The 236,895-nt window shown below is 44.7% G+C and overlaps 5 protein-coding genes, 3 long non-coding RNA genes, 3 other non-coding genes and 4 pseudogenes across 46 annotated transcripts, besides 41 other annotated features; 8 read left to right on the forward strand and 7 right to left on the reverse strand.

Moving 5' to 3' along the window:
- AHCYP8 (adenosylhomocysteinase pseudogene 8) lies at window positions 12,282-12,674 on the reverse strand (annotated as a pseudogene).
- LYPD8 (LY6/PLAUR domain containing 8) lies at window positions 29,888-46,232 on the reverse strand. Of its 2 annotated transcripts, NM_001085474.2 has the most exons (7): window positions 46,178-46,232; window positions 45,712-45,859; window positions 41,503-41,603; window positions 40,997-41,116; window positions 38,762-38,926; window positions 35,615-35,752; window positions 29,888-30,322 (listed from the first exon to the last, which is right to left on the reverse strand). In NM_001085474.2, exons 3-7 carry the CDS (start codon window positions 41,552-41,554, stop codon window positions 30,084-30,086), a joined length of 714 nt encoding a protein of 237 aa, NP_001078943.2. In that variant the 5' UTR covers window positions 41,555-41,603; window positions 45,712-45,859; window positions 46,178-46,232; the 3' UTR covers window positions 29,888-30,083. The 2 variants fall into 2 exon arrangements, with proteins under 2 accessions (NP_001078943.2, NP_001278212.2); NM_001291283.2 differs by lacking the exon at window positions 45,712-45,859.
- Window positions 30,312-34,422, forward strand: LOC107985747 (uncharacterized). The gene is made up of 2 exons (XR_001738577.2): window positions 30,312-30,577; window positions 34,288-34,422. It is a non-coding gene; the product is annotated as an uncharacterized LOC107985747 (long non-coding RNA).
- Window positions 61,822-64,358, reverse strand: DPY19L4P1 (DPY19L4 pseudogene 1; annotated as a pseudogene).
- Window positions 84,048-84,137: a silencer, noted in NCBI's record as "silent region_2048". NCBI's record gives its function as "represses an Ori minimal core promoter by ATAC-STARR-seq in GM12878 lymphoblastoid cells {active_cell/tissue: GM12878}" and the evidence as "EXISTENCE:reporter gene assay evidence [ECO:0000049][PMID:35858748]".
- Window positions 89,261-97,991, reverse strand: LOC124904577 (uncharacterized). Its single transcript, XR_007067008.1, has 2 exons — window positions 97,522-97,991; window positions 89,261-90,227 (listed from the first exon to the last, which is right to left on the reverse strand). It is a non-coding gene; the product is annotated as an uncharacterized LOC124904577 (long non-coding RNA).
- Window positions 93,118-94,317: an enhancer, noted in NCBI's record as "CDK7 strongly-dependent group 2 enhancer chr1:249096844-249098043 (GRCh37/hg19 assembly coordinates)". NCBI's record gives its function as "activates an origin of replication core promoter dependent on BRD2, BRD4, P300/CBP, MED14 and CDK7 cofactors, with strong dependence on CDK7, by STARR-seq in HCT116 cells {active_cell/tissue: HCT116}" and the evidence as "EXISTENCE:reporter gene assay evidence [ECO:0000049][PMID:35650434]".
- Window positions 95,726-95,935: an enhancer, noted in NCBI's record as "active region_2874". NCBI's record gives its function as "activates an Ori minimal core promoter by ATAC-STARR-seq in GM12878 lymphoblastoid cells {active_cell/tissue: GM12878}" and the evidence as "EXISTENCE:reporter gene assay evidence [ECO:0000049][PMID:35858748]".
- A 2,927-nt stretch (window positions 97,992-100,918) lies between the features above and the next one.
- SH3BP5L (SH3 binding domain protein 5 like) lies at window positions 100,919-116,388 on the reverse strand. Of its 7 annotated transcripts, NM_001322462.1 has the most exons (9): window positions 115,226-115,839; window positions 111,620-111,734; window positions 110,876-111,385; window positions 107,295-107,357; window positions 107,007-107,135; window positions 105,184-105,350; window positions 104,922-105,083; window positions 103,462-103,635; window positions 100,919-102,843 (listed from the first exon to the last, which is right to left on the reverse strand). In NM_001322462.1, exons 6-9 carry the CDS (start codon window positions 105,199-105,201, stop codon window positions 102,373-102,375), a joined length of 825 nt encoding a protein of 274 aa, NP_001309391.1. In that variant the 5' UTR covers window positions 105,202-105,350; window positions 107,007-107,135; window positions 107,295-107,357; window positions 110,876-111,385; window positions 111,620-111,734; window positions 115,226-115,839; the 3' UTR covers window positions 100,919-102,372. The 7 variants fall into 7 exon arrangements, with proteins under 7 accessions (NP_001309391.1, NP_085148.1, NP_001309393.1 ...); NM_030645.3 differs by lacking the exons at window positions 105,184-105,350; window positions 110,876-111,385; window positions 111,620-111,734 and adding an exon at window positions 116,308-116,388; NM_001322464.2 differs by lacking the exons at window positions 105,184-105,350; window positions 110,876-111,385; window positions 111,620-111,734 and adding an exon at window positions 116,308-116,388 and having other exon boundaries at window positions 103,462-103,718.
- Window positions 102,833-102,882: a silencer, noted in NCBI's record as "silent region_2049". NCBI's record gives its function as "represses an Ori minimal core promoter by ATAC-STARR-seq in GM12878 lymphoblastoid cells {active_cell/tissue: GM12878}" and the evidence as "EXISTENCE:reporter gene assay evidence [ECO:0000049][PMID:35858748]".
- Window positions 109,363-109,657: a silencer, noted in NCBI's record as "tiled region #9626; HepG2 Repressive non-DNase unmatched - State 15:Elon". NCBI's record gives its function as "represses a minimal TATA promoter and a strong SV40 promoter by Sharpr-MPRA in HepG2 cells {active_cell/tissue: HepG2}" and the evidence as "EXISTENCE:reporter gene assay evidence [ECO:0000049][PMID:27701403]".
- Window positions 111,183-112,382: an enhancer, noted in NCBI's record as "P300/CBP strongly-dependent group 1 enhancer chr1:249114909-249116108 (GRCh37/hg19 assembly coordinates)". NCBI's record gives its function as "activates an origin of replication core promoter dependent on BRD2, BRD4, P300/CBP, MED14 and CDK7 cofactors, with strong dependence on P300/CBP, by STARR-seq in HCT116 cells {active_cell/tissue: HCT116}" and the evidence as "EXISTENCE:reporter gene assay evidence [ECO:0000049][PMID:35650434]".
- Window positions 116,060-116,119: an enhancer, noted in NCBI's record as "active region_2875". NCBI's record gives its function as "activates an Ori minimal core promoter by ATAC-STARR-seq in GM12878 lymphoblastoid cells {active_cell/tissue: GM12878}" and the evidence as "EXISTENCE:reporter gene assay evidence [ECO:0000049][PMID:35858748]".
- Window positions 116,182-116,733: an enhancer, noted in NCBI's record as "H3K27ac-H3K4me1 hESC enhancer chr1:249119908-249120459 (GRCh37/hg19 assembly coordinates)". NCBI's record gives its function as "activates a minimal SCP1, AML or CMV promoter by ChIP-STARR-seq in naive H9 embryonic stem cells {active_cell/tissue: H9 hESC(naive)}" and the evidence as "EXISTENCE:reporter gene assay evidence [ECO:0000049][PMID:30033119]".
- Window positions 116,182-116,749: a biological region, named in NCBI's record as "H3K27ac-H3K4me1 hESC enhancer GRCh37_chr1:249119908-249120459".
- Window positions 116,490-116,749: an enhancer, noted in NCBI's record as "active region_2876". NCBI's record gives its function as "activates an Ori minimal core promoter by ATAC-STARR-seq in GM12878 lymphoblastoid cells {active_cell/tissue: GM12878}" and the evidence as "EXISTENCE:reporter gene assay evidence [ECO:0000049][PMID:35858748]".
- Window positions 116,734-117,284: an enhancer, noted in NCBI's record as "H3K27ac hESC enhancer chr1:249120460-249121010 (GRCh37/hg19 assembly coordinates)". NCBI's record gives its function as "activates a minimal SCP1, AML or CMV promoter by ChIP-STARR-seq in naive H9 embryonic stem cells {active_cell/tissue: H9 hESC(naive)}" and the evidence as "EXISTENCE:reporter gene assay evidence [ECO:0000049][PMID:30033119]".
- Window positions 116,850-116,916, forward strand: MIR3124 (microRNA 3124). Its single transcript, NR_036070.1, has one exon. It is a non-coding gene; the product is annotated as a microRNA 3124 (primary transcript).
- Window positions 116,860-116,909: an enhancer, noted in NCBI's record as "active region_2877". NCBI's record gives its function as "activates an Ori minimal core promoter by ATAC-STARR-seq in GM12878 lymphoblastoid cells {active_cell/tissue: GM12878}" and the evidence as "EXISTENCE:reporter gene assay evidence [ECO:0000049][PMID:35858748]".
- Window positions 116,980-117,079: an enhancer, noted in NCBI's record as "active region_2878". NCBI's record gives its function as "activates an Ori minimal core promoter by ATAC-STARR-seq in GM12878 lymphoblastoid cells {active_cell/tissue: GM12878}" and the evidence as "EXISTENCE:reporter gene assay evidence [ECO:0000049][PMID:35858748]".
- Window positions 128,631-129,132: an enhancer, noted in NCBI's record as "H3K27ac hESC enhancer chr1:249132357-249132858 (GRCh37/hg19 assembly coordinates)". NCBI's record gives its function as "activates a minimal SCP1, AML or CMV promoter by ChIP-STARR-seq in naive and primed H9 embryonic stem cells {active_cell/tissue: H9 hESC(naive and primed)}" and the evidence as "EXISTENCE:reporter gene assay evidence [ECO:0000049][PMID:30033119]".
- Window positions 128,640-129,039: a silencer, noted in NCBI's record as "silent region_2050". NCBI's record gives its function as "represses an Ori minimal core promoter by ATAC-STARR-seq in GM12878 lymphoblastoid cells {active_cell/tissue: GM12878}" and the evidence as "EXISTENCE:reporter gene assay evidence [ECO:0000049][PMID:35858748]".
- On the forward strand, window positions 128,697-139,990 carry ZNF672 (zinc finger protein 672). Of its 3 annotated transcripts, none has more exons than XM_047430823.1 (4): window positions 128,697-129,024; window positions 134,956-135,109; window positions 136,039-136,135; window positions 136,664-139,990. In XM_047430823.1, the coding sequence occupies exon 4, from the start codon at window positions 137,748-137,750 to the stop codon at window positions 139,104-139,106; it is 1,359 nt and encodes a 452-aa protein (XP_047286779.1). In that variant the 5' UTR covers window positions 128,697-129,024; window positions 134,956-135,109; window positions 136,039-136,135; window positions 136,664-137,747; the 3' UTR covers window positions 139,107-139,990. The 3 variants fall into 3 exon arrangements, with proteins under 3 accessions (XP_047286779.1, NP_079112.1, XP_005270393.1); NM_024836.3 differs by having other exon boundaries at window positions 137,525-139,990; XM_005270336.3 differs by having other exon boundaries at window positions 137,648-139,990.
- Window positions 129,133-129,632: an enhancer, noted in NCBI's record as "H3K27ac hESC enhancer chr1:249132859-249133358 (GRCh37/hg19 assembly coordinates)". NCBI's record gives its function as "activates a minimal SCP1, AML or CMV promoter by ChIP-STARR-seq in naive and primed H9 embryonic stem cells {active_cell/tissue: H9 hESC(naive and primed)}" and the evidence as "EXISTENCE:reporter gene assay evidence [ECO:0000049][PMID:30033119]".
- Window positions 129,330-129,599: an enhancer, noted in NCBI's record as "active region_2879". NCBI's record gives its function as "activates an Ori minimal core promoter by ATAC-STARR-seq in GM12878 lymphoblastoid cells {active_cell/tissue: GM12878}" and the evidence as "EXISTENCE:reporter gene assay evidence [ECO:0000049][PMID:35858748]".
- Window positions 129,940-130,019: an enhancer, noted in NCBI's record as "active region_2880". NCBI's record gives its function as "activates an Ori minimal core promoter by ATAC-STARR-seq in GM12878 lymphoblastoid cells {active_cell/tissue: GM12878}" and the evidence as "EXISTENCE:reporter gene assay evidence [ECO:0000049][PMID:35858748]".
- Window positions 133,241-133,290: an enhancer, noted in NCBI's record as "active region_2881". NCBI's record gives its function as "activates an Ori minimal core promoter by ATAC-STARR-seq in GM12878 lymphoblastoid cells {active_cell/tissue: GM12878}" and the evidence as "EXISTENCE:reporter gene assay evidence [ECO:0000049][PMID:35858748]".
- A 490-nt stretch (window positions 139,991-140,480) lies between the features above and the next one.
- ZNF692 (zinc finger protein 692) lies at window positions 140,481-149,558 on the reverse strand. 20 transcript variants are annotated; one of them, XM_017001698.2, is made up of 12 exons: window positions 149,488-149,558; window positions 148,604-148,794; window positions 148,301-148,332; window positions 147,707-147,970; window positions 146,987-147,035; window positions 146,761-146,895; window positions 146,198-146,416; window positions 146,031-146,108; window positions 145,853-145,931; window positions 144,410-144,524; window positions 141,155-141,254; window positions 140,481-140,989 (listed from the first exon to the last, which is right to left on the reverse strand). In XM_017001698.2, the coding sequence occupies exons 2-12, from the start codon at window positions 148,780-148,782 to the stop codon at window positions 140,683-140,685; spliced, it is 1,557 nt and encodes a 518-aa protein (XP_016857187.1). In that variant the 5' UTR covers window positions 148,783-148,794; window positions 149,488-149,558; the 3' UTR covers window positions 140,481-140,682. The 20 variants fall into 20 exon arrangements, with proteins under 20 accessions (XP_016857187.1, XP_011542524.1, XP_011542523.2 ...); XM_011544222.2 differs by having other exon boundaries at window positions 146,198-146,419; XM_011544221.3 differs by having other exon boundaries at window positions 147,707-147,909; window positions 149,391-149,558.
- Window positions 143,043-143,142: an enhancer, noted in NCBI's record as "active region_2882". NCBI's record gives its function as "activates an Ori minimal core promoter by ATAC-STARR-seq in GM12878 lymphoblastoid cells {active_cell/tissue: GM12878}" and the evidence as "EXISTENCE:reporter gene assay evidence [ECO:0000049][PMID:35858748]".
- Window positions 148,363-148,442: an enhancer, noted in NCBI's record as "active region_2883". NCBI's record gives its function as "activates an Ori minimal core promoter by ATAC-STARR-seq in GM12878 lymphoblastoid cells {active_cell/tissue: GM12878}" and the evidence as "EXISTENCE:reporter gene assay evidence [ECO:0000049][PMID:35858748]".
- Window positions 149,043-149,092: an enhancer, noted in NCBI's record as "active region_2884". NCBI's record gives its function as "activates an Ori minimal core promoter by ATAC-STARR-seq in GM12878 lymphoblastoid cells {active_cell/tissue: GM12878}" and the evidence as "EXISTENCE:reporter gene assay evidence [ECO:0000049][PMID:35858748]".
- Window positions 149,253-149,752: a silencer, noted in NCBI's record as "silent region_2051". NCBI's record gives its function as "represses an Ori minimal core promoter by ATAC-STARR-seq in GM12878 lymphoblastoid cells {active_cell/tissue: GM12878}" and the evidence as "EXISTENCE:reporter gene assay evidence [ECO:0000049][PMID:35858748]".
- Window positions 149,637-155,269, forward strand: ZNF692-DT (ZNF692 divergent transcript). The gene is made up of 3 exons (NR_186117.1): window positions 149,637-149,719; window positions 153,102-153,260; window positions 155,050-155,269. It is a non-coding gene; the product is annotated as a ZNF692 divergent transcript (long non-coding RNA).
- Window positions 149,893-150,042: an enhancer, noted in NCBI's record as "active region_2885". NCBI's record gives its function as "activates an Ori minimal core promoter by ATAC-STARR-seq in GM12878 lymphoblastoid cells {active_cell/tissue: GM12878}" and the evidence as "EXISTENCE:reporter gene assay evidence [ECO:0000049][PMID:35858748]".
- Window positions 153,374-153,633: an enhancer, noted in NCBI's record as "active region_2886". NCBI's record gives its function as "activates an Ori minimal core promoter by ATAC-STARR-seq in GM12878 lymphoblastoid cells {active_cell/tissue: GM12878}" and the evidence as "EXISTENCE:reporter gene assay evidence [ECO:0000049][PMID:35858748]".
- Window positions 154,104-154,243: an enhancer, noted in NCBI's record as "active region_2887". NCBI's record gives its function as "activates an Ori minimal core promoter by ATAC-STARR-seq in GM12878 lymphoblastoid cells {active_cell/tissue: GM12878}" and the evidence as "EXISTENCE:reporter gene assay evidence [ECO:0000049][PMID:35858748]".
- Window positions 162,711-163,552: an enhancer, noted in NCBI's record as "H3K27ac-H3K4me1 hESC enhancer chr1:249166437-249167278 (GRCh37/hg19 assembly coordinates)". NCBI's record gives its function as "activates a minimal SCP1, AML or CMV promoter by ChIP-STARR-seq in primed H9 embryonic stem cells {active_cell/tissue: H9 hESC(primed)}" and the evidence as "EXISTENCE:reporter gene assay evidence [ECO:0000049][PMID:30033119]".
- PGBD2 (piggyBac transposable element derived 2) lies at window positions 163,324-220,664 on the forward strand. 8 transcript variants are annotated; one of them, XM_047417845.1, is made up of 4 exons: window positions 196,708-196,815; window positions 204,289-204,352; window positions 207,075-207,874; window positions 220,586-220,664. In XM_047417845.1, exons 2-4 carry the CDS (start codon window positions 204,336-204,338, stop codon window positions 220,597-220,599), a joined length of 831 nt encoding a protein of 276 aa, XP_047273801.1. In that variant the 5' UTR covers window positions 196,708-196,815; window positions 204,289-204,335; the 3' UTR covers window positions 220,600-220,664. The 8 variants fall into 8 exon arrangements, with proteins under 8 accessions (XP_011542463.1, XP_047273801.1, XP_047273805.1 ...); XM_047417849.1 differs by lacking the exon at window positions 220,586-220,664 and adding an exon at window positions 219,112-219,545; XM_011544161.4 differs by lacking the exons at window positions 196,708-196,815; window positions 220,586-220,664 and adding an exon at window positions 163,324-164,365 and having other exon boundaries at window positions 207,075-209,619.
- Window positions 163,553-164,394: an enhancer, noted in NCBI's record as "H3K27ac-H3K4me1 hESC enhancer chr1:249167279-249168120 (GRCh37/hg19 assembly coordinates)". NCBI's record gives its function as "activates a minimal SCP1, AML or CMV promoter by ChIP-STARR-seq in primed H9 embryonic stem cells {active_cell/tissue: H9 hESC(primed)}" and the evidence as "EXISTENCE:reporter gene assay evidence [ECO:0000049][PMID:30033119]".
- Window positions 163,553-164,398: a biological region, named in NCBI's record as "H3K27ac-H3K4me1 hESC enhancer GRCh37_chr1:249167279-249168120".
- Window positions 163,989-164,098: an enhancer, noted in NCBI's record as "active region_2888". NCBI's record gives its function as "activates an Ori minimal core promoter by ATAC-STARR-seq in GM12878 lymphoblastoid cells {active_cell/tissue: GM12878}" and the evidence as "EXISTENCE:reporter gene assay evidence [ECO:0000049][PMID:35858748]".
- TRL-CAA4-1 (tRNA-Leu (anticodon CAA) 4-1) lies at window positions 164,328-164,433 on the forward strand. The gene is made up of 2 exons: window positions 164,328-164,365; window positions 164,388-164,433. It is a non-coding gene; the product is annotated as a tRNA-Leu (tRNA).
- Window positions 164,349-164,398: a silencer, noted in NCBI's record as "silent region_2052". NCBI's record gives its function as "represses an Ori minimal core promoter by ATAC-STARR-seq in GM12878 lymphoblastoid cells {active_cell/tissue: GM12878}" and the evidence as "EXISTENCE:reporter gene assay evidence [ECO:0000049][PMID:35858748]".
- Window positions 164,669-164,818: a silencer, noted in NCBI's record as "silent region_2053". NCBI's record gives its function as "represses an Ori minimal core promoter by ATAC-STARR-seq in GM12878 lymphoblastoid cells {active_cell/tissue: GM12878}" and the evidence as "EXISTENCE:reporter gene assay evidence [ECO:0000049][PMID:35858748]".
- On the forward strand, window positions 164,721-164,792 carry TRE-CTC2-1 (tRNA-Glu (anticodon CTC) 2-1). Its single transcript has one exon. It is a non-coding gene; the product is annotated as a tRNA-Glu (tRNA).
- Window positions 175,457-175,669: a transcriptional cis regulatory region, noted in NCBI's record as "candidate enhancer chr1.12988 targeted for multiplex CRISPR interference". NCBI's record gives its function as "positively regulates ZNF672 gene expression with high confidence in K562 cells {active_cell/tissue: K562}" and the evidence as "EXISTENCE:mutant phenotype evidence [ECO:0000015][PMID:30612741]".
- Window positions 179,892-180,348: a transcriptional cis regulatory region, noted in NCBI's record as "candidate enhancer chr1.12989 targeted for multiplex CRISPR interference". NCBI's record gives its function as "positively regulates ZNF672 gene expression with high confidence in K562 cells {active_cell/tissue: K562}" and the evidence as "EXISTENCE:mutant phenotype evidence [ECO:0000015][PMID:30612741]".
- Window positions 180,543-180,837: a silencer, noted in NCBI's record as "tiled region #4184; K562 Repressive DNase matched - State 5:Enh". NCBI's record gives its function as "represses a minimal TATA promoter and a strong SV40 promoter by Sharpr-MPRA in K562 cells {active_cell/tissue: K562}" and the evidence as "EXISTENCE:reporter gene assay evidence [ECO:0000049][PMID:27701403]".
- Window positions 186,345-186,527: a silencer, noted in NCBI's record as "fragment chr1:249190071-249190253 (GRCh37/hg19 assembly coordinates)". NCBI's record gives its function as "represses an EF-1alpha promoter that drives an FKBP-Casp9 reporter gene in an ReSE screen in HepG2 liver carcinoma cells {active_cell/tissue: HepG2}" and the evidence as "EXISTENCE:reporter gene assay evidence [ECO:0000049][PMID:32094911]".
- Window positions 196,338-197,259: an enhancer, noted in NCBI's record as "H3K27ac hESC enhancer chr1:249200064-249200985 (GRCh37/hg19 assembly coordinates)". NCBI's record gives its function as "activates a minimal SCP1, AML or CMV promoter by ChIP-STARR-seq in naive H9 embryonic stem cells {active_cell/tissue: H9 hESC(naive)}" and the evidence as "EXISTENCE:reporter gene assay evidence [ECO:0000049][PMID:30033119]".
- Window positions 196,594-196,653: a silencer, noted in NCBI's record as "silent region_2054". NCBI's record gives its function as "represses an Ori minimal core promoter by ATAC-STARR-seq in GM12878 lymphoblastoid cells {active_cell/tissue: GM12878}" and the evidence as "EXISTENCE:reporter gene assay evidence [ECO:0000049][PMID:35858748]".
- Window positions 196,784-196,973: an enhancer, noted in NCBI's record as "active region_2889". NCBI's record gives its function as "activates an Ori minimal core promoter by ATAC-STARR-seq in GM12878 lymphoblastoid cells {active_cell/tissue: GM12878}" and the evidence as "EXISTENCE:reporter gene assay evidence [ECO:0000049][PMID:35858748]".
- Window positions 197,064-197,153: a silencer, noted in NCBI's record as "silent region_2055". NCBI's record gives its function as "represses an Ori minimal core promoter by ATAC-STARR-seq in GM12878 lymphoblastoid cells {active_cell/tissue: GM12878}" and the evidence as "EXISTENCE:reporter gene assay evidence [ECO:0000049][PMID:35858748]".
- On the reverse strand, window positions 203,165-203,266 carry RNU6-1205P (RNA, U6 small nuclear 1205, pseudogene; annotated as a pseudogene).
- Window positions 215,816-215,985: a silencer, noted in NCBI's record as "silent region_2056". NCBI's record gives its function as "represses an Ori minimal core promoter by ATAC-STARR-seq in GM12878 lymphoblastoid cells {active_cell/tissue: GM12878}" and the evidence as "EXISTENCE:reporter gene assay evidence [ECO:0000049][PMID:35858748]".
- RPL23AP25 (ribosomal protein L23a pseudogene 25) lies at window positions 227,044-227,572 on the forward strand (annotated as a pseudogene).

Here is a 236,895-nt window from a genome sequence, read left to right on the forward strand (position 1 = left end):
ACAAAAAAATTATGAATGTTGTTATGTTGTTTTCATAAACGTTTGTGTACAAGTTTTTGCGTTTACATGTTTTCAGATATCTGGGGTATATACCTAGAAGTGGAACTTCTGAATAAGATGGTAGCTCTGTTTAACTTTTTGTAAAATTGCCAGTGTTTTACAAAGTAGCTGCACTATTTTATATTTCCATTAGTGTGCAGGGGGTTTTGCATTTCTCCACACCCTCACCAGCATTTGTTATTGTCTTTTTCCTTGTAGCCATCCCAGTATTGGGCCCCAGGACAAGATGTGCTCTGGTGGTGGCTCCAGTCCCATTCCTGAACGTGCCATGCTGCAGCAACCTGGGTCCTGGGCCACTGGGGGAACCCAGCATAAATTCTTTCTCTGGAATAATAAAGTCATATGGACTCTAGGCAGCACCCTCTACTGCACTTAGGGACTGTGAGCAACCTTGGGCTGTGAGGTATGAAGTATCATCTCGTTGTGGGTTTTTTTTTTTTTTTAAGACAGGGTCTCACTCTGTCACCCAAGCTGGAGTGCAGTGGTGCAATCAGCTCACTGTAACCTCAATCTCTTGGGTTCAAGCGGTCCTCCTGCCTCAGCCTCCCAAATAGCTGGGCCTACAGGCACACGCCACCATTCCTGGCTAATCTCATTGTGGTTTTGATTTGCATTTCCGTGGTGGCTAATGATGTTGAGCATATTTTCATGGGATTTCTGGCCATTTGTATATTTTCTTTGGAAACGTTAACAGTCTTTTGTTACCTTTCCTTTTTACTTTTAATGGCTAAACACAATCTTTTCCCTTTTTAAGCTATTTAAGAAAAGCAACACCTTAAAATAATACAACAACAATTAGATGAAACTGAGGTCCAGATAACTCTCCTTTGCTGATTCTATTCTTTGTACTCAGAAGTGCCAGTGTTCATGAAGACCTGTAGTCCCCACATGATGAGAGGCAAAAACATGAGAATTATTAGTTTAGGTCACATTGTACACTGAGTTTTGTGGTGGGTGGTTTTTATCTTATTTAGGGAAGTTTAAAACAATCTTATTTAGGGAAGTTTTCTCTTATTTAGGGAAGTTTATTTTATTTAGGAATGTTTAAAAAAGTTTAAAACAATTAGGGAAGTTTAAAACTACATATTTCATCCTACTGACAGAGTTAAGCTTGCTTCATCTGCCTAGTGTCCTGAAGAAATTTCACAAGAGGTTACGAGAAAATGTAGTTTCAAAACCAGCAACGGCAGCAATATCCACAGCCGGTTATGGAGATTTTAAGCTTTTGTTTGAAAACCAGTTTCTAAAAATGAATCCAGTTGCAATAGCGTATGTATTTTAAAGAGAATGATAATTATATAGGGCAGTAGAAGAAAAGCTGGAAAAAGAACACAACAAACTTGAATGTTGATGCAATTTCATGCTGCTCTTCATTTATATCTTTGTATCTTATAAAGATAAAATAGGGAGATATAAATAGGGAATCAAAAATGTACATAGTTGAGTGAAAATTAAGCATAAGCACAATTATTTAATGTGTAGAGTTTGTGTTTGAGATTGTGAAAATGTTTCAGAGATGAATAGTAGAGGTGGTTACACAACGTGGTGAATGTACTTAATGACACTAAGTTATACACTTGAAAATGGTTTCAATGGCAAATTTTATGCTATGTATATTTTGCCACAATAAAAAGGTTTTTTAAGAGTCAGTAGCTCAAAAGAAGACAGAGAGATCAAATGGCTAGAGATGCCTAGCACTCACCTTCTCCACAAAGAAGGACCAAAGTAACAAATTGATAAACACACATTGACTAGAATGTCTAAGGAAGAACACTGGAATTCAGCAGATAGTGTTCAAATTCAAAGAAAAGAAACTTTGAGGCACAAAAACTCAGGATGACAGCATAGAGAGGTAAGCAATGCAGCCTACCGAGATGTGCTTGGAGCCAGGAGGGACTCCCTCCCCATTGCGGAGAAAAGGTTAGCAGGAGGTCCCCAGAAGTCTATATTTCCACCAGACACCTGCAGTCATAGCTACAGGAGAGCCCTCAGCCCTCACAGTCCCTTAGTCTAGTATAGGGTACTGCCTAGAGTCCACATGACTTTACTACTCCAGAGAGAGAATTTATGCTGGATTCCCCCAATGTCCCAGGACCCAGGGCTGCAGCATGGCACCATTTTGGGAGTGGAGCCATCACCAGAGTACATACTGTCCAGGGGCCCAATTGCTCCTTCATCTCCACATCCATCCCTGGGGTCTCATCCACATCCCACCACAGGTACCCAGAGTGTTGCTGCATAAAGACACAACTGAGATCTGTTATAGCTGTGCAGCTGTGACCCTGGCACCTGAGCCCATGCAGCCCCTTATACCCTGTGGAGCCAGAAGACTGGTGTGTGTGCTCCCCAGACCCTGAAAGCCACCTGCCTGGGCTTTTGCTGCTTCTGCTGCAGGACACATCCACTCTAGTGGTAGTGTCATCTCACACCTGCACATACTGCCCAAGGGCTAAAGGAATGGCCTGCCCAGAGCCTGCTACCACCAACACCAGCACCCATGAATGCCACCAATGGGATGAAGACTGACAGTAAAGGGATGGAAAATAATATTCCATGCAAATGGAAATCAAAAGCATCCAAGAATAGCTCTATTTATGTCAGACAAAATAGACTTTAAGTCAAAAAACATAAAAATAGACAAAGAAAATCATTAAATAATGATGAAGAAATAAATTTAGCAAGAAGGTATAACAATTATAAATATATATGCACCCAACACTGGAGCACCAATGTAAAGCAAATACAATTAGATCTAAAGGGAGAGATAGACCCCTAATGTAATAATAGTTGGAGACTTTGTGAAAGGAAAATAAATCTTGGGGCCCCAAAATCACTAAGCTAAAGGGAAAAGTCAAGCTGGGAACTGCTTAGGGCAAACCTGCCTCCTATTCTATTCAGTCACCCCTCTGCTCACTGAGATAAATGCATATCTGATTGCATTTGGTCTTTGGAGGGGCTAGTCAGAAACTCAAAAGAATGTAACCATTTGTCTCTTATCTACCTATGACCTGGGAGTTCCCTCCCTGCTTCGAGTTGTCCTGCCTTTGCTTCGAGTTGTCCTGTCTTTCCAGACTGAACCAATGTTCATCTTACATATGTTGATTGATGTCTCATGTCTCCCTAAAATGTATAAAACCAAACTGCGCTCTGAGCGCCTTGGGCACATGTCCTCAGGACAACCTGAGGCTATGTCCTTTGTGTGCATCCTCAACCTTGGCAAAATGAACTTTTTAAATTAACTGAGACCTATCTCAGATATACAGGATTCACATTTTGTTAACTGTGGAGGGATTCTGAATGGAGATGCCCCTTGACCTTTGAAAAATCTCCTATTGGTGCTTGGTACCCGCATGAGCTAACTTTATGGCTCAAACCAATAGGACAATTTGCTGAGGTCTGGGAGCACCCCCTCCAGATGATACAGGAGCTAGAAAGAAATTATTTAGGCAGTTAATGAGGGTAAGAGAGTCCTTAGCAAGGTTTTGCTTTTAATAAAAAGCAGACCCCAAATCATTTCTTTTCTAACAAAGAGCAGCCTGAAAAATCAAGCTGCAGACATGGAAAAGCAAGCTAGAAGCTTGCATGGGTGAGTGCTGGCAGTTGTGCCAATAGGAAAAGGCTACCTGGGGGCCAGGCATGTTCAACATGGAGGCTCCATCTTCCCTTTTCTCTTTCAATCACATGTACAGTAAAGGAACAGACAACATGGTGCCAGCCAGGTAGGGGACCCATCTGCATAATAAAAGATTAGGATGGGGCTGCCAGCTTCTTTGTGTGCTATGTAAATGGCACACCTGCTCCTCCCAATCTCTCGTCTCCTGTGTAAATCACACTATGCCTCCTCAAGCTAATCCATAAAACCACATGCATTTCATCACGAAACCAGAAGACCCACTTGGAACCCCTTCTCTCTCTGGAGAGAGAGTTTTTTTTCTTTCTCTAGCCTATTAAACTTCCACACTTAACTTCACTCTGGTGTGTTTGTGTCCTTGATTTCCTTGGTGTCAGGCAACAAACCTCAGGTATTACCCCAGACAAACAATACTGCTTCACAGAGAATACCTGATCTCCCAAAATTTGGTTAAGATCTGAAGTTTATTTTGCCGTACAACTCCATTTTTTGAAGTTTTACTTGCTTCCAACAAGGAAGGCAAGATTTCTTGCTTCCATGATGATGGAAGGCAGGTAATTCCTCTATGGAGTTGGAGCTCGCTCCCAACAGGGAAGATGAGTTTGAGTTTTATTCCTGACTCTAGGATGGTAGAGGCTGTCTTCAGCCTGAGACCCATCCCTAAGTAAGTTAACAACCAGCTGTTCCTAATTTCTCTTTACCATTAGAGTGCCCAGTAATCATATTGTTGGGTTTTTTTATTGTTTTTTCCAGACTTTCTTCCATCAGATTTGGTCAAATCTGAGTGAGAATTTCAAATTTTGGGTAACAAAGCCTCTCTAATTTGGCTAAAATTCCTCTCCACTGCACAGGAAGGGAAAAAAACAAACACGTGCTTGGTTTCTGAGCTTGCTTCCTGTCTTAGAAAACAAATATTTTTTCATTCACTTTTCTTTCACACTATACCTCCTTCCCCCTTTGCCATATGCAGTACTACAAAATCTAGAGAAGACTTCTAGTGACTTGAACCCCTTTAAAGAATTCAGAACAAAGGCACCATTCACCCCTTTGGGCGTATTTTTTGGTAAGAAGCTTAAAGAGAAATAATTTTATATGAGAAAGAATCTTGTATGGTATATTTAGTCCTAGAATAAAATGACTGGTTGTTTAAGGAAGAGGGATATTCAGGAGAAAAAAAAAAAAAAAAAAAAAAAGAATTTGAACGTTCAAGCATGTCGTGAATGGTCTGCATAAGTGACAGTAAGAGGATTTACTTAAAAAAAACTGTTATATGATCAAGTTGTCTATTAATTAAAATAAAATTATGATAGTCTATCTAGAGATTGGGCTTGAAGTAAAAAAAGGAAACACACACTAATTAGTTAGAATGATAAAATTTTCTTAGGGGATTGATTTACTCTCAATTATGAAAGAATTTAATTTTTTTAACCAAAAGTTCAAATTTTATTGCATCTTGCCATTTTGGTTTTCTCTGCAGTTTTAAAGGGTGAGAAATAGTAATGCTCTCCAGCTCATTTTTCAGCTTATATAAATTCTTTTCCTCAAGTTCTGTTTGTTGAGGCCTGATGCTAACAATGTTTTCTTAAAGGTCTAAAGGAAATGTTTTCTTCCAACAGAATACTGTATGCAGTACAGCAGGTCTTTTCTTTTGCCTTTTGGTAATTGTCATAACAGATTTTAGGGTTTGTGAAAGCAATTTCTATGCTATTATTATTATTATTAAGTTTTTGTTTGCTTAGGGGAAAAACCAAAATTAAAAGAATTTTTTTATTTAAGGTTATTACATTTGTGTATCTTTCCGTATGGGCTTTTAGAGTCATTGTGACATTGAGTTACAGAGCTTTGACTCCTGGGTCTAAAAAGGACACCAAGTTCTGCTAAATCTTAAACACTGACAGGAATTAAAGCCTCATCTTCAGGCCTGGTAAAAGAAGCCAATCAAAATAAACTGCAATCCAGAGACATAGGGCCAGAAATTAAAGCTATTCAGCTCCTTAAGGCCCAGGGGCTATCATGGAAGAGACAGGCATGTGAGATTGTAAGGGGTGATTTGAAAGATAAAACAAGTTTAGTTTTTCTATAAATTAATCCTTAATGTCAAAGTCACACTGATGCAAGACCGACATATGGGCCCCTGTGTCAGATAACAAAGGTTTTCTTGAAGCATTAACTGACTCTTTAATAAAGGTTATAAATGTTATAAAAGACTTATGGAAGTTATATCTTATGATCAAGACTAAAATTTTATAGATTGTTTATAAAATTTTGAGAAACAAATTTAATTGGCTTAATGTTGTTTTTATTAGGGCTTACTGTTTGGGAAATTGAGTCTCCTCTCTCAAAGAATGAAGATTTTCACCTTTTTTTGAAATCCTTGAGTTATCACTTTGGTCAAATGAATGACTTATTTTACAATGACCTGTAATGTCAAATGTTTTAAATCTTTGATATTTGACAAACTTTCCAAAATAAAGATATAAATTATGTCTTTTTCTGACTTAATCCTTTAAGATATTAGGTTCCTTAAAGTTCAAAAATGACATAATTTGCTTATTTGGAATAAACGTTTTGTATATATATATATTATATATATATTATATAAGCATTATATATATAAATAAAATATATGAAACATTGTCAAATATAAAATGGTGTTTAAATTTCTTTGGCCTATGTTTGTAGAAATATGTTATTGGTATGTATTCCAAAATTATGGGAAACTCCTGTAATTCTCATATGAATTAGTGTACATTATTAGTAATAATTATAATTATGTTAAATTATCATGTGCCACAAAGGTAACAACTTTCCCTGTCTATTGACTATGACTATGACTATAGTCTTTGACTATGGTTGCCCTAAAACATTTTGTCATCCATGGACAATTGTCTTGTTTTGGTCCTCTTTAAAAGGTAGTTTTCTAATCAGCTATAAAATTCTAACAGGTACTCTTGAATACAAGTTTCTGATAACTTTGGATATTGTGACATTGGAATAGAAGAAAAACTTTTAGGACTTATGGAGAACTGAAATGTTCATGACTATCAAGCAGAACAGGAATTAACTACATGGGGTGAACTAATAGAAGACTAAAGTAATCTTTTTCACTTATGCTTAAAATGTTTCTGATTCTTTGTTTTGTTTTTTCGGTGGCAAATAAACTTTTCTTTTGAGCTACTGACAGCTTTTAACAATTTAATATACTCCTATGAACAAAATTTAGAATATATTTGTTTCTCTCTACCTGATTTATCCAGAATTTGAAAACTATTTGTGAGTATCTTTAACTCATGTCAATACAGTTATTTGCATAAGTTCAATAAGAATCTGTTTTTATTTATAACAGGGCACAATAAGGGAAACTGGTTATTTTATGAAGGCTTTGGCTGGAATGGTGTGCTTTCCTTTAAGGAATCAAACTTGACTTATGGAGCCAATAAAAGCTACTTGGGAAAACTGGCCTCATACCTTGTCTACACAGTCCCTGTACAGGATTCCTGATGTGTGGTAAGTAAAGCATGTCACTTTCTGACAGGCCCAGGAGCCCCAAGTTTATCTTGGAATCTCAAGAGTAAAAGAATTCACCCAACTCATAGGTACTTGATGCTACAAACCCATGGCTGGGCTTGGCTTTAAAAAAGTCTTATTTGAGACTCCTTCTATAGAACAAAGTTCCATCAAAGCCAATTTAAAAGCCTGTGTAAAAAAATTATTCTTTCTGCACTTTATACACATAATTAGGCCAAGTATAATAAAGCAAATTAATCCTACCATGATTTGTCTTTAGTAAAAGTGGGAAACTGGAGAGAGAAAAATTCTATTTCAAAAACTATAGTACAACTGTTGTTAGAGTCTAGTCTTGCCTAATGTTTTTCCATTTTTATTATTTTCTACAATTAGGACTGAATTCTAATGTTTCTGGGCTATAAGTCTTCAAAATGTTTTCAGTTTTTTTTCTTCTTTTTCCCCCATTTTTCCTAATTTGGAGTCATTGAAAACTAAGCTGTACTTTCATAAAGCCCTGTGAACTGAAGCTAGACAACTTAAACTTTAGAAGAAAATAACAGCAACCTATTTACATACATAACCCACTTTCATACCTGCCTACTAACATATAGACTTCAGAGTAATGTGGTCTATATCAATTCTCCAGGATTGTTCTTTTGTTATTGTTGCTTTTCTCCCTTTCTCTCCCTATTTTCCCTTCATAGAACATGAGACTTCACAATCTGCCAAAAATGAATTTTCCTAATAACTCAGGACCTACCCATCTAGGAATAAACCATCCTAGCCATGAGAGATCAGATAAAACCTGAGGACAAAGACTAATTTTCTTCTAATATGCTTTCTCCAAAAGATTTTGAGAAATAAAAAGGAGAAAATGTGAAAGGAAAATAAATCTTGAGGCTGCAAAATCACTAAGCTAAAGAGAAAAGTAAAGCTGAGAACTGCTTAGGGCAAACCTGCCTTCCATTCAATTCAAAGTCACCCTCTGCTCACTGAGATAAATGCATATCAGATTGCCTCCTTTTAAGAGGCTAATCAGAAACTCAAAAGAATGCAACCATTTGTCTCTTATCTGCCTATGACCTGGAGGGTCCCTCCCTGATTTGAGATGTCCCGCCTTTTCAGACCAAACCAATGTTTCATCTTACATATGCTGAATGATGTCTCATGTCTCCCTAAAATGTATAAAACCAAACTGTGCCACCTTGGGCACATGTTGTCAGGACCTCCTGAGGCTGTGTCATGGGTATGCATCCTCAACTGTGGCAAAATAAACTTCACTTTCATCACTGTAAAGATTAAGCAGAAAGTCAACAAAAAAAAATCAGATCTAAACTACACCATAGACCAAATGCACCTAACAGACATTAACAGAACTTTTTATCCAACATCTGCAAAATACACATTCTTCTCAGCACATAGAACATTCTCCAGGATAGACCACAGGTTAGGCCACAAAAAAAAAAAACTCAATACTTTTTAAAAATCAAAACCATATCAAGTATCTTCTCAGATCACAAAGGAATAAAACTAGAAATCAACATAAAAAAAATTTTTGGAATCTGTAAAAACACATCAAAAAAGTAAAAAGATTTCAATTAAACAATCTAACAATTCACCGCAAGGAACTAGAAAAGGAAGAACCAACCAATCCAAATATGAGTAGTAGGAAATAAATAATAAGGATCAGAGTAGAACTAAACAAAATAGAGACAAAAACAAACAATACAACAAAATAAAACATTTATTTTTTTGAAATAACAAAATCAACAAGCCATTTTCTAGAGTAACTAAGAAAGAAAAGAGACTGGGCATATTGACTCATGCCTGTAATCCCAGCATTTTGGGAGGCCAAAGTGAAAGGATTGCTTGAAGCCAGGATTTCAAGACCAGCTTAGGCAGTAAAGTGAGACATCCAACTTTGCAAAAACAATTTTTAATCAGCAAGACATAGTGGCTCATGCCTCTAGTCCCAGCTATTCAGGAGGCTGAGGTGGGAGGATCCTTTGAGCCTAGGGGTTCAAGGCTGCAGTGAGAGATGATTGAACCACTACACTCCAGAACGACAGTGAGACCCCATCTCTAAAAAAAAAAGAAAAGAAATAGAAGAACCAAGTAAATAAAAACAGAAACAAAAAAGAGACATTACAACTGATACCATAGAACTACAAATGATCATTGGAGACTATTATGAACAACTACATGCCAACAAATTGAAAGGCCTAGAAGAAATGGATAGATTTTTGGACACATGTAAGCTTCCAAAATTTAACCATGATGAAACAGGAAGCTAGAACAGACTGACAATAAGTAATGAGATCAAAGCAGTAATTAAAAGTTTTCCATCAAGGCTGAAGTGGGAGGATCGCTTGAGCCCAGAAGTTCAAGGCTGCCAGGAGCTACAATCATGCCACTGCATTCCAGCCTGGATGACAGAGCAAGATCCTGTCTCTATTTTCTAAAAAAGAAATCCCATCAAAGAACTCAGGACTGAATGGCTTCACTGTTCAATTCTACCAAATTTTAAGGAAAAACTGATGCAATTCTTCTCCAACTATTTCAAAAAACTGATGAGAAAAAAATCTTTACTAACTCATTCTACGAAGTCAGCATTACACTGATACCAAAACCAGAAAAGGACACACACATACACACACACACACACACCAAAGAAAACTACAGGCTGATATCCATCATACAGGAATGGATCAACATATGCAAATCAATAAATGTGATATATCACATCAACAGAATGAAAAACAACCCATATGATCATCTCAATAAACACAGAAAAAACATCTGATAAAATTCAACATTTCTTCATGATAAAAACTCTAAACAAATATGATACAGAAGGAACACACCCCAATACAATGTCTATATATGACAAATCAACAACTAACATGATATTGAACAGGAAAAAGCTTTTTCTCTAAGAACTGGAACAAGACAAGAATACCCACTTTCACCATTCTTATTCAACATACTACTGAAAGTTCTAGCTAATCAGGCAAGAGAAGGCCGGGCGCGGTGGCTCACGCCTGTAATCCCAGCACTTTGGGAGGCAGAGGTGGGTGGATCACGAGGTCAGGAGTTCAAGACCAGCCTGACCAACATGGTGAAACCCCGTCTCTACTAAAAATACAAAAATTAGCTGGGCATGGTGGTACACACCTGTAATCCCAGCTACTCGGGAGGCTGAGGCAGGAGAATCACTTGAACCCAGGAGGCAGAGGTTGTGGTGAGCTGAGATCACACCACTGCATTCCAGCCTAGGCAACAAAGTGAGACTCTGTCTCAAAAAAACCAAAAGAAATAAAGGGCACACAAACTGGAAAAGAAGAAATCAAATTGTCCCTCTTTGCAGATAATGTGATCTTGTATATAAAAAGAAAAAAACTAAGAACTCTGCAAAAAAAAACGCTTAGAACTGATAAATTCAGTAAAGTTGCTGGATACAAAATCAACATACAAAAATCAGTAGCATTTTTATACAGCCAATAACTAACTAGATGAAAAAATCAAGAAAGCACTCTCATTTACAATAACTACAAAAGAAATAAAATACCTAGGAACAAATTTAACCTAGGAGGTGGAAGAGCTCCACAATGAAAACTACAAAGCAATGAAAGAAATTGAAAAGGACATACACACACAAAATGAAAAGGGATTCTACACTCCTAAATTGGAAGAATTGATATTGTTAAAATGTCTACGCTACCCAAAACAACCTACAGATTGAAAAATACAAATGGCATTCCACACAGAAATAGAAAACACAATCTTAAAATTTGTATGAAACCACAAAAGATCTTGAATAGCCAAAGCAATACTGAGTAAAAAGAACAAAGTTGTAGCATCACACCACCTGACTTGGAAATATACTATAAAGCTGTAGTAACCAAAACAACATGGTACTTGTATAAAAATGGATACATAAAGGTCAATGAAACAGAATGGAAAATCCAGAAATAAATCTATGCATTTATAGCCAACTTATTTTTAAGAAAGGTGCCAAGAATATACATTGGGGAACGGACAGCCTCTTCAATAAGCAGTGCTGGGAAAACTGAATATCTCTATAAAGAAGAATGAAATGAGACCCCTACTTCTTACCATATACAAAAATTAACTCAAAATGGACTAAAGACTTAAAAGCAAGACCCAAAACTACTAGAAAAAAAATAATAGGGGAAATAGATGACAACATTGGCCTAGGCAATGATTTTATCAGTAAGACTTCAAAAGCACAAGCAACAAAAGCAAAAATAGACAAATAGCCTGTATCAAACTAAAAACTTTCTGCACAGCAAAGAACATAATCAATAGAGTGAAGAGACAATCTGTAGAATGGAAGAAAATATTTGCAAACCACTCATTCTACAGGGGACTAATATTCAGAATATAAAAGGAATTCAAATAACAACAACAATAATAATAATAATCTGATTTAAAAGTGGTCAAAGGATCTGAATAAACATTTCTCAGAAGGAGAAATATCATTTCTTTTTTTCTTTTAGGGAGTAATATTTTTACTTACCCACCTTTCTGCTTTCTTTCAACATTATAAACCAAATTACTATCTTTTTGACCCAGAGTTATGATAGGAACCATCTTGCTACAAAGTGGTAGCAGATATATGTCTGATTGTATGTTTTTATGGCCCCTCTCAACCTCTGGCTGTCACTTCTCTGTCCTTTCTCAGTTGTCCCTTAATAGTCTATTCTAACCCCTGTAAAATAGGGACAAATCTCATTGTTCTGATGTTTAAGGGAAGGCCCAGCAGTAAGTCACGTGCTCAGGAAAATTCAAAGAGTTCCTCATTGTTCTTCAGTATAGCTCCTTCCATTTGTCATGGTCTGAGGAACTACTGAACCAGTAAACCAAGCACACGGGTGTAAGTCCACAGACCAGGTGAAGGCCTAGATGGTAAAGTACATGGGCTTTGTGACTCCATGACCAACTTCCAGGCTAAGGAAGGACTGACTTAGTGAGCAATTCCAAGACCACTGAGCTCATGGTTCCCTGTGGATGTCTCCCTTGTACCTTCATCATGACCAGAGCTTGAGGGGGGGGGGGCTTTTCAATTCCCCCTGCCACACTTGCAACAGTATGAGGGATGCAGTAGAGGCCAAAACCTAAGTGACCAGCCCCAGGGAGTCAATGGGGGACACTGAAAACAATCACAAAGTTGGTGTCATTTGCTCTTAGGGGAGGCAGGGCCAGGGCAAGGACAGCAGCTGGTAGGTGAAGGGCAGGCCTGGTTCTCAGTAGTGGTAGTCATCCAGTTTGAAGGGGCCATCACAGGACATGCCCAGGTACTGGGCCTGCTTCTCAGTCAGCTTGGTCAACTTCACATTTAGCCTGTGCAGGTGGACTTCAGCCACTGCCTCATCCAGCTTCTTGGGTAGGAAGTGAACCCCAAGGGGGTATTTGTCTAGGTGAGTCTACAGCTCAATCTGCACCATCACCTGGTGTTCCTGAGGAAGAAGAGAAATATAAAAGTATGGAAAACATATTATGGAAATAATTGAAGAAAACTTCCCTGGCCTTGCTAAAGACCTAGACATCCAAATACAAGAAGCCCAAAGAACACCTGGGAAATTCATCACAAAAAGATCATCACCCGGGCACATTGTCATCAGGTTATCTAAAGTCGAGATGAAGGAAAAAATCTTAAGAGCTTTGAGGCAAAAGCACCAGATAACCTATAAGGGAAAAACCTATCATATTAACAGTAGATTTCTCAGTAGAAACTCTACAAGCTAGAAGGGATTGGGGCTTTATCTTGAGCCACCTTGAACAAGCAATTATCAGCCAAGAATTTCATAACCAGCAAAACAAATAAACAAAGGAAAGATACAGTCTTTTTCAGACAAACAAATGTTGAGAGAATTCACCACTACAAAGCCAGCACTACAAGAAATGCTAAAAGAAGCTCAAATTCTTGAAACAAGTCCTGGAAACACATCAAAACAGAACCTCTTTAAAGCAAACATCCCACAGGACCTATAAAACAAAAATACAACAACAATAACAAAAACCACAAGCTATACAGGCAACAAATAGCGCAATGAATAGAATAGTACCTCACATCTCAAAATTAACATTGAATGTAAATGGCCTAAATGTTCCACTTGAAAGATACAGAATTTCAGGATGGATAAGAATTGACCAACCAACTCTCTGATATCTTCAAGAGACTCACCTAACACATAAGGACTCACATAAACTTAAGGTAAAGCGGTGGAAAAAGACATTCCATGCAAATGGACACCAAAAGTGAGCAGGAGTCACTGTTCCTAAGTTAGACAAAACAAACCTTAAAGCAACAGTGGTTAAAAAAGAACAAGAGGGACTTTATGGAATGTTAAAAGGCTTTGTCCAATGGGAAATATCACTATCCTAAATACATATGCACCTAAAACTGGAACTCCCAAGTTTATAAAACAATTACTACTAGACATAAGAAATGAGATAGAAAGCAACACAATAATAGTGGGGGACTTTAGTACTCCACTGACAGTACTACACGGTCATCAAGACAGAAATTTAACAAAGAAACAATGAATTTAAACTATACCCTGGAACAAATGGACTTAACAAATATTTACAGAACATTCTACCCAACAACTGCAGAAAATATGTACTCTTCATAAGTGCATGGAACTTTCTCCAAAATAGACCATATGATAGGCCACAAAACAAGTCTCAATAAATTTAAGAAAATTGAAATTATATCAAGTACCCTTTCAAAACACAGTGGAATAAAACTGAAAATCAACCCCAAAAGGAACTTTCAAAACCACACAAATACATGAAAATTAAATAACCTGCTCCTGAATGATCACTGGGTCAACAATGAAATCAAGAGACAAATTTAAAAATTCTTTGAATGGAATGATAATAGTGACACCATTTATCAAAACTTCTGGGATACAGCTAAGGCACTCCTAAGAGGAAACATAGTCTTAAATACCTACATCAAAAAGCCTGAAAGAGCATAAATAGACCATCTAAAGTTACACCTCAGAGAACTAGAGAAACAAGAACAAACCAAATCCAAACCCAGCAGAGGAAAGGAAATAACAATGATCAGGGCAGAGCTAAATGAAATTGAAACAAACAAAAAGAAATACAAGAGATAAATAACACAAAAAACTGGTTCTTTGAAAAGATGAATAAAATTGATAGACCTTTAGCAAGATTAACCAAGAAAAGAAGAAAGAAGATTCAAATAAGCTCAATTAGAAATGAAATGGGAGATATGACAACCAACACCACAGAAATACAAAAGATCATTCAAGGCTACTGTGAACACCTTTACATGCATAAACTGGAAAACCTAGAGGAGATGGATGAATTCCTGGAAAGATACAACCCTCCTAGCTTAAATCAGGAAGAATTAAAAACCCTGAACAGACCAATAACAAAAAGTGAGATTAAAATGGTAATAAAAAAATTACCAACCAAAAAACTCCAGGACCAAATGGATTCACAGCTGAATTCTACCAGACATTCAAAGAAGAAATGATACCAATCTTATTGACATGATTCCACAAAATCGAAAAATGGGAAATCCTCCCTAAATCATTCTAGGAAGCCAGTGTTACCCTAATACCAAACCAGGAAAGGACATAGCAAAAAAAGAAAACTACAGACCAATACCCCTAATGAACATAGATGCAAAAATCTTTAATAAAATACTAGCTAATCAAACCCAACAACATATCAAAAAGATAATCCACCATGATCAAGTGGGTTTCAAATGCAGGGATGGCTTAATATATGCAAGCCAATAAATGTGATACACCACATAAACAGAATTTTTTTTTTATGTTTAACTTTTTTTTTAATTATTATTATACTTTAAGTTTTAGGGTACATGTGCACAATGTGCAGGTTAGTTACATATGTATACATGTGCCATGCTGGTGTGCTGCACCCATTAACTCGTCATTTAGCATTAGGTATATCTCCTAAGGCTATCCCTCCCCCCTCCCCCCACCCCACAACAGTTCCCAGAGTGTGATGTTCCCCTTCCTGTGTCCATGTGTTCTCATTGTTCAATTCCCATCTATGAGTGAGAACATGCAGTGTTTGGTTTTTTGTCCTTGCGATAGTTTACTGAGAATGATGATTTCCAATTTCATCCATGTCCCTACAAAGGACATGAACTCATCATTTTTTATGGCTGGATAGTATTCCATGGTGTATATGTGCCACATTTTCTTAATCCAGTCTATCATTGTTGGACATTTGGGTTGGTTCCAAGTCTTTGCTATTGTGAATAGTGACACAGTAAACATACGTGTGCATGTGTCTTTATAGAAGCAGGATTTATAGTCCTTTGGGTATACAGCCAGTAATGGGATGGCTGGGTCAAATGGTATTTCTAGTTCTAGATCCCTGAGGAATCGCCACACTGACTTCCACAATGGTTGAACTAGTTTACAGTCCCACCAACAGTGTAAAAGTGTTCCTATTTCTCCACATCCTCTCCAGCACCTGTTGTTTCCTGATTTTTTAATGATTGCCATTCTAACTGGTGTGAGATGGTATCTCATTGTGGTTTTGATTTGCATTTCTCTGATGGCCAGTGATGATGAGCATTTTTTCATGTGTCTTTTGGCTGCATAAATGTCTTCTTTTGAGAAGTGTCTGTTCATATCCTTTGCCCACTTTTTGATGGGGTTGTTTGTTTTTTTCTTGTAAATTTGTTGGAGTTCATTGTAGATTCTGGATATTAGCCTTTTGTCAGATGAGTAGGTTGCGAAAATTTTCTCCCATTTTGTAGGTTGCCTGTTCACTCTGATGGTAGTTTCTTTTGCTGTGCAGAAGCTCTTTAGTTTGATTAGATCACATTTGTCAATTTTGGCTTTTGTTGCCATTGCTTTTGGTGTTTTAGACATGAAATCCTTGCCCATGCCTATGTCCTGAATGGTAATGCCTAGGTTTTCTTCTAGGGTTTTTATGGTTTTAGGTCTAACGTTTAAGTCTTTAATCCATCTTGAATTAATTTTTGTATAAGGTGTAAGGAAGGGATCCAGTTTCAGCTTTCTACATATGGCTAGCCAGTTTTCCCAGCACCATTTATTAAATAGGGAATCCTTTCCCCATTGCTTGTTTTTCTCAGGTTTGTCAAAGATCAGATAGTTGTAGATATGCGGCGTTATTTCTGAGGGCTCTGTTCTGTTCCATTGATCTATCTCTCTGTTTTGGTACCAGTACCATGCTGTTTTGGTTACTGTAGCCTTGTAGTATAGTTTGAAGTCAGGTAGCGTGATGCCTCCAGCTTTGTTCTTTTGGCTTAGGATTGACTTGGCGATGCGGGCTCTTTTTTGGTTCCATATGAACTTTAAAGTAGTTTTTTCCAGTTCTGTGAAGAAAGTCATGGGTAGCTTGATGGGGATGGCATTGAATCTATAAATTACCTTGGGCAGTATGGCCATTTTCACGATATTGATTCTTCCTACCCATGAGCATGGAATGTTCTTCCATTTCTTTGTATCCTCTTTTATTTCATCGAGCAGTGGTTTGTAGTTCTCCTTGAAGAGGTCCTTCACGTCCCTTGTAAGTTGGATTCCTAAGTATTTTATTCTCTTTGAAGCAATTGTGAATGGGAGTTCACTCATGATTTGGCTCTCTGTTTGTCTGTTATTGGTGTATAAGAATGCTTGTGATTTTTGTACATTGATTTTGTATCCTGAGACTTTGCTGAAGTTGCTTATGAGCTTAAGGAGATTTTGGGCTGAGACAATGGGGTTTTCTAGATACACAATCATGTCGTCTGCAAACAGGGACAATTTGACTTCCTCTTTTCCTAACTGAATACCCTTTATTTGCTTCTCTTGCCTAATTGCCCTGGCCAGAACTTCCAACACTATGTTGGATAGGAGTGGTGAGAGAGGGCATCCCTGTCTTGTGCCAGTTTTCAAAGGGAATGCTTCCAGTTTTTGCCCATTCAGTATGATATTGGCTGTGGGTTTGTCATAGATAGCTCTTATTATTTCATAAACAGAATTAAAAACAAAAATTACAAGATTATCTCAATAGATGCAGAAAAAGCATTTGACAAAAGCCAGCATCCTTGATGATTAAAACCGTCAGAAAAATCAGCATCAAAGAAACATACCTCAATGTAATAAAAACCATCTATGACAAGACCACAGCAAACATAATACTGAAAGGGGATGAGTTGAAGGAATTCCCTCTGAGAACTAGAACAAGACAAGGATGCCCACTCTTACCACTTCTATTCAACATAGTACTGAAAGTCCTAGCCAGAGTAATCAGACAAGAGAAAGAAATAAAGGGCATCCAAATCAGTAAAAGTCAAACTGTCACTGTTTGCTGATGATATAATTGCATACCTAAAAAATCCCTAAAGACTCCTCCAAGAAAGCTCAAAACTGATAAATGCACTCAATAAAGTTTCAGGATACAAAATTAATGTACACAAATCAGTAGCTGTGCTATACACCAACAGCAACAAAGCTGAGAATCAAATAAAAAACTCAACCCCTTTCATAATAGCTGCAAAAAGTCAAATAAAATATTTAGGAATACACCTAACCAAAGATGTGAAAGACCTCTACAAGGAAAACTACAAAACATTGCTGAAAGAAATCATAGATGACACAAATGAAAACACATCCCATGCTCATGGATGGGTAGAACCAATATTGTAAAAATGACCGTACTGTCAAAAGCAATCTACAAATTCAGTGCAATTCCCATCCAAATACCACCATCATTCTTCACAGAACTAGAAAAAATAATCCTAAAATTTTATATGAAACCAAAAAAGAGCCTGCATAGCCAAAGCAAGATTATGCAAAAAAAAAAAATCTGGAGGCATCATATTACGTAATTTCAAAATATAAGATGACGGTGACCAAAACAGCATGGTACTAGTATAAAAATAGGAACATAGACCAATGGAACAGAATAGAGAGTCCAGAAATAAACCCAAATATTTTCAGCCAACTGATCTATGACAAAGCAAACAAAAACATAAAGTGAGGAAAGGACACCCTATTCAACAAATGGTGCTGGAATAATTGACAACCCACATATAGAAGTACGAAACTGGAGCCTCATCTCTCAATTTATGCAAAAATCAACTCTAGGTGAATCAAGGATTTAAATCTAAGACATGAAACTATAAAAGTTCTAGAAAATAACATCAGAAAAATTCTTGTAGACATTGGCTTAAGCAAAGATTTCATGACAAAGAACCAAAAAGCAAATGCAATAAATACAAAGATAAATAGGAGGGACTTGGTGGGGTGCAGTGGCTCACACCTGTAATCCCAGCACTTTGGGAGGCCAAGGCGGGCGGATCACGAGGTCGGTAGTTCAAGACCAGCCTGACCTACATGGTGAAACCCCATCTCCACTAAAAATACAAAAATTAGCCGGACGTGGTGGTGCATGCCTGTAATCCCAGCTACTCAAGAGGCTGGGGCAGGAGAATTGCTTGAACCCAGGAGGCAGAGGTTGCAATGAGCCGAGATAGTGCCATTGCACTCCAGCCTGGGTGACAGAGCTATACTCTGTCTCAAAAAAACAAAAAAACAAAACAAAACAAAAACTCTTAAAAGAAAAGATGCGGTTACATTTTTATGACCTTAGATTTCATATATTCTTAAATATGACACCAAAAGCACAAGGAACAACAAAAATTTTCTTAAAGAATTGGACTTCATCAAAATTTAAAACTTCGTGCGTCAAAGAATACTACTGACAGTAAAAAGAACCCACTGAATGAGAGAAAATATTTGCAAATCACATATTACAAGGGTCTAATATCTATAATACATAAATAATTTTTACAAGCCAATAACAAAAAGACAAATAAATCAATTTTAAAATGAGCAAAGGATTTGAATAGACATTCCTCCAAAGAATATATACAAACGGCTAACAAGCACATGACAGAGTTTTCAACATTATTAATTGATAAATGCAAATCAACACAATTGTCACAGGCAGAGGGTGTTCAGGTTCTTGGTGTCCTGAATGAAGAATTGGAAAAAATGCATAAACAAAGCAAGGAAGGAATGAAGGAATATACTGAAAATGAAAGTACACTCCACAGTGTGGGAGCGGCCCGAGCATAGGGGCTCAAGGGCCCCTTTACAGAATTTTGGGGAGTTTAAATAACCTCTAGAGGATTGCATTGGTTACTTCGGGTGCACTCTATGTAAATGGAGAGACTAAGTTACAAAGTTAGTTACTTGGCCTACACTCTATGGAGAGGATATTTCCTGTCATAGCTGAAGTGTGAATTGGCCTTATGTTCTCTGTCCCCATACTCTATTTTCCTGCCTCATCTCCCCCTGAGAAATGTGATCCCCATAAATCTTTATAGGAAGTAGAGGGAACAATGGTATTTTTTCTGTAACTGCCTCATGCTGGCTTGGGGCATAGTCTCTACCTATTGGGGATCATGGAACTCTCACCCTGCTCTGTCTAGTGGAGGCAGGGTAGCTCTTTCATGGCCAGCAGTGGTGTCTTCACCTAGAACTGGCTGGAACCTTTGTTGCACGATCATCTGAAGCTTGATGGTCTCTAGGCAAGAAGAAATGAATTTGATTAAAAGATTTAATGGGAACTTTAGGGGTTGGATACCCATGCTGTCAGGAATGTTTGTTATAGAGATTTAAAGGAGAAAAACAAAACCTGGTCTCTTCTAGAATCTATGCATTTCCTTAAAATCTTAGCATAAATGACCCCAGTTTGGTTCGGTTTGGTTTAGTCTGTTGGGGCTTAGTAAATGAGCTTAGTCCAAAACAATGGCCTCCCAGAATTTTGTTTAAAAAATTCCCCCATTGTGATCACACTCTCATAGCACCACTCTCAGTTACCACCATTTTGGGTTTCCAGTCTCAGCACATTATTTATAGGTTATGGTGCCCTCATGGCTGCACATTTCTTTCAGCTCCTGTCATTCCAATTGAAGAGAGCTCATATGACATTCTAGAGATGGCTGCATGCAAGCATTTAAAACCTTTGAGAGAATACAGCGCACCAGGGAGACTATTATTATGACTATTGGGAGGATAATACCAAGAGTTTGGAGTATGCTCTTTACCCAAGGTCCCCATAAACCAAACCTCCTACAATCAAATAAACCAAAGAGTGGGCTAAAGAGTTTACTCACTTGACTAAGCATTTTTTTTGTTCCCAACACAAAGAAATGAGAATATTCAAGCTGATGAATGTCCTAAATATCCTGACTTTCTCATTACATATTGTATGCATGTATCAAAATATCACATGCACTCCATAAACATGTAAAATACCAGCAAAAATAAAAATAAAAAACAAGTGACAGCCAGGCGCGGTGGCTCACGCCTGTAATCCCAGCACTTTAGGAGGCCGAGGCAGGCAGATCACCTGAGGTCCGGAGTTCGAGACCAGCCTGACCAACATGAAGAAACCGCGTCTCTACTAAAAATACAAAATTAGCCAAGTGTGGTGGTGCATGCCTGTAATCCCAGCTACTCGGGAGGCTGAGGCAGGAGAATGGCTTGAACCTAGGAGGCTGAGGTTGCTGTGAGCCGAGATCGTGCCATTGCACTCCAGCCTGGGCAATAAGAGCGAAACTCTCTCTCAAAAAAAAAAAAAAAAAAACAAGTGAGAGAACTTTCTGGTCATATTATCAGTATAATGTTGTTTCTATGCCTATTAAATTAAAATTTTTTTTTAAATGAGGGACAAAAAAACTGAAGTCCAATAGAAAAATAAATAAAATAAATCCAACAGAAAAGTAGGTAAAAGACATACACAGATAAATTATATATAAAATCTTAATGGACTTCAAATACATGAAAAATGTTCAAACTCCATAATTAAAGAAATGCAAATTAAAACAACCTTGAAATCTTATTTCCCAGCTGTCTGACTGGCAAACATTAAAATGGAAAATGGAACATTCTTTGGCATAACTGCTGTTAGGAATGCACAGGTCAGCACAATCTTTCCGTAGGGGAATTTGGCAAACCTAACAAAACTACCTGTGCATTAATGACCCAGCAATCCAACTTCTAGGAATCTGCTCTGAAGACATACCTTCAGTGTTAGTGGCAGCAGAGATCTGAGATACCCTGAGTTTTCCGCGGCATCCACAGGAGCCCACAGGAACTTCAGCTCTTGCTTCCTCAGGAGAAAGAATTCGACTGAGGTGCATAAAGCAGGAAAAGAGACCGAGGCAAGTTTCAGAGCAGGAGTGGAAGTTTATTTTAAAAGGCTTTGGAAAAGGAAAGAAACGAAAATTTGCTTGGAAGAGACCCAAGGGGGCGCCTGAAGGTCCAAGAGAGAAAAAAGGAGGCCTTTAACCTTAATCCTAGAACTCTATAGACTCGCCTCTTTCCCATGATTCTTCCCTTAGGGCGGGCTTTCCGCATGCCCAGTGGTCTCCTTGCCCTTTGAAACTGAGCATGCGCAGTGTGTTTAGGGAGTAATACGCATGCCCATCTCAGGCTTGCTTTCTTTTTCCAGTGGCGTGTACCAGTAATGTCATGCTTGACATTTTTGTCTTCTTAATGTGCATGTCCAGGAAGTTTCTCTTCCCTGGGGTCTTCATTCAATGAACACTTCAATGTTTAACAGCTGTGGATCATGAGGAGATCTTCCTCTCCATGGCTCCGGAATTATCATTTTTAGACAGGCAGTTTGATAATTGTTGAACCAGCACCTGACGTTTCTAGTGGGTGAGGGAGAACGCTCTCCTGCCCCACTCATGGCTATCTACCTATAAAATTCAGCAATAGAAAAATACAAATGCTCAAGGGTATTCATTGAAACATTGTGATTGCAAAATATTGGAGCAAACTGAAAGCCCATACAGCACAGAGCAGTTGAAAAGCCACACTGTGGACTCCGGTGACGCACTGCGGAAGAATGGCAGACCCCATGAACAGAAGCAACAGATTTCCAGAATATACTATGAAGTGAGAAAAAGCGAAATTGCATAAGGGTATCTACAGTAGACTACTACTCAGGTGGGCCGCTCTTAATTGGTTGCTGTTTATAAAGCTGAGATGACCAGCTGGAGTGATCTGGACAACAGACAGGCCCAGGAGAGGCCCAAGTACCCCAGGGCTCTTCCAGTGGTGGGAGTGTGCCCCCACCAAAGTGTCGATGAGCAACCCCTGGAAGGACACACCAGAAGGTGAGCCCTAAGGCAAAGCGCACACACCATCTGCAACTCAGCCTGGGCCGTTCCCAAGCTCTCTGGAGTGCTCAGGCCCCAAAAGGGGCGGAAATGGAGCGTGGAAAATTCTTTTGGCCAAGAACGTCTCTGACCTTCAGGAGGAAAATGAATGAATAAGCAAGCAAACAAATAAAAGCTAGAACCATCCAGGTAAAAAGTGACTACTTTAGCTTATACAGAAAAATATATAAACTATTCAATGTAAGAAATAAAAAAGATAAACTTTAGTGCTATATTATGGTCACAGGGGAAGAAAAAGTGAAAGCAGGTGAGATGGGGTTGGAGAACACAAATGAGGCACTGAATTCCAAAAGAAAAAAGACAAATAGTGAGACGAAGACTTGGAGGCAGGAAGAAAGACAGCTGGGAGTCCACTCTTAGCCAACACAAGATTGAATATACTGGGGTGCACAAGTACCTTGTAAACCAAAAATAAAATTCTAAGGCCTCCCAACCATCTGAATGGACTTCTCGTCAGCCAGGGCTCTTTTAAAATTTAACCTAAGAGACTGTTTTAGGCTATGACTGTTTTAGGGGGTTGGACATGTCTCATTATACCTCTCCAGCATTAACATGGACACAGACTTTAAGTCTGATAGGAAACAGTTTACAACCTATCCTCTCCGAAGCCTACCACCTGAAGGTTTCCTCTGCAAATAGGAACTTGGGTCTCCACAATCCTTTATCTTAACCCAGACATTCCTTTCTATTGATCCCACGTCTCTAGACAAACTCAACAAATTGTCAACCAGAAAATGTTTAAATTTACCTGTAGCCTGGAAGCCCCCATTTTAAGTTGTCCTGCCTTTCTGAACCAAACCAAGGTACCTCTTAAATGTATTTGATTGATGTCTCATGTCTCCCGTAAATATGTAAAATCATGCTGTGCCCTAACCACCTTGGGCACATTTTCTCAGGACCTCCTGAGGGCTGTGTCATGGGCCATGGTCATTCATATTTGGCTCAGAATAAATCTCTCCAAACCCCAACTCTGTTCCTCCATTGAGGAAGAAGTATGGCTGTCTCTAGGCCCCTAGGCCACTGTGTTCACTTGAAGACGAGTTCTCAAATTTTGTATTGTCCCTTCCTGCCCACCTTGAAGCCCATAGGGGATGATATCCAAGCCCAAGTCCCCACTGTGGCTAAAAGGTTCTAAAGGAACAGAAGCTGAGAGGAACCTGAGGGATCCCGAAATCACCATTTCACAGATTCTATAAGGAACTAGAGACAGAAGGAAGCAGACTCACCCAGGGCACTCAGCTGCCAGCACAGAGCTGCAACCACTCACTCAGGTCTTTCCCTGGGGTTCTGTGATCAGGGAGAATTGCATGAAATCTCAGGACCTACCTCCTCGGCTGTGTGACCTTGGGCTAGGCACTGGGTCAGGGAGAAATGTATGAAATCCCAGGACCTACCTCACTAGCTGTGTGACCTTGGACAAGGCACTGGCCTCTGCCAGGCTTAGTTTGCTCATCTGAACAACAGGGACATGTAATACCTACCTCTATGGGTTGTCATGGGAATAAAATATGGCCAAAGCCCGTTACTCAAAGGGAGTATTGACTTCTACTACCATCACAGCTGGTACCATCATTGTAGGTAATAATACTGGGTTGACTCCAAATCACACATAGTTGGGTGGGGCCTGTGCTCATGTCTGGGGGAGTTTGTCACTGTATCTTAGGGACTCTAAATCCCCTGATTCATGCTCCCTAACCTTCACCTTTATGGACTCTTCCTGGTTTTCCCTCCTACCTTCTGGTCTCGCTTCCTTAAGAGCCCTCCCTCTCAGCAGGAACGATCCCCGTAAGATGTCAGCTGACAGTGATTAGAGTGTGACTCCCACTGAGAACTAGTTAATGGGAAATAGATGGCTCTTCAAGGGCCAAGAGAATGGCTGGAATTTGAGACTCTCTGACAGTCCCTGCAGAAAGTGTGGGTGGCAGCGGGTCCCAATTTATTTGTGCTGGCCAAAGCTCACCAGCACTATTATTCTGCGCTTGTAAATTCTGCTGCTGGGGCTGGCAGTAGGAGACCTCCCTCCTGCTTCTGGGTTAATGTGCAAGAGTCTGAAAAAGTCCCAACTCATCCTCATTCAAAACTGGCTCTGGTAATCATCCACTATGATTTGCTGGCACTGTATTTCTTGAAGCCTTACTTTTCTCTGTAACTTGGCTGGTTGGAGCACTTTTGGGGAAACCAGAAGCCCCAGAATCACTTGACACAAGTAGCTGCTTTCTCAAGCTTAAGAGCAACCCTGCCCAAAGTCCACTGCCCATTCTGCCTGGAACCTCCCGTCTCTGAACCCTCCTCACTCTTGTTCTCAGATCTAAAGCCAGATTTGGGTGCTTAAGGACTCGGCAAAACATTTCTAGGTTCACTCGTTGAGTTAAATATGTACATTGAAGATTTATTTCTGCATTCTCTATTCTATTCCATTGGTCTATTTGTCTGTTTTTATGCCAGAACTATGCTGTTTGGGTTACTACAGCTTTATAGTATCTTTTGAAGTAAGGTGGTGTGATGACTCTGGCTTTGTTCTTTTTTCTCAGGATTGCTTTGGCTATATAGGGTCTTTTGTGGTTTCATATGAATTTAATTGCTTTTTCTATATCTGTGAAGAATGTCATTGGTATTTTGATAAGGATTGCATTGAATCTGTAGATTGCTTTGAGTAGTACAGACACTTTAACAATATTAATTCTTCCAGTCTATGAACACGGGATATCTTTTCATTTTTTTTTTCTGTGCCCTCTTTAAGTTCTTTCATTAGTGTTTTATAGTTTTCATTGTAGAGCTCTTTCAACTCTGGTTAAATTCATTTCTAGGTTTTTTTTTTTGTAGTCATTATGAATTAAACTGCTTTCTTGATTTTTTCAGATTGTTCACTATTAGCAAATAGAAATGCTACTGATTTTTGCGTGTTGAATTTGTAGCCTCCAACTTTACTGAGTTCATTTAGCAATTCTAACAGTTTTTGGCGTATTCTTAAGGTTTTTCTAAATATAAGATCATGTCATCTGCAAACAAGGACAATTTGACTTATTTTTTTTTCTTCTTTTTATTTGAGATGGAGTCTCGATCTGTCACCCAGGCTGGAGTGCAGTGGCGCCATCTTGGCTCACTGCAAGCTCCACCTCCTGGGTTTATGCCATTCTCCTGCCTCAGCCTCCCGAGTAGCTGGGACTACAGGCGCCCACCACCATGCCTGGCTAATTTCTTTGTATTTTTTAGTAGAGACGGGGTTTCACCATGTTAGCCAGGATGGTCCCGATCTCCTGACCTCGTGATCTGCCTGCCTCAGCCTCCTAAAGTGCTGGGATTACAGGCATGAGCCACTGCATCCGCCTGACTTATTTTTTTTCTATTTTGAATGTCCTTTATTTCTTTCTCTTGTCTAATTGCTTGGGCTAGAACTTTCAGTACTGCATTGAATAAAAGTGGTGACAGTGAACATCCTTGTCTTGTACCAGATCTTAGAGGAAAAGCTGGATGTTAGTTGGATGTTAACTGTGGATTTGTCATGTATTACCTTGATTGTTTTGAGGTGTGTTCCTTCTATACCCCATTTGTCAAGGGTTTATCATGAAAAGATGATGAATGTATGTTAAGTGAAATAAGCCAGGCATGAAAAGACAAATATTCCATGTTTTCACTCATGTGGGAGCTAACAAAGTTTATCTCATGGATATAAAGAGTAGAATGGAGATTAACGGAGATTAGTTAAGGTGGGGGGAGGTAGGAATAAAGAGAGGTTGGTTAATGGGTAACAAAAATACATTTCAATAGAAGGACTAAGTCCTTGTGTTCAACAGCACAGTGGGCTATAATTTTTGTATTTCAAAATAGCTAAAGAGGAAGATTTGTGATGTTCCCAATACAAAAAAATTGATAAAAGTCTGAGGTGACGAATATCCCAATTACCTGGATTTGATCATTATATATTATATGCATGTATCAAAATATCACATGTACCCCATAAATATTATATGCACAATTATTATATATATATTGAAAATGTACATTGAAGACACATAGTGATAAGTGGTTTTTACTTTGGTTCAATTTATATTTCAGATTAAAGGTTATTTGGAGATTTAGTTCAAGAAACTTTTAGCTCAGACGTGCTAAACCCAGTCTTGAGCACAAAGAAAGGAACCCTACACCCTCCTTTTGTCTTCCTGGCTGAGGCAGTGAGAAGGGGTCAAAAGGGCTTGGGGGTCTGATGGAAACAGTACCTTATCCTAACCCCTTCCATGAGGCAGAATTGTTGCTGGGAAAATCTGACCCCTGGGGACTATTCTGCCTGTTGTCTTGAGCCTGGGTGTTGCTGAGTGAATGCTGAACTCAATGGGTTGTGAGCAGGGTGTTGCCTGTCATTTCAGGAGGGGAGAGTGGAGATGCCTGGGGCTAGCGTGGAGTGAGCTGCGTAGCAGCCCAGGGGAACTACTGGAGAGGCTTTCATGTCTTCACTGGGGTGGAGGGTAGTTACAAGGGCAAGTTTGGTGATACCCATCAGACTGCACACATACATTTTATTGTATGTAAATCCTGCCTAAAATGTGATTGTGTATACAATTTCATTCTAAATAAAATAAACCAACATGGGCAAAAGAACTTTACAAATTTTAAAGTACTGTGGAAAGACAAGGCCACTGTCATTAGTCCAGCCACACAGTGTGAGTGTAGAATTCTGTGGAGTTTCTCAGATATGGGGGCTTATCCTAGACCCCAGGCTGGGTCTAATGAAGAATTGCCAGTAAGGGGCTTTAGCTTAGGTGCAAAGTATGAGACCCGGCTCAGGGGCCAGAGGACAGGAGTCTAGAGTTAAGCATGAAGAGCCAGGAGGAAAAAAAGGTAGACACACGGGCAGGAGTGGCACTCTGCTCAATTCCCTGCTCTGGGTAAGGAGGTGGGAGCCAGTAATGCAAATGGAAGTACATTAGGGTACTAGTTTATACTCCATTAATGGGATGAAAAGCATCTACCCCTGGGCAGTACCCACTACTTCTGTTTAACTTTCTTGCTGCCCTGTCTTTCTACCTTCATCCTGCAGTCTAGGCAATCTTCCCAGAATGGAAACCCAATCCACTCTTACTATCTCACTTAACTATACATTGACTCCCCATGGCCTTCAATCTAAAGCCAGAGTCATCTACAATGCTGTGGAGGCCTCCTGGGCTCTGGTCCTACTTGTCCTTCAGGCAGGCTCCCATGTGACCCTTTGCAGTTCCCCAAACATGTCGCTGCTTCCTCACATCAACGTGGAGCACTGGGGCTTCCAGAAGATTTTAAGAACCAGTTAGCTGGTAGTTCAGACAATGCAGATGAGAGGCAGAGAAGCCCCCACTGCGTTCTGTGAGGCCATGGTGTCAGCAGCCACAGAGGGTCTAGGAAGGGTGAGTGAAGTGGATACGAGATTCTGAGACTGAAACAGAAGCAGCTGTAACCTTAGTGAAGTTGGCATCGTCAGAGGGAGCTGAGCAGGGACAGTTCCTTCTACATCAGCATTTCTTGTGGCCTCTCCTCCTCCTACTGTCCTTAGGGAGCACCCTCCAGACTGTAATCTTCTGCTGTTAACATTTACTCCTTGCCAAGCTCTTCGCTAAGCTTCACAGGGAGAACTATGTTGACAGACCTCACAACCCCAGGTAGCAGACCTTATCACTATCCCCATTATACAGGTGGAGAAACTAAGGCCCAGAGAGGAAAAGTCTCTTGCTCAAGGTCCCACAACCGGATTTATGAGCATAAGTGATGGATGTCACTGCCAGCCCTGGCCCCTGGGCCGTTCTGCACAGCCCTCCAGGCGCTCTCTCTTTTTACTTATCAGCCGGCTACAGACAGAGCACTTAACCGAGAGTCCAGTGGGTCATGGGGGATGGTGGAACTGTGGGGTTAAAGAAGCATGACGCCTTCCTTACTCTTGGAGAAGAGCAGCCCTGGACAGATGTCCAACCAGGAGCATCTATATGGAGTTTAAGTTGCTGAGAAATAAACTCCCATTGTGTGATTTTTTTTTTTACTAAGGTATATTTGTTATAGCAGTACAACCTAGCCTATTATATTAAGAAGTAATAGCAACTTTACAATGGAGAAACCTGAAAGCTACTAACCTTAACCAAGGTTAACATCACCAGTAATATGACACATCGACATCAAGTATCTCCTGATAAAATGCACCGAGACGGGCATATCATTGCCGTGGTTTTCTTGCCAAAAATGCATAACCTCAATCTGATCACAAGAAAACTTCAGACAAGCTCAGATTGGGAAACATTCTACAAAATGGCCAATAATCTTCTTAATTATCAAGGTCTTGGTAGATTCCAGAACTGCCGCTGTTTGAAGGAGACTGAGGGGACATGACAATTAAATGCAAAGAATTGGATCCTGGATCAGGAAAAAAAAGACATTCATAGAAACTGGTGAGATGCAAATGAGGTCTGTTCGTAAACAATATTGTTTCAGTGAACATTTCCTGCTTTCAGTAACTGTATCGTGATTATCTAAAATGTGAACGTGAGGAGAAGCTGCATGAAGGAGACAGTGGAACTCTGTGTACTCATTTTTGCAACTTTTCAGTAAGTCTAAAATTCCATTTCAAAATACCAAGCTGAAATAGGTAAGAGCACATGTGGTGATGAGTTGCCATCAGAGGACCTTTATGGTGGCTTTGTCCATGGTGCATTGCCAGCAATCCTGGCTAATGTTGACCCACATCAGTTTACAAAAAAGTATTTATTACAGCAAACCCCATTTTTCCAAGTTCAGCTCAAGGCCCTCCTTATTTACTAGACCTGGGCCTCTGGGCATATTCTATTGAATGGTTTTCTTCCTCCCTTGGCATTTGATATAGAGTTATTTACTCTGTGTTTGATTATAAGCTCTCTGAGGGGCTGGACTGGTGCTCTGTAGCCACATTCCATTCTGCACAAGGCTGCAGAAAACCTCCTCAGCCGGGAATGGAGCCTGGCATTGCAGGTTGCTCAGTGACTTACTCATGTCCCTGCCTGGGAAGGCTAGACAGTAGGAGCATGCTGGTCTTCAGCAGCCCCTCCAACCCTCTTTGGGCCCCCATCGTGATAGGACCCTGAGATGATGCTGTTTTCTTCACTCGCTGTGGACTTCTGACCACAATCAGGACAACTGTTGAAGAGCCATATATTGGCCAATACTGAAGGAGCTTATGTGTTGGTACTGGGGTCAACACAGGCCTTATAAAGTAGGCGGGGGAGCTCCTTGTGTGTGACAGTGTGGATGGTGGCATGTCCGTCCCCAGAGGTGCAGGGCTGCAAGGTCAAGGGGTCGGCTTCCTAGAAGCAAGATGAGCAGGGATGTCCTCAGATCCCAGAAACAAACGTGCACAGGTTTCAAAGGCAAGGACCCCACCTGCAGCCCAGAAGTGGGAGGCGATGCTGGATAGCAGCTCAAATGAAGCCCAGCCCAGAATGCATCAGGACAGATTTGGGCAGTGAATGAACCAGTGCTTTAATAATGAAGAACAAGGCAGCTGTCGGCATTGCCTGGAGACCTGTGACTCCCACTTACTGGGCAGTTAAACGGGGCAGAGCAGGGAAAGAGGGTGTCAGCACCGCAGGGGGTGCTCTGGACCTCAGAGAAGCAGAAATGGGGTGCTGGGCAAAGTGCAGCCCCAGGACCTCAGGGCAGCAGTCCCCGAAGAAGGAGGCTGGCAAGGGCCAAGAGGTAGAGGGAAGCTTTGGAGCCCACGTTGTGGGAAGTGGTTGGTGCAGACGTGGGGGTTAAGCTGTTTACATTTGCACACTCAAACTTTCGAAAGATGACTCCTCCAAGAGTCTTGTTTTCACCAGACAGGAACTGACAGGTGGCGTTACTGACGTTGGAACAGCCTTTCAGCACGAGACTCTTAGACTCAATGTCTGTGAATGCAAAGGAGACAGGAGGGACGCCACTCAGTCCTTTGTCCTTCCACCCACGCCTGCTCTTAGTTCTTCACCTGCAGCACGGTGGCCCGGTGACCAGCAAGAGCTGGTGTGCTCCTGAAGCCCAGGCAGGAAGAAGGAGCCTGCGTGTTCAGAGTCAAGAACACCACGCGGTAATGGTAGAGAGACCCTGGAGGTCAGAGGCCTAGACTCCCACCGCCACCTGACCCTGGAGGAAGCAGACTCCTGGAGGTGAGTGGCAAGCCCAGGCTAAACAGTGAAGGTCAGAGCTGGACCTGGGACTCACATCTCCCGTGTTCCTGTGTAGCTGGAAGGTGAGGAAACCAGGAACAGATTCAAAAGGCAGTTCTCTGTTCTCAGTTCAGGAAGGGGCCAGCACCTTGGACTTCCCTGTCCCCTTCCAGGCTTTGCTTTCCGTCCTCACTCCTCTCTGGACCTGAGTCCTCCCTGCCTGAGTTTTCCCTGAGAAGAAGGAAGGGCCACCAGGAGGCATATAAGAGACCACGGCATGTCTCTGCCGTAAATTGGGGTTCTGCTATGTTTAATCGTGTTTTGAGATTCATGTACTAGAAAAAGGCCTGGGGCATTTGGACAAAAGACATAGTTACGATAGCAGCTACCTGTTATTGAGCACTTACTGTGAGCCCCAATTGCTCTGTCAGCTGCAATTCAAACAGCCCTGGAGACAGGCACCTCACAGAGGCCAAGGGACTCACGGAGGTGAAGTGACTCCACTCACCACTTGTCAGAGGCAGGGCCGCAATTTGAGTTCAAGGCCGGCTCTAGGACCAGGCATGAAGCAGGGCCGCAATTTGAGTTCAAGGCTGGCTCTAGGACCAGGCATGAAGCAGGGCCACAATTTGAGTTCAAGGCTGGCTCTAGGACCAGGCATGAAGCAGGGCTGCAATTTGAGTTCAAGGCTGGCTCTAGGACCAGGCATGAAGCAGGGCTGCAATTTGAGTTCAAGGCTGGCTCTAGGACCAGGTGTCTCACGCCTGTAATCATGGTACTTTGGGAGGCTGAGGTGAGAGGATTGCTTGAGGCCAGGAGTTTGAGACCAGACTGGGAAACATTGTCTCTACAAAAAATTAAGTTATCCAGGGGTGGTGGCACATGCCTGTAGTCCCACTACTTGGAGGCTGAGATGGGAGATTGGCTTGAGCCAGGAGTTCGAGGCAGCAGTGAGTCAGTGATCGCACCCCTGCATTCCGGCCCGGGCGACAGAGCGAGACCCTGTCTTGAACAGCAACAACAACAAAGGCTGATTCTAAACTTGTTTGGAAAAGGAGTTAGAAACCTCCAAATGCTGTTTTATAGCAAGCATCAGTGCTGAAGTTTTTTGTTTTGTTTTGAGATGGAGTCTCGCTCTGTCATCCAGGCTGGAGTGCAGTGGTGCAATCTTGGCTCATTGAAGCCTCTGTCCCCCAGGTTCAAGTGATTCTCCTGCCTCAGCCCCCTGAGTAGTACGGACTACAGGCGCGTGCCACCACATCTGGCTAATTTTTGTATTTCTAGTAGAGACAGGGTTTCACCATGTTGGCCAGGCTGATCTTGAACTCCTGACCTCAAGTCATCAGCCTGTCTTGGCCTCTCAAAGAGCTGGGATTACAGGCGTGAGCCACCGCACCTGGCCAGTGCTGAAGACTCAGAGTGAGTTAAGGAGGTGTGTTTCATGGAACATTTCTACTGTATTAAAAAAAGTGATCTTGAACAAAAAGAAACAAAAATACCCCTACATTTATGATAGCTTTGATCTGTCTGGCTTTCAGCTTAAGTCAAGTCCTATGAGAAAGAGGAAAATCGATCCCTTTTATCAGAGCTGGGGACAAGATAAGCAGAGAGAGAAAAATCTTTCTGATGTCATGTTGCCCTAGGACACAGTTTTAGAATTAAAAATCATAGCAGCTTAGACATCCCAGAAATTTTAAAAGTGAAAGGAGCTTTAAATGGATATTACTAAGGAAAGAAGCCGTTTTGAAAAGGCTACATACTGTATGAGTTCAACTATAGGATAGTGTGGAAAAGGCAAAACTCTGGAGGCAATAACAAAGATCAGTGGTTGTCAGAGCTTAGAGGGGAGGGAGGGATGCGTAGGTAGAGCATAGAGGAATTTTAAGGCAGTGGAAATACTCTATATGGTACTACTACAATGGTGGATGTATATCATTCTACATTTGTCCAAACTCATGGAATATACAACACCAAGGGGGAACCTTAATGTAAGCTATCAACTTTGGGTGAGGCTGTATCAATGTAGCCTCACTGCTTAGAAAAAATGTACCTCTCTGGTGGGGATGTTGGCAGCGGGGAGATTATGCTCTGGTGGGGATGTTGGCAGCGGGGGAGATTACGCTCTGGTGGGGATGTTGGCAGCCGGGGGAGGTTACGCTCTGGTGGGGATGTTGGCAGCGGGGGAGATTATGCTCTGGTGGGGATGTTGGCAGTCGGGGGAGATTATGCTCTGGTGGGGATGTTGGCAGCCGGGGAGGTTATGCTCTGGTGGGGATGTTGGCAGCGGGGGAGATTATGCTCTGGTGGGGATGTTGGCAGTCGGGGGAGATTATGCTCTGGTGGGGATGTTGGCAGCCGGGGAGGTTATGCTCTGGTGGGGATGTTGGCAGCCGGGGAGATTATGCTCTGGTGGGGATGTTGGCAGCGGGGAGATTATGCTCTGGTGGGGATGTTGGCAGCCGGGGAGATTATGCTCTGGTGGGGATGTTGGCAGTCGGGGGAGATTATGCTCTGGTGGGGATGTTGGCAGCGGGGGAGATTATGCTCTGGTGGGGATGTTGGCAGCCGGGGAGATTACGCTCTGGTGGGGATGTTGGCAGCGGGGGAGATTATGCTCTGGTGGGGATGTTGGCAGCCGGGGAGATTATGCTCTGGTGGGGATGTTGGCAGCGGGGGAGGTTATGCTCTGGTGGGGATGTTGGCAGCCAGGGAGATTATGCTCTGGTGGGGATGTTGGCAGCGGGGGAGGTTACGCTCTGGTGGGGATGTTGGCAGCCGGGTAGATTACGCTCTGGTGGGGATGTTGGCAGCGGGGGAGATTATGCTCTGGTGGGGATGTTGGCAGCCGGGGGAGATTATGCTCTGGTGGGGATGTTGGCAGCCGGGGGAGGTTACGCTCTGGTGGGGATGTTGGCAGCCGGGGGAGGTTATGCTCTGGTGGGGATGTTGGCAGCGGGGGAGGTTATGCGTGTCAGGTAGATGAGAAATTTCTATCACTTCTGCCCAATTTTGCTGTGAATCTAAAACTACTCTGAAAAAAAATGTGTATTTAAAAAAAAACAGTATAAAGAGGTTCGGGGCTGGGTGCTGTGGCTCACACCTGTAATCCCAGCACCTTCGGAGACCGAGGCGGGCGGATCACTTGAGTTCAGGTGTTTGAGACCAGCCTGGCCAACATGGCGAAACCCCATCTGTACTACAAATACAAAAAGTAGCCAGGTGTGGTGGCACATGTGTATAATCCCAGCTACCCAGGAAGCTGAGGCAGGAGAATCACTTGAACCCAGGAGACGGAGGTTGCAGTGAGCTGAGATCGCACCACTGCACTCCAGCCTGGGCGACAGAGCAAGACTCCATCTCAAAAAACCAAAAAGACAACAACCGAAATAAGAGGTTCAGGATAAGCATGGTGCTTGACGCCGCTGAAAAATCCATGATTACAGTTAAACACTGATTCATGATGCTATAATTGACACTTAACAAATATTAAAATCAAACTGTACCTGGATACTAGTGCTCTTAAACTCTTACGCTTTTGAGCCACATTTTGGCAGAGCCTGACTATCTCAGCCTCCCTTACAGCCAAGATGACTGTCTTACCGGGTCCTAGCCAGTGGAATGTGGGAGGAAGTGATGCATTCACATCCAGGCCCAACCCATAGAAACTCACCTGCCTTCCTCCACTACCTCTCTTTCCTACTGCTGGCAAGATGCAAAGGATACAGCACAGAGCTGCCAAGACCCGGTGAGTGGGGGCCAGAGCTACAAGACAGAAGGAGCGCATGGCCTGGACTCTGCAATGAACTGCTCCAGCAAGGAATAAACATCTATTGTATTGAGCCATAGGCTTTGGAGGTTGTTCTTTAACTTTTTAACTAGTTAAGGTTTCTAAATTTTCTTAGCTTTAATTTCTAAGACAGTGTATACTGATAGATGGAGTCCACATAAACAAAAGTTCTTTGGGGTCCTCAATAATTTTTAAGACATAGAGTCTTAACAGAGGGCCTGAGATCACAAGGTTTGAGAACTACTGATGGCCACTAATGTCCCTCTCACACAACCTGAATCACTAAGAAAGAGGGGAGGCATAGTGAAGTGCTGGTTTTCCCCATTTGTTTCCTGTGTAATTGCTGTAAGTCACATGTTAATGCCATCCAGATACTCACTGAAGTGCCTGGGCTTGAGATGTCCACCCAAGGGAAAGGAGAACAGGTGAAAAAGGAAGAGCCAGGGCTGGGAGGACACAAGAAGCCCGCCTGCATGGCCAGCACCCACCCAGGGCATCACTGGTATTGTTAACAGCAATTAACTTACCTTAACTAATAAATGTATTAACCTTTAACTGTTTGGGCAAATGTTAGAAATGTGTATTTTACAATGGTTAGTATCAAATGTGGATCTCACAATGGGTAGCGTCAAATGTGGATCTCACAATGGGTAGCGTCAAATGTGGATCTCACAATGGGTAGCGTCAAATGTGGATCTCACAATGGGTAGCGTCAAATGTGGATCTCACAATGGGTAGTGTCAAATGTGTATTTTACGATAGTTAGTATCAAACTGCTTTTGTAGAAAAGCACAATTGGTTGGATTTAAGGCCCAATTTGACTCTTTCTGCCAGGTGATCCAAGCTACCAAAAGCCAACACCTCTTAGTGACAACTAGAGAATAAAAGTGTAGATATAAAAGGAAATAAAAGTTGCACCACCCTCACCTATAGAATGATGCGACCTGGTAAAGAAGTGAATGTCAGGAGGGGTGTGATGCGCTTAGACAAATGTGACTGGATTACAAGCCACAGGAGAATAGAGTTCAAGGGAAGGGTAGCCCAGGAGAAACAGCTCTGCTCTAAGAAGGCAGCAATAGCAGCGAGCTCAAGGCTACATGAGCAGCCACTGTATTTAAAGACATTATGGCCCTTATCCCCCTTGTCCCACGACTCCCCTGGTCCTTCTGTGTTAACCCAGAATTTATGAACCAAGACTTGACATGTTTCCAGCCCAAGTCCCATAGAGGAATTAGAACTCCAAGACTTACCATTCTTAAGTTCTGCAACTAGAAAGACACACTGTTCTTCTTCATAGCATTTCCAGGGCTTCCCATGACAGGAAGTTCCATTAGATTCATAACAAGCAGGGCACTCTGCGTTGCTGGACACGTTCTTCAGGGGAGGGTCTGGAAGAGTCAGAGTCATTACTCAGGACAGTGTTATCATACAGAACATGGGAGGAAGGGGATAGGCAAGCAAAGAAAGCACCAAAGAGATCGGAGAACGGAGCAATGACATCCTTGGGAATCTCAGATCTAGCCTTGAAAACACCATGTCTCCTCAAAATATTTACTACACACAGCTCCACAGATCTGCTCTAACAGACTATCTAGCCTTTAAGAACTGTGGCCCATCAGTGTGTTTGGGTATAGACTGAGAAAGGTAAGATTTTGAGCTAAAACCAAACTATAGTCAACATGAACATTAGCTAGCCATCCTGAACATTTGCCAATAAGTGGGTGAGTGTTACTAAATCCTGCTCTGAACAAATGAACACAGGCCACTATTTAACATTATGACTAGAAGAAAAAAATTTACAATGAGACCAGCTCTGCTCTTAATTAACTGTGCTTTATGACCATGGCCAATAAACTTTGCCTTTTCAGCCACATTTTCTGTTTTTCAAAAAGAGAGCTTTGGTCTAGATCAGCAGGTCTCAAATTGTGGTGCAGGAAGCCTTGAGTCCCTGAGACCCTTACAGGGAGTACTACAAGGTTCAAACCATACTCATGATAATACTAAAATATTATTTACTTATTTCACTCTCTTTCTCTTGTGAATGTAAAGTGGAGTTTCCCAGAGGCTCCATGATGTGTGAGACTGTAACAGACTAAATGCACAAGTAAATATGAGAATCCAGCTGTCTTTTATTAAGTCAGAAACTAAAGAATTTCCAAAAGGTATAATAACAATGCCACCCTTCCCGTTGTATATGTTTCTTTTGGAGAATATAGTTATATTACTGTTGATGTGTAATGTGTTTTGGTTATTTTGGCAAACTAGTTACAATTTGTAAATATTATTAGCTTTAATTTCTAAGACAGTACATATTGATAGATGGAGTCCACATAAACGAAAGTTCTTTGGGGTCCTCAATAATTTTTAAGACATAGAGTCTTAACAGAGGGCCTGAGATCACAAAATTTGAGAACTACTGACCGGAACTAAAGTCCCTCTCGCACAACTTGCAATGTCTGTCTTCACTAAGAAAGAGGGGAGGCATGGCGGAAGTGCTGGTTTGCCCCATTTGTTTCCTGTGTAATTGCTGTAAGTCCGATGTTAATGCCATCCGGATATACACTGAAGTGTCTGGACTTGAGATGTCCACCCAAGGGAAAGGAGAATGGTTGAAAAAGGAAGAACCAGGGCTGAGAGGACACAGGAAGGCAGGAAGGCTGTCCACATGGCCAGCAGCACCCACCCAGGGCATCGCCCGCACGGCCAGCACCCACCCAGGGCATCCCCCGCACGGCCAGCACCCACCCAGGGCATCGCCCGCACGGCCAGCACCCACCCAGGGCATCGCCCGCACGGCCAGCACCCACCCAGGGCATCGCCCGCACGGCCAGCACCCACCCAGGGCATCGCCCGCACGGCCAGCAGCACCCACCCAGGGCATCGCCCGCACGGCCAGCACCCACCCAGGGCATCGCCCGCACGGCCAGCACCCACCCAGGGCATCCCCCGCACGGCCAGCACCCACCCAGGGCATCACCCGCACGGCCAGCACCCACCCAGGGCATCGCCCGCACGGCCAGCACCCACCCAGGGCATCGCCCGCACGGCCAGCAGCACCCACCCAGGGCATCGCCCGCACGGCCAGCAGCACCCACCCAGGGCATCGCCCGCACGGCCAGCACCCACCCAGGGCATCCCCCGCACGGCCAGCACCCACCCAGGGCATCCCCCGCACGGCCAGCACCCACCCAGGGCATCGCCCGCACGGCCAGCACCCACCCAGGGCATCGCCCGCACGGCCAGCACCCACCCAGGGCATCGCCTGCACGGCCAGCACCCACCCAGGGCATCCCCCGCACGGCCAGCACCCACCCAGGGCATCCCCCGCACGGCCAGCACCCACCCAGGGCATCGCCCGCACGGCCAGCACCCACCCAGGGCATCCCCCGCACGGCCAGCACCCACCCAGGGCATCCCCCGCACGGCCAGCACCCACCCAGGGCATCGCCCGCACGGCCAGCACCCACCCAGGGCATCCCCCGCACGGCCAGCACCCACCCAGGGCATCGCCCGCACGGCCAGCACCCACCCAGGGCATCGCCCGCACGGCCAGCACCCACCCAGGGCATCGCCCGCACGGCCAGCACCCACCCAGGGCATCCCCCGCACGGCCAGCACCCACCCAGGGCATCGCCCGCACGGCCAGCACCCACCCAGGGCATCCCCCGCACGGCCAGCACCCACCCAGGGCATCGCCCGCACGGCCAGCACCCACCCAGGGCATCCCCCGCACGGCCAGCACCCACCCAGGGCATCGCCCGCACGGCCAGCACCCACCCAGGGCATCCCCCGCACGGCCAGCACCCACCCAGGGCATCCCCCGCACGGCCAGCACCCACCCAGGGCATCGCCCGCACGGCCAGCACCCACCCAGGGCATCGCCCGCACGGCCAGCACCCACCCAGGGCATCGCCCGCACGGCCAGCACCCACCCAGGGCATCCCCCGCACGGCCAGCACCCACCCAGGGCATCCCCCGCACGGCCAGCACCCACCCAGGGCATCCCCCGCACGGCCAGCACCCACCCAGGGCATCCCCCGCACGGCCAGCACCCACCCAGGGCATCCCCCGCACGGCCAGCACCCACCCAGGGCATCCCCCGCACGGCCAGCACCCACCCAGGGCATCCCCCGCACGGCCAGCACCCACCCAGGGCATCGCCCGCACGGCCAGCACCCACCCAGGGCATCCCCCGCACGGCCAGCACCCACCCAGGGCATCCCCCGCACGGCCAGCACCCACCCAGGGCATCGCCCGCACGGCCAGCACCCACCCAGGGCATCGCCCGCACGGCCAGCACCCACCCAGGGCATCCCCCGCACGGCCAGCACCCACCCAGGGCATCCCCCGCACGGCCAGCACCCACCCAGGGCATCGCCCGCACGGCCAGCACCCACCCAGGGCATCGCTGGTGTTGCTGCATTCCTTTCCTTGGCAGCACTGGCTTACAAAATGAAAGTGTTCTTCAGCAGACACGTGGACAGTGAAGGCTGTAATGTGTGTCTCCTCACTGCAGTTCTCCGCTGAGCAGAACATATTCTGGTATAATCTGACTGGTGTCTCTACACAAAGACAAACACAGACTGTCAGCCCCTGGTAAGGAGGAGGTGTGGGGAGGGTGGAGACCCAGAATAGCAACTGTTTCAGGCAAAGGCAGAAAATGCAACCTCAGTATCATGCAGTTTTGAAGACACTGGAGAGGGTTTTCCGGAAAAAATAATAATAATTCTTCCCATCGGGTAACCCCTCCTTTGAGCAGGAGGCTATCAGAGGTGCAGGTTAAACTCCAGGCAAAAGTCTGATTGGGAGCCTGAAAATGGTTGGTCCAAGTGGACAGTCCCTGAAGCCTTCAATAAGTCTTAAGAGCTGTAAAAATGATCAAACAGACATGACGAGCCTTATGTGCAATATGACATCCACAGTTCCTGCCTAAAAATTGAACCTGAATCCAGTCAAGCTTCTAGCCAGAGCTATCTAATATGGTAGCCACTAGCTATTTGTGCCTATTTAAATTTAAATTTTATTAATTAAAATAAAATCAAATTTAAAATTAAGCTCCTCAGCCATAGTAGCCATATATCAAGTGCTCAGTAGCCATATGTGACTACAGTATGGCACAGTGTTAATACAGATACTTTCATCATTGAAGAAGGCACTGCTAGTCAGCCCTGATTACCTATACAAGAAACACTGAGAACAGGAGAGCAAGTTATATGAAACCAGCAGGAAGCAATCAACCACAGCTAGAATATGGGACAGCTACAGGACAAATGACCCATTTCTCTAACAAACCAATAGGATTGAACAAAAAATGATGGAAGCTGTTATAAAACAAGTTAGGCTTAACAGACCTAACAGCAAAATGGGGGATTTGGCTGGGATCCTAATTTCGCACATAGACCACATCATGACATCTTTGAAACAATTAAGAAATGTTTAAGATGGCCTGGATATTAGAAGAAATTAAAGAATTACAGTTAATTTTCTCAGGTATGATAACAGTATGTGTCTTAGTTCATTTTGTGTTGCTATACCAGAATACCATGGATTGGATAACCTATAAAGAGAATAAATTTATTATTTACAGTACTAGAGTCTGCAAAGTACAACATCAAAGTGCCAGCCTCTGGTGAAGACTTTCTTCTGCATCATCCCACGGCAGAAGGGCAAGAGAGGGTGAGAGCAAGTGAGGGAAAGAGGGGCCCAGACTCCTTTTTATCAGGAACCCACCTCCACATTCATGACATCAATGCATTCACAAGGGCGGAGTCCTCACAGCCTAATCACTTCTGAATGGTCCCACCTCTTAATACCATCACGGTGGCAATTAAGTTTCAACATTAGTTTTGGAGGGAATATTCAAACCATAGCAATATGATAGTTATGTAAAAAACAATTATGATCAGAGATAAATAGTGAAGTATTTATGGAGAAAATGACCGATGACATGTACACACATACACATATATGTGTGTACATGTATATTTATATAATGTTTAATTTAAAATACCATAGCCAAAAATACTGTAGTAAAAAAAAAAACTATAGCAAAAAAATAGCAAAATGTTAATAACTGCTGACACAGGGTAGTGGTTACATGGCAGTTCATTATACTCTTTTTCCTACTTTAAACATACATGAAGTATGTTTGAACGTGTCTATTACAAAAAAGTGAAGAAGAAATCTAAGTGCTCTGAGAAAGAGGTTACAATAGTAGTTACTCAAAACGCCCTGTGGGGAGGTCTTGAATGAAGGAAAGTGTGTTTGATCCAGAAGAGGAGGAACCATGAGAGAGAGAAATGAAAGCATCCAGAGCAAATCCTCCTGGTAATTTAACTAAGAGCTGTCCTTGCTTCTCACATCCACTGACATGCGTCTCGAATGAAGCTTTGAGGTCACGGGCATCAGTCCCAAACACCACGAGGGGCTCCTGTGGCTTTGACCCTGTGATCTTGTCTGGCTCCTGCTTGCCTCAGCCAAGCGTTGTTTCTCCTGGGAGTCACCTTTGTGGCTTCCTCTCTCCTTGGACAGCACGACCCCTTCTCTGCCTTTCTTTCCTGCCTGGATGTCCTCTCCAGCTCCCTCCCGGTGCAAGCCCCAGAGGCAGGAAGGACACACACACCCAGGCTCACCTAGAGAGGAGCTGGCTGAGGAGCTGATACAGCTGGTGTTGGCATGTGAGGGACATTCAGAGGCAATGCTGTTGACACAGGATTTTTCCCATGAATTACACTGCACGCAGCTCAGAGATTCTGAGGAGACAAGACATCCAACACCAGTCAACATTCAGTAGACATTTATAGAGCATACTCTACTCTAGGAAAAGCACTGCTCCCACCTTGCAGTAAAAGACAGACGGGATGGCATCCCTGCCCTCTGGGGATACCTGAAATTGATGCTGTAAGATGAGCCACCCTAATTAGTTTCTCCCACTGCTCACTATTCCCCAGTAGAAAGATCCAACCTTCAACAACAATACAGAGTGGCCCCTTCAAAGCAGGCTGCACGGACAGGTCTCATGGTCATCCCTGACCATAATTTGACATGTGAGGCCCTCGGGGATTTGAGAGCAAGAAGACACTGGTGAGGTGGAAAAGGGGGTCTCCATTCTAAAAAGGGGCCACGTGAGTTCTCTTACCTACAGCTGCAACAAGCACTGCAGTGATACCAGCAACGAGGATGCCCTTCATGGTGCTGGAGCTGACTTCTCCCAAGGATGGGGACCACAGGGCCTCAAGCCTGAAAAGACACAAAGAAGGCAGCCCCGGGGCCTTGGAGGGCTGCCTCTCATCCCCTGGGGCTTTTAATCGCACTGTAAGAAGCCCAGTACTCAGTCCATCCTTGTGACAGAAAGAATCAAAATCCTGAGCTGGGAGCACAAAGCTGATTCCACCCTGCTGCAAACGGAGGGCCAAGTTTTCTTAATCTCAGCCTGCAGGAGCATCTACACGCAGATATGAAACACAGCCAGGGGCCATTTCCCGTGGAGCCAATTCAGTTGCAAAATGTGCAGGCAGATTAATTTTTAGTTTCACTTTTGGGATGGGGTCCAAGAAGAAAGAGCTGGGCTGGGGTCTGTGCCCCTCCCCTCCCCCAGAGCACAATGTCCCTCCTTCAGCCAGTCTCTCACTGCATCCATATTTTACACTTAAGGGTTCTGTTGCTGCCACCACCACCGCAATAGGCAGACAGCTATTGAGCACTTACTCCATTCCAAACACTTTACAGGTATTAATTTATGTAATTCATCTACTGTAGCAGGCAGGTATTATTATTAGCATCCTAAGAAAAATCAAGCCTTAGCAGGATTGGGTAATGCACTCAAAGTCAAGGTCTTACTTCTGGGAGGTATCAGAACTGGAGTTTCGTCTGTGTCCCCAACCGCCAGCCCACACTCCCTTCCACTATTCCCACAGTCCTCAGCCTGGACACACTCAACCTGCAGCACTAAATCAGAGTCCCCCATGCACTTCCAAATAGCGTGTCACCAATGTCTCTGCACCTTGCATTCCCTGCCTGCAGATTCTCTGAGTTAGGCCTTTGAGGATTGCTAAGGTTTGGTTATATTCATTAGAATTCGAAATTAGAACTTCCAGAATTCCAACTTGCTTGTGTATCAAAGCAGGAGAGAGCAGGTGTGTGGCTCTGGCCTGAGCCCTTCTTAATCATTATCTCATTTACCCTATACACGGTCGCTGTGAGGCACACATAGTTATTTATGATTCTTCGAGGGTAGATAAAATGAAACATTCTGTTTCTCAGTAGCACTGGCTACATTCCCAATGCTCAGGAGCCACATGTGGCTGTTGGCTGCTGTATTGGCCAACGCAGGCACAGAACACTTCCATCATTGCGGAGAGTCCCAGTGGACAGTACTGTACGGCAGAGGCTATTAGCCCCACTCTACAGGTGAGAAACCTGCAGCACAGAGGGACGACGAAGTAACCCAAGCTCGCTCGGCTCCTAAGGCCAAAGCCAGTGCTCTATTCCAGGTCCTTCCAGCTCCAAAGCCTAGTTGCACCACAATAGCTGCTACTTACTGAAACACAATCGCCTTCATCTGGAAGCCCCTACTCCCACCTCACCACACACATGCACATCACCCCCCACACACACCAAACAMCCCACACAACACACACACACCACACCACACAAACACAAACACACCACATCATGAACACACACATCACACACACACCACACACCCCACACACCCCACACACATCACACACACACACCACACACCCCACACAACACACAACACACACCACACACACCACACCACACACACACCACACCCCACAACACACACACACCACACTCCCCACTGAACACACACACATCACACACACCACACACCCCACACACACCACACACCCCACACAACACACACCACACACACACCACACCCCACAACACACACACATCACATCACACACACCACACCCCACACACACACACCACACCACACACACACCACACACCCCACACAACACATACACACATCACACACACCCCACACACCAACACACCACATCACACACACACCACATCACACACACACCAAACACCCCACACAACACACACACAACACAACACACACACAAACACACCACATCATACACACACCACACACCCCACACACCACACACACATCACACACACACCCCACACACCCCACACACCCCACACCACACTACACACACACCACACACCACACACAACACACACAACACAACACACACACCCCACACACAAACACCCCACACACCACACACACCACATCACACACACACACCACATCACACCCCACACAACACACACACCACACCACACACACACACCACACACCCCACACAACACACACCGCATCACACACACACCACACAACACACACACACCACACACACCACACACCCCACACAACACACAACACATCACACACACCACACACACCACACAACACACACATCACATACACACCACACACCACACACAACACATACACATCACACACACACCACACACCACACACAACACACACAACACAACACACACAACACACACCCCACACAACACACCACATCACACACACATCACACAACACACAACACAACACACACATCACACACCCCACACAACACACCACATCACACAAAACACATCACACACACAACACACACCCCACACAACACACACAACACAACACACACACCACACACCCCACACAACACACACAACACACCACACATATACATCACACACCACACACCCCACGCAACACACACACCACATCACACACACACCACACACCCCACACACACACGCATCACACCACACACACCACAGCCCCCACACAACACATACACACCACATCACACACACACCACACATCACATGTCATACACAGCACATACACCACACACACCACATAACATCACATGTCACACACACATCACATGACACATACACCACACACCCCATGCATCACACACACACCACACATCACATGTCATACATACTACATACACACAACACACACAACACATAACATCACATGTCACACACATCACATGACACACACCACACACTCCACACATCACATACACACTGCACATACACTACATCACACACCACACACCACACATCACATGTCACAAACACCACACAGCACACCCCACACCACACACATACACCACATACACAAATACCACACCACACACCACACATACACCACACCACACACACTTCACACACACCACACATCACATGTCACACACATTAGGTACACACCGAACACACACAACACACATTAAATGCCACATACAACACACCACACACATTAAACACACACCCCACACATAAGTCACACACATCACACACACAACACACCATGCGCTAAATACATCACACATACTACACACATGCAAATCACATCACAGACACCACATACGCACCACACCACATACCACACACACGACACATCACATGCCACACATCACCTGTCACACACATCAAACACACACACAATACACCACACACCTCACACACGTCAAACAAACCCCACACACACCATATCACACACACATCACACACACCACACATGCACCATATGCCTCCACACACAGAGACACATACACATCACACACCCTCACACACACACACCCCACATGCCATTTATACCACATGCCACAAACATTACATGCACACAAACCATATACACAATACACAAACCACACACAAACACCACACACCCTACCCTGATACCCTGGTTGACTTATTAGAGATTGGTAAAAAGGAAGGGAAACCAGTCGGTCTGGGAGAAGAGGCCCATACATGATGCCAATGACCCCACCATTTAGAGATCCAAGGAGGAAAATAAAGCACATCTGGTCTGGAGCTTGTAGCAGACGTGCGCCAGCCCCTCACCCCTCCAGGCCCGGTGCACCCCTACATGCCCGGGTGCACCCCTCCAGGCCTGGAACCCCAGCTGCTTGCTTTTCTCCTCAGTGGGAAAAGAGTTTCAGGGCCATGGCCTTCTGGGAAAGGGCCTCTCAGGTCTTACAGTGTGATGGAGGAGGGGAAAGGAGAGGATGAGATGAGATGAGAAGGAGACCCCAGCAGCCCATCAAGTGCACAGATCACCTCAGCCTATGGTGAAGACCTGAAACTAGCCTCATTTTCAGGGAGAATTGATGGAGGCCCAGAGAGGTCAGGACTTGACCCAGGGRCACCTAGCAGAGAAACAGAGCCTGGGAGTGACCCCATAGCAGGACCCAGGGCCGTGCTCAACACCTCTGTGGGTAAGAGGGACCAGTGAAGCTGGGGCTCAAGGCAGGGCCCCCACCTGGGACATGAGAAGAAGTGGCATCTTAGGCCGTTTCACTAGGTACTTCCCACTGGCAAAGTTTTATTGCGGAATCTTTTCGACAGCCTGGCAGGGTCCTGCTATAATTGCTGTCATCTTCCACAGAGAAAGCTGGAGCCTAGAGAGGCTGTGAGGACACAAAACCACACAGAATGAAGAATGTCACACACAGAATGATGCACAGAACACGCACACACTACACACAAACCACACACACAGTAGCAGATGGCAAAACAACAAGAAAACTACATCCCCAGCCCACATCCTCCCTGAACTCCAGACTTCCCTCTCCTGAGCATACGACTGCCTAGGGCAATGCCAAAGGAGCAAGAGCCGCAAGAATGTCCTGGACTTGGCCGGGGAAGGACCTGAGCTGGTCCTGAATGCCCTTCCTGCGGTTTCAGCTTCTCCCAGGGCTCAGGCCCCGGCCTCGCAGTCCTCTCACCTTCTGGATCTGGCCTGGTGACTGTCCTACAGAAGGTGGTTCCCAGTAGAGGCTTAGGGCTGGTATGGGAGAGGCCTTATATAGCAGGTGGCTGTAAAATCAAAAAGCACAGCTGTCTTCTGGGGTGGGACCTCTGGGTCAGACAGGCTAAGGCTTCTGGCTCTCAGACTGTGCCCTGCCCAATAGAGCTACAGGCTGCCCAACCCTTTGGCATCTGTGCAGCTCGTGCCCTCTCTGAGACCTCTAGGAATTGGGAACAACTTTGGTCAAGGCCTGCCTTTGGCAAAATGTAAACAGGAGTAAGGTATCTTCCAGCATTGTCTGTGGCCTTCTAAGTCAATTCCATGACCTGCTAATGACAAGCACCTAACAACCTGCTAACAGTCACCATGATTAGCCCATTTATAGATGAGAAAACCAAAGCACAGAAAGAGAGCCATAAGAGATATGCTCATGGGCACACAGCCGGGGCACAGTCAGAACTCAGAGCTCCGAATCAGACTATGTGGGGTCTGTGCAACTCAGGAAAGGGCCTCAGTTTCCCACAGGCAAGTGTCTTAACCTTGTTAGATTTGAGGGTCCTCCAACCAAGATGAGTGTAAACTCACTGTGCAGCCTCATAGTGTGGTAGAGGGACCATGACGTGAAGCCCCTGCCTGCAGTGTGCTCTGCACACTGGGTGAGAGCCCACAGCAGCCATCGAGAGAGTCTTTCTGGCCAAGTGATCTGAGCAGCTACTGGTAACAGCCCAGGTCAGGTCAACTGAGGCCTCTCTGTATTAGTCAGGTTCTCTGTCCTCTAGAGAAGGTGAGTTTATATATGTATGAAGGGGAGTTCATTAAGGAGTATTGACTCACATGATCACAGGGTGAAGTCCCACAATAGGCTGTCTGTGACCTGAAGACCAAGGAAGCCAGTCTGAGTCCCAAAACCTCAAAAGTGCAGCCTTCAGTCTGTGGCTGATGGCCTGAGAGCCCCTGGCAAACCACTGGTGTAGGCCCAAGAGTCCCAAAGCCGAAGAACTTGGAGTCCGATGTTTGAGGGAAGGAAGCATCCAGCATGGGAGAAAGATGGAGACTGGGAGACTCAGCCAGTCTGGTCCTTCCTCGTTCTGCTGCCTGCTTTTATCCTAGCTGTGTTGGCAGTTGATTAGATGATGTCCACCCAGATGTAGGCTGGGAGGCTAGGCCAGTCTAGCCTTTTGACATTTTTCTGCCTGCTTTATATTCTAGCAGAGCTGGCAGCTGATCAGATGGTGCCCACCCAGACTGAGGGTGGCTCTGCCTCTGCCAGTCCACGGACTCGAGTGTTAATCTCCTTTGGCAACACCCTCACAGACACATCCAGGAACAATACTTTGCAATACTTTTCAATCCAATCATGTTGACACTCAATATTAACCCTCACACTCTCCCAGTCTCCTCACACTGTGCCATGGGTGCTCCTGGTTTTGAGTGTGGACTTGAGTTATCTTCCCTCCTCATCTTTCCACTGTGCTGACACTTTATACACACACGGTGGGGAGTGGGAGGAGCCCACTCAGCCGAGGATGCAGAGGTTGAGGGGCACACATCATACCAGTATCCCCCAGCCTGCATTTAAACCTTGCAGTTCCCTGCTCTTGAAAATACCCCTTGGGGATGGCTACGCTACCTGTGTCTCAGCTCTCTCTTCCTTCCCCAAACTCATGCATTCATTCAACAAACATTTTTTGAGCACCCTCCCTGTCTTAGGCCTACTGTAGGAAACCGGGAGGTATTTGTGAGCAAAAAGACAAAGACCTTTGCCCTCCTGGAGTGTAGTCTAGAGAGGACTACAGACAACATAAATTAAAGTGGTAAATAAGCAAATCACAGGGAAAGTCAGAATGTGGTGACTGCTCTGGCAAAAAGACAAAGAGTAGGATAAGTCATCAACCATGCTAGGGGGTGAGCAGGTGCAGGCTTCCACTTTCAATGAGGAGGTTGTAGTAGGTCTCATGGAGAAGACAAAATCTGAGTTATTTTTATAAGCAGAGACTCTGGCCATCTCTTATTCTCTCCTCTCCTCACCATCTGCCTTCAGGCTGCTTATCACAGCATTTTCCTAAAAAAAAAAAAAAGCAGCTTCCTCCCTAACAGAACCATATTGTTTCCCAGCACACATTAGTCAGTCACCTGGCAGGGCACAACAAGAGAAGTGGCACAGTAATATCCAATGGGGTGTGTGTGGGCTTGCGGGTTTCAGGAATGTGGCCTCCCTGAGCCACCGATGGAGGATCCAAAGAGCTCATGAACACTGCCTCTGAGATAACAGCTCTGGTGTCAGGCTGAGTACTGGCATGAGAAAATCGGGCTGATCAATGTTAATTCCTCTCAGAAGGCACCAGATACTCAGGCAAATGGACCCAAAGCGACCACAAAGATCTGAGTCTGAATCCAGACTTTGTCCCTCACATCACATAAGTTACTTATTAACCGCACTTGTTGGGCCAGAGCTCTTTGTCTTTAAAATGGAATCATCAGGCCCTGAAGAAATGCCTCCTGATGATTTATTTACTCCTGGAATCATCACCCCATTCCTCTGTGTTTTTCCAAGGCCATCTATCTATCAATAATGTCCTGAGGACGTCTAACCATGTGGGAATTATTATTAATAGCACGTATGATTTTAACTGAGCCATTTATCAGTAAGGACACTGAAGACAATGGAAGCCCCCTGAACTAGGCTGCGCAGTCTATACGGCTGCTCACAGCAGTCCTGGGTTCATCCTTTTGAAGCCCCGGCAGTGCGCCAAGGGTACCCCCAGCTGCCTTGACAGATAAGGAAACAGGCCCAGGGAGGCCTTCCCTATAGGCCTTCAGACGCCTGGGCCAGCAATCTTTCCATTTCAACATGGCTCAGGTGGGACGCAGCCTCCACCCGCAGGATTGGAGACATCGACTTGACTCCACTCCTCCCTCTCCCAGAGGTTCACCTCTCTGTCATTAATGTGGGGTCCAAGGACCTGAATCAGTCACAGGGAATTATGAAAAAGCACCTCTCTAAAGCCGACTCCTCCTGACTAGCAAAGAAGTCCAGAGACCCAGGAGAAGCTAAGTCGCAACAAGCAGCCCAACTTTTAAACTAAGAAGCCCTGGGCACACCGTAGGCACCCTAGTTCCATCATCTTCTTAGAAGGGGACAAGGTTGGCTGTCCCTACAGCCTGCTGAGCTGAGGCAAACCTGGAGCTCAGCTGAGTCCCAGTGAGTCATCCGGTGGTAAATCTGGAACCACTTTAGGAAACGGCCTTTTCCCAAAGCTTCCCTTGATGACCAGCAAAGCTTGGAGGTGAGTTTCCAGGGGAGCCTACCCCATTTTGGAATAAGCATGTGGAGGTGTGTAGGGTCAGGTCAGGGAAGCTGGGGCAGGAATTATATCCAACAGGAGTCTAAGCCAAAGACTCAGCAAAAGGATCAAGAGCATCCACCCCTGACCCGCCTTCTCTCTGTGTTTGCTTCTGGGAGCCTTTCATTGACTAGCTCATTCCTCCCGCTTGGAGATGTGAGAATAGGCTAAAAATAATGAATTATTGCCCCCAACATTCCTGCCCCCCAGTCACCTTGCAGAGGAAATGAGCATATCCTGGAAGATAAACTTCCCCAATAGTCCATGGCCTTATGTAAGATGATGATCCCCCCGAGTCTTGGGTTTCCCATCTTTCAAGTGGCAAAAACAGCACTACGGCCTGAGTAGCTATTCTGAGGGTCAAAGGAGGTCGCACAAGCCGACAATGATGATGAAACTATCACTTCATAAAGGGCTCTAAAAACAATGGCTACTACTGCTATCATTGTTCTCTGAGCTCATATCGGCAACTGCACAGCCCAGAGGGACATTCGCATCTGCACAGGGCAATGGTCTGAGGTGAGGTCCAGCCTCAGAACACACTTCTACCACAATTAGATACTACTTCATGCCCACTAACACAAATAAAATCAAAAAGAAAGAAAGAAAAAGAGACAGAGAAAGAAAGAAAGAAAGAAAGAGAAGGAAGCAAGGAAAATTGCGAGCATTAGGAAGGATATGGAGAAATTGGAACCTTCATACACTACTGGTAGGAATGTAAAATGGTGCAGCCACTGTGGAAAGAGTTTGGCAGTTCCTCTAAGAGAGTTACCCATGACACAGCAATTCCACACCTAGGTATATACCCAATATAATTGAATGAAAACAACTGTTTATACAAAAACTTGTACATGAATAATCATAGCAGTATTATTAGACTTAATTTACGAGTATATATATATATATATGTGAAAGTTACGGGTGCAACTTTATACCATAACTTTCTTCACATCTCTCTTCCCCACTTCTGGTTTCTTTTTGCCTTTTCAAGTAAATGATTTTAAAATGGCTTCCAAATTACACAAAATTATTTTTTATAAAATGCAATTTACAGAATTATATATTAATTAGAATTTTTATTTCTAGTAATCTTAAATTTTAGTGAAAATGGGAAGCAAGAAATCTGAACTGTATGTCAGATGTTAGCATTTTATAGATAAAATTATTTCACTATTTCAGAACCATGTTTTCTCATATAATAATTATTTACATTGGAAATGACCCAGACATTCAATAAGCATTTGTTATTTAATTTAAAATAATGTTAAGATTTTACATTACACAAAAAGTCCACTTATAGGTATTTATCTCATGTATATGTATTTAATTAATTTATTTTTTAACAATTTAGATTACTCTTGAAAACCAAGGTATTATATAAAGTTAGTCATTATTTAAAGTTATTTCCCTAATAACCACAGAGGTCAATATAAAATTTATTTAGACAGAAATGTATGCTGATGACTCTAAAGACATTTTTATTATTTTACTAATAATTTTTGAAGCCAGTTTTATTTGTCAAAGATTCACATGAACTTGAAAACCATTTAGACTTAATTTGTGAGTACTTGTTTACTTATATGCCAATTTGGTAGCAAGATAGGTGAAACGAAAAGCTGGTTCTTTGAAAAGATAAATGAAATTGATAGACCACCAGTGAGACTAACCAAAAAAAGAAAAGAGGGGATCTAAATCAGCTCAATTAGAACAAAACAGGAGATATCACAACCGACACCACAGAAATACAAAAGACCATTCAAGGCTACTATGAACATCTTTACATGCATAAACTAGAAAACCTAGAGGAGATAAATAAATTCCTGGAAATATACAACCCTCCTAGATTAAACCAGAAAGAAAGAAAATATTTGAACAGACCAATAACAAGCAGAGAGATTGAAATGGTAAATTTTTTAAAAAGTTGCCAATAAAAAGAAGTCCAGGACCAGACAAACTCACAGCTAAATGCTATCAGACATTAAAAGAAGAGGTAGGCACAGTGGCTCATGCCTGTAATCCCAGCACTTTGGGAGGCCGAGGTGGGCGGATCACTTGAGGCCAGGAGTTCAAGACCAGCCTGGCCAACATGGTGAAACCCCATCTCTACTAAAAGTACAAAAATTAGCCAGGCATGATAGCGCACACCTGTAATTCCAGCTACTAGGGAGGCTGAGGCAAGAGAATTGCTTGAACCCAGGGGGTGGAGGTTGCAGTGAGCCAAGATCACGCCACTGCACTCCAGCCTGGGTGACAGAGCAAGACGCCCTCTCAAATAAATAAATAAATAATTGGTACCAATCTTATTGACACTATTACAAAAAGTAGAGAAAGACGGAATCCTCCCTAAATCATTCTATGAATCCAGTATCACCCTAATACCAAAACCAGTAAAGGATGTAACCGAAAAAGAAAACTACAGACCAATATCCCTGATGAATATAAATGCAAAAATCCTCAACAAAATACTAGCTAAGCAAATCCAACAGCAAATCAAAAAGATAATCCATCATGATCAAGTGGGTTCCATACCATGGATGCAGGGATGGTTTAACATATGTAAGTCGACTACCGAGCCAAGATGGCCGAATAGGAACAGCTCCGGTCTACAGCTCCCAGCGTGAGCGACACAGAAGACGGGTGATTTCTGCATTTCCATCTGAGGTACCGGGTTCATCTCACTAGGGAGTGCCAGACAGTGGGCGCAGGACAGTGGGTGCAGCGCACCATGCGTGAGCCGAAGCAGGGCGAGGCATTGCCTCACTCGGGAAGCACAAGGGATCAGGGAGTTCCCTTTCCTGGTCAAGGAAAGGGATGACAGACGGCACCTGGAAAATCGGGCCACTCCCACCCGAATACTGCGCTTTTCTGACAGGCTTAGGAAATGGTGCACCAGGAGATTATATCCCGCACCTGGCTCAGAGGGTCCTACGCCCACAGAGTCTCACTGATTGCTAGCACAGCAGTCTGAGATCAAACTGCAAGGTGGCAGCAAGGCTGGGGGAGGGGCGCCCACCATTGCCCAGGCTTGCTTAGATAAAGAAAGCAGCCGGAAGCTCGAACTGTGTGGAGCCCACCACAGCTCAAGGAGGCCTGCCTGCCTCTGTAGGCTCCACCTCTGGGGGCAGGGCACAGACAAACAAAAAGACAGCAGTAACCTCTGCAGGCTTAAATGTCCCTGTCTGACAGCTTTGAGGAGAGCAGTGGTTCTCCCAGCACACAGCTGGAGATCTGAGAACGGGCAGACTGCCTCCTCAAGTGGGTCCCTGACCCCTGACCCTTGAGCAGCCTAACTGGGAGGCACCCCTCAGTGGGGGCAGACTGACACCTCACACGGCCGGGTACTCCTCTGAGACAAAACTTCCCGAGGAACGATCAGACAGCAGCATTCACGGATCACGAAAATCCGCGGTTCTGCAGACACCGCTGCTGATACCCAGGCAAACAGGGTCTGGAGTGGACCTCTAGCAAACTCCAACAGACCTGCAGCTGAGGGTCCTGTCTGTTAGAAGGAAAACTAACAAACAGAAAGGAAATCCACACCAAAAACCCATCTGTACATCACCATCATCAAAGACCAAAAGTAGATAAAACCACAAAGATGGGGAAAAAACAGAGCAGAAAAACTGGAAACTCTAAAAAGCAGAGCACCTCTCCTCCTCCAAAGGAACGCAGTTCCTCACCAGCAATGGAACAAAGCTGGACGGAGAATGACTTTGACGAGTTGAGAGAAGAAGGCTTCAGACAATCAAATTACTCCGAGCTACAGGAGGAAATTCAAACCAAAGGCAAAGAAGTTGAAAACTTTGAAAAAAATTTAGACAAATGTATAACTAGAATAACCAATACAGAGAAGTCCTTAAAGGAGCTGATGGAGCTGAAAGCCAAGGCTTGAGAACTACGTGAAGAATGCAGAAGCCTCAGGAGCCGATGCGATCAACTGGGAGAAAGGATATCAGTGATGGAAGATGAAATGAATGAAATGAAGTGAGAAAGGAAGTTTAGAGAAAAAAGAATAAAAAGAAATGAACAAAGCCTCCAAGAAATATGGGACTATGTGAAAAGACCAAATCTACGTCTGATTAGTGTACCTGAAAGTGACGGGGAGAATGGAACCAAGTTGGAAAACACTATGCAGGTTATTATCCAGGAGAACTTCCCCAATCTAGCAAAGCAGGCCAACATTCAGATTCAGGAAATACAGAGAATGCCACAAAGATACTCCTCGAGAAGAGCAACTCCAAGACACATAATTGTCAGATTCACCAAAGTTGTAATGCAGGAAAAAATGTTAAGGGCAGCCAGAGAGAAAGGTCGGGTTACCCACAAAGGGAAGCCCATCAGACTAACAGCAGATCTCTCGGCAGAAACTCTACAAGCCAGAAGAGAGTGGGGGCCAATATACAACTTCTTAAAAAAAAGAATTTTCAACCCAGAATTTCATATCCAGCCAAACTAAGCTTCATAAGTGAAGGAGAAATAAAATACTTTACAGACAAGCAAATGCTGAGAGATTTTGTCACCACCAGGCCTGTCCTAAAAGAGCTCCTGAAGGAAGCACTAAACAAGGAAAGGCACAAACGGTACCAGCCACTGCAAAATCATGCGAAAATGTAAAGACCATCGAGATTAGGAAGAAACTGCATCAACTAACAAGCAAAATAATCAGCTAACAGCATAATGACAGGATCAAATTCACACATAACAATATTAACTTTAAATATAAATGGACTAAATGCTCCAATTAAAAGACACAGACTGGCACATTGGATAACGAGTCAAGACCCATCAGTGTGCTGTATTCAGGAAACCCATCTCATGTGCAGAGACACACATAGGCTCAAAATAAAAGGATGGAGGAAGACCTACCAAGCAAATGGAAAACAAAGAAAGGCAGGGGTTGCAATCCTAGTCTCTGATAAAACAGACTTTAAACCAACAAAGATCAAAAGAGACAAAGAAGGCCATTACATAATGGTAAAGGGATCAATTCAACAAGAAGAGCTAACTATCCTAAATATATATGCACCCAATACAGGAGCACCCAGATTCATAAAGCAAGTCCTGAGTAACCTACAAAGAGACTTAGACTCCCATACAATAATAATGGGAGACTTTAACACCCCACTGTCAACATTAGACAGATCAACGAGACAGAAAGTTAACAAGGATACCCAGGAATTGAACTCAGCTCTGCACCAACCAGACCTAATAGACATCTACAGAACTCTCCACCCCAAATCAACAGAATATACATTTTTTTCAGCACCACACCACACCTATTCCAAAATTGACCACATAGTTGGAAGTAAAGCTCTCCTCAGCAAATGTAAAAGAACAGAAATTATAACAAACTGTCTCTCAGACCACAGTGCAATCAAACTAGAACTCAGGATTAAGAAACTCACTCAAAACCGCTCAACTACATGGAAACTGAACAACCTGCTCCTGAATGACTACTGGGTACATAACGAAATGAAGGCAGAAATAAAGATGTTCTTTGAAACCAATGAGAACAAAGACACAACATACCAGAATCTCTGGGATACATTCAAAGCAGTGTGTAGAGGGAAATTTATAGCACTAAATGCCCACAAGAGAAAGCAGGAAAGATCCAAAATTGACACCTTAACATCACAATTAAAAGAACTAGAAAAGCAAGAGCAAACACATTCAAAAGCTAGCAGAAGGCAAGAAATAACTAAAATCAGAGCAGAACTGAAGGAAATAGAGATTTTAAAAAAACCCTTCAAAAAATTAATGAATCCAGGAGCTGGTTTCTTAAAAGGATCAACAAAATGGATAGACCGCTAGTGAGACTAATAAAGAAAAAAAGAGAGAAGAATCAAATAGACGCAATAAAAAATGATAAAGGGGATATCACCACCTATCCCACAGAAATACAAACTACCATCAGCGAATACTATAAACACCTCTATGCAAATAAACTAGAAAATCTAGAAGAAATGGATACATTCCTCGACACATACACTCTCCCAAGACTAAACCAGGAAGAAGTTGAATCTCTGAATAGACCAATAACAGGATCTGAAATTGTGGCAATAATCAATAGCTTACCAACCAAAAAGAGTCCAGGACCAGACGGATTCACAGCCGAATTCTACCAGAGGTACAAGGAGGAACTGGTACTATTCCTTCTGAAACTATTCCAATCAATAGAAAAAGAGGGAATCCTCTCTAACTCATTTTATGAGGCCTACATCATCCTGATACCAAAGCCGGGCAGAGACACAACCAAAAAAGAGAATTTTAGACCAATATCCTTGATGAACATTTATTCAAAAATCCTCAATAAAATACTGGCAAACCAAATCCAGCAGCACATCAAAAAGCTTATCCACCATGATAAAGTGGGTTTCATCCCTGGGATGCAAGGCTGGTTCAATATATGCAAATCAATCAATGTAATCCAGCATATAAACAGAACCAAAGACAAAAACCACATGATTATCTCAATAGATGCAGAAAAGGCCTTTGACAAAATTCACAACCTTCATGCTAAAAACTCTCAATAAATTAGGTATTGATGGGACGTATCTCAAAATAATAAGAGCTATCTATGACAAAGCCACAGCCAATATCATACTGAATGGGCAAAAACTGGAAGCATTCCCTTTGAAAACTGGCACAAGACAGGGATGCCCTCTCTCACCACTCCTATTCAACATAGTGTTGGAAGTTCTGGCCAGGGCAATTAAGCAGGACAAGGAAATAAAGTGTATTCAATTAGGAAAAGAGGAAGTCAAATTGTCCCTGTTTGCAGACGACATGATTGTATATCTAGAAAACCCCATTGTCTCAGCCCAAAATCTCCTTAAGCTCATAAGCAACTTCAGCAAAGTCTCAGGATACAAAATCAATGTACAAAAATCACAAGCATTCTTATACACCAATAACAGAAAAACAGAGAGCCAAATCATGAGTGAACTCCCATTCACAATTGCTTCAAAGAGAATAAAATACTTAGGAATCCAACTTACAAGGAACGTGAAGGACCTCTTCAAGGACAACTACAAACCACTGCTCAATGAAATAAAAGAGGATACAAACAAATTGAAGAACATTCCTTGCTCATGGGTAGGAAGAATCAATATCGTGAAAATGGCCATACTGCCCAAGGTAATTTATAGATTCAATGCCATCCCCATCAAGCTACCAATGACTTTCTTCACAGAATTGGAAAAAACTACTTTAAAGTTCATATGGAACCAAAAAAGAGCCCACATCGCCAAGTCAATCCTAAGCCAAAAGAACAAAGCTGGAGGCATCACACTACCTGACTTCAAACTATACTACAAGGCTACAGTAACCAAAACAGCATGGTACTGGTACCAAAACAGAGAGATAGATCAATGGAACAGAACAGAGCCCTCAGAAATAACGCTGCATATCTACAACTATCTGATCTTTGACAAACCTGAGAAAAACAAGCAATGGGGAAAGGATTCCCTATTTAATAAATGGTGCTGGGAAAACTGGCTAGCCATATGTAGAAAGCTGAAATTGGATCCCTTCCTTACACCTTATACAAAAATTAATTCAAGATGGATTAAAGACTTAAACGTTAGACCTAAAACCATAAAAACCCTAGAAGAAAACCTAGGCATTACCATTCAGGACATAAGCATGGGCAAGGACTTCATGTCTAAAACAGCAAAAGCAATGGCAACAAAAGCCAAAATTGACAAACGGGATCTAATTAAACTAAAGAGCTTCTGCACAGCAAAAGAAACTACCATCAGCATGAACAGGCAACCTACAAAATGGGAGAAAATTTTCGCAACCTACTCATCTGACAAAGGGCTAATATCCAGAATCTACAATGAACTCCAACAAATTTACAAGAAAAAAAACAAACAACCCCATCAAAAAGTGGGAAAAGGATATGAACAGACACTTCTCAAAAGAAGACATTTATGCAGCCAAAAAACACATGAAAAAATGCTCATCATCACTGGCCATCAGAGAAATGCAAATCAAAACCACAATGAGATACCATCTCACACCAGTTAGAATGGCAATCATTAAAAAGTCAGGAAACAACAGGTGCTGGAGAGAATGTGGAGAAATAGGAACACTTTTACACTGTTGGTGGGACTGTAAACTAGTTCAACCATTGTGGAAGTCAGTGTGGCGATTCCTCAGGGATCTAGAACTAGAAATACCATTTGATCCAGCCATCCCATTACTGGGTATATACCCAAAGGACTATAAATCATGCTGCTATAAAGACACATGCACACGTATATTTATTGAGGCACTATTCACAATAGCAGACTTGGAACCAACCCAAATGTCCAACGATGATAGACTGGATTAAGAAAATGTGGCACATATACACCATGGAATACTATGCAGCCATAAAAAATGATGAGTTCATGTCCTTTGTAGGGACATGGATGAAACTGGAAATCATCATTCTCAGTAAACTATCGCAAGGACAAAAAACCAAACACTGCATGTTCTCACTCATAGATGGGAATTGAACAATGAGAACACATGGACACAGGAAGGGGAACATCACACTCTGGGGACTGTTGTGGGGTGGGGGGAGGGGGGAGGGATAGCATTAGGAGATATACCTAATGCTAAATGACGAGTTAATGGGTGCAGCACACCAGCATGGCACATGTGTACATATGTAACTAACCTGCACATTGTGCACATGTGCCCTAAAACTTAAAGTATAATAATAATTTAAAAAAAAAGAAAATGCAAACTAATCTACACTGACAAAAAAAAGTAAGTCAATAAATGTGATATACCACATAAACAGAATTAAAAACAAAAATCACATAATCATATCAAGAGATGCAGAAAAAGCATTTGACAAAATCCAGCATCCCTTTATGATTAATACCCTCAGGAAAATCTACATAGAAGGGGCATACCTTAAGGTTAGAAAAGCCATCTATGACAAACCCACAGACAACATTATACTGAATAGGGAAAAGTTGAAAGCATTCCCCATGAGAACTACCACAAGAGAAGGATGCTCACTCTCACCACATCTATTCAACTTAGTACTAGATATCCTAGCCAGAGGAATCAGACAAGAGAAATAAATAAAGGGCATCCAAATTGGTAAAGAAGAAGTAAACCTGTTGCTGTTTGTGGATGGTATGATTGTATACCCAGAAAGCCATATAGACTCATGCAAAAAGCTCCTAGAACTGGTAAATGAATTCAGCAAAGTTTCAGGATACAAAATGTACACAAATCATTAGCTCTGCTATACACCAACAGTGACCAAGCTGAGAATCAAATCAAGAACTCAATCCCTTTCACAATAGCTACAAAAAAATTAAATACTTAGGAATATACCTAACCAAGGACATGAAAGACCTCTACAAGGAAAACTACAAAACATTGCTGAAAGAAATCATAGATGACACAAACAAATGGAAACACATCCCATGCTCATGGATGGGTAGAATCAATGTTGTGAAAATGACCATACTGCCAAAAGCAATCCACAATTTCAACACAATTCTCATCAAAACGCCACCATCATTCTTCACAGAACTAGAAAAAACAATCCTAAAATTCATATAGGACCAAAAAAGAGCCCACATAGCCAAAGCAAGACTAAGCAAAAAGAACAAATCTGAAGGCATCACTTTACCCAACTTCAAACTATACTGTAAGGACATAGTCACCAAAACAACATGGTACTGGTATAAAAAATAAGCATATAGGCCAATGGAACAGAATAAAGAACCAAGAAATAAAGCCAAATATTTACAACCAACTGATCTTTGACAAAGCAAACAAAAACATAAAGTGGGGAAAGGACACCTTATCCAACAAATAGTGCTGGGATAATTGACAAGCCACATATAGAAGAATGAGACTAGATCCTCATCTCTCATCTTATACAAAAATCAACTCAAGATGGATCAAGGACTTACATCTAAGACCTGAAACCATAAAGATTCTAGAAGATAACATCAGAAAAACCCTTCTAGACATTGGCTTAGGCAAAGACTTCATGACCAAGAACCCAAAAGCAAATGCAACAAAAACAACGATAAATAGATGGGACTTAATTAAACTAAAAAGCTTCTGCACAGACAAAGAAATAATCAGCAGCGTTAATGACAACCCACAGAGTGGGAGAAAATTTTCACAATCTATACATCCGACTAAGGACTAATATCCAGAATCTGCAATGAACTCAAACAAATCAGCAAGGAAACCACAAACAATTCCATCAAAAAGTGGGCTAAGGACACAAATAGACAATTCCCAACAGAAGATATACAAATGGCCAACAAACGTATCAAAAAATGCTCAACATCGCTAATGATCAGGGAAATGCAAATCAAAACCACAAGGCAACACCACTTTACTCCTGCAAGAATGGCCATAATCAAAAAATTAAAAACTAATAGATGTTGATGGAGATGCGCTGAACAGGGAAGACTTCTACACTGCTGGTGGGGATGTAAACTAGTACAACCACTATGGAAAACAGTGTGGAGATTCCTTAAAGAGCTAAAAGTACAACTACCACCTGATCCAGCAATCCCACTACTTTCCCAGAGGAAAGGAAGTTATTTATTATTTATTATTATACAAAAAAGATTATTATTATTTGTTATGCAAAAAAGATACTTGCAGACATATGTTTATAACAGCACAATTTACAATTGCAAAAATGTGGAACCAACCAAAATGCGCATCAACCAACAAGTGCATAAATAACCTGATAAATACATATATGATGGAATACTACTCAGCCTTAAAGCAAATAAATTAATAGCATTTGCAGCGACCTGAATGAGATTAGAGACTATTATTCTAAGTGAAGTAACTCAGGTATGGAAAACCAAACATTGTATGTTCTCACTCATAAGTGGGGGCTAAGCTATGAGAATGCAAAGGCATGGGAATGACACAGTGGACTTTGGGGACTCAGGGAAAGGGTGGAAAGGGGTGAGGGATAAAAGACTACAAATTGGATGCAGTGTGCACTGCTCAGGTGACAGGTGCGCCAAAATCTCACAAATCACCACTAAAGAATGTACTCATGTGGCTGGGTGTGGTGGCTCACGCCTGTAATCCCAGCACTTTGGGAGGCTGAAGAGGGCAGATCACCTGAGGTCAGGAGTTCAAGACCAGCCTTACCAACAAGGAGAAACCCCGTCTCTACTAAAAGTACAAAAAAATTAGCCGGGCACGGTGGCCCATGCTTGTAATCCCAGCCACTCGGGAGGCTGAGGCAGGAGAATCGCTTGAACCCAGGAGGCAGAGGTTGTGGTGAGCCGAGATCGAGCCATTGCACTCCAGTCTGGGCAACAAAAGTGAAACTCTGTCTCAAAAAAATAAAATAAAAAAGAATGTACTCATGTAACCAAATACCACCTGTTCCCCAATAACCCATGGAAATCAAAATTTTATATATATATATATATATATATATATATATATATATATATATACACATATATATATATATACATATATATATATATACATATAATAGGTAACAGTTGTTTTATCATGATTAAATTGGTATCAAATTAATAGGTATAAGTGAAAAAACTAATCACTTACTAGTCATAAAAAAATGCAATAATATCATGCACTATGTATTACCAAGAAAGTAACTCAGATAAGCAGCAGATGATGAGAAGAGTATCCTGAAAATTCTGGATATATCCTTATGTATATCCTTAAAAATCACTTACTTCCCTTTATGTAATTTTGATTTTAATTTAAATGTCATGTATTTTCAGCTAACATTTAAATTAGTCTTTTGTTGTAAAACTTCAGTTGTTATAAATCATGAAACATTTTCAGAAACTTGCTTGGTGGTAGAAATAATTCTTTCCTTCTATTATATAATTATATCACATTAAATATTTATAAAATTATGTTTGAGAAATATATTCTGACCTTGAACATAATCAAATTCAAGATCAACATTATAATAGAATGAAGATTTATGGGGAAATGTTGCAATCAGTAAAATCTTTAAAGACCAGGTAATAGTAAAGAAGATACCCGTCTGAAATATTGCAGAGTGGTAGATATCACATTTTATCAAAGGACAGTAACGTTTGATCTTCTGTTTCCCACAGAACTCTGGATCCGGTTAACAGCAGGTAGGGAGAAGCAGCGGCAATATTTCAAATGTCCCTATTTGATCTGAGCAGGTAGAAAAAAATTGCATTCTACTTCAGGTAGTCTGTGAAATTAAGGTTCAGTTATTTTTCAAGATTGGGAGGACATCACAGTGTTGATTTTTTTTTTTTTTTTTTTTTTTTTTGAGATGGAGTCTCGCTCTGTCACCCAGGCTGGAGTGCAGTGGCACGATCTTGGCTCACTGCAAGCTCCATCTCCTGGGTTCACGCCATTCTACTGCCTCAGCCTCCCGAGTAGCTGGGACTACAGGCATCCAGCGCCACGCCCGGCCAATTTTTTGTATTTTTTTAGTAGAGACAGGGTTTCACCGTGTTAGCCAGGATGGTCTCGATCTCCTGACCTCTTGATCTGCCTGCCTCAGCCTCCCAAAGTGCTGGGATTACAGGTGTGAGCCACTGCACGTGGCCCGCAGTGTTGATTTTGTGTACAAAGTAGGATCTGTTCCAGTATACTCTAGTGAGATAATTCACACATAGAGAACAGTTAATTCTGACCTCATGAAAAAATTGCCCATATTTTGAGTAGGTTAGCTTGTCACCTTCTTTGCAAACCATGTGGTCATTTTCAATGTCTAATAAATCTTTAACCCTACAGCCTCTCTGGTTCCCAACTCATTGCAGATAGTATCCTCTACCATTAGGTAATTAGCTTTGTTGGCTGTCGGTATGTTATAAATACTCTCAGCAGATCGCTTTGGATGTATTTGGTAGATGTTTTCATTTCTCTTGAGAAGATCATCATTGTAAAGAGGCAAACTTGTCACCAGCCTTCCAGTGCATAACTTCATCGCACCCATTAACTGTGGACTCCCTGCAAACACAGTTGCAGCTGGAACTGGCCTTTTTATCCATGTCATAAGTTCCACTGTACCTGGGTCGTAGAATTCCTGTCACTCCGTTAATTGTGCCATTAATCTTGGAAAAAAGCTCTTTCTATAAACTGAGACCTACTATAGTAGGCACAGCCATGCTCAGGGAGAGACAACCACATTGGGTATACAGTTCTTAATCAGCACCACTTGAAAAGTGTCGTTCAAAGTTCAGAAGAACGTACACCAAATCCTGCTAACGTGCACACATAAGGAATCCAGATGTACTTCAAGCCTTCTATAACCATCACAAGAGAACCCAATAAAATAGTGTGAATTATGAAATAATTTCTCCAATAATGTCACCAATTCGTTCATCTTCAAGAGTAACAGCTTCTTTCAGGGATTTACCATTAATCCTCCTAAAAATAACTTGCAACATAGGAACAAAATAAATAATTAACACTAAAATATAAAAGGGTAATAAAGAAGACTGTGTCAATCACACACACACACAAAATCCTGAGATGGCCCCTGTAGAGATTCTTGACAGAGGAGCCAATTCATTGTAAAATTCTTAGCCATATTTGGTCCAAACTTAACTTCAAGGAATTTCAGCATGAGCCCGTTTTCTCTGTTTAGGACAAACATCTTCATTATAACATACAATGTCACTGTTAGAGTACACACCAAGTAAAAATTAATCACTTTCATTATTTTAGCTACAAAGTTTCCTTTCTTTAGATTCAGCAAAGGCACTTAGCAAGCATTGAGACTGCTACCAAACTTAATAAACAAGATACCAATAAAGGTTGATTCTCTAGCTGCAGTAAATATCCCAGGAAGAGAGAAAATACATAGATTTTATAAACTTCATAAACCTCATCACTTTGCTCCAGTGAAAAGATATCTAGCAGGAACAGAGTTATGGCTTGAAGAAACGGGAGAGTGGCTGTACTCCCCATCATCATAAATGTGTAAATTGAAGCACTCATCAGCAAGTAGCAAAACCTCTCTCCATAAGTATTTAAGTTGCTTTCTCATAGCCTGTAAGTCCAGTAACTTGGCATGCAAAATATGGTAGTGCCCAGTTTTCTCTTAAAGGAATGGAGTATTCAATTCTTGTATTATATCTACCCTGTTAATAATGACCCACGCAACAGTAAGCATTCCTGCTAGCCACGTTCCATTCATAAGCCAACTTGTAACAAACAAAGCAATAACATATATTCCTTACACTCCAAAAACAATGCCAATATAGAAATACTCCACCTCAATAATCTCATTGCTACCAGTGGCTTGATATAAAACGCTGGCAATAGGTTCTGGATATAGAAACATTTGCTACACTGCATTTATGCTATTCAGAGATACAGTTTTGTTATTGTGTGTCAGTTCATAAACACCTCTTTCAAATGAAGGCGCCTTTAACACATCTTTATGAGTAATAAATGCCACTGTCACCCTGAAATGTGATTTCCCGGTCAAGCTCCTGCCTGTTGGAAAACCAGAATTTCTGTTCGTGGTATACAGATAAGTAGAGATCATACATCATACCACCAGTAACTGCTGCAAGACAGCCAGTGAAAATCTTTGCAAAGCCTTGAAATCATACATGTCTTGGAGTTCCTTCAGAAACTGGAATGTCACTGATTTTCTCTTCTTTGGCAGATTCCTTATTTTCTGAAGATTTTGGCATTTTTCTTTAATGCAGCTCTACAATTGGTCCTTATTCATCTGCCTTTGTCCCCTCAGGGCGTGGGGCACCCCTCCAACTCCCTCCCGGCCTGGAGTTATCCTGCCTCCACCTGGCGGAACCCCCCAACCCTGGCCCACTCGTAGCCATCACGCCCCCACTATCTGACCTGCCCAATTCAAGGTATATTTTTGATGAAAAATGTTATAAATAAAGTAATTTTTTTTGAGACAGAGTTTCACTCTGTCACCCAGGCTGGAGGGCAGTGGTGTGATCTCAGCTCACTGCAACCTCTGCCTCCAGGGTTCAAGCGATTCTCCTGCCTCAGCCTACTGAGTAGCCGGGACTACAGGTGTGTGCCACCACGCCTGAGTAATTTTTGTATTTTTAATAGAGATGGGGTTTCACCATGTTTGCCAGCCTGTCTTGAACTCCTGACCTCAGGTGATCCGCCCACCTCACCCTCCCAAAGTGCTGGGCTTACAGGTGTCAGCCATCGCGCCCGGCCAAAAATAACTTTATATGGAAAGAAAATCTTGTATGGTAATTTCTTGCCCTAAAGTAAAATAGCTGATTGTTTAGGAAAGAGAAACGTAAGACAAGTCAGAAAGTCTAAGCATGCGGCAACCTATGTAAGTTGTAATAAGGTTCATGAAGGAGAATTTACAAGAGGGATTCTGTATGTGATTAAGTTGACTATAATTAAAAGGGAATTATTTATAATAATCTCTCTAGCATTAGTCCCCTATGTTAAAACAAGGTTTTCTTAAGGTACTCATTTGCTCTTAATGAATTACAAGAATGTTTCTTTTTAACTTTATAATCTTTTTTTTAATTCCTCAGACTCATATCTCAGAACTTCAACTTTTGCTGTGTCTCACTGCTTTCAGCTTGTTCTCCCCTTGAGAAGGGTTAAAATGAAGGCCTAAAACTCTCCTTTACCTTTTCATCAGCTCCCGTAACTTTTTTCCTCCGGTTATAACTATTGTTGTGGCCTAATGCTAAAATGTTTTATCTTAAAGTTGCAGAGAAGCAATATTTTCCTCCAGTTTAACTTGATTCTGTGCTCTGGGCTTTTCTTGATATGTCTAAATTTTGCAATGTGATCAGGACACTTGTCATACAGTTACTAAGAATTATGTATTTCCTTGCTATACTCCTAGCCTTGAACACATTCTTCCTGATTAAATTGAAGCACTTTCTTTCATCAGGTTTAACTTCCAGGTTATCTAATGGGTTTCCCATAAGGAGAACAACATGTTACGTTTTGTCGAAATAATTCCTATGCTGTTTTTTGGTTGGTTTGTTTGTTTTTGAGACAGGGTCTCACTCTGTCTACCAGGCTGAAGTGCAGTGGCACAATCTCGGCTCACTGCAGCCTCGACCTCCCAGGCTCAAGCAGTCTTCCCACCTCAGCTTCCTGAGTAGCTGTGACTACAGGAGTGTGCCACTATACCTGGCTACTTTGTGTATTTGTGGTAGAGACGGGGTTTCACTATGTTGGCTAAGCAAGTGTTGCCTTTATTGGGTTTTCAACTGCCTAGAAAAACAGATCTAAAAGGGTTAAGGTTTTTACATCCATTGTAACCTTCTATATTGCCTTTAACGTCTTCTGATGATCACTTTGGTTAAATGAGTATTATTTTATGATGACCTGTGACTCGGTTTTAATCAAATCCTTTGAGTATTTTAACATCTTTGACAGATGTCTTTAAAACTGAATCTAGAATTGTGTCTGACCTTTTGCCCAAAGCTATAAAAATTAATCACCGTAAGATTACAAAATCTTTTTGCAGCTTCCAGTCAGGTCACGGTCTCCAGCATCACTATCTCCAACCACTTGAAAAGGTCCTTATCAGGTGCTATTAACTAATATTTGTGCTGTTAAATTATACAGCTTTGACTCGTAGGTGCACATATCTTATCCAAAGAAGACATTGACTCCTGCCAGTATCTGACACCCCAACTCAAGTTAATCAGTCTTATGCAAAGAAGACATTGGCTCCTGCCAGTATCTGACGCCCCAACTCAAGTTAATCAGAGCCTTGTCTCTGGACCCAATCAAAGGTGACAACCAAAGTAAACTGCTTTTATGAGACACAGGGACAGGCCAGCATTCAAAACCATTAGGATTCATTTAATAATGCTGCCTTTATCTAAAATAATATAATTTGTTCTATGTCTTGATACTAAATAATTTAAATGTTTAATTACCTATAAGCTTCCTTTTCTGCCATTCTCAGAACTAGGCAGGGCTTATGACATTTTGATTTAAAACTTTGCTAATTCTTTATGTTTTGTTTCACCTCTAAAAATCTAAAACTATTCAATCCCTCCAGGCCCAGGGACTGTTACAGAAGAGATGTGACACAGTTTGGCTCTGTGTCTTCACCCCAATCTCATTTCAAATTGTAATCCCCACAAGTCAGAGGAGGGGGCGGATGGGAGGTGACTGAATCATGGCGCAGATTTCCCCCTTGCTGTTCTCACCATAGTGAGTTCTCGTGATTATTTGTTTGTTCTAAAGTGTGTGGCACTTCCTTCTCTCTCTCTCTTTCTCTCTCTCTCCTGCCACCATGTAAGATGTGTCTTGCTTCTCCTTCACTTTCCACTATGATTGTAAGTTTCCTGAGGACTCCCCACCCATGTGGAACTGTGAGACAATTAAACTCTTTTCTTTATAAATTACCCAGTCTCAGGTAGTTCATTATGGCAGTGTGAAAATGGACTGATTGAGAAAATTGATACCAGGAGAGTGGGGCACTGCTATAAAGATAACTGAAAATGTGGAAATGACTTTGGAACTGGGTAATGGGCAGAAGTTAGAACAGTTTGGAAGGCACAGAAGAAGACAGGAAGATGTGGGAAAGTTTGAAACTTCCTAGAAACTTGTTGAATGGTTGTGACCAAAATGCTGAAAGTGATATGAACAGTGAAGACCAGGCTGAGGAGGTCTCACATGGAGATGAGGAATTTATTGGGAACCGGATTAAAGGTCACTCTTGCTATGCTTCAGCAAAGAGACCCATGGCATTTTGCCCCTGCCCTAGAGATCTGTGGAACTTTGAATCTGAGAGAGATGATTTAGGGTATCTGGCAGAAGAAATTTCTAAGTGGTAAAACATTCAAGACATGACCTGGATGTTCCTAATAGCATATAGTCATATGTGCTCACAAAGAAATGATCTGAAATTGGAACTTATGTTTAAAAGGAAGCAGAGCATAAAGGTTTGGAAAATTTGCAGCCTGGTCATGTGGTAGAAAAGAAACACCCATTTTCCAGGGAGGAATTCAAGCCCAAGCCAGCTGCAGAAATTTGCATAAGTAATAAGGAGCCAAATGTTAATAGCCAAGAAAATGAGGAAAATGTCTCCAGGGCATTTTGGAGATCTTCATGGCAGCCCCTCCCATCATAGGCCCAAGGCCTAGGAGGGAAAAAAGATTTTGTGGGCCAGGCCTAGGACCCAGCTGTTCTGTGTAGCCTCAGGACTTGATAGCCTGCATCCCAGCCACTCCAGCTCCATCCATGGCTAAAAGGGGTAAAAAATACAGCTTGGGCTGTGGCTTCAGAGGGTGTAAGCCCAAGCCTTGGTGGCTTCCATGGAGTGTTGGGCCTGTGGGTGCACAGAAGGTAAGAGTTGAGATTTGGGGATCTTCACCTACATTTCACAGGATGTATGGAAATGCCTAGATGTCCAGAGAGAAGTCTGCTGCAGGGGTAAAACCCTCATGGAGAACCTCCACTAGGGCAGTGCAAAGGGAAAATGTGGAGTTGGAGCCTTCTTACAGAGTCCCCACTAGGGCATGCCTAGTGGAGCTGTGGGAAGGGGTGCACCATCCTGCAGAACCCATGGTCAATCCACTGACAGCTTGCACCATGAACCTGGAAAAGCCACAGGCACTCAACACCAGCACATGAAAGCAGCCATGGGGGCTGTACCCTGTGGAGCCACAGAGGCAGATCTGCCCAATGCCTTGGGAGCCCACCCCTTGCTTCAGTGGGCCCTGGATGTGAGATGTGAAGTCAAAGGAGATCATTTTGGAGCTTTAAGATATAATGACTACTCTGCTGGGTTTTAGACTTCCGTGGGGCCTGTAGCCCCTTTGTTTTGGCCAATATCTCCCATTTAGAACAGGAATATTTACCCAATGCTTGTACTCCCATTGTATCTTGGAAGTAACTAATTTGCTTTTGATTTTACTGGGTCATAGGTGGAAGGGACTTGCCTTGTCTCAGATGAGACTTTGGACTTAGACTTTTGAGTTAATGCTGGAATAAGTTAAGACTTTGGGAGACTGTTGGAAAGGCCTGATTGTGCTTTGACGCATGAGAAGAACATGAAATTTGGAGGGGCAGGGGCAGAATGATATGGTTTGGTTCTGTATCCCCACCAAAATCTCATCACAAATTGTAATCTTCATGTGTCAGGGGAGGGGCCTGGTGGGAGGTAATTGAATCATGTGGTGGGGGGAGTGGGTACTTCCCTCTTGCTGTTCTCATAGTAGTGAGTGAGTTCTCATGAGATCTGGTTGTTTGAAAGTGTGTGGCACTTTCATTTCTCGCTCTCTCATGCCACCATGTAAGACATGACACTTCACCTTCTGCCATGATTGTAAGTTTCCTGAGGCCTCCCCAGCCATGTGGAACTGTGAGTAATTAAACCTCCTTCCTTTCTAAATTACCAATCTCAGGTATTTCTTTATAATAGTGTAAAAATGGACAATACAAGGTGGATTTGTGAGATTGCAAGGGCTGGGTTTGGAGGATAAGATCAATTCAGACCCTCCAAATCAAGCATCTAGGGAACCCTGATGCAAGGGGTGGGCTCTCAAGGCATTCAGCAGGCTCTGTGGCTCTGCACGGTACAGCTCCTGTGACTGCTTTCACAGCTGGTGTTGAGTGCTGCACCTTTTCCAGGAGCAAGGTGCAAGCTATCAGCGGATCTACCATTCTAGGTTCTGGAGGATGGTGGCCCTCTCGTCACAGCTCCACTAGGCAGTGCCACAGTAGGAACTCTGTGTGGGTGCTCCGACCCCACATTCCCTTCCACACTGCCCTAGGAGAGTTTCTCCATGAGGGCTGCAAATTTTCCATATCTTTACGCTTTGCTTCCCTTTGAAACATAAGTTTCCATTTCAGACCAATCTCTTTGTGAATGCATATAAGCATACACTTTGAGAAAGAGCCAGGTTACATATTGAACATTTTTGCTGCTTAGAAATTTGTTCTGGCGGATACCCTAAATCATCTCTCTCAGATTCAAAGTTCCGCAGATCCCTAGGGCAGGGGCAAAATGCCACCAGTCTCTTTGCTGAAGTATAGCAAGAGTGACCTTTACTCCAGTTCCCAATAAGTTCCTCATCTCCATGTAAAACTTCCTCATCCTGGTCTTCATTGTGCATATCACTTTCAGCATTTTGGTCACAGCCATTCAACAAGTTTCTAGGGAGTTCCAAACTTTTTATATCTTCTTGTCTTCTGAGTCCTCTACACTGTTCCAACCTCTGCCCATTACCCAGTTCCAAAGTTGCTCCCACATTTTCAGGTATCTGTACAGCAGTGCCCCACTGTCCTGGTACCAATTTCTGTATTAGTCTGTTTTCACACTGCTGTAAAGACCACTTGAGACTGGTAATTTAGAAAGAAAAGAGGTTTAATTGACTCACAGTTTCACATTGCTGGGGAAGCCTCAGGAAACTTACAATCATGATGGAAGACAAAGGGGAAGCAAGGCATGTCCTACATGGTAGCAGCAGAGAGTGAAAAATGAGGGGAGAAACCATCAGCTCTCATGGGAACTCACTTGCTATCAGGAGAGCAGCATGGGGGAAACCACCCCCACAATCTAATCATTTCCCACCAGGCCCCACCTCTGACACGTAGAGATTACAATTCAAGATGAGATTTCAGTGTGGGCAGAGTCAAGAGCCGAATCATATCAGTAGCTAAGTCCATGGGTTGAGGCAAGAAAATTCACAAAGGCTCTGAAATCACCTGTTGTCCTGGAAAGGAGAGATTTTTCAATCCAAATGTCAGGAACAACATAGAAAGGACAAAGGAACCGATCTACAGTGCCCACTGGCCATGATGTGGCAATCTGAATATCAAAAATTTTCTTTTAGCAAGACTTTGAAAGATAGCATGTTAATAATGAGCTTAAAATAAAAAAAAGGTAATATTAAAATACTTAAAGCCAACTTGGGCAAGGGGTGAATATAATTAAATATGTTTTATTTTTATTGATTTTATCAAGTAGGGAAATATGGTAGCCTGAATAACCCTCCAAACATACCAGTTTCTAATCCCTGGAACTTGTGAATGGTACTTTATATGGCAAAGGCTTTACAGCATGATTAAGTTAAGAATTTTATGTTGGGGAGATTATTCTGGATCATGTTGATGGAACCTAAATGCCATCGCATGGATTCTTTTTTGTTGTTGTTGTTCTTTTTTTTTAGTATTATACTTTAAGTTTTAGGGTACATGTGCACAACGTGCAGGTTTGTTATATATGTATACATGTGCCATGTTGGTGTGCTGCACCCATTAACTCGTCATTAACATTAGGTATATCTGCTAATGCTATCCCTCCCCCCTCCCCCCAGCATGTATTCTTATAACAAAGAACCGGGGGGAGATTTGAGATACACGATGAGGAGAAGGCAGTGTAACCACAGAGACTGAGATTAGAGTGATGTGGCCGCAAAGCAAGGAACGCCAGCAACCACCAGAGGCTGGAAGAGGCAAGGGATGGATTCTTCCCAAGAGCATCCAGAGAAAGTGTGGCCCTGCTGACACTTGGATTTCAGCCCAGTGAAGCAGATTTCAGACTGCTGACCTCCAGGGCTGTGAAAGAATAAATGTATGTTGCTTCAAGCTACCAATAGCTTGTATGGTAATTTATTATAGCAGCCACAGGAAGCTAATTCAGGAAGTATTAATACAAAATGGACGTTTTGTTACTAATACTGGTGTCTGTTTATAAAGTATGCAACTTTTTCTGTGTAAGTAAAAGGAAGGAGTAATAATATTAGGAGCTAATGCTAAATGTACCAAATAATAGCTGATAAAACAAGAATGTGAGGACAGGAAGAGTGGCTATTTTTGTAATCTCAGCACTTTGGGAGGCCAAGGCAGGAGGATCACTTGAGCCCAGATGGGCAACAGGGCAAGACCTCATCTATACAAAAAATAAAAATAATAATAAAATTAGCTAGGCATGGTGGCATGTGCCTGTAGCCCCAGCTACTGAGGAGGCTGAGGTGGGAGGATTGCTTGAGTCCAGGAAGACGAGGCTGTAGTGAGCCATAATCACACCACTGAATTCCAGCCTGTGTGACAGAGTGAGACCTTGTCTAAAAGAAAAAGAACAAGAAACTCCAGAAAAAAAATAGAATGTGAAGAGTACAAGGGTTTAGGAGTATGTTCAACAGTGATGAATAAGCCAAGTCCTTATAAAAGGAGACACTACTAGCCAGACTCAACACTCCTGACAAAGATTCTCTACCCAGCCAAACTAGCCAGGCTTTTCTGAGCCCTCTTCTCAACGAGCCCTCAACCTTGACCCATAAAGACTTGAACAAAACAGTTACATCATTTCTAAGAGCTCAAGTCTACAACCCTAGGATAACCCCAGGCTTCCTTAAAGTCCTGTCTGAAAAAAAGCTAAGGCTGCCAAAATAATTTACTGTGTGTTCTAGCTGACCCTGTCTCCCAGCTTCTAGTGGGAAGCTAGGAGCCTAACTTCAATAAGCACCAGTTAACAAACCCAGGTGGGTTTCACATGGACTAACTCCTTCTTACTTCTTTTTGTAATTTTTCACTTCTCTACTCTATGGAACCCCTGCTCACTCCCCCTCCCTAGTCCTGTATTCTCCCTTTTAAATGGCCAGTCACACTTGTACAAAGAGAAGTCATGTTCAGCTCACACTTTACTCGTTCCCTGTTGCAATCATATGTTACTAGTTAAAATTTGTGCTGACCCTTGTACAGCCGTGTGAGCAGATGGTCCCAGATACTCAGGGGGCTAAGGTGGGAAGATCACTTGGCCTAAGAGTTCAAGATGAGCCCAGGAAACATGGCAATACACACTTCCCATCCCCATCTCTATACTAAACAAACAAACAAACAAATATGTTCTTACAACTTAACTAGTGTCCAGCTCTGTTTCTCTTTGAAATCCCCACCCCGCCTGGGAATCGGATCTTCCAAGGCCCCAACTGATTATTACAGAATACTCAGGAGAGTTCCAGGGCACTTAACACTGCTAGAAGATCAGTTCTCCACATCATAAAGATCAGGCTTTGAGCTACACCATGCTGACCTAGTGAGATGCCAAATGAGGGAGAAACAATGCGTTATAATAAACAACAACAAAAAACACTATGAAAAACTAAAATCTTATTGAAGTGTCTGGTGGAGATTATTTACGAAAAGGGAGCAAAGGGGTAGCCACAAACTACCTGGAACCACACACCTATGTCAGGGTCCAACATGAACTCAGTGCTCAGTCACCCAGACCCCAGGGCCACGGCTGGAGGGTGCTGTTTCTACTTTAAAAGATCCATAAGATTTACAGAATTATAAAGAGTAAAGGGAGTAAAATTCCTGAGACCTGACAGGGGCAAACTCTAAGAAAAAGTGGGGCTAACAGGAAGACAAGAGAAGTGTAAGGTAACGGATGTGCTTTGGTCAAGGATAGGCCGAGGTAAACATCCAGAGTGACTCAGCCAGTTTACAGTGCAGGTGTATAACTCCACTTGTTATCACAGGTATGCACCCATCACACAGGAAGGCCATCATTTGGCTCTCAGCCACTATTGTCTGTAACAGGTATCATTGCCCTGCTGACACTGTACAAGCTCGCTCGCACTCGTGCCCCAAGAAAGAGAGTCAGAGTGGTTCATCTTTGCAGACGGACGGGCAGAGCCAGGGCACAGCCTAGTTCGCTCGAGCTCAGAGAAAGAGTTAAGCTGCTGACCCTGAAGGGAGAGCCGGCCATGCAGCTGTGTGTGGGATCTGCTGGATTAAGCAGCCGAGACAGGGCGAACAGTGTGAGAGAGCTAGTGTGACTAAGCTGCTGATGAGAGAGCTGCTGAATACAATTACCTTTCACCTGCCTACGGTCCTGAGTGTTCGTTCCACTATCTGTTCATCCACCCTCTCCCTTCGGACCTCAGCATGAGTGGAACCTGACCCCAAGCATAACATCTGGCATAGTCATGAACCTGACAAGGGACCATATGCTCGCACCACTGTGCCAGGGTCAGCACAAATTTTAATTGGTAACATATGATTGCAATAGAGAAAGAGTAAAGTGTGAACTGAACATGACTTCTCTTTATACAAAGGTGACTGGCCAATCTCAGCTGGTCTGGTTACAAAGGTAAATTTTCACTGCAAGCATCTTATTTCTTAAAGGTAAGCAGAGTTAGGGAAGCGTAGAAATTCAGCTATGACACGTAGGCATTACACCAGGTAACATCGATGCAGGCTGGGCTTTGGAATCATGTAAAACTGTGTGTGTCTTCCCTGTGTGCACAGGGGCTTAAACTATTCAAGTAGAAACTAATGCATTTGGCTTTGGATTCTAATTAAATATTTAGAGGTGTGTATACATTTGGGGAATTGTAATTTGTTAAATCCACATGCAGATATTTAGAGGATAATTGAAGGTTTACTAAGATTAGTGAAATGGCATGAAGTAGCATGTGGAGGGCCTCAGGAATTACAGAATCATCACCAGTGATAAACTCTAAGTGCTATGAGCTGTGATACACAGCTCTACTTCCTCCTTCTCAGAAAGAGAGAGAGGACAGGTGGAAGGGAGACTCCACGGTCCTGCAGGGAACAGATGGAGAGGGAAGGCTTGTCCATTCTCAGCACCGTGCCAAGCAATGGCTCTTGTGGCTGGGTGGAGAGAGACCCAGAACCAGAATCAGTCTCTCCCTGGGTCGGGGCAGGAGATGTGGAACACTGGTTTTATTTCTCTCTCTGGGCAAAGCCAGTGGGGAGAGATTCACAGGTCCCGGGTGCTGTCCCTCCTTCTTGCCACTGACTTGAATCTCCACTTGGCAACTTCTCAAAGATGTGCTCTTCCCAGGGCAGGACAAGGAAAAGCACCACATCAGCATTCAAAGGTCAAGCAGTGGAGTGGAGAAGGGGCCAGGGGTTCTGGGCAGCGCTGAGTGAGGGGCAGCAATGACACCAGAAAGCCTGCCTAACTCTGCCTGGTGGCAGTGAGCCCAGTCTCTGGCAACGCCCCTTTATAATGCCTGCAGGCAGAAGTGACTCCTGCCCACCCCCAGCCCTTTACTAAGGGCAATTAGGACAGTCCTGCATCTCTCTCACAAAGGGATGGTCTAAGGAAGACCTGGCTGTTCTCCACCACGCCAAACTCCGGGCCCCACACCCTGGATGCCACTCCGTGGCTTGCTGTGGACCACTCTCTAGTCATTTATAGGCATGCTGGAAAACTTGAAGAAAGGCATTCTCCCCGCGGGCTCAGGCTCTGCTTCACTGTCCAGCCTTGGAACTACCACTGGTCCACTCTGGACCTCAGACTCTTCATTTATACAATAAAGTGGTGGTCTCAATTATCCCCACAACCTTTACAGTTCCAGCTCCTCGGGGAGAGGGGATGCACACGTTCTGAGATGTCACTCCTCATTCAGAACTCACGTAGGGAGCCCCAGGAATAAGAACGCACAGCCCGCAACTTTAAAGGGCTGACAGTTTAACAAGGACTCAGAGACATAAGGTATAAAACTATCATGGTAGATACAGATCCTTGTACATTTGTTCAAACCAGGGTGAACCCTCAGGTGAACTGCGGACTTTGGGTGAAAATGATGTACACATGGAAGTTCATCAGCTGTAGTGAATGCGATGCCTGTGTCGGGGAACATGGGAAACTTCTATACCTTCCTCTCAAATTTTTCATGAGCCTAAAACTGCTCTAAAAACAAATTAGTCTTTGTCCAGGTACAGTGGCATGTGCCTGTAGTTCCAGCTACTCAGGAGGCTGAAGTGGGAGGATCCCTTGAGCTCAGGAGTTTGAGGCCAGGCTGGGCAACAGAGTGAGGTCCAGTCTCAAAAAAAAGAAAGAAAAAAAAGTCTTTAATTTTAAATAAATAATTGTAATTCGGCCAGGTGTGGTGGCTGATGCCTGTAATCCCAGCATTTTGGGAGGCCAAGGCAGGCAGATCACGAGGTCAGGAGATCGAGACCGTCGTGGCTAACATGGTGAAACCCCATCTCTACTAACAATACAAAAAATTAGCTGGGCCTGGTGGCAGGCACCTGTTGTCCCAGCTACTCGGGAGGCTGAGGCAGGAGACTGGCATGAACCCGGGAGGCGGAGCTTGCAGTGAGCTGAGATCGCGCCCCTGCACTCCAGCCTGGGCGACAGAGTGAGACTCCATCTCAAAAAAAAAGAAAAAAAAATAAAATTGCTAAAAGTAGATTTCCAATGTTCTCACCACAAAGAATAAGTGTATGAGGTAATGGATATATTAATTAGCTTGATTTAGTCTTTCCACAATGTCTACCTATATCAAGCCATTGTACTCTGAGAGACTTTCTCATGTGATGCCTCAGCTGTCACTGTGGACTTCCAATTTCAGGGTTTCCTGTGGGGAGGGGCTGCCTTCTTCTACCTCCAGGTAAGACTGATCCAGGCCAGCATATAGCAGTGCTCCATGAGGTGGAAACACCAGAGACACACAGGGATGGCCCAGGACCCTGGAAGCAGAGGGCGTCAGTTCTCGGTTCAGCCCCCTGACCACAGTCTGGGGCACACCCCTCACCGAGCCAGGTGACTGCATCTGCAGCTGCATTATGCACCTTCTGCTGGCATCTTGTGCAGAGCAAACAAGAGCAAAAAAATTAAAAAAGTAAAAAAAGTAAAATAAAAAAAAGTCAATCCTCTCTGTACATATGCGTAGCTGCATTCTTGGAAAATTCAGCCCAAAAGCTATGTTGCCAGATGCTTTGCATTCGTATGTAAGACTGATTTAGGTTCTAAGCCCCAATCATTATAACTTTTGTCCACCTAGACATTCTACAGTCTGTGAAAGATTGGGACAATCTTTTGTTGTTCAGGACCATCCCCAAAGTTACAAGATGTCTAGCATCCCTATTTCCTGCCCATGAAATTGCATGAGTCACCACTGCCACTAATAATAATTGTAATCATGCTAAAACACCTCCATAAATCACCAAAACACTTCCCAGGGGATTGCACCTCCCTGTTGACAACAACTACCTGATTGTTAAAGGGTTTTGTTAATGAAAAGGTCAGTATTGACAGAAATAAAAAAGAACGCATCCATCAGCTCTGATTGGTGGATGAGACGGGAGTTAATAGCCACAGATTTCCAAAAGAACATGTCAATAATTGTACAATCATGTCTTGGTGTATCAGTCACATGGATTAGATTATGTTGCCGTAGAAACCTCCACACCCTAAGTTCCAGTGGCCTAACAATGTCTCCCCCACGCTCCATGTCTGATTGGCATTGACAGAAGCACCCTGCTCATCCTTATGACTCAGCACCTCTGACTGGTAGAGCTTTACCTTACCACATGAGTTCATTTTCACAACTGCAGTAGAAAGAGGATGAGGTGAACCTCCTAAAGTGGCTTCTAAAGCTTCCCCTAAAAAGTGGCAAATGTCACTTCTTGCCAGAGCTAGTGTCAAAGTCATTTTGCGACACACAGAGGGTGGGGAAGTGCAATCCAACATACATTCAGGAGGGGAAAGAAATAAACATTTAGTGATTAGCTCTGATGACTACTCTGATGGATTCAAACTCAGTGCCCACGTACTAACTGTGCAACAAGTGCATATTGCTCGGCCTTTGCAAATCTGTTTCCTCATCAGTAATAGTAACAAAAATCATAGTAGCTGCTGCTTATTGGTCCCTTATTGTGTGTACTAAACATTTGACATTTCACTGGGTTGACAGAAAACTTACAGGGTAAATGAGGAACATAATATATTTTAACAGCAATGTCATGAAAACTAAACAAGATAATGTATGCAAACAGTAGCTGGTGCTTGAATAATTACAACTGAGTTCAGCTCTGTGAAAGGTACGGTAAGAGGTGGGGAAGAATAGGCCAGGAGGCTCAAGAGAAGACGTCAAAGACGTAGACATAACCTTCAAGAAGGATATGGGCATTTGGGAAGATAAGACATGAGTGCAGAAAACTGTAAGATATTCTTCTTGCTGTGGCAACTCTGAGGAAGAATACAAACAGGTTGTGAGGAAGCAGAAAAGGAAGAAAGGGGACACCAAGCTAGGGTGAAGAATAAGCTGAGGTATAAAGACAGATTGAGATTCCAGGGTCTAGGGGGAGGGACCCCTATGTCACATGTGGCGAGGGCATGGAGAAGAGTTTCTGAGAGTTCTCAGTTATGTTATGCTATCTTGAGTTATCCTCCCAATGGATCTGGGTTTTCCCACATACTTGTAATCAGCTCCCGCTGGCATCAACATTAACACTTGTCTAATCCAATCCCCTCTTTTTCAGATAAGAAGTCTGAGGCTCAGCAAACATATAAAATTTGGCTGAAGCTGAATGACAATTGATCTGGGTTTCCTAGTTCTCTCTAATGCCTGTTGCTCTCACCCCCACCAACTGCCATCCCTGGCCACTGTCCCATCTCCCCAGTTCTGAGATGAATATCCAGGAGTGTGCTCTTGTATCCATGCAGGGTCTGGGAGAAGATATTAATATATCCAGAGAAACACTGACCCTCCCTGGGGAACATTATACCCTCCTGCCTCATTGATGTCAGACATGGTCAAATGACTTGCTCCCATCAGTGCAACGTGAGCGGCAGTGATGTGTGTCCCTTTGTAGCAGAAGCTTTCAGGAATAGTCTGTGGTTTGCGGTGCTCCCTTTTCACTCCACATGACAACTAGTGATTCTTCATGCAGAGTCTTCTCCACCAGCTGGGTCCCAGGTTAAGATGACACAGAGTAGAAATGCAGCTTACTCAGATAACATAAACAAGAAATAAATATTTAATGTTTTAGCTTCTGGCACCTTGGGGTCACTTGCGATAGCACCATTACCTAGCCTATCCTGACTCACATATGTGACACAGCTATTTTCTCTCACTTGCTATCGACACTGCTGGCTAAAGACCATGAAGGTTCTATGCCACAGCATGTACCTTACACAAAAGTAAAAGGTATGTTTCTACTCTCTAAATCCTCAAGACGTGGGACACAGACCAGGAGTGGAAACAGTTGAAACACAAATGTGGAATACAACTGAGCAGGTGCATTCATCAACATGGGGCACATTCAAATGTCCTAATCTTCTGGGCTGTTCATGGATAATTTTCTTCAGAAGGGTCTTTTGAGAAAGGTTAGAATGGTGAAGGGTGGCACATCCAATTTTCTCCTTCTAAAGAAAATGGCAGGAAGGAAGAGAAGCCTGGGCAGGGGCAAAGCTGTTCCTTAATCACTGTCATCCCAGGCAAGAAGTTTTATTGCTACCCACCCTTAATAACATATGGATAGACGCAGGTCAAAGAGATGAAGAGATGTGAGGGTGTTAGTCATCCAGCCCCCAGCCTGGGATCACCCACCGCTTTCACAGCCCCTAGCAGCCACCCACCCAGGATAACAGGGCCTCATGGAGTGTCTGAGGGTTCTTGCCCATGTTCACCAGGGACAGATGGTGTTTGCATGTCTTTCAAGGACAGACCTGTATCATGCAAAGGTGAAGGAGGAAATAAAGACTCTGCAAACATACTCAATCCCCATTTATGACACCCATTTATATAGCTAGCAGCTGACCAATTCATCAAAATTCTGCCCTTCCTGAACACATAAAATGGGTGCAAAATAACAGGTCAAAGCTCAAGCGGCCAGGAAGGAACCTGGATGGGAGAGAATCAGGCTGAGCATAGAGTGGTGCCCATGGTAGAGCCCATCCTAGAGAAAGGCACCAGCTGCGCAGCTCCCCGTCAGACTTCAGGTTCCTCATGGACCCATCAATATCTGCTATGCTCCTTGTAAGAACTTGTGCATAAGGGAAGTATGAACGCTTACAGTTTTCTTATGCAGATTCTAAAGCCAAAGTGCCTGAGCTCTAAGCACCTAGAACAGTATGTGGCATGACTTGTTCTGAATAAGTGTCAGCTGCTGCTGCTACGATGCTCCCACCCATCACTTCCATAGAGCTTGTAGCCAGAAGCACTGACATGTTAGGGATAGTCCAAACCTGAGACTTGAAAAATGAGTGAAATTCAGATGGGGTTAAGGGCCCCTGGTCTATGGAACTCCCTCTTCCAGGAGCCCGGAGGGAAAAGGAAGAGGCAGATGTTGTGCGTGGAGAAGCCACCAGACCAAGCATGAGGATCTCAAACCTGAGTCCCAGCTTTTCTTTGGTTTAGCTCAAGAGGTAGGAATTGAACAGCCCCAACTTGGAGGACCAGGGATGAGGTGTCATCCTGTGGCCCACATTTGCTTAGCCAGAAATGAGAAAGGGTCAAAAATTACAACACATTAGTCTGAAGATCTCAATTGGCTATTAATTGCAATTATAATTTTATTTCATTTTATTGAGACAGGGTCTCACTCTGTTGCCCAGGCTGGAGTGCAGTGGTGCAATTATGGCTCACTGCAGCCTTGAACTCCTTGGGCTCAAGCAATTCTCCCACCTCAGTCTCCTGAGTAGCTGGGACTATAGGTGTACACCACCACACCTGGCTAATTTTGTTGTTGTTGTTGTACAGACAGGTTCTTGCTATGTTGCTCAGCTGGTTTCAAAGTCCTGGCCTCAAGCAATCCTCCCGCCTCACCCTCCCAAAGTCCTAGAATTATAGTCATCAGCTGCTCCCTGCAACCTATTTGCGATTCTAAAATGGGCAACACCTCATTCTATAAGATAGAATGAATGTTCCCATGACCTGAGCAGGGGAGGTTGGCTTTGTTGATGAAAAGAGTTAAACTCTGTAAAATATTTGAAAAGATTTATTCTGAGCCAAATATAAGAAATAAAACCCATGACACAGCCCCAGGGAGTCCTGAGAACATTTGCCCAAGGTGATTGGGCTACAACTTGGTTTTAGGAAGACGTAAGACACCAACTGATACATGTAAGATGTACATTGGTTTAGTCCAGAAAGGTGGAAAACTCAAAGTGGGGCGGGAGGTGGGGTTGGGGGAGAAGAGTGGGGGAAGGAGTAGTTTACAGGTCATAGATGGATTCAAAGATTTTCTGATTGGCAATTGGTTGAAAGAGTTAAGTTGTTTAAAGACCTGGAACCAACAGGAAGGAGTGTCTGGGTCAAGACAAGGGGTTATGGTCTGGGCGTATGGCTCACTCCTATAATCCCAGCACTTTGAGAGGCTGGGGTGGGCGGGTCACAAGGTCAGGGGTTCAAGACCAGCTTGGCCAACATGGAGAAACCCCATCTCTACTAAAGATACAAAAAATTAGCCGGGCATGGTGGTGCATGCCTGTAATCCCAGCTACTCGGGAGGCTGAGGCAGGAGAATCACTTGAACCCGGGAGGCGGAGGCTTCAGTGAGCCAAGATCACGCCACTGCACTCCAGCCTGGGCAACAGGGCAAGACACCATCTCAAAAAAAAAAAAAAAAGACGAGGGGTTATGAAGACCAAGATTTTTATCATACAGATCAAATCTCCAGGTAGGAGATTCTCAACAGAATGTAGATTTTCCCTACAAAAAAATAGCTGTACCAGGCCTTTTTAAAATATGTCAAAGATACATATTTTGGGGTAAAATAATTTGATTTCTTTCAGGGCCTGCTGTTATGTTGGTATGTTATTGCTATAAAGAGCTACTATGTCAGTCTTCAGGTCTCTGTTTTAATGTTAATGCTGGTCAGTTGTGCCTGAATTCCAAAGAGAGTACGTTATAATGAGGCATGTCCAACCTCCGCTTCCCATGATGGCCTGAACTAGTTTTTCAGGTTAACTTCAGGACGTCCTTATCCAAGAGGAGGGGTCTGTTCAGTTGGTTGGGGGCTTAGAATTTTATTTTTGGCTTACAGCTTTATAAACGGAAAAGGGCTCCGGGAAGCAGAAGAGAGAGCTAAAAGAGAATTGGTCATTTCAAAGTTAGTTTCCTTGTAAAAGTTAAAGCAAAGGGTACTTTCTCATCATGTCAGCTAAAATTGGCTTGTTTGAGGATCTATTACCTCTCTCTCTTGATTTCCTGGCAAGTCAGATAAACAGCTTAGTTTGAGCTTGGTATTGTGGACCTTCAGCATGAGTGACTTCACTTTGGTTTGGTCTATTGGGCTCAGTGGCAGGGGCTCAGTCTAAACCAATGGCCTCCTATAAATTTTATTCGATGGGAGTTAAATAAAGGGAATGTGTGTTAAATAAAGAGAACATGTGGAATGGCTCCAGTATCTCTGTCAACCCCAAGGCCTAGATGGCAGCAGAGCCTCACACTGGACAAGGCGAGAGATCAATAAAGGGTATTCAGACTGGACGGGCCTCTTCTGGTTAAAGAATGGCCCAGGGGCAAAGGTTTGTGTTGGGTCCTGAAACCTGAAAGAGAGGTTTAGACAGCCTTTTCTGAGCAATCTGCACACCCTCTTATCTTAGAATAGTTCATTTATTGGTGCCATGTGTTTAGCAGAACACAAACGGCTCCAAGACATATCCTTGGTATAGCTGATTTACAGAGGAGTTATTGGGAATTAACTGTCTGGAGCCATAGCTGTCGATATCAGCCCTCAGTATGACTTAACATCATCATCTGTGGATCTTTACACATATATCCGTGTCCAGTTTATCCTCAGAGATTCTGATCTAAGCTGCCAGGAGAGGGGCCTTAGCAACTTTATTATTTAAGTTGGGCCTGGAATGGTGAACGCATCGGTAAAATGGCAGATGTATAAGAAGTGCTCAGAAACGTGCCGAGCATTGTGTGGTCCAGCAGGGATCCCTGCAGGTGACTCTGCTCTTTCAGGGCAGCCATCATCCTTGCAACCTCCCAGGAAATGGCTCCTCAGGGGAACCAAGATCCATGCCCTGCACCCCGCCCAACTCAGCAAGATGGAAACTCTACTCTAGAGTGTTACAGCCAAGAACACACGGCTTCCTCTCCGCAGTGCTCCCAGTCAGGGGACAACTCAGCAAGATGGAAACTCTACTCTAGACTGTTACAGGCAAGAACACACGGCTTCCTCTCCGCAGTGCTCCCAGTCAGGGGACAACTCAGCAAGATGGAAACTCTACTCTAGACTGTTACAGCCAAGAACACACGGCTTCCTCTCCCCAGTGCTCCCAGTCAGGGGACAACTCAGCAAGATGGAAACTCTACTCTAGACTGTTACAGGCAAGAACACACGGCTTCCTCTCTGCAGTGCTCCCAGTCAGGGGACAACTCAGCAAGATGGAAACTCTACTCTAGACTATTATAGCCAAGAACACACAGCTTCCTCTCCCCAAAGCTCCCAGTCAGGGGACAAACTTCTGTCAACCTACATTGACAGAGAGGGAGACTCTCTAACGAAAATGATGTTTATTTAGGAATAGAATTGCAATGGGAATATATGTGCCATAGAAAACTATGTGTGTATTCAGGGAGGTAACAGAAGACAGTGGTTTTTAAAGGAAAAATAAGGAGGATTACATAATTGTTTTGAGATAACTGTCCTTGGCTATAAGAATCAAATAATAAAGGTGGTGCCAGTCTGAGGTTGGACAAGCAGTTGCTGGGCAGATGTCCTCGCAGAATTATATTTTTGTGTAAGGCTGTGATGGTCTTTGTGCAAGGCTGTGGTTTTTGCAGAGCTTTTTGTGATAGTTCCTGTTATCAGGCATTCGTGCGTGAGAACCCTCTGTTCACGGCCTTTTCTGGCTCTTTTTGTCGGAGCTTTGTTAACAAGGGACTTGTTTTGATTCTGATAACTTTCACACTTTCTGGAGCAGAAAGTTAGCATGTCTCATCCTACCCCCAGTTTCTTCCTACTGAAGATAATAAATTCCAGGTGAGTATGGCTGACAAGTGAAGACTCCCTTCTTCCTTGCCTCTCCTAGTCATGGGATACAGGCTCGACCTTGAGAATACTGCACATACTGCAAATACTGAGGCCCCAATCACCACTGCCCTAGTTCACTGGCAGCAGTCCCATGCCAATAAAGGCCAACCTGAGAAATTCTAGGGCTGCTGCACACCATTCTACCAAGTGCTCAGCTCCTAAAGTAGAGGCGTCACTCAGGAGAAGCATGCCATTTTCTCCAGAGCCATGGCTCAGAGATTTTACCCAGGGGCAGAAGCAGGCATAGAACAGAGAGCTCCAGCTTTCTACTCAAAGGAACAGACCTCACTTATAACTGAGTCTGAAGTTCAAGTCTAAGAGTCCTCTAAATATAGGGGGAATAAAACAGTGGCGGTTGCGGTGAAAGGCGATTGGGAAGCAATTAGTAGATTCATTGACGATTGCTATGGACTGAATGCTTGTGTTCCCCCAAAATTCATATGTTGAAATTATAACCCCCAATGTGATGATATTAGGAGATGGGGCCTTCGGAAGGTCATTAGATCATGAGGGTGGAGCCCTCATGAATGGAATTAGTGACCTTATAAAAGGGACCCCAGAGAGCTCTCTCACCTTCTTTCCACCATGTGAAGATACAATGAGAAGTCAACAGTCTGCAACCTGAAGAGGGCCTTCACCAGAACCTGACCATGCTGGCATCCTGATCTTGGACTTTCAGTGTCCAGAACCGTGAGAAATAAATTTCTTTTGTCTATAAGCCACCTAGTTTATAATATTTTGTAATAGCACACCAAGCTGACTAAGACAGAAATATAGGCTAAACTGTAGGCCGGCTGGTTTGCCAGAGAGAAACAAGACACCAGACAACTACAAAGAGCCCTCCTGGAGTCAGAACATGTTTCAGTGACTTTGGTAACTGTCCCTACAAAGGAGCCTGAATTTGATTAGCTAAGCCTATAGGGCAATGGATGCCCAGAGCATTGTTGAAAACAGCTGAGCAATCAGCCTGCAATTAGAGAGCTTAACAGCTGAGTAAGTTCAGGAATAGATAGTCAAAAAGAAATCTGCCAAAACCACCATCATCCCACAATGACTGTGGGCATACCAAAGGTTGTGTCCTGTGAGGAGCAACATTAGAGGCTTAGAGGCTTCCCACTGCAGGGGGTGGGGAAGAATGAGTGTGGTAGTGGGAGAATAGGCTTCAGGAAAATAATCCAGCTAATCACTACACAAATAAGCAGGCAAATAACAATAACAAGCCCACCTGAGGTGGCGGGCACACCCGGAGTTGCTTCAGTACGTGATCTAAAATGTCCAGTTTCCAACAAACGTTATGAGACATGCAAAGAAACAGAAAATATGGCCCATAAACTAAAGAAAAATCAGGAAACAGAAACTGCCTCTATGAATGATATATTAGTCAGGATTGTCCAGGAAAACAGAATCAACAGGATGTTTAGAGACAGAGAGAGAGAGAGAGAGAGAGAGAGAGAGGTTCATTTTAAAGGATTTCTTCATGCAGTTGTGGGGGCTTGGCAAGTTCAAATGTGCAGAGTAGGCTGGCAGGGCTGAAAATCCAGGGAAGACTTGTAATTTGAGTCCAAAGGCAGTCTTCTGGCAAAAGTCTTCCTTCTTCCAAGGAGGTTAGTCTTTTTCTATAAAGGCTTTCCACTGATTTGAGGAGGCCCACCCATATCATAATGGGTAATCTGCTGTACTCAGTCTACAGATTTAAATATTAGTCTCATCCAATATATAACTTCACAGAAATTTCTAGAATAATATTTGACAAAATATTTGGATACCGTGTGGCCTAAGTTGACACATAAAATTCACCTTCACAAGTTACCAGATGTCAGATTTAACAAAGTTTCATGGCTCACACCTGTAATCCCAACACTTTGGGGGGCCAAGGAGAGTGGATCACCTGAGGTCAGGAGTTCGAGAACAGTCTGGCCAACATGAAGAAACCCCGTCTCTATTAAAAATACAAAATTTAGCCAGGCGTGGTGGCCCATGCCTGTAATCCCAGCTACTCAGGAGACTGAAGCAGGAGAATTGCTTGAACCCAGGAGGCAGAGGTTGTGGTAAGCCGAGATCACACCATTGTACTCCAGCTTGGGAAAAGATTGCGAAACTCCATCTCAAAAAAAAAAAAAAAAGTCTTCAAAGTAGTTCAAAGAACTAAAGGAAACTTGATTAAACAACTAAAGGAAGGTATGATGATAATATCACATCAGATAGAGAATATCAATAGATAGAAATTATTTTTTAAATGTAAATTCTGGAGTTGAAAAGTACAATAGCTGAAATAAAAAATTTAGCAGAGTTCAACATTGGACTTGAATTTGCAGAAGAAAGAACAAACTTGAAGATTGACTGATAGAGATTTTACAATCTTAATAACTGGCAGAATAAAGGATATAAAAATGAACAGAGCAACAGGGGGGAAGTCCCAAAAGAAAAAAAGAGAGAGAGAAGGAAGAGAAAGAAGCAGCAAAAAATATTCAAAGAAATAATGACTAAAAACTTCCTAAATTTATTGAAAAACATTACATATACAGGAAACTCTCTCAACAAACTGTCTCTTACTTGGGTTTCCAAACTGCTGGTCTACCCTACACATTTTGGACTTTGGAATATTATTACAAATTTTTTTAAAAATCAATAGTTTGGAGCTCTTTGCAGAATGTTTATGATGGGTAGCCTGCAAAAACTTCACCCTAAGATTTCCTCTAACTTTAATTGGTAGATGTTAGAAAACGTTACTTAAATACTATTAGAAGTTTTCTGCATCAGCAAACCTGAGACTTCTTTGTTCTGTGACAGCTGCTACAATGGTTGCTTCAGGGAAAATGAGTAAAGAAACTCTCATTGAGTGGTCCCCTTCTCCTATTAGGGTGGCACTGTGTGAGTTGGTGAGAGGGCCTTTCTCACTGCCTTTTCCCAGAATTTCTCTGTAAGCTAATGACCAGGTATCTAAGCAGGAGTTTCCCTTGTAAAGCAATGGGCATAGAAGGTCACTACATGTGACTGGCTTTAAGGGCAGAGAGCTTGCTGGGGAAGGTGGAGGAGAAAACAGAATGTGACAAGGGGTCTTCTGTGGGGGCATATGTTAAGTTCTACATCCTATACCCCAGGAGTAGCCAATGTATCAGAAGCTGCATGTCAAAGTCTGGAGTTTCACTGATGAGTGACTCTGCTTTACTGATACCAGGGTGTCATTGCGTCTAAACCCTCTCAGCTTACTGATCAAGGAGATATATGAGTGTGCATTAACACTTATGTATACACATATTTATAAATATTTGTATATGTAACTCTCTATCCATATTAAGCTAAACATTAATTCATACCACTGTCTCCAATTTTAATCCATTAACATGTGAGTCCTTCTAGCCCCCTCCCCTTGTTTATCTGTAACCTGGCTTTCACTATCTGCCATCCATTTACTTAATTGTTGAATTCTAGCATACATGTATAGCAGTATCAGAATTGTTACCTCCATGGGAAACAACTTTATTTACTGGAGTTCAGTGCTTATGAACAGTTTCTTTTGCCTTTTGTCTTACAGATTCTACTAATTTCCAAATTTGCTTAGGGGTCAGGTGCAGTGACTCACACCTGTAATCCCAGCACTTTGAGAGGCCAAGGCGGGAGGATTGCTTGAGCCCAGGAATTTGAGACCAGCTTCAGCCACTTGGTGAAAACCCATCTCTACAAAAAAATACAAGAAAAATTAACCAGACATGGTGGCACATGCCTGTAATCCCAGCCACTCAAAAGGCTGAAGTGGGAGAATTTGTTGAGCCTGGCCGGGCACGCTGGCTCACGCCTGTAATCTCAGCACTTTGGGAAGCCAAGGCAGGCGAATCACGAGGTCAAGAGATCGAGACCAACCTGGCCAACATGGTGAAACCCCGTCTCTACTAAAAATACAAAAAGTAGCTGGGCGTGGTGGTGTGTGCCTATAATCCCAGATACTTGGGAGGCTGAGGCAGGAGAATTGCTCGAACCCGGGAGGTGGAGGTTGCAGTGAGCCAAGATTGCGCCACTGCACTCCAGCCTGGTGACAAAGCAAGATTTCATATCAAAAAAAAAGATAAAAAAATTGTTGAGCCCAGGACGTTGAGGCTGCAGTAAGCTGAGATTGCACCACTGCACTCCAACCTGAGCAACAGAATGAGACCCTGTCTCAAAAAAACAAAACAAAAAATAGCTTAGGTAGGTCAGCATCTTACTCCTCCAGCCCCTTGAGTGAGGTTGCCTCATTAAACGTTTAGATTACTTTGTCACAGTGTTCATTTCTTCTTGTGATTCTCCCCACCTCATAAATGATTTTTTAAATTTCACATACATTAAGGTAATTCTTTGTGCTCTAAAACTCTATAGAATTTGACAAATACTTAACGTTTTGTATTCACCATTATATTATCACACAGAAGTTTCACTGCCCTATAAATTTTCCTGTGCCTCACCTATTTAACCTTCACTTCCTTCCCCAGAACCTCTGGCATCTACTAATGTGTTTAAGGTCTTTTAAGTTTTATCTTTCCCAGAATGTCATATAATTGGAAGCATATATTATACAGTTTTTTTTCTGGCTGGCTTCTTTCACTTCATAATATGCATTTAAGATTCTTTTATTTTCATAATTTGATATCTCATTTCTTTTTATTGATAAGAAGCTATTCCATTGTATGGATGCAACACAGTTTGGTTATCCGTTCACCTATTAAAAGACATCTTCCTTGCTCCCAGTTGTGGGTGATTATGAATCAATCTGTTACAAATATTTGCATGCAGGTTTTTGAGTGGACATACATTTTCAAATCAGTTGGGTAAGAATTTAGGAACGTGATTGCTGGATTACATGGTAAGATTATGTTTAGTTTTGCAAGAAAGTGTCAAATTATCTCCCAAAGTGGTTGTACCATTTTACATTCCCACTACCTGTGAATGTGAGTTTATTTCGCTCTGCAAACTTTCCAGCAGTCAGTATTATCAGTTATTTGCATTTTGAATATTCTAATAAGTGTGTAGCGGCATCTCACTGCCGTTTTAATTTCCAATCCCCTACTGACATATCATGTTGAGCACCGTTTCATATTTTTATTTTCCATCTGTATATCTTTTTTTAAGGTGTCTGTTCAAATCTTTTGCCCACTTTTGAACTGGGTTGTTTTCTTGTTGAGCTGTAAGAACTCTCTGTACATTTTAAATACAAGTTCTTTGTATATTTTGATATTATCAGATGTCTATTGTTCAAATTTTTCTCACAATTTGTGGTTTATCTTTCCTTCCTTTGAACCATGTCTTTAGCAGATCAGAGGTTTTCAATTTTAGCAAGTCCAACTTGTTAATTTTTTATTCCATGGATAGTGCCATTGAAAAACACATCATCAAACCCAAAGTCATGCAGATTTTCTCCTATTTTTTTTCAAGTAGCTTTATAGTTTGGCATTTTATGTGTATGTCTATTTTCAGCTAACTTTTGTATAAAGTGTAATGTCTCTGTCTAGGTTCATTTTTTTGCATACAGTTGTTCAATTTATCCAGCACTTTTTACTGAAGGCGGCTATCTTCTCTCCATTAAATTGTCTTTGCCCTGTCATCAAAGTTCAGTTGACTATATTTATGTGGATCTATTTCTCTTCTCTATATTCTGTTTCACTGATCTGTGTGACTATCTTCAATTGATAATATGCTGTCTTGATTACTATAGCTGTATAATAAGATTTGAAATTGGGTAGTGTCGTTCCTCCAAATTTGTTCTTCTTCTTTAATATTGTGTTGGCTACTCTAGATCTTCTGCCTTCTCATATAAAGTTTAGAATTAGTTTGTTGCTATCTACAATAACCTTCTGGGATTTTGATTGGGACTGCATTGAAAAAAGCCAGGGAAAATCTGTATTCCATTTTAAAAATTATTTTTAATTATGGTAAAATACACATTACACCAAATTTACCATCTTAGCTATTCTTAAGTGTTCAGTAAGTGGTGTTAAGTATATTCTCATTTAGCACGCAACCAAACCACAGAACGTTTTTATTTTGCGAAATTGAAATTTTATACCCACTAAACAAGACTTTCCCATTTCACCTTTTTCCCCTGGTAACTATCATTCTACTTTCTGCCTCTATGAATTTGTCTTCTAGGTATCTCATGTAAGTTGAATCATACAATATTTGTCTTTTGTGACTGGCACATTTCACTTAGCATAACTTCCTCAAGTTAGTCATTGACTTCTTATGTTAGTCTTGTATCCCATGACCTTGCAATGCTAACTTACTTCCATAAATTGGTTTGTTTTGTTTGTCAATTCTTTGAGATGTTCTACATAGAAAATTGTATCTTCTGCAAATAGAGTTTAATTTTTTCCTTTCTAACCTGTAACTTTTTTCTCGTTCTTGTGTTATTGCACTACCTAAGATTTCCAATACAGTGTTGAATAGGAGTGGTAATAGAGGACAACCCTGCTTTGTTTCCAAGCTCAGAAGAGCATGCCATTTTCATCATTCTGTGTGATGTTAGTTAGCTGTATGTTTTCTGTAGCAATTCTATGTTAAAGAAGTTTTACTAATTCATAATTTGCTGAGAATTTTTATCATAAATGGGTGTTTGATTTTGTCAAACTTTTTTTCTGAATCAATATAATCATATGGCTTTTCTTCTTTAGTCTGCTGATGTGCTAAATTATATTGCTCAGTTTAGAAACCTGAATCAGTCAGCCGGGCGCGGTGGCTCACGCCTGTAATCCCAGCACTTTGGGAGGCTGAGGCGGGCAGATCACCTGAGGTCAGGAGTTCAAGACCAGCCTCAACATGGAGAAACCCCATCTCTACTAAAAATACAGAATTAGCCGGGCTTGGTGGTGCATGCCTGTAATCCCAGCTACTCGGGAGGCTGAGGCAGGAGAATTGCTTGAACCTGGGAGGCAGAGGTTGCGGTGAGACGAGATCGTGCCATTGCACTCCAGCCTGGGCAACAAGAGCGAGACTCTGTCTCAAGAAAAGAAAGAAAGAAAGTTAAATCAGTCTTACATACCTGAAATAAATTCCACTTGGTCATGGTATAAAATGTTTTTACACACTGTTTGCTTTGATTTGCTAATATTTTGTTGATAATTTTTACATTTATGCTCATGAAAAATACTGGTCCATTGTTTTCCTTTCTTTGGTGTCTTTATCTGATTTTGACTAGGATAATGCGGGCCTCATAGAATGTGCTAGGAAGTGTTCCACTGCTTCTATGTTATGGAAGAAATTGTGGAAAACTAGTATCAGTTATTCCTTCAATGTTTGATATAATTTACCAGTGAAACCACCTGGACCTGATGTTTTCTTTTTTGGAAGGTTAATAATTAATGATTTAATTTATTTAATATATAGAACTGTTCAGCTGATCTATTTCTTCTCTGTGAATTTCGGCAATTTGTATTTTTCAAGGAATCAGTCCTTTCATCAAAATCATCCAATTTGTGAGCATGGATTTATTCATATTATCTTTTTATTATCATTCTAATGTCCAAGGGATGATTAACATTCTTTCATTTATAAAATTGATAATTTGTCTCCTCTCTGTTTTTCTTGGTTAGCCTGAATCATTAATTTTACCAGTCTTTTCAAAGAATCAGCTTTCGATTTTATTAATTTTTCTCTATTGTTTCTTGTCTTCAAATTCATTCATTTCTGCTCTAATTTTTATTATCCCTTTTCTTCTGCTTCCTTCAGGCTTAATTTGTTTGTCTTTCTCTAGTGTGCTAAGGTGGAACGCTGGGTTATTGATTTTAGCTCATTTTCTTTTCTAATGTAGACATGTTACTAAAACTTTCCCACTATGCACTCTTGCTGCACCCCACACATTTTGACAAGTGGCATTTTCATTTTCATTTGTCCTAAATATATAAAAACTTTTCTTTACACTTCTTGATTCCTTATTTAGAACAGTTTTTGTTTCATTTCCGAATATACTGTAATTTTCCAGCTTTCAGTTATTGATTTCTGGTTTAATCCCACTACGGTCAGAAAACATACTTTGTATGATTTCTATTAATTTTGTCAAGATACTATTTTTATTATGGTAAAAAAAAAGTGGATAACACAAAATTTACCATCTTAAGCATTTTTAAGCTTACCATTCTGGGTTTTTTTTGTTTTTTGGGTTGGTTTGTTTTTGTTTTTGAGACAGGGTCTTGCTCTGTTATCCAAGCTGTAGTGAAGTGGCATGATCTCGGCTCACTGCAACCTCCACCTCCCAAGTTCAAGCGATTCTCCTGTCTCAGCCTCCTGAGTAGCTGGGATTACAGGCATGCGCCACCATGCCTGGCTAATTTTTATATCTTTAGTAGAGACGGGGTTTCACCATGTTGGTCAGGCTGGTCTCGAACTCCTGACCTCGTGATCCGCCCGCCTCAGCCTCCCAAAGTGCTGGGATTACAGGCGTGAACCACCGCACCCAGTTACCATTCAGTTTTGCTAACAATATTTACATTGCTATGCAACCAATCTACAAAAGAAGTTTTTATCTTGTAGAACTGGAAATTTTTACCCATTAAACAACACCCCATTTTCCTCTCCCCAGATTCTCTAGTTACCACTGTTCTACTTTCTGCTTTTGTAAGTTTGACTATTCTAGATACCTTATGTAAGTGTAATCATACAGTATTTGTTCTTTTGCGACTGGCTTGTTTCACTTAGCAAAATGTCCTCAAGGATAGTCTATGTTGTAGCATATGTCAGAATTTCCTTCCTTTTTAACGTTAAATAATATTCAATTGTATATAACGTATTTTGTTTGTCCATTTATCTGTCAATTGACATTTGGGTTGCTTTTACCTCTTAACTATTGTGAATAATACTGCTTCAATATGGGTGTGCAAATATTTCAAGAGTCTGTTCTCACATTGCTATAAAGAAATACCTGAGACTGGGTCATTTATAAAGAAAAGAGTTTTAATTGGCTCGTAGTTCTGCAGGCTATACAGGAAGCATAGTGGTTTCTGCTTCTGCGGAGGCCTCAGGAAGCATCCAATCATGGCAGAAGGCAATGGGGGAGCAAGGCCAGGTGACTTGCTTTGGCCAGTGAAAGGTGAGTGAAGGGACAAGTCTTGGGACCCCTGTGCACTGTTTGCCACATCCCTTCCACCTGCCGGAAAGATGAGGTTCTCAAACTCCAGGGTACACTAGAATCACTCTAGGGGTTTGTTGAAAGCTGCTGGGGTCCACTCCCAGCATTTCTAATGCAGTATTGCTGTGGGCAGAGGAGTGGAGGTAGGGGGCTGAGAATTTGCATGTCTAACAAGTTTCTGGTGATGTTTATATTGTTGATCTAGAGAACACATTTTAGGAACTAGAGTCATAGAAGGATCCTCCCTGGGCCAGGGTCTCTGAGTGATACCTTCCTATTGAACCATGTTTAAGATGAAGGTTGGGTGGGGAATAAACATTTTTCTGTTCCCATTTCACTGTGGGATTTTGATGTTTATAGGTGAAAGAACATATCCCACACAGAAGCATAAATCTCTCACAACCAGCAGGACCTCGAGAAAGAAACACCATTTTGATTAGAGGGGCTTTAGTTTTCCCTGGGCTCCAGGTACACAAATCCACACGGAATTAATGGTGCAGAGCTGTAGAGAGGCTCTCAGCCATGTCCTAAGGCACATTCTCCTCAGTCCTCTCCCACCTGGTACATAGGATACCTACTTCCAGGGGGAAATCCAAGATTTCCTGGGAAGACAACTCCTTTCCCCTGTGCCTTCCACGGGTCCTGCCTATAGCTTGAGTTCACTCACAGAATCTGGTTTCCTATTGTTGGATATCAAACACTGTTGGAGCCAACAGAGGGTGGGACCTGTCTGAAACAAGACTCATCAGTGATCTTCCTGATCAGAGCCATAAACCTCTGGCCGGCAGTCAGCTGAAGGATTCAGGCAGCACTGGGAACAGCCACTTCACCTAGGAACTTGGAGATAGGTCAAGATAAGGAGGGCTGTAAATCTAACTCGGGCTCAGCTAGAGTCCTGGCACGTATGAGTATCATTTGTGCTACCAGCCCGGTCACCTACGAGGCATTCCTCTTCTTGTCTCTGATGTCCCGGTCACCTACGAGGCTTTCCTCTTCTCATCTCTGATGTCCCGGTCACCTACGAGGCTTTCCTCTTCTCATCTCTGATGTCCCGGTCACCTACGATGCTTTCCTCTTCTTGTCTCTGATGTCCCGGTCACCTACGAGGCTCTCCTCTTCTCATCTCTGATGTCCCGGTCACCTACGAGGCCTTCCTCTTCTTGTCTCTGATGTCCCGGTCACCTACGAGGCTCTCCTCTTCTCATCTCTGATGTCCCGGTCACCTACGAGGCCTTCCTCTTCTTGTCTCTGATGTCCCGGTCACCTACGAGGCTCTCCTCTTCTCATCTCTGATGTCCCGGTCACCTACGAGGCTTTCCTCTTCTCATCTCTGATGTCCCGGTCACCTACGAGGCTTTCCTCTTCTCATCTCTGATGTCCCGGTCACCTACGAGGCTTTCCTCTTCTTATCTCTGATGTCCCGGTCACCTACGATGCTTTCCTCTTCTTGTCTCTGATGTCCCAGTCACCTACGAGGCTTTCCTCTTCTCATCTCTGATGTCCCGGTCACCTACGAGGCCTTCCTCTTCTTATCTCTGATGTCCCGGTCACCTACGAGGCTTTCCTCTTCTTGTCTCTGATGTCCCGGTCACCTACGAGGCTTTCCTCTTCTCATCTCTGATGTCCCAGTCACCTACGAGGCCTTCCTCTTCTCGTCTCTGATGTCCCGGTCACCTACGAGGCTTTCCTCTTCTCATCTCTGATGTCCTGGTCACCTACGAGGCTTTCCTCTTCTCGTCTCTGATGTCCTGGTCACCTACGAGGCCTTCCTCTTCTCGTCTCTGATGTCCCGGTCACCTACGAGGCTTTCCTCTTCTTGTCTCTGATGTCCTGGTCACCTACGAGGCCTTCCTCTTCTTGTCTCTGATGTCCCGGTCACCTACAAGGCCTTCCTCTTCTTATCTCTGATGTCCCAGTCACCTACGAGGTTTTCCTCTTCTCATCTCTGATGTCCCAGTCACCTATGAGGCTTTCCTCTTCTCGTCTCTGATGTCCCTCCCTCCAGCGTGTATTTTCACGTCTCTCCTCGTCTCTGCTGCTTCACTTTTGTCACTTTCTCCAAGTCTTTTGGGTTTGTCTAGCTGCAGATGTTTTCTCTCATCCTCATCATTTATGCTTCCAGATCAGTTTTCCTGTCATTCTTATTCAGCTTTTATCTCTGTCACATTCTCTCTGAAAGTGTCGTTAAATATATATACATATGTATGTATATACATTTTTTTTTTTGAGACGGAGTCTCACTCTGTCACCCAGGCTGGAGTGCAGTGGCGCGATCTCAGCTCACTGCAAGCTCCGCCTCCCAGGTTCACGCCATTCTCCTCCCTCAGCCTCCTGAGTAGCTGGGGCTACAGGTGGACGCCACCAAGCCCGGCTAATTTCTTGTATTTTAGTGGAGAAGGGGTTTCGCCATGTTGCCCAGGCTGGTTGCCAACTCCTGAGCTCAGGTAATCCGCCCGCCTCAGCCTCCCAAAGTGCTGGGATTACAGGCGTGAGCCACCGTGCCCGGCCCTAAATATATTTTTAACCAACCCAGAAAAAATTAAAAAGTATATCCCAGGTGGCAGGTGAACTAAATACCTGGTTCACTTTATTTAACCTCGGGTTTGTTTTTGTTAGTGTTATGAAGACGTAGCTCCCCTCCTCCTAAGGCCTCATGCCCTTTTCTGTTAACAGTCCCTTCCAATGGGGCAGCCATGGTCACTATTGCCAGATGCAACTGTTTGAGGGAATGGAGAGGATTGTAATCTGAGGCTTCTGAAATTGTAAAGTGAAAGAGGAGATCTGGTAAAAGGGGCGAAGATCAGCTGAAGGAAGGTCAGATGTGAGTACAGCAGCAACGGTTACATTCCCACCCTGGGCTGCAGAGGCAGGTGGGCTGCAGAGGCAGGTGGGCTCCTGGCCTCTCTCTCCAAGTGGAGTGGGAGGCTGAAACCATAGCAACACTGAGGTTAGCACACAAGGCAGGTGACATTAAGCAACATCCTCTCCTTCTTCCCTAAACCACAGCAGCCCCTGCGAACCTGTACAGCTCCATGAGCCTCCTCCAGCCTTCACTGCTGCCCCAGGCCCCCAGGCCCTTAAGAATTCCTGCTGGAAAAAAGCAGGCCGTGGCACAACTGAGATTTCCTTGTGTCAGTGTGAAGATGATCCAGCTCTTCTGCATGTTATTGCAGAAATCATAGAGACGAAACAGGATGGGGTGGCCTGGAAGGAGCATGGAAGATGAAGCCGCAGCTGAGGAAGAAGGCAGCTCTGCTGCTCCACTCTACCCTAGACCAAGAAGGTTCCTCTTTTCTAAATGGGGAAGAAACTCATTTTGACACTCCCTTCCTCCTATGTTTGAATAAATCAAGAAGCGTATCTGCACTGTGCAGTGAAAGCCACCTGCCTGCCTGGAGAAAGAGAAACTACTGCCCAGCACTCTGAGCTCTTCGACCTCTGGACGATGATCATCTCACACCCAAGCAGAAATATCCAGCAGCCCTCTGCTCCCTCCGGGCTGGGTCCTAACCAACTCTGGACTTGCTCAGGTTTCTCATGCTCCAACCCCTAACCCTGTCTGCAAACACATGCACCATTTCACATCATCCATCAGAACTCTTCGCATGGCCCAGCCTCCACTGCCAGCTGTATAATTTTAGTGCTTTAGATAACCTTAGAGGTTATCTACTGAGTCTGTCCACACTTCCGGCAGATTGGAACACTGAGGCCCAGAGGAGCTGAGTGAATTGTCCCTGTGCACATAACCCCTTGTGGCAGGGGCAGGCCAAGGGCAACCCTCTCTGAATAGTGTGGTCAGTGTTTTTAACACCGAAGCTCTCAAAAGAACTAATGTTTACTGAGCACCTAGAATGAGGGTGACCATATGTCCTAGATCACCCAAGTCAGTCCCAGGCCACACCTGCCCCCTTTCACACTCAGCTGTCCCAATTTAGACTATGCATCACGTATGGTCCCTGTACATATGTCTATTGTGTTATGTGTTGAGTGAGATGGAGTCAAGGATGATACTGACCCCTTCTTCTGAGGACTTAGGACCAACAAGAGACATGTCTACAACAACCGGCCCATTCTTCAGTAAGTCAAAAGAGCCATGGGGAACTTGAGAGTGATAAGGATTAATTCAGACTGGGCTAGAGAGGTGCCTGTGGTTGAATCCCAGCTCATGTGGACTTTTGACCACATGATCTGGTCCTCAAACCACAGGCAGCAGTTTGACAGTTTGAGAAGGGAGGAAACTTGTGCCAAGGGTAGCACAAGCAGAAGTAAGTCAGTAGACAGCTGTTTGGTGAAAATTTCCACATTCCAGGTCCTGAGAACACCAAGATGGGTGAGACACAGGCCCTGGGAGCTCAAGACAGATTTGGGAAGAGTGAGGATTGGGAGCCAGGCACCACTTCTCCAGTCTGAGACCAAGGGGCTGGTTCAGAGCTTCGGAGAGCAATGCCCAGCTGTAACCTCCCAGATTTTTCCTTGACTGCAGCCCTCATTAGTTATTTATTTACTTATTTTTAGAAATAGGTTGTCCCTCTGTCACCCATTCTGAAATAGTGGTGTGATCATAGCTCACTGCAGCCTCAAACTCCTGGGCTCAGGAGATCCTCCCACTAGCCTCAGGAGTAGCTAGGACTACAGGTGCATGCCATCACGCATTGCTAATTTTTTTACTTTTTGTAGAGTCGGGTTCTCACTATGATGCTGAGGCTGGCCTCAAACTTGGTCCTCAAGTGAGCCTCCCACCTTGGCCTTCCAAAGCATTGGGATTACAGCTGTGAGCCATTGCTCCTGGCCTGGTTATGTATTTTTCACTGCCCTGCACCACCTGTGCACACCTGCATTCCTTACCTGGAAGACCCACCCATGGCATTACAGTTTATAGTGTTCCTAACAAGGCCTACCACAGTGTTTGTACACTGAAAGATCCTGGTGAACATTTCTTAGTAAACTACACATATCCATTTGCCAGCCAGTGTATGGTCTCCTGGTTCCCTTATCCCAGGGCATGAGCAATGTGTTGCAGCCTGGGGCTCAGGAATGGTGAGCAGGCGTGGGTGGAGAAATTTATAAAGAGGCTGTGGAAAGGGAGAGGGAAAAGACACTAGGGAGGCCAAGGAAGGAGGTGAGCTCTGAGGAGAACAGGGTACATCTACATATCGAACATCTTACCTCCTGAGACCAGCTGCGCTGCAGACTTGAGCCAGCTCTCACACGCAATAGGTGATTCCGAGGACACACGGGAATGCAAGAGGCCCATGACAAGTACAAATAGGGTTCCATTCTGATGTATACACACCCCCACCCTTCTATGTGCAGTTTTTCAGGCCCTTCTGCAAAGTGCCCATGAGGCTGACCACGCAGGCTTGGAGGGTCAACACGCAGTGCGCGCAGGGAAATGCAGAGCCCAGGCTCTGCGCACTTTCTGGTAGCTGCTGCCCCCTGCTGACACAGCAAGACCTTGACAGCCCAAGAAGGTCATCTCCGCTCTTCCTGCCAGGCAGAGTAGGAGCATCTACAGATGGGTTGATTCCACACCCCACAAATACGTACAATTACAATATGTCAATTTTAAAAGATGTCTAAAGGCTGGAAGCATAACCAGGCATGGTGGCTCATGCCTGTAATCCCAGCAATTTGGGAGGCCGAGGTAGGGGGATCGTTTGAGCCCAGGAGTTTAAGACCACCCTGGGCAACACAGGGAAACCCCGCCTCCAAAATAATCCAAAAATTAGCTGGGCATGGTGGGACACACCTGTAGTCCCAGCTACTTGGTAGGCTGAGGTGGGAGGATCTCTTGAGCCGAGAAGGTCGAGGTTGCAGTGAGCCAAGATCACATCACTGCACTCCAGCCTGGGCTAGAACGAGTGTCACAAAAACAAACAAAAAAAAAGGCAAAGAGCAGTGGTTCAAGCCTGTAATCCCAGCACTTTAGGTCAAGGAGGGAGGACTGCTTAAGTCCAAGAGTTCAAAACCATTTTGGGCAACACTGCAATACATCTCTACAGAGAAAAAAAAAATTAAGTTAAAAATTAGCGGGGTATGGTGGTGTGCATCTGTGGTCGTAGCTACTAGGGAAGCTGAGACAGAAAGATTGCTCGAGCCCAGGAGTCCCACGCCGCAGTGAGTTATGATTGCACCACTGCACTCCAGTCTGAGCAACAGCGCAAAACCCTGTCTCATAATAAAATAAATATTAAAAATTAAATTTTTAAAAAGGCAGTGGGGTTGTCATGCTTGTCAAAAATCATATCCAGATGAGGAGGGAAACACAACCCTTTCATAGAGTCCACTTGCCTAGCGCAAGATGGGATGAAGCCTCCGTGAGTTAAGCACTCCGAGGCTGTGAAGAGGTGCTAACAGGAATCGCTGCACCTCAGATCCACTGATGTAGCAGCATGCCACACATGCCTCTATGCTCCCATTTTATAGGCGATAAAATTGAAGCGTCATGAAATTTGAGAATTCCCATAGAGATGTGATCCTGGGATTGTGCATCACCAGGTCCTGACCTCCAAACTGCTGTACTGATAAACCCACCTGATACAGCTGTGGGCTAAGAGAAGGGGCAAGAAGCAAAAGCACATTTCCTGAGCATCTGTTGGTGAGAGCCTGTGTCAGGTGTTGGGTAGACTGAGGCCCCAGCCCCACACTTGAGGAAGATGAAGATCAGAACAATTCATTACCAACAGGCCAATGTAACATGTAACATGACACAGTACAGGAATGGGGGATGGGGCCCTATGTCCCCCACACCTTGACCATCTCTTCCTCACCTTAAACAAAATTTCTCGACCCTCTTTGCTGGGAGAAGGAGCTAAGAAACAGTATTCCCACTTCTCATCTCTTCTTCCCAGCAAAACTTCCTCGGAGATGACTACCTCCACTTCCTCACCTCCTGTTCCTGTGAGCCCAGTGGTTCAAGCGTTTGGACTCTAGAGTCCAAGTGCCTAGTGGGAGCCGCCTCCGTTACCTTCAGCAAGGCTGAGTACCCCCCATTGTGCCTTATTTTCTTACCGTGGAAAGGAAATCATAGTGTTTATCTGTCCTATAACATTGTTGTAGAGATTAATTAGGGGCGTTCCTGGTACGTGAAATGCACTGGATGAGTACAAGTTACTACAACGAGGGTGGGAGGGAGGGAGCTCTTCGGCTTCTGTCTTCTTCTCCTTAGAAGTACCATTGGCTCTAACCTTCCTGGTCTCTCTTCCCGCCTGCCGCATCTTCTAGGTGATTTTGCAAGGAGAAACGCACGTGCATGGCATAGCCCTTCTTTTCTAGGGCTCTTCTGTACCAGGAGCCTCACAGGTCCTGCCTGCCAGTGACTGGGTAGGGAAGTCCAGCACTGTGTGTCATCTCAGAAAGCCCTTCATTAGGACTATAATACTGTATTATAGACTGAAAATTTGCTGAGAGTAGATTTTAGGCGGTTTCACAACAAAAAAGGGGGGAGGTAACTGCAAAATGATAGGCCAATTTGATACCTATTTCATTATGTGCATCAAAATACCATGTTGTTCACCTCCTATACATACAATTTAAAAAATTTAAAAAGCCCACTCACCCAAAAACATATGCTATGCATTTTCATAGCAGCTTTTCTAGTAATAAAATATTATGACACCCATCTGCCAAGTCAGGGAAGGCAATCTCAAACTCCTGGACAGCACCCATCCAAAGGCACAGTGAGTGCTCAGCACATAGCGGCCCCAGATGGCCCCTCAGATGGCGTCCACAGCCACCAGGGTCACTGCTCTGATTGCGTGCCTCCAATTCTTGGCCTTCACCCTGCCCCTTGACCCCAAGGTTTCTGGTCTTCCTCCCTGCCAGCACCTTCTTCTTCCCTTGGCTGACCTCTTCTCAACAAAACTCCAAATACTGGTACACTCCAAGTGCAGCTCAGGCTAAACAAAGCCTTTTGCTCTTCTTCAAAGCTCCTGGAGTTCACATCCCTATCCAATCTCCCACCTGTGAGTTCAAGTGCCCTCAAACCCCTCCCATCCCCCAGCCAGTCAAGCCCTGACTTGGAAGTCACCTTTTATCTAGGTTTTAATTTCAGAGAAACAACGGATAATTCATAATGTAAGTACATCCTAAACACTGCAGCAGACAAAAATACTGCCTATCTGAAATTTCAGTGGGTTCACTGTATTGATAAATCTGGCATCACTACTTGTGTCCCTTCTCTACATTCATGCTCACATCCAGACACATCTAAGATCCCAACCCTCTGGCACTCTCATCTCTTAGCTCAGACAGAGCCCACTCCACCCCGCAGGCCCCTTTCTACCAAACCCTCTCCTGGCACCCATCACCTCACACAGCATGGCCCCATGAGGCACCAACTCCTCCCCTGCTTCTCTACACTTGCCCTGTACATGACCACCCTGGCCATGGGGCCTTCCACCCCCGCAAGAGCATGCATAGCGCAGCTCACTCAATCTGGTCCTTCACCTCCCTTCCCTGACCACACCATCTAAAAAGCCTGCCGCCTAACCCTGCTCTTCCCTTGCCCAACCCTTGCCTCATCTTTGCCCCTTTTCTCTTCCTCCAGCAAGGACAGTAGATGTTAACTGTTACATAAACTACTTTATTTAAATAAAACCAGGAAAGACCCTTTCCCCCTTACACACCAGCACATGCACACACGCACACCCACACCCTCCCTCCCTTTCGGCTGTCTGCCCATGGCCACCTCAAACCCCGAGGTTCTCATTGTGACCAACCTCCCTCAACCTGTAGACCCCCGTGCAGAGTCCAGTTGCCCACGCATCCCGGTTGCTGGCAGAACATGGGCCTAGAAAAGAGCACTCCATCTTCCTGGGGTGGGTCAAAAGGAAGGACTGGTTCTCCCAAGGCACCCAGATCTGGTGTGGCTTCCCTACAAACTGGGAGCACTGCCAGGCAGCTGGAGCTGCTCCCTGCGGAGGGCAGAACTTTTCACCCCAAGCCAACCCCTCCCTGTAACAAAGGAAGTAAGAGGGTTGGCAGCCAAGCTTCAGTGTGCCCCGAGGGATCCTGCAGTAGGTATTTTCAGTTTGGGGAAGAGCAAGGGAGAGCAATTGAGCACCAAATTCCCTAACCCCGTCCTGCAGGAGGGTGCTGAGTCAGTTCAGCATCCTCTACCCAGAAAAAGTAAACACAACTGTGCAGCAAGAGTGAGGGTGGGAATGACAGGGGCCTAAGCCTTCAGGACCTCATGACTTCACCCCCAACATGGGCCCTCTTAGGGACCCACTAGCACCTTGGCAATGTTGAGGACCCAGCCCAGCGGAAACACCATACCCACAGGAGCCAGTCTGGAGTTGGTGATGCTCCCTATGTTGACAGTGGGGTTGGGTTTCTCTCCCTGACACCAGCTTCCTGCAGGCCCTGTAAGTTCTGCTTTGGGGCACACATCGCAGAGTGCCTCAGGTCATGAAAGGGAATGCTGAAGGGAAAGGTGGTGTCTTCCGGAGGCACACAGTACATCTTACAGGTTACACACGGGCAGGCTGGAGCAGGACGGGGGGCAGGGCTCAGCAGCATACCTAGGGTACCCTCCAGAGTTGCCTTGGGAAGGGGGGCGGGGCTGGAAACCAACGGGAGGGGTGACTGTCCATCCCCTCCGACGGGAGTACTCAGGCCCAGCACCCATTTTCTCTGATGAGCTTCCCAGTGCCTTCTAGACCAAGTTCCCTGAGGGAAAAAGCCAAACAGATGGAAAGAGAGGGAGCAGAAAGGGAAAGCAAAGGGTCAATGCCCTGCAGATCGTGATGAGCTGGCAGGCAGAGGCAGACAGAGCGCCGAGGGCGAGCCTTCTGAATGGGTAAGGCAAAGAGAGCCGCCTGCTGAGGGGAAGGGGGAGGCTGTGAGAACGCCAGGGCAGGCACAGAGGACTCGAACACAGCTGGCCTCTCCCAGGGAAGCACTGGAGAAGGGGACCTTCGGGAAGACGAGGCCCCAGAGGAGAGGGCGTGAGAAGACTGTGGGCCCCAACCGGCCCGTGGTGGCAGATTCAAGCCAGGAACCCTGGCCCCTCGGCTACAGGCTGACGCTGCGCTGGTGCCGACCCCCACGGGCTCCGCCGTCGCTGCCCCGGCGCCCTCCACTCCGCGTTCCCAGCTCTTGGCCGTCCAGACTGACGTGGTCCGAGAGGCCTCGCAAGTGCTCCACGGAGTCGCACTTCTGCAGGTCTGAAGCCACCGTGCGCAGGCTCAGCAGACTCAGGGTATCGGTGTCGGGGGCGGGGCCGGGCCCCAGGCTGCTGCCCTCCTCCAGCCCCGCACCCTCGGCCCCCTCAATCCCGCTGTCTCCGTCCTCCATGTCCTCGGGTCCTGCCTCGGCCCCCACGGGGGAGGAGCGCCGAGGGCCCAGGGGGTGGGGAGGCAGACCCCCGCGGCGCCGTGCGTGAATCTGCTCGCTGATCTGCTCCAGGTTACGAAGGGCCACGGAGTAGCGCGTCTTGGCCTGAGCTACCTGCTGCTCCAGTTCTGTCACCTTGGCCTTGTGCTCCTGCAGAGGGCAGAGCAGAGCAAGGCGACCCATGGGGCACGTCTCCACCTTCCTCAGCACTCTGCACTGAGGTCTGAGGGCCTGCTCTCCCAGAATACCTGGACAGCTGGCTCAGCATCCACCACAGACCCACAACAGCCTTCCCTGCTCCACTCTCAGCACCCACCACAGACCCACAACACCCTTCCCTGCTCCACTTGCTCTGCGTTGTTCCTCCCCAGCAATCCTGCTCCTGACCTGAGCCCCACCTTCCAGAGCCTTCCTCTCAGGCCTTCCTCTCCACCAGCTCCTGCTTCCTCATCCTCTCCCCACTGTTCCCTTTCACCCAATGGCTGGTTCTTCTTCCCCATCCCAGATTTCCACCAGTTCTTTTCCTCTTGTTTACCTCCCTTCTTCCAACTACGTTCTCGCCGTCACCAGCCCCCATCACCAGCCCCCATCCCTGCCTCTCACTCCTGCAAGGTCATTTGGAACATGTGTGCCACCACCCTTCCCCACCGCTAGCCGGAGGCCTCACCCTGGCCACCTCACCAAGATGGCCCAGAGAGGCCGACCAGCATCCCCTCCAGCCTGCACCCCCACCTACCCATTCCTCCTCCCCCTCACCCACTCAGCTACCTCCAGGATCTGGCTGAACTGGGCCTTGAGCTCAAAGTAGGGGCGGCTCTTGCCGATGGCCCTCCGGAGGGTCTTCTGCAGGGCTTGGACCCGAGCCTCAGCCTGTTGGCACAGCCGAGTCACTCGCTGGTGCTCCCGCTCACCTCGAAGCCGCTCTTCCTCCGCCTCATTCACCTGGCCCAGAGGACACATCACTGAGCCAGGACCCATGCTTCAGTCTCTGGCATCTGCCCCAGGCTGCCAATCTGAACAACGCCCTGGGGGGAACCCAAACAGGAACATCCTCTGCAAACCCCCAACTGTGTACAGAGCCCGAGACACGCAGGGGAACACGGGGTCTATGAGCCTCAAGACAGCTTATTTCTGTCTCTCTTGGATCTGCTGCCTGACCGTCGAGGACCACATCACAGGCACATGCCTCTGAGCCACGTCTTCCCCATGTTCTTGCCTAGTGTCACCTGCACCACTGGCTACTCAGCTTTGCTGCTGCCAGGAAAGGGATGCTGGTGCCCACTCAACCACTTGAGAGCATCAGGGGAATGTCTGTCAGCACATCACACATCTGCAGCAGCCATTCTCTTCAGGGAGCCCTCAGCGCCAATGGTTAGGGATCTGGGAGTGAGAAGAGCCTGTGTGGGGAGCCACAGCTGTGCGCTGGGTTCTCCAGGTTTCCACACCCTATGTGGGCACCGTCCAGGACAAGTGGGCCGAGGTTGGATGGGGCTCTGGCGTGCTTCTGCTCAGGGTGTTGTACAGTTGGCCCACTTGTCCTGGTAGACAAAGCGGCTGGAGCCCTCACCTGCTCCCTGTTCAGGTGTAGCTCTACACTATACACCATCCCCTAACCCCTCCCCCCGTGCTGTGTGCTCTCATTTGCATGAGCTCTAGAGTAGAAGTGAGGTGCCTGTTCTGTGTGAGGGGCAGATGAAGAATCACAAGCCACAAACACCCCCTCGAGTTGCTGACACCTGCCCTGTGCAAGCTGAAGGTGGCAGACAGGGCCAACGGCAGAGATCCTTCCGCTCCCCAGTCCCCTTTCAGGAGCTTGGAAATGATACATAAATTATACTTCAAAACTCGAGGTGTACTGTCAGAGCTCAAAAGCAGGAAAGGGAGCAGACTCTGAAAACAGAAGCGAGGAGTCACACAGCTAAACATAATAAAATGTGAATGTTGAATCCTCAGTATCCACCAGGGATGAATTGTTTGGGTTAGTCCCACACCTGGAGGCAAACGTTCAAGAAGAGCCCGGGATGACATTCTAAGTCAGAGGGAAATGGAATATGGGAAGCAATGGAGGCCAAACAGAACAGAAAACTAGGAACAGGTTTTGCCTGAAACAGAATCAAAGTTGAAAGAAGGCTAGAATAGAGGGAAGAATGAGGAGGTGAGGTGATAAAGACATAGCAAAGGATGGACGAGAACCAGCGAAGGGGACCTGCTGGCACCGCCCGGCTCACCTTGCAGGTAGCATGGTTCAGCATCTCCTGCCACGTGGGGTCCAGTCGGTTCTTGTCAGCCATGACGCCCTGCTCAGCCACAAACACCATTTCTCGAGCAGCGTTGTGCATGCTTACGGCCCGCTCGTACCGCAGCGCTGCCTTCTGTGTCTCCTGCTGAGCCTGGGGGGAGAGGGATATCAGGATGGGGAACCCTGAGGGACCCCAGCTGCCCATGGAGACCCATAATAGACGTGAGGATAAGAGAAGGAGGAAGGCCTACTAGCAATGTCGGCTTCATTTCCCAAACTGTGCTGAGGATAAATGCCAAGGAAGCAACATTCTATAAAGAATATTTCATAAGGATATGGACTAGAAGAAATAAAAATTTTGCCAGTGGAGGGTAGATGTGTGAAATCCAGCACTCCCAAAGGCTGCTAGCCTTTTCCCCTAGGGAAAACAAAGGAAAACACAAACCATTTTAGTGTAAGGTGGTTAGCAACATAGACAGAGTCTTACAGAAAAGATGACCTTGAGACCATCAATTCCATGTTCAGCAGGCAAGCTGAAGGAAGTAATCAGACAAGTGCTCAGGGACAGTCATCATAGCCATACCAACCAAGCAAAAAACAAAACAAACCTAACTTTTCAGTTATAGGACATCGGTTAAATAAATAATAGTACATCTAATATAAGAAAATAAGCTGGGCGCAGTGGCTTCTGCCTGTGAGCCCATCTACTTGTGAGGCTGAGGGAGGAGGATTACTTGAGCCTAGGAGTTTGAGGTTACAGTGAGCTATGATCACACCATTGCACTCCAGTCTGGGCAACAGAGCAAGACCCCATTTCTTAAAAAAATAAAATATTAATCAGTCCTTTAAAATGACGGCTTGGATGTATAGTTATTGACATGGAACCATGTCATAATGCTAATAAAAGAACAAAATAGCACATACTGTGTAATCCCATTTTGGCTGGATATACAAGGACACGAAATATGATTAATACAGCACACATGGTTATCTGTGCTGTATTAATCATATTTTTATTTTCTATACTTTATGATGCTTTCATGTCTTGGGGGACCTTGCTGGCCAAGGACAAACTGCCCCTTCCAGGGCTAATTCCTAGAAACAGTAAACTCCCCTGTAAGTGTGCCTTTCATATGCAAACCAACCACCTAATCCAAAGCCTGGATCCCCAGCTAACTCCTTTACCTACTTCTCCCCGACCAAGCCGATATTTCCTCTGCCCTAAGTCATCCCAGGGCCAGGTACTAGACAATTAGAGGCCGCCCCTATAGCCCAGGGCCTAGCAAAGTTATTCCAACTATCCACTCCTAAACTTATCCAAACTTGCCTACCCTGCCTCACCTACTCCTTTCCACGAAAACCACACTAAGGCGCTGCGCTTTGCTTTCTCCTTCACTTCTGCCTCCTGAAGGACCCTGGCTGCTTCCCCGTGTGGCCCTGCATGGCATGGATGTCCCCTCCTCTCGGGAACAAACTCTTCTTCCAAGGCAGTTGTCTGTATCTGTCACCTCACCATACAGGATGACAACAAATCCCAGGAAACAAAATGCATGAAACGTGCATGGTAGGATTTTGGGTGATTTTTGTTTCCTTCTTGTTTTATTATGTTTTTCCAATGGTGAACACATATTATTTGTTAAAAGTAATTTGTTACAGAAAAAAGGGGTGTGGGATGGGGAAAAGAGTGAGGAGTAAGCAAAGAAAAGATTCAGAAGAGAGACATGAACCAAAGGGAAGAGGAAATGGGCGCAGATGAAAACAACAGGATGTTAGAACTGACATATCTGATATACCCTAAAGCCTGATTCCTGATACACAGAAGGCACTTAAACATTAGCAGGGCTGAACTAAATATTCTCCCACAGCCACCCTCACCATTTTATAGACCATAAGCCCAGAGCCCACGTGGTAAAGGAACCTCCTGAGCCCACAGAGCTGGTTCCGACCAGCCAGGTCTAGCCCAGGGCTCTGCCCTCAGGGTCTGGTGTTTTGTCTCTCACTCCATATAGAGACAGAAGAATCCAGGGCCAGGCTCAGCACGTAGCCTTCCTCAAACGTGGTCAGCCAGCCATACCTCCTTAGCCAGCCGCCGAGCCTCATAGTAGGGCCGGGCTTTCTCGATGCAGCTCCCCAAGTGGGAACCCTGTGTATTCAGTTTCCTCGCCGACTCCTGTAGGATCCTCCGATAGGTGGTCCTGGCCTCCTGGAAAGGAACAAGGCAGAGGAAAGGCACATGTTTGGGTCCCAGCCCCTCTTGTTTCTCAGACACACCCCTCCCACCGCCACTGCCTCAATCTGGGAAAGAGACAGATGGAGATACTTCCAAGGACCAGCCCAAGCACATAAGGAAAAGGACACTCACATCCAGCTGTAGTTCCACCTGGTTGATCTCCTCGCTGGCCTGGTTCAGGTGCTCCAACTCCTCCTGCCACAGAGAGGGGTGGCAAATTAGTGCAGTGGAAGGAAGTAGCCTTGAATGAACCATGCAAGGCAGGAGCAACACAGAGAGAGAGAGCCCCACTTGCCCAGGGAAATGAGGTGAGACACTCAGGAAAGGAAAGAAGATACGGAGATTGCCAAAAGCTTTCTTGTCTATCAGGGACCTGATACATACAATCTCACGTAATCCTCACAACTCTACCTTGTATTGGGTAGTAAAACCCCAGTTTCAAGGATGAAGAAATTGAGGTTTGGAGAATGCAACACTAATATGCACAACGTGAAGTTGTGGTGAGCCCTCACTCTCTCCGTGAGATTGCAACACTTCCTCAAACTGAGGGAGTCTCCTTGGACCTGAAGGCTCGCTCTCTGCGAGAGGATGGCCACCTGGGCCAGGGCAGGGCCACTCAGTCAGCACATGTTTACTGCACACTTATCACCTCTCAGGACCGTGAGACCTGAGAATTCAGGACATAGAGGTGGCAGCCTGTAAGGAAACCCAGCAAGTCAGCAGCAGGTCCTGGGCAGTATGTGCAGCCTTGTGAGGGGTGGGTGTGGGTGCTCTCTGGGTAGCAAGGTCACCTAATTGGGCAGCAGAAGGTCAGGGTAGGATGCCTGGAACACTTGCTCAGCAGCTGGAAGGACTTCATAGACACAAAAGTGCCAGTGAATGACTAGGCAAGGTGGCTCACGCCTGTAATCCCAGCACTTTGGGAGGCCGAGGCAGGCAGATCACCTGAGGTCAGGAGTTTGAGACCAGCCTGGGCAACATGGTGAAACCCTGTCTCTACTAGAAATACAAAAATTAGCCGGGTGTGGCAGCGTGCACCTATAGTCCCAGCTACTTGGGAGGCTGAGGCAGGAGAATCACTTGAACCTGGGAGGCAGAGGCTGCAGTGAGCCAAGATCACACTACTGCACTCCAGCCTGGGCAACATAGCGAGACTCTGTCTCAAAAAAATAAAGTGCCAGTGAAGAACAAAGGGCCAAGGAACCAAAGGGGAGCAGGTACCCTGGGCAGACAAGTTGGCAGGTGAGAAGGTCAGTAAGGCTACAGCACTATGGGAGGTAGTACCAGGACTTTCTGCAATGGCAAAAGGGTCTCTCAGAGCCTGGTGCCAATGTAACGAAAGCCTGGGGGAGCCAGGGAGACAAAAGTGGAGGCTGGGACAGGCATGGTGGCTCACACCTGTAATCCCAGCACTTTGGGAGGCAGAGGTGGGCAGATCACTTGAGGCCAGGAGTTCAAGACCGGCCTGGCCAACATGGTGAAGCCCTGTCTCTAGCAAAAACACAAAAATTAGCTGGGCGTGGTGGCACACATCTATAATCCCAGCTACTTGGGAGGCCGAGGCACGAAAATGGCTTGAACCCGGGGGGCAGGGATTGCAGTAAGCCCAGATCGTGCCACTGCACTCCAGCCTAGGCGACACAGTGAGACTCCATCACAAAAACAAAAAACAAACAAAAAAAAAAAGGTGGAGGCTGTCTATAGTATTCCAGGTGGCAGAGGAGAGGGCAGATCCCAAGGCAACGCAGGACACAGAATCACAGGGGCTTGGTGGATGACTAAGGTCAAGATCAGGAAAGTGTATAGAGTCCAAGAAGCCTTTTGGCCTGCTTGGGCAATGGGTGACCATGACCGCAGGTCCCTATAGAGCAGATCCTGTGGGAGGGAGGGAGAGTCCTGGGGAAAAGTTGCTGGACAAGCTGGTTTGAGTGCCTTCCTGGCCCCTGGAAGGACTGGAGAGAGAAGCAATAGAACCATCCAGGGCTTTCCATGAAATGGAAGAGAGCTGAGAGGGGTACTGGCCTCAAGTCATCCTCCCTTGCCCGAGAAAACACAAAAGTTCCCAGAGCCCCTGGTGAGCTAAGGACACTACTGAGGAGCAGTGCTGGTCTGTGCCAAGGGCCTTGTGCCAGGAAATACCTGGTGCCTAGCTATAGGATTTGCCTTCACCAGCCCCTGCTGTCTCTGGACAGGAGGCTGGACAGGCCAGAGAGACCCAGCCCAGCATGTGCCTGCTGCCCAGACCCATGACTTGCACTTGGCAGTGACACCACAATCACTTCCCACTCATATGGCCGTGATGTTGGCCCCCACTCACCTCATTCGGGCCTTTCAGCAACCCAGTGAGGGAGTCAGGCTGACATGCACAATCTTCCTTTTAGTCCCTTCTACCTCTTCTATCCTCCCCCCATCCCCTGCCTTGATCCTGAAAAGATCTGGGTCAGCAGGTAAGAATACAGGAAATGGTTTGACATGTTAATTACAGTAACAGGAAGAACACAAAGGTAGAAACCTGTAATGGAACGAGGAATGAGGATATGAAAATGCACACACCTACCTACAACAGTGTAGACCCTGCCTAAGGAGGGCCACAAATCTGGCTCTAAACTAGGGATGTCCAATCTTTTTGCTTCCCTGGGACACACTGGAAGAAGAACTGTCCTGGGCCACACATAAAATACACTAACACTAACTACAGCTGATGAGCTTAAAAAAAAAAAAAAAAATCGTGGGCAGGCGCAGTGGCTCACACCTGTAATCCTAGCACTTCAGGAGGCCGAGGTGGGAAGATTGCCTGAGCTCAGGAGTTTGAGAACAGCCTGGGCAACATGATGCAAAGCCCATCTCTACTAAAATACAAAAAAATAGCTGGGTATGGTGGCACACACCTGTAGTCCCAGCTACTGGGACGGCTGAGGCAGGAGAATCACCTGAATCTGGGAGGCGGAAGTTGCAGTGGTCTGAGATTGTGCCACTGCACTCCAGCCTGGGTGAAGGAGCAAGACTCAGTCTCAAAAAAAAAAAAAAAAAAAAAAAATCACAAAAAAAAATCTCATAATGTTTTAAGAAAAGTTTACAAATTTGCATTGGGCCGTGTTCAAAGCCATCCTGGGCTGCATGCGGCCCACAGGCCACGGGTTGGAAAAGCTTGCTCTAAATTTTCTCGAAGAGACTTATTCAACAGAAACGTAACAGGAGCTGCACATGGAATTTTTAATTCTAGAAGCCACATTTTTTAAAAGTAAAAAAATTTAAAAAAAGAGTGAAATTATAAAAATACATTTAACCCAATATATACAAAATATATTTCAACATGTGATCAACATAAAATAATATTATTATCCATACTTTTACTTTTTTAAACTAAGTCTTCACAATCCGTATGCACTTGACTCTTGTGACACATCTCAACCTAGACAGTGGCATGTGGCTCCTGTGTTGGGTGGCGAAGGTCTAGAAGTTGTTGTATTTGGGTAGATGCATCTACAGTGTCCCACAACCCAGTGTCCATAAAATAACAACCATTCTGGAAGAACAGGCAGCCAACACAGCTCAGGGCCCCAGAGGAGGCATAGGGTCAGCATCAACACTACCAGACACATGGAACTCCAAGTTTCACAGTGCCTTCCGAACAGAGACATCACCAGCAACTGACACGATCACCCCAACAGGCCCTAAAAAGGCAATGTCTGTCAAGCTGAAAGGCAACCTACCTCCCTGGGGGCCCAGCTTCCTGGGGCTTGACGAGGCCTACAGGGGCTTTTAGGCTATCTGGGAGACGAGTGACCAGTTCTTTCAGCACCTCCTGCTGGAATATTCTTTCTCAGCAACTTTGCATTTGATAGATGAGAAACAACCAGGCGGAAAATTAGTGACAGACTTGGGTCTGGATCCAGGACCGACCTTTGATCTCACTTTCCTTCCACTGTGACCACCCTCCTGGGAATGAGGACACCACTGGAAGGACATCTCAGTAAAGAAAGAAGTGCTGTAATCTAGGAAAACCACAGCCCACGTAGGAAAAGGACAGGGATTGGAAATGCAACAAACATTGATTGTGGGGGGTCAGTTGGTAAAGGCCACCCTGCAATGTTCATGTGGCAAATCAAAGTCCAAGACGGGATCCCCACTGGATTCCATGGCCTCAAATGCTTCCAGTCATCAACTTCCAGCTCCTGACAAGATCATCAATGGATTGGATGGCTCAGCATAAGTTGTTACTACTGTTAAAAGGACAAGAAGAGCTGTTGCTATTGGCAAGTGGCAGGAGTGGGCATTATCTTTCTATATGGGAACTAGCTTCCCAGTGGCACCTCCAGCAATTTACAGAAAGCCATCTGCTGATGGGATCTGTCCCCTCAGAGTCACAAAGCTCTCCCTAACAGGACAAGAAGATGCCTGGGGAGCAAAGCAGCCTGGAGGGCAAGGTCACCACAGGAGGGAGGGGGATAGCCCACCTAGGCGACACCCAGGGAAAGGCTGAGCAGGAATCCACTGAGGACCTGGGACAGTTTTGGGCAGTCAGCAACACATTCCATTTGGCCTGCTTCACCAGGGACTCCTGGCACTCAGCTGAAACGGAATTTGGGGAGGACAAAGTCTGAATCAACGTGCATCATCCATCAGTGAGCCAGCAGCCAGCAGGGAGGGTGACCTTCCCAGGGCACAGCAGTCAGATTCCCAGGATGCCAGGACACTGAATCAAAGGCATGGGGACTCAGGCTGCAGATGCTCCCACCCCACCTAGTGCAGACCATCAAAAGACTCAAACTAATGGTAACTGGGGCCAGGGTGATGACTGTCCTGTGAAAGCTAAACCCATACTTCTAGATGAGGTCACAGAGGTTGCAAAGTCACCCTAGAGAGTTTGGAAAGGAGCAGGTAAACGAGAGCACTCACATCTGAGGAAAGAATGCAACCACTAAGAGGGGGCTGAGAAAGTCACAGAACAGACCCAGGTCCATCCTAGATCCACGCTCCTTTCCTCTTCCCTCCACTGGAACCCTCTCGGAAAGCTGAGGATGAGCCTGGAGGACTCAAAAGAACTCCACTAAGATCATGACAAGGAGACACAGCCAGCAGCCTTCCCTGGAGGGACAGCACGCTCCAGGTAGGCACCAGCTGACTTCCTTCTAACTTCCAGAGGAATCCCACCATAAATGGCCATGGAGCTGCCTGCCTGCAAAGGAGCCCCAGCCCCAGGTCAGACAGGGCCTCATCCGAAGGACAGCCATTTCCGGGAGCCTCAGAAAATACCGAAACAGGCGCTCTACCTTTGGGATATACCTGGCCCAGTGGATTTGGCTCTGACTGTAACATCAGAATCCCTTCTCACCCCACCCAGACTAAGAGAATCCACATGTCTGGAAAGGCTCAGGTAAGGGTATTTTTGAAGCTCCCTGGTGGCTTTTTATGGACGGTGGATGGAAACCCAGTAAATGCACTGAGAATCCAGAGAAATGAACACCCACCTAAAGCACTGAAACACATGATCAGAGCAATGTGCATGGTCTAGTGAACTGTCAACACTCAAAGGGACCTCGAAAGACAAACACCCCAATCTCCTCCTCATCTTGAAAGCCCAAGCACAGAAGGGCAAAATGCCACCGGCCTCCTCCGTGAAGGGTGCCCCTCAAGCCAGGCTGCCTCTCTCACACAGCAAGAAGACACTGACTCCCTGCTGAGGTCAGAGCACTGGCGTACCCACACCTGTGTCATCAAATGAGGGAAGCTATTACTAGACCTTTCCTCCCTATACAACCCACAACATTCCACAACGTGTTGTGCAGTTTAGCAAGAGAGACGAGGGTCTGCTTTACCTTTCCTGCACCAGCGACATCACAAGTTCACTGGAGGCAAAGTAAGTCTTACGCTACCTCAGTGTACTCCAACTCTCATAGAGCTCATCTGATAGAAGAGTCAGTGATGACAGAATATTCTATTTATGCACTGTCAGTATAACATTGAGGAACTGCTTTTTTTTTTTTTTCTGAGACGGAGTTTCGCTCTTGTCACCCAGGCTAGAGTGCAGTGGCAGATCTCAGCTCACTGCAACCTCCGCCTCCTGGGTTCAAGCAATTCTCCTGCCTCAACCCCCCAAGTAGCTGGGATTACAGGCACCCGCCACAACACCTGGCTAGCTTTTTTTATTTTTAGTAGAGACGGGTTTTCACCATGTTGGCCAGGCTGGTCTCAAACTCCTGACCTCAGGTGATCCACCTGCCTCGGCCTCCCAACATGCTGGGATTACAGGTGTGAGCCACCATGCCTGGCCGAGGAACTGCATTTTTACATGTTAATTTTAATTGATTGTGTTTAAATAGCCACATGCAGCTAGTCCACCCTATTAGACAGCACAATGCAAGCATGACTCTTCCTACTACTACCATGTGCCTATGCAGACACTGGAAAAATACATAGGAGTAGTAGAGGCCAAGTAAAGAGACCACAGTGGATTCTCCTCTGCAGAAGCCTTCTCTGGAGCAGGGCAAGGAAGGCTGTAGGGAGGCATATAATGCACATTACACAGCCCTCCTCCACAAGCAACAGAGAGACAGCTCTTTCCCAAAGTGCTATCTACAAACTATCACCAAGGAACAAGCAAAAAGAGTTTGAGAAAGAACTGTAGACTTGTGTCAGAGCAGAGCAAGAATGAGTTGTGCAAATCAGCTAGACCAACTGCTCACTTTACAGATGAAGAAACTGAGGCTCAGAAACGTAAAGAAACTTCCATAAAAATCATAAATCATGGGGTTGGAGGTAGCGTGAAACTCAGCCCAAGACTTTTTTCACTACAACTGATTTCCTCAGAGGATGATAAATCTGTAGAAATAGCAAGAAAAATTGGCTGTTTTCAATGCAATGTCAGGCAGAGCAGAAATAAATTACTGACTCATGCCAGAAACAAATGGCTCACCACTGCTCCATTATAAGCATGGACACAGTAGAAGAGGAACCCACACACACACACATATCCCAGGAACCCACACAGAGAGTGAAGGAAGAATGCCAGGACTGGCTTTGATTTCTTCCCAACTCACTGGAGTAATCCAATAAAGGTTTGCTGACAGATAAGCCTAGGAATTTGAGCCTTCATATGTTCTTGCTCACCTACAGAAGAGTCACTTCCACAACATCAGAGTCTTGGAGATGTGACCGGAACAAATGGCAGACTCAAGCCCCAAACATGCAGGAGCATCCTGGTCGTCACCTGCCCAAGAAGCTTCCTCAGGAAGTCATTCTCAGCCAATTCCCTGAAACACTGCAACCCAGCTTTGATTGGCCAGGCATCTCTTCCACATGGAGTTGGTCTTCCTCACTGACTACCCCCAGGTCTCCTACACAAAGATCTGCCTGTCCTACCAACTAGATTGTAGACACTCCAAGGCAATAAACTGCTCTTCCATTCCTTTAGGAGACCCACTATCCTGAGGGCCAGGTATGTATGTTACTAAGGATTGGCCACAACAAAAGTTACAAATCCTTGAACATATGGGGTTTCTTTATAGATCTAAAGTTGATGCTACCTTTATAACACTGGAAAGGTCTCACTGTTTACAAGGGTGAAACACATTATCAGAGCAATGTGGGCCGCACATCCCTGGAAGGTACCGCTGAGAAGGTGAGAAAGGGGAAAAGATTCTCTCACTCAGCCTCAAAACTGTCCCCCAGTATCAAAGTCATCTCCTCTCACACAGCATCCCTAACTAAGGTGGCAGCCCCTCTGCTTATCTGGAAAGAAGTACAACACACCTACCCTCCACTGACCTAAAGTGTGCCTCCTCCATCTACTGCCAAGTGACACTTTGCTCCTTCAGTGAAGCTTTCAGCAATGCCTCCCAAGCACTAAGGCCAGGCCTTTCTCTGCACTCCATCAGCACTTCAGACACACAACTCTTTTGGAACTTGTTACATTACCCTGCAATGATTTGTTGACAAACTTGTTCTCCTTTCCTGCCCCAGCAGACTGGGGACAGAGTAAGTCTAAGCCCTCATTCATCCAACACTCTTCAGGGAGGCTGGAATCTGGGCTCTCCTTCTCTCCCTGCTCTCAGTGCTCTCACCTGTATTCTAGGATCCAGTTCTTCCTCCTCTCTTGGGGACAATTTGGCCTCACTGCTGCTGCTTCCACCTCCTCCAGGCTCTTCTGCGACTGGGCTCCTAGGGACTTCATCCTCTACAACTTCAGGCCGCAGCTCCCCCTGTGGGGTCTCCCGCCCTCCTGGAACCTGTCTGAGCTCAGCCATGCTGACAGGGGGAGGGCAGAGCCCTATGCACAAGAGAGGACTGACATGCTGGGACCAGGGCCCCAGCTTGGGGCTTCCTGGGCTCTAGATGGCCAGGAGAAGAGTTTCTCTTCTCAAAAGGCAGAAAAGGTGGGCACAGGAAGAACCTCACACTAGGTTAGAGGTTGAGATTCAAGTTGTCAGTGGGGTTCCTAGAGCTGAAGCCTTGTCTGTGCAAAAGTTCTTCCCTTCCCGCCACAGGGAGTCCACTGTGACAAACCCGGAGCAACAGCTCCAAGGCAGGGGGCAAAGGGGGCTTGGATCCTGGACCGAGGCCTGCTAGGAGGAGCACCATTCGGGAGGGTGGAGGCAGGCGCCTCCAGGCTGTGGTGGCAGCTGGAGAGAGAAGGCTGGGCCCGAGCTGAGGCTGTAGGATGAGCGTCTCTGGGGAGCTGCAGAGAAACAAAGGCCAAGTATATGGTCATGTCAGCATCAAAACCGCAGCCACCAGCCCCTTCCAACTCTACAGCCTCCCAAAAACTACACTCTCACCACGCCCCCACCCATGTATTCCGACCAGTCCCTACCTCAACTTCTCTCCTTAGCCCTCAAGGACTTTAGATTCTACTCTTCCCCCGTCCCAGCTCCTCTCGACCCAGGCCCTCCTCAACCAGCGCCTTCGAGACTTTCCTCTGCACCCCTAGGCTCTCCTCCATCTCCTGTGGTCTCCCGCTCGTCCCACTCCACCCCAGCCCGGCTTTGCGATTCACCTTGTAACCCCGAGCCCCACCCCACCTTCTCTGTCCAACCCGAGACATCTAAGCCTCCCGTCTCCAATTCCACACTCTTCCGCAATCCCAAGGACCCTACTCCCGTCCATTCTACCCAGCCATGCGCAAAAGCCCCCCGCACAGCCTTACCTCAGTTTACCTTCCCGTCCGCGGAGCTTCTATGCTGCAAACAATCTCCCCCCCTCCCTCCCCGCAACAAGCCGATCCAACCAAAAACGACCAGGCAGACCAGAAGCGGAAATACATCATCGGTGAACAACGCTCTCCCTCCCACGCTCTCTCTCAAGCCGGGCCTCCTCGGGAGGCCTCACACTCCCCCGCCCTGCCTTCAGTTTCCGTACAAAATGGTGCCCCACGTTGCTCAGGCTAGCCGTAGGTTGCCTCCAGACCATACTCCACCAAGGCTGAATGAAAGAAAAACATGAGAATGTGGTGCTGAAGAAAATTAGGGCGCGGGACGGAAATCGAGAGTAACTGGTGAGAAGAGGAATACTAGATATAAAACGGAGATAATAGCCTCAGAGTGAGTAGTGCCATCTTGCTTTACGGAGCTGCGGCGGCGGCTGCCGGAAAGCCACTTCCGGCCTGCTCCACGGAGGCGGGCGCGACGCCGAAAGTGAGCTGGTAAACTTCCGGCAGTGGCTCCGGGGGCAACTCGAGTCCGGACGCTGGCGGGCTTCGCGGGCGAAGGCAAAGTCGATTTCCAAAAGTGACTTTCCTCACTCCCGTGAAGTCGGCGGAACCCTCCACTAACGGCGTCTGAGCGGACGGCTCCGATGTGTAAATCCCACTCCTCGAGGCCTCTGGACCTTGCACCTTGAACGACGTTTTGGTGGGGTCACCAATTGCTCCGTGAATACTAACCAGGAACTTAGTCAACATTAACTCAGTTAATTCACTCGTGCACCCAGGGTCAGATGCCCTCGATGAGCAGGAGTTTGTTACATGGCATTGTGTATCGTTACCTAGGTCCCTGAGCGAGCGCCTGCTTGTCACCTCTAGGTGTCGCTTGGTGAGGGGAGGGCCTAGGCCTAAGGGGAAGGGCTTCATTCAGGGTTGGATGTTTTGTTTTTACAAAAGGCGTAACTTCCTCAGAGTCAACTCAAAACTTTGCCCTGCAGATGGAAAAGGCAAATGGGCTGAATTCCCCTCCTTTTTGGATCCTGTCAAAGACAACCCAGCTAGACATTGAAGCAGTGAAAAAGACTTTTTTCAGTAACTACTTACAGAAAGGAAAAGAACTGACCTCTGTTCCGATTTGTACAGAAGTGACTGGGCATTTCAAAGGGAGAATGAAGGAAGGAAGGTGATCAGGGCTCAATAGTGTTGGAGAAGTGAAAAATTACAGATTTGATTGGCATAGATGCGATTCGGCCAGATGTGTCTGCTAGCTAGCAGCTATAGAAGTTAGAGTGCTTTTTTATGTATTTATTTATTTTGAGACGGAGTTTAACTCTTGTTGCCCAGGCTGGAGTGCAATGGCGCGATCTTGGCTCACTGCAACCTCCGCCCCACCCCCACCCCCGAGTACAAGAGATTCTCCTGCCTCAGCCTCCCGAGTAGCTGGGATTACAGGTGCATGCCAACACATCTGGCTAATTTTTCTATTTTTAGTAGAGACGGGGTTTCGCCACGTTGGCCAGGCTGGTCTCGAACTCCTGACCTCAGGTGATCCACCCGCCTGGGCATCCCAAAGTGCTAGGATTAGAGGCGTGAGCCACCACGCCCAGCCTAGCTTGCTATTCTTGCACTGAGATTGGGAGGTAGAGGCTCTGCCCTTCTTGACGATCAATTTCAAAGGAATGGCTCTCAGGTCCTTTAGAAGGACCTCTTGAGTTGTAGCAGACGCATAAACACCTTAAAGAGAAGAAGGAAGGATTCATAATGGTAAGCCCTTAATAAACGCCCTGAGAAAGGGAGGTCAGGAGCCTATCATCAGGTGTTGGCTAGAACAAATAGTAAATTCTCCTGGTAGCATTGAGCTTTCTCAGGCAGGCATTTTCATGGGGGAGCTGGGGTTCTCCTAGGGACATGATCTGACACTGCTAGAAGGCATGCTAAAGTTTGTCTCTTAGTAACTCAGAGGTTTGGATGGAGTCATGTGCCAAGAGTTCTACAGTTCTCAGTCCATTTCTTCTATCCCTTCATCCCATGAATAACGATTTTTTTAAATTGAGCAGAGCAAAATATATTCCTTTAAAAGAGGTGATTGAAAACAGATTTTTCCATTAAATTGGAGGTTTTGTTTTTAAAATTACAAAAGTGATTTTTCTAATTTCAATAAGTCAGCAGGACCTTGAGTAACATTGTCTAAGTGGACAGCTTTGATGGATAATAATGCCTCAGTCTTCTACCACAGTCCTTTTTATTATTAAGGTGCCATACAAAAACCATAAAAATTAAATATAAGGTGATAAACATGATTTATTTGTTGTCTACCAGTCACTTTACTTTTGTAGAACTAGAATTTCACTGTAATAACCTCATTTTACCCAGGATGTTCTGTCTACCCTAGCCTGAATTATCTAACCTTTCTTATTCAGCACTGCTCCAATACCTGTCATTCTTATACCCCATCCCATAGCTCCTTTTCTCTGTGTAATGCTTAGCAATCACAAACTGCTGCTACGTGTCACAGATCTTTGGTGGGAAAACATTATGAATACATATAATGGCCAGACCCCTAGATCACATCCTGAGATTTAGCAGCTCCTTTAAAGTCTCCACTGGCCTCTTCCAAGGTTAACTCTCACCCACTGAGACCACATGTGAATCTATCATGTATAGATTGTGATATAATCCCACAATAGTTTTTCTGCTGGGTTTGGATAATGTTTTGGGTAGGAAGAGATTGGGCGATGCTGTGCATTGATTTAACCTGAACTTGTTTATTGAAGCCAGCACAAACATGATGAATTAAAACTTTTGTCTACAGCAGCACTGTCTGAAAGACCTTTCTGCAAAGAAGGAAATGTTAATCAGCTCTGCACAGTATGGTAGTCTGTAGACACATGTGGCCATTTAGAACTTGAAATGGAGCTACTGTGATTAAGAAGTTGTATTTTTTATTTTAATTTAAATAGCTCTGTGTAGCTAGTTTCTCCTTTCCTGGACAGCACGTTTTTAGAACCTGCCTTTTCTATATAATTTCTCCAGAATACATACTGAACTTTCACATCTTCAATACAAAACAAACAGCCTCTCAGTCTCCACTATCATTTGTCTTTTCTCCACTTCCTCCCTTCCCATTCACCCCTACAGTCTGGCTCCGGATGCTGCCAATTCATAGGAATTACAAAGATAAGGTCATCCATGCTCTCAATATTGCCACATCACTGACATCTGACACTGGGTTATTTCTCTCTTTTTTCTTATCATTTAGCTTCTGAGTCACCCTGGTACTGGGTTTCCTCTTCTCTGGCTTGTTGATTCATTCCTTTATGCAATATGTCTTTACGGAGTGCCTATTACGTGCCAGAATTTCAGGCAATGATGAGAAAAAGGACACTATCTCACTTCCCATGTAGGTGATAGTCTATGGTGCTCATTTTATTTTATTTTTGTTTATTTATTTATTTACTTATTTTTACTTATTTATTTGAGATGGAGTCTCACGCTGTCGCCAGGCTGGAGTGCAATGGCACGATCTCAGTTCACTGCAACCTCCGCCTCCCAGGTTCAAGTGATTCTCCTGCCTTAGCCTCCTGAGCAGCTGAGACTACAGGCACATGCCACCACGCCCAGCTAATTTTTTTGTATTTTTAGTATAGACAGGGTTTCACCATGTTGGTGAGGCCGGTCTCCAACTCCTGACCTCAAGTGATCCACCTGCCTCAGCCTCCTAAAGTGCTGGGATTACAAGTGTGAGCCACCACGCCCAGCCGATGGTGCTCATTTTATAAACTGGTGAGATTCAAACTAATTGGAAGACAACTCAGATATATGTTTTACCTTGCAACCCAGTATACATATATGTGTGTAAATATATTCATTAAAAAGGTACAGGACCTCTCCCCTCTCCCCTCTCCCCTCTCCCCTCTCCCCTCTCCCCTCTCTCCTCTCCCCTCTCCCCTGCACGGTCTCCCTCTGATGCCGAGCTCTCCCTCTGATGCCGAGCCGAAGCTGGACTGTACTGCTGCCATCTCGGCTCACTGCAACCTCCCTGCCTGATTCTCTTGCCTCAGCCTGCCGAGTGCCTGCGATTGCAGGCGCGCGCCGCCACGCCTGACTGGTTTTCGTATTTTTTGGTGGAGACGGGGTTTCGCCGTGTTGGCCCGGCTGGTCTCCAGCTCCTGACCGCGAGTGATCCGCCAGCCTCGGCCTCCCGAGGTGCCGGGATTGCAGACGGAGTGTTGCTTACTCAGTGCTCAATGTTGCCCAGGCTGGAGTGCAGTGGCGTGATCTCGGCTGGCTACAACCTCCACCTCCCAGCCGCCTGCCTTGGCCTCCCAAAGTGCCAAGATTGCAGCCTCTGCCCGGCCGCCATCCCGTCTAGGAAGTGAGGAGCGTCTCTGCCCGGCCGCCCATCGTCTGGGATGTGGGGAGCGCCTCTGCCCCACCGCCCCGTCTGGGGTGTGAGGAGCATCTCTGACCGAATGCCCTGTCTGAGAAGTGAGGAGCCCCTCCGCCCGGCCGCCGCCCCGTCTGGGAAGTGAGGAGCCCCTCTGCCCAGCCGCCACCCCGTCTGGGAGGTGGGGGGCCCCTCTGCCCGGCAGCCGCCCCGTCTGGGAAGTGAGGAGCCCCTCTGCCCGGCCGCCACCCCATCTGGGAGGTGTACCCAACAGCTCATTGAGAACGGGCCATGATGACAATGGCGGTTTTGTCGAATAGAAAAGGGGGAAATGTGGGGAAAAGAAAGATCAGATTGTTATTGTCTCTGTGTAGAAAGAAGTAGACATAGGAGACTCCATTTTGTTCTGTACTAGGAAAAATTCTTCTGCCTTGGGATGCTGTTAATCTTACCCCCAACCCCGTGCTCTCTGAAACATGTGCTGTGGCCACTAAGGGTTAAATGGATTAAGGGCTGTGCAAGATGTGCTTTGTTAAACAGATGCTTGAAGGCAGCAGGCTCCTTAAGAGTCATCACCACTCCCTAATCTCAAGTACCCAGGGACACAAACACTGCGGAAGGCGGCCCTCTGCCTAGGAAAACCAGAGACCTTTGTTCACATGTTTATCTGCTGACCTTCCCTCCACTATTGTCCTATGACGCTGCCAAATCCCCCTCTCTGAGAAACACCCAAGAATGATCAATAAATACTAAAAAAAAAAAAAAAAAAAAAAAGGTACAGGAAAAGATCTTTACCCAAATTATATGTAAAGCACATTAATATTTTTATACTATTTTTAAATGCTGGTGGAGATCTCTTGTTGATTTCATTACCTATTCACAGTTTGAAAACCCTGTCCTAAATGTTACTGTACCCCAGGCCCTGATGTTAGCTTCTGACCATCTCATGCTGCCTACTTTCCCTGAGTGTCCTTACCCTAGTGCATGGCTGTAGTCCTTACCCATGGCTACTGTTCCTTCCTTAGAGCTCTGTCTTCACAGACTTTCCGCAGATCACATTCTGAGATCCTTCAGCCTTTGAGATACCGCTGGCCTGTCCCAGAGTTGCCCCTCTCTCATGGATCCAAATCTGATTTCATCCCCTTTGCCAAATCCTGCTCTTCTGACATTCAATGCTGGTAAGCGGTTCTACAGTCCACCTCTTTACCCTACGGAAAAACCTAGAAGGCACCCCCCACATTGCTTTTCATCACACTAAGTATCTCAGAGAGATGCCTTCTGTTCATCTCATTGCCATAGCTTCAGCTTAGACTCTCCTCATTTCCATCATAGATCACATACCTCAGAAGTCTTCTAAATCAGCGCTTAAAGTAGCACTTAAGCAATGATGGAAGTTACTATATTTGCACTGTCCAATATGGTAGCTACTAGTCATGTGTAGCTCTTGAGCAGGTTTAAATAGCCACATATGGATCCTGCCACAAGGATCCCTCCTAGTTCCTGGCACTAATAAACAACCAACCAATCCCTATAGACTGACTTTATGAGTGAAATGTAAAAATATGAAAGCCATATAAAGATGTTAGCAACACTGTCAATTACTATGTAATATCACAAATCAACTTTACTTCTTAGTTAAATAATTTTTTCATAAATTTTTACTTGTAACTTTTATTTCTAATTTTCTCACATAAGTACCCTAAATTGCCTCCATCATTAAAAATTACCTTTTTTAGGTTTTTTTTGTCTACCAACATAAGCTACCTTTTTATAGTTCTTAACTTTTTTCTACTATCAGTTATATATTTAATAAATACCACCATTAATTGCTGATTAAACATATTAGTTGACAAATATATAGTAATAGAAAGCAGATCAGTGGTTGCCTGGTGGGGAGGTGGTAGAGATTACAAAGTGGCATGAAGCAGCTTGTGGGTAGTGGATATGTTCTCCATCTTGATTGTAGTGAGGCTTTCATGCGGGTATATATATGTCAGAGCTTTTCAAACTGTACATTTCAGTGTGTAATTTGTGTATCAATTATACCTCCCTAAAACTTTTTTAAAAATCCAGTTGAAAACTTGCTCCCAGAAATATATAATGTAAAATCTACTAATAAATGTTAATGGAAGGGACAGCCTGTATTACGCTTATTTGTTTATTTAACTTTTTAGAGACAGGGTCCTGTTCAGTCACCCAGGCTGGAGTGCAGTGGCCTGATAATAGCCCACTGCAGCCTCAAACTCCGGGGCGCAAGCAATCCTTTTGCCTCAGCCTCCCAAGTAGCAAAGACTACAGGCCTTCACCACCATGCCTGGATAATGTTTTGATTTTTGTTTTTGTAAAGATTGGGTCTTGCTATGTTGCTCAGGCTGGTTGTGAACTCCTGGCCTCAAACAGTCCTCCTGCCTCAGCCTCCCAAACCATTAGAATTACGGACGTGAGCCCCCACGCTTGCCCTAAACCTGTATTACTAAAAATCTTTATTTTTACCCTTGTTAAATCTGCTGAGTTTTCCAGAGGTAAATTACTTCCCCGAGTTGCTCATCACATGTCATAATAAAAACAGCAAACACTTATGCAGTGTATGCCTTGCACCTGGCACTGTTCTGGTTTATTCATTTGATCCTCACAAAAACCAACTACAGTAAATTGTACCTTCATTTTACAGTTGAAGAAATTGACAGACAAGGAGATTAAATAACTTGTCCAAGGTCATACTGCTGCTAAGTGGTGGAACCAGTCTTTAAACACAGACAAAAGTATTTAAGATTTTTAAAAATAATTTATAGCAACACATCATATATTAAATGTATCTACTTACATTTTAAATGCTCTAATTTGTGAAAATAACCAAAATCAAAATGCTTTCTAAAGATCCGACAGGTTTGCATGTGATACCATTATTATTTATACTACTGTTCTTTTTTATTTTATTTATTTTTTATTTTTTGAGATGGAGTCTCGCTCCGTCGCCCAGGCTGGACTGCAGTGGCGCGATCTAGGCTCACTGCAAGCTCCATCTCCCGGGTTCATGCCATTTGCCTGCCTCAGCCTCCCAAGTAGCTGGAACTACAGGTGCCCACCACCACGCCCGGCTAATTTTTTGTATTTTTTAGTAGAGACGGGGTTTCGCCGTGTTAGCCAGGATGGTCTTGATCTCCTGACCTTGTGATCCGCCCGCCTCGGCCTCCCAAAGTGCTGGGATTACAGGCGTGAGCCACCACGCCCAGCCCCTATACTACTGTTCTTAACCTTTAAAGTGGTTTCAATTATAAAAACTGATTCTATCCTACCTTGCATTTTACTTTGAAACTGATTTTCCCCCTGAAAGTTCTGCTTTATGATTTTAAGCTCATTTTCTGTGTTTTGTTTTGTGAACCACTGAGCCTAGATGTGAATTTTGAACATAATTTCCATATAACATAACTCAAAAAATTGTGGTTAAGGACTAGGAAGCAATTTGTATTTTAAAGGAAGTTGATCTTCAGATATCCTCTAAACAAATATTCTACTTTTGTGCTATTCCAATTTTATCTACTTTACTATAGCTCTTCACAATTAGTTTACCTGTACAAATGTAAAAATAATTAAAGTAGCATTCTCTCCGATGGAATCGTGTTTGAGCCCTTGAAGTTGACCACAGACTGTAAGCAGCACAAACTCCAATAATTTTCTATTAAGATTACTGTTTAAAAGACATTAAATCCTCTGTGTCAAGCCATTAAGATTAATATGTGTGTTATTGATTCAATTTATGTTTTTGCTTATCTTCTTGTTTCCTGAAATCCATTTTGATATGGCTTTACAATATGTTTGCAACTTGCAATTAATACAAACCCTTATTCCTTAAACACTAAATAAAATCTTCATTTCAGGATTTAGTCAGCCAGTCTTTCCAGATCTTATTATTCTAAATTGTTAGATTTCACTTTTCTGTACTTGGTTCTTTCCTGTATTTGAAAACTGTGTCAGTTGACATCTGTGGAATTATTCGGGGAAGAACTGGAAGCTACCATGCTCTAGAAGCCAATATTTTTATTGTAACTGAAATTAGAATGTTTGAAGAATGGCAAACATTGTATTTAGCAATACAGGAATAAGATTCATGAAATTGAAACAGTCTTCTCAGTCCTTATACCCCCAGTAACACAGTAAGCCTTCAGCATCTGATTTTTGGCATTGTGAATATCCACTGGGCTCACATTTCAGACAGGGATTTGAAATAGTGGTCTATACCTTAGCCCTACTTACTTGCCTTTCAGTTGCCCCCAACAGCAACGTAAGCCATGTACTATGTGCCTGCTCTGCATGCCTATAACTTTTACTTCCCTTCCTTTCTGTCTCACTTCATAAACCACTGACAGTGCCCTCTAGCCAAACATAACCACCTTGATGCTGTTTGACTTACTTCAGCATTGGACATTGTCCACCACTTCCTCACATGGGAATCTAAAACCTGACCGTGTCCTGACCTTCTTCCTCCCCAAAGCCTTTACTGGCTTCCCCTTCTGCAGCTGCTTCCTTTTGGAGGCTGGTGCTCTAGGTATGGTGCCTTCAGCCCCTACTAATCCACCTATAGCCTCTTAGAAATGTCATCCACGCCCACGGCTTCGCGTATTCGCCTCTAACTTCCTAGTCTTTACAAATCCTGATACACCATGGCTCCTCCTCTTCTCACTGAGGGAGGCCTACACCCTTGGGTATGGGATAGACTCTATACTGTAAAGGAACATAATTTATTCATCTCTATATTTCTATTACCCAGCCAGGTGCAGACTCAGTGGGTCCTCAATAAAAGCTTCTGAAAAGGAGGAATTCCTTGATTTAGCCCAAAACTTATTTGCATTTCCTCTTCCAATACCTTCACCCACTCTACCTTCTTGAATTCCTGTCCCACCCCACTCAGCATCTTCCACAGGATTCTGAGCCTCCTCCACTCACTCAGTCTGGATTGAGTGCATGCTCACTCCCTTCCTGTTCATCTAATCCCTCTGCCTGACCCAGTCCCATCACTTATATTGCAGAAATCTGCCACTGGGGGTGTGTGGTGGGAGGTGAAAATCATTGTCACCTCCATCCACAGATCCCTATACAAAATCTTGGCTACATGCTGAGCCAATGAAGTTTACTGATGACCTATTGCAGAATTACCCTATTCTTCCTGTTGTACCTTTATACCACTTTGTACTTTGCACATGATGGGATGGCAAGGTCTGTGGGCGGGGGGAGCGGTTGCCATCCCTCAGCATGTCCTCAAAGGACTCAGTCTCCATTTTGTCTCCGATACTCAGCCCATTTCTTTGCACATAGCAGGTGTTCAGAAATGTGCATCCAGCCTCTGACTCTGCCCTCAAGCTTATAATTTAGTAGGAGAAATAAAGTATGCACATTATTCTAAAGTACATGGTGGCCAGGCATGTTGGCTCTTGCCTGTAATCCTAGCACTTTTGGAGGCCGAACACAGCAGATCACTTGAGGCCAGGAGTTCAAGACCAGCCTGAGCAACATGGTGAAACCCCATGTGTACTAAAATTACAAAAATTAGCCAGGCATGTTGGTGCGTGCCTGTAGTCCCAGCTCTTTGGGATGCTGACACACAAGAATCACTTGAACCTGGGAAGCGGCTTCAGTGGGCCGAGATCATGCCACTGCACTCCAGCCTGCGTGACAGAGCAACACTCTATCTTGAAGTACATGGTAAAGGATGTAAATAACAGAGTAAGTGTCTTATGCATCTTGTGGCTTGCAAAGATAATAAATACTTAGGGAATTTCTGGGTGAACAATACTAGTGGTCTTCAGAAAGAAGATAGTTTTCACTTTGAGAGTGGGTTGGTGTTTGAACAGAAGTCTGAAGGATAAGTAGGACTTTGGTAGACAAGAAAAAGTGAAGGAACAGGAGAAGTGTATGCCAAGCTGAGAGAAACGTAGAAGGTAGGTGGGGAGTGATCCAGTTTAATGGAGAGTTTAAGAGAACAGACTGGAAAGACAGGTTGGAATAGGTGAAAGAGGGTCTTGAATATTACACCAGAAGAGTAAACTTCATTTGGTGATTGTACAGACTTTTTTGACTATTACTGAGCAGGAATGTGATACAATCAGAACTTTGGGGAGATTCATCTGGTAGGTTCACAGCTGTTATCTCCAACGTCTAGAATACTACCTGGCATATAGTAGACCTTCCATAAACATTTTGAGTATTTACAGAACCACATTAAGAGTTGTCATTTATTGATGTAGATGTGTAGAGAAATAAAACCATTTGGATGTGATATTTTTAATTGACAAATATACACATAACTTCATCCTTGAACTTTCTTTCACTACCCTCCATCTTCCTGTTACAATTATCATCCCCCACTGTGATGACTTCCATAACATAGGAAACCTAAATCCAGCTTCCTGTTCTTTCCCCCCATTGTTTGAGTTTTTCCCTCCAAAGCTACACAGAAGAAAGTCATCTAATCCAGTCCTCTTTCACATGAAAGTTTGTTAGAATTTGTGTACAGTCATTATGTGCACAAAAAATGTTTCTCTTTCTAGGTTAAATATCCCCAGCCCCTTTAATTATGTGACCACCCTAGTCACCATCCTCTTCATGTCTCTGGGATTAGCCAAGTGTGTCAGTGTCCTTAAAAACATGACATCAGTACTGAGCAATGAGTCCAGAAATGTCTAAATTAGTACATTTCTCTGGCTTAAAGACTCTGGAAATATCCTCAACTAATCATTCTCTATATAATACTACCTTATCTGTGTATGATTCTTTACAATAAAAATATATATACTTCAAGCGCATTTTCCATGTCTCTCTCAATGTTATCCCTTCCTGGTTCAGGCCCTGATCACTCCAGACCTGCATCCTGTGTCTTGCTTTTCAGCTTTCTTGCCTGCTGCTACCAGATTTGTCTTCCTTAATCCGTGTTGTCATATGCGGGTCAGCAAACACTCATTGATCATCTGTGGCGTGCTGGCCCTCTGCTCATGCTTCAAGGGATCAATTGTTCATGAGTAGGACAAGGCCTGTCCCTTAAGCTATGGGGGAACAGTATTCATCTGACTATAACAACAGTATCAACATGCGGGAGGTTGCGCTGCAGCATAGATATGTCCCCAGGACTGAGGACAGAGAGGGGCATTCTAGCATAGGTTTATGGAGATGGCATTTGACTAAGGTTTTACAAATTAAAACAGAGAAGAGGGTAAGAGTTTTCCAGGCCAAGCATGGCAGGTCGAAGTACACTAATTAGGGGACCCCCTGAGCAGAGCTCAGAAGAGTGGTACTAAGTGACCTCCAAAGGAAGATTACAGCAGTAAAGGACCTTGAGGGCCATCCCTGGGCGTCTGTTCTGATGATATAGGCACACTAAAGGATGGCCAGGTTCCCAAAATGCATTTCCGGAAAGGAATACTAGTAGCATTTCCTAGTAGAAGACATTAGGGTCAACATTTGGACAGGCAGTTCAACCAGGAAGCTCATGGAGAGGCAGCTGGCAAGCCGACCAGGAGTAACCCCTATCCCTGGCATTGCGACTTTGGGCGTATCATTAACTTGTGGGGTCCTTACCTAAAATACAGGATAAATGCTCATATTTCCCCTGGCAGGGTTGTGGTGAGGGTTGAGAGATAATAGCTATCCAGTCTGGCCTCACTTAATAAGAAGGCGCTAACTTAACTACGGGGATGGCTGCCGCGGCCCCGTCCGCGCCGGGCACCGGCTACCGCGCCGGAAGCACCGAAGGGTACACCTGTCTGTGTCCCGCCAGCGGCCGCGGGAAGAGCTGCTGGAAGACTAGACGGTGGACCGCCTAGCTCCCGGGACTCCGCGGCTGGGGGCTGAGGCGCGCGCAGGGATCGGCGCCCTTTCCTCTGATTGGGCGGGACGAGGCCCAGGGGTGGGCCAACAGACAAAGCGGGAGGCAGGAATTGGTTAAGCCAGAAGAGAGGGCGGGGCCTTGGCCCGCGCGGGAGGCGGGAGTGGAGTCCCCCCGCAGGCTTTCTCTTTTAGCCCCGCCTGCTTCCCGGCTCCAGCTGGGGCCGGAGAGGCTGAGTGGTTGGTACGCTGCTCGCTGGCCTCCCAGTCTTCCCAGCAACCGGTGACACTGCCCGCGCCAGACTGACCACTAGCCGACGCGGGCGAGAGGGACAGGAGCGTGACCTCCCCATCCCGAGGGGCCGGACGCTCGGGCGCCTCCCCGCTCCCCCCACTCGGAGGCCGCGCGCGCCGTTAGCCCCTTCCTCGCTCCCCCGCCCCAGTCCCGCAGTCCGGGAGGCGGGGGTCGGCAGCCGGCTGAGTGGGAACCGCGCGGTGTCTGAGGAGGCAGTCGGCGACCGGTGAGGGGACTGAAGGGCAGGGGAGGGCAAGGGTGGCTCGGGGCAGCAGTCCTCAGCTGTGGCTAGTCTTCTCCCATCTGCCTCGGGCGACTGGTGTCTGCGGCGGTCGGGAGCGCCGCCCGGGCTGCGAGTGACGCGGGGATACTGCGGGGCGAGCGATTGGCCGGACACGTCCGCGCGGCCTGCTCCTCCCAGGCCTTCCCCTCCGCCTGTCCTCGCTGGTCCGCCTCGGGTGACCTTTTCGGGGCTGGCGTCACCACGACAAACGTCGCCAGGCTGAGCCGACTTAAGGGGGCAACGGCCGCCACCGGGTTCTGGCAGCGTTAAACGTTCCCCACTACGTTTTTGGTGCCCGGTCTCGCCCTCCAAGTCGGCTGGCGCCACGGGCAAGGGGCTAGGGTAGGCTCGGGGTTGGGAAGGGGCTCGCTCAAAGAAAGTTTGCCCAGCAACTTGTGACGCGCGCCGACTGAGGCGCCCCAGGATTGGCTGCGCTGCTGTGGGCCACGGAAAGCGACCTGTTCAGGTGCCGTGTTCCGCATTCGGCGAATAGTTGTGCTTCGCTCTTAAGTACCAGGCACCAAGTCCCCAGATGAGTAGCCAGCTTCCCTTCTTTCATCTTGGAGCCCACAGTTCGCGCAAGTGGAGCTATGGAAGGCCCATGCTGTGCTGTTCTAATCATGTGAGGGATTCTTAGGGGTTGAGGGGGAAGGACTGAAAACGGCTGCAGACCGTTTAGGATGCCTGGAGTGGAGACAGGAGTTAAGCCCCTTACTCAGAGTCGCTCTTAAGAACTGCCCAGGGCCGGGCACAGTGGCTCATGCCTGTTATCCTAGCACTTTGGGAGGCCAAAGTGGGAGGCTCTCTTGAGCTCGGGAGTTCAAGACCAGCCTGGGCAACATGGTGAGAACCCTCGTCTCTACAAAAAAAATAATGATAATAATAATTAGCCGGGTGTGGTAGCACCTGCTCATAGTCCCAGCTCCGCAGGAGGCTGAGGCTGGAGGGTTGCTTGAGTCCAGGAGGGCGAGGCTGCAGTGAGACAGTGATCAAATCACTGCATTCCAAGCTGGGTGACAGCAAGACCCTGTCTCAAAAAACAAACAAACAACAACAACAAGAAGGACTGTCCTAGGCAGAGTAAATCCTAAGCACCGGGCAACCGCAATTCTCAGTGTTAGCAATTTTTTTTTTTTTTTTTTTTTTTTGAGACGGAGTCTTGCTCTGTCGTCCAGGCTGGAGTACAGTGGCGCGATCTCGGCTCGCTGCAACCTCCGCCTCCTGGCCTCAAGTGATCCTCCCACCTCACCCTTCCCAGTAGCTGAGACTACAGACGGGCGCCACCACACCTGGCTGATTTTTGTATTTTTCGTAGAGACAGGGTTTCACTGTGTTGGCCAGGCTGGTCTCGAGCTCCTGACCTCAAGTGATCCGCCCGCCTTGGCCTCCCAAAGTGCTGGGATTACAGACGTGAGCCACCATGCCCGGCAAGATTTAGCAATATTTTGACCTTTCCATATGAAACACTATAATAATAGCTTTTTTTAATTTATTTTTTTGAGATGGAGTCTCACTCTGTCGCCCAGGCTGGAGTACAGTGGCACTATCTCGGCTCACTGCAACCTCTGCTTCTCGGGTTCAAGCGATTCTCCTGCTTCAGCCTCCCGAGTTAGCCAATACTACAGGCGCGTGCCACCATGCCTGGCTACTTTTTTGTATTTTTAGTAGAGACGGGGTTTCACCATATTGGCCAGGCTGGTCTCGAACTCCTGACCTCAGGTGATCTGCCCACCCCGGCCTCCCAAAGTGCTAGGATTACAGGCGTGAGCCACCGTGCCTGGCCAACTTTCTTTACTAAAGTTTTCCCATCCAGGAGGATCAGACATTCCAAGTCTACTGTCTAAGATCAGACAGCTAGTAATGGGAGGAACCAGAATTTGGATGCCTCTCTGGTTCTGCTACACAGGTTGCAGGCTCAACTAGTAAACCAAAGCAGAATATTTGTATGTGCAGTGCACAGTGCTGTGGAGGATATGATGACTGTAGTCAGAGTATTTGTATGTGCAGTGGATAGTGCTGTGGAGGATATGATGACTGCAGTCAGAGTACTTGTATATGCAGTGGGTAGTGCTGTGGAGGATATGATGACTGTAGTCAGAGTATTTGTATATGCAGTGGGTAGTGCCATGGAGGGTACGATGACTGTAGTCATAGTATTTGTATGTGCAGTGGGCAGTGCCGTTCAGGGTACGATGACTGTAGTCAGAGTATTTGTATGTGCAGTGGGTAGTGCTGTGGAGGATATGATGACTGCAGTCAGAGTACTTGTATATGCAGTGGGTAGTGCTGTGGAGGATATGATGACTGTAGTCAGAGTATTTGTATGTGCAGTGGGTAGTGCTGTGGAGGGTACGATGACTGTAGTCATAGTATTTGTATGTGCAGTGGGCAGTGCCGTTCAGGGTACGATGACTGTAGTCAGAGTATTTGTATGTGCAGTGGGCAGTGCTGTGGAGGATATGATGACTGTAGTCAGAGTACTTGTATGTGCAGTGGGTAGTGCTGTGGAGGGTACGATGACTGTAGTCAGAGTATTTGTATGCAGTGGGTAGTGCTGTGGAGGATATGATGACTGTAGTCAGGCCCTTTCCTCCAGGGACCTAACATTTGGGAAAATTGGATTCCAGACTAATACATCACTTTTAAAAAGCACTGAGTATCTTCTGTGTGCCCAAGTCCTTGCTAGGCCCAGGGAAGGTGTGAAAGACCTTATAGTCCTTTCTCTCTGATCTGGGGGGCTCTGGCCACTCTGGGCTTCAATGTTGCCTGTGTCTCAGAAGGACAGGACAAGCTCCCACTATGTATGTTCTCTCCTTGTCTACATCCTGTTGCCTGTGTCTCAGAAGGACAGGACAAGCTCCCACTATGTATGTTCTCTCCTTGCCTACATCCTGTTGCCTGTGTCTCAAAAGGACAGGGCAAGCTCCCACTATGTATGTTCTCTCCTTGTCTACATCCATACCTTCTCTATACTTCCCAGATTTCACAGGAAAATCTTTGTGAAACCAAAACTTTCAAAAGAATATATTTGGGCTCGGCACGGTGGCTCACACCTGTAATGCCAGCACTTTGGGAGGCTGAAGCAGGAGGATCAACTGAGGCCAGGAGTTCAAGACCAGCCTGGGCAACATGGCAAAACCCCGTGTCTGCTAAAAATACAAAAATTAGCTGTGGTAGCTCGAGCCTGTAATCCCAGCTGCTTGGGAGGCTGAAGCGCAAGAATCGCTTGAACCTCGGAGGCAGAGGTTGCAGTGAGCCGAGATCACACTGAGATGGCGCCACTGCACTTTAGCCTGGGAGACAGAGTGAGACTCTGCCTCCAAAATAAAAAGAATGTGTTGGCTCATGATCAGACTTGAGCACTTGGGCTGAGAGCAAACTGTCATTCCTATTTCCACCAGCTCCTTAGCTAGAGACTGAATCTGAAGCTGGAAGGAGCAACTTCTTTTGAAGTATTGGATTTTGTTTCTTTATGGGGGAAGGAAGCAAGGAGGGGCAATTCTGGTGCTCTGAATTCCGTTCCCCATCCGCACCTCCTAGAATAGGGCTGAAGTCTGTCCAGAGTGGAGAGGAATCCCTGCTTCCTGTTACATTCACTGACTAATAGATGCTCCTTCCAGCTTCAGATTCAGTCGGACATGTCTAAGGAGCTGGTGGAAACAGGAATAACAGTTCGCTCCTACCCCAAGTGCCTAAGTCTGATCGTGATCCAGATACATTCTTTTGAAAGTTTTGGTTTCACAAAGATTTTCCTGTGAAATCTGGGGAGTGTGGAGAAGGTATGGATGTGAACAGGGAGAGAACATACATAGTGGGAGTTTATCCTGTCCCTTTGAGACAGGATAGCCCACGCTGAAGCCCAGAGTGGCCACAGCACCCGAGATCAGGGAGAATAAAGCTGAGCAATGAGTACGAGGGAGGTGTGGAGGCAGGGGTGGCCTCTCTGAGAAAGGGTAGAGAGTCTTGAATGAAGGAGTGAGAGAGCTTTGCCAGTAGAAGGAATTGTAAGTGGCAAGGCCCCAAAACTCCCTCCTGAAGGCCAGGGAAACTTCTACTCCACACCCTATCTAGAGTGGGGAATGGATAGTTTGCTTCTATCTCATCTGGATTTCAGGGCAGTCTAGGGGTATCACAGAATCCTGGAGACAGCAGCATCACTCAGATCCTGAGGGGTAAGAATACAAGGAGAAGCCAGCAGAAGAATCACCTCTCCTGATGCAGCTACAACTCCCACCCTCCCACTGCCAGTTCCTGCCCCTCTTCTCATGGAGACCATTCCATTCCTGGGTCAGGGCCCCACGATTAACACAGCGCACACAGAGCACTCCCTGGGGCGCCAAGTGCTGGTTCTTGGGGTTGGCATTTTACCCCCTTGTCCCCTGGCTGCCTGGTGCTTCCCTGTGAATTTCACAGCCAGGTCTGTCCCTGCTGCTCACTGAGCTGCTGCAAGCCTCCTGGGGCCTTTAGGAAGGGGCGGGGCTGCCCTAGGGAGACTGAGAGATGGGCTACGTGGCCTGCTGACTTACTCCTGTCCCTAGACCCACCTGCGCACTTGTGCTGGATGACTGGACGAGCCTGTATAGGAAGCCCAGATCACATGGGGGTTACTAATAACACCCACCTCAAAGGACTACTGGGAGGACGAAAGGGAAACACATGTACAAACATGTGAGAATTCTTGTGTGTTAATACCAGTAACAACTGGTATGTATGGTTTCACCTTCTGAGAGTCGCAGTGAGAGAAGGTTTTGTGTAAGTCACAACCCCAAGTCCCTACCAGGTCTAGGTGTCCAGTTTCCAAAACAGCAGGTGGACTTTTCTGGAGAGGGCAGCTAGGAACTAGGGCCTTGGAAAATGAGAGGAACAGCTCTCCTCTGTGCTTACTGAAGCTCTGAAGGTCAGACAGGGTCAGTGACCTTTTCTCAGGTAAAGCCCTCCAAGGACTGAGGTGGGCCAGCCTCCTTTCAAATGTTCCAGGATTTGGAAAGGCCATTTGGACAAGCACTATTCAATAAAAATAAACTATAAGCCACATTTATAATCTTAAATTTTCTTTAAAAATGGGTAAAATATATTGTGATATATTTCATTTAACCTAATATATCCAAAAATATTTCAACATATAATCAATGCTAAACATTATTAATGAGGTATTTTGCATTCTTTTTTAATACTAAGTCTTTGAAACGAGGAGAGTATTTGGCTCTTACAAATCAACTCAGTTTGAACCAGCCATGTTTCAAGTGCTCAGTCACCACATGTGGCTCTGGGCCACTGTAGTAGACAGCATAGCAGGGAACAGTTCCCCTCAGCCCTATTCCCTGCTGCCCAAACCAGGTTTACCAACTCTGACTTCAAGATGACCGCTTGTTTCTTGTGAATCATGACTTTTTGAGGTCTTTTGTCCCACCCCAGAAATGCTGGCGTGGCAGAACAGATAACCAGGGAAGAAAAATCTTTATTCTGATTGAAAATAAGGATTTTCAATTATTTTCTTTTCAATTATTATTAAGGAAAAAAATGACATATGAAACTCAGAAGTTTATCTTGCCCCTATTATAGATATTGGTTTTTCCATTAGCTTATCTTCCTTCTTAGTACCTGTTTTGTTTCGGGTTTTTTTAGTTATATGTATAGTATTTGTTTTAAATGCTTGAAAGGTACTTATATACTTTATTCAACAATGAGAATTTTCACCAATTCACACGTAATTTCCCCCTTCCCTCTTTCCAAACTTTCCTGTACTTTTTTTCCAAAGTGAAAGAAATTTGGTGGTATAGCAACTGTAAAACTCACACTCAATCAGGAGAGTGGGGATTAGGATGATCTAGAAGTCAGTCTTTTTTTTTGGCACAGTAATAATTTTTCTTTCAGGTTTCCACTTCAAGCGTGACCCTTTTGCCTGTGGGATGAGCTCCAGCATGGGGTGAGGTACAGAAGAGAGACTTGAAGAGCGTGCCTTGGGACTCAAGCGCCAAACCTGTACCCTAGCGAGTGTCCTACTCCGCATCCGTAATGGAAGGAAATGGTATTGTTGTTTATATGCCGTTTAAGTCTACACGTTGGTATTTGTGCATTTGCCTTCCTTGGGCATGTGCCCTGGGAGGCAGTGGCCTGGGAGAGGGTGGGCTCCTAGACACATGGTTTGAGAGGTGCCATGGTCTCCAGATACCCGAGGAGGAGGCAGAGCACTCAGTGGGGCCTGAGCATTGCTTTCTTTGGCATTTGGGATCAGCCACTGAGTCTCCAGGAAGTTTTTATTTTCAGGAGGGCAAGCATTCCTCTGACCTGACATCTAACTAGAATCAGCAGCCAGTGTCTGGGTCGAAAGTCCCTCTGGAGGAACCAAGGAGCTCTCTAAAGTCTACTCCAGCCTGGGCGTGATGGCTCACGCCTGTAATCCCAGCACTCTGGGAGGCCAAAGCGGGTGGATCACCTGAGGTCAGAAGTTCAAAACCAGCCTGGCCAAGATGGTGAAACCCCGTCTCTACTAAAAATACAAAAATTAGCCAGACACAGTGTCACGTGCCTATAATCCCAGTACTCAGGAGGCTGAGGCAAGGAGAATCCTCGAATCCGAGAGGCAGAGGTTGCAGTGAGCCGAGATGGAGTGACTGCTCTCTAGCCTGGGCGACAGGGCGAGACTGTCAGAAAGTCTACTCCAGAGCTCCTGCTTGCATTTTTTGTTTAAAAATCATACTAATCATACTCTTTGTATAAGATGTCTGGGATTTAAAATACTCTAGAGCTTTGCCCCACCAAAAAAAAAAGTGGAGTGGGGGTGTGGATGAAACAAGAATGGTAAAATGGTGACTGATCTATGATACTGTTCAGGTTTTCGTATTTTAAAATGTCCATTAAATAAATACCCTCCTCCAGAAAACATTTCCCTCCCTTTCTTCCCCTGCTCAGTTGTAATTCACATTTTCCCTTTTACTTTATCTCTACTGGGCACAGCACATCTTACTCCAGAGGCACAAGAGGAGGACATCCCATGCGGCTACTCCTGCCCAGCGTGGTGGGGCAGCAGAAGCTCCAGAGCCCAGACTTGCAGGTTTGCTATTTTCACTTTACCCCATTTGTATCCAAAACATAAGGACCCTGTATATGGGGGTATTTTAACCAAAGTTCTGAGTATTTATGATGAACTTTCATCTGCTAAGAAGAAAGTGACAGCTGACCATTTTGTTTGTGTCCTCTCCCGCATCTGTTGAGCGACAAGGGGCTATACTGTACTAGCAACTAGACCTAATCTCCAGTAAGGCTGGAGACTGACCTGTGGCCCCTGAGAGAAGTCGTCAGTGCTGAGGCCAGGTGAGGAGGGCAGCCACATTGTGCTCTTGACTAGAGGGCATGTGAGGTTCTGTGCACATACTACAAAGGCTGACCCTGTTCCCAGACAGCTGCCCGGAGCAACCTGTCAGAAGAATTCAGGGATATCATGTGAGACAAATAGGATAATAGAGCAGATTTGGTCTCCGTAAAGGAGTTTTTCTGCTACTCCAGATTCTCAGATTCCTGTGGCTGAGACAGTGAGGAAATGCTGCAGAATGTTCATAAACAATATGTTTTTCTTGATCAGATTCATCATATTCAAACCTTCACAAACAACTTGGATATCCTGACAATTATTATAGAATGGATGCCCCTTGATTCTCCCCAGCCTTTCCTGAAAATGGGAAAAGTGTTCTTGGATAATGCCACCAACTTTTAATAATGTTTTTTGTGAATTATCTATGCTCCCGTTTTTACCCCTTTACTGGGTCCTGAGTTGCTTTCTCAACTTTGGGGCTGTATACTGGCATGGGGTAGTGTGTTTATCAAGTGCTGTCCAAAGCCAAGGAACAATATTTTGGGGTTTCTCAAATACCTTCCCTTGGCCAGGCCCCAGCCCCTTCAGTAACTTCAGGGTCTGAGCCCTTTGCCTAGGCTGTTGCTGCTGGACCTGTTTGTGCTTCATCACATTACCCGCTTTGTTCTTCCAGCCCAAGTCTGGCTGGGTTCATGTCAGTGACTCAGGAAAGCTGGGTTTTGGAGGAAGGCGTTGGTATAGTCTAAACGCAGGGGACTTCTCACTGCCCCATCCTGCCTTGGTCATTTCCTAATGCATCCCCAGACAAGGATCCCCATCTAAGGCCAGCGAACAGGCTTGGCGTTCCTTTCCCTCAGAGCAGTGTTGATGGTTCCCAGGCTAAATGCAAGCTCCCCTTTGAATCCATTCCTGTTTGTTCTCCAGGACACTTGTAGTTTCCCTCCTGCCCTTCCAAGTGGTTCAAGGACACCCCCTCCCTATTTCCGGGATGCCCATGGCTTTGCTTTGTCTTGGGGAAGGGAATCCTGGAGATGGACTACCTAAAGAAGTTATAACAAATAGGGAGTTCGTGTTCCCCTCTCCATTCCTTAGGAGCTGCTGCAGAGGCTCACAATGACCTTCTCCCCACAGGCTCACGGTGCAGGGTGAACCTGGCCACAGCTCACCCTGGAACAGCCACAATGTCTGCCCCTTAGAGAAGAACCCTGAAATCAGACCAGTTTTTGCGGCCTCCCCCTTTCCTCTCTGTTACAGTGCCCTTTCCAGGCCTTAAGAGAAGTAAAACTTAGCTGCAGCGTCAGGAGGTGGACCCCAGAGTGTGAGTGGCACGCTTCCCTGTGAACCCGTCCTCACCATGTTTGCCACATCTGGGGCAGTGGCAGCGGGGAAGCCTTACTCGTGCAGCGAATGTGGCAAGAGCTTCTGCTACAGCTCAGTGCTGCTGCGACATGAACGAGCTCACGGCGGTGACGGCCGCTTCCGTTGCCTAGAATGCGGTGAGCGCTGTGCACGGGCTGCTGACCTCCGAGCGCACAGGCGCACGCATGCTGGCCAGACCCTCTACATCTGCAGTGAGTGCGGACAAAGCTTCCGCCACAGCGGCCGTCTTGACCTACACTTGGGCGCACACCGGCAGCGATGCCGCACTTGCCCCTGCCGCACATGCGGCCGGCGCTTCCCGCACCTCCCGGCGCTGCTGCTACACCGGCGCCGCCAGCATCTGCCAGAGCGGCCCCGCCGCTGCCCGCTGTGCGCCCGCACCTTCCGGCAGAGCGCGCTGCTCTTCCACCAGGCGCGGGCGCACCCCTTGGGGACAACCTCTGACCCTGCTGCCCCACCCCACCGCTGCGCGCAGTGCCCGCGAGCCTTCCGAAGCGGCGCCGGGCTGCGGAGTCACGCGCGCATCCACGTGTCCCGGAGCCCCACGCGACCCCGTGTCTCAGACGCCCACCAGTGTGGCGTGTGCGGCAAGTGCTTTGGCAAGAGCTCTACGCTGACGCGACACCTGCAGACGCACTCGGGGGAGAAACCCTTCAAGTGCCCGGAGTGCGGCAAGGGCTTCCTGGAGAGCGCCACGCTGGTGCGCCACCAGCGCACACACACGGGCGAGAAGCCGTACGCATGTGGCGACTGTGGACGCTGCTTCAGCGAGAGTTCCACGCTGCTGCGCCATCGGCGCAGCCATCAGGGCGAGCGGCCACATGCGTGCGCCACTTGCGGCAAGGGTTTCGGGCAGCGCTCCGACCTGGTGGTGCACCAGCGCATCCACACGGGCGAGAAGCCCTTCGCGTGCCCCGAGTGCGGCCGCCGCTTCAGCGACCGCTCGGACCTCACCAAGCACCGGCGCACGCACACGGGCGAGAAGCCCTACCGCTGCGAACTGTGCGGCAAGCGGTTCACGTGCGTGTCCAATCTCAACGTGCATCGGCGCAACCATGCCGGCCACAAGCCACACAAATGCCCCGAGTGCAGCAAGGCCTTCAGCGTCGCCTCCAAGCTTGCACTGCACCGCAAGACGCACCTGGGCGAACGGCCAGCGGAGTGCGCAGAGTGCGGCAAGTGCTTCAGCCACAGCCGCTCGCTGTCACAGCATCAGCGGGCCCACACGCGCGCCCGCACCGCTGCCGCCGTTGCCATCCAGTCCGCAGTGGGCACTGCCCTCGTCTTTGAGGGGCCGGCTGAACAGGAAAAGCCAGGGTTCTCTGTGTCCTAGTTGAGGGAGGCTTGCTGAGGCTTCTCTAAAGGTGGTTGGGCAAGCACCTATATAGTATCACGGGGACAGTTGAGGCAACTCGTAGATGGAGATTTGGGAAAAGACGATGTGGCCTCCTACCTTTCCAGTTTCTGTTGGCAGCCCTTCACGTAGCCTCCTGCCTCGCCTCTACACCTACTACCCTGTCGGCCCTTTTGCCATGCTGTCCTCGTATAACTCGGATTCTCTCCTCAGGTGTAGGTGCAGGGAGTCAGGGAACCCTTAGACTCCCCTGTGTGCAAGAGCCCAGGTGTTGGTGTGTCCCTTTAATGCTACTGTGCTCTCTGGTGTTTCTGATTTTCCTGCCTTTATTCTGTCTTCTCTTGTCCTATCTCATTCCAGCCCACATCTTCTCCTTTCCTGATTACTTTTGTTGTCCTGCCTCTTCAGGTAATGGTCACAGATTTGGCTGTAGGCACGTTACCAGCCCTGTGGCTTCTTGACTCTTGGTTCCCTGTTAACTCTGTTTCTGAGAAATGTGGGTATGGAGGTGGGTGGGAAAGCTCACTTCCATGAAGGATGTCTCCATGCTAGGAGCTGCCTGCACCCTGGCAGAGGTGGCCAGTCACGTGAAGGTGGGCAGGGCCCTTAGCATGGCCACACATGTCCCCAGGGCAGATCAAGGGGCCTCTCAGAACCATGTTCCCCAGCCAGGTGAGGACCATTTTCACTGGGACCCAGGCCAAAACCATGTGGGTGCACAAAGCCAGGCACTGCCAAGTGGAACATGAGGTTATTTCCAAATCATGGGAGCCACCAGCAGGGAGAGGGCAGGATGGAAAATCCCCTGGAGCCGGTCAACTTTTTGCTCATGGCTAGTGAAATAAAGTTGTTTGAGTACTAGATGCCAAGTGCCGCCTTTATCAAACCTAAGGCTGCTGACCAGAGTTTGGAAGTGATCTAAGAACAGGTCCATTCAGTTCCAAGGTCTCTTGTACCTTCCCAGGGCAGCTCAGTGATCTTGCATGGAGGACCACTTGATTCCACACTAAAAGGTAAGACTTCAAGGCCTACATATTGGGTTTTCTCTGTTAATGGCAAGTACAAGATGGCTCAGGATCATATGCCTCTATTTCTGCTCCAGCCAGTCGGCCAGGAGTGACCCGGCAGTCTCCAGATTATCCCCGCCTGCTCTATTTGAGTGTAAGGGTGTGTGTCTTACTCCACAGGAAAGGGCTGCAAACTGTCAAAGTGAGTCTGGAAAGGGTCAGAGGTGAGGGCCTGCAGAGAGAGAAACAGGACCTGCACCTAAGCTGCATTCTGGTACATGGTTTCAAAGGGATCCAGGATTTCTGCACCTCAGGTGCCAAAACACTTGCTCTGCCCACACATGCCTGCATAAAATACTGTTTATTTTGTCCTTTAGGAAGACTAAAGTAGTCCAGCTCCCCTACAGCCCAGTCTTGCCCCCACCCTGCACTCTGTCGCCTTAGTTCCTGGGGACCAAGCATCTGGCATTTCTCAAGCAGACCCTCTCCTTGTTGCTCCTTTTCAGTCCCTGGAGTCTGGCTTCCCAAAGCCAAAGCTGGAGGAGAGCTCATTGCTGAGGAAGCAGGGTTGGAGCCTGAGGAGATGCAGAGGGCCTGGACCCCTCGCTGGATCCCAGAGGCCCAGGGGCAGAGATGCTGGGACAGGGCTCTAGGGGACCACTGGGTGACTCTTGAGGGGCTAGAAGCAGGGCTGGGTGACTTTTGCTACGGTGGGCTGCAACACTGTCTGGCTTCTCAAAGCGCTTGCCGCAGAATTCACAGGGGAAGCGCAAGGCAGCCACCGTCTCTGCATGCTTGCGCTGGTGCCAGTTCAGGGAAGCCTTCTGGCGGCAGGTAAACCCGCATATCTCACACCTGGAGTCAGGGACAGAAGAGGGAAGGAACAAGGCCTCAGGCCATCATGACTTCCCTAGGGGGTTCCTCCTGCTCCCCACTGCCTAGGTGTCCTATATGCCTAGCTTCCAGACTCCACCTCCTCCCTTCTAGCCCCTGGCCCTCAGACCCCACCCCAGCACTCACTGCAGGGGTTTTTCTCCAGTGTGGATACGTCTGTGGATGACAAGGTTGCTGCTAGTGCGGAAAGACCGGGCGCAGAACTCACAGATGTAGTCCCGGGTGTCTGCAGGCATATGAGGGACACTCCAGCATCTGCCCCCACCCTGTGGCCCCTCCTTGGCCCACCCCACCCACTGTCCCTCACCAGAGTGCACCGTATTGGAGGTCAGGAGGCTCAGGTTCTAATTAGTTGTTATCCAAATCATGGAGCCCGTCTGGACCTCCCTTACCTGATGGGTCATGACAACCAAGTAAGATACGAACCCAGCTAAAAGACTTCATTATTGTCCACCCCAGCCCCTGCCCGCCAATCCCACTCAAACCAATGAACTCCTGATGGAAGTGCACCACCCCACCTCAGCCTCTAGGCTGGTTCTTTCTCAAAGGAGACACATGGAATGGAGAGCTGGGTCCTTATGTATGAATTGAAGGCAGTGGGCAGCAGCCAAGCAGAACCTTGGAGTCAGCGATGGGAATTAGGATTGAAGCTCAAGGCCCAAGGACAGACCCTGGCACCTGGAATCATCTACCACCTATTTAGGCTTGCATATCCCACCTGTCCCAAACCCTATCGGTGCCCTGTGGAGCTACCTGTCTGCAGGCAGCCAGTCCCCTCTCCTCTTTTTCCCTGAGCCTGCACTCCCTGCTTGTTCCAATAGCACCTGCCTGTTGCCCATGGTCACTGTGTGGCAGCAGCTCTCACAGGCTGCTGTGGTTTCTCTAACCCACCAAACCTCAGGGTGTACAGTAAAAAAGGTGTCTTTGCTTCTCATGGTGCCCTTTAGACCACCTCTAACATCCCCACCTCTCTGAAGACCGCACCATCAGACCACACAAACACACACCTGCAGCCTCCTCCTTTGGCCCCATCACTCCCCCTCCATCCACACAACTCTAGGTTCAGCCCCTCTACTCCTGTCAGCCACTACTCCTGCTGTCAATCAGCACTCCAGCCCTCTGTTCCCTCACCTCACTGACCTCATCGCCCACCCTCCTCAGCCACCAGTCTCAGGTCACACCCATGCACTGCACCACTTCAGAAATTGCTATTTCTTCTAAGATACAGTGGGTTAGGAGGAGAAAAAAAAGAAATTGTGATTTCAAACATCCTGGTTCATGCCAGGGCCTCCAATCTTGTCCTCTTGCTATGATAATCCCATGATTCCAGGCCAGTCCACTGGCCCCACCATCTTCCCTCTGAGCCCCTTCCCCGCTCAGCTACATTTCCACAGCCATCTTTGTTGCCTTCTTTCATTCACACTACCAATCTTCCTGTCCCTCTCTCCGTCAACTGTACTTGCTTGGTTAAAGCCCAACTCAGGATAGACACAACTTTTGGTCTGTTCCGGGCCTGCACATGTGTACTGTAAGGGCAAAATCTGCCTCTTGGCCACTCTTTTCATCTAAAACCACAAGTCTTAAGGCCGCCTTCTTGCCCTACTGTGTCTGCATTTCCCTCATCAGTTCACTTTTCCAACTTTCTAGAAATACAGAAGACATTTCACACCACCTCCTTTCTCCACCAGCCTCCAACACCCCCAGCCTACTAGCCTTATTCAGCAGTGCTCTTGTTTCTAAAGTCGCCAAGAAACTACAACACCCACATCTTCTGCCCACCAAATCCACTATTCAACTTGCATCTGTGTCTATATAAACAACTGCTCAAACTGTTCCCCCGGCAGCCCTCCACTGTGCCCCTCAAGACCAACCCCTTCTCACTTGAGGTCCCCCACCCCACTCTAGCATCAGCAGCAAGCCTTTCTCTATGGAATCATTCCCATCTCCATGCCCTGAGCCCACAGCCTTCCAGCTGGGACTCCATTTCTCTGCCTATCTTCACAGCAAAACAGAGTTGTCCATACTTGCTGTCTCCACTCTGCCTTGAATGCACTCCGTTCCGGCTATCCCCACAGCTCCACTGCCCCTCTTGTCAGTTCCATCTTGTCATCTGGTGGCTTCACCACTGCCACATCTGGTCTCCTATTCTCAGCTCACATTTGGCCTGTCGCACTAGCAATCATCCCCCCTTCCTCCCTGGAGCATTTTCTATACTCAGTTCCTCAAATACCACTCTCTTCATCTTCCTCACTACTCACCTGACCTGCCCTCTGATGGCTAGAGTGCCATGACACTCACTTCCTCTATGTAGGGACACTCTGGCCTCATGGCTCTAAACACCACCCATATGCTCATGACCCACACATTTATATTTATATTTTTGCCTGACATCTCCCCTGATCTCCACATTCACATCTCCTGGATGTTTAATTAGCATGTCTCAAATCAAATTTCCCTTCCCAAGCCCATTTCTCCCTTGTTTTCAGAAAAATCACATCACCTTCTGCCCAGTTGCTGAGGCTGGAATCCTCCAAGTTACCCAACTCCTCCCTTCCCACTCGACTGCAGCCAACCCATCCTTCCCACGGCAGCTCGTTTGGCTCCATCTGCACACACACTGGCCTCCATCCATTCCTCACTGACTCAGCTGCTACCAGCAAATCCAGGCACCACCTTGCCCTCTTGCACATCTCTGCAGTCATCTCACAGTTGAGTGCCTGGTTCTGCTCATCTGAGGTCCCCCTGTTCACACAGCAGCCACAATGATCTTTTAAAAAGCCATGTCCCTCTGCCATTCAAGACTCTGCGATGGCACCCATCTCACTTAAAGCAGATGTCAAACTGTCCTGTGGATGGTCTCAGAGGCCTCCATCAACTATGTGACTTCTCTTCCTTTCTCAGCTCCTGGCCTCTTCCCTATTCCTGGAACATGTCACCCAGATACCACCTAAGGGCCCTTCCACACGCGCTGTCCATAGTCTGTAAGGTACAGGTTTCCATTCCTCACTTAAGTCTTTGCTCAAAGCATCTTCTCTTTCTACAATAGCAACTCCTCCTTATGCTCTCCTCCTTTCCCTTGCTTCCACATTTCTTCATAGCCCTGTATCACTAAAGTGGATGTCTCAAGAGGGTTAGCGCTGCCTGCTCTGTTCATTGCTGTACCCAGTACCCAAAACAGTTTAAAACAAGCAGGTGCTCAACACACAGGGCATACAGGATGAGGGAGAGTCATCCCTCGGAGGGAGGTGAAGAAACCCACAGAGCGGGAGGTGACAGGACCCCGTAGAGGGGGAGGTGAAGAAACCCACAGAGCCCAGGGTGACGGGACCCACAAAGGAAGGTAAAAGGTCCCACAGAGGAAGGTGGAGTTCCACCACTCACCACTGTGCAGCTTCATGTGCTCCTTCAGGTGTTTCTTAAAGTTGAAAGACTTCCCACAGGCTGGCTCTGGGCAGGAGAAAGACTTCTGGTGGATGTGCTGGTACTTTTTGTGGTGCTAGAGAAGGAAGTGGGTGGTAGGGAGAGAAGAGGCAAAAGGATAGCCACCTTCCACGGAGAGATGAACTGAGCTGACCCGGCAGGCATGCTCCTCTGTCCCCTTCCTGGCCCCTGTGCCCCAGCAGTTCTCCCTGTCATGGCCTGCTCGTTTCCTTGAGGCTCAGTCCTCACCTACACCATGAGTACCACACCCATCCCATCCTGACCACTCAACTCTCCTGTCACCCAATTCTGTGCTTTACTTCCATTATCTCACCTCCTTGTCACACTCTCACCCTGCAATGTCCTGCAATGTTCCCTGTACAAAGTATCACTCTGGGTGACACCCCTGGTTCACCTAATCATGAATGCACTATCTGCTGCAGAGGGGAAAGCAGTTTGGGTAAGTATGATCATCCTACTTGATGTCAGTATTCACGTACAACAGTATCTCCCCAACTGCTTGCTTTTTAATAGTTCACCATGGGTATATATATGATTTTCTTCTAAATCTGCTTTGGAAACACACACACACACACTCTCAACCTAGAACACTATTAAGGGTAACAGGCTCTTCAACCTTAACTCCTAAATATCAAAGTATTTCTCTTTTCACTGACCTAAGTTGGCATCCTGGCTCACTAAATTGCATGGGCTGTCCCCTTCTTTAGAATCCCATTTTTCCACAGTTAAACTTCCAGGGGCTGCTTTGATCTTCTCCACAGCAGACTCCAGAATGTCTGACATGCCCTGCCGAATGCTCTTCTCAGCCTAGAGCTTCCCTGTCATCCCGGGTCATTTTCCCTTTTCACTTGATTCCTCTCTGTCATCTTCTGTGGGCGGCATTCTCCCCTGTCTGTCTACCCTCACCTCACCATCCCAGTGTCTGTGGCCCTCCCCAGCCTTGGTACCTGCTGTGCCAAGTGCTCTGGTTGACTGTAGGGATTGGACCCCTTGCCTTCTGTGCCTCAAATTTCTCAGGCAATGAGATTGGGGACAGGACCATCTCCCAGCCCGTTTCACTCTAGAACTACCCTCTCAAGCCAGGATATGTGGCAGCCCAGGCATGGACTCTGAAGCCAGGCCACCAGGCTCAGAACCCTAGCACTAACACACACTAGCTGAAGAGCCTTGAGCAATGCCTAACCTTTCTGTCTGCAAAGTGGGAATAATAGCAGCACCTAATCTATGGGGATATTGTGAGGACCAAAAGACTTTATACATGTCAGGTACCCTCTGCTTCCTGGTTCTGAATCCTCCCATGCCTTAAGATCCTTTTCCTCAGTTTTTCTTTTAGCCCTTTCCCCCACCCCAGCAGCCACACAGGCCCCAACCTGTGCCCCTCACATTCAAATACTGCCGGTTGGAGAAGATCCTTCCACAGCCAGGGAAGTCACAAGGCATCAGCTCTCTTTTGGCAGCTTTCCTGAGGAGAAGAATGGAAAGGAGCAGCATGACTCCTGCCTGCCCTTCTCTGCCTCCCTCCTCTCGGCCCTCCCCAGAACCCCATCTCCCTAAGTCCTACCTAATTCTCTTGGGGCCAATTTGTGCAGTGTCCTCATCCCAGGCCGGGGTTGGAGCAGACTGGGCCTGACTCCCAGTGCTACGGGCAGCAAAGAGGGAGCAGAGGGCCTCGAGGGAGGGCCACATCCCAGGACGCCCCTGCCCTTTCTGTCTCAGCCATCAGGTTACCTGGCCAGGGCCTCAGTCTGCTGGGCCGCTTGAGGGGTCCTGCTGAGCTGTGGCTGCACCCTGACTTCTGCAGGTGGAGGAGCTCTGGAACTCAATGAGGATGCTGACAAGGCCGGCACAGCAAGAGGACTGGAGAGTGCTGCAGGGGCTGGTGGTGTCTCCCCCTCTTTAGGTGTGCAGGTGACAGGGGAAGGCAGTAGTCTGGGGGCATCAGGCTCACTACTGAAAGGAGAACAAAGAGGAAGATGGCATTAACTTTCTGGGCAGTCAGCCATCCCCTGCCCGACCCTAGCCCCTAAACTGAAAAGATCTCAAACTTGAAACAACCCTACCCCCACCCTAGGCTCCCCATTCATATCTGCTTTCAGCCCTCAATCTCCCTGCACCTGACTTCACCCCTTTTCACCCCCTCAGTTCAAAGCCTCTAGTTCTTTTTGCCTTCCCCAAAACCCACCCTTCCCTCCACACTAACAAGCCCTTCCCTCTAGTCTGCAAAGCCATGAACTGCCAGGCCAGCTGCCTCCCTCTCTTGCTCTGCTCATTCTCCCTCAACCCCAACTTGCTCATCTGGGGAGGAGCTGTAGGTCCATAAGCTGGCATCACTGAGCATCTCCTCTTCATCCTCATCATTGTCCTCTTCTTCCTCACCCTCTTCCTCTCCTGGAGGTGGGAAGGTCTCTGGTGGGGGTCCCACCCTCCTGCAGGCCCAAAGAAGGCAAGCCTGAGGTCCTGCTCCCTCATCCTCCCACCTATGCAATTCCGCCTTTTCTCTCCTATCCACATCCTCACCTGGGCAACCTGGCCTCTTGAGTCCTCTCATCATGCTCAGATTCCAAATCTGTGGGACAGGCAAAGTCAAAAGAGAAGGAACTCTGGACTCAAGGGATGAGGACACATAAAGTTCTAAGGTCTGAAGTGATGGGAGACTCCTCTTTTTTTTTTAAATAGAGACGGGGTCTCACTATGTTGCCCAGGCTGGTCTCAAACCCCTGGGCTCAAGCAATCCTCTTGCCTCAGCCTCCCAGAGTGCTAGGATTATAGGTGTGAACCACTGCACCCAGGCAGAGACTTTTAAGAAGGAGGAGGAGGGAGCAGAGGCTATCTGAGTAGGAGGAGTTGTTCTGTTTCAGAGATGATATTCACATAGTTCACAAAACTATACAGTCAAAAATCTCCTTTCCAATACTGTCCCCCATCGCCTACTTCTTCCCATAGGCAACCTGGTTTTCTATGTGCCTTCCAGAGATATGTCATACATTCGCAAGTACTTACACATACACACACACACATTCACTTTCCCCTTATTTGTATTTTTCACCAATGATAGCATACCATACACTGTATTTTGTTTTGCTTTTCATGCCCAACAGTGTATTTGATGATATATTTGTCAAGATAGAGTTTTTCCATTGAAAAAGGATCATTTTTAGAGAACAGGGTTCTGAGCTACAGAAAATGGGAAACGTTTTTCCTCCCTTTTCTCCATAACTCTGCTTTTTTCCAGCCTACCTGCAAGCTCCTGCCCACTCGTGGCCTCGGAACACCAACTTCTCCGAGTAGTATGTGGAAGGGAGGCTGGCTTGGGTGCCTCTGAAGGTGTAGGGCTCAAAGAGGGTCCCCAGGAGAAGGTATGGCCTGCTGAGCACTCCCACACAAGCCCCCCATCTTGGCCGCCAGGCCCCCGAAGCCCGGGCACCAGGCTGCACTCTCGGCTGTGGGCATGAGACAAGAGCACCAGATACTGCAGACCTTTTGGAGGCAAAGGCTCAGGACCTGGAGGGGTGGGGGAAGCAGTCAGGCTGAACTGGGAAGTCTCCTCCTCTTACCCTGGAGAGCCATACCCAGGGAGCCCTGTTCCCTCAAACCCCAGGGCAACCTCAGCCCCAGTCCAATTTATCATTCTTCAGAACCTAGACACACTAGATCCTGAGACATTGCTCCCTTCCCCACCCAGAGGTTGCCTCCATCAAACTACCCTGTGCTCCCCAACTCACCCCACCCTTCCCAAACTTACTCAGGGCTCCCTTTGAAAGGAGGGTGTTTCTGGGTCACCCTGTGGTCCCTCTTCCCTCTGGCTCTCACCCCCTGCCATCCCCTACCTACCTGCACAGAGGACACAGCCTGAAGAAGTGTACCTGCCAGCAGGAGAAGAGGCAGGTCAGGACTCAGGTGGCCAGCCACCCTCAGCCCTGGGCACTCACACATGTAAGGGGCCAGCCCTAAGGGCCGCTATTCGCTGAGACCATGAGGAGGGGAGCAGGACCCTCGGAGGCCACAAGTCACACAGGCCGTCCTGGTAAAGTGAGAAACCTGAGGGTGGAAAAGAGCAGCAGGACAGGCCCTGGAGAGGAGGCTAGGGGCTGCTGCCTGGGTACCCTCCCCCAAGCCCTTCTCCCGGCCCCTAACCGGTCCAACAGGAACTTGGCGAGCTGCGAGTGCAGGGAGAAGCCCAGCCGCTCCTTGAGGAGGCACCACTGCTCCATGTGGCCGCCCAGGCGGATGCGGCACTTGCTGCGGCGCGCGTCCAGCTGCCGCCGCTTCTCCCGCCGCCTGCAGGACACGTCCACCGCCGGGGAGGAAGCCATGTGCACCAGAGGCTGGAGGGTGGAAGGGACGTCTTCAGCGCCCTGCCGATCTCGGGGGTCGGGGACCCGGCTCCACCTGCCGTTAGGGCCTCAGTTTCCTCATCAGTGAACTGGGGCAAGACTAAACTATTTCAATAGCAGTGGCAGGTGTGGAGCCAAACCCCGTCCTTCTATGATACAGGGTGTTGAAGCTCAGCGCTACCATGTGAGTGTCGTCGGGTGGGAGGCAGGCAGACAGAAGCAGTCAGAACAAAGGCCTGCGCCCTCCAGTCCACTGAAGTGGAGCTGTGGGGAAGGGGCGAGAGACTTTCACGGGAAATTTCAACTGGGCTGGGGGCGGTCCACACATTTCATCTTGAATAGGGCAGCGGCCTTTACTGGTTTCTAGGGGAAGGAAAGGTCGTGTCCTGGCGTGCAGCTGGGGGCGCTCTTCATAGTTGGGTCGAGTGGCGGTGAGGCCGTGGTCAGAGGTCTGGAGGGCGCCCCCCATCCACCCCGTCTTGGGCACCCCCACTTAATGCTGACAGTGAGTGGAGCGGACTAATCCCAATGGCAGTTCCCAGGCTGCCCAGAGCCCCCGTCGCGACCCACCCCCACCCCGGCCTTACCTGTGCGCCCCCACGCGCCCTCACCCCCACTGCGCCTGCGCCTGCGCCTCCCGGGCCTAGCGAGCAGGCCCGGAGCTGCTGGAAGACAGGGGCCCACCTCGCGCGCGCAGCGTTTCTCTTTTAAGAAGAAACGGTGCCTCTCGGCGTCGGCTGCTGTAGCCCGGAACTGAGGCCCGCGCCCCAGAGGGAGGGGCGAGTCGGAGGCCGACGCCGTGCGCCTGCGCACTGGGTGCCCCGCGCAACGCCCGCCGGGAATCGTGGTTGCCCGACTCAAGTCGCCCGCGCGTGTCGCGGAGCCCCGCGGCAGTTGTGGTTGGGTGGCTTCTGTGGTGAGCGTCTGCGCTTGGTGACCAAAGGTTTGAGGGAAAGTGGAAGAGACAGGGTCAGGCCTCCTGTGCTCCAACCCCAGCCCACCCGGCCTGTATGGGGACGTTGCCTCTTCACTTGTTCCCGTTTTGTATTCACCTTCGATTTCCCCCTCACAGTTGCCACCCGCAAACATGATGCAGAATCAGTCACTTTGAAAGACCCACAGAGGGTCCAGCTAGAGCCCTCTGTGGACCGCAGAGTCCCACCAGCTACAGCCCACTTCTATTACCATCAGAATTCCTCCTAAAAGTTGCCTGCATTCTCTGTGTACGCTCACTTCCCATCCTCTTCTCTTCAAATGGCTCTGATGGAGCTTTCCTCCCCACCCAGCCACTGCAGTGGCGCTTCACAAGGTCACTTGAGACGGTCATATTGCTACATAGCAGCTGTCAGTTCCGTCCGCCTCTCTGCCCTAGAAAGAGCGCGACTATGTAGCTCTCGTCCTCCTCATCTTTATGGCTCCCTCTACATTTTGGGCCCCAGTTTTACTTCTGTGACTTCATATGCTCCAGGTTTTCCACCCTCCTCACTGGCTCCTTCTATCCTTTTTTTGGATCCATTCCCTCTGTTCTGCCAAAAGATGAAGTGTGCCCTGGCTCAGGCCTTGAACCAGATCTTCTCTCGTCTGCATATGTTCTCCTGGGTGATCTAATTAGTTCCATGGCTTTAAATACACTGATGGCTCCTAGCCTAGCCCTCTTTCAACTCCAGTCATATATCTTACTGCCCGCTTGACTTACATGTGTTAACTGAGCTAACACGTGTAAAGAATGTAGGACAGTGCCTGGCATGTAGAGAGCGCTGACACATGATAGCTGATATTTTCTCCAACATAAATATGGCAAACATATAACAATAACGCCTGTACCCTCCCCCATGCCAGTAAACTATGTCATCATCCACCCACTTGTTCAGAAAAAAGGGAATCAGCCTTGATTCTTTGCCTTTTATGATACCTAAACCATATACATCAGCAAATCTTGTTGGTCCTGTCTCCAAAAATTTATCTTAAATCCAATCACTTCTGACCCTCTCAACTGCTAAAACCCTACTCCAAGCCACTGGTATTAATTTTCTGTAATTGTTGTAACAAATTGTGTTGTGTGTTGTTTTCAGCCACAAACTTGCTCCCTTTACTCAAATTTATTTTCTCACAGTTCTGGAGGCCAAGGCATCAGCAGGGCCACAGGCCATTGTAAGGGCTCTAGGGGAGAATCCTTTCCTTGCTTCTTCTAGCTTCTAATGGTGGCCAGCATTCTCTGACTTGTGGCCACGTCACTCCAATCTCTGTCTCTGAGGTCACATTGCCTCCTTCTGTGTCAAATCTCCCTCTGCTTCTCTCTTACAAGGATGCTTGTGAATGCATTTAGAGTCCATCCTTATAATCCAAATAATCTCTCCATCTCAGTATCCTAAGACAATTTCTTCTGTAAAGTATTTGCCATATAAAGTAATCGGCTGCACACGGTGGCTCACGCCTGTAATCCCAGCACTTTGGGAGGCCAAGGCGGGTGGATCACTTGAGGTCAGGAGTTTGAGATGTGCCTGCCCAACATGGTGAAACCCTGTCTCTACTAAAAATACAAAAAAAATTAGCTGGGCATGGTGGCATGGGCCTATAATCCCAGCTACTCGGGAGGCTGAGGCAGAAGAATTGCTTGAACCCAGGAGGAGGAGGTTGCAGTGAACCGAAATTGCACCACTGCACACCAGCCCGAGTGACAGAGCAAGACTCCATCTAAAATAAAATAAAGTAATCTCCACAAGTTTTGGGGATTAGGACACAGATATCTTTTCTGGGACTATTTTTAAGCCTACCATACCACTATCATCTCTCACCTGGTCTGTGGCTACATCTTCCTAATGGATCTGCCTCCTACTTTAACTTGTACTCTCACAAAGCAGGGAAAATTTCCTCAAAGATCAAATCTTTTGCTTAAAATCTGTGAGTGGTGCAATCCAAAATCCTTATCATGGCCTCAAGGACCTACTTAATTGGGCCCTTGGCTTCTTCTCTGGCATCATCCCCCAACTTTTCCCACTTTGTCCTCCCACCTTTTTGCTATTTCTCAAGTGTGCCAAGTATCCTAGAGGGAGTTCTTTTGTCTCTGGAGCACTCAATTCTCCCCTCAGCCCCCACCCCATCCCCCAGCCCACCACCCAGCTGTTCATCTGTTTGCTCCCTTCTCATCTTGTAAATCTCGGCTATAAGATCACCCACTCAGCTATAAAATCCCTCATTCAGAAAGCTCCCTTTCCTCAGTCATGCTCTACCTCACTGTGCCCTATTGTATCTTCTTCATGGCACTTACTTTCTGAAATCATCTCAGGGACTTGTTTGTGTGTTTGTTATTGGTATACGATGATTGTTGACTAGCCCAGCCTTCTCCTCTGCAGCCTAAATATCTCAAATGACATGGTGTGCAAACATGAACACCCTTAGGATGAGCCCAGTGTGTCCTGTGCATATTCCTTTTGATTTGTGGTATCAGTGACTCAACATACTTGTCTGACTAGTGTAAGGTAGGAAGGAAGATGTCCCAGCTACTTTACTCATTAATGAATGTGTAACTTTTCCAGCTACTTTACTCATTAATGAAAGTGTAACTTTCACATCAAAAGAGCAGGACTCCATCGAGAACAAACTTTATCCTTTCCTCATGGTCCCTTAATAGATATCTGCAAAATCCTTGTGGTTTCATCCAAGGGAATGAAAGGTCTTGTAATTCTTGGTTACTCTTAGAATGTTGGGTCTCACTTTGAGACCCAAGAACATTTTTGGTTCTCTTGGTTTGATCTTGTTTAAAATAATAAAATGAAATTACTGCCAATGCCCAGCTCTTCAATAACCGTCTCCAAATAAATCTCTCAGCCTCTCTTTAATTTCTTATATCATCTAGGTAAGGAATGAGCCAACTCTCTCAAAAACAGTCACCAGCCCCTTCCTTTGTAAGTGCTGCAAGGGAGTGCTAACATTTTAAGGAGGGGTTCTCTGTAAACATTGGTTCTCTGCCTTTAGTGACCTCATTGCAGTCTGAGACCTTGAATTCCATCTTAGCATCCCATTACAAAGGCTAAGATTAAATGTGAGCTATTTGTATTTTTGTCACTGTTGAGCTTTACAGTTTACAGACTGCTGAAACTGCCAATTCTTTTATACACATAAAAGGGTCCATGTGGAGGACATATTTATCTTCATAACATTTATTTTTCCTGGACTATGCATGGCACCATAGCGCTCTTCTTATCTCCTGCTTTGGCACAGCCAAATCTAATATTGCTGTACCCTCTGAACTTTTAGTATCTTCTCTCCAAAGAGAAAAACTACTTTCCACTCTCCAGATCCAAGGAGGAATGAGCCAAATTGCTACAGAAGTTGAGTCAACCCACTGCCCTCAAATCCTGAGATGTATTCCCAGTGGGAAAAGGAACACTCCTTCAGGACTTTGTACCCCAAATTCCACGAGACCCACAGACACCCTCAGCCCAGCCCAGCTCCAGGTATTTGCATGAACCTCCCTCTTTCTCAGCCCTCATCCTCTCAGTGACTGGTGTCTTCATCCTCCAACTAGTCATCATTGCTGGGAGTGCAATTCCGTTTCCCCTGAGCCCCTGACAACTGAAGGGTGGTGCCTCTACCCTGAGTCTGATCATGCCCTAGTGCGGCTGACCTGGGCGCTCTGTGATGCCATGTGGCCCAGGTAGGGTGGGGTGGTATACAAGAGATGCGGTTGCCCTTGCTCCTGGCTGGCCCAGCTGCCTGGGTTGGTCCTGTTAGCTTTGGCTCCGGGCCGGAGGGCAGACGACATGAAGGAGGAGGAAGCCAGCCGCCAAGAGACTCGCCGTGGTAAATTCAGCGTCTGCAGGGGTGCTTGACGCGGCGGAGCCCGCGACGCCGGCAGCGGAGCGACATGTTGCTCCTGGTGCTGAAGCAGCAGCTGCCCACCCTCGCTGTGGTTGTGCTGATGGCAGCAGCAGCCCGTCTAGGGTGGCCACTGCCGTGATGCTGGCTGCAGCGCTCCATGAAGCGAGTGGAGCCAGGAACAGGCAGAAGCCCCGCCCCCTCCTGAGTTGATAGGGTGGGACCTTCGCGCTCACGGGTGCAGCCTCTGCCGCCCGGCTGTGGCTGCCGACCAAGGCCTCCCTGTGCTCTTGGGGGCCAGGAGCAGCCAGGAGCCCGCCCTCCCAGGCACAGCTACTGCGGCTCAAGCTGTGGCTGCAGACCCAGGCATCTCTTCACTCTCCAGGGGCTGGGAAGGACCCCGCTGCCCGCGGAGGCTCAGAAATGCCTGGTTCTGCTGCCTGGTCTCTCCCCGCTCCTGGTGCCTGCTCCACGGGCTCTGAAATGTCTGCTCCCAGTGCCTGGCTGCTCCCTGCTCCCAGTGCCCACTCTCATCTCAGAGCAAAGTTGAGGCCAAGGCCGGCGCTACTGCAACCCGGCCGGGTGTGCGCACACTCGGGCAGCGCTGACATGCCAGCCCCCTGCTGCCTCGGCCCCCTCTGGACTTTGGGCGCCAATGAGCACAGGAGGGAGGCCGAGGTGAGGGCTGAGGGCAGACCAGCACTGACCTGCAGGTGCCCCTCAGCATGAACAGCCTGGGTGCTATAATGTTGTTCCTTCTGTTTTACTTCTAACTGCCCCTTCCTCCTGCTCGCCTCTGACTCTCTCATTGCATAATTTTGCCCCCTCTTTCTCTCCTTCATCTTCTCCCCTTTTCCTTGCCTCATCTCATTTCCTCCTTCTGTACCTAAAAAGTTTGGCATTTGGGCTAAAAAATGAAACAACCATTTCTCTTCAGCCATCTTCCAGCATTAAGCTTCTAATACAGAAGAGTTGGTGAGCCACCAACAATTTGAAGACATTTCTTCTAGTTCTATTCCTGTTGCATTCCCCTCCTGTTTAGTCCACTCACCAGACTATTTTTGAGTTGTGCCCTAGCTCTCTCTCCATGCTTCCACCCACCAGGACCTGGTAGATCTTACCCTCCTCACACTGCTCATTCAGCTGGTTAGAAATGAAGCCTCCCACCAGTCAGAACTGGGAAACATGGTGGGAACTAAAGAATTCTCTGTCTCCCCTTTCCTCATTGTTAGTCTTCAGTTCACTCTCTCCAGGAGCACCTAAAACAGCTTGTGACTAAACATCCCATTTGGAGCCCTGAGCAGAGACTGTGATCCACTAGATTAGGGCCTTGGGCTTCAAGCCTATACTTATTTCTAGCCTTTGGCCTATATTTAGACTTTCTGGGTACTCATGCAGAGGCTAACCACACCATGCTTTTTCCCCTAGGACAGACCATAATGAAAGATGCTTTACCTTGAAAACTAAATGGACAGGACTTGATCACAAAGCATCACCTCTCCCCTGGACTCCAGAGGATCGTTCCTAACTGCTTACTTGACACATCTATTAGGTATCTCAAACTGGAAGGTCTAAAACTGAACTCTCCCTCCTCCATAATCTGCCTCCCCTTAGCCTTCCCTTTGTCAGTAAATGATGAGTTTTTTCCTTCTATTGCTCAGGTCAAAAAATCCTTTTTGTGGCTCATTTACTTCTTGCACATCAACAAATCCTATTAACTCTACCTGCAAAATATACCCAGAATTCAAATCTTGCTTGCCACGCGGCCTGTTGCCATCCAGTCCACCAACGTGGCTTGCAGCACCTCTCAACTGTTCTCTCTGCCTTACTCTTGTGTTCTATATTCTACCCTCCACACGCAGCCAGAGGATCCTTTTTGTTTTTCTTTCTTGAGACAGTATCTTGTTCCATCACTGAGGCTGGAATGCAGTGGCACGATCACAGCTCACTGCATCCTTGAAGTCCTAGCTCAAGCAATCCTCCCATCTCAACCCCCAAGTAGCTAAGACGACAGGTGCATGCCAACATGCCCAGCAAATTCTTTAAATCTTTTGTAGAGATGGTCTCCCACTATGTTGTCCAGGCTGGTCTCAAACTCCTGGCACAAGTGATCCTCCCTCCTTGAGCTCCCAAAGATTTGGGATTACAGGCATGAGTTGGGATTACAGGCATGAGCCACCATAACCAGCCAAGGGGATCCTTGAAAAGCAGGAAAGATCTTATCACACAGCTCAAAACCTTCCTTTTCACTCACTGTCAATCCAAAGGCTAGCACCAGGTCCTCTCACTCAGTTTCAACCATACTGTCTGTTTTGCATTTCTTGTTGGCCTTTTCTTCTGCTCTTCTCTTTCCCTGGAGCCCTCTTCCCTCAGATATTTTATCTAGTCACTCCTTGACTCTCTTGAAATTTCTGCTCAAATGCCACATACTGAGAGACCTTCTGAACCACTTGCATCTCTCCCTAACCTCTTTCTATGCGTTATTTTTCTCAACAGTATGTATCACTACCCATCCCCACCAAATAATTATTTTATTTAGTCTAGGTGTTTCTGCTGGAATGTGAGCATCTTGAGGACAGATAATTTGTTTTATTCTCTGCAGCATCCCTGGTCCATGGGGCTCAGCTAGAGCAAGGGACTTTTCTGGGCAAGGCAAAAAGAACAAAGACAGATCAAGCACCTTTAGGAAAAGGTACCAAGCTTGCTGGGGCATATGGGAGACAGGGAGGTGAGGTCAGGCTGGCCAGAAGGGTCTGAAGGCCAAATAGGCCACCAGAAGCATTAGGATATGAGGGTAATGGAAAACAACCCTCCTCCATTGTTCACTTTCTCCCGTCAGACAGGACTCCAAAGTGATAAAAAATTGTCCACCTTAGGGATAGAACAAGATGACAGAAAAGGATTCTCCATTTCTTTCTTTTCTTTTTATTTTATTTATTTATTTATTTATTTATTTTTGAGACAGAGTCTTGCTCTGTCACCCAGGCTTGAGTACAATGGTGCGATCTTGGCTCACTGCAACCTCCACCTCCCGGGTTCAAGTAATTCTTCTGACTCAGCCTCCCAAGTAGCTGGGACTATAGGCACCTGCCACCACGCCCAGCTAATTTTTTGTATTTTTAATAGAGGTAGTGTTTCACCATGTTGGCCAGGCTGGTCTCAAACTCCCAACCTCAGGTGATTCCTCCTGCCTCAGCCTCCCAAAGTGCTGGGATTACAGTCATGAGCCACCGTGAAAAATATTTTCATTTGTGAATAGTAGTTCAAATTGATGTATCTAAAGGGGGATAGGAAATGGAGAATCCTGGTCCAGACACGGTGGCTCACGCCTGTAATACCAGCACTTTGGGAGGCTAAGGCAGGAAGAATCACCTGAGGTCGGGAGTTTGAGACCAGCCTGATCAACATGGAGAAACCCCGTCTCTACTAAAAATACAAAATTAGGCAGTGTGGGTGGCACGTGTCTGTAATCCCAGCTACACGGGAGGCTGAGGCAGGAGAATCGCTTGAACCCAGGAGGCGGAGGTTGCAGTGAGCCGAGATTGCACCATTGTACTCCCGCCTGGGCAACAAGAGCGAAATTCTGCCTCAAAAAAAAAAAAAAAGAAGTAAGGAAACCAGATGAGAGACCACAGCACCTGGGTATAGCAAAGAAATAAGAAGAGCGGCATTGGCTGCGCTTGGTGGCTCATGCCTGTAATCTGAGCACTTCAGAAGGCTGAGGCAGGTGGATTGGTTGAGTTCAGGAGACCCCATGTCTACAAAAAATATACAAAAATTATCTAGGTGTGGTGGTGTGCACCTGTAGTTCCAGCTACTCAAAAGGCTGAAGTGGGAGGATGGCTTGAGCCTGGGAGGGCAGAGGTTGTGGTGAGTCAAGATGCCAGGATTGCACCACTGTATTCCAGCCTGGGTGAAAGAGCCAGACACTGGCAAAAAAAAAAAAAAAAAAAAAAAAAAAAAAAAAAAAAAAAAAAAAAAAAAAAAACACCCAAAAAGGAAGAGGGGCATCGAAGATGGTAGGAAGGACAGTTTTACATTTGCCTACATCACCCTTTCTTCAACCTCAAGCAGCACAGCAGAGAGAGATACTTTCCACTTGGAGAAAGAAGAGAGAAGTGAGCACTGGACTTTGCCTTGGACCCTAACACTGGGCCCACCCCAGTCAAACCCAGCACCAGGAAGGCCCCAATATCCCCAGACACTAAGCCAGTACATGAGGTCTAAGCCTTCAAGCGTCCCTGGCCCCAGGCTGGATCCTGCATCCCCAGGTTCCAGAGCAGGGACTCAGTCTCTGGCCTCTGAGCCTACTCCAGCACCAGGCCAGCACCAGTGGCACAGGCCTTCAAGCTTACCCAAGCACTAGGTCAGGCCCTACAGACTCAGTCTCCAGACACACCCCAGGGTTAGGCTGACCCTGGTAGCCCAAGATCCTAGGCCTGCCTCTGCAGCTCCAGGCTTCAGGCCCACCCCAGGGCCAAGTTAGCACGTCTAGCCTCAGGCACCAGGTCAACACCCTTAGACCTTAAAGACCTAGTCTCCAAAATAGCACATACACACACCCTTAGCCTTCAGGCCAACCCCTGTAGACCTAGGCTTCAGGCCAGCCCTCGAGGATCCAGGTACCTGGTAAGTACGTATAATCCCAGGCTCCAGTGGACTCGGGGTCCAGGCCACCCCAGCAGACCCTGGAGCCAGGCCAGCCTCTGTGGACTGAGGATCCAGTGATACTGTTGCAGATTCAGGCCTCCAAGCCAGCCTCTGTGAACTCAGGACATAGGTTTACTCCTGTAGACTTAGGCTCCAGAGGACACAGACTCCAGGCCCATCTCAGTACCTGGCTGGTCCCTGCAGACTCAGGCTCAAGACCCACTCCAGTGGCAAGTCAGCCCTTGTAGACCTGGGATTCAGGTTTGCCACAAGGGACACAGGTTCTAGGTCCACCCCAGCAGATCCAATCAACTGGTCCACCCTAGTGGATCCAGCTTTCAGACCTGCCCGTCTGCTCATCCAGTCACTAGACCAGCAAACCTGAGGACTTAAGCAGCAGGCTCACCCATTGGCCACAACAGGCGGCCTGCCCAGAATTTCTGTACAGGCTGACTGATAGATAAAGGGTGTTTTTAGATAATCAGGTCTTCAAAGACTGGAATAAGTAGCTACTTCTTCAAATATGCACACACCAATGCATGGAACAATCAAGAACAATTAGAAATATGCATCACCAGCTGGGTGCAGTGGCTCACGCCTGTAATTCCAGCACTTTTGGAGGCCGAGGACTGTGGATCACTTGAGGACAGGAGTTCAAGACCAGCCTGGCCAATATGGTGAAACCCCATCTCTACTAAAATATACAAAAATTAGCCGGGTATGGTGGTGCATGCCTGTAGTCCCGCTACTCAGGAGCCTGAAGTAGGAGAATCGCTTGAACTCAGGAAGCAGAAGTTGCAGTGAGCCGAGATCATACCACTGCACTGCAGCCTGGGCGACAGAGTGAGACTCCATCTCCAAAAAAAAAAAAAAGAAAAGAAAAGAAATATGCATCACCAAAGGGACAAAATAAAGCACCAGTGACTGACTCTAAAAAGATGGAGATGTATAAATTGCTCAACAAAGAATTCAAAATACTTTGAATATGAATGGATTAAATTTTCCAATTAAAAAACATAGAGTGGCTGAGTGAATTAAAAAAAAAAAGACCCAACTATATGTTGCCTACAAAGCACTCACTTCACCTATGAAGACACACATATACTGAAAGTAAAGGGATAGAAAAAGATACTCCAAGCAAATGGAAACCAAAGGAGAACAGGAGCAGGTATACTTAGATAAAATAAACTTTAAAACCTTAAGTCAAAAATTGTAAAAAGAGATAAATAAGGTCACTACATAAAAATAAAGGGATCAATTCAGCAAAAAGATACAACAATTGTAAATATATATTCACCCAACATTGGGATACCTAAATATATAAAGCAATATTAATACAGGTAAAAGGAGACATAGGTTGCAATATAATAAGAGTAGGGGACTTAAACACCCCACTTTCAGCAATGGACAGATAATCCAGACAGAAAATCAATAAGGAAACATCAGACATAGACTAAACTCTAGACCAAATGGACCTAACACGTGTACACAGGACATTCCATCCAACAGCAGAAGAATGCATTATCTTATATGTAGAAAACCCTAAGGACTACACTAAAAAAGTCTGTTAGAACTAATAAATTAATTCAGTAAAGTTGGAGGATCAATATACACAATCAGTAGCATTTCTACACAGTAATAGTAAACTATCCGGAAAACAAATCAAGAAAACAATCTCATTTACAGTAGCTAAAAAAAGATAAAATACTTAAGAATAAATTTAACCAATGAGCTCTACACTAAAAACTATAAAACATTAATGAAAGAAATTGAAGAAGAAATCACTAAATGGAAAGATATTTCATTTTAATGGATTGGAGGTATCAATATTATTAAAATGTCCATGCTACCAGAGCAATCTACAGATTCAATGCAATCCCTATAAAAATTCCAATGACAGTTTTCACAAAATAGAAAAGACAATACTTAAATACCTTTGAGGAAGAAAAAACAATCCCAAAATTTGTACAGAATCAAAAAGAAACTACTCAATGATAAGAAAGCAAATAACCCACTTAAATAATAGGCAAAGAATCTGAATAGACATTTCTCTAGGGAAGACATACAAATGGCCAACAGATATATGCAAACGTGCTTAATATCACGAATCATCAGGGAAATGCAACTTACAACCACAATGAGATATTACCTTCTGGCCGGGCCCTGTGGCTCACGCCCATAATCCCAGCACTTTGGGAGGCCGAGGCAGGTGGATCACCTGAGGAATTCGAGACAAGCCTGTCCAACATGGTGAAACCCTGTCTCTACTAAAAACAAAAATTATGCTGGGCGTGGTGGTGCGTTCCCATAATCCCAGGTACTCGGGAGGCAGAGGCAGGAGAATCGCTTGAACCCAGGAGGTGGAGGTTGCAGTGAGCCTAGATTGCGCCACTGCACTCCAGCCTGGGTGACAAGAACGAACCTCTGTTTCCTAAAAAAAAAAAAAGATATTACCTTCCATCTGTTAGAATGGCTATTATCAAAAAGATGAAAGATAACTATCATTGGTGAGGATGAGGAGAAAAGGGAAATCTTGCACATTGTTGGTGGGAATGTAAATTAGTACAGCTATTATAGACAACAGTATGGAAGCTCCTCATAAAACTTAAACAAAATTACCATATGATCCAGCACTCGCACTACTGGGTATATATCCAAAGTAATTGAAATCATTATGTTCAAGAGATGCCTGCACTCTCACGTTTATTGCAGCATTACTCACAATGGGTAAGATATGGAAACAACCATAATACCCATCAAGGATGAATGGTTAATAAAATTATGTTATTTGTGACAACATGGGTGAATCTAGACAGCCTTCTGCTACCTGAAATATGCCAGGCATAGGAAGACAAATACTTCATGTTATCCCTTATGTTTTGAATCTAAAAAAATCGAACTCATAGAAAAAAGGAGTAGAATGGTGGTTATCAGAGGCTGGGAGAGGGGGGTGGAATGAGGAAAGAGGGTGGAATGTTGGTTAAAAGGTACATAGTTTTAGTTCAACAGGAGGAATGATTTCTTGTGACCTACTGCACAGAATGGTGACTGTGGTTAATAATAATGCATATTTCAAAATTCCTGCAGGAGTGGATTTTAAATGTTCTGACCACAAAGAAATCATAAAAGCATGGGAGGTGATGGATATGTTAATTAGCCTTATTTGATCATTTCACAATGTGTACATGAATTGAAACATCACATGGTACTCCATAAAGATATATAATTATTATTTGTCAATTAAAGATAAAATATTTTAAAAAGGAAAAAATATTAAAAACCTGGAAATAGACAAAAGAGATTACTAGGTGTCCTTCCCATGGAACTTGGCATTGTCTAGCAGACCTTTGTGGGATTATCTGTTTCCATTGGCATGTGCACCTTTATTAATTTTTATTGACTTGGCTATTTTGCAGCTTGGTAGGGAGGTAGAGGTTAACTTTTTTTTTTTTTTTTTTTTTTTTGAGACAGAGTCTCGCTCTGTCACCCAGGCTGGAGTGCAGTGGTGTGGTCTTGTCTCACTGCAAACTCTGCCTCCCGGGTTCACGCCATTCTCCTGGCTCAGCCTCCTGAGTAGCTGGGACTACAAGTGCCCGCCACCATGCCCGGCTAATTTTTTTGTATTTTCAGTAGAGACGGGGTTTCACCGTGTTAGCCAGGATGGTCTCCATCTCCTGACCTCGTGATCTGGCCGCCTCGGCCTCCCAAAGTGCTGGGATTACAGGCGTGAGCCACAGCGCCCGGCCAAGGTTAACTTTTAGAAAACTAATAGTAATGAAAATGGTTTCTGTCTGAGAGCAAGACCAAGGATAGCAATATAAGTAAAATTTGTCAAGAGACACAACCGATTTATCTCCGGCAAAGAAAAGATAACCCCGGAGTAGAAATCCCAACTTCCATTATCACAGTTTATTACTCAGGATATTAACCCAACTTTAATCTGTTAGCAACCTCTTTTCAGCCTTCATTTGGCTGAATTATTATTTTAAAAGTCTCTCGAAATTCTCCTTTTAATTAGTTGTAACATTGGTAACATTGTATAGGTCATTGACAAAGACCTTCCTTGACCAAACTTCAGTCAGGCGCCTCTGATTCCTGTTTTTGATTAGGCCTCTACCTTGGCCCCTATCCTGTCTTTGGCCTGTAAAGCCTAGTCTTAGCAAACAGTCCTGCTAAGTCAGTTTAGTGTGAATTCCCCCAGCCTTGATATTGATCAAGTTACTCATTCCTCACCTTTGAATTTCTCACCTTTGGTGTCCAAGTCTTTGGCCTCCAGTAAGTAGAATCTTTTAAGGCCTGTTTAGTATGTAACCCCTACTCCTATTAGTAATTTTTCCTGCCTCCCTTCCTTCCTTCTTTCCTTCTCCCTTACCCTTAATGTCTCCTATTAGTAATTTTCTTTCTTTGAAAGGCGAGCTTCATCATAGCTCACTGAAGCCTCAAACTCCTGGGCAGAAGCGATCCTCCTGACTAGGCCTCCCAAAGCACTGGGATTACAGGCCTGAGCTGCCCCACTTGGCCCATTTTCTTAGTAATTTTCCATCCACTGATCCCCCCCACCCCCCACACTCTGCTCCTTGGCTTTAAATTTCTAGTTGTCTTTGTTGATTTGGAGTTGCGCCCAGTCTCTCACCCCTATTGTAATAGTTTGAATAAAATTCTCCCTTGCTGTTTGAACAAGTATCAGAATAATTTTCTCTTTAAAGTTATTATCTTTCATCATTAGTTAATTGAATAAAATCTTGACACGTGGATTTTATATTTGTATGACATTCTTATTTTATTTTATTTTATTTTATTGTTTTGAGACAGAGTTTCACTCTTGTTGCCCAGGCTGGAGTGCAACGGCGCGATCTCGGCTCACCACAACCTCCGCCTCCCAGGTTCAAGCGATTCTCCTGCCTCAGGCTCCCGAGTAGCTGGGATTACAGGCATGTGCCACCATGCCCGGCTAATTTTGTATTTTTAGTAGAGACGGGGTTTCTCCATGTTGGTCAGGCTGGTCTCGAACTCCCGACCTCAGGTGATCCGCCCACCTCCCAACGTGGTGGCGGGATTACAGGCATGAGCCACCGCGCCCGGCTGCATGACATATATTTTAGTTTTTGAAAAATATTTTAGCAAAAGTCACTTTAGTGAGGCCTTACTTAACTGCACAGTCTAAAAATAGAACTTCTCCACCACTTCATTGCTTTTGGTTTTTCCTCACACTCTGTACATGTGATTGTGCTGGTCATCTCCTTCACTAGCAAATCAGCTCACCAAGTTGGGGCTTTGTCTATTTACCGTTGTGTTCCCAGTGGACACTCGATGTTAAGATTCAACGAATGAATGCCTGGACGAGTGGTATCTGGGCTCACAGGTAACCTCACAGCCCACCGGGAGGACACTGCCAGAGCTGCTCTGCACTGCGAGTCCCGGGCCTTCCCATTGGACGCTAAGGCACTCGTTAACTGCTGTGTAAACGCAGCCTGACTTCCCTCACCTCAGGCGAGGCCCGCATCAGGCCCCTCTGACCTAGGACCTCCCGATCCGGCCGTTATCGCCAACCGTATCTGTGTGGTTTCGTGGAGGAAGCGCGGTGGACCTTGAGGGGAGGGTACGCGCAGGCACAATAAAGCAGAAAGCCGCTATAATAATGATGATAATGAAGAAAAACAAAAGCATCCATTCGTCACTTAGTGGCAAGCGTTTTTCCAACTACTTTCCGAGTAGTAACTGCTTGCCAGAGTTTCCCCAGCTTGGGCCGGAAGGTGAGGCGGTAGCTCGAGCTTTGCCTTTCTCAGGCATTGTCCTGCGTTTGCGGGGCCAGGCGCTGGCACACGGTCACTAACCCCTGGTCGTTAGCTTCGATTCCCGGCCTGGGAGAGCGCTATCGGCCACTCCTGGCTGCATTGCAGTCGCGGCTTTCTCCAGAGCTCCGCCGGGAACGGGAAGCGCTGAAACGTCGCGACCAGTCAGTAGGGTTCCCACGGCCGCAACTCGGGTGTGACGCGGCAGGCTGGCACCAGCGGACACAAGTATGAGGCTAAGTGAGAAGCGCTCTGCTTCCGAGTGTCAGGATGGCCGAGTGGTCTAAGGCGCCAGACTCAAGGTAAGCACCTTGCCTGCGGGCTTTCTGGTCTCCGGATGGAGGCGTGGGTTCGAATCCCACTTCTGACACATTCGTTTTATTAGCATTTTATTCCCCGGAAGAAACCCCAGAATTTTCCCGGAGTCCGTTGGTATTTTATTGTCTTCTCCAGGAAGAAGGTTACAACTAGACTACTCATCTTTGCTGCCCGGTTTTCCCTGTCTGCCGCAGCAAGGGGGCTACCTACCAAGGGGAGGGAAGCAGTCTGCATATTCCCAAATGTTGCGAGAAAACCGCATCCAATCATGTTTCTATAGGAGATACGTCACAGGATATTTATTTAGTATAGCATATTGCTAAATGACGCATCATGTCTTCCCTGGTGGTCTAGTGGTTAGGATTCGGCGCTCTCACCGCCGCGGCCCGGGTTCGATTCCCGGTCAGGAAAGTAAGCCGTTTTAAAAACTGTTGCCGCAGGGCTAACCATAGGTGATGTTCCCAGAGTCAGCTATGACTTGACTTCTAAACAAAGGGCAAAACGCACCTGGTGTCCTCATTTTGCAGAGTAGTTACCTGAAATGGACTCTACTGCAGTTTATGCGCGCCGTATATGTAGTCAGTGTCTTTACTCATGATATCTTAAGAACGGAGAAAAAATGCCAGCAGCACAAAATGATCCAAAAAGATAGCTCTGGGTATGCCAAAAATGGCTGGTCTTAAAATTATGTCACAGATTTCAAAAAGTCTCCCTAGGTGTCCAAAGGCCATTAGAATGGCACCTGTTGCCTAGAGGGGCGGGTCAGGGCCGGTCCTAGCTCCTTAACGACGCTTGAGTAATTGTCGCTATGGAAAGAGATCAGGTACTTCTCCCTCACCCCAGCATCTATCTTTTCATTTTTTAAATAAGTAGAGATAATTGAAATAATGCCACAACCAACCCTGGTTTCTCTTTACCTGCAATCAACACTGGTTAATATTTTGTCACATTCTCTCTCTCTCTCTCTCTTCCAAGGTAGATAGATAGGTAGATAGAGATAGATAGATAGATAGATAGATAGATAGATAGATAGATAGATAGATAGATAGACAAATAGATAGAGATAGGTATACCTTCCCTATTCCACTTGAAAGTTGAGATCTGTATGGCCTGGCGCGGTGGCTGACGCCTGTAATCCCAGCACTTTGGGAGGCTGAGGTGGGCGGATCACGAGGTCAGGAGATCGAGACCATCCCGGCTGACAGGGTGAAACCCCGTCTCTACTAAAAATACAAAAATTAGCTGAGCGTGGTGGCAGGTGCCTGTAGTCCCAGCTACTCAGGAGGCTGAGGCAGGAGAATGGCGTGAACCTGGGAGGCGGAGGTTGCAGTGAGCCGAGATCGCACCACTGCACTCCAGCCTGGGCGACAGAGCGAGACTCCGTCTCAAAAAAACAAAACAAAAAAAAAAAAAAAAAAAAGAAAAGAAAAAAAGAAAGAAAGTTGAGATCTGTAAAACTGTCCCCCCAACTTGAAAGTCACAGATATGCCATTACTCCATGTCACACCTAAGAAAATTGACATTAACATGCTGTCATATGCTAGTCTACATTCGAATTTTCCCCAATTGGCCTTAAAATGTCTTTTACAGCTGCTTTTAGTTTTTATTCTAAGTTTTTTATTGCCCATTTTTTAAATTTGGGAAGCCTGTGAAAAATATTTTAATAATTAAAAACTCCTAAACCACATTTAAGTTCTATCTTCTTAACATTTTGTAATATTATGAGCCTATGCACCTAATTTGTTATGGTTTTCCAAAGTTTTATTTCTCTCTGGGTATCTTTTTCAGATCTCCAGGCCAAGGCTGTGTTATCATACACTCTACACGATCAGACGGAACCAGGTCCATGCACGTTTGTGTTTTCCACAATGTTTAAAACAAATAGGCCTGTTTTAACTTCCTGAATTTCTGCTTCTTGTACTGCTGAAATGACTAGTTTGAAATAATTCAAATTGCTACAAATATTTATAGAAATTTTCTTAAATAATATTTATCTAGTGGTGGTAAGTTTGGTAAAATGGGCTGTTTGTCACATCCTTGTTCCTAGAACTGTACACATTCTGCTTGAATATGTGTGACTTTAAACTGTTCTTTTTTTTTTTTTTTCCTTTTTCTTTGAGACGGAGTTTTACTCTTGTTGCCCAGGCTGGAGTGCAATGGTGTGATCTTGGCTCACCGCAACCTCCGCCTCCCTGGTTCAAGCGATTCTCCTGCCTCAGCCTCCCGAGTAGCTGGGATTACAGGCATGCACCACCATGCCTGGCTAATTTTGTATTTTTAGTAGAGACAGGGTTTCTCCACATTGGCCAGGCTGTTCTCGAACTCCCAACCTCAGGTGATCTGCCTGCCTTGGCCTCCCAAAGTGCTAGGATTACAGGCGTGAGCCACCGAGCCTGGCCTAAACTGTTCTTTTATCAAAAACATTTTGACTGTCCTAGGTGTTGATTTGTAAACGAATCTTCATAGGTTAATTAGAACAGGTTCTCAATACTTTAGGTGGAGGGTTTGCTATTCTTTTGGTCCACTGTGGTTTCCAGTGTTGTGTTCTTAAGCAACGTATCTTATTCCAGCGTCCTGTCAATTATGCAAGGTCCAGGGTCCCAGTGTTTAACCTTGCATTTTGTAAAAGAGATGTCTCTAGCTATAAATATAGGTAAGTGGAAACTAGTCTTGTTATATTTTGGTAAATAGGCAGTTGAGCTGACCATGTAACCTTATTCCATGACCCACTGGATGGTTGGGTCATGGAGAAAAACTAATTTGACATACCTGGGTCTGTTTTTGTGACTTTATCCGTATTTATTTTAGTTCCTAGTGTTTCCCACCAGTCAATTGATTTAAATTGTATGGTGTCTCTACATCTCTGAAATAAAAGTTTGGATCATTCTGAATTTCCACTGGGCACATTGGAAAAACAACTTGATTTTGTTCATATTTGGGTTTTCTAGTAAAGTTTTCTAATATAGTCATGTTTTTTGGTTCTCTTTATGTAAATAATGTGCTAATAATCTCTGTCATTTTGTATGTGATTGTAAATGGTCCAAATACTGGGGTGAGTTAGATTGTAGCAGATTATAGGTCTGTAGTCTGTGAGTACATGTGAATATTAATTGTCCCCAAAAATCACATGTAATATTCACATGTACAAACAAAAGTTTTGTTGTAATTCATTAAAACAATATTTGTATCCAGCGGTGTCCAGGACCACCATGAGTTCCTGGAAGATGTTGACCCCAGCAAACAATAAATTTAGTAGGAATTTTGTATGTTGTTGTAGCTGCTGTGATGATTAGGAATTGGTGTGGTTTTCATGGTTGTGTCCAAAATGAGCCTGTTTTAGTTTCTGTTACACGCCATCATAGAGTGAAGTTTCCAGTTATGATGACATATCTGTCTATGTTTTCTAGAAACTCTTTGCCTAAATGTGGTTTGTATATATTGTAGCCAAGCTTGCCGTGGCTCACTGCAGCCTTGACCTCTGAGGCTCAAGTGATCCTCACACTTCAGCCTCACCAGCGGCTGGGACTACAAGCATGCACACAAATTTATTTAATATGTATACACAGGTGCATTCAGAATAAAGACCCAGCCTCCCAATGCCGTACAGAAGCTTATAGGCCATCTTGAGGTTACAGAAATAATGGGGGCTTGGATCCTGGTAAAACAGGTTATGGGAGGGGGAGAAGAAGAATTCTATTTAAGGGGCAATAAATGATTACTAGGGAGAATGATTGGATCAGATAACAGAAATTAACTTGGAAATAGTTCTCTCTGGAATTTAAATAATCCTTGGATGCAGTCATTATCTTGAGAAAGGGTGTGTTACTATGATGGCTAATAGAAGGTGAATGAGAAAGGTGATAAGACCAGTTGAGAAACTACACAAATTTGTAGCCATGTTGTCTCAAGTGAATAAAGTATTTAATTATTCTGCTGATGGCTAGAAGTGATGTTGAGGTTAAAAATATGGGGTTAGTGGCAAGTAAAATTGGATTGAAGTACACTTTCCATTAATTTTATGGAGAATATTAATGCAATGACTAAAAGAAACAGTGTAGCACCAATATTGCAGAAAGTGTGGTAACAAACCTAGGTCTAGTGAGAATTTGGAGAAAGGCTGGAGATTGGGGTAATTGTAACTTTCCTCTTTTTTTCTCTAGTCCAGTAAGTATTTCTGTGTCCATTGGCCACGATGTTCTGTTGGGAGATCATGTTGTCATTTAGTTTAGTGCTCACCTTTGAGTTACACTATTTGTATCATTGTTTTCCATATCTTTTTTTTTTTTTTTGAGACGGAGTCTCGCTCTGTCGCCCAGGCTGGAGTGCAGGGGCGCAATCTCGGCTCACTGCAAGCTCCGCCTCCCGAGTTCAAGCGAGTCTCCTGCCTCAGCCTCCCGAGTAGCTGGGACTACGGGGCCCGCCACCACGCCCAGCTAGTTTTTGTATTTTTTGTAGAGATGGGGTTTCACTATGTTGGCCAGGCTGGTCTCGAATTCCTGACCTCGTGATCCGCCCGCCTCGGCCTCCCAAAGTGCTGGGATAACAGGCGTGAGCCACCGCACCTGCTTCCACATCCTTTATGACCATAAAGGCAGTTGATTAAGGTAAGAGTGGGGGTTGCTCTTATAAAGACTTTCTCTCTTATTTAAATTAAAACACCCCAGGTTAAGAGCTTGTTGGAATGTGCTCGTTTTGTCTAAGGTTTTAAGTTCTCTTTTCGGTAGTCCATTTAATCTCTCCTTATATTCTGCTGCACTGGGATTATAAGGTATGCAGAAATTCCATTGTATAACCCATTTATCTGCTAATGCTTCTGTAGTCTTTGATGTAAAATTAGTTTCCTGGTTACTTTCAATTATTTTAGAAGCTCCATAGTACACTGCCCAATTTTCTATGGCTAAGATGGTGTATTTGGCAAATGGGTGGCTCGCCGCTATTGCTATGCCAGTCTCTGTATATGTATCCACTGTTGTTATGGCATATTTTTGTTGGTTGGAGTGATTTAATGGTCCTATAAAATCTATCTGTAGGCAGAAGTTAAAGGTGTTGGGTTTGTGTGTATCTATGCTTTAGTGTATCCATATTTCTCCAGGTTAGTTTTACATTGCTCACAATTAGCTATATGCCTTTTAAATTTGATGTCGTTACCTTTTGATTTGTCTTAACAGCCACCTGAACAGTGAGTGTGTGCCTAAATGTCCTTTCTGCTTATGTAATTATAAGAATGTTTGTAGAGCGTAAGCTGCTCACAGCGCCTGTTTAATTTTAAATTCATCTTGCTGTTTTATTATGGCTACTGGGGGTACTTGGGGTATCTCCCATTCATAGTCTGATTTTCTTCTGAGTTGTAGAGGTGGCGATGAATGTCTTCATGAGTTGTGCGGATTTCTGTGTAGCTTTAATTTGGGTACATTTTGTGTGTCAATTGTTATGTTCCCTGTTAATTCATCTAATTATCTATTAAATTGGTGGCCTTTGAATGATCTTTTTATTTTTTGTTTTTTGAGATAGGATCCTTCTCTGTCACTCAGCCTTGAGTGTAGTGGCGTGATCTCAGCTCACCGCAGCCTCAACCTTCCGGGCTCAAACTATTCTCCTGCCTCAGCCTTCCAAGTAGCTAGGACTACAGGCGTGTGCCACTACGTATGGCTAATTTTTTTTCTTATCTTTTGTAGAGACAGGGGTCTTGCTATGTTGCCCAGGCTGGTCTCCAACTCCTGTGCTTAAGCAATCTTCTCACTTCAGCCTCCTAAAGTGTTGAGATTACAGGCATGAGCCACTGTGCCCTGCCTAAGTTATCTTTTTGGTATGCTGATATGTGTCATAAATATCTTAATTCTGTTTGATGATTTATATAGTTCCTCTCAGTAAGATTCGGACCATATGTCATTGTCATTAATTTTAAAATTATTTTGTTTCCATTTGTGTGATTATGGGGCTATGTTGTTGTGACTGCTCATGAATTTGTAAATATATACACATATATATATTCTTTTGATTTTCTGATACTGAGTGTCCAAATGCTCTAACAACTGCAATCAGTTCTGCATGCTGTGGAGAGAGCAATTCATTTGACTCCTTCAGGATTATATGGTCCTGGAGTCTGAGTGCTTCTGCTGTTCAATGGGTCTGGCCTTTGGGTCATGGAAGCTGATCCTTCCATAAACCAGGTGTTTGGCAAGACATTAAACGAGACCAGGACCCATTTTCCTATATTGTCACAGATTTTTCTTGTCTTCAGAATACATTCTGGCAAGTCTATTTTTGTCTTGTGAATCTGCTCCATGAGAAGACCTGATTGACCCTCAAAGCTGTTGTCTCCACCCTGGATGTATCCATTCCATGTGAGCAGTTTTGGACCAATTTGGATACCTGTCAGTTTTCCAGGACTCAATTTTATCCAGTGAAGAAAAGGCATATGACATTTTTTGTAATGTTGTTGTTGCCAGTCAGATGCTTAGTGGTTAGGGCTTCATGTGTAAGCCGTATGTATTTTTGAATGGGCTGTATTTGTTGTTCGAGTATGGGAATTTTGTTATCTGAAATCCAACCAGTAGGAAAGATTTAGAATCTAGTTTCTATGTCCATAATGATCATGTTCTATATTCATCACTCATCAGAACTTTCAACCCAAGTTGTGAATCTGAAGATGGGTAATGCAGTGATTGAAATGTGCTAATGTAGTCTTTGAGTGTTTCAAGTTCTTGTCCATATGTGAAGTCTTGGGATTTTCTAGATATATTGGTTCCAAGATGATGTTTAAGTAAGGTGTATGCTGTCTCCAATATCCAGATAAAACTGTTAGTCTTTGTTCCTCCTGTTTGTTTTTGTCAGCTTAAGGGCTTTTATTTTATCTATTACTGTGGTTGAGATTTTTCTCCCTTCTGATGACCATCGGACTCCTAAAAATTTGCAGTTGGTGTCTGGGCTTGTGTTTTTATCTATATTAATAGTCTATCCCAATAATCTTAAATGTGTTATTAATTGGGATTTTTTCCTGTTTAATTTGTTCCCTAGTCATTATTTAGCATTATGATGTTATCTCTGTATAATATTATTAGTGACTTGTAGCATGATGTGTCTCCCACCAGGTTACTTAAGGGTATGCATCTGCTGCCTGAACCCTGAGACTGAGCAGTGAGCCAAAGCCATGGTGCCCAGCCTAGGAGCAGGGGTCCCTGAGAGCCCAAACATCCCGTGGAGTATCTGAGAACCTTCCGAGAAAAACAGTCTCATTGCTTAAACACAGTAGGCAAAGAGCCAGAAAATTAGCTTAAGCAGTTTAGAAATGAGAGGTGGTGTGGATCTCTAGAGCTATCCTACCACCATCCAGGAGTCCCTGTATGTAAGTCCAAATACATTCATTTACTTCTCAAGCTGGACTTGTCCAAGTCATTCTTTGGTTCTTGGTTTCTTTCCAGTTTGGGGGATGCACATCACGGTCCCAAGTTTTTCTTGTTATAGATGTATATTTTGATTGGTCTATGTGTGATGACAAAATGGAATGAACTATTACTGAACTATTTAGATATCCCTGTGGTAATGTTTTGAATTGGTATTGTTTACCTTCCCATGTAAAGTTGGTATATTCCTGGCTTGCTTTATTTATTGGTTTGGCAAAGAACACATCTGACATGTCTATGATTGTATAGTATTTGTCATTATGATTAATGATCTTATTAACTAGCTCTTCTACATCTGGTAATGCTCTTGGCATTTTAGTTGAGACTTTATTTAAATTTCTATAGTCAATAGTTAATCTATAGCTCCTGTTTGTTTTTAAGACAGGCCATACTGAACTATTAAAGTTATTTGAAATGACAATTGTAATAATATCTTCCTTGAGGAGTTCTACAATCTTTGCTGTTATTTCTTTAAGTCCTTCCTTTAATGAGTACTGTTTGGTGCATGTAACCTGCTGTGGTGTAGACAGTGTTATGGACTTCATTTTAATTTGAACTAGGTTAGAAAATTTTAGTTCCTCTAGTTTCCTTTAATATAAGTTAAAAAGATTTGGAATAAAATTCATTCCTGTAATGTCTTATAATTTGGGTGAGCAGTAAAAAGTGCATAGAGCAGTATAGAAGCAGAGGCAAGAAAGCTTCAAGTTTATTTACCTCTGAGTCCTTCTGTATGAATGTTTATTGTGGGATCTGGCCAGCAGCCCGCAATGCAATGGGGCTCTCTCTTTGTTCCCAGGCAGATCGGCAGGTTGAGAAATAATAGACACACACAAGATAGTGAAAGCTGGGTCCAGGGGGGTCACCGCCTTCTGGTCCCACGGAGCCAAAAATGCACGGGATATACCAGCATTTATTATTAAGTTTAGTGAGGGCAGGGGTAGGTTAGTGAGGGATTTAGGGTCATTTGATTATGAGGTTAGATGGTCACATGGGGATGAAGTAATTCTTTAACATAACATCTGTATGCAGAAGTACAGTATACAGAGATAAGAATTTACAATATAGTGTGTGCATCAGTAATTTCTAACAGAGCCTTAAAACAGAAACACAGTATTTCCATTACCTATGATTAGCAAGATATTAATCAGCAGTAACAGTTGCAGGAAAAGCTGGTTACAAACAATCCATAGAAACAGGACATGAAGCTAGACAATCGGTTAGACCAGAAATTCTCAGAAGGGAGTATGCCTTAACCCTAAAGAGGCCTAGAAGAGCCGTGGCAAGATGAGGGCGTTTATAGCCCTATCTTATCCATATGGACAGGCGCCCCTCATGTGTCTGTTTATAGGCTCTCCACAAGGGTTGCATTCCATTCCCAGAGCTATGAACATCTGTTTTCCTGGGATAGGAATCTTAGTGATGTGAAACCTCCCTGACCGCACGTCCATTCATAGGCTCTCTGCAGGGGGAAGCACATCATGCACTGTTGGCTCGTTCTGGCAGTCCAACCTGGCATTGTCTTTACACAATCCTGCATGCAATTTTGTATTTACAATAATCAGGAGCATTTCATCTTTTATTCCGTAGCAATAGTTTCAGGGGGTCTCCCTACAAATGTTTATGTCAGAATGTGGTGCATTATATTTTAGAAAGCTTACTTGTGATCCAGAGCCTTAAAAAAATGGTATGTATGTATATATTTGTCAATTTGTATATAGCTAATTGTTCATATGGTCTGTTATCCCCAGGTTTGAGTGTTATAGCCTGCACCTGGAGGGTTTCTAGTTTTTAAAGAATTTCTTTGTTTGTTTGTTTTTTGTTTGTTTTTTGAGACAGAGTTTCACTCCTGTTGCCCAGGCTGGAGTGCAATGGCGGGATCTCGGCTCACCACAACCTCCGCCTCCCAGGTTCAAGTGATTCTCCTGCCTCAGCCTCTCGAGTAGCTGGGATTACAGGCATGTGCCACTACGCCTGGCTAATTTTGTATTTTTAGTAGAGATGAGGTTTCTCCATGTTGGTCAGGCTGGTCTCAAACTCCCAACCTCAGGTGATCCGCCGCCTCGGCCTCCCAAAGTGCTGGGATTACAGGTGTGAGCCACTGCACCCGGTCCTTTGCCCATTTTTAAATGGAGTTATTTGTTTTTTGCTTGATGATTTGTTTCAGTTTCAGTTCTTTATAGATTCTGGATATTAGGCCTTTTTCAGATGTATAGTTTGTGAAAATTTTCTCCCAGCCTGTCTGTTCACTCTGCTGATAGTTTCTTTTTTTTTTCTTTTTTTTTTTTTTTTTTTTTGAGACAGAGTCTTGCTCCTGTCGCCTTGTCGCCCAGGCTGGAGTGCAGTGGCACGATCTCGGCTTACTGCAACCTCAGCCTCCCAGGTTCGAGTGATTCTCCTGCCTCAGCCTTCCAAGTAGTTGGTACTACAGGCGCCCGCCACGATGCCCAGCTAATTTTTTTGTATTTTTAGTAGAGACTGGGTTTCACCATGTTAGCCAGGATGGTCTCGATCTCCTGACCTCATGATCCGCCCGCCTCGGCCTCCCAAAGTGCTGGGATTACAGGCATGAGCCACCGTGCCCGACCCTAGTTTCTTCTACTGTGCAGAAGCTCGTTAGTTTAATTAGGTCCCACCTGCCAATTTTTCTTTTAGTTGCAATTGCTTTTGAGCACTTAGTCATAAATTATTTGCTAAGGCTGATATCCAGAAGAGTATTTCCCAGGTTTTCTTCTAGGATTTTTATAGTTGGAGGTCTTATATTTAAATATTTAATCCATCTGGAATTAATTTTTGTAATTAGGTAGAGTCCTAATTTTGTAAAAGGTAGAGTCCAGCTTCATTCTTCTGCATATGGCTAGTAAGACACAAAATTTGAGTTAAGCTGTGTTAATGAAAAAAACCAAACTCTGTAAAATATTTTAAAGTGGTTTATTCTAAGCCAATATAAGTGATTTCAGCCCAACGAAACCAGTCTCAAGGAGTCTTGGGAAAGTGCCTTTGAGGTGATCAGATTACAGTTTTTCGTTTTTGTTTGTGTTTTTTTTTTTGAGACAGAGTCTCGCTCTGTAGCCCAGGCTGGAGTGCAGTGGCGCGATCTCGGCTCATTGCAACCTTCGCCTCCTGGGTCCTGGTTCAAGCAGTTCTCCTGCCTCAGCCTTCTGAGTAGCTGGGATTACAGGCACACACCACCATGCCCAGCTAATTTTTGTATTTTTAGTAGAGACGGGGTTTCACCCTATCAGCCAGGATGGTCTTGAACTCCTGACCTGGTGATCCGCCCACCTCATTATAGTTTTTTAAAAACACATTTTAGGGAGCAAGAGTTACAGGCAAAGACAAATCAATACATGGAAGGTATACATTGGTTTGGCCTGAAAAGGTGGGCTATCTTGAAGCAGGGGCTTATAGGTTATAGATAGATTCAGAGATTCTTTAATTTCAGTTGAATGAGTAAAGCTCTGTCTAAAACTTGGAGTCAGCAGAAAGAAATGTTTTAAGTTAGGATAATAATGCTATGTAGCAAGATTAATGACCTGCAGGTGTGCCTTAAGTCATGCCTGGCATGGTCTTAGGTCTTGTTTATAATTTGATATCTCATTACCACAATGAGTCTGTTTTGTCAGTCTTATGATCTCTATTTTCAGATGAATCCTGGTCAGTTTTTGTGCCTTAAATTTAAAAGGAAGAGGGTAAAATGAGGTGTATCCTACTTCCCATCTCATAGTGGCCAGAACTCAGTTTTTTAAGTGAGACTGCAGACTTTTTTTGCAGTCCCCTTGGCCACAAGGGGTCTCTTCTGTCATTGGAGGACTTAGGATTTTATTTTATTATCATTTTTTTAGAGGCAGGATCTCACTCTTTTGCCTGGGGTGGAGTGCAGTGGCATAATCATAGCTCACTGTAACCTTGAACTCCTGGCCTGAAGTGATTCTCTCACTTCAGTTTCTTGAGTAGCTAGGACTACAGGCATGAGCCACGATGTCTGGCTACTTTTTAATTTTTTTTTTTTTGTAGAGATGGGGTTTTGCTACGTTTCCCAGACTGGTCTTGAACTCCTAGCCTTAAGCTATCCTCTCACCTCAGCCTCCTGCATGGCTAGGACTACAGGTGTGTGACCCCATGCTCAGCTAAAAATTTTATTTTTAGTTTACATTTGTTACATCAGGAATAGAAAATTAATATAGTACCCAACAGAGCCACAATTATTTTAATTTCAAAACCCAGTCTTGGTTCAGAAGCTAGACCTCCTTTGAATTAGACATGGGACTAATGAATGCACCCTCCAACCAACTCTATCCCACTTAAAGATAGTGAGGGTAGGGACCCCAGGAGAAACAGTGCTTGATGAAGACTATCTTAACAGTTCTATAACCCCCACACTCATCCTGTTCTTTATATATTTGAAGCTGACCATAAGAGAGGAATCACGGACCAGTTCCCTGGCCATTTCCTTCCTAAATTCTGCATTGAGAGATCTGTAATATCTGATGTATCTAAATTGGCAATTCAAAGTAAAGCAGAGATGCATTTGAATAACCTGCTACACATGCAAATAGTTGCTAAATAAACACATGCAGGCCTTGAGATGGAACTATGTATCACATTTTCACATCTGCCATTAGAACATAATGTCTTCCTTCTACAAAGTGAACTTTCCTACCCTGTCAGTTTACTCCTCAGTAATTTGTCTTAAGGTGTTACAAGGATACAAATCATGAATGAAAAAAAAAATAAGAAACGTGTCTTATGATATTTTGTGCAAATAATGGTTACCAAAGAAAGGCCTTGTTGATGTTAACTCTGGTTTGCACCAACTTGCCCCATGTCCAAACGAGGAAAGTGATGAAGACAGATCTCTCAGTGGCTGCTACATGCTAGGTTTTTTTCAGGAAGATTTACATTTTATTACCATAAAGACAAAAAAATAAAAATAGGAATGTATGAGTTATCAATATCACCAGCCTGATACTTGAGTGTACATTATTCATAGAAATATCATTATCTAAATCAGTCTTAGGGTGATCACCTAAATGAGTTCTCACCTCTGGGACTAATTGCTTTCTTGTGCTGAGAAGTGAGGATGACTGTTGATTTAGTACAAGAGATTAATTACTTTCAGAGCTCCTTCAGAGATCATTTGTACTCCATCTGAAAGATTGATCTGTTTGAATTCAAATTATACCACTGAGATATTGAACAAAAAGCAGCTAAAGAGAAGAAAAATATCTTCCTAGACATTGGGATAAAAGGTGGGGGTTGGGGAATCTGATTTTCATGTTGGAGAATTGCATTTTTGGAGTTTAAACTGCCCAGCTGCCCTTAGACTCATCCTGGACTCTTGCCATTTGCTTCCTCTGCCTGGGGAGACAGCACTTTGTGAATGCATGCTCCAGCTGTGTGGCCCCAGCCTGGTCTTCTGGGAATGAGGAATGTTGGCAGGAGTTGAGGGATCACCATAATAAGCTCTTATTAACTGGCGTTTCTTGGGATTCTCTTTGGAGGGTTCAAAAGGAAACTTTAAAAGCATTTACTTCCTGTGATAAAGCAGTCAACAGCAAACCTGTAGTGAAAGGATCACAGGTTTCCAAAGAGCAAGCTAATTAGAAAATCTCAAGGGGGTAAAACTCTGCAGCATGCCAGTGGTTTGGCTGCCCATTATGATATATATTGTACTCAGGATTACAGGATATATAATATTTATGTATGTTTTTATGCATGCATATGTATATGTATTTGTTATACACACATAAGCTTACTATTTATTTTGAAAATATTTTAGACTTATAGAAAAGTTACAAAAATTATAAAAAAATATAGCCTTCACTCAGCTTATCCTAAGGCTAACATTTTACCTGATCATAGTATTGTTTCCAAAACCAGAAAGTTATCACTGATACAACGCAATTGACTAAAATACAGGCCTTACTCAAATTTCCCCAGCTTTCTCACTAATGTCTAATCCAGGATCCCAAATTGCATTTGATTGACACATCTTCTTAATCTCTTTCCATCTCTGATGGTTCCTCAGTCTTTCCTTGTCTTTTTTGACCTGGACGCTTTTTAGGAGTTCTACTCAGTTGTCTTGTTGAATGGCCCTGAGTTTGAGTTTGTTGGCTGTTTGTTCATTATTAAATAGAGGACATGCATTTGGCAAGAGTGCCACAGAAGTTATATTGTACGCTTCCCAGAGCATTATATCAGGAGGCATATAATACCAATCCATCTTGTTAGTAATGATGTTATTCTTAATTAGCAAAAATGAGTTTTCAGTTAGGAGATGATGGGAGCGAAACACACCAAACCAGTAGAATGCTCCAGTCTGGACAAGAAACTGGCTTGATGGAAGGCAATGGCTTTGTAAAAAATTTAATTTTAATTTTAGATTCAGGGGGTACTTGTGCAGGTTTATCATTAGGTTGTGGCAAAAGTGATTGCGATTTTTGCCATTACGTTCAATGGCAAAAACCACAAACACTTTTGCACCAACCTAACACAAGGGCAGATTGTGTGATGCTGAGCTTTGGGCTTCTGTTGATCCCATCACCCAAACAGTGGACATAGTACTCAATAGGAAGTTTTTCAGCCCTTGCTCCTCTCCCTCTCTGCCTCCTTTTGGAGTCTCCAGTGTCTGTTGTTCCTAACTTTATGTCCATGTGTACCCAGAGTTTAGCCCCCACTACTAAGTGAGAACACATGATATTTGCTTTTCTGTTTCTGTGTTAATTCACTTAGGATAATGACCTCCAGCTGCATACATGTTGCTGCAAAGGACATAATTCTATTCTTTTTTTATGGTAGTGTAGTACTCCATGGTATATATGTACCACAGTTTCTTAATGCAATCCACCGTGGATGGTCATCTAGTTGATTCTATATCCATGCTATTGTGAATAGTGCTGCAATAAACTTATGAGCGCAGGTGTCTTTTTGGTAGAACAATATATTTACCCTTGAATATATACCCAGTAATGGGATTCATGGGTTGAATGGTAGTTCTAGGTTCCTTGAGAAATCTCCTAACTGCTTTCCACAGGGGCTGAACTAATTTACATTCCCACATAAGTATTCCCTTTTCTCTACAGCCTTGCCAGCATCTGTTATATTGTTACTTTTTAGTAATACTCATTCTGACTGGTGTGAGATGATATCTCATTGTGGTTTTGATTTGTATTTCTCTGATGATTAGTGATGTTGAACTTTTTTTACATATTGGTTGGCTCTATGTCTTCTTTTGAAAATTGTCTATTCATGCCCTTTGCTCATTTTTTAATGGAGTTGTTTTTTGCTTGTTGATTTGTTTCAGTTCCTTATAGATTCTGGATATTAGACCTTTGTCAGATGTATAATTTGTGAATATTTTCTCCCATTCTGTAGGTTGTCTGTTTATTCTGTTGATAGTTTCTTTTTCTGTGCAGAAGCTCTTTAGTTTAATTAGGCCCAACTTGTCAATTTTTGTTTTTGTTGCAATTGTTTTTGAGCACCTAGTCATAAATTATTTGCCAAGGCGAATGTCCGGAAGTGTATTTCCTAGGTTTTCTTCTAGGATTTTTTATAGTTTGAGGTCTTACATTTAAATCTTTAATTCATCTTATTTTTTGTATATGCTGAGAAGTAGGAGTCTAATTTCATTCTTCTGCATATGGTTAGCCAGTTTTCCCAGCACTATTTATTGAATAGGGAGTCCTTTTCCCATAAACACTGGCTTTGATGCATTCTAAGTGTTTCTTACTTTTGACTATGACTTATAATAGCAACAATAACAAGAATGATAAAAATAAAAAATGAAATACATGGGCCGGTAACTGTGGCTCACGCCTGTAATCACAGCACTTTGAGAGGCCAAGGTGGGCAGATCATGAGGTCAGGAGTTCGAGACCAGCCTGGCCAACATGGCGAAACCCCATCTCTACCAAAAATACAAAAATTAGCTGGATGTGGTGGTGCGTGCCTGTAATCCTAGCTACTCAGGAGGCTGAGGCAGGAGAATCGCTTGAACCTGGGAGGCAGAGATTGCAGTGAGCCAAGATCATGCCACTGCACTCCAGCCTGGGTGACGGAGCGAGACTTCTCCGTCTCAAAAAGAAAATAAATAAATAAATAAATAACACTTACTGAGCCGGACACTGTACTAAATGTTTTCCGTTTAATATTGTTTTCATTTAATTCTTACGACAAATTATGAGATAGGTACTGAGAGAGCAGGAGCACCGTCATCTCAAACAAACACTGCAAGCTCCCTTTCTAGCTTCATGCATTTCAAGGAAATCACTTATCTTCTAACTACAAGCAGCCAGAAAAGAGCAGACAGTAAAACACAGATAAGGCAGCTCGGGGACAGGGAAAGGAGGGGAGGAAGTCTCTTAGGTAACTGCCAAACTTCACCCTCATACACTGGAGCCCCAGTAAAACAGTGGGCCTTAATAAGCACATTCCTTTCCCTTCAGGTGCTCTAAGACAGGGAAGCTAAAGGCAGACTCGGGGGATATGCTTGCAGCTGCAGAAAAATGTATGGGAACAGACACAACTCTCCCTCCCAGATAGGCAAAACAAAGAGTCACAGAAGCAGTCCAAGCCTCTGATAAACTCTCCCACCCTGAATCCTTTTCTTTTTCTTTTCTTTTTTTTTTTTTTTTGAGACGGAGTTTCGCTCTTGTTGCCCAGGCTGGAGTGCAATGGTGTGATCTCAGCTCACCACAACCTCCACCTCCCGGGTTCAAGTGATTCTCCTGCCTCAGCCTCCCAAGCAGCTGGGATTACAGGCATGCGCCACCACGCCCAGCTAATTTTGTATTTTTAGTAGAGACGGGGTTTCTCCATGTTGGTCATGCTGGTCTCAAACTCCCGACCTCAAGTGATCCGCCTGACTCAGCCTCCCACAGTGCTGGGTTACAGGCGTGAGTCTCTGCACCCGGCCTGAATCCTTAAAAACTCTTACTCTGCAAGAGTGCAGCTTCTGCCCTAACTAGGTCAGAAGTCCCCACAGGTTTGTTTTCTGAAATAAACCTGTCTTCTGTCGAGCCACCCTTCATCTTTCTCTCCTCTTTCTTTAATTCTTACAGGTACTATTATTGTGTTCACCGTTTTTATGCGAAGAAACAGATGCAATGGGATTAGGAATCTTGCCCAAGGTCACAAAGTTCCTATGAGCCAGTGTCAAGATGCAAGTTTAGGCTGCCTGGCTCCTGACTATTCTACACAAACCATGTGGTCTCTTACCAGTCTAAGGGCTACAGAAGTAATCCATGTCATGAAAGGACTCAGCCCACTTACAATCACTCACCCCACACACTACATGCACCACACACATACCACATCATACACATTATACACACACCACACATACCACACCTCACAGATACACACATGCACCATACACACCAACACCGACCCCCACACACACCCACACCCAGCTACGCTACAGACCACCCACACTACACATTATACATTACACACCCCGCACACCACACATCACAGATGCACACACGCACCACACACCACACACACAACATACACCACACACACCCACACACACCACACACCTCCCCACACATCCACAGCCCCCCATCACACTGCAGATGCTATGCATCACAGATACACACATGCACCACACACCACACCTCCCCACCCCCGACACAGCCACACCTCTCTACACACCACAGACATCACACATCACAGACACACACATTCACCACCCACCACACACCCACAATATACACGCAGGCATGCACATACCACTCACAAATCACTCACGCACTGACGCATGCATGGTAACATAGACATACACTCATGGTTACATAACTGAAAAAAAGTTATGCAAACAAAATGTGTCTCTGTCAGATGTGTTGCTCCAACATTTTGTTTTGTCTTTCATTTTATTTTTTAGAGTGCTGGACACTGCCCACTACATTAATGGTTCTCTCAAGGTGGGGCAGCCCTGCCTGTAGCCAACTAGACTGAGATAACAGTATTAGCCTCTTCTCTACAAATCCAATTTGAGGCCAGACAACAGAGGGAACTCGGTGGGTGAGGACAGTGTAGACTGGCTGTGCTGTAGATATTTTTGAGAAAATTTGTGATTGTGAGTGGGGCATATGGGTTATACTTTTTGGGTTTCATGATATAAATTTTGAGAATGCTTGATTCAATGATTTGTCATCTCTTTTGCTTAATAAGAGATATATACTTTGATGAAGAGCCACAAGAGAATGTCTAAAGTACTTTTAAGAAATATTTTTGGGCCAGGCACAGTGGTGCACACCTGTCATCCCAGCCCTTTGGGAGGCTGAGGCAGGTGAATTGCGTGAGCCCAGGAGTTCAAGACCAGCCTGGGTAACATGGCAAGACCTCATCTCTACTAAAAATTTAAAAATCAGCCAGGCACAGATGCCTGTATTCCTAGGTACTAGGGAAGCTGAAGCGGGAAGATGGCTTGAGCCCTGAAGGTTGAGGCTGCAGTGAGCCAAGATTGAGCCACTGCATTCCAGCCTGGGCAACAGAATGACAGCCTGTCTTTTTAAAAAAGAAAAAAAAGTGTTTTTGAAGAAAAGTCCAATCTCTTGTAAATAAAGTCTTTATAGCTAATTTATACTTTCTAGGTAATGACTAACACAATGAAAACTAAGCTCTTTATGAAGTCTTTGCAGTAAAGGGTTGATTCAGCAGAAAAAAAGGCGTCGCCTGTGTCAACCCCAAATAACCAAAAGGATCAGAATCTAGTTTAAAGAGAGTTTATTCAAGCACAAAGTTGAGGACAGGCCTGCCTGGGAAGCACAGATTCCAAAGAATGGAAGTCAGTGCTCCAAACTGTAGATTTGAGATTGCTTATATAGACAAAGCATGGGGAAGTTTAACAGACTTTCAACATCTTTCTATATAAGGGTTAATGCATAGTTACAACAATCTGAGTAGGTCAAGGTAGTCTTGTTCCTTCCTTCCCTCCCTCCCTCCCTCCCTCCCTCCCTCCCTTCCTTCCTTCCTTCCTTCCTTCCCTTCCTTCCTTCTTTCCTTTCTTCCTTTTACTTTATTTCTTTCTTTGAAAGGCATATTTAGCATTCTACCCTGACGATGTAACGGTCATAGAGGGACTTGGGTGTCATCTGGTCTGAGTTAGTTACAGGACAATAAAGGAGGCAGTTAATCTAAAAAAAAAAAATCAGTGATTGGATGGAGGCGTGAAGGTCTGGTTTCTGGTCTCCTAGTCATTTATAGAACAAGAATAAAAATGAAGAGAGTTAAGCTGTAATCTAAGAAGCACAACTGTAAACATTCTATGTGATTCAATCTCTGGGACTTAACTTCTCCTTTGGCATAATATATTTAGAGGGTCCTGAAATTTTCTTTTCTTTCACACCTGGCTATTAAGAAGCTACCTCTAAGCCCTTGGAATATCCTGCCTGATAAAAGTGTTTTTATTTACTTGCAGCTTGGGCTACCCCAGACAGTCTATGTGAACAATATGATTTATGGTGTGGGCCTTGACTCATGCAGTACCAGCTTGACCTTTGGATGGGTTGGAGACTCAGGCTAACCACTCAGGTAGTCAATCATATCTATTTGACTCACCTCTGAGAGAAACTCTGGACACCCAGGCTTGAGTGTCCTTCCCTGGTTGACAATTGTCTATATGCATTGTCATACGTTGTTGCTTGGAAAACTAAGCACTGTCTATACAACTGCACAGGGAAAAGACAACTGGAAGTCTGTTGTGGTCTTTTCTGGATACTCTATATGTTTTACCTTTGGTCATTTATTTTTCCCAGATTTATTGAGGTATAATTGGTATCCAGAAAATGGCACATAATTAATGTATACAATTTGGACATAGGTGCATACTCATGTTACCATCACCTCAGTAAAGGCAATGAACACATCCATCAATTTCAGAAGTTTCCTTTTATCCCTTTGTTGTTGTTTTCGATAAGAACATTCAACATGAGAAAAATCCTCTAACATTTTTAAGTGCACAAAACCTTATTGTTAACTTACGCACTATGTTGTACAGCAGTTCTTCAGAACTTATGTTATGTAACTGTAACTTTATATCCATTGAATAACAACTCCCCATATCCCTCTCCCCCATCTCCTGGTAACCAGGATTCTATTGCCTACTTTTTATATGTTTGACTATTTTAAATACCTCATATAAGAGGAATCAGGCAGTATCTGTCGTACTGTAACTGACTTATTTCATTTAGTATCATGTCTTTCAAGTCCATCTAAATGACTGCAAATAGTAGGATTTCCTTCTTTTTAAAAGGCTGAATAATATTCTGTTGTCTGTATGTTTGTGTATACACATGTGCATTTTCTTTATCCACTCATCTCTCAATGGACATTTATTTGGGTTGTTTCCATATCTTGGCTATTGTGGATAATGCTACTATCAATGGGAGTGCAAATACCTCTTCAAGATTCTAATGTTTATTCTTTTGGCTACATACCCACAAGTGTTATTGCTGGATTATTTGACAGTTCTAGTTTAAGTCTTTTTTTCAGGAAACTCCATTCTATTTTCCATAATAGCTGTATTAATTCACATCTCCACCAACAATGTATAAGGTTTCCCTTTTCATTACATCTTTGACAACATTCTTTTCTTTTTTGTTAATTGATTGATTGATTAAAGACATTCTAACAGGTATGAGATGATATTTCACTGTGGTTTTGATTCCTGTTTCTCTGATGATTAGTGATGTTGAGCATCTTTTTATATGTCTGCTGGCCCTGGCCATTTGTAGGTCTTTGGAGAAATGTGTGTACTCAGGTCCTTTGCTCATTTTTATATCAGGTTATTTTTGTTTTTGCTATTTATAGGAGTTCCTTATGTTGGAAATTAACCCATCATCAGATATGTTCTTTGAAAATATTTTCTCTCATTCTTTGGGTTGTCTTTTTATTTTATGGGTTGTTTCCTTTGTAATGCTGAAACTTTTTAGTTTGATATAGTCCCACTTGTCTATTTTTGGGTTTTTTTTGTGGTTTTTTTTGCCTGTCTTTTTGCTGTCAGATATATGAAATCATTGCCTGGACCTAGAAAAGTCAAGGAGCTTTACTTCTATGTTTTCTTCTAGGATTTTTAGGGTTATATAACTTACGTTTTAGTGGTTAATCCATTTTGAGTTAATTTTTGTGTATGGTGTAAGACAAGACTCCGATTACATGCTTTTGGATGTGGATATACAATTTTCCCTATTTATTGAAGAGACTATCATTTTCCTATTGTGTATTCATGGCACTCTTGTTAAACATCAGCTGACAATGTATGCATGGGTACCTTTGCTGATTTTAACCTGTATTCTTTCACTTTAATAAGTCAAAACTCACTGTAATGAATATACACATTTTCTTTTTTCTTCTTTTTCCCTTTCTTCCCTCCCTCCCTCCCTCCCTCCTTTCTTTCTTGCTTGCTTGCTTGCTTGCTTGCTTTCCTTTCCTTCCTTCCCCTTCCCCTTCCTCTTCTCCTTCCTTCCTTTTCTCTCTCTCTCTTTCTTTCTTCTTTCTTAGATGAGGTCTCGCTCTGATTGTCACTGGCTGGAGTGCAATGACACAATCATAGCTCACTGCAACCTCAAACTCCTGTGCTCATGTGATCCTCCTGCCTCAGCCTCCTGAGTAGTTGGGACTCCAGGTGTGTATGGCCTGCATCTGGCTATTTTGTTGTTGTTGTTAATTTTTTTAGAGATGGGATCTTGCTATGTTGTCCAGGCTGGTCTCTAACTTCTAGTCTCAAGCTATCCTCCCAACTCAGCCTCCCAAAGTGTTGGAATTATAGGCTTGAGCCATCACACCCAGCCTATAACAACTTTTCTGAGTTCTGTAAGTCCTTCCAGCCAGTCATTGAACCTGAGAGTGGTCTTTGGGTCAACCAACAACAGGCCAATGTTTGGGAACTTAACAAAGAGAAAGAAGCCAGAGGAGTGTGACTGTGGCCACAGTCTGGTTTTCCTCTGATTTCACAGGGACCAGTCCTGCCCACAGAGTGCTAGGCCTCCTCTTTGGTGGTGAGTAGCCCCCATATTTGTGGCTATACTGCCAGCCCAACCTGGCACACAAAGAGGAGGAAGGACAAAGAGGAGGAAGAAGGTCTGAGTAGCAAGGGTTCTGCTGCTCAAGGAAGCAAGACTACCTTTAAGAATTGGCTCCTGTTCTGTTCCCCAATCCAATAATCATCCTCGTGTCTGGTGCTGTTAGACATTTAAGGAATTAAATATCTTAATGATATTTAAGGCTTGCAGGGTATTTTTTTTTCTTCATTATTTTGGAGGAAACAGGTGGTTCTTGGTTACGTGGATAAGTTCTTTAGTGGGATTTCTGAGATTTTGGTGCACTAAGATTTTGGTACCTGAGCAGTGTACACTGTACCCAATGTATAGATTTTTTTGTTTTGTTTTGTTTTTAGACAGAACCTTGCTCTGTCACCAGGCTGGAGTGCAGTGGCGTGATCTTGGCTCACTGCAACTTCCGCCTCCCAGGTTCAAGCGATTCTCTTGCCTCAGCCTCCCAAGCAGCTGGGACTACAGGCACGTGCCACCACGCCCAGCTAATTTTTGTATTTTTAGTAGAGACAGGGTTTCACCATGTTGGCCAGGATGGTCTTGATCGCTTGACCTTGTGATCCGCTCACCTCGGCCTCCCAAAGTGCTGGGATTACAGGCATGAGCTACTGCACCCGGCCCACTGTATAGTCTTTTATCCATCACGCCCCTCCGACCCTTCCCCCGCCCCGAGTCCCAGAAGTCTATTATATCATTCTTATGCCTTTGCATCCTCATAGCTTAGCTCCCTTATAAGTGAGAGCATACAATATTTGATTTTCCATTCCTGAGTTACTTCACTTAGAATAATGGTCTTCAACTCCATCCAAGTTGCTGCAAATGTACGGCTTGCAGTTTTATGCAGTTTTAAATAGGCTCCCTGGTTCTCAGGCCGTTGACTCAAATTGGAATTACAACACTGGCTTTCCTGGGTCTTCAGCTTGCAGACAGCAGATTTTGAAACCTCTTAGTCTCCATAATCCATAAGCCAATTTCTCATAAATCTTTTCATATATACATATATATATATATTCTCTTGGTTCTCTTTATCTGGAAAACTCTAACTCTCACAATCATGCATACGTTTATCATTCCTTATGGATATTCTTTTTCTTTTAGAGATGGGGTCTTGCTCTGTCACCTAGGTTGGAGTGCAGTGGCACGATCACAGCTCACGGCAGCCTCAAGCTCCTGGGCTCAAGCAATCTTCCTGCCTCAGCCTCCTGAGTAGCAGCACACCTATAGCTCCAGCTGCTTCTAATTGGCCATCTTGGCCCCTCCCTCCTACAAAAAACTTTTAGAGGGAAGGGACAAAATTACTGATTAGAAGCAGCTGCAGTCTTCAGCGCTCACCAAGAAGAATGAAAATGGTAAGTGCATTCTATACCTTCAACTGAGATATCCAGTTGATATTGGATGCTGGCTAGGCAGTGACCCATGGAGAGCAAGGAAAAGCAAGGTGGGGCGACAGCCCACCTGGGAGCTGCATGGAGCAAGGGGATCGCCCGCTCCCAGGCCAGGGAGGCCGTGAGGGATTGCACTACCCCACCCAGGAAATCACACTTTTCCCATGGATCTTTGCAACCCATAGATCAGGATGTAAAAAGTAAAGTAGAGGTTCCTCTTCAAAGATTTTCCTCCCCATTTAATTAGGAATAAATAGTAACTTCTCTTAGAAGCAAAATTTATTCAAAGACCTGTGCTAACATTCTTAAATATCTGCTAGCCGTGGTAAAGAAATCAAAGTACTTTATGTCACAATTTAGCCTAAATATTTGCCCTAGCATGCTTATGCTGGTCCAAGCAAGCATTAGGTGATAGCCTGTTCCTCTTCCTTATGTGAAGGTGCTTTTTACCTTTCTCAGCATTCCACCAGTTACTTCCTCCTTCCTTTGTTCCCCTCTACCTTTGCCTCTTTAAGAAAGTTCTAAGTTGCTAGCCGATCGGAACAAATACAGGATGTGAGGTCCCGTGCCAGCCGATGGAAACCAGACACAGCAGTAGGGTGGATGCGTCAGGTTATAAATGACCCTGTCTTCTTTGTTTGGTGTACTCTCATGGCAAAACTGCTGGCAAGCATACCTTTTCTGCAGTAAGTAAAAATGGCCTTGCTGAGTAAATTAAATGTATGTTCAAGTGCTATTTCTTTACGGCACTGGGGAGCAAGCATTTCAAACAAGGAGATTCCTTCTTGAGCCTATGCCACCAGGGCCTTGGGTCCCAGGCACAGAGCTGTGCAGACCTGGTGGCCACTCCAGTCAGCAGCTGCTCGGGAAGGCACAGAGATGCAGGAGTTTTTGCATGCTGAAGCTTGAAAATTCCTGTGAGGCAGGAGATCTGTCTGTTCCTGTAGGAAGGGGGCTGAAGCCAGGAACCCAAGGGGCATCTTTCAGTGGGCTCCACTCCCACAAAACCTTACCAGCTAAGACCCACTGGCTTAGAAATCCCCATGGGCCAGTGGCAGCGACTGGAGACTGCCTGAGATGACCGAGTTCCTGGGGAAAGGGGCAGCTGCCATCTCTGCAGCTCCAGTTGGCTATTTTGCCCTCCTAATGCTGGGGAGACTGGGTGGTTTGGACCGGGAGGGATTCCCCACAGTGGAGCTCAGCAGCTACGGCAGGTTGTGGCCAGATTGCTTCTTTACATGGGACCCCGACCCATTCCTCCTCACTGGGTGGGGCCTCCCTGTGGGAATTTCAGCAACTCCAGCCAGGGTTTAATGGACAGAACTCTGATCTCCCTGGGATGCAGCCCCTTGGGGGAGGGGCAGCCATGGTCTCTGCAGTTCAGCCGACAGCCTTTCCCGCCTGCTGGCTTTGGAGAGTCTGGGCAGTCCAGATGACAGGGGTTCTCCCCAACAGTGTACCAACTCCACCAAGGGGCAGCCAGACTACTTCTTCAAGCAGGTCCCCCCAATCCTATCCCTCCTGACTGAATGAGACCTCCCAACAGGGGTCTCCAGACACCTCCAGCAGCATTTGGGCTTGAATCAGGTCAATGTTCCTCTGGGAAGGAGCAGGCTGCCACCTTTGCTCTCCTGACCTCATGATCCGCCCACCTCGGCCTCCCAAAGTGCTGGGATTACAGGCGTGAGCCACCGCACCTGGCTCAACATTTTTAAAGAAAAGAATTTCAAACCCAGAATTTCATATCCAGCCACACTAAGCTTTATAAGCAAAAAAGAAATAAGACCCTTTTCAGATGAGCAAATGCTGAGGGAATTCATCACCACCAGGCCTGCCTGGCAGGAGCTCCTGAAGGAAGCACTAAATATGGAAAGGAAAAACCGTTACCAGCCACTACAAAAACACACTGAAGTACACAGACCAACAACACTATGAAGCAACTACATAAACAAATCTACAAAATAACCAGCTAGCATCATGATGACGGGAACAAATTCACAAAGAAAAACATTAACCTTAAATGTAAATGGGCTAAATGCTCCAATTAAAGGACAAAAAATGGCAAACTGGATAGAGTCAAGACCCATCAGTATGCTATATTCAACAGACCCATCTCACATGCAGAGACACAAATAGGCTCAAAATAAAGGGATGGATGAAAATTTACCAAGCAAATGGAAAACAGAAAAAAGCAGGGTTTTTTTGTAGTTTCTGACAAAACAGACTTTAAACCAACAGAGATTAAAAACACAAAGAAGGGCATTACATAATGGTAAAGGGTTCAATTAAACAAGAGGAGTTAACTATCCTAAATATATATGCACCCAATACTGGGGCACCCACATTCTTAAAACAAGTTCTTAGAGAGTTACAGAGAAACTTAGACTCCCCTACAATAACAGTGGGAGACTTTAATACCCCACTGACAATATTAGACAGATTATAGAGACAGAAAATTAACAAAAATATTCAGGACCTGAACTCAGATCTGAATCAAGTGGATCTTATAGATATCTACAAAACTCTCCACCCAAATTCAACAGAATATACATTCTTCTCATCACCACAAAGAACTTACTATAGTTGAACATGTAATCTGAAGTAAAACACTCCTCAGCAAATGCAAAAAACTGAAATCATAACAGTTTCTCAGAACACAGTGCAATCAAATTAGAATTCAAGATTAAGAAACTCACTCAAAACCACACCACTACGTAGAAATTGAAAAACCTGATCCTGAATGACTCCTGGGTAAATAATAAGGCAGAAATCAAGAAGTTCTTTGAAGCCAATGAGAACAAAGAGACAACACACCAGAATCTCTGGAATGCAGCGAAAGCAGTGTTAAGAGGAAAATTTATAGTACTAAATGCCCACATCAAAAAGCCAGAAAGAGCTCAAGTCAATACCCTAACATCACAAATAAAAAACTATCCCCAAAGCTAGCAGAAGACAAGAAATAACCAAGATCAGAGTAGAAATAAAGGTGATAGAGACATCAAAAACCCTTAAAAAAATCAGCAAATTCAGGAGCTGTTTTTTTTGGGAAAAAAAAAAAAAAGTAAAATAGATAGACTACTAGCTACACTAATACAGAAAAGAAGGAGAAGAATCAAATAGATATAATTAGAAACAATAAAGGGGATATCACCACTGACGCCAATGGAAATATGAACAACCATCAGAAAATACTACAAACACCTCTATGCAAATAAACTACAAAATCTAGAAGAAATGGATAAATTGCTGGATATATACACCCTCCCAAGACTGAACCAGGAAGAAGTTGAGTCCCTGAATAGACCAATAATGAGTTCTGAAATTGAGGCAGTAATAAATAGCCTACCAAAAAAAAAAAAAAAAAAAGCCCAGGATCAGAAGGATTATAGCTTAATTCTACCAGAGGTGTAAAGAGGAGCTGGTAACATTTCTTCTGACACTATTTCAAACAATTGAAAAGGAGGGACTCCTCCCTAATTCATTTTATGAGGAAAGCATCATCCTGATACCAAGACCTGGCAGAAATACAACAACAACAAAAAAACAGAAATCAGGCCAGTATCCCTGATGAACATCAATCCAAAAAATACTCAATAAAATACTGGCAAGCTGAATCCAGCATCACATCAAAAAGCTTATCCACCATGATCAAGTTGTCTTCATCCCCAGGATGCAAGGTTGGTTCAACATATACAAATCAATGTATGTAATTCATCACATAAACAGAACTAAAGACAAAAACCACATGGTTGTCGCAATAGAAGCATAAAAGATCTTTGATAAAATCCAACATCCTTCATGTTAAAAACTCTCAATAAACTAAGTATTGAAGAAAATACCTCAAAATAATAAGAGCCATAGATGACAAACCCACAGTCAATAGCATACTTAATGGTCAAAAGGTGGAAGGAATCTTTTTAAAAACTGGCACAAGACAAGGATGTCCTCTCTCACTATTCCTATTCAACATGGTATTGGAAGTTTTGGCCAGGGCAGTCAGACAAGAGAAAGAAAGAAAGGTTATTCAAGTAGAAGAGAGGAAGTTAAATTATCTTTGTTTGCAGGTGACATGATCATATATCTAGAAAACCCCATTGGGTCAGCCCAAAAGCTTGTTAAGCTCATAAGGAACTTTAGCAAAGTCTCAGGATACAAAGTCAGTGTATGAAAATCACAAGCATTCCTATGTACCAAGAACAGACAAGCAGAGAGCCAAACCATGAATGAACTCCCATTCGCAATGCCCACAAACAAAATAAAATACCTAGGAATAAAGCTAACAGGGGAAGTGAAGGACCTCTTCAAGGAGAGCTACAAACCACTGCTCAAGGAAATCAGAGAGGACACAAACAAATGGGAAAACATTCCATGCTCAGGGATAGGAAGAATCAATATTGTGAAAATGGCCATATTGCCCAAACTAATTTATAGATTCAATGCTATTCCTATTAAATTGCTATGGACATTTTTCACAGAAATAAAAAAATATATTTTAAATTTCATATGGAACCAAAAAAAAGTCCTAATAGCCAAGACAATCCAAAGCAACAAGAGCAAAGCTGGAGGCATCAGGGTACCCGACTTCAAACTATATAAGAAGGCTATGGTAACCAAGACAGCATGGTACTGGTACAAAAATGACACATAGATCAATGGAACAGACTAGAGAACTCAGAAATAAGACTGCACACCTACAACTATCTGATCTTTGATAAACCTGACAAAAACAAGCAATGAAGAAATAATTCTCTATTTAACAAATGGTACTGGGAAAACTGGCTAGCCATATGCAGAAAACTGAAACTGGACCCCATCCTTACACTTTATACAAAAAATAACTCAAGATGGATTAAAGGCTTAAATGTAAAATCCAAAACTATAAAAACCCAGAAGAAAATCTAGGCAATACCATTCAGGACATAGACACGGGCAAAACCTTTATCACAAAAACGCCAAAAGCCATTGCAACAGAAGTGAAAACTGACAAATGGGATCTAATTAAACTAAAAAGCTTCTGCACAGCAAAAACAAAACAAAGCAAAAAAACCACAAACCATCATCAGAGTGAACAGACAACCTCCAGAATGGGAGAAAAATTTTGCAATCTATTCATTTGACAAAGGTCTGATATCCAGAGTCTACAAGGAATAAAAACAAATTTACAAGAACAAAAACAAACAGCCCCATTAAAAACATCATTGATCATTAGAGAAATGCAAATCAAAACTATAATGAAGGCTGGACGAAATGGTTCATGCCTGTGGTCCCAGCATTTTCAGAGGCCAAGGCAAGCGGATCACTTGAGACTAGGAGTTCATGACCAGCCTGGCCAACATGGTGAAACCCCATCTCTACTAACATTACAAAAAATAGCCAGGCATGGTGGCACACACCTGTAGTCCTAGCTACTTGGGAGGCTGAGGCAGGAGAATTGCTTGAACCCAGGAGGCGAAGGTTGCAGTGAGCTGAGATCGTACCACTGCACTCCAGCCTGGACAACAGAGCAAGACTCCATCTCAAAAAAAAAAAAAAACCTATAATGAGATACCATCTCATGCCAGTCAGAATGTCAGTTATTAAAAAGTCAAGAAACAATAGTTACTGGCAAGGTTGCAGAGAAATCAGAATGCTTTTACACTGTTGGTTCAAATGTAAATCAGTTCAACCATTGTGAAAGACAGTGTGGTGATTCCTCAAAGATCTAAAATCAGAAATACCATTTGACTCAGCAATCCTATTACTGGGCATATACCCACAGGAATATAAATCATTCTATGATAAAGATACCATGCATGCATATGTTCATTGCAGCACTACTCACAACAGCTAAGACATGTAATCAACCCAAATGCCCATCAGTGATAGACTGGATAAAGAAAATGTGGTACATATACAACATGGAATACTATGTAGCAATAAAAAGGATTGAGATCATATCTTTTTGCAGGGAGATGGATGGAGCTGGGAACCATTATCCTCAGCAAACTAATGTAGGAACAGAAAACCCAACACCACATGTTCTCACTTATAAGTGGGAGATGAACTATGAGAACACACAGATGGGGCAGTGGGGGTGGGGTGGCGGGGAACAACACAGTGGGGCCTGTCAGGGACCTATGGGGAGGGAGAGCATCAGGAAAAGTAGCTAATGCTTGTTAAGCTTAATACCTAGGTGATGGGTTGATCTGTGCAGCAAAATCAGCATGGCACATTTACCTATATAACAAACCTGCACACCCTGCACACGTACCCCTGAACTTAAAATAAAAGCTGAAGAAAAAACAAGTTTTTTTGTAGAGATGGGATCTTCCTATATTGCCCAGGCTGGTCTCAAACTTCTGTGCTCAAATGATCCTCCTGCTTTGGCCTTCCAAATTTCTGGGATTTCAGACATGAACCATTGCTCCTGACTCCCTATCAACTAATTCTTAACTTTAAATTTATTTTTATTTTTTGTTTTCTTTTAGAGACAGGGTCTCATTCTGTCACCTAGGTTGGAGTGCAGTGGCATGATCATAGCTCATTGAGGTCTCAAACTCCTGGGCTCAAGCAGTCCTCCTGTCTTAGCTTCCTGAGTATCTGGGGCTACAGGTGTGTACCATCACACCTGGCTAACTTTAATGTAGCATAGTCTTACTATGTTGCCCAGGCTGGTCTTGAACTCTTGGCCTCAGGCGATTCTCCCACCTCAGGCTTCCAAAGTGCTGGGATTACAGGTGTGAGCCACCACTGCCCAGCCTGATTCTTAACTTTATGCAGGACATCAAATCCTTAATCATACATAGTGCGTCAAATCAATTCAATTGTCATCGGAATGCATGCCACCTCCATATCATTTATTAACAAGCAAGCTTCAAGAAACCAGCAATCTCTTCTTATCCTGGACCCATTAATCATGGGCGCTTGGGAGTTCTAGCCTGAAATTATTTGGCATCTGGTTCTTTCTTCAGGTCCAGCTCACCTGATATCTCTAGTAATTTCCTTAACTAAAATATCCTGATGGACTAATGAGTATTTTCTCATAATTCCATACAACTGTGGTTTCATGTATGTGACATTCTTAATTGTTGGGTAGGCTGTGATACTGCTATGGCTGTCAAAAACTTTAATGTAGTCAGCAACTTGTAGCTGAGCTTTAATTGCTGCTATGTACTAACATCATCAACCATAAGGTGTTATTTAGTCAATGCGACATGAGAATTTTTATATGTAAAGTCTCACCCCATACATACACACAAAGACATGTACAGGTGAAATAAACTAAATGAAATAAATTAATAAATATATAAGTTTAATTCCCTAAGTCCATTTTCTTCTTTTTATGTTTTTTTTTTATTTGTTAACTCCCTAAAGCAAGATAGTATCTATAAACAAACTAGGCTGCAAGGCTTTTATGAAATTTACTCATAATACACATAATTTAAATATTTTCCCCAATTTTTTCCTTAAAGCTTATTTAGCCTATTTCTCAATTAAAGAACTTCAAAATATGTATTTTCCTCAAAGGATTCTAGCTTAACGGGCTAAATTTTTTTTTTTTTCCCAATTCCTATCATGCAGTTCTTCTGCCATTCTACCCCAAATTTGACATTGTTTTCAAAGATTTGACTTTGTTTTTAAACGTAGCTTTATTCAAAGCAATGCACTGAAAATGTCTAGATGGACTCTTTGCAGCTCCATAAACACTTACACTTGGTCCCGATCTTTTTATTAACTTTAAATTACATATGCAAGTATCCAAATTGCAGTGAGAATTCTCTCTGGATCATAAAGGTATGGAAGAAACAGCCAGCAAGCACCTTATTACTCCTTGTTGAACTCACCCCCTCTTTGACCTCATTTCTTTGACTTTCTTTTGTCTCCAGCCATTCTCAAATGTGCTAGGCTTGCTTCGCCTCAGAGCATTTGCACATGCCATTCTCTCTGCTTCAAATATTTTCCCCCTTGAATTCTGCATGGGGAATTTGCTCTTCATATTCTTTGGCTTTTCCCTCAAATACAACCTTCTCACTTACCAACCTTCCCTGACCAAATTATTTAAAACTGAATTCACAACAGTCTTATTGGTCCCCTTTGCTTCCTTTATTTTCTTCCTAGCACTTTCCACTTTGACATGCCATATATTTTGTTTACTGTCTGGTTCTCCCACTGAAATGACAAGAGGGTTTTTCTCTTGTGCCTTTTCTTTTTCACTGTTCTAACATCACTGCTCAGAGGAGTGATTGTCACAGAGAAGACACTCATTTAACACTTGAATGAATGAATGAGACACAGGATCTGGGGAACAAAGCAAGTTAGAAACACCACCCTACCTTACCTAGAGTAGCACTCCCATTTTCCCATGGCTTATTGCCTGTTTTCTCAATTTGCTCATATGTGGAATGAATGACAAACTAATACGTGCCCTTCACTTCAGAATCTCACAAATGAGCATGATTTTTTTCTTCTGATCCAGGGGTTTTGGAACACACTTTACAGTGACCAAAAAACCTTTGTGAAGTGTCAGTGTGGAGAAGCAAATACAAACTCTTCACTAAGTGGCCCTCTTTTTGAATGTTAACACGGTTTGGTCCCAGGGATTTCTGTGTTCAAAGCCTTTCAGGGCAAGGCAGTTTTCTGCGGAGTACACTGTCCTATATACCTAATGGGCTACTGGGTTTCAGCTGGACAAAGTCCTTATAGAGCCGTGATTCTCAAGAAGTAGGGGGAGATACTTTTATTTGTCATAACTAGAGTGGAGAGAGTGTGGTGTGCTACTGGCATTTAGTTGCTAGGGATGCTCAATATCCTACAATTAAGGTTCTATTTTTACCAAGTAAAAATATAGGTAGGCAAGGTAGCCAGATGAAATACAGGGACTTCCAGTTAAATGTGAATCTTAGATGAACAACACTGTTACCTGAAACTCAAATTTAACTGTATTTTATCCGTGACCCTGCCTCCTATAATGCACAGGACAGCCTCCTTCCCTCTCAACAAAGAATTATCCAGGCCCAAAATGTCAAGAGTGGAGGTTGAGAAACCCTGCCATACAGCAGTGGTTCTCAAGCCCTAGTTTGTACCACAATTACCTTCAGGGTTGGTAAGGCCGATTATTGGGCACACCCTCAGAGTTTCTTACTCAGAAGGCCTGTAGTGGGGTCCCAAGATTTGCATTTCCATCGATTTCCCAGGTGAAGCTGCTGTTAGATTGGGGGCACATTTGAGAACCACTACCCTAGAAAGTCCCCATGCTCTCCTGATTAGGAAGGAGCGAGGAAGGTTTCCAAAGTAGGACAGGGGTGGGAGGGTAAGGGAGAGTGGCGGGAAGAGCTGGCCCGCTGGGGTGGGTTATTTCGGCCGTTCTGGCCTCGCAGGCGTTTTCGGGATCCCTCTAGGCGCCGCGGAGGTCCTGGAGTCTCGATGGTCGCTCGGGCCGGGGCGTGGCCTGGCCCGGGGGCGTGGCATGGAAGGCCGGCCGAGGTGCAGCGAGCCCTCTGGTGCCGGACGTTGCGCGGCCGCGACGCCCGACGCCAACGCAGGCGCAGCGCTCCGATTCGGCGCGGCTCATGGTCCGGTTCGGGCTCGCGAGTCTCCGTCTGGGGTAGGGCAGGTAGGCCTCAGTGTGCTCGCGCTGCAGGCAGGGCTTCGCTTGAGTACAGGAGTGGTTGGCGTTGATGTTGCGTTTTCTCAACGGCGGCATCCGAGGAGTTCGTCCTCACCACTGCGCGCCGACGGTGGGCTGGCGGGACCAGGACAGGAACAATGGGATTCCGAGGGCCGCAAGGGGGCGCTCCTTCTGCGGGTTGGGGTGCGAGGCCGGAGGCCGGGCCGGCTGAGCGGGAGGCGGAGCGGGGTGGGTGGGGACCAGGGCGGGGTCGGGCTAAAGAGGGATGGATTCAGGGCGGGGTGGGAGGGACCAGGGCAGGCTCGGGCGGGGTGGGCGGGACGAAGGAGGCGGGCGGCCTGAGGCTGGCGGCGGGACTGCGAATGCCACGTCACATCCTGGGGCGGGGTGGCTCTGTGCCGGGGCGCGCTGGGGGCGGGTCGTTTTTAACTGCGTCTGCCTGGGAAGCTGCTGAGGTTTCTGAGGGTCTTTGTTTGCCCTTCTTTCTCTTTTGCTAGTGAGGTGAAGAGAAGGGAGGGTTCTTCCGTATCCCACAAAAGCCATTCTGAGCTGTTGGGTGAAGGGGTGGCCTGCCCTTCCACACCTGTGGGATATCTTGTCAGGTGGGAGGAGAGACTGAGAAAAGAAATAAGACACAGAGACAAAGTATAGAGAAACCACAGTGGGCCCAGGGGACCGGCACTCAGCATACCAAGGACTTGCACCAGCACCGGTCTCTGAGTTCCCTCAGTTTTTATTGATTATTGTTTTCATTATCTCAGCAAGAGGAATGCGGTAGGAGAGCAGGGTGATAAGGAGGTCAGCAAAGAAACATGTGAGCAAAAGAATTTATGTCATAAGTTCAAGTGGAGGTACTATGCCTGGATGTGCACGTAGGCCACATTTATGTTTCTCTCTGCCCAAACATTTCAGTGGAATAAAGAATAACAGGGCAGCATTGCTGCCAACATGTCTTGCCTCCTGCCATAGGGCAGTTTTTCTCCTATCTCAGAATTGAACAAATGTACAATCAGGTTTTGTACGGAGACATTCAGTTCCCAGGGGCAGGCAGGACACAGTGGCCTTCATCTATCTCAACTGCAAGAGGCTTTCCTCTTTTACTAATCCACCTCAGCACAGACGGGTGTCGGGCTGGGGGACGGTAAGGTCTTTCTCTTCCCACGAGGCTGTATTTCAGACTATCACATGGGGAGAAACCTTGGACAATACCCGGCTTTCCAGGGCAGAGGTCCCTGTGGCTTTTCATGGTGCATTGCGCCCCTTGTTTATTGAGACTAGAGAATGGTGATGACTTTTACCAAGCATACTGCTTGTAAACATTTTGTTAACAAGACATGTCCTGCACAGCCCTAGACCCCTTAAACCTTGATTCCATACAACACATGTTTTTGTGAGGTCAAGGTTGGAGCAAAGAGGTTGGGGCAAAGTTACAGATTAAGAGCATCTCAGGGCAAAGCAATTGTTCAAGGTACAGGTCAAAATGGAATTTCTTATGTCTTCCCTTTCTACATAGACACAGTAGCAGTCTGACTTCTCTTTCTTTTCCCTACAGTTAGGCACCTGGCTCAGCTTTGGGGCATTTACATCTATAAAATGTCTTTTGAATAATTTTTATCTTGAATTAATTTCAGAGTTTCAGAGTGTTGTGAAACAAGCAAAAATTCCCATGTACGGTTCGTCTGGATTTCCTAGGGGTTAACATCTTATTTTACAAAACAGTCAACAAAACCAGGATATTAACACCTACAGGCCTTATTCGAATTTCTTTACTCTCACCTATTTCCATTTTGTAATTTAGGTTCCAAGACAGCATTTAGTTGTCCTGTCTTTCCTTGGAGAAATTTACATTTTAAACAGCAGCTCTCCCACCTCCCAATCCCCTAGGACCCTTTAGAGTGGCCTGGGGAGCTCCAGGTCTCACACCAAGTTGCTTTTTCTTTGTTGAGTGCCTGGGCCAGTTCAGTTGAGAATGCCCAGTTGGACCTCTGGGCAGCTCGTGACCACCCTCTGCTCTTCCTCCCAGTGCTGCTAGGCTTAGTGAATGGCACCTCTGTGCACCAGCCATAGGGTGCCTGAAATCTAGGAGGCTTCCCCGATCAGCTTTCTCCCCTGCCCTACCCCCTCAACCAATTATCCAGGCTTGATGGTTTTACATTTTAAGTCCTCCTTAAGTGTGTCCATTTCTCTCCATAGGCCCCACCCTTTTGCCGTAGCCTTTTTGTCCATCTCCCTGCATCTATGTTGGGGCCTGCATACTCAGTTGTCCATACTGCACCCAGAATAAGCTTGTTAACATACACCCTTCCTTCTGTTATGCTCTTCCTGTATTTTTTTTTTTTTTAAACTTCCCATAGCTCTTATAAAGACAGGCCTCCTTAACAGGGTCTTCAAGTCTCTGCAGGGCTGGTACAGCCTCTTGTACCCTGTCCCGCAGATTCCTTACTCTGGCGTCACTGCTTTGCTTCTCCTGTGCTGTGCCTTTTGCCTGGGGTGCTATTCCCTGCCTGCTGAGGGAATTGTTACTCTTTCTGCAGCTCTCCATCATTTTGTCTTTTCCTCAGGGAGATATTCTCTGACCTCCCTGACTAGATCAGTTTCCGTTTTACGGGTTTTGATAAACACCTCCTTTCCTTCTTAGCCCTGTCATAGTTACAATTTTATGCATATATACCTGGCACCCAGTAGATACTTCAGATGTTTGCCAAACGAATGAAAAAGTGATAGTGTGGCTGCCTAACAGCCTCTATCTAGACATTATTCCCTTTGTGAGTTTGCTTGGTATGTAGGAGCACTGGTTACCCATGTCCTCTTCCTCTGTTGGTTGTCTCAGGCAGGGCAAGAAAGATGGAGGAGCCACATGTGAGGGGATGGAGGGCCTGGGGAGCACAGTCTACAGACTCCTGAAAGGTAGAATGGGTTTTTGCTGAGCTTCTTGCGTATGTATCCCCCTCTGACCTGGTTGAGTCCACTGTATTAGATTCTTCACTGACAGGTATTTCCTATGCGTGGTTTCAGAGACTCTTTTAGGAGTATATTTTAGTTAGGGTCAAGCATATATCAAGAGCTTCTGGTTCTTTTCTAAATAGTTGTCTCAAAGCCAAATAGTAAAGATGAAAATGAAAGTCTGCAGCAGGTTGAGATGGACGGGGTGCCCTGGAGTGTGGCCATTTGGCTCTGTGGCATGATTAATTTGGTTCAGCGAGTATTTATTGAGGGCCTGCTGCATGCCAGATGCCATGTTGCCTTTTGGGGATACAGAGGTGGGGTCGACCTGAAGATGGATTATTAATTTCAGTCTATTGTGGTGAAAGCTGTGGTAAGAGGAAGACTTGATTGGAAGCTTGATGGATGAGAAAGACATTGCAGGGGATCCCATAGGCAGGGAATGGCACCCCAGGCAAAAGGCACAGCACACAAGAAGAAAGCAAAGCAGTCAGGCCAGAGTAGGGAACCTGAGGGAGACAGGATACAAGAAACTGGACCAGCCCTCAGGAGTGGTCTGAACCTAGAGGCAGAACTGGGTCGGGATGAGGCTGGGGACCAGGCTGTGAATGGCTTTGATTTTATTTCAGAGCTTGGTTGGCAAGTTCTTGGTAGGCTGTGAAGATGGGCTCATGCCCTAATGGCTGGAGGCTGTCAGTCTGTATGTTAGCAAGTGGATGGGGCCAGCCTAAGGCACAGTGGAGGAAAAGGTGGTAAACTGCTGAGAGGTGAAGCAACTGTGACATGGTAACACAAGTCAGGCTTCTTGACCCAAACCTGGCTGGACCTGGGGAAGAAGTCAGACTGTTTGAGTTTTATCAGTCATACTGATGCATCCTTAATCAAACATAATTTCTGCAGCAAAATGTATGGATATTTATAGTAACAGAATTAGACATTATGAAGAGCCTCAGGTCAGTCCAGGTTTTGCTGCCAAAGAGTTTGTTGCAAAGTTTTGAAAGAAAGTTCAGTTTTTAAACCATATTTGGCTTTTGGAATTGCAGGTGAGGGGTTTTGAACCTGAAATTATAGTTAACACTTGGGAATCCAGGCCTGTTGTGTCTGCTTTACACACATTGACTCTTACTGTTTTCACAGTGCAGTGAGGGTAGGTACCATGATGATCCCATTTTACAGGTGAAAGACAAGGGCACCAGGAAGTCTCTTTGGTAAGTGACTTTCCAAAATCGCACAGCTCATCGCTGGTGGCTCCATATTACACATTTTTCCTGGGCTACAGACTTGTGAAAGGGGGTGGGGAGAGATTGAGGGACTGAGGTCTTTCTTCTGCACCTCACACACCTGGCATCTGCCTGCAGCAAGCCTGCCTTAGTGCCAAGAAGGTCAGAGCAGAAGGGGAGCTGGAGCCCCACAGACATCACAATCACACACTTGGATTTACTGAAAGCCCATGGGGACTCATGTCTGTGATTACTGGAGCTTATGATCTAATCAGGTGATGAGCTTTTCTCACAAGCCATAGAGGAATTTGTTTTTTTTTTAACAAAAGAAAAAAACAGCTTTATTGTGGTATAATTGACATGCAACAAACTGCGTATATTCGAAGTGTGTAATTTGATGAGTTTCGGCATGTGACCACACCGTGAAACCACCACCACAACCAAGATCCTGAACATATCCATCATCTCCAAGAGTTTCCTCCTGCCCCTTTGTAATCTTTCCCTCCCAGCCCTATTTGCCCCCCCATCTCGAGCACCCACGAATGTGTTTTCTGTTACTATAGGTTAGCTTACATTTTCTAGGGTTTTCTTTTCTTTTCTTTTTTTTTTAGTATTTATTGATCATTCTTGGGTGTTTCTCGGAGAGGGGGATTTGGCAGGGTCATAGGATAATAGTGGAGGGAAGGTCAGCAGATAAACATGTGAACAAGGGTCTCTGGTTTTCCTAGGCAGAGGACCCTGCAGCCTTCTGCAGTGTTTGTGTCCCTGGGTACTTGAGATTAGGGAGTGGTGATGACTCTTAACGAGCATCCTGCCTTCAAGCATCTGTTTAACAAAGCACATCTTGCACCGCCCTTAATCCATTCAACCCTGAGTGGACACAGCACATGTTTCAGAGAGCACAGGGTTGGGGGTAAGGTCACAGATCAACAGGATCCCAAGGCAGAAGAAGTTTTCTTAGTACAGAACAAAACGAAAAGTCTCCCATGTCTACTTCTTTCTACACAGACACGGCAACCATCCGATTTCTCAATCTTTTCCCCACCTTTCCCCCTTTTCTATTCCACAAAGCCGCCATTGTCATCCTGGCCCGTTCTCAATGAGCTGTTGGGCACACCTCCCAGACGGGGCGGCTGGCCGGGCAGAGGGGCTCCTCACTTCCCAGTAGGGGCGGCTGGGCAGAGGCGCCCCTCACCTCCCGGACGGGGCGGCTGGCCGGGCGGGGGGCTGACCCCCCCACCTCCCTCCCGGACGGGGTGGCTGGCCGGGCGCTCCCCCAGCAAATTTTAAAGCACCCTCTGGGTGCTCTACTTCCTCTGTCCACTAACTGCCACTGTTCTGGGTGCAGCAGGGAGACAGAGAAGGATATGACACCAGGTGGGAGAGTTATTGGAGATGCGCAGAGAGGGGTTGTTGGTCTATTCTTGCGGTTGTAAAAGTGGCCCAGAGTGAGTTGTCCAGGGAAATTAAAATGCATAGAAAGTTTAATATCTTAAAATGAGAAGTTAACTTGAATCAGCTGTCCAGGTGGCTTGCCAGCAGTCATCACCATTTTGAAAATATTGGCATGGGGTCCCTGTGGTGCTGAGATATTTCCTTAGCTGGAATCCTTGTGGAAACTCCCATCATCATTGTGTGCATGTGCAAATCCCCCTACTCCTATAATTAATTTCTGTGAGCTCTGGATAAACAGGGATGCTTCCTGACTTCTGTTTGCATTTCCCCCCAGTATTACTGCATTTTATCAGTTTACTGACAGGGTCAGGGCGACTGGTTTTCCATTAAATTATTCAAGCGTGACTGTCTAATCTCCTGGAAAACTAATTAGATGCCCTTGGACACTAACACTTTCTAAATCTGTTGTGATTTTGTTCTGCATCGCTGGGCAAGTCACTTCTTTCCATGCCTCAGTTTCCTCAATGGTTAAATGGGGGTTACTACAACCTCAAGAAGATATGAAAGGACTGAAATGCATTGACATCGGTAAAAATGCTTAAAACAGTACTCTGCACTTAAGTGCTCACTTGCTAAAAGGGTTTCTAATGTCTTTACTCCAAAATATTTCAAACATACAGAAAATACAGAGAAAAATATATCAACATCCATGTCCCCACCTCCCAGATTTAACACATATTAACACATTTTGCCATATTTGATTCAGATTTTTTTTTAAATATGGAACACTTACGAATTTGCATGTCCTCTTTGTGGACAGGCTATGCTAATCTTCTCAGTATTGGTCCAATTTTAGTATATGTGCTGCCGAAGTGAGCGCTCAGATTTTTTTTTTTTTTTTTTTTGAGATGGGGTTTCACTCCTGTTGCCCAGGCTGGAGTGTAATGGTGCGATCTCGGCTCACTGCAACCTCGCCTCCTGGGTTCCAGCGATTCTCCTGCCTCAGCCTCCTGAGTAGCTGGGATTACAGGCATGTGCCACCACGCCTGGCTAATTTTGTAGTTTTAGTAGACACGGGGTTTCTCCATGTTGGTCAGGCTGGTCTCGAACTCCCGACCTCAGGTGATCTGCCCGCCTCGGCCTCCCAAAGTGCTGGGATTACAGGTGTGAGCCACCGCGCCTGGCCAGAGCACTCAGATTTTATAAAAAGAACTAACAGATCTGGTTGGCCTTCCTCTCCCCCCTCACCCCATCTCATCTTCCACTTCCTCACTCCAGTTTCCCTCCCTCCCCTGTGGGTACCCCTTCTGTGAAGAGCTAGTGTGTAGCCTTCCAGTTCTGGTTTTATACTCCTTCCCTGCACATAGTATCTGCTGAGAACACAGGGAATTTCTTGTGGGTATTTATAGTTATATAAGTGGTGTTCTGCACTTTCTCTCTGCAGCTTTGTTTCATTAAGTGTTGTTTTCAGGATCTGTCTGCTGTCTAGGTAGTTCATTTTTTTAAACTTCTAATTAATATATTCATTTCCCAGTTGGTAGTCTTTTAGGTTTTTCTGATGTTTAGCTATTATGGATCGTGCAGCGGGATGTTCTACTGGCATCTATTAGTAGAAGCCAGGGATGCCGCTAAACATCCTAGAATGCAGTGGAAAGCCCCGCCACCCCACAAGGGAAGACTCATCTAGCCCCAAATATCATCTACTTTAGAATGTATTTTGGTGTGAGTTGTGAGATGAAGGAGTTTGTTCTTTTCCCTCTGAATAACCAGTCGACCCAGACACTATTAAGGTGGTGAATCTTAAGTCAAATATATTTTTCCCTTAAATGGTAGAAAAGATCCTGTTGCCTTGCTTCTTAAGATACAATTTTTTTTTAAATTGACTTTTCTTGTCTTACAGGTTCTTAGACTCTGTGAGTAAAGACAGCTTCATCTTCCCAGTTCATCATGGCTTCAACATCCAGGTAGGAGTGCTGTTTGATCAAATGTTTTATTGAAGAATTTATTCCCCTATGCTTTTGAAAGGCCAGGTCCATGACATTTTTAGCTCTTGGCCTCAGTATAACAGTTGGTGTCCAGGAAGTATAAAGGAAGAAGGGAGAGGAGATGGGAGAAGAATGGGAAAAATGGGAAAAGGCTGACAGTTGCATGGTGTGGGTGTGGTTATGTAGCACTAATGTTTACACTCGATAGAAAACCATGACTTCACTTTCCTCATCTTTCAAGATAAAGACACCAGATGGTTACTCCTGGGGCCACCTCAGTCCCCGCAGGGTTTCTCATGCCTGGGGTTTGAACAGTCATGTGCAGAAGTTGTTTGAGAGTCTGGGGGTGAGCTGGAGCTTGGGCAGTCAAGCCTGGTAGAGACCTGGAGCTTGCAGCCTTGGCTCTGCCCCTGTGAACTGGGTGAGGACAGGTCAGGAAAGCGTGAAGATGGCTGCTGTACCCCTTACTCCAAGGTCCATGAGAAGGGCTTTTAATTTTCTTTCCCTTTAAGCCGGTCTCTTTTTCTGGCCCATGCAGAGCTTGGATGAGTGAATACCTCACCTCCCTGGAGGTCAGCATGGCAGCTGACAGTCAGTCTCCAGGAAGTGAGGTTGGAGTGAATTTCTAATGCAGCCTGAACTCCAAAGTCCATGGGCAGGTCTGTACTGATGCAGCTTCTGTGGTAAATCCTGCATCCTTCTGTTGGGATGGAGGGTCCTCACGTAGAGGTTGGGGCCTGCAAAGGGGCACAGGGAAGCTGCAGGGACCTCTGTGCCTACCCTCCATGCTGAGTCCATTCTCATAGCCAGGGTGATGTGTTTACAGCCTAGATATGATTCCTCACTACCCTGTTCCATGGTTCACCCCCACCCCTGGGGCTACGTATGGCAGCTGAACACTGGAAGTCCTGGCCAGGGCCTGTGGAGTCCTGTGGGGCCTGGTTCTCTCTGGCTCTGCTCTGCTCTCTTGTCTTCATTGCACCTGCAGCCTCGCTGATCTCCTTGCCGTTCTGCAGATGTTGAATCCCTTCAGTGTCAGGACTGTGTGCCTGTGGTTCTTTCTCTCTGCCTGGGACATCTTGTCTCCAGCTGTCTGTAGGGCTCTTTCTCTCACCTCCTTCAGGTCTCCCACTCTGTGAGCCTTCTCTCACCATTCTGTCCAAAATAGCAGCCCTAGCTCTACCCCTTTGTTGCATTCTGTCCTTATCCGGGATGGCATTCATTGCTACCTGACACCATCCTGCATAGCTACTTGTCTGTTGATTTGTTGTCTGACTCCTCCAATTAGAACTAAAGTGCTGTGCAGGGTGGGAGTGGAGTGTACCCATCGCCAGCCCCTGGGCAGCACCTGCTCACTGTCTGTGCTCAAATGCAAGTACAGAGAGTCTCCCACTTAGCGTGGTTCAACTTAAGATGGTGTAAAAGCCAGATACATTCTGTAGAAACTGTACTTTCAGTACCCATACTGTCACTCTGTTTTTCACTTTCAGTCCAGTAGTCAATAAATTATATGAGCTATTTAATACTTAATTATAAAATAGGCTTTGTGTTAGATGACTTTTTTCCCAACCATAGGCTAATGTAAATGTTCTGAGCACGATTAAGGTAGGCTAGGCTACACTACGATGTTTGGTAGGTTAGGTGTATTAAATGCATTTTTGACTTATGACATTTTTAACTCATGATGGGTTTATTGGGATGTAACCTGATTGTAAGTCGAGGAGCACCTGTATCACTCACCATCCATTTGGTTCCTATGTCCACAGGGCCAGAGAGTGTCAGGAGTTTCCATGTTTTCCAAATTGATTTGGCTTCTGAATTGCAGTTAGCATACAGTAGGATAACCGCAAGGGAGCTATCTGAAAATCCAGATCTGCTCAGTTCTTGAATTTGGGTAGTGAGAGTTCAAGTTGGGAGAGTTTGAGAATTTGGGGAATGAGGGAAACTTCTATTTGTCAATAAGAGAGGGAAGGTATAGTAAGACAAATGTAATTGCAGAGCTCCTAGGGCCATTGAGTCTGAGGGGACAGGAGTGGGTGTCACTGCAGCTGCCCAGGGCTCCCTGTTGCCAGTTTCTGTTATCTGGGGTGATGACAGCAGCATCTGGATTCATCACTAAAGGGACCCTCTGCTTTAGAGTACATCGTTTAAGAAGGAAAGGAAGTAGGTAAGACCCGTTTATTCCGTCTCCCATTGTTAAAATACTTCTGCACTTAAAAGCAGAATCTGTGGGCCGGGTGCCATGGCTCACGCCTGTAATCCCAGCACTTTGGGAGGCTGAGGCAGGTGGATCACGAGGTCAGGAGATCCATACCATCCTGACTAACACGGTGAAACCCCATCTCTACTAAAAATATAAAAAAATTAGCCGGGCATGGTGGCACGCACCTGTAGTCCCAGGTACTCGGGAGGCTGAGGCAGGAGAATCGCTTGAACCCAGGAGGCGGAGGTTGCAATGCACCACTGCACTCCAGCCTGGGTGACAGAGCATGACTCCGTCTAAAAAAAAAAATTATAACAATAAAAAGCAGAATCTGTGTTTAGCTGGAAAATTTACTTACTAAATGCGGTGCCTTGTGATGCCAGATCTGTGAAGCCATTCAAGTGGAAGTGTTTTATAGTGGGAGCACCCTCCTCTTTTCTGCTGAAGCATTGGCTTTCTGGCATGGCCTCTTCCTGATTCTGTTTCCTGTCATAACAGAGATGTCATTGCTGGGAGAGGTATCCACTCAAAGGTGAAGTCTGCAAAGCTGCTTGAGGTTCTGAATGCTATGGAGGAGGAAGAGTCCAACAACAACAGGGAAGAGATTTTCATTGCACCTCCCGACAATGCTGCGGGGGAATTCACTGATGAGGACTCAGGGGATGAAGACAGCCAGCGAGGTGCTCACCTACCTGGCAGTGTGCTGCATGCTTCAGTCCTGTGTGAGGACTCTGGCACCGGGGAGGATAATGACGACCTGGAGCTGCAGCCAGCCAAGAAGAGGCAGAAAGCAGTTGTGAAACCTCAGCGCATTTGGACCAAAAGAGATATTCGTCCAGACTTTGGCAGTTGGACTGCATCAGATCCTCATATTGAGGATCTGAAAAGCCAAGAGCTGAGTCCCGTGGGCCTTTTTGAGTTGTTTTTTGATGAAGGAACAATTAATTTCATTGTTAATGAAACCAATCGTTATGCTTGGCAGAAAAATGTCAATTTGAGTCTTACGGCTCAGGAATTGAAGTGTGTTTTGGGCATTTTGATTTTAAGTGGGTACATCTCTTATCCAAGGAGAAGGATGTTCTGGGAAACCTCTCCCGATTCACATCATCATCTTGTGGCTGATGCAATTAGAAGGGACAGATTTGAACTAATCTTCTCATACTTACATTTTGCAGATAACAACGAACTTGATGCAAGTGATAGGTTTGCCAAGGTCAGACCTCTCATCATCCGGATGAACTGCAATTTCCAGAAGCATGCACCCTTGGAAGAGTTCTACAGCTTTGGCGAGTCTATGTGTGAGTACTTTGGGCACCGGGGGTCCAAGCAGCTGCACAGGGGGAAGCCTGTGCGACTTGGCTACAAGATTTGGTGTGGGACAACCAGCAGAGGCTACTTGGTGTGGTTTGAGCCCTCACAGGGCACACTGTTTACCAAGCCAGACAGGAGCTTGGATCTAGGAGGCAGTATGGTAATAAAATTTGTGGATGCGCTTCAGGAGCGTGGTTTTCTGCCATATCACATATTTTTTGACAAGGTTTTCACAAGTGTTAAACTGATGTCCATTTTGAGGAAAAAGGGGGTGAAAGCCACAGGAACTGTTCGTGAGTACAGGACTGAGCGATGTCCCCTAAAAGACCCCAAAGAACTGAAAAAAATGAAGAGGGGTTCATTTGATTACAAAGTCGATGAGAGTGAGGAGATCATCGTGTGCCGCTGGCACGATAGCAGCGTGGTCAACATTTGCTCCAATGCTGTGGGCATAGAGCCAGTGAGGCTGACCAGTCGTCACTCTGGAGCAGCTAAAACGCGGACTCAGGTCCACCAGCCATCACTGGTGAAGCTGTATCAGGAGAAGGTGGGTGGCGTTGGTAGGATGGATCAGAATATTGCCAAGTACAAGGTGAAGATCCGAGGCATGAAGTGGTACTCAAGCTTTATTGGCTATGTCATTGATGCTGCCCTCAACAATGCATGGCAGCTGCATAGAATCTGCTGCCAAGATGCCCAGGTGGACCTCCTTGCCTTCCGGAGATACATTGCCTGTGTGTATCTGGAGAGCAATGCTGACACAACATCTCAAGGGAGGCGAAGCAGGCGGTTGGAGACTGAGAGCCGCTTCGATATGATTGGGCACTGGATTATCCATCAGGACAAGAGGACCCGGTGTGCCCTCTGCCACTCACAGACCAACACCCGGTGTGAGAAGTGCCAGAAGGGTGTCCATGCCAAATGCTTCAGGGAGTACCACATCCGGTGACATCATGAGACATGCTTCTTTGGTTTATAATGAGATGTTTACAGTTAAATACAGATGGCAGTTGAGCACTTCTGTTTTGTGTTGGAAAAAAGACCTGAATTTCTAATGACTTGATTTTCTATTTTCTCCCTACCCACAATACAGTTATCTTTTTTATTGTGTTGTGTTATGCCTACATGTGATATAAATTAATATTTATATTCATTTATATTTATATTTTTGAACTTATTTATTTAAAGTTATGGATCACTTTTTATTCAAATAAAAGTTGTGCTTTGGGGTATATTTGAATCCTAGCAAGAATAATCAAAGGAAAACTTGCAAGAACAGTAAGAAGACTTTACCATTGCATGCCATGGTTTATAATCTAAGATAGGCAATAGTGTATAAATATCATGTAAATGTGATGGATTTCTTAATCATATTTATTTCATATTAATCCAAGTTTATCAAACTTTTGAGGGATAATCTGCCTTGTATTTAGTCAGAGGGCTAGAGGTGCAGATTTCATATTTTCTTAATGAAAATATTTTCCTAATACACATATATCAATGTGAGATTCATTTTTGTAAAAAAAATTATTTTTTTAATTTTGTGGGTACATAGTAGGAGTGTATTTTTATGGGTTACATGAGATATTCTGATACAAACATGCAATGTATAAAAATCACATCAGGGTAAATGGGGTATCCATCTTGTCAAACACTTGTCCTTTGTGTTTCAAACAATCCAATTATACTGTTAGTTATTTTAAAATGTGCAATTAAATTATTTTTAACTATATTCACCCTGTTGTGCTAGCAAATACTAGGTCTTACTCATTCTTTCTATTTTTTCATACCCATTAACTATTCCCACTCTCCCCCACCCCCTAACTACCCTTTCCAAGCTCTGGTAACCTTCTTTCCACTCTGTGTGTCCATGAGTTCAATTGTTTTCATTTTTAGCTCCCACAAATAAGTGAGAACATCTGAAGTTTGTCTGTCTTTGCTTGGCTTATTTCACTTAACATAATGACCTCCAGTTCCATTCATGTTGTTGCAAATGACTGAATATCATTTTTTTGTGGCTAAATATTAATCACACTTCATTGTGTATATGTACATTTTCTTTATCCATTCTTCTGTTGATGGACACTTAGGTTGCTCCCAAATCATGACTATTGAGAATAGTGCAGAAAATAAACATGAGTTCAGATCTTTCTTCAATATACTGATTTTTTTTTCTTTTGGATGTATACTTAGGAATGGGATTCCTGAATCATATGGTAGCTCTATTTTTAGTTTTTGAGGAAGCTTCAAACTGTTCTCCATAGAGGTTGTACTAATTTACATTCCCACCAGCAGTGTTCAAGGGTTCCCTTTTCTCCACATCCTTGCCAGCATTTGTTATTGTCTGTCTTTTGGATTACAGCCATTTCTGCCCGGATGAGATATCTCAATGTAGTTTTCACTTGCATTTTTCTGTTGATCAGTGATGTTGAGCACTTTTTTTATACCTGTTTGCCATTTGTACCTTTTGTTTTTATTTTGAGATGGAGTTGCCTTGTCACCCAGGCTGGAATGCAGTGGTGCGCAATCTCGGCTCACTGCATCCTCTGTCTCCTGGGCTCAAGTGATTCTCCTGCCTCAGCCTCCCAAGTAGCTGGGATTACAGGCACCCACCACCACACCCGGCTAATTTTTCTATTTTTAGTAGAGATGGTGTTTCACCATGTTGGCCAGGCTGGTCTTGAACTCTTGAGCTCAAGTGATTTGCCCACCTCAGCCTCCCAGTATATATCTTTTTTTTTTCTTAATTATACTTTAAGTTCTGGGGTACATGTGCAGAATGTGCAGTTTTTGTTACATAGGTATACACGTGCCATGGTGGCTTGCTGCACCCATCAACCTGTCACCTACATTAGGTATTTGTCCTAATGCTATCCCTCCCCTAGCCCCCCACCCCCTGACAGGTCCTGGTATGAGGTTCCCCTCCCTATGTCCATGTGTTCTTATTGTTCAACTCCCACTTATGAGTGAGAACTTGCGATGTTTGGTTTTCTGTTCTTGTGATAGTTTGTTGAGAATGATGGTTTCCAGCTTCATCCATGTCCCTGCAAAGGACATGAACTCATCCTTTTTTTATGGCTGCATAGTATTCCATGGTGTATATGTGCCACATTTTCTTTAGTCTATTATTGATGGACATTTGGGTTGGTTCCAAGTCTTTGCTATTGTGAATAGTGCTGCAATAAACATATGTGTGCATGTGTCTTTGTAGTAGAATGATTTATAATCCTTTGGGTATATACCCAGTAATGAGATTGCTGGGTCAAATGGTATTTCTAGTTCTAGATTCTTAAGGAATCGCCACACTGTCTTCCACAATGGTGGAACTAATTTACGGTCCCACTAACAGTGTAAAAGCGTCCCTATTTCTCCACATCCTCTCCAGCATCTGTTGTTTCCTGACTTGTTAATGATCGCCATTCTAACTGGTGTGAGATGGTATCTCATTGTGGTTTTGATTTGCATTTATCTAATGACCAGTGATGATGAACATTTTTTCATATGTCTATTGGCTGCATAAATGTCTTCTTTTGAGAAGTGTCTGTTCATATTCTTTGCCTACTTTTTGATGGTTTTTTTTTTTTCTTGTAAATTTGTTTAAGTTCTTTGTAGATTCTGGATATTAGCCCTTTGTCAGATGAGTAGATTGCAAAAATTGTCTCCCGTTCTGTAGGTTGCCTGTTCAGTCTGATGATAGTTTATTTTGCTGTGCAGAAGCTCTTTAGTTTAATTAGATCCCATTTGTCAGTTTTGGCTTTTGTTGCCATTGCTTTTGGTGTTTTAGACATGAAGTCTTTGCCCATGCCTATGTCCTGAATGGTATTGCCCAGGGTTTCTTCTAGGATTTTTATGGTTCTAGGTCTTACGTTTAAGTCTTTGATCCATCTTGAGTTGATTTTTGTATAAGGTGTAAGGAAGGGGTCCAGTTTCAGTTTTCTGCATATGGCTAACCAGTTTTCCCAACACTATTAAATAGGGAATCTTTTCACCATTGCTTGTTTTTGTCAGGTTTGTCAAAGATCAGATGCTAGTAGATGTGGATGTTGTTTCTGAGGTCTCTATTCTGTTCCATTGTCTATATATCTGTTTTGGTACCAGTACCATGCTGTTTTGCTTACTGTAGCCTTGTAGTAGAGTTTGAAGTCAGGTAGCATGATGCCTCCAGCTTTGCCCTTTTTCCCCAGGATTGTCTTGGCTATGTATGCTCTTTTTTAGTTCCACATGAAATTTAAAGTAGTTTTTTACAATTCTGTGAAGAAAGTCAGTGTTAGCTCGATGTGGATCGCATTGAATCTATAAATTACTTTGGGCAGTGTGGCCATTTTCACGATATTGATTCTTCCTATCCATGAGCATGGAATGTTTTTCCATTTGTTTGTGTCCTCTCTTATTTCTTTGAGCAGTGATTTGTAGTTCTCCTTGAAGAGGTCCTTGACATCCCTTGTAAATTGTATTCCCAGGTATTTTATTCTGTTTGTAGCAATTGCGAATGGGAGTTCACTCATGATTCGGCTGTTTGTGTGTTATTGGTGTATAGGAATGCTTGTGATTTTTGCACATTGATTTTATATCCTGAGACTTTGCTGATGTTGCCTATCAGCTTAAGGAGATTTTGGACTGAGACAATGGGGTTTTCTTTTCTTTTTTCTTTTTTTTTTTTTTTGAGACAGAGTCTCACTCTGTTGCCCAGGCTGGAGTGCAGTGGCACGATCTCGGCTCACTGCAAGGTCCGCCTCCCGGGTTCACGCCATTCTCCTGCCTCAGTCTCCCGAGTAGCTGGGACCACAGGCGCCCGCCACCATGCCCAGCTAGTTTTTTGTATTTTTGGTAGAGACGGGGTTTCACCGTGTTAGCCAGGATGGTCTGGATCTCCTGACCTCGTGATCCACCAGCCTCGGCCTCCCAAAGTGCTGGGATTACAGACGTGAGCCACCGTGCCCAGCTGAGAAAATGGGGTTTTCTAAATATACAATCATGTCATCTGCAAACAGAGACCATTTGACTTCCTCTCTTCCTATTTGAATACCCTTTATTTCTTTCTCTTGCCTCATTGCCCTGGCCAGAACTTCCAATACTGTGTTGAATAGGAGTGGCAAGAGAGGGCATCCTTGTCTTGTGCCAGTTTTCAAAGGGAATGCTTCCAGTTTTTGCCCATTCAGTATGATATTGGCTATGAGTTTGTCATAAACAGCTCTTATTATTTTGAGATACATTCCATCAATACCTAGTTTATTGAGAGTTTTTAGCATGAAGGGCTGTTGAATTTTGTTGAAGGCCTTTTCTGCATCTATAGAGATAATCATGTGGTTTTTGTCTTTGGTTCTGTTTATGTGGTGGATTACGTTTATTGATTTGCGTGTGTTGAACCAGTCTTGCATCCCAGGGATGAAGCTGACTTGATCGTGGTGGATAAACTTTCTGATGTGCTGCTGGACTCGGTTTGCCAGTATTTTGTTGAGGATTTTTGCGTTGATGTTCATCAGGAATACTGGCCTGAAATTTTCTTTCTTTCTTGTGTCTCTGCCAGGTTTTGGTATCAGGATGATGCTGGCCTCATAAAATGAGTTAGGGAGGATTCCCTCTTTTTCTATTGTTTGGAATAGTTTCAGAAGGAATGGTACCAGCTCCTGTTTGTACCTCTGGTAGAATTCGGCTGTGAATCCATCTGGTCCTGGACTTTTTTTGGTTGGTAGGCTATTAATTACAGTCTCAATTTCAGAACTTGATATTGGTTTATTCAGGGATTCGACTTCCTCCTGGTTTAGACTTGGGAGGGTGTATGTGTCCAGTAATTTATTTGTTTCTTCTAGATTTTCTAGTTTATTTGCATAGATGCGTTTATAGTATTCTCTGATGATAGTTTGTATTTCTGGGGGATCAGTGGTGATATCCCCTATATGCTTTCTTATTGCGTCTATTTGGTTCTTCTCTCTTTTCTTCTTTATTAGTCTGGCTATTGGTCTATTTTGTGGATCTTTTCAAAAAACCAGCTCCTGGATTCATTGATTTTTTTTTGAAGGGTTTTTCATGTCTCTATCACCTTGAGTTCTGCTCTGATCTTGCCACCAGCCCAGCTCGCATCATCGTTTACATGGAAATGTTGGGACTGAGGTGACCTCATGCCTCTCAGTTCCCAGCGAGCTTTCTCTCCCACTGGCTCTTAGCCAGCCTGTTAAACAGAAAATAATCAGACAAATAAAAAACACTCTAGTGTTCTAGCAAGTTACACATTATTGCTTGCTTACCAATTGTCTATCTTAGAACTTTCTTTTCCTCATACAGTCAATATAATCGTATGTGTTAAATTTGGCTTTTGCCATTTTACAGTCCAAGATGCAGGACTTTGCATAGGGCACGGATGGATTTCCACAGTCAGCATAAGGATGGGAGGAGAACAGGGCAGATCCAGCCCCACTCAGTGAGAATTCTGGCTGGAGTTACTTGGCTGGACCTCACTCCAGAGAGAGGAGAACTTTCTCTGGACCAGCTACCAAGACAGCTCCTAGTTGGAAAATGTTTTCTTCTAAGGTGAGATGCAGCCCCCACTGGACAGGAAAACACCAGAGAGTTTTAAAAAGGAAAAAACCAAGGTAAGCCGTGGAGCTTCTTGACAGGGGACACAGAAGAGTCCACCCAGCTGGGGTGAATCTCAGTTCCCCAATGGGACGGCGTGTGGGAGCCACAAGTCACTGGCCCCTATAGCGTGGGAGCAGTGTGAGCCATCTGCAGTGGCATTGTCTCCTCCAGCAGCAGCGTCCATCCAGAAATCCATCTCCCAGGTCTTGCTGGAGGTCATTCTGTGTGAAGTTGATGGAGTTCTTTCTTATGCGCTTTTTTTCTAAGTGTGGGAGAGCATGGCCTTCATGACTGCTGGCTTCCAGCACGTGGCGTGCAAACCCAAGCCAGGGTGTGTAATTCACTGTAGCCCTTGACAGAATAACGGGATAAAAGTCATTTTTTAATCTTCTATTTATTACCCTCAGCCAATTAACTTGTATCTACAGTAGAAGATATTTTGCCAAATTTTTTTTCAAAATGGAGAAATACCTTGCTCTTAAGTCTTTTAGAGGCACAGACTTCTCAATTTCATTAAATTAAAATCACTAAAAGATAGAAAAAAGTGACATTCACATATCAAAAGAAGTTCTCTTTTGTCAGAATACTCTATTTTGGTTTGAAATGTTTGTGAATTTCCCATGCATGTGTCCAGATGCATAGGGAGTTTATTCATTCAATTAAGTTAAAACATTAGATAACATGGTAAATTCAAAAAGTAGCAAAGACACATTTTGTTTCTGTCTCTTTAACTGAGAAAACTGGTTGATGCCTCCTGTGTGTGAGCACCATGTAGCTGATGCAGATACAGAAACTGAGGTTTTCTTACTTGCTGCCACTGGCCCCGGCACTGGAGGTTGGCTCTGGGAGGGCAGGGTGTCTGTTTTTCTTACCACTCAGCAAGTGCCACACAAATATAAATGGGTGTCTCTGCCCTCTAGTGGATTCTGGCAGGCACTGGGAGCAAATGTGACTATAAAAAAAGTGAAAGATGTAAAAAATACACATTATCTCCAGAGGGGATTTAATTCTAACGGAGGGCTTTTTTTTTTCTTTTTCAAATGGGCTGATGGGTAAAAATGCAAGACTGGATATGTTGGAAAAAAGCACATTGCATTTGCCTTTTGGCATCTGTGATGACTGAGTCCTTCCTCAGCGCTGCCACAGGGAGCACATTCACACGTGTGTCACACAAATACCAAGGTTAGGTCAAAAAACCAAGTGTTACCTGGAGGAAGCCACAAAGACTATGAGACCAAGACCTCACCTAGAAGACACTTGATAGTTCAGAAGCCGAGATCCTGCGAGGTGTCTCAGAGAGCTCAGCTGTGACCCCGCACTGTATGGAAGGGCGGGCAGTGGGGCCCAGGCAGGGGAAGAGAATTGTCCACTGTTGAGCATCATCATTCTAAAACCCACATGTAATGCTATTGCTGCAAAACCGCTGACTGTTGAAGCCACAAACCACAGAAACAGACTCCCTTTATGGTCCTCACTGTGCAACCGGTGGCTTTTCAGAAGATGAAGATTCAACATATTAATCATAAATTCAAAGCATCAGAAGAAATACTAGGATATTTTCTAACCTCTGCTACCATGACTTTTTTTTTTTTTTTTTGGCGAGATTCGTGAATTATTGTAAATAAGTTCACAGAGGCCAAAGTGCTCCCCTGAAGTCATCCAGGAAGAGGCAGGCTGCTAATCCCCACATCTGAGACATCTGTGTTTTCTTAGGATAATAAGGGAAAGAGAGAGGGACAGAAATAGACAGACAGAGAATTGGAGCTAAGAGGAAACATTTTCAGATTTTGCCCCCCAAAATTCCCAGTGAACATTCCCATTGCCAGCGGGGGAGTTCCAAGGCCCTGGCTCCAGGATCCTGCTCTTTCCTTTGGTGACTCCTGTACAGATTTGGCATAGAAACAATATGGAACTTGTTACACTTCTCTGGACAAGTCATTATGCTTTTGGCTCACAGGCTCCACTTCTCTGGACACCCCTTCACCCTAAGCTTCAAGTAATTCAGCTTCACCCTTCAGAGAAGAGCTCAGCTGTCACTTCCTCTAAGGACCCTCCCCAGCCGCCTCTCCAGCAGAAGGGCCTCCACCTTGCTTTTTGCACATCTGTCCCTCGAGGTGCTGCTGTTCTCTGTGGAGCTGAAAAAAGGTGGTGATGCCCTGAAATTCAGCAAACTGCAGGGACACGTGTTGTTCTACCCCAGGTCAGAGTGTGTCGGTCATCACTTGATGCCACTCACAGACCACCAACTTCAGAATATCTAGGTGTAAAGCTCTGTACAAAAGTTGTAACATAATAATGTAAATAATTTTACATTATTATTAATAAATTATATTACACTATTACATAATGTAAAGGCTATTAAAACATATTTGTCTTCAAAGAATGGCCTTGGTTTCTGTGGGCAGTGTCTCCTTATGGAAAGGTAGTGCATTCCTGCTAAGTCATGGACAAAATGGGCCTCCAGGAGCTGCAAGCTGTAGTAGCAGCTTCTCGTCTACGTCCTTCACTGCATGATACTGTTGTTGACTTTGAAAGCTTCTTTTGGTCTAGTTTTATCAACAGAGCTAGTATTTCATGAAGATCTACTGCATACCAGGTTCCAGAAAGCTAAATGCCTTTTGTTTGTTATTACTCACTAAACACAAACCACAACTCTCTTCTCATTACTCACACAACAAAATTTAGCTGAGGAAGATGGAGTGACTTTCCCAGGGTCGCACAGCTACTAAGAGCAGAGTCGTGTTTAGATTCATGTGGGAATACTGAACACTGAAATGAACCAGCAGAAATATCCTATGTTCCAAAAGCCTACTCAAGCCATATGTTCTTATTTTAAGGAAAATCTTTATGCTAATTTTAAACTCCAAATACCTATGAATGGCAGAGATCTACAGATTTGATTCTGATATAAGAGATGATGCTCACCAGCTGGTTACTGCTACCACCCCACAACCCCGAGCATACTGGACAAATGTCTCAGCCTCGTGGTTAGTGGAGACAATGATAGTGGAGTCTGAAGTTGTCATGCAGTGACTCATGCAAGCTTAGGCAGATTTGGTGATATATGGCACAGAGATGCAAAGAAATGCTGTAGCTGACACACAAAGGCTGGCTCTGGGAGATGCAGAAGGAGTATGTCGCCCAAAATAGAGCCAGACAGACATCCTTAAGGAAGGAGCAAAGGGGCTGCATCTTAAAGAATGAAGAAGAGATTTGTCATGAGAGATGGGACAGGGAGTTCTTGAGAGGCAGAGGGAGAGCATGAGAATGTCGGGAAGGGAGGAGAGATTCTCGCACATCTGGGAAGCTGACAATCCATCAGCATGGCCAGAAGGAAAATAAGGAGGAGGAGCAGAAATAATAGATGATGCTGGATATAGAAGCAGGGCTGAAGCTGTGTCGATTGTGGTAGAGTTGTGATTCTATGCAGAAGGCAATAGGTAGCATTCTAAACAGAGATCTTTTAAAACAAGAGTCAGCAAATATTTTCTGCAAAGGGCTAAATGTTAAATATTTTAAGTTTTCCAAGCCATGTGGTCCCTCTCTCAATGACTCAGCTCTTCCATTATACCATGAAAGTAGCCAGAGACATTATATAACACATGTATGTGGCTGTGTCACATTACAACTTTACTTACAAACGCAGACTGTGTCAGACATGGCCCATGCATGGTAGTTTACCACACCCTGTTTTAGAAAGCTCAGGTTTATGATGTGTTAGAGAATGCCTACAAGAGCTCTTGTTTTAAATGGTAGAGTGAACATACACTGGAATTCTATCCTGCTTCACCCAAGGTCTTGATAGAGAAAGGTAGAAAAAATACTAGTAAATAGATAGATGATAGGCAGGTAGATAGATAGATGATAGATAAAGAAAATACATAGCTGTTCCAGAAAACAGAAAGGGATAACTTCATGAACCAAAACCAAAGTAATATACTGTAAAAAGGGAGCAGGCTGGGAAACTCACAGTTGCAAAGCAAATAGAATTTCCAACTGCCTCTTGTAGCCCCTTCCTGGAAGTAGTCACAACCCAGGGTGTTTCGACTTCTTCCTCTGTTTTTTGTTTGTTTTTTGTGGGTTTTTGTTGTTGTTTGCTTTTTTTAAAAAAATTCCCTTTCCCTGCTTTTTTGTCCCAGCAGCCTTTGTCACTTCAAACACCACAAGTTTTCTTTTTTAAAAAATTATATCAACCTTTCAATTAAAATGCAACATGTCTGAAACTTGGTATCTAGAGAGGTGAGATGGACAAAGGAGCCCTTGTTACTGCATATTTTCTTTCTCCAGACTTATCTTGCACACAGCAACAGACAATGCACAAAGCCACTTCCTTATGGACTGAAATTCTGAAATCCTTTTATGACTGGCCTTTCCATCCTTCAACTTCCCCTCTCCCATGCTGTGAATGATTGTATTGGACATTTTTGTTTTAATCTCAGTGACAAGGGAACACAGGTAGCTCTAATATAGCTGTGACCCAAATGCTTCTGTTTCTAGCATGTATTTATTTTGTAGCAAACATTTACATCCATCATTTTTCACTGTCTTTTGAAAATAAGTAGGCAATATCTCATCTGAGGTAGGATGTTTCTAGTGGTTGTGTTCTGAGGGAGAAAAACTAATCTGTTCTCTTTCCACTGCATTCCAGGAACAGTAAGAGGACCTTGTGCATGAATAATTTGTTTCCACACTACAGAGTGGGTAATAAGCAGATTGGTAAAAACAATTCTGCTTCACTTCAATAACAGCCTCCTCCAACTCATTTTTTCTCAACAAACTTATTTTTCCTGCAGAAGAATCCCAGACTTCTTAGAGAACCCAGTGACTTTTCGCACCTTAAATCTGTGAAATCCTCATGTTTTCTTCTGCCATATGCATAGTTCAAATATACAAAGATGAGGCAAAGCCAGACGCATTCCTGAAGGAACCTAAGAAATTCATCTCTTTCTGTCTCTGGAATGAAATGAATTCTCTAGACCATCAGTTCTAACCTTCAAAAACCAAACCTGTTTGTGAGATCTCCTTCAAATGCTACTGTAGATTCCAGTGTTTATTCATTAAATTTTTTAAGTATTTGTTTTATTTGGAATTCATTTATTTGTAATCTTAGTATTTGTATTAATATAAGGGAGAAATGTTTAAATCTGTCTATGCTATATGTGCCTCTGGCTTATTGCCCAATTAATTGTAGCCTCAGGCTAAACTTTGGTTTCTGTCTGTTTTTTTTCAGAACAAATATAACTGATCTCAAAACATCTGCTTTTATTGTAGGGAATCGTTCTGCCATCTCCATTCGTCTCTCTTTTCTTGCAATCCGGGTGGAAGTTCTTTAATATGAACATTTCCACCACCTTCATTCTACCGTGTCCACTATCAGCACATTCAAACGTATCCAGCCAAGGCTGTCATCTCAGGCCAGGGACTTTTTAGTAATCTATTTTGCTGTGATGAGGCTGGCACCCCTTTGACTCACTTTATCACCCCAGGGTTCTTTTCATTTTAGGAGCCCAAGAGGGCAGAAAAAGAAGTAGGTGAGCAATTAAACCCTCCGAGTCAGGAGCGTCTCCCCTTGTGTTAGGCAATGTTGTAGAACATCGTATTTAGCAAGCTCCTAGCAGATGAGCCACGTGGCTGCTGAGCACACACGCCTGCTTGCTGCTGTGAGCTCAGACACCATCATCATTAGTCTTTTCCACCTGTGGAGGGAATTATAAGGACCACTTAATAACCTGCAAATCATAGCGAGTTAAAGGTGTTTCCCCAAAACACTGATGACAGAATGAAAGGTGAGGAGTGTTAGCCACAGGTCAAAAGTGCAGGAAACTCTCTCAGTGTGGGTTGTTGAAGAAATGCACGTCTTTTTTCTTTTGGAAGTCTCCCTAGAATGGGGTCAAGGACTCTGTCCATTCTAGGATGAAAAATTGGGAAATTAGGCTTTGGAGCACCTGGTAGTGCTCAGAGTGTCCAGAGTGAAGACCAGAGTTTCGTTGTCCTTAAGACTGACCTGGGAGATGTGGCTGCAGGCCATTGAGGAAGGTGAGGCAAAAGCTTCCTGTCTGCTCCCTGTGTGCTGAGGAGGGAGCTCTGCCATGGGCTTTACTTTCACATGTTACATTCTACAGGTCTTGTTTTATAAAAGCATCCCTTCCTTGAGGCTTCGGCTGCTCATCGCTGCTCAGCATCATAGCGTGCCATAACATGGTAAGATTTGGGTTTGTTTCTGGGGAGAGATCTTGGTATAGAGAAAGGGGAAGTGCTTAGAGCCACCATCAGGACAGTTGGGATGAAAGCTGGGGATGGGCAGAGGCTGGAGGAAATATGTGCACCCCCTGTAAACACTTTTATTCATGTTTTAATTACTCACTTTTCTTACAGTGTTAAAGTAGTAAAAATAGTATTGAAAAATTGAAAAGTAGGCGTATTTAAACTTGCAACATTATTTAAGTTTAAATATATTATTTGTACCTCATCAACATTTTTTATTTTGTTGAGAAAGTCTGAGGTTAATTGGCAGCATATTTGTAATAGTAGATAGAATAATGTCTGTTTTATAAACACTGGCATCCTACATTACATGTGTGAGCCCTGAAAATCTGAGACAGCTCTCAGATTTTTTAGAAAGTTTATTTTGCCAATCTTGAGGATGTGCGCCCGTGATGCCTCCTCAGGAGGTCCTGACAACATGGGCCCAAGGTGGTCGGGGCACAGCTTGGTTTTATACACTTTAGGGAGACACGAGAGATCAATCAATATGTGTAAGATGTACATTGGTTCAGTCCAGAAAGGTGAGAAGGCCAGACAGGGGGCTTCCAGGTCATAGGTAGGTAAGAGACAAATGGTTTCATTCTTTCGCGTTGCTGATTACCCTCTCCAAATGAGGCAATCAGGTATGCATTTATCTCGGTGAGCAGATGGGTGACTTTGGATACAATGGGAGGCCGGTTTGCCCTAAGCAGTTCCCAGCTTGACTTTTCCCTTTAGCTTAGTGATTTTCATTCCCCAAGATTTATTTTCCCTTCATAAGGTTTTCCTATGAGCATTAATTATTCATTGTGTATTTTATCACACAAATAAGGCACAGATTTTTAAAAAATCATCAACTTCCTGGCTACCTATATAGACATAATTACGTAGAAGCTCAACTAAATTTGCAAACATTCCAGAGTTTGGGTTTCCAATAATTCTTTGTGATTCTTTAAAAGGTAAAGTATTTTTTTCCCATAAAACATAGCAACATTTAAAATCACCCGTAGAATGTCCTGCCATTTTTGTTTCTGTAGTTTCCTCATTTTCTGCAAAGCCTCGCTGAGGAAATTGACTTTGAATATCCTTTTACACTCTTCTGTTTTAGAAAGCATTGTGGTAAAACATTGAATCATCATGGTCATAAGTTCTGTTCACATTCTTTCTTGCTTTGAATATTTTTTCCCAGTGGCCAATATTTGATTCTGTTGTATCATGGCTAAAAGGTAGGCATGGCAACAAAATAAAGACAGGAAGTCTTTGGAATAAGTGATCCCATCACAATGAATCAATTTGCCATTGGAACATATTTTTACAAAGTCACTCTTTTGAAAATATTTAGCTATGAATTAAAACAGAGTCTGTATGGTTAATATTTTTCCTGGTCTAAGGTGAACAGCATTTTAGAGAATGAACTCAGGACACAACCACAGCACAAGAAAAACGTGATAATTAAGTTTACACATATGTGTTACTACTGCAACAGAAAACATGTAAAGAACATTTGATTTATGTATCAGTCTGCACTGTTTAATTTTTTGTGTCATAAATACTCTTATTTAAAAAAACAGGACTAGTTAACAGTGTCAATTACTAGTAATTCATGGTATAAATAATTAAACAAGGAAGTGTTCAAAAAAAACAGTGTTTTAAATAAAGTTTTATTTTACATCATCTTTTTTACTTACACAGAAATTGTCAAAAAAAAGCAGAGATTTCCCATGTAGCCGCAACCTAGTTTCCTCTCTTATTAACATCTTCTATCAGTGTGTCTCACATGGCTTATTAATATCTTACATAATTTGTCACAGTTAATGAACCAATACTGATAGACTATTATTAACTGAAGTTCATATTTCATTTGGATTCCCTTAGTTCTATCTTACTCTGACCCAGGATCCCATCCAGGATACCGCATGACATGTAGACATCACGTGGGCTCTTCCTGGCTGTGACAGTGTGTCAGGCTTTCCATCTCATGATGACCTTCATAGCACTGAGGAGGATTGGTCAGGAATGTTGTAGAATGTCCCCCATTGTCACTTCGTGTTCTCAAGGTGAACTGTCACCTTTGATGTTCACTTGGATCATTTGGCAGAGCTACTGTTTGTCAGATTTCTCCACTGTGAAGTTATTTTTCCTCCTTGTCCGTACTGCATGTGTTCTTTTGGAGCAAGTCACTATGCAGAGCCTCACTCCGTAAGGAGTTGGCTCCACCTTCTTGACGGCTGAGTGTCTACATCAATTATTTGGAATTCTTTTGCAAAGGAGATTTCTATGCAACTCCATTTGCTTATTCACCTAGGTATACAAATACAGACACCTAGATAATTACTTTAAGGTTTAGTTATTATTCAACACTACAGTATTATGTTGCACAATTCATTCCTGTGTTGGCCATCAGTAGCTGTTTTTATTGGCTCTTATTTTTCTTTGATATGTTTTAACTTTTTTAGTACTTACTTTCTGATACTTCCAGATTATCCTGGCTCCTATATTTACTGTCCCAGTTCTAGTATCAGACATTTCTTCAAAGAGCCTGATTCCTTTCAGAATGGTAGGAAAACTTACATCTGGCTGCTGAATGAGCACATTGTATCTTCTCCCTCATTGGCAATGCTAGGAAGTATATGTGTGTGTCTAACCTACCTATACACACCTAATTATAAAGTTTTCTATGTAGAACTGTGTGTGTCTATATTAAACTAAACATAAGTTTACGTTGATGTCTCCACCTCTGATCTACTATCACATGAATCATTCTAGCCTTCTCGCCTTGCTAATTTGTAACCTCCCACTTCAACAGTAAGAAACCTGGTTCCCACCATCTGCGACTTATGTAAGTCATTGTTTTATTCCAGATACAGACACTGTGGTTTTACAATTGTTCACAATTGCTTCTGTTGGAAAGAACTTTATAAAATGGAATCCAATAATGAAGTATAGTTCATGTGCCTTCAGCCTACAGATTCTATTCATTTTCAAAGTTTTTACCTAGATTTGTGTCTTAGTCCATTTTGTGCTTCTGTAACAGAATACCTGAGGCTGCGTAATTTATAAGTAAAAAAGTTTCATTTGGTTCACAATACTGGTGGCTGGAATGTCTGAGATTGGGCAGTTGCATCTGGCGGGGCCTCAGTCTTTTTCACCTCATGGTGGAAAGTGGAAGGGGAGCAAGGGGTGCACCAGCGATCACACAGCAGAAGTGAAAGCAAGAGGGAAGCCAAGGAAGCCAGACTCTTTTTAATTACCTACTCCTGCAGGAATTATCTATTCCTGTGAGAACAGAACTCACTCACCCCCATGGAGGACATTAATCTATTCATGAGGGATCCGTCCCCACGACCCAAACACCGTCCACTAGGCCCCACCGCCCCACACTGACACAGTGGGAGTCAAATTTCAACATGAGTTTTTGTGGGGACAAACCACATCCAAACCATAGTAATTTGTAGCATAAATTCTTTTTCACATGATGTATTCTGTCCTGGGATACTCCACATCCTGAGTAATTTGATTTAATTTGAATAGAGTTTGCTTTAACCATTTGGCTGTAAAATTCTGCATATTTCGACAGATGCATTGTGGCAGATATCCCACTATTAAAGTATCATATGGAATGCTCAAACCCCCACCCCATGGAGCCAATGGCTTCCCATCTGTGTAGTTTGCCTTCTCCAGTGTCTCATTAAATGAGGTCACACTGTGTGTATCCTCCTCAGACTGTCTTCTTCCACTTAGCAATGTGCATGCAAGATTCACTCATGTCTTTGTGTGTGTTGATATCTTGTTCCTTTCTATGGCTAAATAGTATTCCATTACATGAATGTAGCACAATTTGGTTATGCATTTTGGGGAGGAGAACCTTCCTCTTCTAACTTTGTTCCAGGGTTGGAGACCTTCAAATTAACTGACAATAGATACATTAGTAGGAGAGACAATACTTGGCTTCTTGTTCCCCAAGTATCATTGTGCTGTTCTCAGAGTGCTGTTGGGAATGAAGTTTTTTATGTTCCCCCCCCCAAAAAAAAAGAACTAACATGGGAACAAATGATCTCTTAGCAAGGCGAGCTCTATTTTTCTGCACAAAGGGTGCTACTCAATAGCTGTCCAGCTACAAGAGCACACCAAACAAAGGAGACAGAGTTACTTATAACCTGACGTGTCTACCCTACTGCTGTGTCCAGTTTCCATTGGCTGGAATAGGACCTCCCATTTTACACTTTACCCGATTGGCTGTTAGTTTAAAACTTTCTTAATTAGGTAAGGGGAATAGAAGAAAGAAAGAAAAGGAAGTTGCCCAGGGATAGTTAAGGAAGCATCTCCAAATAAGGAATGGCATGCACTATGGGCTGGGGCTTGTCTAGTTCTGTCCAGGCATGCTGGAGCAAGCTAGGACAAGTGATTTGGAACACACACACACACACACACACACACACACACACACACACATATAAAAATAGTGGGTAGTTGTGACTTTATAATCTTTGAGGAAGAACTTTCCTCAAAGTTTTCCACAGTGCTTTGTAAGCATTGTCTCCATAAAAGTCAACCTTACTTCCTTAAAATTGCTGGTCATAACTGATCTTAGGTACACTTCCTAAATATGATATTCCAGTAAAAACCTTGATAATCTAACCAAAATTTCCAATTATGTCCTGTTATAAGGTGAATAGATTCTTATTGGACTTTTGCTAACAACAATATCATCGTGGAAATAAGAGTATTCAGTAAGGATTTCAAAATTCTGGAAAAATCAGGCAAGAAAAAAAGATAAACGCTTCATTTCTGTTTACAAAAGTATAATCTACTAAATTGTTGTAAGTTACAGTTAGAGTAAGAGAAAGAGATTTCTTAAATCCAGAAACTAGAATATTAACCAGCAATGCTCCAAAAAGCTATACAATTATAATCAATTTTCATCAGTTCATTCAGTGCCATGTAATCAATTCCAGTCTTGTGGATCTTGAGTTAGCAGTGTCATGAACCCATCAGTTTCCCAACCGGACTTCTGGAGACCTTAACTGAGTCAAGTGTATGGTCTTAAAGTTATTTAAGCAATATCATCAGAAGCCTATAACCAGAGTGCCTGTCATAGTCTTTTCTGTGAGTCTCAGAGGGAGTCCTGTCTTGGAGACGAACATTCTGACCTGTAGTTGATTGCAGGAGCTTTCAGGAAAGCATCGGGGGAAATAATATCTAAATGACAAAAAGTATGAAATGGCTGTGATGAAAGATTTGATGAGAGTTCATTATACCACAACTGACAAGGATATTCGATTTTTTCTGTGGCAGACAACATTTATTTATTTATTTATTTAGAGACAGCGTCTTGCTCTGTCGCCCAGGCTGGAGTGCAGCGGTGCAATCTCGGCTCACTGCAAGCTCTGTCTCCTGGGTTCACGCCATTCTCCTGCCTCAGCCTCCCGAGTAGCTGGGACTACAGGTGCCCGCCATCACGCCCGGCTAATTTTTTATATTTTTAATAGAGATGGAGATTCACCGGGTTAGCCAGGATGGTCTGGATCTCCTGACCTTGTGATCCACCCGCCTCAGCCTCCTAAAGTGCTGGGATTATAGGCATGAGCCACTGTGCCTGGCACAACATTTAAAGTAATAATTGGAATTATGACTCATTACTCTATAGTGACACATAGCATGGATAAGGAGGACATTGACAAACTTCCAGGAATTTTATATAATTTCTGAAAACATAACATTTTACCCATACAAATATAACACAGGGAAGGTTAGGTATCTCTTTTTATTTGTATCTTCTGTATGGTTTTCCTTATAAAAAATGCAACCTACTTTACTTGCGAAACATGCCCTACTTTTCTTGCATGCTTTGCATAGAGTTGTTTCTAGTTATTCTATTATTTCTAATAGTTTTATTTACATATATTGATTATAATTTTAATACTTAGTAATCTTTTATTTTCCAGAGAAAACTAGGAAGTAGACAGTTATAAACTGTCATATATTAGCATTCTATAGTAGGTTAGAAAATGTATGAATATACCATCTCCCAACATCTAGAGGGATGTGTTTCCTCATAATACAATTCCTCAGTGTGGCAGAAAAAAACATGTTTATTAACGGGCCAAAATATCTTTAGTCTCTCTGTAAAAATAGGAGCCAAAAGTATATAAACTTGAATTATTTATGTTCAGTAATTAATGTTTTAGTATTGTATCTTATTTATAAATGGTCTAGATATTTAATGCAAATCTTTTACTTAGCTTAACTTTAAGGTTAAAAATTACCAAAAGTACTTTGGAAACTATTCATAGGCAGATTTACTGTAAACAAATTATTTTTGAAATAATGTTTTTCGCTTTTCACAAGATGGCACCGAAAGCGAAGGAAGCTCCTGCTCCTCCTAAAGCCGAAGCCAAAGCGAAGGCTTTAAAGGCCAAGAAGGCAGTGTTGAAAGGTGTCCGCAGCCACACGCAAAAAAGAAGATCCGCATGTCACCCACCTTCAGGCGGCCCAAGACACTGCGACTCCGGAGGCAGCCCAGATATCCTCGGAAGAGCACCCCCAGGAGAAACAAGCTTGGCCACTATGCTATCATCAAGTTTCCGCTGACCACTGAGTCGGCCGTGAAGAAGATAGAAGAAAACAACACGCTTGTGTTCACTGTGGATGTTAAAGCCAACAAGCACCAGATCAGACAGGCTGTGAAGAAGCTCTATGACAGTGATGTGGCCAAGGTCACCACCCTGATTTGTCCTGATAAAGAGAACAAGGCATATGTTCGACTTGCTCCTGATTATGATGCTTTCGATGTTGTAACAAAATTGGGATCACCTAAACTGAGTCCAGCTGGCTAACTCTAAATATATGTGTATCTTTTCAGCATAAAAAAATAATGTTTTTCATAAGAATGACAACTTAATTAGAATCAAATCTATAAGCTTTAAGATTTTACGTTTCTAGTAAGTATAATATTAGCTTATTTGACTAGAACTCAAGCAGAATAGGAATTTATGCTTGTTTTATATTCAATAATGATAGTTTTGAAGATATAGTTGTTTTATTACACCAAAAATACTATATTAATCTTATTTAACTAAGTTTTATCCAAATCATGTTAACTTAAGAAACATTTGATCAGTTCCTATATTTCTAGGAGTTTGGTGAATATTTATTTATAAATGCTTATTTTTTTCCAAGCCAAGTTAGAATAGAGCACTTTTAGAGGATTTCATAAATGAATTTTGCAATGCTCTCTGGAGTTCAGAAAATATCACATATACATAACATACATTAATAGATATACAAACACAAATAGAGATTTCATAGCTGTCATCCTGAAATTTCAGCCATGAATCAGGCATAAATATTCTGATGGTTAATTTCAGACATCTACTTGATCGGATTGAGAGACACACATAGCTGGTCAAACACGATTTCAGCCATGAATCAGGCATAAATATTCTGATGGTTAATTTTAGACATCTACTTGACTGGATTAAGAGACACACATAGCTGGTCAAACATGATTTCAGCCATGAATCAGGCATAAATATTCTGATGGTTAATTTTAGACATCTACTTGAGTGGAGTAAGAGACACACATAGCTGGTCAAACACGATTTCAGCCATGAATCAGGCATAAATATTCTGATGGTTAATTTTAGACATCTACTTGACTGGATTAAGAGACACACATAGCTGGTCAAACATGATTTCAGCCATGAATCAGGCATAAATATTCTGATGGTTAATTTTAGACATCTACTTGAGTGGATTAAGAGACACACATAGCTGGTCAAACACGATTTCAGCCATGAATCAGGCATAAATATTCTGATGGTTAATTTTAGACATCTACTTGACTGGATTAAGAGACACACATAGCTGGTCAAACATGATTTCAGCCATGAATCAGGCATAAATATTCTGATGGTTAATTTTAGACATCTACTTGAGTGGATTAAGAGACACACATAGCTGGTCAAACACGATTTCAGCCATGAATCAGGCATAAATATTCTGATGGTTAATTTTAGACATCTACTTGAGTGGATTAAGAGACATACATAGCTGGTCAAACACGATTTCAGCCATGAATCAGGCATAAATATTCTGATGGTTAATTGTAGACATCTACTTGAGTGGATTAAGAGACACGCATAGCTGGTCAAACACGATTTCAGCCATGAATCAGGCATAAATATTCTGATGGTTAATTTTAGACATCTACTTGAGTGGATTAAGAGACACACATAGCTGGTCAAACACGATTTCAGCCATGAATCAGGCATAAATATTCTGATGGTTAATTTTAGACATCTACTTGACTGGATTAAGAGACATACATAGCTGGTCAAACACGATTTCAGCCATGAATCAGGCATAAATATTCTGATGGTTAATCGTAGACGTCTACTTGACTGGATTGAGAGACACACACAGCTGGTCAAACACGATTTCTGGGCATATCTATGAGGGTGTTTCTGGAAGACACTGAGATAACCATGACCCAATGTGGATGGGCACTGATATGGTTTGGCTGTGTCCCCACCCAGATCTCATCTTGAATTGTAGTTCCTGTAATACCTACATGTCGTGGGAGGGACCCAGTGGGAGGTGACTGAATCATGGTGGTGGTTACCGCCATGCTGTTCTCATGACAGTGAGTGAGTTCTCATGATCTGATGGTTTTATAAGGGGCTTTTCCCCTTTGGCTCAGCACTTCTTGTTGCTGCCATGTGAAGAGGGATAGCTTTGCTTCCCCTTCTGCCATGATTGTGAGGCCCCCGCAGCCATGTGGAACTGTCAGCCCATTAAACCCCTTTGTTCTTTATAAATTGCTCAGACTCAGGTATTTCTTCATAGCTGTATAAAAATGGATGAATACAGGCAGCATCCAATTGGTTGAGAGCCCAGATAGAATAACAAGGAAGAGGAAAGGTGAATTATCTCCTTCTGAAATGGAAACATCCTTCTTCTCCTGCCCTTGACATCAGAACTTCAGGGTCTCAGACCTTTGGCCTCACAATCAGAGTTACACCATTGGCTTCCCCGATTCTGAGTCCTTTGTATCTGGAGTGAGCCATGCTACCAGCTTTCCTGGTTCTCCAACTTGGAGACAGGCTATTGTGGAACTTCTCAGCCTCCATAGTTATGTGAACCAGTTCCCCTAATGAATCTTCTCTCATCTGTCTACATATATCCTATTGATTCTGCCTTTCTGGAGACCCCTGACTAATGTGATTACAATAACTACACAATTCACTAGTTTATATAGAAGACTTGGTTTTTGTCTTTGCCCCATTTTATATTTGTATTATAACTATGTATCTGGAAAATGGAACAAGTTTTTTCTTCTTCATATGAGGGCTAAGGCTTTTTTCTCACCAATATTTTTGGAGATTTTAAAGATTTTCTTTTTTTTTGACATAGAATCTTATGGAGGCTGAGAAATAATTTTTTTTCTATTTTATTCTTCAGCCCCAGGTGTTTGCTTTTGCAGATTCTTGAGCACACTGAGAGCCTCCAAGGCATGGAGTGGGGTGCCTGAAGTTTCAGTGATTATAGGGAGTTGAGAGACTCAACTGGGAAAGGAAAGGTCTAAAAGGAGGCAATTTGGAAGATAAAAATTTTCTCAAAGGAGCCATTAAAGTTGTAAATAATTCTTAGTAAAGTCATGCAAACAGGAAAAGAAGTAGAATTAGTTCCATATTGGTGGAACACATAGTCAGCAGAGGTTTGAGAAGGGAGAATTTAGTGAAGTGAGAAGTTCCCATGAAAGCAGCAAGATCAAGATCACAGACACCTTGAAACAAAAAGCCAGGAATAACTTCCAACCCAAGAGGAGAACAGAGAGGCCTCAAAACCAAAGCTAGGATAAGAAACTTGTAGCCCAAGAGTTATCTTCCAGACAAAGAAGCCTGAGATTCCAACGCAGCTTCAGAGAGTGCTCACTCAAAATGTTACTGAAACTGTAGGCTTTTTAATGACTTAGCCATGCCTGCAAAAGGCATTCCCTAAGGTGGCACAGAAGACGGAGCCCCCATATCCAAAGATAGCCAAGGAGAAAGAAAGACCCCTGTTGCCAGAGCCAGTGGGCAAAGGCAACAGAAAAGGAGACAAGGGTCCTAATGGGATGAGATCCTTTCGGATTTAGGCTTTTATACAAACTCCTGAGAACTGGCAGGTTGACAGCCATAAATGGGGTACCAAACTTTCTACTCATTGGATTACAAGTTCTCAGGCATCCAGAATGATTAACAAAATGACAATTTCTAGGGCTTCTGTGGGAGAGTATGGAAAGGTCTTTTTGAACCTTTTAATGCTGTGAACGGAAGAATGATGAGGTTCATAAATTTGGAAAGGAGACATTTCTTCATTTTTATGCTTATTTTTATTTTTTTTTGAGACAGAGTTTCACTCTTGTTGCCCAGGCTGGAGTGCAATGGCATGATCTTGGTTCACTGCAACCTCCGCCTCCTGGGTTCAAGCGATTCTCCTGCCTCAGCCTCCTGATTAGCTGGGATTACAGATGCCCACCACCACACCTGGCTAATTTTTTGCAGTTTTGGTAGAGACAGGGTTTCATCATGTTGGCCAGGCTGGTCTGAAACTCCTGACCTCAGGTGATCCACCCACCTCGGCCTCCCAAAGTGCTGGGATTACAGGCATGAGCCACCCACCCAGTGAGAGATTTATTTTCTATAAAGGGTTGTAGCCTGCAGGGTTGTCCTTCTGACAGGCTGGGAAGCATAGCCTCCAGCCAGAAGCCAGAAACAGATGCTTCAAGGAGGAGGTAAAGGAAATAGCAACTTATGCTGAGTGGAATGGCCAAATAGATTTATTTAATAAGCTCTAGGAGGAGTCATGAATATTTATGGAAGGAGAAATGCATGCACGCACAATTGAGTTTCTTGCTTCTTCATGGGTCCCATGTACAAAAAATGGCAGTGTTAGCATGATCCCAGGGTGGAGTTTTCAGCCCTCTGACATTAAAAGGTGAAGCAGAGGACATGAAAACTTGCTCTGTGCATCCTCTGTACGCTGGCCAGAACCTCTCCATCGTGGGTGGTCTCTTATCAGGCAAGAAAGGAGAGGTTGATATCAGTGGTGGAGGCTTTGAAAGGGCTGGTTTCTGTTAAATCCTTAGGGAAGAAAGCCTCATCATGGTTAGCAAAGGAGGGGGTATAACGATGTGTATCTTAACCCCATCATCCCATCCTAGCAAAGCTGAGAACTCAGTTTTGAAAGTTACTCTGGGGTCCCCTCAGCCAAGAGTGGGTCTGTTCAGTCAGTTGGGAGCTTAGAATTTAATTTTCATTTATCAATGCTAATGGGAAAGAGTACGCTGTCTTCATGGCAGCTGAATTTGCAAGAAACTCCTTGGATGGGGTTAATGGCAGCTGTATTTTTCTGGGAGCTGTGCTTTAATTGGATAAAGTAAGTTCTGGTAAGATTTCTTCATCTTCAGTATCTCAAATGTTTTCATTTAAATAATCTTTATAACAACTTTTGATGTCTGAGTGGATTCCCACACAGTCATCTATTGTAAGACTTTCTGATTCATTTTTTTTCCTTTGGTCATTATGAATAGGGCTTCTGTAAATAACTGCATGGTAGCTTTTGATGGGAAATAACATCAAAGTAGTTGTCAAAATACCTAGGAATGTTATTTTTGGATTGTAAGGTGAGACTTGTTTAGCTTTGGAAAAAAATGCCCAACTTGTAATAGGGGAGGAAAAATAATTTTCTGTTTTTGGAATTCTTAGATGGAACGCTCTGTAAAAACTGACAGATTAAAATGAGAAAAAGAGAAAAGTTTAAAAACATGTATATCTTATGGTTACATGGGAGATACTCAGGGAAAAATGAGTAAATCTCCAACAGGTGGCTTTCAATTCAAGCATAAATACTATCTTCAACTTAAAGAAAGAAGATTTGAGGTGCAGTAGTGGGGAGTTAACCAGCAAAAGCACATTAGACAAGGGTAAGGTTCGTTATACAGACTTAAGTCCATGCATTCTCCATTGATAAGACTCTTCAGTGATTTAGTTATCCTTCTCTTCTTGGTGTCGAGAGAGGTAGCTTTTAAATGGTGATTTCCTTTATAGATGTAAATTTTCCTTACACAAGTAACTTCTACTCTATTTTCACAACTTCCTTTGTTAGCATTTTTTTTTTCAAAATAATTAGCTTGGAATAATTCTTAAGCCAAAGGGACATATTTTGGGGTTGCATATTCTGGTTTCCTACCATTATATTTTGGGGTGGCATAGTTTGGTCTTATACACTGTGTTCCACTGGCAATGAAAAGAGTTCTTGTTTTTCCTCCAGCAATTTGTCATTTGTTAAAGAGCTTAGCAGTTCTAAGAGATATAGACCAGCTGTGCTATCTTTTTGTGGTTTTCAGTTCTCTAGTATGTTGAGCATCTTTTTGTAAGTGTACTTGCCATCTGTAGATCTTCTTTGGTGAAGTGTCTGTTCAGATCTGTGTGCATTTTTAATTGGGTTGTTTAACTTATTGTTTAGTTTTAACAATTTTTTATATATTTTGAATACAAATTCTCAGATCTGTATTTTGCAAATATTTTCTTCAATATGTGGCTTGTCTTTTTGTTCTCTTGACAAGGTCTCTTCCAGAGTATAAACTGTAAATATTAAGAAATCCACATTGTCATTTCTTCTGTGTATATCAACCTTCTGTGTCATTTGTTAAAATTCATTACCAAACGCAAAGGCACACAGCTTTTCCTCTATAGTTTCTTCTAGAAATTGTATAGTTTTGCATTTTTAGTGTAAGGATGATTTTGAGTGATTATTTGTGTAAGTTGTAAAGTTTTCCTCTACATGCATATCATTTCTTATGGTTTCCAATTAATCATTCCCTCACTATTTTTGGGAAAGACACAGGATAGTGGGCTCTGTTAGAGTAGATAGCTAGCTAGACATGAACAGGAGGGGGAGCTCCTGGAAAAGGGAAAGTCTGTGAAGGCTCACCTGGAGGGACCACCAAAAATGCACATATTAGTAGCATCTCTAGTGCTGGAGTGGATGGGCACTTGTCAATTGTGGTTAGGAGGGAGAAGAGGTACCTACGCAGAAACACCCTAGAACTTCTCTTAAGGTGCCCCAATCGGATGGGCGCGGTGGCTCACGCCTGTAATCCCAGCACTTTGGGAGGCCGAGGCGGGTGGATCATGAGGTCAGGAGATCGAGACCATCCTGGCTAACAAGGTGAAACCCCGTCTCTACTAAAAATACAAAAAATTAGCCGGGCGCGGTGGCAGGCGCCTGTAGTCCCAGCTCTTCGGGAGGCTGAGGCAGGAGAATGGCGTGAACCCGGGAAGTGGAGCTTGCATTGAGCCGAGATTGCGCCACTGCAGTCCGCAGTCCGGCCTGGGCGACAGAGCGAGACTCCGTCTCAAAAAAAAAAAAAAAAAAAAAAAAAAGATGCCCCAATCATCATTCACTCTGCAATAAAAATGTCAGAATATTGCTAGCTACATGCTGATAAGAAGGACAAAGGGGACATTTTTAAGAGAAACCTGGCACCATAAGTACAGATTAGGGCAGAGAAAGACATTCAAAAGAGGCAGCTGCAGTAGATACAAACGTGACCGCTGTCAGCCTGCCTGGTATGGCGGGAAGGAGGCTGGTGCCAGAGTGGATTCGGATTGATCACCACACATGTACCTCAATCAACAGTGAGGAGGTCCCACAAGGCTAAGTGGGGCAAGTCGGGGACCTATGGCAGTAGCAGGAAAACGAAAGAAAACAGGCGGAGACTTGAGACAGAGGCAGGAATGTGAAGAAGTCCAAAATAAAAATCCCTGCACAGGACTCTTAGGCTGTTTTCATGCACTATCAGCCTACTCCTCCCTATTTTTGTACAATAAGCTCTTTACTCTGTATTTCTTTTCAATGAAGTTATCTTCCATCTTTGTACTGCCTCTTGGTGAAAAGCTGTCTTCCAAGTTAATAACTGGGACATCAGCTCTCCGCAGTAATAGCTCCTTTTCAGTTTTAATTTACAGAACTGATGGGGATTAATAACTGGCGCTCTGACTTTAAGTGGTGCAGGAGGTGGCCAGTAGGGGACGGCAGCCGTCACACCGGGAGCAAGAGTGCCCTGCGTAGTCCCCATGTGCCTGCATGTGGCGTGCAGCCACGACAATGCCAGCAAGAGGGCCCGGCACTGTGCCCAGCTGCCAGCAGGCGGGTGTGCTGCCACTACAATGTGAGGAAGAGGGCTCTGCAATGTCCCTAGCTGCCAGCAGGCGGCGTGCCACCACTATACTGCGAGCAAGAGAGCCCTGCCGTGCCCCGGCGCTAGCAGGGGGCGGTGGACACCACTGTAAACAAGAGGGCCCTGCAGTTGTCCTAGTCGCCAGTAGGGGGCGCAATGGCAGAGCACCGTGGGCAAGCTGGTCCTGTAGTGCCCGGCTGCAAGCAGGGGGCGCCCAAAACGGGCTTTTCAGATTACTCAGGTTCCACTCGTCTCTGCGCCGCCGGGGACGTGTGTCTCTGCGCGTGCACCGCGCCACCCCCGCGCTCCCCGCCCGGCGGCGCGCGACTGTGCGACTGCAACACTCCCCGCCACCCTCAGCCGAGCGACGTGCGTCTCTGCGCCTGCGCCGCGCCTCACTCCCGCCCGCCCAGCGACCCCTCCCCTCCGGGGAGGCGCCGGCGTGCGTCTATGCCCTGCGCCGCGTCTCCCCAACAGCGCCGCGCGCGCCTCTCTGCGCCTGCGCCGGCGCGCCGCGCCTCTCTGCGCCTGCGCCGGCGCGCCGCGCCTCTCTGCGCCTGCGCCGGCGCGCCGCCTTTGCGAGGGCGGAGTTGCGTTCTCTTTAGCACACACCCGGAGAGCATCGCCAGGGCGGAGCTGCGTTCTCCTCTGCACAGACTTCGGGGGTATTGCGAAGGCGGAGCAGAGTTCTTCTCAGGTCAGACCTGGGCGGGCGGGCTGAGGGCACTGCGAGGGCGGAGCTGTGTTCTGTTCAGCACAGACCTGGGGGGTACCGTAAAGGCGGAGCAGCATTCTTCTCAGCACATACGTTGGGGGTACTGCATGGCTTTGGGACAACTCGGGGCTGCATCGACGGTGAATAAAATCTTTCCCGGTTGCTGCCCTGAATAATCAAGGTCACAGACCAGTTAGAATGGTTTAGTGTGGAAAGCGGGAAACGAAAAGCCTCTCTGAATCCTGCGCACCGAGATTCTCCCAAGGCAAGGCGAGGGGCTGTATTGCAGGGTTCAACTGCAGCGTCGCAACTCAAATGCAGCATTCCTAATGCACACATGACACCCAAAATATAACAGACATATTACTCATGGAGGGTGAGGGTGAGGGTTCGGGTTAGGGTTCGGGTTAGGGTTCGGGTTCGGGTTCGGGTTCGGGGTTAGGGGTTAGGGGTTAGGGGTCAGGGTCAAGGTCACGGTCAGCGTCAGGGGTCAACGTCGGGGTCAGGGGTTACGGTTAGGGGTAGGGGTAGGGTTAGGGTTAGGGTTAGGGTTAGGGTTAGGGTTAGGGTTAGGGTAGGGTTAGGGTTAGGGTTAGGGTTAGGGGTTAGGGGTTAGGGTTAGGGTTAGGGTTAGGGGTTAGGGGTTAGGGGTTAGGGTTAGGGTTAGGGTTAGGGTTGGGTTAGGGTTAGGGTTAGGGTTAGGGTTAGGGGTTAGGGTTAGGGTTGGGTTAGGGTTAGGGTTAGGGGTTAGGGTTAGGGGTTAGGGTTAGGGTTAGGGTTAGGGTTAGGGTTAGGGTAGGGTTAGGGTTAGGGTTAGGGTTAGGGTTAGGGTTAGGGTTAGGGTAGGGTTAGGGTTAGGGTTAGGGTTAGGGTTAGGGTTAGGGGTTAGGGTTAGGGTTAGGGTTAGGGTTAGGGTTAGGGTTAGGGTTGGGTTAGGGTTAGGGTTAGGGTTAGGGTTAGGGGTTAGGGTTAGGGGTTAGGGTTGGGGTTGGGGTTGGGGTTGGGGTTGGGGTTGGGGTTGGGGTTAGGGTTAGGGTTAGGGTTAGGGTTAGGGTTAGGGTTAGGGTTAGGGTTAGGGTGTTAGGGTGTTAGGGTGTTAGGGGGTTAGGGTTAGGGTTAGGGTTAGGGTTAGGGTTAGGGTTAGGGTTAGGGTTAGGGTTAGGGTGTTAGGGGGTTAGGGTTAGGGTTAGGGTTAGGGTTAGGGTTAGGGTTAGGGTTAGGGTTAGGGTTAAGGGTTAGGGTTAGGG

Source organism: Homo sapiens, chromosome 1 (genome assembly GCF_000001405.40).
Source record: "Homo sapiens chromosome 1, GRCh38.p14 Primary Assembly".
Classification (NCBI taxonomy): domain Eukaryota; kingdom Metazoa; phylum Chordata; class Mammalia; order Primates; family Hominidae; genus Homo; species Homo sapiens.

What these genes read in the sequence shown, in the direction of transcription:
- LYPD8 (NM_001291283.2), bottom strand. Translation starts at nt 41,554, where the DNA reads ATGAAGGGCATCCTCGTTGCTGGTATCACTGCAGTGCTTGTTGCAGCT. An exon ending in CTCAGCCAGCTCCTCTCTAG is followed by an intron (nt 38,927 to 40,996) that starts GTGAGCCTGGGT and finishes GTCTTTGTGTAG; the next exon opens with AGACACCAGTCAGATTATAC. An exon ending in CAACACCAGCGATGCCCTGG is followed by an intron (nt 35,753 to 38,761) that starts GTGGGTGCTGGC and finishes TGACTCTTCCAG; the next exon opens with ACCCTCCCCTGAAGAACGTG.
- SH3BP5L (NM_030645.3), bottom strand. Translation starts at nt 115,408, where the DNA reads ATGGCTGAGCTCAGACAGGTTCCAGGAGGGCGGGAGACCCCACAGGGG. An exon ending in AACTGGATCCTAGAATACAG is followed by an intron (nt 107,358 to 115,225) that starts GTGAGAGCACTG and finishes TCTCTGTGGCAG; the next exon opens with GAGGAGTTGGAGCACCTGAA. An exon ending in CTCGGCGGCTGGCTAAGGAG is followed by an intron (nt 105,084 to 107,006) that starts GTATGGCTGGCT and finishes CTCTCCCCCCAG; the next exon opens with GCTCAGCAGGAGACACAGAA.
- ZNF672 (XM_047430823.1), top strand. Translation starts at nt 137,748, where the DNA reads ATGTTTGCCACATCTGGGGCAGTGGCAGCGGGGAAGCCTTACTCGTGC.
- ZNF692 (NM_001136036.3), bottom strand. An exon ending in CCAACCGGCAGTATTTGAAT is followed by an intron (nt 144,525 to 145,852) that starts GTGAGGGGCACA and finishes TTCCTTCTCTAG; the next exon opens with CACCACAAAAAGTACCAGCA. An exon ending in ACTGGAGAAAAACCCCTGCA is followed by an intron (nt 140,990 to 141,154) that starts GTGAGTGCTGGG and finishes CCCTGACTCCAG; the next exon opens with GTGTGAGATATGCGGGTTTA.